General features: G+C 46.3%; 1 protein-coding gene and 6 long non-coding RNA genes across 7 annotated transcripts; 1 reads left to right on the top strand and 6 right to left on the bottom strand.

Moving 5' to 3' along the window:
• Positions 1–32,294: 32,294 nt before the first annotated feature.
• LOC135389964 (uncharacterized) lies at positions 32,295–67,791 on the bottom strand. The gene is made up of 5 exons (XR_010421638.1): positions 67,642–67,791; positions 65,192–65,316; positions 62,226–62,324; positions 32,941–33,083; positions 32,295–32,408 (listed from the first exon to the last, which is right to left on the bottom strand). It is a non-coding gene; the product is annotated as an uncharacterized LOC135389964 (long non-coding RNA).
• LOC135389963 (uncharacterized) lies at positions 56,903–57,573 on the bottom strand. Its single transcript, XR_010421637.1, has 3 exons — positions 57,508–57,573; positions 57,276–57,437; positions 56,903–57,197 (listed from the first exon to the last, which is right to left on the bottom strand). It is a non-coding gene; the product is annotated as an uncharacterized LOC135389963 (long non-coding RNA).
• Positions 67,792–83,513: 15,722 nt separating the features above from the next.
• LOC135387752 (uncharacterized) lies at positions 83,514–238,939 on the bottom strand. Its single transcript, XM_064616850.1, has 11 exons — positions 238,855–238,939; positions 238,444–238,450; positions 233,755–233,831; positions 231,598–231,771; positions 159,364–159,607; positions 156,522–156,681; positions 156,324–156,457; positions 125,528–125,648; positions 85,616–85,792; positions 84,123–84,263; positions 83,514–83,726 (listed from the first exon to the last, which is right to left on the bottom strand). Exons 1-11 carry the CDS (start codon positions 238,937–238,939, stop codon positions 83,541–83,543), a joined length of 1,506 nt encoding a protein of 501 aa, XP_064472920.1. The 3' UTR covers positions 83,514–83,540.
• LOC135389961 (uncharacterized) lies at positions 96,797–97,501 on the bottom strand. The gene is made up of 3 exons (XR_010421635.1): positions 97,429–97,501; positions 96,963–97,116; positions 96,797–96,870 (listed from the first exon to the last, which is right to left on the bottom strand). It is a non-coding gene; the product is annotated as an uncharacterized LOC135389961 (long non-coding RNA).
• On the bottom strand, positions 97,604–98,244 carry LOC135389962 (uncharacterized). Its single transcript, XR_010421636.1, has 3 exons — positions 98,074–98,244; positions 97,900–98,015; positions 97,604–97,768 (listed from the first exon to the last, which is right to left on the bottom strand). It is a non-coding gene; the product is annotated as an uncharacterized LOC135389962 (long non-coding RNA).
• LOC135389960 (uncharacterized) lies at positions 161,424–163,392 on the top strand. Its single transcript, XR_010421634.1, has 3 exons — positions 161,424–161,524; positions 161,677–161,815; positions 162,488–163,392. It is a non-coding gene; the product is annotated as an uncharacterized LOC135389960 (long non-coding RNA).
• Positions 238,940–243,337: 4,398 nt separating the features above from the next.
• Positions 243,338–249,491, bottom strand: LOC135389959 (uncharacterized). Its single transcript, XR_010421633.1, has 3 exons — positions 249,183–249,491; positions 243,462–243,494; positions 243,338–243,406 (listed from the first exon to the last, which is right to left on the bottom strand). It is a non-coding gene; the product is annotated as an uncharacterized LOC135389959 (long non-coding RNA).
• Positions 249,492–261,615: the final 12,124 nt, after the last annotated feature.

The following is a 261,615-nucleotide window of genomic DNA, read 5'->3' as shown; positions in this document are numbered from 1 at the left end:
AGTACCAAGTACCTGGTATAATTAAAATGACGAATTCCGAATATACTTCAAGTAAAGTACAAAATACTAGGCAAAGTTCTTAAAGTACTCGCCAAGTACGTACACTGCAAATTCAATTTGCATCACATTGCATTTCACTGTTTAGTAGGTGTTTTGCTTTTTTTTTATGAAAACTTTAGCCAGCGTTCTTGGCAAATGCTATGATGCTTTAAAGTCCTACTGGTTAAGTGCTAACCTCTGAATGTGAACAGGTGGCATAATTTGCAGTCACGTGTACAGAGGCAATCAGTCATCTGTGCTATGATTATGCAGAACAGTGCCCGACTCAGTGCAGAAGTCTGACTTATCCAAGATCACCCGCCCTTCTGTGGTGTTCCAGTACCAACCTTCAGACGTAGGGAAGGTACTCGAGACAAGGAACTCGTTACCTCTTAGGTTACTGCGCAAAAAATCTATCTATGTTACTGGCGAAGTTACAGGTAATGAAATGAACTTGAAGGTCCTAAGCTACTTCGGAAAAATAACGAGTTGCTTTCAGGTTACTTTCTTATTCCTTGCTACTTAATATACGCTTTTGAGTTCTCGACATTTCTATAAGTAATTGAGATATTGATCTCACAATGGGCGGTACAGGACCTTTTATAATAGTATTGATACACGAAATAATTATACCAATATCTCATATGACTAAAGAAGCCTACCTTTATATACTTCTGGAAGGATTTGATGACTTTGATTTCGACATAAGCTTTTTGAACGGAGCATAGAACAGGTATTCAAAAATGTACGTTCCATAATTTGTCCTCTACGCACTTGTTACGGAATCGCGCCAAGTTTTAATCCTGCTACACAGTGCCACTGTCATTATAAAGGCATTGCTCGTCGCTATGATGAGCTTCACCTGAACGTCCTAACGTACGACCGAAACAGAATTTGAAACGTTCACCGGGGTAACACCGGGGTAACAACACGGGGGTGAGACGCACAGTGTAGGTACGACCGACGTGAATGTGGCTGCTGTTTCATTAGGGAGCGATGTTTGTATACGAGAATACAACAGATTACACACAACATGGAACTTATTTCGTCAAGTTACCTTGACAATGTTACCTAAGAAAGGGATGAATTCCTAAAGATGTTGCTGCATCCCGATCGACAAATCTATCAAGACTCCATTAGAAATTATAATAGTCCATTAGAATATTTTGATGGACCGTAAACGCAGCTTGTCGGCAGGTTAACAACTCCTAGTGGTCCAACAGGGCTGTCAGCGGTCCGACAGATGTTGTCCCACAGCCTGTCAGGTGGGCCAAATGGCCACACAAAAAGACCTGATGGTACCACAGGGCCCCTGAAGGCCTAATATAGGTTATCTAACCGCCCATCAGGTGAGTTTAGTGGTCCCGCAGGAGAACTTAATGGTACGTCAACAAGGCTAAGCGATCGAACAGCTAGGTGATGCCTCATTGTAGACCAGGGACCCCTAACGGGACACCAGACGTATGGAACACCATAATCGCCAAATACTCCATGCAGGACGCCGTATAGGACAGAACTGCAAAAGCTAAGATGGAACCTGCGTCCTGTCCTACTCTGGTTCTTTAGTGTTTCCTCGTGTCGAAAGTTCTAGCTCTCCTCCTCGCTAAACCTCCGACTGTCAGACTACAATTTTTTTATGCCGTCTTACTCAATACGACTCAGACTATTCTAGTAGTTCTTCAAGATGCAGTCGTTCGTGATATGTGACCCCCATAAAACATCCCTAAAACTGATCAGCTCTCAGAGACTCAAGCTTCGAACGCCCCAGCGTGTAAAGGCGATTGAGCAACGCGCGACGCTCACAGCCTATAAAAGGTATAAAAACACCAGTGCCGAGGAACGAACAAAAGAACGACACAGCACACATCACAGACAGAAGAACAAGATTTTTATTGACAGACCTGCTTCGTAAGTAGCCTGACCCAGCAACGCTCTTTTCTCAAGGTTACCCTTTTATACCCTCACGCCTGCCCAGTAACTTTACCTTTTCGAAAGCACAATACTTATCAAAAGCCCCTCGTGTTCGCAACTCGTAAGCCCTGTACTTTCGAAAAGATAGGCACTAGGCAGGCTTGAGGGTGTAAAAGGGTAACCTTGCAGAAGAGAGCGTTGCTGGCTGCAGAGGCAGGTCTGTGAATAAAAATCTTGTTTGTCAGTCTGTGCTGTGTGCTAAGTCGTCCTTTTGTTTGTTTTCAGGCGCGGGTTTTTCTTATCGTTTTTAAAATATGAAATACCGAACAGCCCAATTTTTAACCGTCTTCTATAAAAGGCCACGTGCCATGTGCGAGTACCATAAGCATCGATAAAATGACTGGGAGCTTCATAGGTGGACGTCGCATTCCGTATATCCGCCCGATGTCGCGTGTCGGCAGTTTCAAAAATTTTCGTAGTCTTGACGGAATTCTCTGATGGAACAGAGTGCTGCGAGAGAGAAAAAAACGCGCGATTGCACTGCAGAAGATCGATTCTCGATGAATCTACAAAATGTCTTATCCAAAATGAGTATGAAACACAGGCGTTTAGTAATCTTGAGTTAATACCCCAAGCCATTTCTCACTTCAATGTTGCGTGTGTGAGTAAATTAAACAGGTTTAGAAACCGCACCGCTTCTGTTTAACCACGGTAGCAAGCAAAGCTATCGGATTAGCCAAATCACGGAAGACAAGTATAGTATATGTGCTGTCCGCGTCCACTTCCGCATTGATGCCAATGTATGAAATGTAATGGACACTGCCATCCTAAGCGAGGTTTGGGTCCTTCACTTCGGGAGAGCGTTTGTTTTATTCTATTTTTTACTTTTTCTGATCACTTCTAAAACTGCTGCAGGCATTGTATATTTTGGCAAGCCTTGGAAACATAAGAGTGAATTAAACGAAGAGAAATTAAATTTAGTCATGACAGGGGTACGAAAAAAACACACAGAAAGGAACAAATTTTATTTATTTACTTTTTACTTATGTGGAGCTCCCATTAGACACTTAGGTCCTAATGGACCCTTCAAACCGTTAAACCGTTAGTGTTATTGGAGATGTCTGAAATTACGACAGGGCCATTGGCCTAATGGTTCCATTAGGATTGGCTCTGGTGGATTTTTCGATCGGGTGGAGCTCAAAAGCAATAAGGTAAGCTAAAAGTTACCGAAAAAGAAACGTAGTCACAGGAACCCGATCGAAAAATCGATCAGAGCCAATTAGAGCCAAACATTAGGCCAATAAGACTATCGTTATTTCGGTCATCTCCAATAGGACTAACTGTTTAACGGTTTGATAGGACCATGAGGACCTAATGGCCTGATGGGAGCTCCACAAAAGTAAAAATAAAGTAAAAAGATAAAATTAGTTTCTTTCTGTCTTTTTCTGGCTCCTGTCATGAGGGAATTTAATCTCTCTTGCTTCAGTTCTTTCTTTTGTTTCCAAGACTTTTCAAGATGCGTGCAGCATTTCAACAAGTAAACAGCAAAATTAAAAAAACGCCCTCCAGAACTGAAGGCCTAAAAGCTCACTTAGGATGGCAATGTACATTTCCTTTGATGCATTGACGTCAAAGTGGAAGATCAAAGAAAAGAACTTCAGAGAACAGCACCGCAAGCGGTACTGCCCCGGCGACCTTTTTATCGGCCGCACATTCAAAGACACGGCCCACCCGGGCCCCTCTCCGGTATATGAGATCGCATTTGCCCCCCTCCACCGCTTACGCGGATTTGAAGTGGAAGTGGATGCATATAGCATACTTACAGCTTCTCTTCCGTAATTCGGCGAATCCGAGAGTCCTGTTTGCTGCCGCGGTTAAAATAGAAGGGGTAAGGTCACACACGCAACACTGAAGTGAGGAATAGCTTGGGGTGGTAACTCAAGACTAACGCAACGTCTGTGTTTCTTACTCCTTTTGGTTGAGACATTCCGTAGGTCCATCGAGAATCGAACTTCCGCAGTACAATCGCGCATTTTGTTCTCTCTCTCGCAACACTTCATTCCATCAGAGAATTCCGTCAGGCCTAGGAAATTTTTTTTAACTGCCGACGCGCGACATCTGGCGGATATACGGAAAGCGACGTCCACCTATGAAGCGCCCAGTTATTTTATGGATGCTTATGGTTCCCGGACCAGCTCGCGTGGCTCAACGTCTAGCGTGCTGGCCATGTCACGTCGAGACTGGGAGGTACCCGGGATCGAATCCGGATGCCGGCTGTGCCATCTGGGGTTTTTCCTGGGTTTTCCCCGGACGCCTTCAGACATATGTTGGCACAGTTCCCTTGATAGCCGGCCCATGATGCGCATTCCCTCAGAGCGTTATTCGTGACGTTGCCCGCCTCTGTGAGTCCGACAACGGCGAGCTCTTCCAGAACCACCACCACCTTATGGTACTGGCGCATGCCACGTTGCCTTTTATCAGAGCCGTGTATCGCAGCCTGCACACGGCTCTGCCTTTTATAAGGTGCGAGCGTCGCGCGATGTTCAATCGTCGTTACACGCTGGGGCGTTCGCAGCTTGAGTCTGTGAGTGCTGATCGGTTTTAGGGAAGTTTTATGGGGGTCACATATCACGAACCATATTTAACTTAGTCTTGAAGCAATATTAGAGTATTCCAAGTCGCAGTGAGTCAGACGGCATAAAACGTTAGTAGCTTGACGGTAGGAGTTCTATCGGCCTGTCAGGACAATGCGAGCTGTCATATTGAGTATTGTAAAAACGTCGGCTACAGCGTTGATCATTTTTTTATAACAGCTAGAACTTTCGATACAAAGAAACACTGAATGACAAGACTAGGACAGGACGCAGTTTCCGTCTTATCGTTTGCGGTTGTCCTTTACGGCGTCTTGCATGGAGCGTTTTGGCAATTATACGCTATGCCATATGTCTGATGTTCCGTTAGGGGCCCCTGATCTACTATGAGGCATCACCTGTTTGACCGCAAAGCCTCGTTGACGGACCATTGGGTTCTCCTGTGGGACCACTAAGCTCACCTGATGAGCAGTTGAATACCCTTTGCTGGGCCGCCGGGGATCCTGTGATACCATCAGGTCTTTTCAGGTCAGGTCCTCACGGACTGTGGGACAGCATTTGTCTGACCGCTAACAATCCTGTTGGACCATTAGGAGTTGTTAATGCGCCAACAAGATGTTTTGATATTCCATCAAAATATTCTAATGGACCATTAGAATTGCTGATAGTCATGTCAGATTTTTCGATCGGGAACGAGTTACGCCAACGCTGATAATCTCGAGCATGACAGGCTAGGAAATTTTAGGGGGGGGGGGAAGGAGCAGAGGCCAACAGATATGGGCATTTCTGTGCACTATTTGAAGCTTTTTGGACACGTTACAACGTGTTTAAAAACGGAATATGAAGAAAATAAAAAAGGATGAAGCACGATGTAAGCCTTCGTTTTGATACGATAGCATCTGATCTGCTGCGGCGGTGTAATACATGTGACCAATAAAAAAACGTAAAGTGTAATGTAAAGTGAAACCATGTGTACCTTTGTGGCCATGACCGTTAGGTCATCATGTAGTCCTGTCACCCATAGAATGATTATTAATTGCCAATGAAGGAAACAAATAGAAATGCACTAGAACCATGCATTGGGGAACTGAAATGACAATGGACCTTTTTCACACTCGCGTCGTATCCTAGCGGCTGTACAACGAACCGCGATCGGCGCGCGCTAAAGTAAGCCGGCTATAGGGTGCGTTGATACTTGCGTCCTCTTTGCAAAGGGGTGCAAGTGCACAAGTATCGAAGCACCCTACAGCCGGCGCCATATTGGCGCCATCTATTGAATATGTAGGGAACCTTCTTCGGCGCCGCCAGGGTCATAGAGCATGCACAGAAGCGCTATGAAAAAGGTCCATTGACAAAGTCGTTGTGCTCCTGCCTGCTTAATGCGTTATAATGTGTGTGTGACTTTGCATTCCATTCGGTTAACATGAACGTAGAAGATTTCGTACTTTTTTCAATATTTCAGGCCTCTCAGCAACGAAGTTTCTTCAACAAAAACTGTTTTTGGTAAAATGTCAGATTTGGACTATTGGTACTCCATCCCACTAAAAGCACTGAAATAATGGCAAGTTGGCACAATGATGGCAAATGATGGCACAATTCCCTCTGAAGGCGAAAGCGCACAGAGAGTGCCACCTGTGTTTTCCTTTTCTTGTCGTCATTTTAGGGCTTTCAGTAGGGTGCATTTTTGTGATTATTTGTCTGAAGTCTATCCGTCGATCCCCGTCGTGCCATTTTTATGTCACCTCTCGAATCATACGCTTTGTCGTCAACAGTGATGGAGTATCTCAAAATTGTACTTGGAGTACCAAGCGCCTAGCACCTGTTGTGGTTCAAGTGGAGTACAAAGTAAGAATGTTGTTCCGTAGCCGGGCTTATGGATTTTTCTGAAAGAAAAGGAAATAAAAATACAAAATAGTACCACCTGAAAGAGCGCAAAATTAGGCATCGACTCACGCGAACAACCTGTAATGTCATAAACTGTATAAAAAATTGAACTCAACAGCGTTTTTTTTTCTACTGAGAATGCACGGAGATGGTCGGCAGCAGAAGAACGGAAGTCTTCTACCGGAAGCGCAAGAGCGCCCCCTTCTTGCTATATGACCGGATGCAAATAAGCGAAAATCAGACACTGGGTTTTCTGAAGACTTTCCAGACGACTGTCGGCACAGTTCCCCCTGAAGTCGGCCCAGGACGCATAATAACCCCTCCCCCCCGTCACCCACTCCTTCCTGCTACCCTCTCTCCATCTGTCCACGTCTGTACACTGCTCATAGCCACAGTTGCTTCGCGGCGCTAACAGAGAACTAAAAAAAAAAAGAAACCAGACACAACGGACGCAGAAGCTTTGACGCTTTGTACTCTCGAACAGTCAGGCGCACCTTCACCAAGAATTGGAAAGACGGGGCACAAAAAAAATGACAGCATGAGGAAGCATTTGTTAGAGCTTTTATGGCACCGTGATCGCAGCCACAACAATCGGGACAGATTTGAGGGAAGTTTTCCAGGACATTAGCATAGCATATCGAAATTTGGACTAAAAAACATCACCTCGAGGACATGCCAAATTCGTTTTCTGGTGGCCATCCAGGACAAATACCATTTTCCAACAGGCTGTGGTGAGTGCTCAGTGGTACACATATCTCACAGTTATGCAATATGTCAACCACAATAACTCATATTTTCCTTTTTCAGTGCTTTACTCGTTAACAAGTACTCCAAGTGCACATCTTTGACGCAACGTAACTCTTCAACACATGAAACACAAAACTTGACATAACCTTGGTGACGGTTGCAATGTCTATGTGAACAGCCTCCTATGGGTGAAATACGCAACGACCTCACCTCACCTAACCTTGATCACGGTTGCACGTGTGAATACAGCATCCAACAGGTGAAGTACATGAAAACCTGGCCTGACCTAATCTTAATGACAGTGGCGCAGTCTACATGAACTCTTGTAAAAGCGACTCGACAAGCGAAGCATGTAAAAACATGGACATAACCTCACACTAAAGTCACGTACACAGCCTGCAATAGAACACATTCCCCTTTTTCTTTTCAATTTTAAGACTTCCTCCACTACCTCGATATTACATGTAACCTTTATTTTGTGAAATGAAACATTTTGAAAGTCCTTTTAGATCCAGATTTGCTAATCCAAAATTTTTCTCAACGGTGCAAAACAAAACAAGCTGTCTCTCCTTCCAAATCGCAAAATATTGCAAAATTCCTTACCAGACGGCTTCTGCTTCACCCATTTTGTTTTGCCCCCAGGTGGCCCTCAATTCCACAACACCTCAGGGCCGTGTAGTGAGTTTGGCCATTAGGAGAATGCTAACTTGAAGCGTGTCACGCAACGTCATTTCCCACCGTGCTCTATTGTTGTCCCGTCGTCAGCCGGTCGCTGACACCATATTGATGCTGATCGTTGTTTACAATGAAAGGAGGGGAGACACGTGCGTTCTTCGTCTTTCGAAAGCCTTCCATTCTTGAGTCCTTCCAGTTTGGCAACAAAGCCTCTGCTTCAATACTCGGCACAGGTGAAGATGTCTGAGTGGACAACTAGGTAGACGCCTCAATAATTCAGCTCACGTGTCAATGCATTCTTCCTGCACATCGTTATATTGCAGAACACCTACCGATCTGAGAATCATCAGTTAGCAATGATCGGCAAAAATGCCATTATGGCTGATTGTTATTACGGCGCAGTCTCTACGCGTAAATAAGTACGCGTTTCTTGTATGTTCTTGACGTGTCCCTATCATTCGAGTTCTATTTCCTCAGTGTTCCTTTCATTTTTGTGTTTTGTTTCGTGTTCCCACTCCTACTTAGGCCTGATGAAGGTCTGTAAAATAGGTAAACTAAATTGCAATGTTCTTCACGTTAGTAGTAAAGGGGCGTATAGAGCCGAGCCGGGGTCCACTTAGAAACATAGACCCCCTGAGCCCTGCGCGTATTTTTCACCGCGCGGCGCGCGTGCGGAGGCTTGTCCGCGCGATTATAACATGCAAAGAATGGTCATACACAAAAAGTACGAGTGAAAAAATATATTTATTAATGCCAATCAAGTTGCCAATTGTAAAGCCAATGGTGCTGGGAATTCTGCCAATTGTGATGTCAATCAGGTGAAGGAGAAAAACCCAGCCGAAAAACCTTCACCACCTGTAATAGAAGAAACACGATACACATAATAAAGAATATACTTACTCATTACCAATTTCACAGCTTCCATATGGATATGACTCAATGGCACTAAAGAGGTATCTCTTATCATCATAGGGCATAAGTGCAAGCTTAGTTGTTTCTAATGTATACATGCATTGGCGCTTACTACATATGGTCCTTTGGGGATGACTTACCTTCACACTATTAAACAAAACATCTTTATATACATCGTGATGCAATTCCTTACGAGCAATACTTTTCTTAACACCTTTTGCTCTAGCAATTTGATTATCGTCACTCAATCGGATAGAATACATTTTTGCTTTCAGAGCAACCACCTCTTCAATTATCCTACCTCCAGTCTCATCCTTGAAGCGGAACAGAGCCCCTTTATTTTTATTGCTATAGAGTGGATGATCAGTGGGATAGGATGAAAGATCGAGGTGATCATCTGCAATCTTTTTGATTTCTTCTTCATACTCTGACGTATGAAACACACCAATGATAGAATCGGTATCCGAATACATGATGGTGATGGGACAATTCAATTTTTCCAAGAGAGTGCAATAGACAAATTCATACATTACCAACTTACTATAATCTAAAATACAAAAAAGCAATCTGTAATGGAAAGCTACACTTTACATTCCATTTCTTCATCTCATACAACACACAATTCTCTGACAAAATTTCAAATCGAATGCAATCATTTGAGGAGCTATATCTTTGGGCCTCTTCTTTGCTGAATGCCATCTTAATTGATCTAAATCGCCTGGGGGAAAGCAGTGTCATATCGCAAAGGGCATTACAGCTTAACTTCAGTATCTTCTTCTCAAAGTCAGTTTGAGCTGCAATGCGTCGCTTAATGTTCATTTCAATGTATGGACCAAAGACCATACCCTGACGAAAATTCAACACTCCATGAATTTTGCTCACCCGCATACCTAACCTACAATATAGACTCAGCAAACGATAATGTACAACATACTCTGTTTTATCATTACAAGTGAGAAGTAACTTACCCCGTGCTGCAGGTTTGTAATTCAATTGGTCTTTTAGAGCCAACTGATACTCAGACAACCAACTCTCGTCAACCTTTTGCTTCATTGGAGCTAGTGGGAAATACCTGGTCTTCTGGTGTAGCTCCGGTGGGTAGACGAGGTCGCACACGTAAATGTAGCCATACTCTGCATCCTGAGGATGGTTAATGACATCCGAACTCGAAAATTCGGATTCGGGCACCCACTCGAATCTTCCAATGGGCAATGGCAATGTTTGGCAACTGGCATACAGACTGTTTGCATCCCAATAGGAGATGTAACTTTGCGGTTTCTCCGGGTCAAAGTTTGTACAATATTTGTTATTGGCAGCAGCATACCTCAATCCTTGTTGGCAAATACCACCTCTAATAGAAGACTCGATGGTTCGATACATATCTTCATCTGTAAGCAGCTCGATCTCGGCCTTTGTATACTTGAATGCAGCCTGCCAACTGAATCCAGGTAGACTGACAAAGTGCAGCACTTCCAATCCATATGTCTTCATAGAAAGCTGTCTAAAATGTTGCATAACATCTAACAGGAGCAGGACATCACATTCCAAATAGATCAAAGTATAATCTTTCAGCGATTTGCAATCAAAATGATCATATGTTTCCCGAGCAAAAGCATAGTCATCGTCGCTGATGTGTGTTCCATTCAAATCGTCATAAAAACCATCCTTTGCTGGCAGGCATTCTTCATTGTAGACTTCAAAGCTTTTGATCCAGGAATAAGGGTACACACCTTTCCTAGTTAATCGTGCAAAGTCATTACCATACACCTGCTGTAGGCACTTAAATGCATCAATTCCTTCCGACACTTTCAAACTATCTACCAAACAAGAAAGGGAACTATTTAGAAATTGTGTTGTGTCCCTGAATATGAAATTGCTGTATTCAAAATTCCGTATCTTCTCCGAAGTCGTCGCGATGAGCTTGGGTGGGTGCTCCAACTTCAAAGCATGGAAGCAATGCAACAAGGAGCCGATGTCATCTTGAAGGTTGTGGATGAGCACTGGAATTTTGCCGTGATTGCTACAACTGATGCTACATTCGCCACAAATGGTAGCCAAAAAGTTGCTGACACTGCTTTCACGACTGTGATCATGATGACGCACCTTTTTCCTGGCAACGCTAAATAACACACCACAATACTCGCAGTGCATTGCAGCCATATGTTTACGAGTCTCTTCGTCTGTGAGTTTAATGGGGGCAGGGCAACGACTGATATCGACCACCTTGTTATGAAATCGTAGCAGGCAGTCGACGCACCTGGAAGCGGCATCGGGGCCTAAATATTTTTCATTTGCGAGTATTTTCGAATCATAGGTTCTGATTAGAATGCAGCAGAAGGAACTCATAACATGTTTCTGCACGGCACTCTTCACATTCGTATTAGGGTCGAGGACAGACTCTGTATCGAGTCCGATAATATATGGAAATGCAAACATGTGACCAAACTTGTCAAATTTTAGAATATTCTTACCTGGATCTGGGAACTCCAACAAAAGCTCATCAAAATTCCTGCACACTCTCCCATGTGACACCAACTTTTCCTGTGTTCTAAATCCCCTCGTACACTTTTCACAAAAAAATCTACTTTTCTTACCATTCAATCTATTAAAATTTTTTATCCCAAAAAAGTGATTATCAAATTCTAATAATTGAACTTTATCGTCAAATGCGAGACGCGGAACACGGGAAGTGTGGATACTCCCATCCTGATATGAGTACACATACACTTCAATTTGGTTTCGTTCTTCAAATTCTGCAATCTCCGAATATGATACCGGACCGTCGGGCCACCATTTGACCCGTGCCAATGGATTCGAATCGAGATCAACGAGATATTTGCGATATGTTTTCCAATCAATTGCATGCGCTTTTTGAGGATGCAATAGCGCTAAAGTATTGTTTTTGAAACACTCATTGTCGGGGCATTTTACATTTGTGAGTGTTTTCTTTCTTTTTTTCAATTCGGCAGGAATTACAGTGTCACATCCAATCCTCTTTTTTTCAATCATGCTTACATTCATTTCGATTTCGGATACGTCCCGGGAGACATAACCGCTACCTTCACCCTGATAATTTTCAAGGTTGCGCGCTAACTCGCTAATCATTTCATTTAGCGCAACCATTATATCCGCGAGACTATGAATTTCTCGCGACACGGCACTTAGAAAAGCAAAGTGGCTACTCATCGAATCGCCAACCTGCTTCACCATCAATACTTTCACGCGCATATAAAATTTAAAAGGTATGGGGTGCTGTTGTAAAATAGAAACTATATCGTGCTGGTAATGTACCAGGTATTCGAATGGATCCTCAACAAAGTCATCATACGGTGACGCCAACAGGACGTAACGTCCAAGGTACCCTTCAAAGGCCGCAGCCGTTTCAAAGAATGCAAAGTATGGTACGTTAACACCAGGATGAGCCACCGAAACATGTTCCGCGAGATTGTTCACAACAGGCTCCGGATTTTGCACGGCATCTGCCGGCGTATTATCATCAAAAACTCCATCCATCAAAACCTGATCAAATTCTAAACCCCACTCTTCGTCAAACAAAGCAGGGTCTAAATTTGGAACGTTAGCTTCCTCCTCCTCCATACGACGAATTACCTCCTCAACGCAATCACAGATTCCACAGCGAGGCACTAGAACAGATATTCCATAAATTAAAATAGGAATAATACACAAGAAGCAGACTTACTCTTCAAAGATTTCGACAGCAGCACAAATGAAACAACCAGGGCAGTAGAATTTGGTGGGAAAAACAAGCCATCGGTCAATATTTTATAGTAAGTGTGGGCGGACTCGAAAATTGTGTATAGACAATCGATAACCAATGGCATACCACAGATAACCAATAGGCATCCTTTCCATCGCATTCTCTCTATTGTCAACAATGGAAACAGACGTGTGCTATTCACTCTCCCTGGAGGACTGTGAGTTTACGGCTTTCTTATCTTATTCCACTTACTCTAAGGAGATTTTTTTGTTTTAGATTATGAGTGCCTCCTGACAGGCGATTTGCCCATTGTTCAAACATTGAAGACACCACCCAGACGCTTCTTTATACAAAATGGTGACCATCTGAGAAGATGTCGCTGCGGTGGATTGATTTCAACAAAATCATCAGACGGGTTAGATCGTAATATCAGGCCATATCTTGGGTGCCACCCAAACTCGGAATCATCATGAACTCGGCTGAGAGATTTCAATTGACTATACAGTGGATGATGTACAAGGACCTTTTGAAATTAAACTCATACTTGAACTGCAACGGACCTGAAAGTGACTTCAAACTCATCTTGCGAAGTTTACCATATCAACTCAGAACAAGGCGTGGACAACTAACGAAGAGATTGCAAAAGTTTGTCGCTGTGAAATGTGACTTGTTAAGACGCTATCGCGATGGTGAACAGATTTCACCGACCCTTATAAATGCCGGTTTGAGAAGACCAATCCTTCGGAATTATTACATTCAACATTCGCACTACATCGTCCAGCGAAAGGAAGACAGCTCTCGCAAGATAGTGAGTCTAGAGGATTATCTTCAAAGAGCTTGTACATTGAACAAATAAAAACAATTTTTTAAACGAGGTATTCCTCTTCAGTCATTTTTATTACCTTGAGATCGTTATGTACAAGGTTATTGTCAAATAATGACATAATGCTTTTGAGTGAATAATTCTTGCAAAGACGTGAAGCAAATACGGAAACAAAGAGACCGCAGTGGGAGCTGTAGAAACTCTGTATACACTTGTCACAATATTCGTCAACAGGTAGACCTAGCAATTCTTCTTCAATTGGTGGTAGACCAAAGCTGTCCACATAGATGAATCTATCATTGCGATCCATCATGTACAACAACCAATGCTCTCCCGGGCCGTCGTGTGGATGCGTATTAATGACAATGAAACCTTCTTCTTGAAGTGGCGAAACTCTGTCGACAGCGTAGGTTCCTCGATACATTCTCACAGTTTGAGGATTCATTGAAAACAATAATTCAAGGTCTAGAACGTCCATGATTTAATCCAAGTGAACTGCAAGGTCGGCATTGACGGTCAATATATTGGGGCTCTCACTTATAAGTATAATCGACACCGCGTGAGGCAATGGTTTTGCAAATTTAAGTTCAATTCTACAATTTCCCTTACGTATGGGATTAAAATAACCACCAACGGACTCGTCTGCACTGAGGTTCCAATGCAATATGAAGGAATTAGTTTTATAATTCTGATAACGTAGCTCGACGCTTCTATCATTCAGTTGAGATAAGAATTCATAGTAGCTCCCTCTGCATAGATCATTGTCCCAATCGTACGAGAGTTGTTTTCTATGTCCGTCAATCGTTAGCGTTACTGAACTCACATTGAAATGTTCAAAATTGAACGGACTCAACTTGAAGTCACCCTGATAGGCTTCGTTTCGTGTCATAACCATTGAGATACGATCTAGAATGCGGTCAGTGTATAGATTATCAAATACTCCATCCACCGAGCCGGCAGTTAATGTTTTAATTTTGCTCTCTAAACCCCACATAGTATAGCATGCTGGATGTTTCTTTAATATAGACTGGTGAGAGAGGAACGCTGAGTTAGTGACTTTGACTTTACGTAATGACAATACTGCATTGTGTATCTTGATTTGATGTTGGTGTGTTTCTCCTGGACCAGTCAATAAGCGATGCGTATCGCTAGCGTGCACGGCGGATACCCTGACATCCAATCCAGGTAATAATAGCTTAATTTGATCTGTCAAATCTGTATTAACACGCATGACAACTTCGAATAGTTTACCACCACTTGTTCTAGAAATGAGTGCTTTAGCAACTTTGGAATTTGGATCATTTGCAGCATATTCACCTGAATCATAAATATACAAACCACAATCATCTACTGTTTTCTGAAGATGAGTATTCGTGTGCAGCAAAGTGTCAAGCATACATCGATAGGAATTCAAACAATTTGATGATACTAATCGCTGATTGATATATACGTTAATATATTTAAACATTGTGGCTCCCAAGTTATTCACAGGGAATACAACATCATTGACTATGCCATCCGCAGTTCTTGTATATGGATCACTTCCGTCACTTCTCAATATCTGCATAGTTAGTTTAATGTACATGCTAGAAACATCAAGATATAGATCTGAAAGATTGCTTATATTCCATTCAATTGTAGATTCGCCACCGGTAATTGTCGATATAGGGTAGAACAATTGATTCTCACATGATTCTATAGAGATTTGAGTTGGCGGGATTTGAAATAGCTCACACTCTCCCTTCAAAACCAGTTCGGACTGGGCGTGGACTACATTGACCAGTGACATGTTTGCGACTGAATACAAGTATCACCCTCTCCTTTGTTTTATTTTTCAGTGCTTGCCACACCACTTATATGACTCTTATTTCCGCTTTTCGCGAATGCTTCGTATTATCTCCCAAGCAGTGAACCCCAATGCGATTGTAAAAGTTGTCGCGAACGACCCGCCGCAATCAGTTATCTTGCCTTATTTCCCGTTTTGCCATACCTTGGCCCCCACTGCAAGCCATGGACGGCTCCTTTTTCGTAGTCAAACAATGGACAGCTGCATTGACGAAAATATTTGTTCCATGTCGCGAACGACCCGCCGCAATAAGTTATCTTGCCTTATTTCCGTTTTGCCATATCTTGCCCCCACTGCAAGCCATGGACGGCTCCTTTTTCATAGTCAAACAATGGAGAGCTGCATTGACCAAAATATTTATTCACCACTCCAATCGGTTTGCTTGTCAAAGACATCTTTTCTTCTTCTTTTTCTACGTCTGCCGCCTCCGGCGAAATCTTTTAAGACTTGTGCTTTAAGCTCAGATGCACTGTTTCTAATAGCTTCTTTCAAATGTTGTCCATCTGATAATTTCCGTGCGAGATTTTTTGCAGCATTCATTGCGGTCTTAGTAACATAAGGTTGTGCTCGGCGCAGCAGTGGTAATGCAAACTTGCGCAATGATTTAAAGAATCCACTACTCCTTTGGAACATTGGTCCTGAGCAAGGCGTAAGGCTGCCAAATCCATTCCCATAGTGGATTTCTGGGATTTCTTTAAGAAACATGTCTAAAGTGTAGAGCTAAAGCTGTTTTGCCTGGACCTTTGAAGTGGAGAGGACGACCAGAGTCGTCACACAACTTAATTGAAATGAAATTTATTTCATTATGCAATAGCTTAAAATATTGTATGTTTTGAAATGCATAATGAACGATATTGTCTTCCTTTGCAGAGTATGGGACTAATTTTAATATTGGAAACTTCTTTGCACCTAAATGCGATGATTCGATGATGTCACAATAAACTATAAAATGATGGAATAATGGCAAGCCCTATCAGCACCACCACCACCACCGATGGAATAATGGTGTAAGCCTGAGGTGCGTGTTTCCAATTGTACTGCTCGCAAAAGTTGTAAGTGGTGCAAAACCCAACATATTAGATAGGTATTCTGATAGATGAATGGTAACACCGTCAATTGGGTTGATAGTGCAGAGCTTTCTCTCGTTACTATATGTTAGTAGAGCTTTGCCCTCTAATTGATTGTTGATTGTATGTAGCAGTAATTTCGGAGTTTCATAATGATCTGGTGGAATAGTTATTCTTTTTGTAACAAGTACTTCTTTCTCTATAATCAAGTCATATCTGCGTTCAAATGGATCTCCATAGTAGTAGGCTGTATCATCTTTTATATTAAAATTATTTAATCTGAGGAGATTCTTGAGCTGTTCTGGAATAGCAAAGAGACTGTGTAATGATTGTGACAATCTATAACTATTCTCTTGGAATGTTACACTTGCTTCAATTTTGTGCGTTCTAAAAAAAAGATTTAAGGTGGTCTTGATAGAACAACCTGGAATGAATGCGATCAGGCCATTTGAAGTAAGAATAGAAATTTCTTCTAGTATGCATAGGTGCGAAGCGATTTCCTCTCGAATGAATGTATCCTGACGAGGCACCTTAGAACCTATTATAGTATTGCCTTGAATGGATGACACCCCAATAGCCTCTTGCAATTTTTCATCTATAAATTTAATTGACCGAATAGAATGTGGCAAACTGAATACATATCTCCCGTCAATATATTTGAGAGAACTGTTCAAGTCTTCGAAAAGCTCTAGAAGGGCCATTTCAATGGTTTTTTTTAACGACAATAGTCTCGCGAACCTCTGCAAAGTCTTTGTAATCAAGCTGTATGACACTGTCATCACTCCGTGGTATATTATAGGATAGATTGCAAATGGATAGTTCTTGTAATCCAACTTCATACTTTCCACTCAGTTGTAGGGGTGCATTCAAAGCAACTGTGAAATTGTCCAGTGTATTTGATGGATATAATTCAGTACAGTCATTGGATAGGAGGTACATATAAAACTCAGAGCCTGGTAACATCTTGCACTGGAACCCACGAATTAAATGAATCGTCATAACCAGCCCACTTCACTTTATAATGAGTGACTCCATCAATTTTCTTACTGGATATAATTTTTTCAATTGGATATGGGTCATCAGTCTCTTTAATAACGCGCTGCAATTCGTTTGCATAATATGTGCCCTCTTCTTCTACACCATCTGGGCCTGCAATGTAAAAGACAGGAGGATCTGTTTTCTTATACCTCGAAATTGTATAGATTACGTGAGACCAGTGTCCCGTATACCACTTGTCAAAGACTGATCGATTTAATAGAACACGCACTTGCTGACCAATTTTGAATGGTATTGTGATGTCATCATCTTTTTTACTGTTTAGTCTATTGAAGAGTTCAACTTCGTTGCTTTCATTCACTTCATTCGGTGCCATTTTAATAGTTCTATGGTAAGAATTGTTATAATCATCTATAATCTTTGGAAGAATTTTAAGGTACTTGTGATGTCCTTTACTGCGGAAATAACGGAACAGGCGACCTTTAATAGTCCTAATGGCTCTTTCAGCTAGACAAGATTTAGTAATTGAAAAAGAATGATAGAGGGTTATAGCATGTCGCCTACACCAAGCCTGCACATGTTTGTTGAAGAACTGAGACCCCTGATCTACCTGGATTGGTCGCGGTTTGCCTCTCTTTCGATATATCTTCATAAATCCTTTCTTCACATCTTCACCTCGCTTGGTCTTGAGAGGTGTGGCCATGACTTGCCTTGACAAACAGTCTATCACAAGCAATATGTAGGAGAATCCTTTATTGTATTTCTTGTATTGAATGAATGAAATGAGATCTGCTTGGTGGCGATCGTTCAGATGTAGTGAGATGACTTTCCTTCTTTTAAATCTGCGTCTTGCATCTTTGTGGAGAGTGTAGACATCGTCGCGTTGTAATTCTTGTAGTGCTTCTTTCCTTGTGATTTTCCGTGCCTTTTGATAACGTTTGACCCCTCCGAGCCCACCATCAGGTGACCTGTAGCTCATTCTTCTGAGAAATATTCTTCGTCCGAAGATGAAAGCAACTTTGTTCTTTGCGGCGACTTGTAGGTCTCCCACAATATTTTCTTCTTTGATTTTCTTTTCTGCCTGATTTTATGCGATGGTAGAAGTTTTGACACCTTTACAAACCAAGCGGGCCTCACTCGATTATGACCGGAGAGGTACAATACCAATTCCATTATACTGGAGCCTTGAATAGCTTTGCCGTTATGAATGATTTCTCCTTTTTCATTCCATGACAAACTCCTTGGTAGCATTGACACTATTCGTCTTACTTTTTTAATATTTATTTCATCTGGTAGAGAATCATAATCGAATTTTCTACTAATGCTTTCCGTCATTTGTAGTGGTTTTATTATCGGCGGATCTGTTTCTATTGTTGGTTTCAATTGATTTTTTATGGTGTAGTACATAGCTGTTAGCATACGTTTTACCTATACATCTTCACTTTCATTAGATTCCAAAATAGTGTCCACTGGGTTTAATACCTCGATTTTTGTTGCCATTTTCAAACACCGGCTACTTTAGCTATAGCCCGCCCTGCTACACCACCTAATATACTGGTCAAACCTGTTAGTAGCAGTGGGAGTAATGGAGCCAAACCTCCTCGTTGGCGATATAGAAACGTTTGTAGTATTTTTGGCGATTTGTGCAATGTTTTATATGCAATGTATCGAATGGTGGCTTTATATTTCTTTAAATCTTTGTATAGTTTTGGTGAAAGTTTAACATTACCATTCAATATATTCTTACAAACTTCGGAAAGAGCTTCAATGCTGTGTGGAGGAGCCTCCCTCAAAATGTTTTCCCGCTCTTTTGGAGTACAAGTTGCAAGCACTTTAAGGAAAGTTAAATGATGACGTAGACTTTTCATTTTGGTATGAAAACAAATTGTCACTCGAGCTTGGTTATACCCGTTCGCAATCTTTTATCAGACTGTGTAAGTGGATGTAGGTCAATCACTAGATAACCAAATGGTTTCTCTGTTGCCTGCTCGAATGCATTCATGAAGTATGGTAACTGTGATTTCCCATAGATTTGACGTTCTAGAAGTTCGAGTTGCGCTCGAGACCTTAAATTATTGAATAATATTATATATGTACTGTTGTGTGATAGGGTGCGATAGTTTACATCGTTGTGGAATAAGTATTGACAGAGAAAAATAATTGATGCATTCTTGTGATGTGATGCTCGCGTATAGAGATGAACCATATCCTGCATAACAATCTTTTCAGTCATGAGATCGTCAACTATAATCAGTGTTGGTATGTTCTCATCCCATATCTTTGGTAATTCTTTACTAAATGTAATTTTAGTGAATTCATTCTGCCAGCTAGCATCATATTTACTGACATAAAATATTTGTTCGGGGACTACCGTGAATACTGATAAGTTTCTCAGGATATTACGAACTAGGTAAGTTTTTCCTGACATGGAAGGTCCACATATAATAATTCGCGCCGGGTGGATGAAAGAAAACGGTCTTATGTCCGACATTGTGTCGAAGAGGTAGAAATGAAACTGAAATTAAGATGAGTTGAAAACTAGATTTATTACCATGTAGTGCTCCCCCAACCATCGATTTGATCAAATTGACTTTTCGCCGACTGTCGTTTGAGTGCGATGAGACGTTCGTATGATAAAACACACCTGATAGCGTCAGCTTTCGCTTCATAAATTTCTTGTTTCAGTCGCCATTTCTTCTCTTCGGTTGACTCAACCTCCTCCTCCTCCTCCTCCTGTTCCTTTCCAATGCATTGGCAAAAGAGCTTCCACATAATTATATTTGGGAGTGAGAAAGTTGATAGTTTGGGGAACGAATAGGAAAATGAGGAGCTGACCTTGTTCCACATGTAATAAATGGAATCGAGTGGAGAGGAGGTTTTATGATAATGAGGTTGAGCACATTTAAAGTGGAAGTTCCTTCCTGTCAGCACTTCAAAGATGACTGACGAGAGTGGTAAGTTTTTGTTTTGCGGTGATGATGTTTTTCCCTCATGAATATTGTCTTTTCTCAGTGTTCAGCAGCAGCCCCCTGTTTTTCTTTGAAAATGGTAAGGTATTATAATGATTATGAAAAAGTGTTCAAATTTTATTTCTTGTTTCAGATCATGAATCACCTCCACCGAGATGTATGTAATAAATTTGTTTAATTTTGACTTTAATATATGACTTCCATTCCAGACGATTTTGGTGGAGCTACCGATTGGTTTAGTATGTACTAACATATGACTAAGTGTAGTTATTACTAATTGCGTGTATCTTTTTAGCAAGAAGAGAAGAACAAGCACGTCAATCGGAATGTGAGTAAAAGTTACAGGATATGATTATGATAATAAATGAGATTCTCTTTCAGACGCTTGGGGTCCACCACCACAGCAGTGTATGTATTATTGGAGTTGATATTATTGTTGCTATAACGTCATTGTGATATTGAATTGTATATTTTCCAGATTATCCAGTGTGGCCGCAGTATTGTATGTATTATTGAAAATAGAATATGATATTAAAAGAGATTCTCTTTAAGACGCTTGGGGTCCACCACCATACTGTATGTATTATTGCAGTTGATATTATTGTTGCTGTAGCATTGTGATAATGAAATGTATATTTTCCAGATTATCCTGTATGGCCACAATATTGTATGTATTATTGAGTGCGATTATAGTATCATATAAAGATGAGTCGTCTTTCACGTCGCTGGTGTGGGGGTCTGTAAGTGATCAATTGGTAAGCAATTTGACGAATGTTGATTTTATGTTTTCTTTCAGAATCTACGGAAATGGATATAATAAATTTTGTATATTATCCACATGTACTGTCTTGTGTTTTTGTTTCTTCTATTACAGGTGGTGAAGGTTTTTCGGCTGGGTTTTTCTCCTTCACCTGATTGGCATCACAATTGGCAGACATCACAATTGGCAGAATTCCCAGCACCATTGGCTTTACAATTGGCAACTTGATTGACATTACAATTGGCAACTTGATTGGCATTAATAAATATATTTTTTCACTCGTACTTTTTGTGTATGACCATTCTTTGCATGTTATAATCGCGCGGACAAGCCTCCGCACGCGCGCCGCGCGGTGAAAAAAACGCGCAGGGACGCGCCGCGCAGGGAAAAATACGCGCAGGGCTCAGGGGTATGTTTCTAAGTGGACCCCGGCTCGGCTCTATACGCCCCTTTACTACTCACGTTTTCAAAAGAAAAGAAAGAAAGAAAAAATCACTTTCTCGGACTTATCGTTAAACGCCGTAAACACACTAGACCTAACAGCACTGATGTCGTCGACAAGCATACCATACTAATTTTCACGGTTGCTGTCAACGATGACCACTCAGATGCTTAGCTAGTCTGCATCGATCTAGATTAGGCGAAACACGCCTGAATGGCATGGCTTGAGCGGGAATTGGAACAAAACTTAACATGGCGGCACTGTTGGTTAGACCGCCAAGTAGTCGACTTACCGGAGTGTTGGAACACAGCCAAAGCCCCTTTGTCACAGGCGGCTGTGCGAGCTGTGCTTTTGTAATCCGGTTATTCCTGTAGATTTAATCCAGTGCGACCATAAAGCTGTCTGCCAGCTGGTGCAAGGCATCAAAATGGCACCAGATGGCTGATAAGTGGATCCCGCTAGGATTCAGGCGTTTTAGGCGTCGCAAACGACTCTGACGTCAAAATAGGCTCCACTCCAGGGTCAGCGTCTATGGGGGGCAGGGGGAGTTCACGGTGTTTTGCGTCCCACAAACCGATGACAGTGGATCATCAGCTTTTCATTCATTCCGTTGTGTCGTGTTTCGTTTCGGGACGTTATGTGCTTAGGGATCACTCATGGAACGCAGGACCAGAGAAGTTGTGTGGTACGGGTGGGGGAGAGGGGCACAAATCCCAGAGTGTGCCCCCCAGGACCAAAAACTAGGCGCCGGCCCTGCTCCACCCATGAGGCAGCAAAAGATCAGAGAATGGCTAAACTCTCCCTATAAATCGCTCTGCAACACACTCCGCCTTACTAAGATCGCGCACTCTACATTTGTTAGGAACAAGGCCGTCGCTGTGGATGAATGGCTTCAACTGGTATTTTACAAACGCCCATAAACAGCTTTCTATCCTACACGTTTACATAATTCTAATATTTTCCGGTTCCCTATATCATCTTCGTTCACTTCGAAGTGCTATTTATTTTAAAATGTGCTTGTTAATTTTTAAAATCCATTAAGGAAACCAGGCGACAAGAACTAAACCTGCACCCGAGAAACGTCATCATGACGTTGGTAGACAGAGTGAAACCTAAATAAATAGGAAGGGGAGGGCTGGGTTCCACGAATGGGCACTTGTTCGCCGGGTGTCCCACGAATGGGTGTTGTTCAGACTACTGAAAGAGAAGTAAACCGATGGTCGTGTCTCTTTCAGAGACCATCATAATCCCCTCAAGACAGTGGAACTTCGGGCGTGAACTTGTTCGGCTCTATAGATTCGAGCGTAGCTCAACTCTACCAAATTGGTGGCGCTTTCGATCACTATGACGTCATTGGTTTACAAACATGGAGAGGTCTATTAAGGAATTAAGGAAACAAGGAATTAACCAGTTAAGAAGTTTACAAGTTAAGGAATTAACGGATTAAGGAATTAACGTAATAACAATTTAACGTGCTTACGAGTTAACGTACTAGCAAATTAACGTATTAGAGAGCCAAGGAAATATTTTAATGTTAAGGTTGTCCTCATGTAAAACGTCAACCAATGAAATTGCGCCGAAGTTTGATTCACAGGTCGAGCCTCTTTTCCAGGCTCTTCCTAATGGCCATCAGACTCCTCTCTAATACCCGAAATCCACCATTAAGAATAAACCGCTCAAGAACACATTCAAGAACAAACCGCGCGCTTCACAAATACACGGTTAATAATAGACCTGCAAAGTAAACTGCTTTTTATCTCTGCTTAGAGATAACCGCTGAAGAATCCACCATTAAAAATAAACTGTTTCAAAATCCCCCGTGTCATCCAGCACAGAGGTGGGTCGATTGCATTCCGCGTCTGCTTAGATCAGATTATGTTAGGTTGGGTTAGGTTAGTTTCGGTTAATTTGGGATAGCTTAGGCTAGTTCGGCCGTGTGAGGTTAGTTTAAGTCCCTTGTTTGCAAGTCACCATGCTTTTTGCGGTGCGGGAACAAGACTGAAAGCCGGTTTCACATCACTTTTTAAATATATATTTTTAGCGTAGTTTTTTGTCGATATATTATTAACGCTGGATAGCTACGCAGTTATTTTTTATCGCGGATTTATTGAAGCATATATTCTAAACGTTTCATTTTTAACGGTGGATACTTGCGCGTTTATTCTTTAGCATTTATTTTTTACGGTTTCAAACAGGCAACACCTATCACAGTTCTGGTGTACATAATGTCAGCTCCTACCTTAGCGACTCCAAGGGTAAGGCCTTGCTTTTGCAAATTTCGGCAAGATCACTTTCGATCACGAACGGGGCTGCATTTCTGAGTGTTATGTTCCCCTGTGTACTCATCAGCTGTGAAGACAGTCTGCCAGGACAGTTTCTTACAGGCAGGGTTTCGTGATGTCTTTATCCGGCAATATCGCGAAAACATACACCGGTAAAAATCCATACAGGAATCGTCCGCGTGAAGAGTTTCAACTATGTCCTTGCGTACGGGCGCGTTGATTGATTGATTTGTAAAAGAAAAAAAAAATGGAGATGTTAGTCCCGAGCCGCTCAGAACTGTCCTCCGGGACGTGTTGACACCTTGACACCTTAAGGAGGCACCTTGACATTGAAGTTACTGAATAGGGCACAGTATATCAGTGACTCTACTCGACATGAGGGCATTCTGAGGTCGTTTAGACTATTTTCCAGGTCCACTTGAAAAACGTCCTAAAGCAAGGGTTTTCCTTTTCAGCGAGTCATGCTTCCCCTCCTACTCAAAATGACCAAGGAAGCAGACAGGTGACACGCAAACAGGGTTCTACAATTAGATCTACAACTTCGGGGGGGGGGGATGCTTGTAGGGTTCTTAAATTCCGAGTTTTCAGGGGTTTGGACACGTGGACAATACAACGAGCGGCTTTCTCGGAGTTTGCCGGAGATATGAACAGCGAGTAACGACACAAAATAAAAAGGGCGGCTCACTCGATAACACCACTATACAAGTGACTTCGAGTGCTACATAGTTTAATTCCGCCCGCATGCAACACTTGCAGCACATCTCAAACGCCCAGTTACAGCGTGTTCTTGTGAGACATGAAAGCATACCTGCACAAGTTGGCGTCTGTAAGACATCGTTCTTCCTCTCTGTTAATCACTCTGAGCTCAAACAAACCGCGTTCTATACGTTATCGCTGGAGACACCGGAGACTCCGGTAGATCGGCGCTGGCTCGTGAAAGGATCGGCCAGTTTGCTTCATGAGAAGCCCAGAAGTTCACGGGAGGCACATGGGCAGAAACCTGACACTCGTATAGTACAGTGCAAATTCTTCCTGCAGTTGCGTCAACTCAATGTCCCAAGCAACAAACGAAGGTTAGGTCAAGCTTGGCAATAGTTAGCATGGCCTACCTGGCCTTGGTTGGTACGAGGTCGGCCAACAAGCTTGTTTCTTGGTACGGATCTGTACTCTGGCCAATGACTTACCAAGCATTGGTCAGCCTGCCACAGACTGAAGCAGGCGTCGCTCATATTCATGCTCAATTGTCTCGCGGTGTAAGATCACGATTTATCATTCTTTGTCTGTTAGGCGTATTTGCCACAACGGACAGTGAGCACGGCGTTTCAGATTCCAAAAAAACTAGGCGTTTTACAGTGTAAAATAAGCTCGCAAGATGCCCGAGACCAAAATAGGACTGCCTGAGGAAGAACTGATAGTATACATAGCTTCTCTCACGAGCTTCCGCAAATTCGAGAGTCGTGTTCGCTTGTAGGTCAAAATGAAGGGTGAGTTGACTTCAATTTTGCGCGTACACAAACAACATTGAAATGATGAAGGAAGGGAGTTGCCTCAGGACAGAAGCCGCCGATATTTCGAACAGAGACTGTTCTTCTTCTGGGCACCGTCCTTATCATTGGCATGGTATTTAAAGGGTAACCCACGTAACCACTAACCTCCTTATCTTTCGCTATGCTTGCCAATTCTTGCCTGTTGTCCCGTTTCGTCCGCGTGTTCGTGAACCTTCCATTTTTTCTGTAACCGGTCTGTAGCCTAGATCACTACGTTCACATAATCCCCTCCACACTCTAACAAAGCAGCCATTCACTGCGGCCGTAGAAGCCCGTACGGACCCTCTCTTCCCTCCAGGCTGATGACCCACAATTCGCACGAATCTTTAAACACGTCACACCTAACCCTTTAAATACCATGCCAACGATGAGGACGGTGCCCAGAAGAAGAACAGACTCTGTTCGAAATATCGTCGGCTTCTGTCCTGAGGCAACTCCCTTCCTCCATCTCTACCGGTTCGCTGGATTTCTACCCATCTATATTGAAATGATGAGTTGCTTGTCCTACTCGCCATCAAGGTAACGGTTCCGTTTCTTACTGCTTTAGTTTTCAGAAATTTGCTTGGTCCATCGAAAGTCGAACTTACATGCAGCCCCACACCATTTCGCGTTACCCTCTCCCCCAGGCGAGATTGGTCTAAGCCTACGCAAGTTCCTGGCCAACGAGCTCGTTTCTTGGTACGGATCTGTACCCTGGACGACGGCTTTCCGATCGTCGCTCTCCCTATCACTATGCAACGTTGTGCCAACGTTGGATGGCCTAAAGAGTCGTTGGCCAACTGTCATCCGGCCTTTTGCCAACCGTCGGCCATCGGCTATTGCTTGCTTGGGGTGGTATCACACACTTAAGCTACAAATGTCTTCGTAGTGTTCTAAGTGAGGATAAGGCTCTTACTTGGATGGATTACTTGGATTACCTGGATGTGGTACCAAAAACCGCAACCTGCAAACCGCATATACAGCATGCAAGCATCCTCGTGCTGAATAAATTCCTCATTTTTCGTATATATCCGAATACGTTAAAAAGAATACCGGCGAGTGTTTACCGGTCTTTGTCGGATAGAACGGAAAAGTGGGAACCCTATTGTGGTGGCCGTCAGCTCTCAAAATATTACTGCTCCGCAGATAGGATGACTGGACGCAAAGGGGTCACTCTCTCTTCCTGCGCCAGATAATGTAATCCATCATACTCACTCTACTTCCATATCGGCTGTTAAGACTGGCCGAGACACACTACGCTGCAGCAGAAAGTGTGCTCCACTGCTGATGGCGCTGCAGTATTTCTCCTGGCGCGCTATTCGGTCTTCTTGTCTCCAACGGCGTACGTTGTTGACGGACTAGATTTATTTTCCACGATTATAGTCACGTGGCACGTTCAATTAAACATTGCTGGTTTGAGCCTCGTGTGGTTGTTCCGTTTCGTCGAAAAATGGAGGCTTCGTCGAACGCCGTTTCATCGAATCGGTGACCGGCGTTTCATCGAATCGCTTTTCATTTCGTAAGAAACATTATATTTGATACAAATACATCCGAGTTGCCCCTTAAAAGCTGACTCGGTGCAACTTTGCTCTGTTTGCAAGGAAAGTTCGTGGACCTATCTCCTGAGATTATGACAGTAATGCAAAGGTAATGGCAAGTGCTATGAGCCCGATAGGGGGAGAATGTGCAACGAAATGAAAGCAAGATATGCAAAGAGGGTGGACCTGGTTCAACTGAAGCGTTTTTGCAAGAGTGCGGACAACTGACTCGTCGCCGAAGCGCTGAAGTCAAATAACAATAGATCACTCAACTAGCAAAAGCGCCACCATGGCAAGCACTGATTTTTCTGCCACCACGGAAAATGGCTAATTTTCTGACACGTGAATTTAGTGCACTAATATTTTTATTGCAATAAAATGTGTGAAATGTATAAAGACAAATCTATTGTATGGTAGATTACGCACCAATACATGTATGTAATGTAAGGACAGACGCGTATAATACCATTGGTGTAATACAATAAATTATATTGTCAGTCTGGGTTTTTGCTGGCGTACGCTGGCGAATCTTATAATTTTTAGCGATCTTGATGATACGTACTCGTATACTGTTCGCAGGAACCTTCGTTTTCCTCATGTCACAGGTAACGACTTCAATGCAGGATACCTAGATGTCACCTGTTTTCTCTGTTTATAGGTCTGTCGATGCATTTTTCACAGTACCAAACCTAAATTTTTCGGAAACCATCCATGGTGCAGTCACCCTCCAAATGAAACAAATATTTCGCAACTAAGTCATTCATTTTTAATATCTAAATGTAATACTGTATGTTACCGAGACTATAATCCTCCTGCACCTGGTCAATATGAACCAGCCGTGCAGTAAACCTATGCATTCTCTTTATCCCAGACTGCTGATGGGTAGTAGTTTCTCCTTGAATCGACCTGTGCACTCTAAAAACAGAACTTCACCGCATAGGAGAGTGCTATGCAGTGAAGTCCATTTTTAAGAGTGTGAGGAGGTACCGAGCTTCAAAGGGAGGGTGGTGTATCTTCATGGGTATATGCATCGGTAGCCGAACTCGGCAATCTCAGAAATTTCAGGGTGGGTTGTAAAAAGCAAAAGGTGCGGAGTATAGAAATCCCTGTCTGATACATGCATTCCAATGAAGGTCTAATGATTTAGACGCTGTTACTTTCTTTCGTTGATCCAAAGGGAAATTTCCTTTTTCACAGCCAAAGTCGTCCAGTAGACACAATGTGTTTAAGTGGCTGTGCAGCTTTAGATCGCTTATAATATTGACACCGAAGTATTTGTAATAATCAACATTCTTCAATATCCCACACTGTAGGCTTCATTCTATTTTAAAAATACCCGTGTATATTTTGTTTTCCAGCAACAGGCAGTTTGATCAGAACTAATTATCATCTACCAATAGGCACCGCTGGGTTATGTTATCAAGACCGTTCCTCTTTGTGTGTGTCTATGTGTGTGTGAAACCAATTTGATTGATTTGACTGACGACCTACCCACATAATGGATTGTGCGGCCACTTTTATTGACGCCATCTTGATGGAGACGGGCATGTCGGGAAGTATTTGCTAACATAACGGTTTTGCCGGCAAAACCGCTAATTGGAACACACTGCATGTATTATACGCATTTCAACAATGAGACTAAGCAATGTTGAATCAAGAACCGGGAAACGTGCGTATATGGATAAAAGTCTGTCCTGAAATGCAATTTTGGGGCACCCGTAGCGTTTTTCTTCTATTTGCTTGCGATCGCTGTCTTTACTAGGCCTAACAAGGTCGACGAAACGTAAACATCGACACTGCATAATTCATGATCTACAGCGTAATTCAAAGGTGATTTGCAAGATAATTGCAACAGAATGTACACTTGCGGTATAAAATTGAAGCAATTTGTAAAAACGTTTTGTCATAAAATCCTCGCTTCGCGGTTCCAACCTATGCCGCTATTTTCGGGAAAAATTTGGTGTCATGATAGCCCGCATATGAAATAGCAGCCAATGAAAAACGCTCAATTTGATTGACAGCTGGAGCCTCTTTTTTAGGCTCAGTTTAATGGCCAGACTCCCTTTGGCATGCACGGCACTGGCATTACAAGATGCGTGCGGTGCCATCCATCGCCAGGAACATCGGCGGGTACACGCGACGGCTCCCGATCAAGGTACTAGTCAATCTAGCCCACTGTAGCCGAACAATACCCGAACTTCTAGCTCACCATACCCGAACTCCTCCTTTTCTTCTTCCTCTTCGACTTTCGATGTCTCTTCTTCCTTCTTTTTCCGCCGCAGATAAGGACGGGACGCACAAGTGTTCAATGTTAAGCACCTTCATATGTAACATTTATGCAGTAAATAGGTTGTATCCCTTTCCATACACCCCTATCACAGCCTGTGTACAAAAAAAAAAAGAAAAAGAAGAAAAGAATAGCATCTGCGTGTGTGTCTTAAATGAGTATACAGTCAACCCTCGATTTATGAACACGCTCGGTTCCCCGAAAAATCGTTCATAAATCGAGGGATTCATAAATCGAAAATTCCGTTAACTGAGTACTATCGAGCAAATGGAACAGTATTTCCGAGTTGGAATTGTGTTTATAATGCCATATATTGTGTATTTTCCTTTTGACCATCCCTTCTGCTGTATCAATCTCACAAAGAACAGACGTCAGCGCATTCACAATCTGTTAATTATGCAATACTAAATTGTTTAATTTTGCTTTGGACCATGCCTTCCGCTGTGTCAATCTTAGAAAGAAGAAATGTCACCCCATTCGCACTGGACTGCTCTCGGATTTCCTCCGGGAGTTTTAACCTCCGTTTATTAATCTCCGGGTGACAGCGACCACCTTATTCATCAACTGAGGTCAGGAATACTTGGTCGCACCTTGTGCGACCCCGGAAAACCCGTTTGTTGTTTGGATTTCGAGAGGTTAAGAACCGAGGGTGCAATACCTGGAAAACATTTTGTCCGTTCAGGCGTCATTCAAAAGACCACGGAATAATCCCTTTGAAGGTTTCTGTTGACCTCGGAACGATCCGTTCATAAATTGAGGGCAAAAACGCTGGGCAACTTCTAGTTGGTTCCCAGAAATTCCGTTCATTATTCGAATATCGAGGTTCATAAAACGAGGGAAAAATGAATGGAAAAAGTTTGGTTCCCCGTGCTCGTGTTCATAAAACGAGGGAATTCGTAAATCGAAGGTTCATAAATCGAGGGTTGACTGTATAAGAGTGACAAAAGTCCTTCAGCGCAACAATATGTCTCGAGGCTGGTGTAGAAAATGTCTAAGGTAGCAACACATTATCTGTACCCTCTTGTGAAATCCACTAGTTTGCAGCAGAAGCAGCACATACTGGGCTGATAAGCGCCAAATATGGCGTGACCAGATATAGGGGAAGGTGCGGCAAGATGAGACGGTAATGTGCAATTGAATTGAAAGTTTTTTTTAAAGACCCGCATGATAAAAATATTTTTATTTTTCGTGTTAAAAAAAAAAAAAAAACTAGCCATAGTCACATTCTCGGTGGTCTAGAATTTCTGATCTGTAAATCTGAATGAAAGCAGTCAATTCTAAAGTAAACACAGAACAAGAAACTCAAAAATGCAGATTGTCTCATCTTGCTCCAACCCTCGGGGCAAGACGAGACATCGCATGGGACAAGGTGAGACACGCCGTGGTAATGAACTATACAAATTAGTTTTTACAATGAAGAATGAAAGTCACTGAAAAGGTTAGCCAGCTGTAGGAGCTACAGCTGGCTAACCTTTTCAGTGGCTTTCATTCTTCATCGTTAATTTCTTAGGCAACTTGAGGCCGTGTATGTGATTGTCCCTTCTGTGTTGTTCCAGCCTCAGAACACCAATTCTCTCATAGGTTCTGCAATTCAAGCACCTACACAACCCTCTTGAGCCCACCGCCTACATGATGTGCAATAAAACCACACAGAACCCGGTGCTATTTCCCTCCACCGTCATTTGTAAACAGGGCACCGCCTGTCTGATGTGTCGCTGGTCGCTCGCTTTTGACTGCGCTTCTGCTTTGAAACATTCTAGGATACAGGAAAAATTGGTGGAATATCCTAGGAAGTATGCAAAAAAAAAAAAAAAAAGCCATCTTTGAGGAACAAGCATAAAGCCACCTAATACGTGACTTATCAGTTTCTAAATTACATTAAATTTAAATTGCATTGCAATGAAATTACATTAAGTTGTCGCGCCTTGTCCTGTGCAAATCATCCGATGCATTAATGTTTCAGTTGACCACATATAACCAGGAGTGCCCATATTTCGCATATATCTAGATGAATGACTAAAGTATTTAAGATGTGGACGTACATTGACAGAATAAACTTACGACAGAACTTGCGACATCTGACAACTACAGAAAATCACGCCTTTTTTGCGGGTCTTTACATTCCAGGCAGAAGTAACCGAATTTTTTTCTCTTCAACGCAAGCACGAATCCGGACAATTCTGACGTGCAACAGAGCGCACATGCAGAGCCGCCTATGAGTAAAGTTCCAAGCGCATGGAGCAACGCGTCTCTCAGACAGGCGGCGTCGAGTACAAAATGTCGCGCCTTGCCTCGTGTCTCATCTTGCCCCACCTTACCCTACAAGTCCTGGTGTGCGCAGTATATTAAAATATTTTTTTATTCCGTGCTAGCGCCGCGAAGCAACTGGTGGCTATGAGCGGCGTACAGATGCGGACAGGTGGAGTGGAGGACAGCAGGAAGGAGTGGAGGACAGGGGGTTAGTATGCGCCCTGGGCCGACTTCAAGGAGTATTACTATCGTTATCTAGAAGATTCCAGAAAAAAATCATTTATATTTACGTTTATTGTAATGTTAAATGGGTTTAATAGGGATATAAAGAGTCTACAAATCACACATCGAATGGGATGGCGCGCTTGTTGGACGACAACTATATACTTCTTACACTCTTAAAAATGAACTTCACCGCATAGCACGCTCCTAGCCAACCATTATTGCGAATGATATCGTTATCTGCCCTGATTGTTCGAAAACTGGAGGCGTACGCCTTTTCTGTGACAATTATGAACAGCATAAGTGTCACAAAAAAGGCGTACGCCTCCCGTTTTCAACAAATCAGGACAGATAACGATATCATTCGAGATGATGGTTGGCTAGGAGCGTGCTATGCGGTGAAGTTCATTTTTAAGAGTGTGGCTACACTTCAATTGGGATTAAGTTACGCTTACAATTACATAATACTGAAAGTAATCCAGCGAGTAACTAAACACTCAACTACCTAGGTTATTTACGATTTGTCACTTTACAGACCGAAGAGGACCTCGTAGTCAGGTACCCCTATTAGGGCCCTAGCATTCTACAGCACCATTTTGAAACTGTGTAGTGTCCAGGTGTACTCCCGTGTGTGGCTGTTGACACAGACTTAAAACGGGTCAGATCACTTCTGAATTACAACCTAGAAGGTGTTAAAACCTAGCAAAAAAAAAACCTTTCGAGAGGGTGAACTCTCGTTCGAGGGAGTTGTTATACACCCAAAAAGAAGTTAGACAGGGTACCGCTGAGTTACACCCAAAAACTTGTATAAGATTTGACAACTGTGCACGTCTTTATTGAGAAAGACCATTCGCTGTAAGATATTTCCAATATTGCTGTGAAGGAAGGAAACAATCAGACACCGACGGCACCGACACCAGTAGCTGCAAGAAAGACGTGGAAATCAGTAATCACACGTCATTGCAGGGCTGACTATGACAACATTGCTAGGTGAACACTACTCGAAAAAGGCGCTGATAGTGACTTCCAACACGTCGGTGACAGCAAGGGCAGACCCGGGGTTTTTCGTGGTGACGGTGTCCGATCTTGGATAGCATGCTACAGCCTAAGCTCAGCTGAAGCATTATGTGCGACAGTAATTGAATTGCCAATCAAGGATAGGGCACACGTTTCTCCCATCTTTTACATCCTCGCTTGGGTGACAGGTAGATGAACAAACAAAAGTATAAGGGCACATTACTTTTCCAACCTTTAATGTGCTACCTATCAATGAACACGTGTTGAATTTATTTTCTCCACAAGACGACATTATCGTGTATTAAGAAGTATATGAGTACAAGAGAATTAATCCGGATTGATGCTTTAAGTGGAACGTGAAGTAGCACCGTAACTTGTTCCAAGGTGCAAACTTCTTTCACGTCATCTCTGCGCAGAAGCATGTGTTTCGATACTCACACGAGTGAAGACTGAAGAGACGAGCCGCGCGGGCAAGAAGGAAAGTACCCCGCGTTTCAGTTGTACTTGCAGTGCCCGTCTCTGCATCCGCCGGGAGTCATAACAACGTCTTGCCTTATAGAGGTACCACGATTAACATATATCTGAAATAAAGTTACAAAGCGTATATTTTTTGCCCGGGGACCCTCTGGAAGTAGTGATCTACGTATTGTGCTTGACATGCGTTGCACTGAATGAACGCTCAAGCACGATATGTAGGTCATCTTTTCATCACATCTTTTCGGATCAGATTCAACAACCACCGATCTGATGCTAGCAAAAAACCAAACCTTCCTGTTTCTCAACACTTCAGACAGCCTGGTCATTCAATAAATGACTCGACACCTTTTATTATTCAGTCAAACTTTTGTTCAGGTAGATCAGGGAACAACGCGAGTCTTGCCTCATTTACAAGCTAGAACCAACAATCAACGAAGATCCCGGTGCACGTGCATATGTTTGTAAGTGCTCAAACGTCGCCATGCTAGTACTGACATGACAGTACTGACAGTACTGGCGTAGCGACATTTGAGCCCTTACGAACGTACACACACATGTATACAGGGTGTCCCAGCTAAATGCGAATATATTTAATAATAATTGGGTGTTTACGTCGCGAGACAACTGAGATCATGAGCGACGCCACAACGGTCGGTCTGTGGATTGCTTTTGCCCACCTGGGGGTTCTTTAACGTGCGATGAAAGCTCATAACACGGCACCTCGTATTTAACGTCCCTCGCGGAAGACGGCGTGTCTAAGCAACTTGTACCCTGCCACCAAGTTGCTGGCGTCCTCGGCCGGGTTCGAACCCGCGATCACGGGATCAGAAGGCGAACACGCTAGCGACTGAGCCACCGAGATATATATATATATATATATATATACAATCCCGAACGATGCGCAGCTACCCAGGGCCGACGAGCCGCAAACACGGCGAAACACGTGTCCTCTGGTGCTGTCGCATCGTTCCATGAGTATCTGTTTTTCTACGTGCAGCCCTAGAAGCCATCTTAATCTGTAAGTTTGAATTTCAAACACATCTAGCGTCATTTTTCTTATTTTTTAATGGCTTTTTTCCCTCTCTTTATAATTCAATGGCTTGCACTGTGGCATTGAGGAGTGCTCAGTCACCGTCCCAGGTGTATATCGCTCGCTGAGTGACCCCTGGTTTGCCAATCCCGAACGATGCGCAGCTACCCAGGGCCGACGAGCCGCAAACACGGCGAAACACGTGTCCTCTGGTGCTGTCGCATCGTTCCATGAGTATCTGTTTTTCTACGTGCAGCCATAGAAGCCATCTTAATCTGTAAGTTTGAATTCCAAACACATCTAGCGTCATTTTTCTTATTTTTTAATGGCTTTTTTCCCTCTCTTTATAATTCACTGGCTTGCACTGTGGCATTGAGGAGTGCTCAGTCACTTCCCAGGTGTATATCGCTCGCTGAGTGACCCCTGGTTTGCCAATCCCGAACGATGCGCCGCTACCCAGGGCCGACGAGCCGCAAACACGGCGAAACACGTGTCCTCTGGTGCTGTCGCATCGTTCCATGAGTATCTGTTTTTCTACGTGCAGCCATAGAAGCCATCTTAATCTGTAAGTTTGAATTCCAAACACATCTAGCGTCATTTTTCTTATTTTTTAATGGCTTTTTTCCCTCTCTTTATAATTCACTGGCTTGCACTGTGGCATTGAGGAGTGCTCAGTCACTTCCCAGGTGTATATCGCTCGCTGAGTGACCCCTGGTTTGCCAATCCCGAACGATGCGCAGCTACCCAGGGCCGACGAGCCCCAAACACGGCGAAACACGTGTTCTCTGGTGCTGTCGCATCGTTCCATGAGTATCTGTTTTTCTACGTGCAGCCATAGAAGCCATCTTAATCTGTAAGTTTGAATTTCAAACACATCTAGCGTCATTTTTCTTATTTTTTAATGGCTTTTTTCCCTCTCTTTATAATTCACTGGCTTGCACTGTGGCATTGAGGAGTGCTCAGTCACTTCCCAGGTGTACATCGCTCGCTGAGTGACCCCTGGTTTGCCAATCCCGAACGATGCGCAGCTACCCAGGGCCGACGAGCCGCAAACACGGCGAAACACGTGTCCTCTGGTGCTGTCGCATCGTTCCATGAGTATCTGTTTTTCTACGTGCAGCCATAGAAGCCATCTTAATCTGTAAGTTTGAATTTCAAACACATCTAGCGTCATTTTTCTTATTTTTTAATGGCTTTTTTCCCTCTCTTTATAATTCACTGGCTTACACTGTGGCATTGAGGAGTGCTCAGTCACCGTCCCAGGTGTATATCGCTCGCTGAGTGACCCCTGGTTTGCCAATCCCGAACGATGCGCAGCTACCCAGGGCCGACGAGCCGCAAACACGGCGAAACACGTGTCCTCTGGTGCTGTCGCATCGTTCCATGAGTATCTGTTTTTCTACGTGCAGCCATAGAAGCCATCTTAATCTGTAAGTTTGAATTTCAAACACATCTAGCGTCATTTTTCTTATTTTTTAATAGCTTTTTTCCCTCTCTTTATAATTCACTGGCTTGCACTGTGGCATTGAGGAGTGCTCAGTCACTTCCCAGGTGTATATCGCTCGCTGAGTGACCCCTGGTTTGCCAATCCCGAACGATGCGCAGCTACCCAGGGCCGACGAGCCGCAAACACGGCGAAACACGTGTCCTCTGGTGCTGTCGCATCGTTCCATGAGTATCTGTTTTTCTAAGTGCAGCCATAGAAGCCATCTTAATCTGTAAGTTTGAATTTCAAACACATATAGCGTCATTTTTCTTATTTTTTAATGGCCTTTTTCCCCCTCTCTTTATAATTCACTGGCTTGCACTGTGGCATTGAGGAGTGCTCAGTCACCGTCCCAGGTGTATATCACTCGCTGAGTGACCCCTGGTTTGCCAATCCCGAACGATGCGCAGCTACCCAGGGCCGACGAGCCGCAAACACGGCGAAACACGTGTCCTCTGGTGCTGTCGCATCGTTCCATGAGTATCTGTTTTTCTACGTGCAGCCATAGAAGCCATCTTAATCTGTAAGTTTGAATTTCAAACACATATAGCGTCATTTTTCTTATTTTTTAATGGCTTTTTTCCCTCTCTTTATAATTCACTGGCTTGCACTGTGGCATTGAGGAGTGCTCAGTCACCGTCCCAGGTGTATATCACTCGCTGAGTGACCCCTGGTTTGCCAATCCCGAACGATGCGCAGCTACCCAGGGCCGACGAGCCGCAAACACGGCGAAACACGTGTCCTCTGGTGCTGTCGCATCGTTCCATGAGTATCTGTTTTTCTACGTGCAGCCATAGAAGCCATCTTAATCTGTAAGTTTGAATTCCAAACACATCTAGCGTCATTTTTCTTATTTTTTAATGGCTTTTTCCCCTCTCTTTATAATTCACTGGCTTGCACTGTGGCATTGAGGAGTGCTCAGTCACCGTCCCAGGTGTATATCACTCGCTGAGTGACCCCTGGTTTGCCAATCCCGAACGATGCGCAGCTACCCAGGGCCGACGAGCCGCAAACACGGCGAAACACGTGTCCTCTGGTGCTGTCGCATCGTTCCATGAGTATCTGTTTTTCTACGTGCAGCCATAGAAGCCATCTTAATCTGTAAGTTTGAATTCCAAACACATCTAGCGTCATTTTTCTTATTTTTTAATGGCTTTTTTCCCTCTCTTTATAATTCACTGGCTTGCACTGTGGCATTGAGGAGTGCTCAGTCACTTCCCAGGTGTATATCGCTCGCTGAGTGACCCCTGGTTTGCCAATCCCGAACGATGCGCAGCTACCCAGGGCCGACGAGCCCCAAACACGGCGAAACACGTGTTCTCTGGTGCTGTCGCATCGTTCCATGAGTATCTGTTTTTCTACGTGCAGCCATAGAAGCCATCTTAATCTGTAAGTTTGAATTTCAAACACATCTAGCGTCATTTTTCTTATTTTTTAATGGCTTTTTTCCCTCTCTTTATAATTCACTGGCTTGCACTGTGGCATTGAGGAGTGCTCAGTCACTTCCCAGGTGTATATCGCTCGCTGAGTGACCCCTGGTTTGCCAATCCCGAACGATGCGCAGCTACCCAGGGCCGACGAGCCGCAAACACGGCGAAACACGTGTCCTCTGGTGCTGTCGCATCGTTCCATGAGTATCTGTTTTTCTACGTGCAGCCATAGAAGCCATCTTAATCTGTAAGTTTGAATTCCAAACACATCTAGCGTCATTTTTCTTATTTTTTAATGGCTTTTTCCCCTCTCTTTATAATTCACTGGCTTGCACTGTGGCATTGAGGAGTGCTCAGTCACCGTCCCAGGTGTATATCACTCGCTGAGTGACCCCTGGTTTGCCAATCCCGAACGATGCGCAGCTACCCAGGGCCGACGAGCCGCAAACACGGCGAAACACGTGTCCTCTGGTGCTGTCGCATCGTTCCATGAGTATCTGTTTTTCTACGTGCAGCCATAGAAGCCATCTTAATCTGTAAGTTTGAATTCCAAACACATCTAGCGTCATTTTTCTTATTTTTTAATGGCTTTTTTCCCTCTCTTTATAATTCACTGGCTTGCACTGTGGCATTGAGGAGTGCTCAGTCACCGTCCCAGGTGTATATCGCTCGCTGAGTGACCCCTGGTTTGCCAATCCCGAACGATGCGCAGCTACCCAGGGCCGACGAGCCGCAAACACGGCGAAACACGTGTCCTCTGGTGCTGTCGCATCGTTCCATGAGTATCTGTTTTTCTACGTGCAGCCATAGAAGCCATCTTAATCTGTAAGTTTGAATTTCAAACACATCTAGCGTCATTTTTCTTATTTTTTAATGGCTTTTTGCCCTCTCTTTATAATTCACTGGCTTGCACTGTGGCATTGAGGAGTGCTCAGTCACCGTCCCAGGTGTATATCGCTCGCTGAGTGACCCCTGGTTTGCCAATCTCGAACGATGCGCAGCTACCCAGGGCCGACGAGCCGCAAACACGGCGAAACACGTGTCCTCTGGTGCTGTCGCATCGTTCCATGAGTATCTGTTTTTCTACGTGCAGCCATAGAAGCCATCTTAATCTGTAAGTTTGAATTTCAAACACATCTAGCGTCATTTTTCTTATTTTTTAATGGCTTTTTTCCCTCTCTTTATAATTCACTGGCTTACACTGTGGCATTGAGGAGTGCTCAGTCACCGTCCCAGGTGTATATCGCTCGCTGAGTGACCCCTGGTTTGCCAATCCCGAACGATGCGCAGCTACCCAGGGCCGACGAGCCGCAAACACGGCGAAACACGTGTCCTCTGGTGCTGTCGCATCGTTCCATGAGTATCTGTTTTTCTACGTGCAGCCCTAGAAGCCATCTTAATCTGTAAGTTTGAATTTCAAACACATCTAGCGTCATTTTTCTTATTTTTTAATGGCTTTTTTCCCTCTCTTTATAATTCACTGGCTTGCACTGTGGCATTGAGGAGTGCTCAGTCACCGTCCCAGGTGTATATCACTCGCTGAGTGACCCCTGGTTTGCCAATCCCGAACGATGCGCAGCTACCCAGGGCCGACGAGCCGCAAACACGGCGAAAGACGTGTCCTCTGGTGCTGTCGCATCGTTCCATGAGTATCTGTTTTTCTACGTGCAGCCATAGAAGCCATCTTAATCTGTAAGTTTGAATTTCAAACACATCTAGCGTCATTTTTCTTATTTTTTAATGGCTTTTTGCCCTCTCTTTATAATTCACTGGCTTGCACTGTGGCATTGAGGAGTGCTCAGTCACCGTCCCAGGTGTATATCACTCGCTGAGTGACCCCTGGTTTGCCAATCTCGAACGATGCGCAGCTACCCAGGGCCGACGAGCCGCAAACACGGCGAAACACGTGTCCTCTGGTGCTGTCGCATCGTTCCATGAGTATCTGTTTTTCTACGTGCAGCCATAGAAGCCATCTTAATCTGTAAGTTTGAATTTCAAACACATCTAGCGTCATTTTTCTTATTTTTTAATGGCTTTTTTCCCTCTCTTTATAATTCACTGGCTTACACTGTGGCATTGAGGAGTGCTCAGTCACCGTCCCAGGTGTATATCGCTCGCTGAGTGACCCCTGGTTTGCCAATCCCGAACGATGCGCAGCTACCCAGGGCCGACGAGCCGCAAACACGGCGAAACACGTGTCCTCTGGTGCTGTCGCATCGTTCCATGAGTATCTGTTTTTCTACGTGCAGCCCTAGAAGCCATCTTAATCTGTAAGTTTGAATTTCAAACACATCTAGCGTCATTTTTCTTATTTTTTAATGGCTTTTTTCCCTCTCTTTATAATTCACTGGCTTGCACTGTGGCATTGAGGAGTGCTCAGTCACCGTCCCAGGTGTATATCACTCGCTGAGTGACCCCTGGTTTGCCAATCCCGAACGATGCGCAGCTACCCAGGGCCGACGAGCCGCAAACACGGCGAAAGACGTGTCCTCTGGTGCTGTCGCATCGTTCCATGAGTATCTGTTTTTCTACGTGCAGCCATAGAAGCCATCTTAATCTGTAAGTTTGAATTTCAAACACATCTAGCGTCATTTTTCTTATTTTTTAATGGCTTTTTTCCCTCTCTTTATAATTCACTGGCTTGCACTGTGGCATTGAGGAGTGCTCAGTCACTTCCCAGGTGTATATCGCTCGCTGAGTGACCCCTGGTTTGCCAATCCCGAACGATGCGCAGCTACCCAGGGCCGACGAGCCCCAAACACGGCGAAACACGTGTTCTCTGGTGCTGTCGCATCGTTCCATGAGTATCTATTTTTCTACGTGCAGCCATAGAAGCCATCTTAATCTGTAAGTTTGAATTTCAAACACATCTAGCGTCATTTTTCTTATTTTTTAATGGCTTTTTTCCCTCTCTTTATAATTCACTGGCTTGCACTGTGGCATTGAGGAGTGCTCAGTCACTTCCCAGGTGTATATCGCTCGCTGAGTGACCCCTGGTTTGCCAATCCCGAACGATGCGCAGCTACCCAGGGCCGACGAGCCGCAAACACGGCGAAACACGTGTCCTCTGGTGCTGTCGCATCGTTCCATGAGTATCTGTTTTTCTACGTGCAGCCATAGAAGCCATCTTAATCTGTAAGTTTGAATTTCAAACACATCTAGCGTCATTTTTCTTATTTTTTAATGGCTTTTTTCCCTCTGTTTATAATTCACTGGCTTACACTGTGGCATTGAGGAGTGCTCAGTCACCGTCCCAGGTGTATATCACTCGCTGAGTGACCCCTGGTTTGCCAATCCCGAACGATGCGCAGCTACCCAGGGCCGACGAGCCGCATACACGGCGAAACACGTGTCCTCTGGTGCTGTCGCATCGTTCCATGAGTATCTGTTTTTCTACGTGCAGCCATAGAAGCTATCTTAATCTGTAAGTTTGAATTTCAAACACATATAGCGGCATTTTTCTTATTTTTCAATGGCTTTTTCCCTCTCTTTATAATTCACTGGCTTGCACTGTGGCATTGAGGAGTGCTCAGTCACCGTCCCAGGTGTATATCGCTCGCTGAGTGACCCCTGGTTTGCCAATCCCGAACGATGCGCAGCTACCCAGGGCCGACGAGCCGCAAACACGGCGAAACACGTGTCCTCTGGTGCTGTCGCATCGTTCCATGAGTATCTGTTTTTCTACGTGCAGCCCTAGAAGCCATCTTAATCTGTAAGTTTGAATTTCAAACACATATAGCGTCATTTTTCTTATTTTTTAATGGCTTTTTTCCCTCTCTTTATAATTCACTGGCTTGCACTGTGGCATTGAGGAGTGCTCAGTCACCGTCCCAGGTGTATATCACTCGCTGAGTGACCCCTGGTTTGCCAATCCCGAACGATGCGCAGCTACCCAGGGCCGACGAGCCGCAAACACGGCGAAACACGTGTCCTCTGGTGCTGTCGCATCGTTCCATGAGTATCTGTTTTTCTACGTGCAGCCATAGAAGCCATCTTAATCTGTAAGTTTGAATTTCAAACACATCTAGCGTCATTTTTCTTATTTTTTAATGGCTTTTTTCCCTCTCTTTATAATTCACTGGCTTGCACTGTGGCATTGAGGAGTGCTCAGTCACTTCCCAGGTGTATATCGCTCGCTGAGTGACCCCTGGTTTGCCAATCCCGAACGATGCGCAGCTACCCAGGGCCGACGAGCCGCAAACACGGCGAAACACGTGTCCTCTGGTGCTGTCGCATCGTTCCATGAGTATCTGTTTTTCTACGTGCAGACATAGAAGCCATCTTAATCTGTAAGTTTGAATTTCAAACACATCTAGCGTCATTTTTCTTATTTTTTAATGGCTTTTTTCCCTCTCTTTATAATTCACTGGCTTGCACTGTGGCATTGAGGAGTGCTCAGTCACCGTCCCAGGTGTATATCACTCGCTGAGTGACCCCTGGTTTACCAATCCCGAACGATGCGCAGCTACCCAGGGCCGACGAGCCGCAAACACGGCGAAACACGTGTCCTCTGGTGCTGTCGCATCGTTCCATGAGTATCTGTTTTTCTACGTGCAGCCATAGAAGCCATCTTAATCTGTAAGTTTGAATTTCAAACACATCTAGCGTCATTTTTCTTATTTTTTAATGGCTTTTTTCCCTCTCTTTATAATTCACTGGCTTGCACTATGGCATTGAGGAGTGCTCAGTCACTTCCCAGGTGTATATCGCTCGCTGAGTGACCCCTGGTTTGCCAATCCCGAACGATGCGCAGCTACCCAGGGCCGACGAGCCCCAAACACTGCGAAACACGTGTTCTCTGGTGCTGTCGCATCGTTCCATGAGTATCTGTTTTTCTACGTGCAGCCATAGAAGCCATCTTAATCTGTAAGTTTGAATTTCAAACACATCTAGCGTCATTTTTCTTATTTTTTAATGGCTTTTTTCCCTCTCTTTATAATTCACTGGCTTGCACTGTGGCATTGAGGAGTGCTCAGTCACTTCCCAGGTGTATATCGCTCGCTGAGTGACCCCTGGTTTGCCAATCCCGAACGATGCGCAGCTACCCAGGGCCGACGAGCCGCAAACACGGCGAAACACGTGTCCTCTGGTGCTGTCGCATCGTTCCATGAGTATCTGTTTTTCTACGTGCAGCCATAGAAGCCATCTTAATCTGTAAGTTTGAATTTCAAACACATCTAGCGTCATTTTTCTTATTTTTTAATGGCTTTTTTCCCTCTCTTTATAATTCACTGGCTTGCACTGTGGCATTGAGGAGTGCTCAGTCACTTCCCAGGTGTATATCGCTCGATGAGTGACCCCTGGTTTGCCAATCCCGAACGATGCGCAGCTACCCAGGGCCGACGAGCCGCAAACACGGCGAAACACGTGTCCTCTGGTGCTGTCGCATCGTTCCATGAGTATCTGTTTTTCTACGTGCAGCCATAGAAGCCATCTTAATCTGTAAGTTTGAATTTCAAACACATCTAGCGTCATTTTTCTTACTTTTTAATGGCTTTTTCCCCTCTCTTTATAATTCACTGGCTTACACTGTGGCATTGAGGAGTGCTCAGTCACCGTCCCAGGTGTATATCGCTCGCTGAGTGACCCCTGGTTTGCCAATCCCGAACGATGCGCAGCTACCCAGGGCCGACGAGCCGCAAACACGGCGAAACACGTGTCCTCTGCTGCTGTCGCATCGTTCCATGAGTATCTGTTTTTCTACGTGCAGCCATAGAAGCCATCTTAATCTGTAAGTTTGAATTTCAAACACATATAGCGTCATTTTTCTTATTTTTTAATGGCTTTTTTCCCTCTCTTTATAATTCACTGGCTTGCACTGTGGCATTGAGGAGTGCTCAGTCACCGTCCCAGGTGTATATCGCTCGCTGAGTGACCCCTGGTTTGCCAATCCCGAACGATGCGCAGCTACCCAGGGCCGACGAGCCGCAAACACGGCGAAACACGTGTCCTCTGGTGCTGTCGCATCGTTCCATGAGTATCTGTTTTTCTACGTGCAGCCATAGAAGCCATCTTAATCTGTAAGTTTGAATTTCAAACACATCTAGCGTCATTTTTCTTATTTTTAATGGCTTTTTTCCCTCTCTTTATAATTCACTGGCTTACACTGTGGCATTGAGGAGTGCTCAGTCACCGTCCCAGGTGTATATCGCTCGCTGAGTGACCCCTGGTTTGCCAATCCCGAACGATGCGCAGCTACCCAGGGCCGACCAGCCGCAAACACGGCGAAACACGTGTCCTCTGGTGCTGTCGCATCGTTCCATGAGTATCTGTTTTTCTACGTGCAGCCATAGAAGCCATCTTAATCTGTAAGTTTGAATTTCAAACACATCTAGCGTCATTTTTCTTATTTTTTAATGGCTTTTTTCCCTCTCTTTATAATTCACTGGCTTGCACTGTGGCATTGAGGAGTGCTCAGTCACTTCCCAGGTGTATATCGCTCGATGAGTGACCCCTGGTTTGCCAATCCCGAACGATGCGCAGCTACCCAGGGCCGACGAGCCGCAAACACGGCGAAACACGTGTCCTCTGGTGCTGTCGCATCGTTCCATGAGTATCTGTTTTTCTACGTGCAGCCATAGAAGCCATCTTAATCTGTAAGTTTGAATTTCAAACACATATAGCGTCATTTTTCTTATTTTTTAATGGCTTTTTTCCCCTCTCTTTATAATTCACTGGCTTGCACTGTGGCATTGAGGAGTGCTCAGTCACCGTCCCAGGTGTATATCACTCGCTGAGTGACCCCTGGTTTGCCAATCCCGAACGATGCGCAGCTACCCAGGGCCGACGAGCCGCAAACACGGCGAAACACGTGTCCTCTGGTGCTGTCGCATCGTTCCATGAGTATCTGTTTTTCTACGTGCAGCCCTAGAAGCCATCTTAATCTGTAAGTTTGAATTTCAAACACATATAGCGTCATTTTTCTTATTTTTTAATGGCTTTTTTCCCTCTCTTTATAATTCACTGGCTTGCACTGTGGCGTTGAGGAGTGCTCAGTCACCGTCCCAGGTGTATATCACTCGCTGAGTGACCCCTGGTTTGCCAATCCCGAACGATGCGCAGCTACCCAGGGCCGACGAGCCGCAAACACGGCGAAACACGTGTCCTCTGGTGCTGTCGCATCGTTCCATGAGTATCTGTTTTTCTACGTGCAGCCATAGAAGCCATCTTAATCTGTAAGTTTGAATTTCAAACACATCTAGCGTCATTTTTCTTATTTTTTAATGGCTTTTTTCCCTCTCTTTATAATTCACTGGCTTGCACTGTGGCATTGAGGAGTGCTCAGTCACTTCCCAGGTGTATATCGCTCGCTGAGTGACCCCTGGTTTGCCAATCCCGAACGATGCGCAGCTACCCAGGGCCGACGAGCCCCAAACACGGCGAAACACGTGTTCTCTGGTGCTGTCGCATCGTTCCATGAGTATCTGTTTTTCTACGTGCAGCCATAGAAGCCATCTTAATCTGTAAGTTTGAATTTCAAACACATCTAGCGTCATTTTTCTTATTTTTTAATGGTTTTTTCCCTCTCTTTATAATTCACTGGCTTGCACTGTGGCATTGAGGAGTGCTCAGTCACTTCCCAGGTGTATATCGCTCGCTGAGTGACCCCTGGTTTGCCAATCCCGAACGATGCGCAGCTACCCAGGGCCGACGAGCCGCATACACGGCGAAACACGTGTCCTCTGGTGCTGTCGCATCGTTCCATGAGTATCTGTTTTTCTACGTGCAGCCATAGAAGCCATCTTAATCTGTAAGTTTGAATTTCAAACACATCTAGCGTCATTTTTCTTATTTTTAATGGCTTTTTTCCCTCTCTTTATAATTCACTGGCTTACACTGTGGCATTGAGGAGTGCTCAGTCACCGTCCCAGGTGTATATCGCTCGCTGAGTGACCCCTGGTTTGCCAATCCCGAACGATGCGCAGCTACCCAGGGCCGACGAGCCGCAAACACGGCGAAACACGTGTCCTCTGGTGCTGTCGCATCGTTCCATGAGTATCTGTTTTTCTACGTGCAGCCATAGAAGCCATCTTAATCTGTAAGTTTGAATTTCAAACACATCTAGCGTCATTTTTCTTATTTTTTAATGGCTTTTTGCCCTCTCTTTATAATTCACTGGCTTGCACTGTGGCATTGAGGAGTGCTCAGTCACCGTCCCAGGTGTATATCGCTCGCTGAGTGACCCCTGGTTTGCCAATCCCGAACCAAGGGGATGAAACTCGCGAGTTCCTTTGCGAACTAAAGTGAGGCGCTGCGAGCCTTTCGCGTCATCAAACGTCATGAAACGTCAAAATTTTTACGTCGAAGCGCGAGTTCTCTACCGAGAGCATCCCATTGGCTCCTGCGGCCGCTCTCCTGGTATGCGAGCGCTCATTGGTCCGTTTGAAATTATAACCTTTTCGTGGCGCGGGAAAGCGGGCACCGCCGTGTCTGGGGTGCCGGAGCAGTTCGCCGTAAAGTTTCGAAATATGGTGCAGCAGGGACGCACGCATAGCATCTTTGCCGGTACAGCTTTGGATGGCTTTTAGTGCCCGTCGATACCGACTCTGCAAAACTCGAATCCTCTTGGATACTTCTGCAAGTAAATTCAGTGATACGGATAATTGGAAGGCGCAGGTCTGCTTTGCTTGCTTGGCGCGACAACGATTCAAGAAGGATCAATACTGTGTTTTTCCACTCGATGGCAGGTAAGTCAGTTCCTATTCCATTCTGCCACTTAGCGTAGCATAGCATAGCACCGCGCCTGTGGCATATACTCAGCATTTCGGCCGGTAGAATTTTTAGTTTTCACGTTTTCTGATCCCTATTCTGGTCTTTCTTGCTCAGGTATCAACTAGGTACTGCTCAACTCATATCTGCTTCAGAAAAGCATCGGCATGGACGCTGGAGAATGGATATGCCACTCTGAGTGGTTGGAACATCATCTTTTGGCCTAGCAGCTGCACAGGTTCCTTTGTGACGGGTCAGCCTTGACATGTGACACTATACAAGCAGCAAAGGGATATGGACATGTTTCCTGTCATGCTGGATTTGTGAATGTGTGTTCCCGTGCAGTGAATTTACTGATCTACTGTGAAGTCTTCTACTTGAGACATCAGCTAACAGTGAATGTGAAGTTGCTTCGGATATTACTCGAACTTCAGAAACAATGTTCATGTAAAGTTCGTGTTTGGCGCAAATACAGAAGACTGCATATGTGTGATTTGGAAATACCAATCCCGAAAAATAAAGCACCTTGTGCAACAGAAAGAGCCAACGCTTCCGCGTTTTATTTATTTCACTGGATGCGAACGAAAATCCAGAACCGCCAAAGCGGGGAGAGAACAGAGGGGAAAGGGAAAGAGAACCCCTCGGCAGCGTCGCTTTACGTCACGCGTCACCCATGGAGACAAAATAAAACAAAGCAAAAAACTACTCTACCGAGGCCCAACGATTGGCCCGACGTCTGAGGTCACGTGAGTTTTTCCCGACAATAGAAATATACTACACGTTCATTCCCCTGCCCGAACGATGCGCAGCTACCCAGGGCCGACGAGCCGCAAACACGGCGAAACACGTGTCCTCTGGTGCTGTCGCATCGTTCCATGAGTATCTGTTTTTCTACGTGCAGACATAGAAGCCATCTTAATCTGTAAGTTTGAATTTCAAACACATCTAGCGTCATTTTTCTTATTTTTTAATGGCTTTTTTCCCTCTCTTTATAATTCACTGGCTTGCACTGTGGCATTGAGGAGTGCTCAGTCACCGTCCCAGGTGTATATCACTCGCTGAGTTACCCCTGGTTTGCCAATCCCGAACGATGCGCAGCTACCCAGGGCCGATGAGCCGCAAACACGGCGAAACACGTGTCCTCTGGTGCTGTCGCTTCGTTCCATGAGTATCTGTTTTTCTACGTGCAGCCATAGAAGCCATCTTAATCTGTAAGTTTGAATTTGAAACACATGTAGCGTCATTTTTCTTATTTTTTAATGGCTTTTTTCCCTCTCTTTATAATTCACTGGCTTGCACTGTGGCATTGAGGAGTGCTCAGTCACCGTCCCAGGTGTATATCGCTCGCTGAGTGACCCCTGGTTTGCCAATCCCGAACGATGCGCAGCTACCCAGGGCCAACGAGCCGCAAACACGGCGAAACACGTGTCCTCTGGTGCTGTCGCATCGTTCCATGAGTATCTGTTTTTCTACGTGCAGCCATAGAAGCCATCTTAATCTGTAAGTTTGAATTTCAAACACATCTAGCGTCATTTTTCTTATTTTTTAATGGCTTTTTTCTCTCTCTTTATAATTCACTGGCTTGCACTGTGGCATTGAGGAGTTCTCAGTCACCGTCCCAGGTGTATATCGCTCGCTGAGTGACCCCTGGTTTGCCAATCCCGAACGATGCGCAGCTACCCAGGGCCGACGAGCCGCAAACACGGCGAAACACGTGTCCTCTGGTGCTGTCGCATCGTTCCATGAGTATCTGTTTTTCTACGTGCAGCCATAGAAGCCGTCTTAATCTGTAAGTTTGAATTTCAAACACATCTAGCGTCATTTTTCTTATTTTTTAATGGCTTTTTCCCCTCTCTTTATATATATATATATATATATATAAAATTAAGAAAAATAGCATACGCTCTTTGGCTGCACGTTGAACATATGTTTATAAGTCCCAAACGTCGCCACACCAGTATTGGACAGCTGTTTCGGCCTTATTGGGCCTTCATCAGCAATGCGTAGGTGGGCGACGTTTGAGCGAGTGGCGTCGGAAGGTCGCGTGGAACGTGATGCCTCCCGTCAGGGTGAGTGACTCACCTCTGAAAGCCCAGTGCGAAGCCAGTAAAGTATAAAATTAAGAAAAATAGCATACGCTCTTTGGCTGCACGTTGAACATATGTTTATAAGTCCCAAACGTCGCCACACCAGCATTGGACAGCTGTTTCGGCCTTATTGGGCCTTCATCTTCTTACTGGGCTTTCAGAGGTGAGTCACTCACCCTGACGGGAGGCATCACGTTCCACGTGACCTTCCGACGCCACTCGCTCAAACGTCGCCCACCTACGCATTGCTGATGAAGGCCCAATAAGGCCGAAACAGCTGTCCAATGCTGGTGTGGCGACGTTTGGGACTTATAAACATATGTTCAACGTGCAGCCAAAGAGCGTATGCTATTTTCCTTAATTTTATACTTTACTGGCTTCGCACTGGGCTTTCAGAGGTGAGTCACTCACCCTGACGGGAGGCATCACGTTCCACGTGACCTTCCGACGCCACTCGCTCAAACGTCGCCCACCTACGCATTGCTGATGAAGGCCCAATAAGGCCGAAACAGCTGTCCAATGCTGGTGTGGCGACGTTTGGGACTTATAAACATATATATATATATATATATATATATATATCTTGAAAAGTTGGAGTTGGATCGGACGGCTACGTAATTATAGTTGAAATAAATGGGAGACAGAAGACGAAAGTAGGGGAAGTAACAAAAAAGGGGTTTATTAAAACTTAAAAATCATAGTAACAAAAAAGGGGTTTATTAAAACTTAAAAATCATAGTCCCCCATCAAGGTAGTAGTAACAAAATAGGTAGTAGTACAACAAGTAGTAGGTAGTAGTACAACAAGGTAGTAGTACAACAAGGTAGTAGTAACAATCATAGTAACAAAAAAGGGGTTTATTAAAACTTAAAAATCATAGTCCCCCATCAAGGTCCCCACTGACCCACAAGGACGATGACCCCACTCCTGTACCTGACACAGAAACGCTCTGGAATTTCCCCAATTGACAACCGCCAGGTGGCGGGAATTTCCCCCAACCGACCACGTCATTCTCAAGCCCCTTATCAGCCTCGTGGCCACATTTAGCTCTTTTGTCCCGAAGAAGGCGGAGCTTCCGCCGTAACGTAGACATCCTCCCTAACTTTTATGATTTTTAAGTTTTAATAAACCCCTCTTTTGTTACTTCCCCTACTTTCGTCTTCTGTCTCCCATTTATTTCAACTATATATATATATATATATATAGGGTGTCTCAGGTAAATCCCCGGGCTAAATAATTCGCGAATGGGTGCACCAATCGAAGAACTTTCTTTTTTACAAGTATCTGTCCGATACCACCTACAAGCCGCGCACCGTGTGAATGAGGGGGGCGAGGGGCTCAGTATTGAAATAAAAATTCAAATGAGTTTCGTGAAAAACAGGACTTCTAAAGCAGGGCGCAGTCGGCATTAAAATGGGTACTACCCCTTTTGGGACCTTCGGTGGGCACCTTTTAGAGAAAAATCTGCCACCGATGCCGGTCATTTGTCGCAGTAATTAATTGATTTCGGTTTACATATTTTTGTCGCGGCTGGTCGCGGTGAAGCGCAAAAGGATGCTCTTCCACTCCCTTGTCCATCAATGAATTACGTGTTCTAGAGCTTACTTCGCAATGGGGAGTGCTGAAGAAAAAATGGAAAGCATGTGATACCAAGATACTATGTGATTAACTGTGTTTCGTCCGTACGATCATAACAGAGAAAGGGCGCATATCAGTCAGATAAGCGGGGGGCGGGGGGGGGGGGGACTGACGTAGCCTGTTTGACGCTGTTATTTTTTCTCCAGCACTCCCCGTTGCGAAGTAAGCTCACGAACATGTAATTCATTGGTGGATAAGGGAGTGGAAGAACGTCCTTTTTCGCTTCACCGCTACCAGCCGCGACAAAAATATGTAAACCGAAACCAATTAATTACTGCAACAAATGACCCGCTTCGGTAGCAGATTTTTCTGTAAATGGTGTCCACTGAAGGTCCCAAAAGACGCAGTACCCATTTCAATGCCGACCGCGCCCTGCTTTAGAAGTTATGTTTTTCAAGCAACTCATTTGAATTTTTATTTAAATAATGAGCGCCTCCCACTCATTCACGCGGTTCGCAGCTTAGGTGGTATCGGACAGATACTTGTAAAAAAGAAAGTTCTTCGATTGGTGCACCCGTTCGCAAATTATTTAGCCCGGGGATTTAACTGAGACACCCTGTATATATCACTTTTTCCGAGATAAAATCAGTTGCAATATAGCATATGCTGAAGGGCGCTCCTTAGGAGGGCATTAGCAAACTCCTAAGGCAATGTCTTAATTAACTTTCAATAATTAACTTTTCAATTATAATACTACGAAGTTGTCCCAATGAGAACATCTGGTCCCTTCGGTCACCTGATACCAGAGCGGTTTTCAGAACAAAAAACCGTTCGATAGATCGTCCGCAAAAAATTCGTGAAATACACGTGAAATTTTTTTCTTAATTTTGTTCATTGCGCATCTCTATAGAGACGCGTCTTTCCATCACCCCAATGTGAGAAGGGGAAAGAGCACACTATTGTCCCAGAAAACGTGTGATTGAATTGTAATAAAAAACAAAACTACGCCACCTAACCTAGAATCATGCGGTTAACGGCATTTGTTCTTATTAGGTTTTTGCCACCTCCTGATATGAATGTCATGAATCGTAAGTTTAATCATGTAAATGTTTGCGAACTGAACTTGGAAATTTGCAAAGTAAAGGTTACTTTTTTACCCCACCAATATGAAGAGCGTGCCGAATTCACTCAAATTCATGATAATTGACAGTGACATTCACGAGCTATCCCATCGGAAAAAATAGCCGGACATCATGCTTTTTTGAGCACCGGACCATAACGCGCGATTGATTTTTGAGCGCAATCGCTCTCAGTCCAACGAAAGGAGGTTCCAAAGCCAGCCCGCAGAGTGATTGTAGAAAAAGTAACAGCCCTAAAATTGGGAGAGGGAAAGCACTGTCCCAGCGAAAGTCGGACGCGAACGCGATAAACCATGCCTCTTTCTGCGATGCCGGGGTGGGCTGGGTTTCTAACCTCCTTTCGTAGGACTCACAAAGATTGCTGTGAAAAATTCATCGTGCGCTGTCCCGTGGTAGCTCCGTAGAGCATCATGTTCGGCTATTTTTTCCGATGGGATACCTCCTGAACATCCCTGTCAATTATCATTAACTTGAGTAAATTAAGCACGCTTTTGACATTGGTGGGGTGAAAAAGTGACCTTTACTTGGCAAATTTCCGATTTAAGCTCACAAAAATTTACATAATTAAACTTACGTTACATGACATTCAAATCAGGAGGTGGCAAAAGCCCAGTAAGAACATAACTCTAGGTGGTGTAGTTTTTTTTATGATAATTCAATCACACGTTTCCTGGGACACCCTGCATATAGTGCATGACGTCTTAATAAAACGTTCGTAAGATTATTTGTGCTTACCGTTAATCAAATTCTATAACTAAAACGAATAAAAACTACAGCACAACTCGCGGAGGACAGGCTAATGGGACGTTGTCGGGAGAGGGTCGGGCGCAGGTATCGGAGATCGTGGTCGGGCCTTTGTCCACCCGGTATTGCAAAACGTACGCAGGGCCGTTTCTGGGAGGCGATGCGCGCCTGATTTTTGAGTGTCGTCGCCCGTCATCGGTCCCCACGGCTGCCAATGAGCTGTGCTGCTTGGGCAGTAGCGGGAGCACCGCCTGAAGTTTCCTTTCTCTAACAACCTCATAATAATAATGATAATAATAATAAAATAAAAAAACAGAAAAAACGGAAGCCTTCCTTCTTCCTCTTCGCTGTCCTTCTGTCGTCTGCTCCTGTTCCCGTCCCTTCAATCATCTCGCGAGAGTCGCCGCGTTCACATGCACGCATAGGTCCACTAAACGTTTTAGTCCACTTTTCTCGCCCAGTCGACTTCTACTCGTTTACATGTGGTAGGCTGACGCGAGTGGAAGAATCCCACACGCCAGGCGACTTACGAGCGACTTATCCGATAGAAGCGCCCTCTTCAAGTCCGAAAACAGACATTTTCTCTTAAATCTTCGCCAGTAGTGTCCCTCACCAGTATTAATTCAAAAAGGATTACGATGCGAGACTGAACCTAAACATGAACATTCGACGGTGAAATGTTAAAACGGTTAGGAATAATGTGATGTTACATATAGGGACTGCGCGACAAACTGGTGGCGCCGCGATGCGGCCTCCGGAGAAAGTACATTGCGTGATAGCCGCCGGGTAGCCAGCTTTGCTTACATGTGAAGTGCGGGCATCTTTTTTGCCACAGCATCGCTAACTGTGCCAGTACCTAAAAGAACTCTTTATTGGGGACCAGATGCTTCATTTCTCGTGATTTCTACGCTTCCAATACCGCCGAGGTCACTACACTCGCAGCGAATAGCGTTTGTGACGCGCGTTCGGCCATTGCATGAGGTGTGCACAACATGAGCGAATATATTCTATTTATTTTGTTCTAGTTTCAATGAAACTGAATGAGGACCTGCAAAATGATCAATGATTTACAGTTGCCACTTTCGTGACGGTGAAACGCCGCTGGATACTGTATCACCGTCAAATGCACCGACCAAACGGCAACCTATTTCGAGATAATGATTGAGGTGTTTCATCGCCAGTGCCCAGAGCCGATATTGCTCCCGGTATGACGAGTCTCACAGTGAGAACAGAAGTTCTATGTTGTCCAAAAGGTTTAGTATTTACTCACCGACCATTTCACAGCTGTCGTCCCGCAAGTCTACGGCGGTAGCCGAGGTAAAGACTCATATAATTTCTTCTTTGAGGATCTCTTTAGCGTTATTGTATCTGAAGATACTGGAAAAACTGCAGTACAAGTTCAGGCAATAAGTTGTGACCCCACGTGCTTATTTGTATGGATAAAACGGACGCACGATGTAAATTTCAGTGACGAAGCTATGTGTGCGCAAAGACGACGAAAGGAATACAAGACTCAGTCAAAAACATGATATTACAAATGGGAGTCAGAGGAATGCACGTATATAGCCTTCGCTAGCAAGCCAGGATTTTGTGAGGAGTCAAATAACCATCCTCTCGACGTATCACTTACAGGTGTTTTGACCGGACAGACGCGAGTGGCTGTTCTCCTTCCGTACTGTTAGACGCATTGTAAATACGGTGGTTGCTTATGTGCATTTTGTCTCCATTCTCTTCGTTCGCGCCCCAGAAAGGTTCCACATTATTTGCACTTCGAAAATTAGCCCTTCTAATTACGGCGGTCGCCACGCAAGCTACGGTTCCACTTGAGAATGCATAGAACGGGCGGCGTGGTATCACGTCGGTTACGTCCAAGACCGCCACTGGCGGCGCTGTCGCGACGGAGCAGCGCGCCCCCTTTAGGTGTCGCACGGTCCCTATAGGTGGTGTGCATGCGCATGCGCCGGTTCTACAGAAAGAGTGAAAAGAAGCACGCGTATAGGCGGGGTGCGCCGGTTCACCAGAAAGAGGGAAAAAGCACGGGTGAAGCTATAGTGTGACTAGATATGCACGCCACCTATACTGTTTGTGTGCAAATTATTTTCGACTTTCGATTTCCCCTCTGATAACATGTGCTGTATTATTATGTACGACCAAAGCACGTTGCGTTGATAACTCTGGAGAGTCTGGCAAGAATCAATCAATCAATCAACAACTAACTAGAGAATTGTGAACAGAATCCAGAAACCACGGCGCTGGCGTTCACGCGTTTACCATGGAGTAGTGCGTTTTTGTCATGCTGCTAATAAATAAAGAGAGGCCGTTTCCCTCGCTTATGCTTCTACTGCTCATAAGATATGCTGTCACGGTGATGGTCGCGCTTCAGCATAATACTTAAGTTCAGTTTCGTATCATGATGTGTAAAGAGGAGCTGTTATTGGCAACACCTGGGTGGACGCTTGCCTAGTGGACACGAATGCACGTTCCGAATGTAAACATTTCTCACATGAATGCGTCTCTCAACTTTTGTGCTTGTTTGAAATCTATTTATTTAGACATATTCGAGTGTAGGGAACTGGAAAAAAATCGGACAAGAACGGAATATGATCGTGGGGCGTATTTACTTTAGAGAAATATAGTGCACAAAGGTAGCTCCTTTGCATACGTGTGTTGTGTTCCGTTGGTGGTGTAGTTGAAGAACAAATTGTATTGTACATGCAGCAAGGAGAGATACGTGAACGCACGCCTTTGTAAGCACACTAGCTCAGCGTATCCTAACATGTGAATGTAGACAAATTACTAACGTACACTACATTACCTAAAGGCTTAGAGCCGCTCTGACGAGTTTACTAAATTGCTGCCTGTTTCACAGGCTTGCATGCTACAAGTCACGCACAGCGTCGGGTATGGATGCGACAGAGGTCTGACTCCTGGTGGGAGAACATGGTATTGAACAGCGACCCTTCGGGCTGGACAGAGACCTTCATGATGTCACGCGAGACATTTGTAAAACTAGTGTCACTTGTGCGCACACACATGCCCCCACCATACTGTGTCCGAACTGTGTCCGAACACTAGTACACTCTTAGAAATGAACTTCACCACATAGCACTCTCCTACCCAACCATCATCCCGAATGACAACGTTCGCGCCCCTGATTTGCTGAAAACGGGAGGAGGAGCCTATTTTGTGCCCATTATGCACGGCACAAAATAGGCTCCTCCTCCCGTTTTCAGCAAATCAGGGGCGAGAACGTTGTCATTCGGGATGATGGTTGGCTAGGAGAGTGCTATGTGGTGAAGTTCATTTTTAAGAGTGTACCTGTAGACAAACAAGTAGCAATCGCTCAATAAAAGATCGCAAGTTGTGGGGAATCACAGTGCCCTGCTTCTCTCTTTGGAGTGCACAAATCGACAGTCCATAACTGCCTCTATCGATGCTGTAACACGATGTGACAGCATTTCCTAAGCCAGTTGACCACTACGCCGAACCGTGATGAAGCAAAACTCATAGCTGAACGTTTCTTGAAAGGGTGTTGGATAACTCACGCTCTTAAAAATGAACTTCACCACATAGCACGCTCCTAGCCAACCATCATCCCGAATGACAACGTTCTCGCCCCTGACTTGTTGAAAACGGGAGGCGGAGCCTATTTTGTGTCGTGCATAATGGCAGACACAAAATAGGCTCCACCTCCCGTTTTCAACAAATCAGGGGCGAGAACGTTGTCATTCGGGATGATGGTTGACTAGGAGCGTGCTATGTGGTGAAGTCCATTTTTAAGAGTGCAGGGTATAGGAGGCATCAGGTTGTATGCGTGCATCGATGGCACGCATATTTCTATTCTCCCGCCATCTGCCGGTTACGGTGATTATGTGAAGCGGGATGGGCATCGATAGTACTACAAGCTGTTGTAGATGACGAAATACGGTGTGTGGTCTTGTTCTTACATTCGTATATTCCTCGCTACAAAATGTGAAGCTGATGTGGTACCTCATTCATAGCCATTAAACAGTATTATTATTACGAGATGTTATGTAAAAGTGGGACTCCGCAACAAAATCACCACAAACGTTGTGGTATATTCTTTGGGATGTGAGGAACATGTGTAGAAATATCTCTGTCCCAAACTGCGCAGATTTTACTTAAACAAATTATTACAAAGCGAGCGCTTCGCCTTTGTGAGGCGAGAGGGCGCTGAAAGCAACACACTGCTGACATCATTCGGCACCCGGCAAGGGAGAAAGAATGCAGGCTTGCCAGCAGACGACAGTGCTAGGTGACGTCACGGAATCCTCCCTCGGATGAACCGCCGTAATATGGTGCTCTTTTTACAGCTCTTCGCAGTTCGGTATCCGTTTGCTATTGTCATGATTTACGAATTAATTACTCGCGCAAAATGAATTCGAATATTGCATTCGGTATCAAGGAGATAATCGTGTCTCCCTTAAAAAAAAGAATAATAATAAGAAGAAGAAAATAAAAAAATAATAATAATTGTGCTGTCACCAGATTTCGCTACATAAGCTGCATCCCGCCTGGTTGCTCTAATGATGCTTCAAAGTTGTACACCAATGCTCATGAACTGATACCTCAGGTACTTAGCCAGTTTTGCATAAAGCGGATGTTCACTGAAAACATACCCCTTCGCTTCACAGGGCAATATTGTCATCAACAGGATGCCGGTGCCTTTTCTTATACTTGGAGACCCTGCATATCCTCTAATGCCACGAAGTATAAAACCATTCCCACAATAGTAGAATTACACAAGAACATGTACGAGTATGCACACTGATTGAAATTTGCCCATGTTGGAGTATTTTCTCTCTTTGTTCGGCACTAATTTTTGGTCGTCGTCTGGACAGGTTTACTTCAATGAGTGCCTCAGCTCTGGGATGGTGGTTGTCGAACACGCATTTGGTCGGCTCAAGCGCCGCTGCCGCATCCTCCTCAGACGCACTGATATGCACTACAAGTTTGCGTCAGCTATTGTCGCTACAGAGTGCATGTTGCACAACTTCTGGGAGGAGAACAACCAGGGAATTAACCTAAGGTAAGCAGGGCTGCAGATTAATGACAGCATCCCCACAGCAGTTACATGCACATGTATGTGTGTGCAGCAGGTGGGCAACAGATAATCACACCTATTAACAGATGTTCCCACAACCAACGAGACAAGCTGAATTAACCACATTCCTCCTTCCCCTATAGAGACACTGCCCTTACGTCCTTCTTCCTGGGTTGAGCAGGTGGAGGACGCAGTGGTTGATTGGTTAGTTGATCGAATACAGTAAGAGGAATGGTCAGAACGCACTTTGATTATGGTGAAAAGAAAGAACACACAGCCATCTTGCATCATTTTGGGCATTCATTATATTTAGCAAACAAATTCGTTTTTCATAAACATATCCACAAGCGTATACCTAAAAGCAAACCAATATAATATTTTAGAAGACACCCCTCGGTAGAAAAGCTCGTTGCTGGTGAGTTACGTCAGTATCGACAGGATTTTAACAACCAAGGCACTCTCGTGGTGCTCTACAGCACTACAAAGTTTGAAAGCATTTAAAGCTGCAAGGGAACAAAAGATTGACTAACATAAATAACAACAATGATAAATAGTTGCAGTGACTAATGTTGGCTAAATGTAACGCAAGTGAGCATATGTATGCGCTTAATATCAGATACATTGTGATATATTATGATTGCACACAAGACGTTTTCAAACATTGGGCTGGGTAAGAACAATGACCATGTCGCCCCACCAGCACAATCATTTTAGTAACACAATCCTCACAATCATTTTAGTAACACAATCCTAAAACACAGAAGATCCTGACCCAGTCATGGGAATCCGCTTGGCTGCCGCTCTGCTTGTGGAGCACATGATGAAGGTGGCGTGAACTGCGCGTTTGATGGGAACAGTGGGAATAGAAGTGACCGTGGCAATGTTGCAGCAGCACTTGCACATTGCTGTGTGTCTTGTGTTGACGCCATATAAATTTGTAGTAACTATAACTGTTGATGATGAAATGCTCTTATGATCTGCTAGCAGCTTTCAATAAAATGTCCATTGAGCCTGCCTAAAGTGCTCACGTTCTGCTTGGAAGAGCAAGACTTGTCGTTAGCGAGCCATTTCAGCCCTTTGTGCAGCTGTTCTCTCCGGCCTTTCTGCTGATTGCTCCAGTAGTTTTTCCAGGCTCTCAAGGCGAGCATCTCATCTCTTCCGCATCCTTCTGTAGTGCATTTACTCGTGTTCTATGAAAAATTAGAACGACAGTTCCCCTTCACCATTCTCCCATTATTTCTTGCTAAACAAGTGTCTTACACTCAGGATCAGCAGAATGGAGATAATCTTCACGACTACTGCTTTGACTGTAAAGTTCCACCTCACCTGGCAGCACGAACTACAAGGAAATTTTGAATCATCAGCTTCAGCAAAAGCCTGTGGGAGCTATGAACAAGGAACTCACTGCCTTACCAAGTACATGTTTCATGTTGGACAAATCGAATGATTGGAAATGTTTAAAATATAGCAACCTATGCATCATTTCGTACCTGCTGTTATACTGTTTGTGCTGTAATCCATTATGCCACACAAGGCTCTGTCCTTGGCCAATTGTTGCAGTAATTAATTGGTTCCGGTTTACATATTTTTGTCGCGGCTGGTCGCGGCGAAGCGGCGAAGACAATTAATTATTCCAACAAATGACCAGCTTCGGTGGCAGATTTTTCTTTAAAAGAGATGTCCCCTGAAGTTCCCAAAAGGGGTAGTAATCATTTTAATTCCGACAGCGCCTTGCTTTAGAAGTTATGTTTTTCCATGAAACTCATTTGAATTTTTATTTAAATAATTAACGCCTCACACTCACTCACACGGTGAGCAGCTTGTAGGCGGTATCGGATAGATACTTGTAAAAAAGAAAGTTCTTCCATTTGTGCACCCGTAAGCCAATTATTTTGCCCGGGGATTTAATTGAAACACCCGGTATACGTTCCTTACATGCCTGCTTTATGATGCTGTTATCGTTCCTGCCATTGAAGCCCAATAAAGCGTCTCCTTGGGCTTGTGGCTTTCCTGCTTGGGCTTTCCGTCTTTCGGACCGTTGTCAACACAGTAGGAGAGGAGTGCCATTGTAATGCTAGCACGAAAAAGTGACTTCTTATTCCCACAAAAAGAGAAACAAAGAAACGAAAATACAGACTGAGGCGCCTCAATAGTGTGGATCACCCGCGCGTCAAACAGAAATAAAAACGGCGTGTCATAATCGTAGTGTTCATCACGCTTCGGTAGGTAAATTGCTGTTGGTGTAATTGTAGTAGGTTGTTTTACGGAAAGCATACCGTTCAGCTGTTTGCAATCGATTCAGCCAATACGCTCGGTGTACAAAAAGAAAAAAAAAAAGAAAAGAATGACGCCCTTCATTAGTTTTGCTGGCTTTAGATTTCGCCGTCATTCATTCAATGTTCAATGTTAAGAGTACATTGTTTACTGGATACGCCATATCGTGTGCGCGGTTCAAGGGGGTTTTAGTAGACCGGAAGGTTTTCAGGATAACAGTTCCGGAAACATGATATGCTAATCATCCTCTTTCTTGGAGCGAGTGACATTATACTGCTATCTCGCTGGTACCGATTTTTAGTGCAAGGGAATAATTCTAGGAAAATGAAGCGATAAAGTTGCGTTGCGATGTCAGCCACTTCAAAGAAACAGAGTGACTGGCTTATCATGCTGCTCGGAATCGTTATCGTGAACACCTTCCGACGAACAAAAACTCGCTGTCTCTCGGAAGCTCTGGACGCTCTTAATACAGAGCTTCAGATAAACATTCACTCAACATTTTTACGATGTTGATACGCGGACCCCAGGTACACAACCAGGACCAACAGGTACTCACATAGCTTACAGCTTAACATTGCTTGTGACCAATGTGATTCGATTAACGTGAAGATAAAAAAAAGAATGCGTTTGGCAGTGGCTCACAGGCACTGTTGCTTTCCTCTTAGGTGTCTCTGAAGTACAGATAAGCAATAACTGTAGGACGGTGTTGTATGTTTCCTTATTGATATCTTACTGGTTTTATTGTAACACGTTCTATACGCTCCTGGAGCTTCTTGGTCCCACAATGCAGGGTGTTGGAAAAGCGTATCGATTTCACCCTTATGCTGATGTATGTTTCAACGAATATTACTGGAACTGTACCCTAGACTACGATGACTGTCATACGGAACAAAGAGAGCTGTGCTTGACTTTTACGAGTTCTGGTGCGGAGCTGGACAGTTGGTCTTCCGCTTGATGTAGAAGTTGCCCGCATAGTACGTCAGAAATGCTTCTTTCTTTTCTTTTGTGCGGGGCAGCGGAATGTCAAGCTCGTACAAAATAAGACTGGATAATGACAACTGAATAACAAATGACACATAAATATATATTGAGCAATGCACGTTTGCCTACGAAACAGAGGGAAAGCGATCAGAAGTCAGCAGTCAAGTAGCGCAAGCAAAACATCATCCATACGCAAATATGGCTGCATAAATCAGCTGTTTCAAGAACGAATCGTAGAGAGCAATAAACGTGACCAGGCCGGTTGTGTGCGTTCGGAACATAGTAAACAGATGTTCGTGGCTGGGACGGTGCCATTATCCTCAGAATATCACCATCTTTCCATCTAATTTTCGTTGTGATTTTCACAGATTATTCAGGACTTGGCGTTGCAGGAGCAGCTGGACCCGTTTCGTATTACGAATTCACGCAAGCGGTATTTGGAGCACGCGAAGTTCATGCGGAGGTGTGCAAAAGGAACCCCTACGTTGGGGCACCCAAGTGTAGCTTCCTCAACAAGTCGAGCTGAAAAGGTTGGAACTTCAAAGGACCCTCACAGCATTCGGCCACAAATCTGCATTTAAAGGCATCACCATAAGGAAAACAGCACACTGTATCCCAATGAAGAGCAGTGTCAGCAAAAATGTTTGTCACGATATTCATTGCCTGCGCGCCACTGGCCAATTTTCTCACAAGCTGCGTGCATCAAAGAAAGTGTCTCGCGACAACAAGTTTCTTCTTCTTCTTTGTTTTTTTTTCTTCTTCTTTTTCCATGCGCGACAAACCTGCGAACTTGTCTACTTGAACGATGTCTGAGAAGCCGTACAGAGCAGTTAACTCACGGTTTTCTTGCAAAATAATACATGGTGCATGTGCGTTACCTCACCAGGCGGAGGGCTTCATCCAACGCTTCAATGCATCGCGTGAAGCGTCCTTTACGGCTTGGAGATTTTGAACCAAAATTAAACTTCAAAGACCGAATATTCGCCAACGAAACCTGAACGAAATATTTCCCTATGACACAGGCAACGTTCCACTAGCGAACGAATGCAAAGCGTTTTCAGCAGAACGTGCTGCACGCGCTTTTTCTATGATCTTGTATGGGATATTATCAGGTGAAGCCAGCTCTACGTTTTGTCCCGAATTGCTGGGCATGAAACATCCTACATTAGCCCCACTTGCACATATTGTGCTCTCGATACTTTTGTGCTGCATAACTGTATCGTCAAAGCCTTATAGAGTCTGTACGATTTACTCTTCAGATTGTACGATCGAAGCACGTAGATACAGAAGACGTGCGCCTCATACTACGCCGTGCTGATGCATTGTGAGCATCACTTGCTTCATCAGAGCATCAGTTGTCTTCGGTTGCATAACTCTTGTACTGGTGTCCCTTGTGTCCTTCATGGTGCTCGTATTAGGAAGAGTGCACACGAAGGGTTGAAACTCAAGCCAGTCTGTGTTGAGGTGTTCAGACGAATGAAGCTACAGTGTCAGCAGCTGTGAAAGAAAGCGCTGCCACATTGCAGTTGACATCACATATATCACAAGCGAATGGAAAATCTCAATGATTGTGACGACTAAAGGGCTGGCAGCAACAGTGCAGCTTGGAATTGCTGTTCGTCCTGTTGGAACTGTTGTCCTGTGCACTTGTTTGCTTTTTTCATGTCGCCGCTGATGTGACACAAGTGTGTAGAGGAATCCACACTTGCTTACAGTTTGGTAATAAGGTACCAATGGCTTCAGACAGTGCTACAGCCACACCTACACAAGAAAACGAGAATAAGAGGCGTAGAATAATGACTCCATGCGCCAGTTTAGTTTTAGAAGTTTTAGTTCAGTTAATTAGTGTTCACGCAACATCGAACTTATGACCAACAGTCTAATGTTTATACCTGCCATTGTGTCACCAGTACGAATGTCCTTCGATGTGCTTTGCATGGGTTCATTCTGAAAGCAAAAGAGCGCAACCACCACTTTACAACAATGCTATTTCTTCCAAGCTACATAATCTTTATCTCATGACCGTAAGCGACGTGGGATTACATACTGATGTACGGTAGTCTTACCTTCATCCCTCCTCCACTGTGAGTGATCTAATACGGTCAGAGCAGCGTCGACTTTTGCCGTTTCTCTTAGCTTTTTCCGTTTCTTCTTTGTCGGTGGCCCACTCACTCTTGCTTTGAAGATGTCACGACGTCGTTCTATGTATGCGTCTTTTGAGAAGTGCATCGAACACACACGACACACAGTTTTATCCCATGCAGTTGATGGCACGCAATCACAACTTGCTGGTTTCGCTCCGCACATGGTGGCATTGGGGATGGCAAAACGAAATGTCTGGATTCCTCATTGAGGTATTCTTGGGATTAGCCACACTGCAGAAATTCTCATCCGGCATCCTTGACAAAAAGATGACGCGTACAGCAATCGCGGGACATTTCTCAAGCTTCGGAAAGCAATCCAGAAGCAGATGGAAACACTAGCCATACAATGTGGATCTCGCGAGGGCTCTCTAGAACGTAACTGATAGCTCTTGTTGACAGCAGATTTTTCTGTTGAGAACGTGCTCTAGATAATTGAAAATTGATTTTCTCGATAGCAATGCCGATTTATTGTGTGACTTTTCGCTGTGCAGGTTGCTGCACGCTACTATCCCTTCAAGGTTTGTTCCATATACATGCACACATATACAAAAAGCATGTGACATAAAGAGCCATTCTTACCGGACACCAAGCTCCCTCCGGCTTGTTTCGCCGCCGTAACACTTCTTTTCGTGGTACATAGGGCATATAGCAGGCGTACTGGCATGGGTCAGAGTGATCCTATTAAAAAAATTGAGATTAGACTCATATAGGTCCTACGTCAGACTGTACGGGACTGTAACTATCCTGGAGCTTCGGCTATTTTTCCTTTGTATATTATATATATGCTGAAAGAAATACACACTGAAAGAAATTCCATGACTTGAAAACCCGAGACGAGGTAGGGACGAAAACAGACATACCCAAACACGGTCTCAAGAGAGACCGTGTCTCTCCCTCGTCTCTCCGTGTCTCTTGAGACCGTGTTTGTGTATGTCTGTTTTCGTCCCTACCTCGTCTCGGGTTTTCAAGTCATGGATCGTCACCACCAGCTCGCTTGCTACCTAACTTTCCTTTCGTTGAAAGAAATTGTTCGGGCAACCACAGCGAAATTAAATAGGTAGTTGAAAAAAATGAGAGGCAGACAACGAAGGTGTAGGAAGTAAGGAAAAAAAGGGTGTTATTTATTTATGGGTGGAAAGTTAAGGTGTTAAATCCAGTTAAGTCCAGGAATGATGTGTCACAGCTTGTCAATGCTGTGTCAATGCTTGACACAGCATTCCTGGACTTGACGTACTGACAGCCGCCAGGTGGCGGGGCTATCCTGATTCTGACGTCATTCTGGACACGTGTAAAAGCTTCAAGCAATCATTGTCACCCCTTAGTCCCGACGAAGGCGGAGCTTCCGCCGCAACGTCGACGTATTCCTTTAACTTTCCACCTGTAATTAAATAACTTCCCCTTTTCTCCTTACTTCCTACACCTTCGTTGTCTGCCCCCGTTTTCTTTCAACTACCCATTAATTTCGCGGTGGTTGCCGGAACACATTTCTTTCAGCGTATATATATATATATCAACCCAAGGGCGACCGCGTAAACATTGTTCTAACCTTTGGTGCATGCGCGGGTAATATCCACGGTATCATCCGCCGACACCATAGCATCCTTCTGCAATCTGTACGGACACGACAAATATTTGCCGAGGAGCCACGAGTTACCTACATGCGCGCGCGCAACCTTCAAGATAGACTAGTTACGTCGTGCCCTCAATGAACAGTGTTCATCGAGCATTTGCGTATGAAATATAAACATATTGGGCAGCTTGGTAGTACACAGCTGACAAACGCGGTTGCGAAAGAACAAACTCTTGTGAACACTACGAAGCAACGGCGACTCCATCTGTTCCTGTCCGGTTGTTCTCATGTAGTCGCGTTTGCCAGCAACCTTTAAGTTCAGATGGCTGTCACGAACCATCCAGGCAAAATTAGAGCACCTGGCGAGCACCTCAAACCGCATCGACACTCTGGGGGTGCCGAATGGGCAGGCACTTTGCTATCATGCGTGTGGCGTGGGTTCGAACCCATTGCAAAAAAAGAAAAAGAAGAAGAATAAAGAAAGAAAAGAGAAAACGAGAAGGGGGGGGGGGGGTTGCGGCCAGAGTTGACAGAGGGCGGCGAATTATGTAGGACCGGCCATGGTAATATCATTGGGGACGGGTAGTGCTCGACACGTTTCTTGGGCATCGAGTTGCTTCAAGCATTGTGAAGATCATAATCGCCTCCATCGTCGGCAATAATCACCATCCGCAACAGTGACATATCGTACTGCTTCTCGCGGTTTCCGCAGCAGGATTTCTGTGACCCTTGTGCGAAGATGGCACACGAAACTGGCCTGGCTGCTGGACTGAAGGGTGTGAACTATACAAATAGAAGGTTATTGAAAGGTTCCATAGAGCGCTGCTGGGGACGGAGGAAGTGTAATCTCATGAAAGTAGTTCATTTGATAGACGAAAGCCTTGAGCGCTTTTCGTACTCTTCGTTCCTGATTTCGATTAAATCAAAACTGGAATTTCCGAGCAACACTGTGCCGAAGTAGGCAACAACTTCGCATTGTCCGTCAAGTACGGCGGAAAAACGGCATGACATGCGCGAAGCACTGAATCTAGCGCAGCGAATCCTGTACCGCGCCTAATGGAAACTAAAATCGCGAAAGAAATAAAAGGCTAGTTACATGGGCAACAAAGCTAACCCGCTGAAATGAGGGTTGATTCGCACCAGGCGTCGGACGGACCCATTTTACCGTCATAAAAAAAAAGAAGAAGAAAAAAGAACAACTAGGGCAACATATCACTTGTACGCGAAGTGTCGGGAGATATTTATAAATAACAAGCTCTTAAAACAGCACTGAGGTGAGCCCAAAAATGTTTTCGCTTTTCGGCACAGTGTCCTCCGACGAATAAAATGTGTTCCTGTCAAAGAACGATGAGCGCAGGTTACCCACAAAGCGAGTGCGACCGCTCTGTTGGACCGCTCGACCAAATGTTGGAAAAATCCTTCTCGTGAAAGGAGCGCATAGCAGAACAAGACGACGTCCTGACGTATGCTACTCCCCTCACGTGACCAGTGACGTACGGCGACACAGCTAAAACATAGACGTTTGAGCCTAGAAGAAGAAAAAATAAAAGCAAACAAGCTTCGGAGCATTCTCCCCATCAAGTAAGGATCGTGCCGACCATTTCTTTTTGCTTTTTTTTTTGTGTGTGTGTGAATTCGATTGCCCAGCTAAAACGCATCGTAGAGTGAAAATATTTTGCATCGTCACTCAACTCAGCTTGACAGACGTGGCACGAATTCGAGCGATTGAGTTTGAGTTTGATTATAGAAGAAATTTCGAGCGATGTTAAAAGTCACCTCATAGCTCCTTTGAATGACACCACACACGAAAGCTTGTTACGTTACGGAACTTTTAATGCTACATCTCAGAGGGAAACAACTCAAAATAGAGAACGACGCAGTTTGTACATGAAACCCCAACACGTTCGGTATCTAATCCATAAATGTACTAGACGAAAAATATTCCCATCAGGTGTCCATTCGGAAAGCCACTCACATTTACGATTATGCAGCCCTCGTGATCTGTTTTACGGCCTTTCCCTGGAAGCTCGTAGTGGTGGCCCTCGATATCTGTGCAGTTCCCATAAACAGCTGCCGCAGCAGAGACGTGAAAGATGCATGCTGCAAAGGACAAATCAGAACGGTACACAATGTTATCGTTTGCGAATTGCTGGTGGTACATCTGAGAACCTCACTCCTTACTTTAGAGAATTCGATACGTCGCGAGACGTTATGCGATCATAAACAACGCCACAGCGGTCGGTCTGTCAATTAATTTTGCAATTAATTTTCTCGACGTGAGGGTTCTCGAACATGCATCGCGATCTCGGCACACGGAAATTCGTCGAACAGGACACGAGCCGGGAGACCTCGAAATTATTCGGGTCAGTTCCGGGCCATGTACAGAAACAAAAGAAGGGCTCTGGCCGGGCTTGGACCTAAGAATGCGTCTGTGCAATGTCTCTATATTTCAGCAACTTGCCACGCCCTCGGGCGCGATCTAACAGGCGACCTAGGTATCACTACCGACTCTTCTTCTTCTTGACAAGGGGTGAGAATGGCCAGCCAAAGCCAGCACAGTAGCAAGCCAATGGCTTCTCGTGCGAGGCCGATTGATGAGTGGATAATTTCGACATAAGCGTAATTTTAACGCAAGGTACACAGTACGCAGTAAATTGTGGTAAAACTCAAATGTTTGTGATTTTCAAGATTTTGACCTGAAAACGTCACCTGTAAGTTCGATTTGGTAGTCAGGTCAAAGTTTACAATAGCCGCGTTTACATGAACTCGACAGAGAGGGTCGAGTTGACTGTCGAGTCGAGTTGAACTCGACCCGACAATTTGTGAAGGAACACCATTTTTTCTTTTATTTTGTTCATTGCGCATCTTCGGAGTTGCGACTTTCCTTCACGCACAAGGTGAGAGGGTGAAAGAGCACACTATCGCCTCCTGCGTCCTGGAAAAAGACTAAAAGAAAACAGAAAATGCAACTCAAGATAAGGGCGGTTCCGATAGAGTCACCCAATACATTTGTTTTTGTTTCCGCAAGTTAAAGCTCATCTTCGACGCATGAGGCGGCACTGTTGCTCCTTCAAACCTTTCACTTTGGGGGTGAAGGAAAGTCACGTCTCCGAAGATGCGCAATGAACAAAAAAAAAAAAGACAAAAATGCTGTTCCTTCACGAATTTTTCCTTCACGACAACCTAGTCCTATACTATAGGGCTATAGACAGCTATACTGTCATTAAAGGGATACTTCGGAACGATCGGTGAAAAAACTGTTGCACATCGTAGTTGATGCATGACATCCACAGTATACCTCCGATTAACTTTGTTTCTTTCTCGTGTGACGAATTGTGCCTCAAATAAGCGAGCAATCAAACAGAAACAGGAATGTGGAGAGGAGCCTCAAAAGTTTCCGCAGGAATGGTATGACTAATGTCAAAGCGAGTTACTTCGCATGGCTCTTATGAACACGGCCACTGCTTGCGCCGGTGTTTAGATCGGACGACAATGCCTTTGTAACACGTCTTTCGTGAAACTGCTTTACCGCGGAGGCTATACCTCACTATCACCATGTCCAGTAATCAGCACAATACACAAAAGTCTGCTTAAAGCTTACATTTCTCCACTTGTTAACTGTCCTGACAGCTCCCTCGCCGGGAACTTAATATCGCGAATATTTCTGTACACTTCCTTTGTTTTGTGTCTAATTGCGTGTAGGCCGCCAGCAAAATGCCAGCATGATGCATGATTAAGTACTTAGATATTCGTTCACTCTTTCATTCACTGCACTATTTATTCACTCCCGCTGCACTATTGGCTGAGAGTGCGGCGTCTCGTCCGAAGACGTTTTAACCTCTCAGTCAACAAACCAAGCGCACTATCGTTAAATGCGACATGGGCAGTGGCAAGTGCGGCATGGGCGGCATGGGCAGTGGTAAATGCGACGTCGGCCCGTGGCAAGTAGGGGGGGGGGGGGGCTCGAGCCCCCCCCCTACTTGCCACGGGCTGGCGCACGTGAATCGTGCAAATCCGAGGAGAAAATAATCTATTGGGGGGGGGGGGTGCCAGTGTGACATTCGCGAAAGTTCTTGCAGTTCCTGCGTCTGTCTAGAGTCTATAATGGCTTTCAAAGTATGAACATATCAAAATACTTCCAATCTGGTCACAGGGCCTTATTGGTCATAACAGTCTACATATAATCGCATTGTGATCGAACGTTCAAATCAGTCTAGATATGCATCCCTTTTCTTGCAGTGTGGTCGGGTATTCGTATCTAGCCCTCGTGTTTGTGTTTGTTTACGCGTCTTGCCCATCGCTCAGGCTTGCCTAACATGATATTTATCCACCAGCTAGTCTGCATTTACGCCATTTGGTCTACTAACTATATTTATTGATTAAATAGAATATAGCCCATAATGGAACAAAAATTACGATACTTACATAGAGACAGGTAAAGGACAACTGAGATGCTTCTCTTCATGTTTGCACAAGTACTATACGAGCTGAACGACTTTACCTCTGCACAACGAGGAGGAATAAAATCTGGACAGTATACAAGTGAGACTTTCATTTAAATACAGGAAAGCACGTCATCGCCCTACATTTATAATGGGAGGATTTGAACTGACAGTCGTTTCAATTATGTGTTGTTAAACGGGCACTTTGTCAGTGATATTTGCACTACGTATTTTTTTCATGCGCAGTAATATATCTGTGGTATTTGCATTACGTCTTTTATTTTTCAAGTAAGGCAGCAGTCGATATAGAAATTGGAATCTGGAATACAATTGTGTCTACGCAGCAAGGGGATGGCTACAGCTCTGCAGCTGTGAGAGAGCGCAACACTGGAGCCAGTTTGTGACTTCTGTTTGTCACTTTTTGTGTTTAGCATTGCGCCCGACTTTAGAATTAGCGACTGCAAACGTCAAGCTTCTATAACTGTTCGTCGTACATAAGAGTGTGTGTCTTATGGGGCCGGCGCAGCTCAGTTTGCGTCTTTCTGCCGTGCTTTTAAAGGGACCATGCAATGATTTTCGCAAATACCGAGAACTCTGCCGGAAAAGGTACTCATGATCCCTCACTATCGTACACACACCGACTTATAACTGTATTCAGTGCACGAGAGCGCGCAGTTACTACGCAAAAATAGCAGGGCGTGGCCGTGAGGGGTCGCCTTCGAAGCGGGCTTACGTCATCGTCATCCACTCCTAACTGTGGACGACCAGGAGGACACACCCCTAGGGACCACGTGGGTGCATGGTTTCTGTTTGGACAACCATGACGTGGTATATCTGCCGTTGAATTCAGTAGAAATATGGTGAAAGGCAAATTGTCAGTGATGGAGGAAGAGGTTATGCGACACACACAGCGTCTAGCAATCGTTTTGTACGCAGCAGCTCATAAAAGGCCACTGACCGAAACATTTCCTGGCGAAGAGGAAAACGTGCTCCGGTAACCATGCTGACAGTCAACGGCTACATTATACTTCTGGTAGGATTCTGTTTGGACGATTAGATATAATCTTATACCCAGGTCAAATTAAAACGTATTTCATAGCGAAGTTTGCAAGCTTGCCTGCAAATTTTGCAAATTGCTCGCAAAAACCGATCTGCGAACTGGCAACATCCTCTGTGTGTGACGTCACGCCCAGTTCGCCTCAGAGGCTGGTCGTAGCAGCTGCCGTTCACGGCCGTGGTTAATATAGAATATTTTCGCTATTTGAACAATTTTCAGCTTCACAAGGTGCATGCTTTAGTACAACGGAAGTAACTGAAAATGATCGGTGACTTGACCGATATTCTTTTCATGATCTCTTTACCGTTATAGTAATACCAAAGTCCAGCCTATACAAGTGTTATAACAACATTTGAGGTAATTAGTTTTATTTTGTACAGCAGCAACAATAGGTGCTCACGGTGATATGGGGTGCCTCACCGCGGCGGTGCGGTTATTTTGTAATGCATTACATCACTCGTTGCTTTGTCATGCTTAGTAATGCATTACTAACGCCATTATTTAATCAAGGAATGACATTGCTTTGGGATAACGTTTTCCCATATCGCTCTAACATTTCTAGGTGGCCAGCTTATTGGCCATGTTATCAATTTCACTTACGCATACGTTTGTTACATATTATCAGTGATATCAGCTAGAGTTTCTACAAAATCGCTATGCACGAATGACCTCCTCGGGAGCTGAGTACAATACGCAAAACCTCAATAAGCAATCATAAATAAAATGATTCCAGCGCGATAGAAGGGGTTGGTGTCCAGAGGCCCCACTTGAACTCTCGCCCTCCTTTTTCGTGGTCTGGTCGGTGACAAAGGTGGTTACGAAAACTCAACTAGGGATTCTTTCTTTCTTTTCTTTTTGTGTGTGTGTGTATCAGGCACAATTCTTACCTGCTAGCTTCACCACAGTCCTTGAGTTTCCAGCTAGAGGCATGAGCAATGTTGTTGCGACTTACCCAGCCATAACGTTTTTTTTTTTAATTCCGTGTTTCCGCCGCAAATCAGCTGTGGCTAAGCGACGTACAGATGTGGACAAATGGAGAGGACAGCAGGAAGGACAGGGGGGTTCGTATGCGTCCTGGGACGACTTCAGGGGGAACTGTGCTGAAACCTCAGACCGGCGGTAGAATTCGAGCGCTCCTCCACCCAGTTCTCAGCACGACCTCGGCTACCACCAACGAGCGAGACGCACGAACCCGCTCCATCATGCCAGCTGGTCAGCCATAACTCGGCGGCATTATGTTACTCATTCCGCCTCAACATAATCATTCCCCTGCGTCGGAAGCTTATGTTTACCACCTTTTCTAAATGTCCTTCGTAGCGAAGCAGGGGGGGGGGGGGGTCTGTACAGCTCGCGTCAAAGTTAACTTGAACATCGCTCTAGCCTGTGAAGAGGAAAGAAAGCCATCCTGGCAGCGCGTAGCAGAAAACAACGCCTTCATAACGAGGGTTAGCCCTCAAACTGTAAACAGATGGCCAAAACACCCTCAGCCGTTATTCCTACAAGGCACCACGAAGGTCTGCAGGACGGAATGAGGTAACGTTCAAGTTACCTCTGATGTGAGCTGTACATGGCCCGCATTGGCCGTGATGGAGCAGGTGGCGGTGACCAGATCGGCATGCCATTGTTCGCCTGTCTCATGTGGGCGGCGTCACGACTGTAGCCGAGATGAGATGATATGATGCGAGATAATGTGTTGAGTAGATGAGGGTCGAAAGTTAAGATTCCAACAGCAATGGACTTGAAGGTCGCATAGATGACGTCATCCAAGCTTGTCGTCGCACCCGTCCGAAATAAAGTTTCACGTCACAAGATTTTCGATGCCAAGTCAGTGGTCAACGAGGAATATAATGACACCATTGTTTCAAAATCGACTGGAAATGATGCCACCGTCCCTTCCCAGAAGGGAAATCACAAAGTGCCTGTCAGACCAACAACAACTTTATTTATAGATGATGGATGGGGAGTTTCATCGCCAGGGGCGATACTCTACCCCAGACAAGTATCAAGACGAGACGAGAGGTCAGACGAGTTTCAACTAGATATATGCTTTGCTTTTGACTGATATATGTTTTTCGTTATTGTTGTGTTGTTTGCCAATCTACACTGAAATCGCGTCGCAGAACCCACTTCTTGCACCTGCGTGGAGCTCTGATATTTCATATTTAATCAACTTGGATCGTTTCAGAACTGCAGTTTGGCGGAAAGGTGAGGGAAGTTTTAAAGGGTTGTTATTAAGTGTGGAGCGCTGTGCTGTTAAAAAAATGCATAAAGAAATAAGTACAATAAGACTATTACGCATTTCTTGCACTTTTGTGAAGCTCTGATATTTCATATCTAATCATCTTGAATTGGTTTATATGATCACGAGTGATTGCTTGTATGAAACGCGCTTCATATGTCATCATATGTCACGAGTCAAAGGCTTGCATACGCAGGGATACTTCAATAACCACTGATACGAAGCAGTCCAGGAGGTAACAGACATGGAATATCACACCTGCGGAGTTGAGAGATGTTTTAAAGGGTTGTTGTCAAGCGTCATCCAGTTCAAGTTGCTCTTGCGCCATAAAACTCTCAATTACGCACACGCACACATGAGTAGTAGGGAATAGTGGCAAATAACCAAGAGCGTTCTCTAATCCAACAGGAGGCAATTCTAATCAAATTCTAAGCCAAAATCCAGTTCTAACCCTACTGAAAAAACCAGTAAGCTTTAAACTGGAAATGTTACTGGCCAGTGGAAATGCCACTGGTCAGACTGGAAATGCCACTGGTAAGACTGAAAAAGACTGGAGATCAGACAGGCAATACTGGAAACCAGTTCATACTGATCACTGGATATACGAGATTTTCACGGGGACACTGTAAACCAGTGTACACCGGTTACTGGCAGTACTGGAGTTTCACTGGATACACTGGGAACCAGTGTATACTGGATACTCAACCTACTGGACTTCCACTGGGTACATGCAACTGGAGTTTCACTGGGAGAAGTGGAAGTGACACTGTAGATACTGAAATCTGGTGGATACAGACTCTACAGGTCATAGTCCCAATGGATTATGATCACGGAGATCGTGTCTTAGAGATCAGAGATGTGTTAGTTTTACTCATCATCTTCAAAAAGTACTTAGTGACTTACCCATTATTCTTTATAATTAGATAGTGACTTTTTTGGGTTAAATGCCTTTCTCAGATTCGTGGGGGGAGGGGGGGTAAATATCGGGCGCTATTTTTAAATATGTATTTCGGGGAGAAATCCGGCGATAATTGTGCGTCCTGGTGTTATCGGCTGTTTTTGTTTCTCCTCCTGTCTATTAACTCATTTTCTAATCTCTCGCTTTTGTTTTTTTGTCGCATCATGACCTTCCAGTGGTTATGCCCGAAGGCATAGACAGTGCCGACACGCATGGGTGTATTCCGGCGTGGATCTAAGGGGAGGGGGGGCGGTCCAGGGGCCTGGACCCCCTCCTCAATTCCAGACTTCAACATAGAGTTCAATGGACCAATTCCAGCATGCACGTTGCACTTGTCCACAGTGCCCCCCTGGGAAAATCCCCCCAAAATGCCCCCACAGTGGGAAAATCCTACATCTGCCCCTGGCTGTATTGCTGGGATAAGTGACCCATTCTTACATGTGTTACACGTGGCAACCTTTGTTTGTCTTCACTGGGAACGTCACTTCAGGATGTCTTAATGACTGGAATTCAGGGAGAAATATCGGGTTTAACCCAAATTGGTCGGAGGTCAGTTCGGGGGGAATCGGGTTTAACCCGAAAAAGTCGCACCCTATCTATAATACATTACCAAATCATTATACTTTTGTACAGTATGCACTTACCTGGTCATTACATTCTTCAAGTTGCTTACAGAGATATATCACCCGTCAAGAATATATATATATGTATTTTAAGTTCCGTGTTCGCGCCGCGAAGCAACTGTGGCTGTGAGAGGCGTACAGATGTGGACAGATGGACAGAGGACAGCAGGAAGGAGTGGGGGACAGGGGGGTTAGTTTGCATCCTGGGTCGACTTGAGGGGGAACTTATCGATATTCGCCCTCAAACAGCACAAAACTTCTGGGTGGCGGGCAACAAACATACAAAACACTATAGGATACAAACAAAATACAGTCATTTTATCAACCAACCAACCAACAGTCATTGTTTGTTTGTACCTTGGCTGAAGTGCACCCTGCACAGTATTCCAATCGGCAAATTGTAGGTATTGCAATAGCTTGTGCTAGATCAGCCTGTTCTTTGAGTCTATGGGTATTCATGCAATGTGTTCAATAGCAACGAAGAATTATGAATACAATTTTTTCTTTCATGTGTACAAATTCCAGATTCACCTTGGGAATGACAGTTTTGTTCCTGAGAGACACATGTTTGTACAGCGCGCACAATGAACAACAAGTTAGCCAACGATTTGATGCAGCGCTTCTGAACACAACATGAAACGGTGACAAGTTGCATTTCAGGGCAGCCATGCCAGAGAGAAGGCATTCATGCGCTCGTCACAGGCAAGACCAGAGAAGCTGGAGGCCATGGCCTCCAGCCAATAACATAAAGAAAATAAATCTGGTTATAGTGAATTAGTTCTTACGCATTCCACGGTCTACATCACCATGCATGCAGATTAAGGCGAGACTGCACTGCTCTTTTGCCTCTCAGGCTACGACACTGCATGTACAACAGGCCGGCGTACACCTATGTGACCACACTGGATTCTCCAGTAAGACCAGTATCCAGACTGGGTCAATAATCTGGTATGACACTGGATACTGGTTTCCAGTCTGTCCAGTATACTGTTTTTTTCAATGGGGAATTCAACACAAGGCAATTCCAAGCCATCTGATTGCCTCTTCACTAGCCCACTAGCTAGTGATAGCCCACTTCACTCTCTTGTTTACAGTATGCGCAGTGGGTGGCAGCTGTGTGCTTGGTCCATTACTCATCATCCCAAGCAGCACGTCCATATTTTCGTGATAATGGCAACGGGGAGTCCGTGTAATAATAAAACATTATCCGCGTTAATATCCACCACTGATATTACTTCTCTCTTCTTTTTCATTTCTGCAGATCTTCTTATTGACTCACGTTGTATAGCATTACAAAAACACCTCAACGCCGAAAAAACGAAGAACAGGCGCCATATATGCCCGTCTTGCTGAAGGATCCAGGCAGTCCCACGGAACTACCTATGCCAAATACTATGCCATATACCTATGCCACAGGAGCCTTCTTTGGGATCACAATAGTGTATGTACCAAAAATTTCCAACCTGTTCCGAGAGTACAAAGGAGCGAAACACTTTCGTGACGGTGACGGACATATGCCTCAGCAACTCACACTGCCTGCAGTAAATTGAAAGCTTTACAGAGGACTCATCCCTTCCTATCAAACATATTGTTTTTTACTTGACCTGCCGCAATTCCGTAATCATTAGACATATTAGCCCGTGACATATTAGCCCGTGGGAAACGTCGGATCCAACTGTCGGCATGCACATTAGTTGTAGGATGCGTGATTTCGCTCAAACGACCACGTTCTCAGTCGGTTCGGCCAATTGGCATTGACATCTCGAAGCAAGATGGTGGCTGCTTCCAGACAGTGGAAAGTTGAGTGGTTGAGTTGTAGTGAATGGGATTGCCACGTGTGTTGACTCTTTCGAACAATGTGTATCATCTGCGGGAAGGTTTGGATGTAACAACGTATTGAATAGGGCATTTCACACGCTTCAACGTCCAATCTTGCGTGCTGCTTCGGCATTTGTGCAACACGGGTATGCACCATTTTCTGCATTTTCAGTCAGTGTGGTGTGTACACGGGCAATATGGGGCCCATATTGTCAGAATTTTCCCCATATTGGCTCAAACTGGGTGGGGCCCACATTGTCCAGTTCGAGCCAATATGGCGGAAATCTTGGCGAAAAGTGAACAGTTGCGTGGGGTTAGGCGTATTTCGCTTCCCTCTCATACATAAGTACATAAGTACTCATAAGTAACCATACATAAGTACATGCGTATTTTAACCTGGAATATGCCGATGTGCAGAACCCCTTTCTACTCTCCTCCTCTGCTTGACTATTGTTCTCCCTAGAGATATTGGGGTACCAACGCTATCCCAGGAACAACAGTGGTGACCATAATACTCCAAAGGCAGTAATCCTGGGAAATGCATTAGCTTCATCTTGAGGTCATGCTAGGAAACACTCAAGTCCAGTGTACGTGGTCTGCTGCTTTTGTGTTTCTTCGTGAGAATGGGCGAGAGACGAAGGGAAGAAACTGCGTCACTGTAGGCCGTCAGTTCGTTCCAGACAGTCGTGCATACCGCATGCAACGAATCTAGCAATGAAGATTATAACAAGTTACGGCGAAGGAATGGTGGTGGTGTCCTGCGACGTTATCTCAACGGTACTGTGCCTGAGGGAAGATGAACTAATGTGCAAGCGCCTTACAGTGAGTAGTGTCGTGTACACTTTTTCGTGATAACTGCTTGACGTTCTTCACTGATGGCGCGCTACGTAGTGTCATAGTGGGATAAGTGGGATAATTATGCTGTCTTTCGTACCTTAGAGATCTACAATGACGACTTTGACATCTGCGTGGAAACAGCACAAGCAGGTACTTTTCGTGGCTGTATAGCTCCCACCTTGGTTCTCTTTACTACGAATTTACCATTTGTATGCCTTCGTAACACATTTTGTTCGTTCAGATTAGGGAATAATGCAATGCGATCACAGGGACTGTCATTGAAACTGCCTTGGACAGAGTTCTTCAGGACATTTCGGAAGCGGTTTTGGGGTACAGTCAAAAGAAGCGCAATTGGAAGCGTTCTTTGAAGCCTTTAGAGTCTGAACATGGTGACGGTAAGGTGATTTGTCTTACGAGGTAGTCCACAGATAATTCGGACGTTTCACCGTTTTATGGGCTCCATAGCGCATATGCATTGCGACACATGCAGGGTGTTTCTCTTAAATTATTGTATAATGTCGGGTGAATATTCATATTGTGATTATGTCTTTATGTGAAGCAATGATAGTCACACTCCTTGTGGTCCTCAGTCTGGTACATGAAAGGTACGAGTCCATCACGCCGCAGGTGGGTACCTATGGCGTTCGTTCTTATTGTACATCGCAAAAGGTTTTGTTTTGTAGCTATCGGAACGAGCTTTGCATGTTTCGCACTTTTATTATTGATATCTCTAGAGCGACCGCGGAGATAACGTCCTGCTGAAAATATTTGCAGATTTTGTCTACGTATTCTGGTAACTTTCTATTGGTGGAGAACGAACATGTCTCTCATGTGGTGTGCTTTTCCCGGGAAGTATTCCATCTGCAGCGAACGCCGTTATGCCTGGAGAAAGAGACGCTAAAGGGGTGTCCAGCTTCAAGGAGCCTGTGAGGACCCTCGTCGCGCGTTACTGGCACCTTTACTGGACGTCGAATTCATGCCGAAGTCCCCTTCTACACTGCTAGTGCTCTACAAATTAATGAATGTACCCCTCGTATTGGTGAGCCCATGTGATACAGCTGCTGTGTCTTCATTGAAGTATACTGTACAAAATAAAGATTTGTTATTTGTAACAGCCTTTTCTGTATGCTTCCATGTTATTCACTTCACAACACTGTTCATTAACTACATGTCGTTACTGTTAACGTCACGTGTACCCCAACAAGAGGGAACAGTTCTAATTACAAGGGCAGAAGAGTTCTATGTATACGGTGGCAAATGCTTCTCCCGAAATGTGTGAAGTACCTCTCCCCACCGGCAAAAGTATATCACTGCTAAGGTAGAAAACATCTCTCCGTTACAGTGTTAAGGTTCGAACAACTTGGGTAGAACTACTTCCTTCAGGAGTGGAAATTTATAGCCCCGTAGGGCAGATCCCTTCTACCAAGGGTAGAACGACCCTCCGCAAAAGGTATAGCATTTATCTCCAACGCGGAGGCAAAATTCGACTCCTCGAGGTAGATGTAGCTCTCCCATGAGGTATAACACATATGCCTTAAAGGGCATAATACTCAACTATGGACGGATAGAACTCTTCAACAAAGTGGGTAGAACTGCCACCCCAGTATGGGGTACGTCTGCTCTACCCCTGGGGTAGAAGTGGCGGGGTAGAACTGCTTTTACCCTTCATTTTCTACCCCAAAAGGGTTGAAAATTTGGGACAATGCACTTCTACCCCAAAAGGTAGAAAAACAAACCTTTTTTTTAGAGTGCGCAATGCTGCGCGAAAGTGCATGCGCTGGTCACTTTTGCAGTGTTTTAATACATTTACTTAAAATAAAGGTTTGTCTAAATGTGCTTCGTGTGTGAGCTACTGCATGTCACTTTCACACTGACAACACGCGTTCCTGAAACAGTACGCACACACACTGAAAAGCTTTTAGGTGCGGTGTAAGTAAAGGCTAATGAAGGTATAATCCTAGACATTATGGCTAATTAGGGCTAGAAGCCGCCCCAATCTGGTATATAAAGGGTCTAAAGTAGGGCTAGGGTAAGACGTTGGATGTATAAGTTGAGACGTCTAGGTGGCGTAAACTTAGCTATGCACTCTAAGAAAAAAAAGGTTGAGAAGGGGTTGAAACGGCGCAGTTCTTCACAGACAACTTTTTTTAAAGCCTACTGGAGGCATGAGTGCGGCGTTTCTACCCCTCTCCCCGGCTGTCTCTTCTCAGCGGTAAGAGATATGTCGGTGCATTGCCATGTGTGGGGTAGAAATGAAAGGCCGAAGCATACTGCGAAAGCCCTATACGTCACCGCGATAACAAAGTTAGCCTCCGGCTACCAAGGACGCCGATAAGGACGTGTGTCGACGTTCGAGCCTGCGGGCCACGTTTCTTTTTCTTTCTCCTTTTCCAAACTATGATGTGTTTACTAAAAAAAGCTCTGTACCTGGTGAAAATGCAGTTGGCGTAGGCTGAGATTCTTTGCGCGTGAACAGCTCACAACTGTCAAGGCATCCCAAGCAGCACAATGTACTGAAAGTCGAGTGCAATTGGGGTGGACGGTATGTGTCTTATCGATGTTCCTTGGTTTCACGAGTCCGTTCAAGGCCTTCCACCTACCCGTCCACCCCTATTGCACCCGACTTTCAGTACATTTTGCTGCTTGGGATACTGTCACCGTAACATCCTCCCAAGCAGCACAATGTACTGAAAGTCGAGTGCAATAGGGGTGGACGGTATGTGTCTTATCAATGTTCTTTAGTTTCAGGATTCTGTTCCCCTCCCCTCTTGCACTCGACTTTCAGTACATTGTGCTGCTTGGGCTGCGTCTGCGTGCAAAAAGGCGTGGAAGAGAGTGGGATCACACGTGATCTCGTGCTCAGACTCGACGACGCGTTCCTGACCGACTGCGAACTCTGCCGTGAAGATGAGTTATGGTGGGCCGCTACCGCACTGCTGAGCATACCAGGGGAAGAAGAGACCAACGGTGAGTTACTTTGTATGTTCGAAAAACGTTCAGATAAGTATATCAATTCACTTATCGTTCAATCTGTGCATGACTGTGCAGACGAAGGGAAGAAACTGCGTCACTTTAGGCCGTCAGTTCGTTCCAGACAGTCATGCATATGAAGATGAATGAAGATTATAACACGATAACAAGTTACGGCGAAAGAACGGCGGTGGTGTCCTGCGATGGCAACTCAACGGTGCTCCGCAGGAGAGAAGATGAACTAATGAGCTAGCACCTTACAGTGAGCATGCCGTGTACTTTTTCTCGTGCTTGACGTAGCCGTCACCTATATTATGGTCAGTTCTTCACTGATGGCGCGCTATGTGTCGCAGTGGGATAATTATGCTGTGTTTCGTTCTTTGCAGATCTAAGATGACTACTTTGACATCTGTGTGGAAAAAGCACAAGCATGATAGTTTTCGTGGCTGTATAGCTCCCACCTTGGTTGTCTTTACTACGAACTTACCATTTGTACGCCTTCGTGACACTTTTTGTTCGTTCAGATTACGGAAGAATGCAGTGCGCTCACAGGGACTGTCATAGAAACTGCCTTGGACAGAGTTCTGCAGGACATTTCGGAAGCGGGTTTGAGGTACGGTCGAAAGAAGCGCAAACTGGAAGCGTTCTTTGAAGCCTTTAGAGTCTGAACATGGTGACGGTAAGATAGTCTACAGATAGTTCGGACGTTTCACGGCTGTATGGCTTCCATAGAGCATATGCATTGCGACACATGCAGGGTGTTTCCCTGCATTGTTTTAATTCTTGCGTAATGCCGGGTGAATATTCATATTGTGATTATGTGTATGTGCAGCAATGATAGTCCCACTCCTTGTGGTCCTCAGTCTGGCACATGAAAGGTCCTTCATCACGCCCCAGGTTGGTTCTTATTGTACATCGCAAAAGGTTTTGTTCTGTAGCTATGGAAAGGAGCTTTGCACTTTATTACTGATGTCTCTAGATAACGTCCTGCTGAAAATACTTGGGAGATTTTGTCTATGTATTCTGGTAACTTTTTAGGTAAAGAACGAACATGTCTGTCACGTGGTGTGCTTTTTCGTGGCAAGTATTCCATCCGGAGCGAACGCTGTTATACCTGGAGAAAGAGACCCCTAGGGTGTCCAGCTTGAAGGAGCCTGTGAGGACCCTCGTCGTGCTTTACTGGCTTATGGGCATCGAATTCATGGCCCAAGTCCCCTTCTACGCTGCAAGTACTCTACAAATTAATGAATGTAACCCTCCCATTGGTGAGCCCATGTGATAAAGCTGCTGTGTCTTGATTGGAATAGATTGTGCAAAATAAAGATTTGTAATTCGTAGCAGCCTTTTCTGTGTGCTTCCACTCCTTCGGAACAGTGTTCATTAACTGCATGTCGATACTGTTAACTTCACGTGCACCCCAACAAGAGGGAACAGTTCTAATTACAAGAGCAGAAGAGTTCTATGCATACGGTTGCAAATGCTTCTCTTCCTTCCCCACCGGCAGACTAAGGTAGAAAACATCCCTCCGTTACAGTGTTAAGATTCGAACCCCTTGGGTAGAACTGCTTCATTCAGGAATGGAAATTTATAGCCCTGTAGGGCAGATCACTTCTACCAAGGAGCTGCTCCCCTCTGCAAAAGGTATAGCATTTATCTCCAACGCGGAGGCAAATTTCGCCTCCTCGAGGTAGACGCCCATGAGGTATAACACATAGACGCCTCCGTAGACTGCGACGTATTTATGAGGAAAGGCATCATTATGCACGTGGATCTTTTTTACTCTTTGTTCGCTACACGTTCAACATTTCTTTTCTTTGTCGTAGGGATCAAGGGAAGCGATGCAGCTTCCATTGGGTGTTTAGGGTTAGTCTTAGGCAGCAACTGTTTTGTCACACTGATGATGATGATGATTGAGATTTTATGGCGCACAAGCAACTAAAATAAGAACTCGTACATCTCTGTAATTTCATTTATTATATATTCTATGACCAACAACTGATGCTGCATATCGTGCTTTAATGTCGTATGTCAGGGCTCGACAACACTATAGCACTCACACTGCACACGGTAATGTGTATCGACGTGGTACACAGCGTTATAAGTAGAGCGTGAAGTTCTGAAGAAATAATTTTTCCCAAATTGGGGGGGGGGTAAAAATCGGGTACGAAACGTGCTCTAAATTAATGCAGATCCGGGTGGAAAAACATCCAGTATGCTAATTCCTGGAGAAATCTGGCTCAGTTACTCCAATTAACTGTACCGATTTGCTACAAACGGTTATTTAACTGCAATTGCTGCCAAACAAGTTAGTGTGCGTTCCTGCAAACGTGTCAACGAGGGCAGTTTGTTAGGCAAAAATCGGGTTTCACCCTAACGAGGCAACCTTCAATTCAGGGTGCAAATTCGAGGAAGAATCGGGTTAAACCCTAAAACTCCAGGGCCTAGTCATTAGCTGTGTTTGAATGCAAGGGATGAAAACCTGTCTCTGCAACTGGCAACTGCAAACATGGTACTTGTTTAAGGTTGTGCGAACCAGTCAAGTGGTGACATTGCACTCGACCTGCGGGGAAAATTGATACATTGTGCATCCCACATGGGGACAATGTTATTCCACGCGAATGACCAGTGTCTTACGAATCATGTGAGGTTAGAAAAGCTATTACAGTAAGATAATGCTGAATCATTCGCATCATGAGGAAATAAATGATATTATTCATTTATTTATCTTTTGTCAAAAATGCTATCTGGACAATGTGATCAAAAGGTTTATGCCGAGCAACTGCTAATACTGCTATATTTAATGGTTCGAAAGCTACTCAGAAGGTGAATTTTACAAACTGTGGACTGAAACAATTTAGGCACATGGTGAATTTGCTACTGCTTTTTCCTTCATCCTTCATCAGCACATCATTTTGCATTTGACTCATTGCATTGCGCGTCATCTATGTGCGTGTTTTTGTCCATCGATTGTAATATGTGCTGCAGACCACCCGATATAGTATCGCGTGAGTGTACAGGATGCTGCACATGCTCATAGGTTTGTATTAATATATTGTCGGGGTGGACCTTACATACAGGGTGTCCCAGAAAACGTGTCATTGAATTATAATTAAAAAAAACTACACCACCTAGAATCATGCGGCCAACAGCATTTGTTCTTATTAGATTTTTGCCACCACCTAATGTGAATGTCATGTACTCCAAGTCTAATTATGTAAATATTTGCGAACTGAACTCGGAAATTTTTGCCAAGTAAAGGTCACTTTTTTACCCCACCAATATGAAGAGCGTGCCGAATTCACTCAAATTCATGATAATTCACAGTGATATTCACGAGCTATCCCATTGAAAAAAAAAAAAAAAATAGCCGAATATCATGCTTTTCGGAGCACCGGACCATAGCGCGCGATGACTCTTTGAGCCCAATCGCTCTCAATGCAACGAAAAGAGGTTCCAAAGCCAGCCCACAGAGTGATAGTAGAAAAAGTAACAGTTCCTAAAATTGGGAGAGGGAAAGCATTATCCCAGCGAAAGTCGGACGTGATAAGCCGTGCCTGTTTTATCTCTTTCTGCGATGTCGGGGAGGGCTGGGTTTCCAACTTCCTTTCGTCGGACTGACAAAGATTGCGCTGAAAAATCCATCGTGCGCTATATTCTGTGCGACCTCCGTAGAGCATGATGTTCGGCTATTTTTTTCCGATGGGATAGCTTCTGAATATACCTGTCGATTATCATTAATTTGACTAAATTAGACACGCTCTTCACATTGGTGGGGTAAAAAAGTGGCCTTTACTAGGCAAATTTCCGACTTAAGCTCGCAAAAATTTACACAATTAAACTTACGTTACACGAATAAACGTTACACGGAGGTCCGAATAAAGTTTCGTGTTGTCTGGGAACATTCGCTTGAGATATATCCGTATACTGCATCTGAGAGAGCTCCTGCTTACGTCCGTATCTCCTGGCTATGTCCGCAAAGTGGACATCTGTAGAAAGTTCGAAGCCCGGTCAAGTGGATCTCCGTAGGATACTCGCTGGAGAAATTTCATTATTCTGCGTATCTCCGTATCTCCGTTAAAGTATATCCGATGGACATGCTGGGTTTTTCTGACTGGGAACCCGTGAAATACTAAGTACAAGGTACCAAAAAGTTCACACTGATGTAAGCAGGTTAAAACACACAATAAATATTATTTGCCGGTACACAGCTACAGTAATCTCTACGCGCTCTACAAAGGCTAAATATCTCATGCACGAAATTTTTCAAAGCAAAATATGCACGATATTGGTAATCTCCCATAAATATCCAAATGCCCACGACAGACGTCACAGGGACTTTCAGTGGATCTACAAACAGGGCAGAAATGCTAGTCCCTGGAATATCGCATGGATGTAAAGCGGATCTGTGGCAAACTCCAGTGGATATCTAAACGTCAAGGGCGACATATCTTACGGTCATTTGCTGGATGTATCTGGTTTGCTGGGATGCTGCGAGACTACATGTGCTTTGAAAATAAATGTTTCAAAAGATTCGTTTGCTTCGCCTTTTGCTAGCAGTTTTCCATTTTTCGTTTGAAACTCGCAGGTCTCCGTGATTGCATCTGTGTCAAATGACATACGGAGATAGCTCGAAGGCACAAGTGTGTGCGGAATTCTGCCTCGCTGAACTGAGCTTTTTTTTTCTACCACACTCATTCTCAAACATTGTTCTCTGTTGCAGGGTTGAAAAGACCGACGGGGGAGCTGATCATGATGTCTTATCGTTAACATCACGATCACTATATTTAACGGTCCGCCATTATACTTTACAGGTGCCTTACAAGATCTCGCGACAGGGCACCTTTGGAAGCGCAGTGAATCACAGCACTTAGGTTTGAAACCTGAACTGCTTGGCCTGAGTTCTGATCTGAATATTTCGTCAGTAGGTGTTCCCGGCAGACCGTTACGTGAAGCAGCTACTAATAAAGTCTAATGAGTGAAGCGTCACAATGTACTGCGCTCTGCCGAACGGAGACTGCGTTCAGTGAAAAACTCAACTCAAACTTTTACGCCGTGATATCGACAGTTCACCAGGAAAAAGTGGTTGTCGTGTGCGCATGTGTTTCTTTTTCCTGCTCATCCGCCCGTTTACCCTTTACAACTGTTATTTATAACCTCGGCAGAGTATGTTTGAAACAGAGCGCGCGAATATGTGTGAAAGAACGTGAGGGTTCAAATCCGCGTAGAAAACGGCTAATTCACCGGCGACATTTTTGCAATTTTGTCACTCTTGAATAAGCGACAGTAAAGCGGCGCGAGATTTACAGTGTAGTCCACTAGCGTCCCCTAGGTTAACACCACGCAGTCATTTACCGTAGTTATGCCTTTATTCCAGTGTGCGCTAGTGAAAGCACTTATCTAGCGTGCAACTGCTCCATGTATGGGCGACATCCACGTCCTGCCGCATTAAGTCCATCGGGTCACAGGCGTGTGTGTGCCTAGGACACAAAGGACGATATTGAAGGATGTCAGTGTCAAACACCGCCCATCCACCGCTGAAGTTGTGCTTCACCGTAGACAAACAGATCTAGAAAGGCAAAATGGGCGATCATCAGCCTAGCGCGTCAGGATCATCACGAAGATGAGCAATTAAACATTGGAGAGGGGGACCGACCTCTGTTGCCACCAACCTTAATGTTGTTTGCCTCAGACGAGGACGCTTGCGAATGAAATTATCTTTACGAAAACTCAGCCGTCCAAAAATCTCCCCTTGCGCCTCTTATACTTTAGTTGTCAAATTGTTGGAACTGAGCTATAGCTGAGGACAACACAGCTACTACCTACTATAGCCTAACTTTGCCACATCAGTATCTAGGGATAATAGTATAGTGACAACAGAGCAATTACAAACAGAACAGCTACGAAGGATGACGCACGAAAGCGTCTGTCGCTCTTTTTTTTTTTTTTACTCATTAACCGTCACCTTCATTCTCTTTGTTTCTGGTGGGTCGTACCATGCGACCTGGTTAAAGTTGTCACTCCTAATTCTTCTCTGGAACCTCGCATAGTCGCAGTCATTTGGTTCCCGCATTATGTCCGAGAAGAAAACGCCCCTAGGGCATTCCTAGAGAGAGAGGAGTGGTGGGTAATGCACGAACATAAGACCACAAGCGGAACATAGGCTGTCACACTCTCAAATTAGCAGACGTTCAAGAAATGAGAAAATTATACTAAAATCCGCTAAACGAGGAGGATAGTGAAGGATACTCGCAGCATAAACGGATCGCTATCATTCCTGTGTTGGATGTAAATTCGGACACCTTACTATGTTTTTTTTTTTTTCATGGAACCTTTATGACAAACTCCCCAGAAGTCGAAACGAAGTGTAATGGGGAAGTTATGATCCAGTCGAACGAGTGCGAGTACTTCCGCTATTAGCTTTATTCTACATATGATGCTCATAAACTTTCTGTTTTGTGTTACGTGTACTACTGCCGATTGCTAATATGTTTCATGGGCATGTTCCTCAGTTGAATGGGAAGGTCAGCAGGTCACACCCGGAAATTTTCAGCGCGTGTGCCTACTTTTGTCCGGCTTCTGTATCGCGTCTTTCTCAGCGCGTGGAGTAAAAAGCTGAGTGCTCAGCTCCGACCAATATCTCACTAATTTGGTTCCGCAGCCAGTTTTTGCCAATCGCTGCAGATGCTCGTTGTAAAGGGCTATCATCGTCATTGATATTCAAGCTCTGCTCTTCACGGAACGTGCCATGTAGCTACGCCTTTACTACATGCATGGACAGACGTCGTGGTAACCTGCCAAACCCTTCGTTGAATCCTGCAACACCCACGAACCCAAAACTTAAAAAAAATAAATCTGAAGAGGATACGGGTTCACAAAACGGTTCCGTGAGAATGTTATCAGCAAGCCACGCCCAGTGCAGTGCAGTGCAGTGCAGTGCAGTTTCAGGATATACATTTTGAAAACCTGAACAGCTCTTCCACGACAAATTCACTATAAAAATGCATTTGAATCATGGGGTTTATTTGGCATAGATTTCAACGCGGACTGTCTTTCATTCGGTTATCTGGCTCTTACCAAAAATTCCCGAATTCTAGATAAGTATTGTAATATGGCCAACAGAAGAATCTTAGTTTTATTCTGGCCCTTGCCAGAGATCGGACTCACATCTTCGCTTCTTCTTCTTCCTACCCCTCGGTGCCCTACAAATATTTTCTGTAACTAGTTCTTTTGTAGTGCTGATAATGTCCACTTGGCCGCATAACCACAAAATCGGCATCCATGCTGGTCTTGTAGACTGTTTTTAAAATGTATAACGCGCCCAGTATAATCTCAGGCGGCAGGAACTGAACTAGGAAAGTTTCGAAATCCTGCCGACAACACTAGGAGAGTGTAGGGTTTACCTACGTATTACAAAATACAGTACGAGGCCGATGAACATGGTTAGGAAATACTCACTAACTCAACATCGCCTTCTTTGTGAAGGTATGTGAGATGAGCTGCGCTGAAATAGTCCCAGCCTCGGACGGTCTTATAGTCGACGACTATATGATACCACGCAGCCATGGTGAAGGAGAGGAGTGGTTTCGTCCCCTCGGGCAATGCCACTTGGTGCATGAACTTCAAGCTATTTACCTTGGCGAAAGAAATAAACGACCGTAGTGAGCGAAGTTAATCTGGCAAACTTGATTCATTCAATCCTAATTTGTTGCAATCACTGAGTACTGTGTAAAACCCCCACTGTGCATGCCACTTGGCCCCAGTTCAGTGAGTGCTGTTCTGTGCAGCTGTCCGCAAGAGCGAGCTGTTGGCACAGGAGAGCGAAGAGGAAAGCGCGCGTTAACGCGATGTCGCAGAAGGAATGAAGTTGCTCAAAACTTTCTCTTCGGATAGATTCTGCGGAACGGGCACAGAGTTTGCCACCGACGGAGAGGAGCACACAAAAAGACGTGACGTCAACCACGTGCACCCAACAAGCTATGACGTCGCTCCTGCCGCCCTCGCGTCTCCACCGAGGTATCGACCCAAAATGTCGTTCTTGCGGACACCCGGTGTTCGCAGGAACGAATACACTCATCTAAGAAGGTTGATAATTTCATATTGGGGAGAAAGTATCTGGGATCACAGATCATGTTTTGAAGAAATAAATGGCACTTGGCAGTTCAGTGCAGTTGTGTCTTTCTTCGTCTCGTCGGCTCACGCGCTTGCTGGAAGCAGTTCCGCAGCCTTTCTGGCATAGAGGATGGAAACATAGGAGCGGCCCTTTTCCATATGTGAATGTCGCGTCGCAAATTCCATGGGTAACACTGTGCACCAGGGCTTCCTTTTTCAACTTTCCACCACGGCTCTGTGTTCAAAAGGGTAAGTACACCATCGTCGCATAGCAATGAAACACAGTTCGAGGTAACGAGTTGTAACGCGTTATACTGTAACTAAGTTTCTTTTTTTTTTTGGTAACTTGTAACTTAACTCGCGAGCCGTGGTAACTTTCAGAGGAACTCGTTCGTTTTTCAGTTAGTTTTAGCTCGCTTTTCACTCACATCCACATATGTTCTTGCTTTCTCTCCGGTTCTTTCATGGCATTTATTGCCATAAAACGTGATATCCAATCAATGACAGTATTTTATTCAGGAAGTAAGAACCGCTGCCATTGAAATGAAGCTGAACCGTTGTGCGCCCACAGGGAGTAAGATGCAAAGCGTTCGAATAGACCTCTACCCGAGAAACGTCATCATTACATTGGTAGACAGACTGAAACCGAAACAAATCTGAAGGAGAGGGCTGCGTTGCACGAACGAGCACTTGTTCGCTGCCTCCCATTGAAAGAAAAGTAGGACCGAGAGTCCCGTCCCTTTAAGGGACCATATCGTTATCCCCTCAAGACCGTGGCTTTCGGGCGCGACCTTGTTCACCTCTAGCTTCGAGCGTAGTTCAGTTCTACCAAATTTTGGCGCTGTCGAACACTAAGACGTTATTTGTTTACAAACAGGGAGAGGCCTATTGTTGGACAAACGAAAACGATCTAAACGTGTTGCACTCCTCCGCAGGCAGCTCAAGGTCTAACTCAACTGCTCGTGCGCGCTGCACCTGCGTAACTTGTCCGAACTAACTTGGAAGTAACCTCTTTTTTTGAAGTAACTCAGTAACTGGGAGTTTAGGCTGAAGAACTTTCGTTATTAACTTAGTTACATTTTGCACACGATAACTGTAATGAGTTCTTTCTGACGGCTAACTTCTCACCTAAACACCTATTGTACGAAACAGCACATTGCAAAGTGAAGAGACTTTACTGGGCCCGCCAGCACTAGAGCTGCTGACAGGTGTACGTGTCCCGATAGAGAACGGGCAAAGTGAGGTACTGAATGAGTTTATGGTAAAATATCCATTTGCAGCTCAAAGGACCCACTTCTTGTTAACTGCACCACTTTTGTTAGAATGCGATGTACCTGTATTTGTGGGCACTTTTAGTTTTCTACAAGGAACTGATACACCTGTTTTCCATCTTTTACTTTGTTTTCTACAAGGCGTGCAGTACAAAACCCTGGCGTACGCGGACCGCACGGACCCGTGGCCGTTTATGAAGTATCACCATATCTTGTTAACTGCACCATTTCTTGTTAACTGCACAACTTTTGTTAGAATGCGATGTACCTGTATATTTGTGGGCACTTTGCTTTCTACAAGGAACTGATACACCTGTTTTCCCTGTAATAAATTTTCTACAAGGCGTGCAGTACAAAACCCTGGCGTACGCGGACCGCACGGACCTGTGGCCGTTTATAAAGTATCACCATATCGTCAAGTACTTCATTAATAAACCTGGCCACGGTAAAAAAACGATGGCATAAAAGTATACAAAAGTAGTACTGTGTCTGGCCGTAGGAGACCAGGGGCAAGTACGTTCTATGAACCCCTGGGTCCTGCCCTGAGCCCTGTGCGTATTTTTCCCCTCGCGGCGCGTGTGCGGAGGGTTGTCCGCGCTCTTATCGGCGAGGGGAGGGCTGCGTGTGCGTTTACCCTCTCACATTTTTCAGCCTAGGCCAACTTCTTTCGTCATTTTTCAATCTGTGCAGACTTGAATATAGTCATTAGTGTCAGGAATTATATTGTGACTCTGTGTGAAGGAGAAAAACTTAGCCAAAAATCTGATGCAATAGCATTGAAGGGGTATCACAATTTTTTGTTAGTGATAATCACGCAAGTTTTCAATTAAGCAGAAGGAGTAGCACATTTAATCAAATGAAATATTTTTAATCAGTATGATTACAATCAAAATTAAGTTTTATTATAAAAAGTCTAATGTGAGCGCCATAGTGGAGTTTTAATTACAAAGTTCTAATAGGATGTATGTAACTTCAAGAACAACAGCTAATATTCCATTATGACACATTTAATCAAAGAAGATATTTTTAATCAATATGATTACAATCAAAATTAAAAGTTTTATTATAAAAAGTCTAACATTATTATACGTGACCACCACAGTGAAGCTATAGTGATAGATGTAGTTAATTGTGGACAGCAGAGAACCTGGAAGACCATGGGACACGAACACAAGACGAAATAAGAGTGTGCGTGTGCGTTTGTGCAGCTGGGGCCGCACTTGACAAGTAAGTTCATTGTGTTTGACATCAGTGATATTGCCGATATTGCCGTATATTATGCAGACTGATATTTTTGTGAGAAATAAGGTTTATCGAATTTTCAAGAGACTAGACTGAGCGACACATGATGTATGCTTTCTCCAAGCAGCGTGCTCTATTCTTATCGAATCCCTCACGCCTGTATAACAAATTCAGAAAGCAGATGTGAATGGGTGTGTTCTCCAGGTTGTATGTTTGCCACACAAGCTTAATTTTAGCGAATATTGTATTATTCTGTTTAATAATTTTCTGGTGGTAGAAAATGTGTTTTGTCATGCTTGACACTTTGCTATTGGAGCAGAAGTGCGTGTAATTTCTTATTTTTCACTGTCGCTCGTTGTGTCTGTGTTGTGTGTGTGCAGCTGTGACCCCACTTAACCAGTAAGTACATTGCGTATGCCTTTTCGTGTGACTCGGGTGATAAATTTATGTGGTATTGCATGAAATGTTGGTTTAAAAATAAGGGTTGTTGCACTTGCATAGCAGTGCCTTCTTATTGGAATTTTCGCCCGTAAAAAAAAAGAAAAATTCAGCGTATATCGTATTATGCTGCGCGAGAAGTGATTTTCTCAATTCGATTTGCGTACCCTTGTCCTGTGCTTTCTTTACGTAAGGGCAATGCGGCTGTGTATGTAGCGTTATGCAATAATTATCTGATAGCAGAAATGAGTGCCTTTTTCTCAGTTTATTAGCATGTGCTTCGTTTTTTTTTTTTTTTTTTGCAGTTATAGCTATTTAAGCGTGTAAGTGCGTGTAATTTTTCACGGCCCTTTTCTTCTTTCACTGCTAAAGCAGAAGAAAACCGCTTGGTAAAGCTGAATAGTGTTCTATGACAGAACGTGGGTTTGTTTGTTAGATTTTGTTGTGTGCTCGATGTGTTGATGAAGTAAACAGTTATGGGTATTTGAGTGGAACTGTTGGTGTCTGAGCCAGGAGTCGAGATTCCTATAAAGCACGTCTCCTTATGCATTCCCGAGCTGCTGTCTGCGTGTGTGTGTGCGCGTGTGTATGTGCTTTTTCTGATTTGTGTCGTCAAATGGGGATATCCACCCCAAGAACACAGACGGTCCACAGGACGTCCTCACAGTGTCATCGCGTCCTCGTCCTTCGATGTGTATTCCCCAGGATGTCCTGAGGTTGACACTCTCGGATTGTCCGTGAACAGTCATTCAGGTACATCCTGTGCCAGTCCCGGTAAGTAGCTCAAGGGAAGAGAAATGCCACTTGGTTCAATTTTCCTGCTAAGACTCTGCAAATATTGAGTGACACATTTGTTTTGCTTTCTGGGCCGATCCCAGGGGCTGAATGACATTCGTCAGAAGAGATGCTCCCCTCCGAAAAGGCACCTTGATACCTGGAGCATTTACTGCGGAAAAGACAGAAAAGCTCGATTCTGTAGCACTGCTTTTGACTTTTGAAGGTCCTACCCGGATGTCTCGAACCAAAGGAGTAAGAAACATAGACCTCGCATTGCTTGAGAGTTGACACTTCAAGCAATTCGTCGCTTGAGTAGTGTGTGTTTGCTAAATTAAATTAAACTTCAATAGCTCGCCCTTCGTTTTCTGTCGGAGGCGAGCAGCACTCTCGAAATTACGGAGGGGGGGATATATATTTATTGAAGGGAAAGGTCTGCCAGACCGACGGAGGATCACATAATAAGCAATATATAATGTCTGATTTTTCTTTGCAAGGAAATTCCAGTACCTTTCGAAGTGGGTTTCTCGGCCTTTTTGTGCTCCGGGCAAGACTACTTCTTTTTCTGTCTTTTCTTTTGCCCTCTAGATTTCTGTCTTTTTAAATCGCCGCGCTTATTTCCGTCGTGGAAAGTACTACACTTCATGCGGCAGTTTGTGAATATGAATTGACAGTAATCAATCAGTGAAATCAGTGAAACCAAGCAGTTGTCAAGACTGAGTGGTTTCTGACAAAAACAAATAAGGTACAATAAAACGATGCTAGATTATGTCAATGCTGCGTTATCACATTCTCCTACATCGGTCTTTGATGACCTCCTAGGGACAACCAAAAGAATAAGTAAGTAAAAAGTAAGGACGTGTGAGGGTCCCATTTTAACACATGAGGGGTACCCTGAGGACCGATTTCGCCCTCCGGCGGACGTCCTGCCTGTCCTGGTGTGATAACCGTAGGATATCCCAGGGACGACATTGTGTTCTTAGGGCATTACATATGTTTTGCATGCGCTGTGGCATGTCTGGATTTGTTTAGCAGTGCCTTGCAAATTTTACCCACCGCTAGTATGTTGTTGTTATCTTATGTTAGCCGCGCAGCGATGTGCAGTGACACTGCGATTATTCCTGAGGTCTTAAGCCTTTTCCCTGGTCGCTTAAAGGAATTTGTGTGCCCTTGTCCTGTGCGTTCCTTACGCGGGGACAGTGCGGGTGTGTATGCAGAATTATGCAAGAATTTTCTGATAGCAGTTGATGGTAGTTTGTTAGCATCTGTTTAATGTTTGAAGTCATAGCTATTTTGCTATTCGAGCAGAAATGCTGGTATCTGAGGGTTTAACGCTGAGGGTAGAAATTGTTGTCTCTGATGAATCTGCATTTCACTGCAATTTGTTTCATTTAAGCAATATTATTGAAATTCCACAGCCACTGTAAACAAAAAGGGATGGTTGTGTGCATGGTCATGGAAGCAACTTGCATATCGGAATGACATGTGATGAGAGCGAACTTTGCGCTCAGGTGCGGCAATGGTGTAGGCGGATGGAGCATTACGTGAAGCCAAGGGCATGCAGAGCAGGTTATTTTTAGGCCATGACGACTCCCCACACCCGTGCATGTTAGGGCATGCAGCGAGGTCGCCGCTATATAAGTGCGGAGGATGTGTAAAGAGGCAGCAGTCTTCGCATCGCTTCGGGAGTGTGCGGAGCTCGCTTCAAAAGTAAGTATCTTTCATCCGCGCTCTGTGGTGCACGTTTTCTTAGTGTTTCTTCTTTTTTTTTTCAGTGCCTAGATACGTGTTCTGCTTTTTTGATCCTCATGATATCGGGGATGATGAGGCATTGGAAGAGAATTCACCATCTTCTCCAGACATTTCACCTGGCACATTGCATGCTCACGTCGAGCAATCACATCCCTATGTGGACATTTCCTTCCTGCCTTTCTTTCAAACTGATAGCGCATTCGTGCTATTGGCATCTGTTCACGATCCGGGAGTAGAGGACTTGCGACAATATTTAATGAACCACCTCCACAATATAATTGCTATTTTGCGAGCGCAAAGAATACCCTTTAGGTTTTGCAATCGAGGGGATATAACCGCACACATAGCTCATTTTATGGCGCTTGCTCGCGAAGTCCACAGCGATGGAGCCCACACTGTTGTTGTTACCAACAAGGCTTACTCTATTTTTGGAGCAATTGCAAGAATGACGAAAGCTTTTAGCAATCCCAACTGTTCTGCCACTTGTTCTACCTATATTGGAGTGCGGGTCAGTGGCCTGGAATTCTCTGTCAAAAAACCAATGCAGAGAAAATTGAGAAAGTGCAAAAAAGACTCGTGCGCACAGTAGAGTATCGCTTTCCGTGGTTAAGTGACAGCATTTCACTGCCATCCCTTTTGAACAAACGGATTTACCGTGATCAGATATTTTTGTGTAAGTGCCTACAAAATCGTGTAGATTGTACTAGTGTAATTACGAGGCTAGCTCTCTCCATCCCAAAGCGCAACACCAGGGCGCTGCGAATGTTCCATGTTTTTGGTAGCTCTACAGAAAAATGTCCCTCATTAAGAGTACAGATTTTAAGTAACATTAATTCTGTTTGCATTGACTTGTTTAATAGTAGTATGAGAAGTGTCCAAACAGCTCTTCGTCGCGCATGTGAACTTTGATGTTTGTATAAGTATGGCCAATGCGAGCTGCTTTTTCATTGTGCTATGAACGTTTAATTTTATTGTATTAATACATTCCTATGTTGTCTGTTTTTATTGTGTACTGCTGGTAAGGCTTTAGGCTGTTAGTAGACACATATAAATAAATAAATAAATTAAATTAAATATCTAAATTCGTCGCTGGAGGAGCTCGTGGAAACCATCAAATTCATGGGGGGTGCAGAGGCATTCCAATGCTTGAAGCAGGTATTTGGAAACGACACGAAATTTTACTTCATAAAGGCGTATTCCCATACAGCCATGTCAGTTCTTTCGCGGTGTACGATGAATTGGCCTTGCCAGAAAAATGCTCCTTTCGAAACTATCTCACGGGGAAGGATATAAGAGGAGGATTACCAGTACGCGTTGCTCGTATTTGAACATTTTGGATGCTCAAATTTGAGGGATTATAATGCACTGTACCTGAAAACCGATGCTGTATTACATGCAGACGTGATGCAGCACTTCCGACGTCTGTGCTACAGCGCACGAGGATTGGAATTGCTTCATTGTGTTTCTCTGGCATCCTATTCGTGGCAATGCACTCTAAATTACACGCAGGCAAAATTGGAGTTAATCATTGACGAGGACATGTACAGAACCATCAAATCGGGCGTTAGAGGCGGGCTCTGTCAGGTGAGCGGGCGTCATTTGCGGGCTAGCAACCCTCTGTGTAGTCTACAGTCCGGCCTCTGTGTAGTGGCTATGATCCCGATAAAGAGGAGGTGTACATATCATATATAGATTGCAACAATCTTTATGGATTCAGTATGATAAAGCACCTCCCCGTTGGTGATCTCGAATGGGTCGAGGATTTTAGCTCTGTGGATTTTATGCGTCACCCCTTAGATTCGGATGTGGGGTATGTGTACGTATGGGACTTATCCAAAATCTATCCACGCTCTAACGAGGTACTTCCCCCTGGCTCCCGAGAAGGCAGTAGTCCCAAAGGAATGGCTCTCGCCATTCCAGCGAGGGCTTCTCGAAGAATTAATGTATCAGCCTGCTAACAGCAAAAAGCTGTTGCTTACATGCAAGGAGAAAGTCGAGTATGTTCTTCATTATGCGTTACTCGTACTCTATTATAGATTGGGCATGAGGGTGACAAAAATTCACCGAATTCTAAAATTTCGCCAGGCACCATTCCTGCGTCCCTACATCGAGGACAATGTTGCCAGACGCGTTGCCTCGGGTACGACATTCGAAAAAAACTTCTACAAACTCTCAAGTAATGCAGTCTTTGGGAGAACACTTAAATAAATTTAACATGCGTGATATTCGAGTAGCCTTCGATGAGCAGACGGCGAGTCGCCTCGGGACTCTGGCAGAATGCGTGAGGATGGAAATTTTGTCCCCGGATTATGTCATGTATGAAATGCGCAAAAGAAAAGTGCGATGCGATTTCCCGCTCCAGGTTGGGTTTACGATTTTAGAACTCAGTAAATTAACCATGTACTCATTCTACTATGACACCCTGCTGAGTAAGCTCAGTTGTCCGGTGATTACCTGTTACTTTGACATGGATCCTCTGATCCTCGGCCTGTTCTGCAAGGACTACGAAGATCAGTTACGAGCGATCGCCGACAACCACTTAGATTTGTCTTGCTTCGATCAGGATCATCCACTGTACAGTGAAGAGAATCGTGGAAGACTTGGGGCATTCAATAGCGAAACTGGTAGCATACCCATAGAGGAAGTAGTATGTTTGAAAGCTAAAATGTGTTCCATTAAATTAGCTGGAGGAAAGCAAATTGCAAGAGCTAAAGGGGTCAAAAAGAATATTGTACGCAAGCACCTCCTCCATGAGACATACTATGATACCTTGTTCAATCACACGAGCGTATCGAAGGAACAAGTGTCAATCGTTGGAAAGAAGCAGTGTATGTATACCATCAGAAATGTCAAAAGAAGTCTGATGGCATACGACGACAAGAGATACCTCTGCAATGACATCGACTACTATCCTTATGGAAGCTACGAATATGGTAAGTTGAAGTGAAGAAGTATAAGGTGAATAGTCTTTCATCTCTTCAGAAGATTTGCAGGAAGAGAATTAATGCTTCTGTCAAATACTGTTCACTCCTGCAGTTTGCCTCTGGGTCATGAACAGAGAAGGACGAGTGCTTGGGTGATCCACATAGTACCTATTTGAAGAACACTATGGATGTTAGCGGAGATGTACGGCGTGCATGGATGTGTTCCCAAGCAGAACTACAATATCTCAGAGACTGCTATGATGTACAAAATAAACATTGAAGACTATTTACCATGTTTTTGTGTCCAAACCATTGCCGAGAATCGCTCAGGCTAAAAAAGAAAGGCCTCCCGGACCAATTTGGGGAAGTGTGAGCTGGCCTAGAAATGAATGGGATTGATCAATGAGTGGTTGTCTATTATGCAGCTGGAATTATGAAGCAATATGCAGTTGAATGCGTGTGACCGAGTAACTAGAGAGTGTAAATGACAAATGAGTCTATCGAGCATGTATGATAGGCCAATCACTAGGTTTTAGAAATGAATGGAAGTGACCCCCCCCCCGGACCAACAGACAGGTGAGCGATTTTGAAGCCTATGAGCCGACTTAGAACTGAATAGAATAGATCATTTCGGTGTGTATGAGCGAGTGAGCAGATGTTGTGGCAATGAAGGGTAGCCAATCACATAGAAAGAGCGATGCCCGCGTTTGTTTCTTTGTTTTTGCTTTTAATGAACGTTTTATGATGACTTGCTTTTGCTTTTAATGAACGTTTCATGATGGCCTGTTTTTGGTTTTAATAAACGTTTTATGATCGGCGTCCTTGAGCGATGCCCGCGTTTGTTTGTTTGTTTTTGCTTTTAATGAACGTTTTATGATGGCTTGTTTTTGCTTTTAATGAACGTTTCATGATAGCATGTTTTTGCTTTTAATAAACGTTTTACGATCGGCGTCCTTGAGCGATGACCGCGTTTGTTTGTTTGTTTTTGCTTTTAATGAACGTTTTATGATGGCTCGTTTTTGCTTTTAATAAACGTTTTATGGTCGGCGTCCTTGGGCGATGGCCGCGTTTGTTTGCTTTATTAAACATATGGAACACGCGTTGTTAGAATGATCTTGATAAGACGTCCGCGGAATCGTTGCGCCCGTGTTTGGTTGATAGTAGGGCGTTCTTTGGTGTGCGTGCGTGTGTGTGTGTGCCTTCCCTTTTATTGAGCATGTCATACGATTCGTGTGCGATGCGCTGTGGACCGGGACACGGGCGGTGAGAGGTATACCCCGCTTTTGTTTCTTTGTCGTCTCGCGGGACAATGCGTCATTATGGACTGCGTTTTTTTTTCATACCCCCTTTATGTCTTCAGTGCACCATGCGACACGTGTTGTTACGAATGGAATTTAATGAGATGCCATGCCCGTGCCGTTTTTGTGCGTACGTTTAGAGACAGAAGACTCTGGTTCTTTTCCTCCTTTTACTGAACATGATGCCACACATATTGTTACAGAAGGATTTTGACGAGACGCCCAGGCCGTTTTTGTGCGTATGTTTGGTAATGCTGGCTAATGACGACAGAAAACTACTTTTTTGGTGGTTTCTTTTATTAAACTTTTGGTGGCACCGTACCGCTGTCAATCGACTGGGAGCGCATCATCTTTCTATGTGAAACCAGGAGACGCATGCAACTGACCACAGCGGGCTGCAAAATTAATGCACATGACATTTATTGCAAGGAACTGCATGGACAGGCTTTTGTTGGCGATGACAACAGTACATGTGGTCGAGGGCTGTCCTTTGAAACCCGTGCAGTAATGCCTCGGTAGTGGAGTGGGGTAGCGGAGTAACAGTGGACGCTACTCATACCATATAAAATTTTGTCACCTGCTACTGTACGAAGAAGATAGTGTTCGATAACTGTATACGGAAAGGAACAGCAACAGGACTTAGCTCCGAATTCTGGGTCCGTCCTCGGGAATTTCTTGCGTCGAGTGCACGTCAAGGGGCCTTCCATTTGGTTCTGATAGTGCACTCGACTGCAGTGCTAACCCTTGTTAGCAGTCGAGTGCACTATTTGAATCAAAGGGATTACCCATTGACGTTCACTCAACGCTAGAAATTTCCGAGGGCGGACCGAGAATTCGGAGGTTAGTGTGCTGTAACGTATGCGGCGCGCGACCACGATGATGATGACTGGGCTTGGTATGACCTGCAAAGGAAGGGATCCGGTAACCAGTGTTGGCAAATTGACGACTGGTAAGTTATAGATGTTTGTCAGAGCGGACAGAGTTTCCAGTGCACCTCTTGCTGCATTAGGACGCCAGTAAGGTTCATCTTGTACGGTTGATGTGGTCCCTGAGTGCCTCGTGGACAGCGTCCATACCCTTGCTATTCCAGTGAACAAGGTCCGTTCGGCGGCTGGCTTCTCGTTGTCGACGTCGGTACCTCCTAAGTGCTACGCAATGAGACAAGCCTCAGGCAATGAAATTATACACTTCCCATCTGGTATAAAAGCACAGACTTCGCATGTGCCTTTGAAGCTGCATAGCACTCATGTCTTCCAAAGCAGGCAAGGGCATGAAAAAAAAATTAAAAAGCATAGAATTCACTGACTTACATTTACTGACCTGCATGCCGCAAGTACGGTCAGAAATGTGACTCGGTAAGGACGACTAAGTAAGCGCAGTCAGTATTCAGTTCCAGACTCCGGTTAGAGCTCCTATGGCTGCTTTTGAGAGCAATGTTTATTTCAGGATTTCCCACTTACCTCTCGTACATGGCGTAGTTGAGCGTACGGGCTCTCTTGAAGAAAAGCCGGTGGATACTGACGACATCAACCGTGGCTGTGGAGCAAGATATGAAGCATGTATGAAGTGGCAATTATGTCCGTCATAAATCACAAGGGCACATGTAGAGGGAAGTACCAGCCTATCACTTTGCTGACTCATTATCCACTCGTTGACAGCGGTGAGAGTGCGCCATGATGTAGACGTTTTTGACGCCAGTGGCAAAGGCGGAAGGGTGAAAACCAAAATGTCCGCCCCACGAGACATCAAGCTGTGGATCACTTGTGATAGGCCCTGGATCACTTCATCCGCAGTCTTGAGCTTTGCGCATCGTGAAAATCTAGCTTCAGCATGGTCATTTATGTAACTAATCTTCACCGATTATGCGCATAGCTCCTTTGTTAACTTGCTGAAGCTTTCAAGCCAGGGGATATAGCGCACACATAACCTACCTGCTTCAGGTTGTTGGTCCCAATCATCAGAAGAACCCTGGATTCAAGACGTCCGAAGTTCTGGATTCCCTCAAGTAGCATTGCGGTTGTAGCGCCAGACCTCAGGACAGGTGACTCTACATGGGAATTTACATGTGTACACCCTTCAAAGCCATTAGGGTTGCTCGATCTTACCCAAGTGCCTCCTGTCACGACACAGCACGCGACTTGCCAGTCGCAACATCATGGAATCGCCCATAACCTGGCAGCCGTAGACTAAAGTCTTGCTAGAATATTGCGAAGACATGCGTCGCGACCAGAGTTGTACGTAACTCGTTACCCAGTAACCAGTTACTTTTTTCGGTAACGAAGTAACGACCTAGTTACTTTTCTAAAAAAACTTACCCATTGGGTAACTCGTTACTCACGTTACTCGTTCCTTTCCTTCGTTTACGCTCGGCTTCACCAGGGACGACATGGTCAGTTAGTATGTGGAAATTCCCGAAATCTCGTATGCTTTTAAAGCGAGGTGACTTGGCCTGGATGTTCAGCTCCTGGGAGCCTCTGGTCGACAGTCATTCTTTTGTTGAGTCCTAAAGTGACTGGCATGACGAATGCCGCAACACTTCCCGGTCGTGTCATTGACCATGAATGCATTCTTGGAAAAATACCATGGATTTGTTCATGGGTGTTATCTCCCAGCAGCTGCCAATGGATATACTAGAGTAACTAAGCTCGCTCAAACTTGGATCCTGAGATGGCACTGTCATTCTCTACTGTCATTGTCTGTGTTGTTGTAAATTGTGTCCACCCGACGTGGACCACGAAATGCCGGGTTTATTATATGCAGCTCGCGCGTTTCATTGGCCTAGCAGCGCATCCCGTAGTCCCTGTAATTTCGCTCCCACCACCACACTTGTGGGCTCCAGTGAGGATCACTCATTGGATTATAAGATGGCACAGATGATAATCACGTGAGTGTAGCCTGGGTTGGACGAGACCGTCAGGGTGAATGTGGGAAAAGGTGACGGGAATGTACAGGGTTATTCTAGCAAACATTACACATTTCGATCGCATTGTAAAAATATAAGGCTAGGTTTGGCCATCCCAAACTTTGCGGGCTGATAGCTGAAGTTTTTTTGTAAGCGCTATGGTCATGCAGAAAGAAAATTAAAAATAAAGCAAAATCTCGCCCTATGCATTTTCAATGGCCTATCCCACACAAACACCGCCATTTTTTCTTGTGTCTGCTTCACATTCACATCACTTAACACAGGTAGCGCTGCCTACAATGATGTGACATGTCGATTCTGATGTTATACAACAATCCTCTTATTCCAGTCTTGTTCTGTATGCTTGTGCCACATGTGTGTGGTGAATGAAAATGAAGTGCATACTCTCAATTCGAATCGACAGTTTACATGCGTAACCTGGATCGCGGCGACCTTCTCAATCCACCCCCTGCTAACAGATTGAATACGACGCAACTTTCTGGCGAATTGACCCGTTTACATGAGCGGATTGGGTGCGACAGCTCCGCTCGACACGGTCGTACACATATAAACGCGGCCTAATGCCTCGGTATCAGTCGGTGACCGCATTAAATAGCAGTTATCAATAACACGTAAGCAGGCTTCGCGTACTTCATAACATGATACCCGCTCATGATAACACTTGCCGAGTTCATCATGTGTAATCTATAGACTTTTGTGTACCTGTTACATATCATGATGCGTGGCGAACATGTTTTTAATTGTAGATGTGATCATATGAGCGTTGGACAATAGAGGAGGACGACAACAGCTACTGGTGGTGACGGTGCGGTGGCGTTAAACGTGATTTTACATACATCATCACAGTGATAATCCGTTCGATGTGTTCATCCGTCCGTGTCGCTCGTGACATTGTATATATCGTTGTGCTGATTTGTCTCACTGCTCAGTGTATAAAATCCAATTTGAAGATTGTCGTCGCACTTCAGATCACTTTGAAAACGTTCATAGCATGTTGGTTGGTCGACCACAGCCCAACCCGACTCACATGGTACTCGTCCATGATGATGTTTGTTGGTAACATAATGCCATATTAGTTTAGGTATCTGCTGTTTTTATATGCTGTAGCATATCATGATGTGTGCTCATGCAACATGACATCCGACTGTCACTTTATAGGATTAATGAAACTGATCAATGTTGGACGACTAACAAGGCAGCAATAACAAACGCAGTCTTATATGCAAGAACAGGAGGGGATATACGGAATGGCCCGATCGCGTCGCATGCCGATATCCCGTAAGCCGAACCCCCCAACCGTTTTATACCCACCAGCTAGCGCCGATATCACGATGTTGGAAATCAGTGCTTTGTCGGCAGATAAGTGAGTGACAGAGGACGAAGCATCAGAGATAAAATGTGAAATTTAATTCAGTTAACTTCCCCGCGCGCAAACGGCTTCGGGATCATGTGTCAGCGTCAGCCACAGCTATATATAGGTTGGCACACTGCTAATGCATGTGCTTTGCTACATTCAGGATATGATTGCGCGATTGTTGCGAATATTTGCATTGTTGCGATTGCAAAGAACAGCACAACACGCCTTCGCCAATAACCTAAAGTGCCGATAAATTGATTCTAACATAACAACAATGATAACGTCTAAAATGCTAATACGCCAATTGTAACGTCTATAATACCCACACTATAATTCTAACATGACCTAACATCTAAAATGGTGGCAAATTGAGTCTAACGGTGAGCAGTTGTCCGACGGGCAATGTCTGGTGAGCAACTGTCCGGTAGCATTCCATGAAACGGTATTCGATAAAATGGCATCGATGAAACGTCGGTCGACGAACCGGCGTTCGATGAAATGGGCGGACACCCGATATGCTTGCATTGCTTTTCTCAGTGCGCCGTGCTACGCAAGAGTCCTTAGACAAATAGGCGCATCCCAAACTAACGAAATCATAACAGACATCGGTCCAGCGTCCTTACGGTCCAGTACGTACATCATCAAGTGTACTACAGGAACGCACGGCAACAGATATAAAGACAGACACTTATACCTTAAAACTTCGGAGGGAGTTATACAGTTTGAGATAGGACGAGCTCAGAAAGAACAGAACTAGGCACGTGCTATACTTGAGCACACAATGGAACCAAGAATTCGTTCTACTCTTTCCTCTTAAGCCGCTCTGATATCTTTGCACAACGAACTTTTTGTCACTGAACTTTGTGTTGTGAAGTCTGTCTGGAAGTCGCGACAGAAAGCGGATTATTCTCCTACAAGGAGAAAAGAGGGGTCAAAACACCGAAACTGGTGGCTGGTTTACGCGGTCCCGGCGCTTTCTTTGTTTCAGTCGTCTGGAGAGGTCGACGACTCTTGGGTTAGACTGTCATAAAAACCGCAGCTGAACTTGTACGCAGCACTCTTGGAAGAGTTCTCGTCCAGCAAAGCGTATCGGTGTTGTCCGATTTGAGTGCCATGAAGATAAGCTCCGACGACTTGGCGGATCTCGCCTTGCAAGGCCCAGGCCCTATGTCGCTGATTTTATTGTCCTTACACCTCTTCTTTAGTTTTGTATGTTGCTTCTGCGAATTTCACATTACGTATCATGCGTCTGTGGCTTATTTTGCCTTTTCTTCCCTATCTCTATGAAATGTCCGCCAGGGCGCCCTGCCTTTATTAGGTGGCTGATGGAGAAAGGTGCCCTGCGCAGCGAAATGCGTTGCAGATTATGCAATGGTCCTGCGACTTTGAGCAATCCGGTTACAGGGACTGCCAGGTGGAGGTGCAAGAATCATGGACACAATTGGGGAGAATCTGTACTCCATGATTCCATGTGCAGGATTCCCCTCAGGATTTGCCTTAAGCTCATGCTGATACTTTCTAGCGATCGACATACCTATCGATACCTAACCCGCGAATGTTCCAGGTCTGGAAAGAAGATTCACCCAGTAACCATCTCTCGTTGGTTGTCACTGTGCCGCTCTGTCGTGTCCCTCTCAATCCAGAGACAAATCGCTACAGAAGGTAAAATTGGTGGCAGAGGTAAAGTTGTGGAGATCGACGAAAGTCTCTTCGGGAAGCGTAAGTATCACCGAGGTCGTGCTAGGCAAGGCCATTGGGTCCTGGGCATGGTGGAAAGAGATGCAAGCCCAAACGGCAAACACAAGGGAGGTGAGTTGCGGGTTGTCATTTGTCCCAACAATATGAGAGGCAGGGCCACTTTGATACCGTTAATAAAACGTCACGTTGCGACGGGTACAACTATTATTACGGACTGCTGGGGTGGCTACTGTAACCTTGAAACTCTGGGCGAACGTCCTGAACTGTGGAGACGGCAGCGTAGAGGTAAGTACTACACCCACAAGGTTGTTAATCATCGGGTCGAGTTCGTTACAGGGCCAGACCGTGAGATCCATACACAGACAATTGAGTCGACATGGCGAGCACCATAACGATCGCTTCATCGTGGTGGGCCGCAAAGGAACGACCTGCAACGTTATCTAGATGAGCAGCTGTGGCGGAGACATGTACTGAGAGCGGGACTTGATGCATTCCAGCATTTTCTTGTCGCCGTTGGAACAGCAAGGAGTCGTGTCTTCGCGGGAACTGAAGCGCTTCGACATCAGACACGTCGTGTTCTTGGCACCAGAAGCACACCAGCACGTTCTGCGCGTCACCAGGCTGCGATACCGAACCCCAGGCGTGTCATGGTTGCACCACCTGCGCCGCCTCCTGCTACAGGGGATGCCCAACGCACTGGTGAGCTTTGCAGTCACGTGCTTTGCTGATTTCGCCTTCACCATATTTTCTCTCACAGAGCGTGCAGCGACCGAATTGCTACGTGCCACCACCACTACGCGGACACCTTCCCAGCATTCCTCCTCCGTGGACACAATCCGGCATACGCAGACAGCACGAGCACAAAGGATTCAGCATGCCTCGCCTTACTGGCGTCCTAACGCAGCGACAGCTGCAGTGGAAACTCAGTCTGCTCTGAGCAACACCTATAACTTTGCAGGCGTCAATTCGCCGACAGTGGTTACCGCATCCCTCCCCTTCCAGGTCATACCAAGCCCGTATCCTGGTCTCGCGGGGCAATATCACCAGACCTTTGGTTACAGCACACTAAGTTCTGTTGCTGTTCCTTTCCCTATACAGCTACCGAACACTACCTTCTTCGTACAGTAGCAGGTGACAAATTTTTGTTAATATGGTATGTGTGGAGTCCACTGTTACTTCGGGACATGGTGTCAAGCTGCCCTTTGCGCGCTGAATCCAGTAGAACCTGTGCAGCAGCCCCGGGCAGCGTAGCTAGCGCGTCGCTCGTGACATTGTATTTCAATGACTCAATTTTCAATTTCAATGACTCGCATGATGAATGATTCAAAAATGAATGATTTTCAATGACTCGCCGCTCGGAAGCAGACACGCGGTAAGGTCTCTGTCGGACTGGCCGAGAATCTCCGGTGTCGATAGAATGCGTAACACCCCTGGCAACTCCTTGCCATGGCCGGCCGATGTCAAAGAGCGAAACATAGTCGTGAAGAAGGCGGAGCATATCGGGGCGGTGACATTCCTCGAGGTCGGTAGATATCATTTTGTTTAGAGCGCTGGAGTCGGTGGCCGATAGGGGGGGCGGTGGGTCGTCGTTCGCGGCGAGCAGAGGCGTAACGGCAGGAGAACTGGGCGAGTCGAGCAATGCGGCAACGAACCCAGCCGGCAGCCAAACAGGCGCTCCCAATGTATTGGTGATGGGAATACAGGTTTCTCCATCCTTGATAGTGGACAAAGTACACGGTGCAATAAGGCCTTTGCGAGCGAGGGGTGCGGGTTGAGGAATGACGAGAACTTCGGATGGGTATCCGCGAGTACCAGGAGGCGTTGCGAGGGGGACAAATGAGGTAGCGCGTGCGGGAAGCGAAGTGTCTTGAACAACGTGGAGCTTGAAGGGCGGCGACTGTTCCGAAGTAGAAGCGCTGTAGGAGGGTAACTCGGCAAGCAGTACGTGTTCTCCGGCGCAGTCAATGAGAGCAGCATTCTCATGAAGGAAATCCCAACCCAATATGATGTCATTACAGCAAGAAGGAAGTACCGTGAACTCAACCGGATAATGAACCTCATGAACTGTGAGACGTGCAGTGCATTGTCCAATAGGTAGGAGGAGGTCGTTGCAGGCCGACTTAAGTATGCCACCTGCAAATGGCGTAATTACTTTGCGCAAACGACGAGAAAATGGCAAGGACATCACGGAACAAACGGCTCCCGTATCAACAAGGGCGTGCACAGATACTCCGTCAATAGTTACGACGACGATGTTTCGAGGAGGAGTGTCAGTGGGGGGTGAACGCGCAGCCTGCCCTCCTCGGTCTATGACCGCGCCTACCGGTTTCCCTGTGAGGCAGGGGACTGGTGGGAAATAGACCGTCGCTGTGGTGAGCGGCTCATGGCGGGAGACGGCGAACGACGTCGGGGAGGAGGCGAGCGTGTCCGGGGATTAGGATCATCGATGTAATAGCCGTCCGTTCGGTAGGGAGAGGTTGGTGGAAAGTTGGCCGGAAACTGACGACCACGAAAAGAGAAAGGGGCAAATGGCTCCTGGAGCGTCTCGGCGTCCCGTCTGCGACGACGACAGAATCTCGCTATGTGGCCACGTATTCCACAGTAAAAACAGGTGCGGGAATCCAGAGCACGAGGCGGCCGGTATGCAACAGCGGCGCACGCGTGGTCGCACGTAGGGGCCACTGGAGCACAGGGAGGAGGGCCATCACAGGTCGTTGGGGGCGACGTACGACGCACCATATCAGCGTAAGTGGGCTTGGGGGCCGGCGTAGACGGAAGGCTGAGGACTGACGCCACCTCCTGACGTACAATATCGTGCAGAGGCGATGGTAGAACAGGGGGCACCGGCGTGTGAAGTTGCAGCCGGTCTGGCGTTGGATCGACTGAATAGCGATGAACCTCGGCAAGTTCTTCGCGGATGATATCGCGTATCATGGCCCGTAAGTTGTCCTGGAACAGAGGGTCAGCATATGACACTGTTGCGCTCGCCGGTGCCGGAAGGATATGCTGGATGCGGGAGCTGCGGGCATCCTGTAGCTGACGGCATAGTTGAACGGCATCTTCCACGGTCGCTGGCGATTTCGTGACGAGCAGTTGAAATGCGTCTTCCGCAATACCGCGCATGATGTGCTTGATCTTGTCTGAGTCGGGCATATGCGGGTCGACCTTGGAACACAAGCATAACACGTCTTCGATGTAGGACGTGTATGATTCTTGGGAGTGCTGCATTCGCTGCGAGAGTTTGTGCTGGGCGTCCGCTTTCTTGTATGCCGGGCGGCCGAAGAGCTCCCGAGCGCGTTGGCAGAACACAGGCCAGGTGGCAAGATCAGCTTCGTGGTTCAGGAACCAAGTTTTCGCGAGGTCGGTAAGATAGAACGCGACATTGGTGATTTTCATGGTGTCATCCCACAGGTTGTGTTTGCTCACGCGGTCGAAAGCGGCTAGCCAGTCCTCTATGTCACAAGAGTCAGCCCCAGAAAAGAATGGAGGATCGCGTTGGCGGAGCGCAGGGGCGGGCCGAGGAGAGGAGGATGGCTGGGCATCCCCAGCAGGAGGAGAAGATCTCTCAGCATGATTTTGTAGCATGGCGACTGCTCGCAAAACTCGTCCGGAGCGAAGTTCCAGGTCAGTCAGTAGGCGAGGGAAGCAACGATAAAATCGTCTCGAGGATGGGAGCGGCCGCACCTCCACCAAATGTAAGCAGGACAGTAGAGGCAGGATAGGAGGGCAAGAGACCGTTTACTGAGCGACGCTCAATATTCGAAAGCGGCGGGTGCTAACCCAACGATAGCGAAGCGGCTGCCCGTTGCTCGTCTTCTTCACAATATAATTGTGCATGTGTTTGTCATTTCCCTCATCTCTTGTTTGCATGCCTCATTTTGGATCTGGAGCGATCCCTCTTTTCTAGCTGACAGATCCTGGGTCCGCATACATAAAGTCATCAACGCTAGCCCTAGAAATTCGGAGAATATAAAGCACTGCAGCGTTTTGCTGGCTGTTCCTGGGGACACCTCAACATCCATTATAGTTCAATTTCATGCATAGATCGTCCCTCCTCGACATTTATGCAAGTGGGCCCATATCCTCGGCGGAGCCTGAACCGCTAGAGGACGCTCTGTCCAGGTGGCGGATACGACTGTTCTTCGTCCATGAAGAAGGCAATAATTATGCCAGCGGACCAACAGGCACTTTCATGGCAGTTAGGCTGCAGAAGTACGGATTTTCTTTGTTTTTCGCTCTCTTTCTTTTTTCAGGCACGTGGACTCCACTACCGAGGCATTACTGCACGGGTTTCAGAGGACAGCCCTCGACCACATGTACTGTTGTTATCGCCAACAAAAGCCTGTCCATGCAGTTCCTTGCAATAAATGTCATGTGCATTAATTTCTCAGCCCGCTGTGGTCAGTTGCATGCGTCTCCTGGTTTCAAATAGAAAGATGATGCGCTCCCAGTCGATTGACAGCGGTACGGTGCCACCGAAAGTTTAATAAAAGAAACCACCAAAAAAGTAGTTTTCTGTCGTCATTAGCCAGCATTACCAAACATACGCACAAAAACGACCTGGGCGTCTCGTCAAAGTCCTTCTGTAACAACATGTGTGGCATCATGTTCAGTAAAAGGAGGAAAAGAGTCTTCTGTCGGCATTATCTAAACATACGCACAAAAACGGCACGGGCATGGCATCTCATCAAATTCCTTTTGTAACAACACGTGTCGCATGGCGCACTGAAGACATAAAGGGGGTATGAAAAAAAAAATGCAGTCCATAATGACGCATTGTCCCGTGAAACGACAAAGAAACAAAAGCGGGGTATACCTCTCACCGCCCGTGTCCCGGTTCACAGCGCATCGCACACGAATCGTATGACATGCTCAATAAAAGGGAAGGCACACACACGCCAAGGAACGCCCTACTATTAAAAAAAACACGGGCGCAACGATTCTGCGGACGTCTTATCAAGATCATTCTAACAACGCGTGTTCCATATGTTTAATAAAGCAAACAAACGCTGGCATCGCCCAAGGACGCCGATCATAAAACGTTTATTAAAAGCAAAAACAAGCCATCATAAAACGTTCATTAAAAGCAAAAATAAACAAACAAACGCGGTCATCGCTCAAGGACGCCGATCATAAAACGTTTATTAAAAGCAGAAACAGGCCATCATGAAACGTTGATTAAAAGCAAAAACAAGCCATCATAAAACGTTCATTAAAAGCAAAAACAAACAAACAAACGCGGGCATCGCTCAAGGACGCCGATCATAAAACGTTTATTAAAAGCAAAAACAGGCCATCATGAAACGTTCATTAAAAGCAAAAACAAGTCATCATAAAACGTTCATTAAAAGCAAAAGCAAACAAACGCGGGCATTGCTCAGGGACGCCGATCATGAAACGTTTATTAAAAGCAAAAACAAGCCATCATAAAACGTTCATTAAAAGCAAAAACAAACAAACAAACAAACGCGAGCATCACTTGAGGACGCGGATCATAAACGTTTATTAAAAGCAAAAACAAGCGAACACAGGAGCGGTCAAAATCCGACAATTCATTCCGCGAAGACAGAAAAAGAAGAAGAAGAAAAAAAAAAGAGACACAGAAATGGGATCATGACTCAGTACTTATCGCCGACCATTTTCGTGGTCCCAAGGAACGCGCGTCCCTAGGTTCACAGATCGAGCAGCGCCATCTCTGGAACACGGGCCAACTCAGGGCCATGGTGGATGGAACGACCCAGTGGACGTAGCATCGCGAAAAGCACGTCTCCGTCTAGGTTCGAACCTCTGCCCCCAGATGGCACTCAAGTCGACTCACTCCGCCAACGCGTCCTCCCATTGGCATAGATTGGAATAGATCATTTTGGTGTCTATGAGCGAGTGAGCAGATGTTGTGGCAATGAAGGGTAGCCAATCACATAGAAATTGAATGGATCACCATGAATGGGTGGAGCCTGGATCGGTCAATCAGCATGAAGGGGTGGAGCTGTGACCAACCAACCAGAAGTGGCTTGACCTAGATTAGAAATGGGTGGTGGATTAGAAATTCCTAGAACTGGATTAGAAAAAAGTGGCTGTTGTGGGGCTCGAATCTATACTACTCATATTCAAAGATGTATGTGTGTCAAAACAAATCATGGTGATGGAAGTGCTACAAAAGATACTGCAACCTCAAGTGGCCTGATTGCCCGTCAGTCCTGTAAGGAGGTGAGGAACGTCTTCGCATTCATCACCACAGTTTGTGCCTGAACTGTTTTCGTCTTCCACACCAAGTAGGGTATGCTGACGAGATGCAGCCGCTTCCCGCTTTCTCGATACGCTCATGCGACGTTCGTAGCTGCAATGTGGTGCATTAACGTTACAAAACATGCCAAGCGGGAATATAGAAAGGTACACGTACCGTTTCACAGATTTGGCATCATGTTGAAACACTAATGCACGTAATCGACGTGCGAAGAGCTGTCGTTCCGCATTCCTACAGGACGTGAAGTTCCCCGTTTGTTGGTGTGCACCACAGCCTTTGGGTAAAAGATACTTTAGGTATTTGACACGAAATGCATCTCGCAGATGGGGACCCCTACACCTGGCACCCAGAGTCCGCCCTCAGTCGTTTTACGGCTGATGGCTACAGCCCACCGCATTCTTCTTCCCATGGCATGCGAAACATCTTGCAACACCCGACAGACGAATTCGAACAGCTACAGGCGGAAAAGCCAACCATAGCGTAAGAAACGCAGTGGACGCGACAGTAGCCCGTAAACACTTGCTACCATGCGAAAAATTCGAACCGGAAGTACCGCGTCAGGGGTCGAGCTCCCGAGGTACGTCATATCCGGGTCCACCACATATGCAATGCGCTTTGCATTGCATTCTGGGATGCTCATCTCTACCACGTGACCGTTCACGTGACCCCCAGACAGCGTCTACTAAAGCCGACGACACTGTAGCTGCTGATGTCAGCGTTATGTTGAACGCGCGCCTGCACTTCTATTTTCTTGTGTTCGGCGGTTTACTATTCGACTACAAGACCGGTCGCAGTCCACAGAGTCCCATCACTCGTCGCAACGGTGACCGCCAACGTATGTATATTTTTGAAAAGTGGTAAAGAATGCTGTACCCAGAACACCGTTAATCAGACGTGTACAACAAGGGATACGTACAGCGCTAGCTCCCAAACGAAAGATTCCAGATGACTCGAACACACACAGGCGACTAAAACAACCGATTGAGTACCTGCGAATGAAACGTTTTGCCTGACAGAGCTATTTTCTGTTGAACGAGAGCTGCCGCCGGGGAACACGTTACGATACGTCGTTTCTACGATGGTGCTCGCATTTTAAGAACATCAGACTTGGAAAAGCAGAAACGCTCGGAGATCAGGGCGCGAAACAAAGCCTTGCAAAACCGAAACTTTACAGAGGATCACGTGGTAGACAGGACAAAAATGGCGGTTTTGACTCGAGCAACCGCCAGAGGGTGGCTACGCTCGTCTTGAGGGAAGAGCCGCTCCTTGTGTTTCTTTCGTCTATACCCCAGCTGCCATCCTTGCTCCATTCTGCAGTAGGGGAGGGGTTTAGATAAATAAATCACTGCTTCGTTGTTTTCTCGAGTAGGACAGAAAATTGCACATCGATGGAGACGAATATCTGAAGTCCTACTTGGATTTCTTGAGGATCGAGGAGGCAGGGCATGAAAAAGGACAGCCGACTGTAGATACAGCACCGGACAATCGCAAGCCTGCCCTTAAAGGGATGAAAGGATATCTGACAAGTCTGTGATCGTTCTCAATTAGTTCCTGTATTAAATCCATAGATTGAGAAGTTACCTGTCAAAGTTACCGTGTGAAAAATGTAACTAAGTTAATAACGAAGTTCTTCAGCATGAAATGTGACTCGCAGTTAGAGTTACTTAAAAAAAGGACGAGTTACTTCCAAGTTACTTCGGACACAAAATAGCATTACGCAGGTGCAGCGCGTGTGAGCAGTTGAGGTAGGCCTTGAGTTGCGTGCGGAGGCATGCAACACGGTTAGATCGTTTTCATGTATGTCCAACAATAGACCTCTCCCTGTTTGTAATCAAATGACGTCATATTGCTCGACAGCGCCACAAACTTGTTAGAATTGAATTACGCTCGAAGCTAGAGGTGAACAAGGTCGCGCCCGAAAGCCACGGTCTTGAAGGGATTACGATATGGTCCCTTAAAGGGACGCGACCGTCGGTCCTGCTTTTCTTTCAGTGGGAGGCAGCGAACAAGTGCCCGGTCGTGGAATCCAGTCCTCTCCTTCCGATTTGTTTCGGTTTCAGTCTGACTACTTTGCATCTTACTCCCTGTGGGTGCACAGTGGTTGATTGAATATAACGTTTTATGGCAAACAATGCCATGAAGGTACCGAAGAGAAAGCAAGAAAATATGTGGACGCGAGTGAAAAGAGAGTTAACTTGGAACTTAAGTTACTTTGGCAAAGTTACCAGGAAAAGGAACGAGTTCCTCTGAAAGTTACACGGCGCAAAACTACGGAGTTAAGTTGCAAGTTACCAGAAACAAAGGAACTTAGTTACAGTAACGAGTTACTTGTAACGCGTTAACTCGAACTCTGATTAAAGCATTCACTCTGTGAAATATGAAGTTGAAAATTTATGAAATAGCGAAAATATTCGATAGTAAGCACGGCTCTGAACGGCAGCTGTTACGACCCGCCTCTGATGGGAACTGACCATGACATGCACAGATGATATTGCCGACTCGCGGACGGGCTTTTGCAAGCAAACTGCAGGATTTGCAAGCAAGCTTCCAAACTTCGCCATAAAATAGGTTTTAATTTGACTTGGACATAAGATTGTCTCTAATCGTTGACTTCCAGCATGGTTACCGGTGCAAGTTTTCCTCTCTGAACTACTACTTCGTCAGAATGTGTCTCTGTCGGTGGCCTTTTATGAGCTGATGCGTAGTAGTGAGAACACGAGAATCGTTTATCATGAGAACCGTTTTGCGCAGAGTACTCGGAATTCACGAAAATTATCTCATGATCCCTTCAATAAGCAACGCCAACAAAACTACGTACCATCGGGACTGGCACTAAGGGTTGGTGCAGAGGCAACGAGTTACGTTTTCTGTGGATAGAGTAATCCCAATTTGGAAGGCTGCACCAAACCTCTTACGATTCAGGAAGGGTTCAGGAGAAGCCGAGGTCACAAAGGCGATGCTTTCCAATGCTGTGGTAAACAGTTTCACCGATGAAGAGGCTGCAGGAATGCTTCCCCACTGCATTGCTCGAAATGTGGAGGACGTCATCTGACAGTAATGTGTGATCCAGGAAGGGTTCAAGAACAAGCGTCACTGGTGCAGAGCACGGCATTGGCTTCGTCAGCAAGTCTCCACACTCGATGTTCAACGAGATGTACCGTTCTCCTCTAGAAAACCGAACAGAACGTCACCTAGATCGACAACTGTTAGACAACGGCAGCTGACGTTCATTCGTGAAGATGTCGCTTTCGGAAAAGCTTAAGCGTCAGCCAGTAGGAGAGGAAATATTGACAATCATACACAAGTACAACACACCGAAGATGTCATCGAGTACAGGTTTGGCCTCGTAGTCAATATGACAGGACTGAGGTTTGCATCGAAGCCTTGGATATGCCTGACATCTGCAACGCCGTCATGGAGGTTGAGAACGATGGGTTACTTTCGAAGCTTCAACTGGATGGAATGCGTATGCAACAATATGTTCAAATGCGTGGATATGCGAGTTACTGTTGAAGCGAAAAAAAAAAGCTCGAACCAAGTGAAAAAATTGGAGAGCTGGAGCATCTTGGAATTCAGGGCAGCAGGTGCCTCTTCGAATGCAGCTGGGTGTCCCTCCATTAATGACTCCTTTGGCGCAGGACGAAACCTGAGCCCTGAGTTACTCGCTATGATTTTGAGGGTTTGCAAGAGCAGCGTAGGTATTTCAGCTCGAGAAGATCTTCCTTCAAATCACTCTGAACGAAGCTGACAGATGGGTAGTTTCATTTTAAATCGAACAACGTGTGAAAGTCGTATTTTTTAATTCGCCCAGAAAAAATATATGTTAGAGGACAGTTCAAACGACGCAAATCGCGCCACGTGCGACGCTCGTGCGTGTAGTAGTTTCCGCGTAGGAGAGGGGGAAAGTCTGAGGCTGCTTGAGCACGCTTTCTTTTGGACCGACTTTGACGGGATCTAGCACCGCTAATTTTATGTGTAGGAACTGGAGGTTTTTTATGATTATAGGCTGCACCATAGACACTGTCGACAGTTACCCACAGAACTCTGAGAGCCACAGATTTTCTGTTAAAAAATGCAAAACTTGGCGTAAACGTTCAAAAAGGCCAAACTTTGTTACCAATTTCCTTCATGACGGAACGTCTGAAAACATCGAGCTTAGTGCCGTTCGATAGGACGTTGAAAGAGCTTTCGTGCTGTATAGAATTCATTTTTCTCAGCCCAGTTGTTTCTGTGTTATTAATTTGAGAATCACACATGGTAGGCGAAAACTGCCAATGTTGCATCTCAATTTTCTCAAAAATGCCATCTTCGATTTCTTTGATTATTTTTCGAAAGGTGGCGTCACGTCTGTACTTTAGACGTCAAGTGAGACAATCTTTTATTTTTGCCTGAGAGACGCGCAGCGATTTTTTTTGTCAGGCAGGGTGCACGAGGCTGCGGCCTTGCACGCCCCACCCACGAGCACGCGACCTTCAACCTCTTCTTTGCTATATGTGTCCCGTTGACGGAGAAATCAATGACCACACTGTGTGAGCTTGTTGTAGTGTCCCCGGAGCATCACTTTACGTTTACCCAATGGTCTCTCAGTTCCGTCAGGCTCATTCAAACCGTGGGAGAGTACATGAGTTGCCTGTGCGCCCTTGACGAGAAGCCCCAGTTCGACGAACATACCGACAAAGCAGTGAGAAGAAACGAAGCGCTTCGTAGAGATCTTTATCCACTGGTAACATCTTAGCTTTTGTTTCAGGTTGCCACCAGTCCCCCAGGAAGTGTGAAAGTCACATCCTTTTCATTGGTAAAAGAACGAAGAACGGAAGTTTCGAACAACGTAAAATGTGCCCATTGCGAGATCCCTGCAGGTGGTGGCTGCCACCATTGGATTAGCATCATCCGATAGCTGTACACATGTCCTTTCACATGATATAAGGTGAATGGGTTCAAGCGCATGGATGCCAGAAGGACTACTGAAGACCACACCGAGGGTTTAAGGTACCTACGGCTACCGGAAACGAGGGATTTTAGTTGTGCGTTGTTCTGTCGGAAATTTTGATTCCCACGGTGACACTGACACATCTCGGTGAGGGCGAACGTGTTATACTTGAGAGCAGCAACTGTCATCACAGCGGTCTTACGGGTTTTGTACCACCCGTCGTGGTTCCGAAATAACGCTGCGGAGCATAAAACTAATTAAAGCGAGCATGCGCACCTTCGGAACTATCACTTATTGCGCCCAAGTTAAGAGGCGACTGCAACCGCGCGACCACAAATTTGTATTCTCAGGTGTTGTAACTTTCTGTCCCCTGTGGCCGTAGTTCTGCCTTCTTAATATGAACTCGCACGATAGCCTCATAGCGTGCGTATGTGCATTGCCTCAAGCACATGTGCGGGAGAATAGTGAATATGCGCACGTGCGTGCGACTCCCATGAAAGTGCGTAATAGCAAGTTCAAGTTGCCCACGAAAGTATTGCCCTGCGTCTCCAAAGGAAAAAATAAACATACGTACCATAAGTGCAAAATAAGTACATAATGCAACACCTGGGCATTAAATTACAAAGCAGACTACGAAGCAAAACACGCTCGTAAACACTCGAAGAGCGCCATTGTGTGGAAAAATCGCTCCGCGGAAAGGTAGCCCTACGTCTCAATCAAAAGGAGAAAAGGTACCTTACCAGCAGCGCAAAGTACCGGCATAATTCTGCCCCTGTGGAATAAATCGTGAAAAATATTCCGGCTTTTTAGAAATAATTAAGATCGAACATGCAAAATTTTCGCGTACCACTCGTGGTTTTGCGATACTAGGCGGACAAAGAATGCGCTTGAACCCAGTCACTTTATATCATGTGAAAGGTCATGTCTAAAGCTGTCGGATGATGCTAATCCAATGGTGGCAGCCACCACCTGCAGGGGTCTCGCAATGGGCACATTTTACGTTTTTCGAAACTTTCGGTTTTCGTTCTTTTACCGATGAAAAGGATGTGCCTTTCACACTGCCTGAGGGAGTGGCGGCAACCTGAAACAAAAGCTAAGATGTTACTAGTGGATAAAGATCTGTACGAAGTGCTTCGTTTCTTCTCACTGCTTTGTCGGTATGTTCGTCGAACTGGGGCTTCTTGTCAAGGGCGAACAGGCAACTCATGTACTCTCCCACGGTTTGAATGAGCCTGACGGAACTGAGAGACCATTGGGTAAACGTAAAGTGATGCTCCGGGGACACTACAACAAGCTCACACAGTGTGGTCATTGATTTCTCCGTCAACGAGACACATATAGCAAAGAAGAGGTTGAAGGTCGCGTGGTCGTGGGTGGGGCGCGCAAGGCCGCAGCCTCGTGCACCCTGCCTGACAAAAAAAATCGCTGCGCGTCTCTCAGCCAAAAATAAAAAGATTGTCTCACTTGACGTCTAAAGTACAGACGTGACGCCACCTTTTGAAAAATAATCAAAGAAATCGAAGATGGCATTTTTGAGAAAATTGAGATGCAACATTGGCAATTTTAGCCTACCATGTGTGATTCTCAAGTTAATAACACAGAAACAACTGGGCTGAGAAAAATGAATTCTATACAGCACGAAAGCTCTTTCAACGTCCTATCGAATGGCACTAAGCTCGATGTTCTCAGACGTTCCATCATGACGAAAATTGGTAACAAAGTTTGGCCTTTTTGAACGTTTACGCCAAGTTTGGCATTTTTTAACAGAAAATCTGTGGCTCTCAGAGTTCTGCGGGTGGCTGTGGACAGTGTCTATGGTGCAGCCTATAATCACAAAAATCCTCCAGTTCCAAGACAGCGGTGCTAGATCCCGTCAAAGTCGGTCCAGAAGAAAGCGCGTCCAAGCAGCCTCCGACTTTCCCCCTCTCCTACGCGGAAACTACTTCACGCACGAGCGTCGCACGTGGCGCGATTTGCGTCGCTTGAACTGTCCTCTAACATATATTTTTTCTGGTCGAATTAAAAAATACGACTTTCACACGTTGTTCGATTTAAAATGAAACTACCCAGATATGCGTCCAGGTGTCTTTGGACAGGAATACTCTGCGCTCAACTCCTTCGAGCCAATTTTTATGCTGTGGTAGGCAAGTTTTCTACGTCTGTAGCATCATATACAGGTGGCTCATCAAGAAATGGCAAGTCCGCGTCTGCATTCGTCATACCATCCGAAGGCTTGGTGCAAGGACGACGCCTTTCGCATCCAACCTGATCAACAGCTGCACAACTCTATGCCATCATTTTCGTTCTGCAGCGCATCGTGGATTTTACCCCGCGGGAATGGGTAGCGTACTCCGAAAGAATACTGCACTGCAAGCTACTGAAAATTCTGGCATATTAGGCTAATCCATACCCCTAGTGAGGATGTGTCAATGGCTTATAACCTTGTGTACGAAGCGTGGCACAGTCTGGTTCTCCAGTGGGATTCCAGCCCATTGTGGTTTCGTCGGGAATGAACAAGCCGAACACCGCCGCAGAAGTAGCACTGTCGTCTCGGAGACGGACCAGTATCGCGCCGCTTAGAGGAGACTGTCGTTCTATATTTCGACGCCTCGTGACTCCCCTGGCTTTCCGCCAATGGACAACTGACATTCTCACCGCAGCTATGCCGAGAAAACTTGATCCAACGCTCGCTTCCCGCATGCCACGGAACACCTCTCGTCACGATGCCGCATTAGTTCATCGAATGCGACTCGATGTGGCTTCTACAGCGCAGTGGCGTTACCGCTTGAGAAAAGTTCCCCAAGATGTTGTCAGTGCAGTGCTGTAGAACGTCCAGAGCACATTCTTCTTAACTGGCTACACTGCCAGCCTGCACTCGTTCCCCTCTCTCACAAAATCGCTTGGTCTCTGGCCAAATCCAGCCCACCAACGCTCTGCCCTCAAAGCTCTCTTGACCTTTCTCGATGCCATAGCACTTCGATTGCTTTTGTGAATGGGCTCATTATTCAGTTCCCCACATCCCCGCCAGCACGGGGGCAGAGTAAAGCCCTTGGCGATCAAGCTCCCCATTCATTCATTACCTCACAATAAGGTTGATATTTATTTATTTATGTTTAGAGGTTTCTAACAAGCAAAGCAAAGTCTAACGCTCCGCTCAAATGCATGAAGATTTGGGGATAATAGTTCAGGGGGAAAGGAATTGCAGTCCTTGATGGTACGCGGAAAAAAGGAATACTTAAATGCATGAATACGTGACCTGAATGATTCAACACGCTTACCTTGATTTAATCTCGCAGAGTAGCGGGGAAGGGGCAAAAGGTATAGGTTTTTATTAATGCGCAGATGCGAATTCAAGGAAAAACGAATTGGGGGGGATATGTTTAATGATAACAAACAAACAAAGAAGAGGAACGAGGGAAAGGTCAGCCAGACAGGGTGTCGGCTTGCTATTCCCACAAAAAAATAAAATGGAACGAATGGTTCAATTGTTTAACCATATGTGTAACAAAGGGAGTCCGATGGTAGTCATTAGTAATAAAACGGGCAGGGAAGTTCTTTTTCAGTTTCTCTTTTTAGACAAGTTGACTCTCAATGCTGTTACTACGGTGCTGTAGATGATCTAGAGCACATTCTTCTCCGTTGCCTACACTACCAACCTTTCCGAACCGTACTCTCCGGATCACCCCTCTCGGACGACTCTCGCCCCGTTCTTACAAAATCGTTTGGTCCCTGGCCACATGTAGGCCACATGTAGCCCACCCGCGCTCTGCCCTCAAAGGTCTCTTGGCGCTTCTGGATACCATATAGGACTTCGATCCTTATTGTGAAGGGGTTCACGATTTCATTCCCCGCATCACCACCAGCAACAGGGTAGAGTATCGCCACTGGCGATACAACTCCCCATTCATCACTTCACAATAAAGTTGTTTTTCTTCTTTTTCAATTTTTGATATCATATTCGTGTGATGAGGGTCTCAGATAATCGAGGCATGTTCTAGGACTGGTCTGATTAGCGTGTTCTAAGTTTCTATGTTTATGTTCTATGTTTAACAGATCGAGAAGACTGTTATTTTCGTTTGTGTCTGTTTGTTAATGCATTAGTAGAAATATAATTAATATGGCTGTCCCATTTAAGAGTGTAGGAGATTATGAGGCCAAAATTCTTTGACTATCTGAATGCATCTGTCGCCAACCGAATATTGGAATCTCATTGGTTGCCTTGTTGGTTGGTTATGTCAAAATTAATTCCCATTTGCCATCTCACACACCACTCTGAGAGTTTACAATGGCTCCTTCGCAGCAAGTTGATCAGACTTTGACTGACACGTCTATAACCGTGTATTCACACGAGCGTGTTTTCTGACGGCGCAGCGACACCAGGAGCGAGAGGATAAACGATAAGGCGCTGAGGCTACGCCCCTCTGGAATGCCTACACCGATAGTGTTCCAATGTGCTGTCAGCTCAGATGCCGGGGATGACGTTCGCGCTGCGGTTGAAGGTTGCAGCATTAATTTTATGTGCACGGCGTTTCGTACGCAAAGGACGAAAGAAAGCGAAAATTGGTGGCTTTTGCTGTTCTCATTGACGATAGTGAATGCTGCCACGAAAAGAAGTAGTTAAAGAAGATATGGACGAAAGAATGGGTGTTGAGGAAAGAGCACGGTCTGCAAAATAGCCTTCTACGGGAGCTACGACACGAGGACCCATGTGCCTACCGCAAGGTTTTGAGAATGGATGCGGCCGCTTTTGAATACGTTCTGCTCCGCATAGCAAAGCGGATAAGGAGAGTATAGAGATGAATATGCGGGACATTATACTAACCAGTGATCGTTTTTCCGTAACCCATCCGCAACAGATTCCTTCGAATTATGTGCGCTTAAACATGCCCCTAAATGCATAAAGCGGTCATAAATAAGACTGAGCGGGAAAGAGTGTACGAGAGAGTGCTATGAAGGCTGTGTGTCTTCGTTTTCTACCGTGACGCCGCAGCAGTGTGACGGTGATGAGTGTGATGTAAAGCAGAGACGGCTGTGGCGTAAAGGTCGCACCTTTAGAACACAGTAAAAACAGCTTCATCGCATAGCACACTCTGCGCCAACCATTGCCGCGAATAGTAGCCCTGGCTCACTTCTGACTGGAAGACACAGTGGAGCGTACACCTTTTTCTCTCAATGGTGTGCGCGTGTGTGTGTGTGTGTGTGGTAGTTCTGCCGCACGTTCTGCTAAAGCAAGAAACCTTGTCCTCTTTCTGCAGAAGGCAGGTCTTGCTCCAAGATCCATCTATCTTATATAGATCTTTTTCTCTCAATGGTGTGCGCGTGTGTGTGTGTGTGTGTGGTAGTTCTGCCGCACGTTCTGCTAAAGCAAGAAACCTTGTCCTCTTTCTGCAGAAGGCAGGTCTTGCTCCAAGATCCATCTAACAGTTTGCTCCCCCCAACGAACTCATGCACCCTCTACGCCACCTCTTTCATCGCACGTTAAAGAACCCTCAGGTGGGCAAAAGTAATCCACAGACCGACCGCTGTGGCGTCACTCATGATCTAAGTTCTCGCGCGACGTAAACACCCAATTATTATTATTATCTACGCACCTCTATCCTCCATCCGGCCAGCTTCTTTTCTTTTTTTTTTTTTTTGGCTATAGTCATGACGACGCCCACTTCTGTGTGGAAAACAACGGCGAGCCGATCCTGCCATAACCCCTCTCCCTTGTGTCAATTCGGATATATGATAAGTGACAAAAAAAACCGTTCGCCCTGCTCTATATTCGAATCAGAAGCGATGATCCTATCGCTCGTGGCCATGGTTGGAGCATAGCCTGCTATGCTTTTTGAGTGCAGAAATGGGATGGTTCAGGTACGGGAGCGTTCCTGCGTTTCATTGGCCCCATTGCTTTAGGCGTTGGACAGGCCATGTTTTTGTGTCTACTGCCTTCGTACACTACTCATTGCAGTTCATCGCATATACTGGTGGCATAACGAGGTGGAGTTCACCACCATGAACCCGCACCGTTGGTAGTGCAATTAGAACGGGAGAACGACCTCTTTTGGAAATAATCCTCTCCCACTCAAACAACCTTTATGATCTTTCCTGATCTTTTTCTTTCTTTTTCTTTGGGGGAGGGGGGTTGGGGGGGGGTTAGTACGTTACCGTCGCATCCATACATATAAAATTATGGGACAAAACGAAATTTACGAATTCGCACTTTTTGCATATCGCGTTGTATAAGCTCCCCCAGTGAAAAATTACGAAATAATGCTATGGCAAAGCGAGACGCTATAACGTAAGTTCGTCAATATGTTGCATTTTCAGCATAGTCACGTTACTTTGATGCGCTGTGGCACCATTCCCAAAGTTCCCAAACTTTGATGTGAAAGTGAAACTTTGGACGTGATGGTGAACACAGGGTGCTACCTGTAAGCTTGTGTAATTACAGACCTAAAATATTATAGCATTACACAGTTAATTTATGATCCAAGACAACTATGAATATGCGCGACCTCCGCAGTGGCCGGCTCGTGGATTAAATTTTGAGCCCCTTTGGCTTACCTGGCGAAACTACCAGCATCCTGAGCTGATACCTTTTGGTTTGCAATGCGAGCATGCAGCCAACTCGTTATTAATAATTAACACGTTCTTAACTGATACAACGACTACGCCGTGAATATGGGGACCCACAAAGTGCTTTGGTGTACATACATACCGTTGTTTCGACATCCAGGTGTCTCTTTTTCAGTTCAAAAACGATCTGTTCTCACATGGCATGTTTCCATGGTACATTTCGGTATTACTCATCGGCAAGTTTCCACAAAATCGAGTGTTGCTCTATACCAGGTGTATTAGATAAAAACAAAAGAGCTTGTCACATTGGCATCAGAAGGTGGCTTTCTTTTTTCCTTTTTTTTTTTCGTCCTCCCCGGAAGGCTCTGCGCGTCAGTCGTCATATTCTATGCCCCAGGAACAAACCATCCGCGTGGTTCTTTCTGACGGCTAGCAGCCGAGCGCAGTGATGTTGCACAAGGCTGTTATCTATCTGCATATCTATAAAAAAATAAGAAAAACGTGCGCGCTTGCTAGATTCTGCTGTACGATAAGCTCCGCCCGCGACCGAATGATTGGATCATTGGGTGATTACGCTGAGTCCTCCTTCTCCTCCTCCATTCGCTGCCCAGTCAGAAAAGGCGCTCGTGTGAATACACGGTAAGCGTCACGAAGACACAAGGCCGGGAGTAATCCCGACATAGCGCAACTTAAGCAGGAGTAGATGATATGGTACGCGATCGAACGCCTTAGATAGGTCTAAAAATATGGCATCAACGACGGATGGCACCAGTTGACAGTAGATAAGTTGTTCCTGAAGTGTAAGCTGCGAGTATACTTTCAGATTCCAGGTACTTCATTATTTTGCAAGCTATGATATGTTCAAGTAGTATGCATTATGTACTGAGAAGTGATATAGGGCGGTTAGTAGTAGGTAAGACCTTATCCCCGGTCTTGTGTATTGGTATCACTTTGGACACCGTCCAGTCTTTTGGTAAGGGGTAAAGATATTTCACCACCATTTCAGAGTAGCGCCATACCAATTCATCACAACCAGGCAACTTTTTTGGCCAAAATTTAGTAACAAGTTGAATTTGCCCTTAATGTTCACAGAAGTTGCCGGCATTGCCAGTGGTAATCTACTGAGGCTCACAGACACGTTGCAAAAAGGTTGTGTAAACGCTTTAAAGAATGTGCGATTGAATTCATTCGCGCTCGCCGCTTGCCGTAGGCGTACCATCTGCCATAGGCGTACCGAGAGGGGGCAGTTGAGGGCCGTGGGCCCTCCCTGAAGCTTCAAGGTCGCTGCTGAAAATAGTGCACCCTTTAGTCTCAGATGTCGTAATACGAACCTTTGAACACCTGCACAGTCTCCGCAACGTCCACCTTCAGAAAAAGAGGTGGTAGTGGGGAGGGGGGACGTTTGCCCCACACACGAAACACTTTGCCCCCCCTCCCCCCAACTGGAGAAAATCCTGGCAACGCCCAAGCGTCTGGCTAGTAGGAGTTATGTGGCTAACCAGCTGGCGAAGATCGAAAGTAAACAATAATTCAAGTAACAAGATGCTATATAGACCTCGGAGCCTCTACAAGTAAGTTGGGACCAATCAGTACCCGGCAGATTGACACCTCCGGCAAGTATAACATTTTCATTGTACTTGCGAACTTAGGAGAGGTACTGATGCAACAAATGAATACTGCGGTTGTTGAATGCTCTGCAGCGACGACATAATTCACTGTTCGTTTTTGTTCTTATGGTTTCCTTAGTAATCAATATTTTCTGTGTCCTGGCTTTCGGCACTGGCCTTCTATCTTGTCAATGGTATACCCACATGCACGCTCCCAAACCGGAGGTGTTGCATGCTACCCCTTCCGAGAAGAGACGTGGATGTCCCCAATATCTCAAACGATAAGAGTATATGTATGGCACAAAGCGCTTTGCCAAGACAAAAGAAAATATTTTGCTGGACCTCTGTGTCACGCACAGAGGTGTCTTCGAAGTGTTTTGAATTATAGAGAGTTTTAGTACATTGTAAGCTATCGGTTTTGCGTACGTAAGGGGTAGCGTTGGTGGTTCTGCGCACGCTGATAACAGAAAGAACTTCGCGCAGTGCGCGCAACCGTCAACACTAACCCTTGCGCGCATAAAGGCGACAGCGTGCGCGATGTACTAAAACTTTCATTAATAAATCGGGACATTACGACGCGAGAGAACGGTGATTATGACTGCCGCTACAGTGGACAAGGTGCGCCGAAATATCGACACACGAATACCACGTTAACGGCCCTCGTGGAAGACGGCGTGTCTGAGCAACTTGTACCCTCCCACCAACTTCCACCGTCCTCGGCCGGGTTTTTCACCCGTGATCTTGGGATCAGCAGGTGGGCATGCTACCGACTGAGTCACCATGGCGGCCCTGTTATTCAAAAGTTACATTGTAGATAGTTGTCTGCAGTTGTCGTGTTGTGTCTTAGTCTATGTGTGTTCCTGTCCTTTTGCTTGATACTAAAACACAACACGACAACTGCAGACTCAAAACTGAAGATTTATTCACAAAAGAGAACAGCGTGAAAGGTTAGGGGAGGGGGGAAAAGAGTAGGGTTGTGGGGGAAACGGGTCGCTCGGTTTTGAGGGTCAGCGTCCGCAGTGTCCCAAACAGTCCAATTGGGGGCTGTCAGGGCAATGGACGGGCAGCTTATGTAGCGTTCCGTTGCAAGCTGGGTAATGAGGGGGGCTTCTATAATCTGTCTTTTGCCCTCGTTACAACTGAAGTCTGTTGGAAGAGGGGATGGCATCCGCCATTCTGGCAATGTAGTGTTAAACGGCCCGAGGGGGTTCCGTTGGACACTAACGTCTTGTGCTCACTTAGCCTAGTATTCAGGCACCTGCCCGTTTTCCCGACGTATTTCCTGCCGTACGACATTGGTATCGAGTAGACGACCTGTTCCTGACATTCTACAGCCTGGAGTTTGTTTGAATTTGCATTCTCTTGGTTCCCGTAGTTTATTTACCCGCCCACACACGCTTTGCAGTTTGATCGGTGCGGTGTCTTCTACTTTTTTGAGATTATGCGAAAGATTGTGTGCATATGGAACCGCAACAAGCCTCCCTGGTAATCTTTCGCGTGAGTTTTTGTTGTTGCCTCTCAACTTCCGCACCAGTTTTTTGGCAGCGCCTGAGAGAAGCACAGTGGGATATGTTGCTTCCTGCCATTCGTCTGTTTGCGATTGAAAACTAATCTGTACGGAATGTTCACAGGATCGGGTCAGGGACATTTCTAAGGTAGCCGAGGCTAGGTTTCTTTTCACGATGTTAGAGCGGGCAGAACGGTACGGCAACATCCCTTTCTTCGTCCTTGGGCTGTAGAGCCAACATACATGCGTCGGGGAACTCCTGATGTTCAAGGAATTGTAATGTTCCATGGGAGGAATCCTGCCACATTGGATCGCCGCGTCATTCCGGACGAGCTTCGGCTGCTGCTTGGTTTCATGACCCCTACGGCAAGCCACATCAAACGAATTTGTAAAATACTGCGGGGAGAATGCTGGCGGCACCACAGGTTCTCCCAGGAGTGCCTCAAAGCCGGATGCAGGATACCAGGTGAGTCAGAGCTCCGAGTCAAGATTCCAGCTGTACACAAGCCTCGGGAGAAATTTTACTGATGTCACTTGGAAGGACACTCTCCGTGCTCTCATGGTAAGCTACAAGGAAAATAAGCCCAAAGGGAAAGAGCCATCCCCGAACTATCAACTGGTGAATTTGAGCCAAGACCCAACAGACGTCTCGCAGATTCTCTCAATGGGAACAAAGTTTAGCGTCCAGACAGAGATCTCGAAATCTGAAGTTCTCGAAATCAGAAACAACGCAAGAGCTGCCCCGGAGAAGAACAAGAGCCGTGCATAGCCGATGCTGTGAAAGCCGTTACACGAGTATCCCTGTCCAGACAAACGATTAAACCGCTCAACCGTACAACGGACACCAGGATTTTGGCGGCCGACAAGAAAGGTGGCTTTGTCATCGTCTCGTCTGACATTTACAAAGAAAGCAGGCCAGGCCGAGAAGGCCTTGTCGAAACATTTCTGCCCCGCGACCGAGCAAGAAGCGAAAGCAGCCCATAAACTGGTTCTATATGCAATTGTGGGGATAACCATCTCAGCTCCCTTTGCGTGTCTATCAAATGCAGTGCCAAGAACATTTTGGACGTGTTTTACACGGTCAAGACCCACAAGGAAAATATTCCTTTCAGAACCATTGCATCTGAGAAACACACACACAATGTGTCTACCTTATTACTCACTAAATTGAAACAGTGACCGACGTGTTCGTCGGAAAGAACTCCTCCGATGTGATTGACTTTCTTCGAAAGGACAATCCGTGCAAATACCCCATGCTATATATAGACGTTCAGGACCTTTTCTAGTCTATGCCACAGGTCCCACTTCTAAGCGCCGTTCAAAATCTCATCGAGAACCAGGGTTTTACACAATTCCAGAATGCAGTGGGTATGAGCGCTGTGTCGTTCGTTGAGCTTCTACGAGCTTATCTTAGCTCCACTGTAATCGCCGATAACAAACAGCTATATCTGCAGAAGACAGGCACCCCAATAGGATCCAAAGTGTCGCCAGCCCTGGGTGATATTTGTTCCGTGCAGTTGACATTCGCATACAGCAAGCCCTCAACGCGGGTTTCTGTAGGTTCAGGATATTCCGCTGTTGACGTTTTTCTTTTTTTGCGTGTGTGTGTGTGTGTGTGTGTGTGTGTGACCGGGGTAAGGAGACCACTGTGGATAGCCTGATACAGGTTTTTCGAGACTCCTCCCACGGACTAAACTTTACGTTTGAACTCCCTCAGAACGGAACATTATAATCCTCGACCTGAACGTCAGGAGTTCCGATACGCATATGTGTCGGTTCTCTAGCCCAAGGTCCAAGAAAGGGGTTCCGCCGTACCGTTCTGCCCAAACGAAGGTCGTGAAAAGTTCCTTAGGCTCGGCTACCTTAGAAATGTCCCTGGTCCGATCCTGTGAACATTCCGTACATTCGCGTACATTCCGTACGTTCAATCGCGAATAGACAAATGGCAGGAAGCAATATATCCCACAGTGCTTCTCTTAGGCGCTGCCGAAAAACTGGTGCGGAAGTTGAGAGGCAACAACAAAAACACATGCGAAAGATTACCAGGGAGGCCTGTTTTCGTTCCATATGTACACAGTTTTTCGCATAATTTCAAAGAAGTAGGGGGAAGACACGGAGTCCCAGTAATGATCTCCGCACCGATCAAACTGCAAAGCGTGTGTCGGCGGGTAAATAAACTACGGGAACCAAGAGAATGCAAGTTCGAACATAGATTCCAGGCTGTAGAATGTCAGGAACAGGTCGTTTACTCGATATTAATGTCGTGCGGCAGGAAATACGTCGGGCAAACGGGCAGGTGCCTGAATACCAGGCACCTGCGACAGACTTCAGATGCGGCGAAGGCAAAAGACAAGACGACTCCAGAACTTATAGAAGCCTCCCTCATTACCGAGCTTGGAACGGAACGCTACATAAGCTGCACGTCAATTGCACTGACAGTCCCCAAACTGGAACATTTGAGACACTGCGGACGCTGTCACTCAAAACCGGGCGCCCCGTTTTTATAATATGCCTCCCTCCTCCCCCTCCTCTAACCTTTTAGATTGTTCTCCTTTGTGAATAAATCTTCAGTTGTGAGTTTGCTCTCATCGTGTTGCGTTTTGCTCCCTTTTGCTGCATACTTTCTACAATGTCACGTTACCAACTACCCCAGCTATCAATATAGCTATTTAAAAGTTATTGAAAGAACAACTAAATAGTGGATAATCCTGCATTGTTACGAAGGAACTTACGAATGTCGGCTGACCAACAGCTTCCGCCCACGGTGATGGCCCAAACATGGCACGCGTGACTAAGCTCCTGTCCGGCAATATGTCTGTTGTTCGAAAAAGGACGATGTCTGGATGAAGTTCACTGATGCAGAAAAAAAAGAAAAACGAGGACAGTTACAACTCCTGTAACGCGAATTCCAGAGTCAGCTCTGCTTGGTTGAGTCAGTTAAAGTGTGTACTACTTCAGTGTGACGGCTGTTTTGTAGTCGTTGAAATGGTGCATGTTGGCAAAGACAAAGGCCAGCGCGTTCTCCTCACAATGGCTATGGCTATTTTGTTACGACAAATAATCTCGTTATTAATATATAGAATTAACCTGTTATGTAGTCTGTATATCGTCAGCGGAAAGCAATCGCAGGCGCCACACTGCCAATTTCACCCGTAAAGCTCATTTCCACAGTTTTTTTTTTTTCTTTCTTTCACTTCCCCACAAGTTCCCCAGGCGTCCTATCCGTGTTCTAGTCATGGTCGCGCCGGGTAAAATTGTTCGCCTCAGACATGACACCCTCTCCATCCCCAAATATTTCCGTCACTCACTCAGCACGCTGCGCCCACGAGTGTGACTTGGCCAACTCTCTGAAGCACTTGTGAGCACAGCGACTTGTGCGTGCTCTAGTCTCGTCTTTGTTCTTTGGTCGCTTTAAAATGAACGAACGCGACTTCGCATGTTGGAGGAGGGAAAATAACGAGACATTTGCGAGGCGGGCTACAAACGTCAACAACAAAACGAACAGCCACGAGCCTCGGACTCCGAGGTATTACATATATATACAGGGTGTTCCCGCTAGATGCGAACATATTTTTTAAATATATATATATCACTTCTTCCGAGATGAAATCAGTTGCATTATAGCATAGGCTGAAGGGCACTCCTTAGGAGGGCATTAGCAAACTCCTAAGGCAATGTCTTGACTAACTTTCAACAGTTAACTTTTTAATTATAAAAGCTACGAAGTTAATTGTCCCAATGCGAACGTCCTGTCCCTTTGGTCACCTGATACCGGAGCCGTTTTCGGAACAAAAATCCGTTCGATAGATCTTCCAACATAAAATCGTGAATGATCGTGATCGTGATCGTGAATCGTGAAATCGTGAATCGTGAATCTTTAATTTGTTCACTGCGCACCTTGGGAGACCCGCCTTTCGTTCACCGCCAATGCGAGAGAGTGAAACAGCACACTATCGCCTGTTGCGTCCTGGAGAAAGATTACAAGAAAGAAAATGCAACCCAAGATAAGGGCAGGAGTCCCCGATACATTTGTTTTTGTTTTATTTCTCCTACTTAAAGTGGTATCTAACATGGCCAAAAACTGCTGTCATCTTGTAAAGCAGTATGTGAAAAGCATTCCCACAAAATATTTCTGTCCAAAGTTGTTTCACCACGGCGCAATTAATTAAGAAAATCGCTTACGCGGTGACAAGCCAGAGCGCTCCAACTGCAGACCACACCCACTCTAGTGTGACGTTTGTGGTAGAGAGCCCCTCATTCGTTCGTAGGAAAAACCGTCTGCTACGAACATTGCGAACACTTTTCTTATAACGTGTTCCGCAAAATTACCGCAAAATTAAATAGGTTGTTAAAAAATTTTAGGCAGACAACGGAGGTGCAGGAAGTTATTTACAACTGGAAAGCTGAACGGGTATGTCGACGCTGCAGCGGAAGCTCCGCCTTCGTCAGGACTGGTTTTCCCATAACATGCGCTGCACTCTAAAAAGTGAGCTGAAACTTCCGATGCGTAGAGAGAGGGGAACGTACGCCTTTCTGCGTCTATTCGGATATGATAACTGACACAAAAAGGCGTACGCCTCCCTCTCTCCTGAATCAGAAGCCGCAGCCTTATCATTCGTGGCAATCGTTGGCGCAACGGTTGCTTTGCCGTCAAGTTCTGCTTTTAGAATGTAGGCTGACCCTGCAACATGTATATGTGAAATTGAGCTCGGGCTTTGAGTCCGGTACCTCTTTCACCTGTTACAACCTGGGAGGTCGCGTTTGAAAAATATTCTCCAGGGCGCGCACTCTGAATGGTCAAATGGATAGTTTCATCAACTTCGGTGCTCCATATCATTTAATAAAAAAATATATATATCGGATACCTTATGCCGACAGTGTAATATGTATACGTGAAATTGAGCACAGAATTCGAGCCCCGTACCCAGAGCCGTAGCGATGGGGGGTTGAGCCGCCCCGGGTGCACTCGCCAAAGAGGGCGCCGAACAACAGGCCCTGGCAGGTATGGTTGGACAGAATAAAGCGCGAACGAAGAAAATTTGGATTTACGATGTCGGCAGTGCAGACATGCGTTTTCGTTTCTTCGTTTACACAGCTTCTGACGACAGTGGGAGAGGGGGTGCTTTAGATTTACCCTGCCCAGGGAGCAAACTTGCCTCCCTACGGCTCGACCCGTACCTCTTTCGCCTGTTACATCCTGGAAGGTCGCGTTTGAAAAAATCGTATCCGAGGCGCGCACTCTCGAGGGTCAAATGGATAGTTTCATCAACTTCGATGCTCCATATCATTTAATAAAAAGATACATCTTAAGCCTGTGGAAACAGGAGGCAGCAGGCGTGAGCAGGACGAGTTTTACTGAAGGAACTAAACTGAACTGGCGGTCTGAACGGAGCTCGCAGAGCTTGCGCCGCGCTTCTTCGTTCTTGTCGCTACAGGGCTCCCCCCTCGAGAAAAAAAAAAAGCAGTAAGTGGAGACGTGACATAAGAATTAGCTGTTCCGGGCGCTGCCTCAGTGAAAGCAGGCTTCAAACGGTTCGCGTCTGCCATTGCAATCGATCAATCCCAAAATTCGCGGTCACTACCCCGCCGGAGTGCTCCGCCACTATGCTTAGCCGCTATGCGGGAAGCGCCCTTACGGGATGTGAAGGATGGGAGACAGCGTTTATGCCAATTAACAGCTAAACAGAATAGAAATTTTAAGATGTCATCTAATACAGAAGAACACCTTGCAAACAACCCTGGAGACATGAAATGCGCTAGCAGAATATAAACCTAGTGCACCCTGGCCAAATGAATTTTAATGCTCTACGGCCTATGGGGATTCCGTCGATTTTTGCACAGGGCCCATGTTTAGACTACGATTTTTCGACAATGACAGCCGAATTCTGGAAATATCATCGCCTATTTTTAGTCAGTATGTCCTCCAGGCCACATACCAACAACGGCATGATGTGTGAGTGCTAATTCTGATGCACCCAGGGCCTTCAAAGTTGCGACTCAGGCAGGGTTCCCCTCCTAGGCGCTCGACGGACTAAGTCCCAGTATTATCGTAATACGCATGCGCTGAGACTGTACGGCCGGTCTGAAGGAGTTCGAAAGGCGGACGGTCATTTTTTCCGTATCTCCAACAGAATAGACAACTTTGCGTTGAGTGAGTAATATCGCTTTTATATTAAACTTGATAAAATTACCAATTTCGAGTGCCTGTTGGAAGTGATTTCGTCAAACGCGACCTTACAGGGTGCAACAGGGGAACAAGATACGGGCTTCAAACCCCGTGACCTTACTTTCACGTATACGTATTACGAAATCACCTTAGGACATCTTTAATATTACTTTTACATCAAATGATATTAAGCCCCGAAGTTGGTGAACTTGACCATTTCGTGTGCCGTTTTTGAAGCGATTTTCTCAAACGCGACCTTTTAGGGTGCAACTGGGGAACAAGGTACGAGGTTCAAACCCCGTAATCTTACCTTCTCATATACATAAAATCACTTCCAAAACAGCCCTCAAAATGGCCACATGGCCAATTTGATCAAGTTCGGCGCTTAATATCATTTGATTTAACAATGATATTAAGCGCCGAACTTGATCAAATTGGCCATTTGGCCATTTCGAGAGCTGTTTTGGAAGCGATTTTGTCAAACGGGGCCTCTCAGGGTGCAACAGGGGAACAAGACACGGGGTCCAAACCCCGTGATCTTACTTTCACATACACATATTACAAAATCAGCTTAGGACATCTTTAAGATCATCTTATATCAAATGATATTAAGCCTAAACGTTGATGAAATTGGCCACATGGCCATTTCGAGTGCCGTTTAGGAAGCGATTTTGTCAAACGCGATCTCTCAGGGTGCAACAGGGGAATAAGATACGGGGTTCAAACCCCTTGGCCTTATTTTCACATATACAGATTATAAAATCCGCTTAGGGCATCTTTAATATCATTGTTATAACAAATGATATTAAGCGCCGAAGTTGAAGAAGAAAATCAGCTTTGGAGATCTTTAATATTATTGTTATATCAAATGATATTAGGCCCCGAAGTTGATGAAATTGGCCATTTGGCCATTTCGAGTGCCATTTTGGAAGCGATTTTGTAAACCGAGACCTCTCAGGGTGCAAAAGGAGAAAATGGTACGGGGCTCAAACTCCGGAGTCTGGATTCCATGTATACATTCTATAAAACCAGCTTAAGACATTTGTGATATTTTTATTACTCAGATTAAGCCCCAAATTTGGTAGGGTTTCATTTTATTTTTATTTTTTGCCTTCGCGAGTGTCGTTTTGGAAGCAGTTTCTTCAAACGCGACCTCTCCATGTACAGGGGAAACAGGTACGCCCTGGCACCCCGATTAAAGGGGCTTCGCACGTTTTAAAGGGCTCGATCTGCTGCCGAACGTTGCGGTAGCCTCTGTTACAGTCCCAGTAAAAGCCGTTCATTGTATCTGTTTTGCATCATGATACAAGTCATTTGATTCATTGTAAAGGGCCCTGCTGCCGCCTTTTCCAAATTTCGCAGTTTCCGATGCAATCACAGGAGCGGGGCATAGGGCTGTTGCAGTGAAGTTTGCACAGCGCCATTTCGGGCCCAAGCGGCCAACAGTAGGTCGTTTCATCAGCGGGTTTTGCATGGTGTTTCAAACGGTATGGTGCCAAGGAAAGCTACAAAACCTGTAGGAAATCTACAGAAAAAGCGGTGCTTCTTGAAAACTGCGAACAACTCGAGACCGTGTATTTGAAAGTGCCGCGTCGTCTGCTAAACTACCGCTTGTTGCATAATTTGGGGCGCTGACGTTGCTGCTCACTCGCGCCACCTGGCCCAGAGCAACAGGTCTATAGCATAAGCCGTCGCGTCTTTATATGTGTGTAAAATGTCTGCCACCATGATTAAAGGGGTTTTTGTCCGTTTTAAAGGGCCCTGCTGCACCCTTTTATGGAGTTTGCGGCCGCGTCCGTTATAATTCCAGTAGAATGGCAATAGCATAAGCCGTTGCGAATACGTATATGACTTTGGAACTATGATACAATGGGTATCGACCGTTTTAAAGGGCTCTGCTGCTGCATTTTGTGTATTTTGCGGTAGCCTCTGTTACAATCCCAGTAGAAGGGCATAGCACAAGCCACTGATGCATTGATGCAAGTCATTGACAGCATGATACAAGGGGTCTCGCCCGTTTTGAAGGGCTATGCTGCATCCTTTTCCGATATTTGTGGTCACCTGTGTTATGATCTCGGTAGAATGGCATAGTATAAGTTGTTGACAATAAGTCTTTGGCAGCATCACACAAGGGTTTTGCTCGTTTAAGAGGGCTCTGCTGCCACGTTTTCCGAATTTGGCGATCGCCTGTGGGTGCGTTTTCCTACTCAACCCGAGTAGCCAGGAGTTGGGTAACGACGTCAGATCCTTTATCATCACGTGACTCCAGAGTAACCATCTTTGACCGTAATTTTCGAACGGCTAGAGTTACTCAGCGCTCAAAATGGCGGACTGACCTGACGGGCGAGACGATGTGGAAGTGCTGGCAGACGCTCTGTTTAACAACTTAACGCAGATGCGTGCACTCCAGCAGAAAATGCTCGACAGTTTTTAACGAGTCCTACATTGCGAAATTGAACACCACCCATATTGTCTGTCAACAGGACGGTTGATAGCAGACGACGCATCGTCGTCTGCTAGCTTGTGTGTGACGTCAGAACGACGGCTACCCTTCTTCAGAGCACATTAGAGTAGAGTCGTCACTCCCTGGCTACTCTGGCTAATTTTCGCCGCAGAGTTATGACGTCATTTCCGCTAATCTGGCTACTCTGGCTATTTTTCGCTCGGAGTTGCCAGAGTTGAATAAGAAAACGCACCCTGTGTTGTAGCTCCAGCAGCATTGCACAAGCCACTGATAACTTTCTTTCTTTCGCTCCGTGATACAGGGAGTTGCGCCCGTTTTAAAAGGCCTTGCTGCCGCCGTATCCGAATTTTGCGGTCCCCTCTTGCGCAATCCCGGTAGAAAGGCATAGCATAAGCCGTCATGAATATGCCTTTGGTACTATGATACAAGGGGTTTCGTACGTTTTAAAGGACTCTGCTGCTGCCTTTTCCGAATTTTGTGGTCACTTCTCTTGCAATACCAGTAGAAGAGCATCATAACCGTTGATAATATCTGTTTGGAACCATGGAACAGGTTTCGCCTGTTCCAAAGGGCTCTGCTGCGGTCTTTTATGGATTTTGCGGTCGCCTCCGTTACAATCCCTTTGGCACCATGATACAAAGGGTTTCGCCCGTTTTAAAGGGCTCTACCGGCGCCTTTTCGAAATTTTGTGGTCACCACTGTTAAAATCCAAGTACAAGGGCCTAGTATAAGTCGTTGATAATGGCTTCGCTATGCAGAATACACCAGTGACTCTTTGTGGTGTATTCCTTGAATGCCCCTGCCATCATCGGGGTTGCAGAAAGGTTACTTTTTATTTCAGAAAGGTTTCATTTCTTGCAGGTAGACGTGTAAGCGAATCAAGGGCTTCTCTGTGTGTGCTGCACTTCGAGAAAAATTGAACTGATTACCATGAACAGTGAAATTCAAACGGCTTCGTAACGGATATGTATTTTCATTTGTGATGTCTTTTCCTCAGACTTTAGCACCAGTGCTCGAAGGTGTCTGCTGCCGTGGAAATGTTAGGACTGCCGGCGATTTGCCGTGCAAGTTCACTTTTGTGCCCTGTATCTTGGCAAGTTTTTTTTTTCCTTGCCATATCGTCGCGGCGTCATGCTGAATTCAAACCGCAGGTATCAGCTTTTAGTCCCTTACGCAACTCCTATCAGCACCGAAGAGCAACAACAATTTCTTCTTTTTCATTGTTGTTGCGGCTGGCACTATCATCAATGCGCATAGAAGCCAAGATGCCGTACCCGGCGTGATAAGATGTCTGCGTAGTTTCGAGTGGAGCGAACCATAGGGGGTATACCGTTATGGATACATACAGTAAAGTTTTTCCTTCGTCTCCTCCACGAAGATTCGGATGTGCTCAGAGTGCGGCGGCTGACTTGAAGATAGACGTCCGACAAGCGAAGTATCACAAACAAAAACAAGGTTTAATTACACTATGTACAAGGCAAATATCTTACAGCGTGGTGACCATGAGCTCGGCGGGGCTGGGCGATGATGACCAGGGTCTAGACGTTCCTGCGGCAGATGCCCCCGCTCAAGCTACCCCCGAATTGCATGCGGCCGCTTAAGTAGGCCGAAACTGCCCACTGCGCAACAATCTCGCGCTCCAATGAAAAAGCATACATGAAAACGAAACACTTAACTGGTTTAAATAATATGGGTTGCGCACGTGAGAAAATACCGAGAACTTGAACTTAATCTTCCGGGCCCATCCGCCATCTTGAACACGTCGCAGTTTCCCCCGTGCTTAGGGATCAGCGGATTACCTATTGACGCCCACAAAAGCGTGTCCAGCAAGTGGGTCACTTTCACTTCGAGTCCCCATACAGCAGCGGAATTCTGGCGCCAACGGCGACGCAAGAAGCGGGCCAAAGGGACTCTTACAATAACGGGGAGCGTACCGTGTTACACGTTATATAACATGGGGATCTTAGCGGGCAACTCTTACATCTCCCCCCTTAAGTTCGTTGTGGGGCTCTATTACAACACAAGGAACAATAACAATAAGAGTTGTAACTCCGTTGACAAAAAAAAATGACACGTTAAAGGCTCAACTATGCCACACATTAACCAAAAGGAGCCCAACGTCGTTGGTCAACTGCATGCATCAGGGGACATAGTAAGACAGTAGAACGTGATATCCGTCGAATGTCCCACCCAGCGATCACCATACACAAGGTCTGTTTGCAGTCCACAACATAAACACTGTAGAACACACTTGTAAGAACAGAGTCATAACGTCTGCTACACGATAAGGTGAGAGTCAATCGCTCTCGAGGTCCTTCTAACCTAGATGTCAGCATTCCTGACATGACCTAACTTTCCTCAAACTGGAGACGCGATAGGGCGTCTGCGTTACCATGAGCGGTGCCCTTTCGGTGTATACAACCTTTACATTATACCTTTGGAGGGCGAGTGCCCAACGCGCCAGTTTGGACCCCTGAGGTGTCGTGCACGTGAGGTACGCGAGCGGGTTGTGGTCCGATACCACGGTGACTTGCGCCCCGAACACCCAATTGTCAATTTTTTTAGAGCCCAGATGACGGCAAAAGCCTCTCGCTCAATCGCCGCCCATCGAGTCTGCGTGTCAGAGAATCTGTGGCTCGCGAATGAGATCGGCACCTCTTTGCCCTGAGCGTCAATCTGCGCTAAACACGCACCGGCCGCATACGCCGAAGCGTCCGTGAACAGCCAATAGGGCCTGTCGGGGTCGGGTGTCGCCAGAGCCACCGCTTCTGCTAACTTCGCCTTCAGAGTCTGGAAGGAGGTTTCTGCCTCTTCAGTCCAAGGGATTTTATTAGGAACTCTCTTCCCCGTAAGACGAGTCAGCGGGCTAGCGATTTCGGCGTATCCGCTTACGTATTCTCGGTAGTAGCCACATAGACCTAAAACACTCCTGAGATCCTTTTTGGTTACCGGTCGCTTTAAGTCGCTGATCACTTTCACTTTCTCCGGATCTGGTGCGTGGGATCCAGATCCTACCACGTGTCCGAGGTACCTGATCGTCCCCCGTGCTATCTGGCATTTCGCCAAGTTCGCGGTCAACCTCACCCTTTTTAGCGTACGGAGCACGGCCGTTAGATGACGAAGATGTTCCTCCCACTCCACTGAGTATATAGCAATGCCATCTAAATAGGCGCAGGCGTACTCTTGATGCTCAGTCAGCACTGCATTTACTATTCGCTGAAACGTTGCCGCGGCGTTCCTCAGCCCGAAAGGCATCACGGACCAGGCAAATTGCCCAAAGTGGGTGACAAAAGCGGTTTTTTCTTGACTGCTTTGCTCTAACGGGATTTGCCAGTAACCCCTTCGTAGATCTAAAAGTGTGATATATCGCGCCCTACCTACTCGAAACAGTAACTCCTGTTGGAGTGCCATGGGGTAGGCGTCATCAACGGTGTCGGAATTTAACGCACGATAATCCACGCAAAGTCGCACGCTGCCATCTTTCTTGGCGACGCACACCACTGGGTGGGCGTACTCGCTCACGATGGGGTACACTAGTCCCTGCTCTAAGAGCTCGTTGACCTGTCTTTCTACTTCTTTTCGTAGAAGCTGGGGTGTGCGGTATGGGTGAGACCGTTTCGGGCTATGACCGTCGCGTAGTTTTATTAAGTGAGCGCCTACTTTGGCAACTCCCGGAACATCCGTAAACACTGATGAGAAAGATTGAAACAGTCGCCGGATTTGATAAGCCTCGTCGTTTGGCAGGTGTGAGGTAGCCTCGGGAGGCAAGACTGACTCATACCTCTCCCTTCTCCCCGTCGGCGCGGAATCTACTTCCCCAAACTCCTCCTCTCCCTGGAAGATAACCCCCACGTGATTGACCCTTGCATGGTATGCCCTAAGATTGTTGGCATGGATGGCGCGCGTTCTACCGTCGTTGGTCAGCACTTCGTATGAATGTTGACGGCGTTTCCCAAGGACCTGATAAGGGCCTTTCCATTTCGGCTGGTGTTTTGCCGTCCTGTTGTTATCGAATACAATAACCTGGTCTCCCGGTGGAAACTCTTTCTCTTTTGCTCTGCGGCTGTACAGCCCCGCGTAACTGGACTGACGTTTCTCCGTGATCAAATCAGCGGTTTCCGCGGCCGCTTTAAATTTTTGCCTCAACTGGTCTAGGTACTTTGCGGGAGCTTCGCGAAGCTGATCCGGTACGCCTACTTGCCCTTCCCAGGTGTTCCTAAATACGGCTAATGGCCCCGATGGCTGGCGGCCATACAATAACTGGAAAGGTGACACACCGGTTGTGTCGTGTGGTACCTCGCGGTATGCCCAAAGGAGAAAGGGCACAAATTTGTCCCAGTTCCTAGGGTCGTCCCGAACAATATGAAAAAGCATCTGGCGGAAAACACGATTCCACCTCTCGACAGCACCGTTACTTTCGTGGTGCTCGGCTGTCGAAAAACGCGGTGAACACCCTATTCGCCTCAGGAATTCCTGGGTGAGTTGCGCCTTAAAATTAGTGCCTTGGTCGCAGCACAATGTCTCGGGGATGCCTGTTCGTGAAAATATCTCGAGCAGCGCGTCGCATGTTTTTCGCGCGGTCGGCGAGGTCAAACATACCACCTCGGGCCACCGGGTGTGCAAATCAGTGACACAGAGGGCGTACCTATGCCCGCGGGCTGACGCGGTCTCAAAGGGGCCAACAACGTCAACGTTAACTGCCTGAAAGGTGTACTCCGGTCTCGTGAGCGGTGCGATCGGCACCCTGTCGGCTCCCTTTTTGTCGGCGTTGATCTGGCATCAATGGCAGGTCGCACAGTACTCCCTTACACCTCGCTCGATTCCCGGCCAATAAAAGCTAGCTTTGATCCGGTTCAGCGTCTTACGCATGCCCAAATGCCCTCCCCAAGGGGTGTCGTGCGCAAGCTGGAGTACTTGCTTCCTCTTGCCTTCCGGCAGTACTAGTTGCTTTACCTTTTGACCAATTACTGTATCGGCATGATAGAGAATCCCGTCCTCTATCGACAAGCCGTGAGTACCTGCCCTCGCTTTTGACCAAGCGTCTGCGAGGCTACTGTCGTTACGCTGCGCCGTCCTGAATTCCCCTCTCGCGTTGCCACGGTCCTCTGTCTGTTCGGGCTCACATCGCACCGCGTTTACCGTCACAACGTTGAAATCCTCGCGGACGTCTGATTCTGCTACGTCAAATAGGGAAGCTAATCCCTCGTCCTCTGCGTCTGTTTCCTCGACCCGCTGCGCTGGGCCTACAGTACAAGCGTCTTCCCGTTTCTGCGCGTTCTGAATAGCATCCCATGCTTCCAGCGACAGCAAACAGTCCACTTCCCCCGCTAACTTTTCCGTGAACGCGCACTCAATCGGTACCGTCCGGTTGACCTCCACGTGGTCGTCGTCCGTGCCTACTAGCCTAACCGGAAGGACACCGAGATCCGCAGCCACCTGGTGTCCAAACGCGGATTCTAACCACAACTTGCTCCGTGAGTCGTCCCCGTGTTCCGGAAAAAGATGGGCCCTGACGACAGTTACGTCCGCACCACTGTCGATAAGCGCACGAAATTTCCGAGCTCCGCATTGGAGTTCTACTTCTCGACTGGAAAGCGCAAAATTTTCCTTCGCTCCCGTTGCGGCAGGGCTGACTCTCGCGATCATGGTGGTACTGCGTTCCGGTTCCGGACCGATAGATGACTCATCATTGCCGCCGTCTTTGACCACGGCCACCCTGCTTACGCGCCTGTGACTAGCATCTCTATTGTCTGGCACCTTGGGTGTCGTCTGGTCTGAATCGGCTACCTTTTTCTTAGGGCAATACAGAGCGTAGTGCTTACCACGGCAAACATAACAGGAAAACCCACTCTTTCCCTCCTGCCTGTCTTTTGTATTCCCTCTCTGGGGGAACCCTTTTTCGTCCGATCTCGCTTTCTCCCGCTGACCCTCTTTACGCCTGTCTGGAACGCCTCTGTCTTTCGGGTTTAGAACGTCGCTTCCCCTTCCTTTCGCGTCCTCATACTTTTCGACTGCCCTAACTAGGTCAGTCTCCGATGGTCTGACGTCGGTTAGCTGTAGGGTGACGAACTGTCGCGCCTCCTCCGTCAAGGAGTCTACAAAGCGGTCGGCTATTAGTAATGTGACTAAGTCGGCGTAACTTTCCGCTTTGCGCGCCTTCGCGTACGCGGCTACGTAGCTTCGTAGTCTGCCCAGTAATTCGACCATGTCTCATCCCTAGCTTTGGCGGCTTCTGGGAAACGCTTCCTATATTCTCCGGGCGACAGACGGAGTGCAGCCAGCACGGCTTCTTTCACCGTTTTGTAGTCACCGTTTTGTAGTCATCTAGGTCTTCTGTACTTAGTTTGGAATAGAGGTGGCCTACCCTGTTAGCAATAAGCGGCAAAATAAGGTGGCTCTGCACCTCTTCCGGCACCTTGTATGACTTGAATACACCTTCGACCCCTTCAAACCACATTGGAATTTCTCGGTCATCCGGTAGCGGGAGTAGGACACTTTTTAGCCTTTTTGCAAAGTAGTTCAGACTCTCCTCGCGCGTTCTCAAGGATGGCGTTTCGCTACAGGTTGAGCGGTCATCTCGGGATTTTTCTAGCTCTATCCTACGAGAGCGTTCCCTCTCCAGTTCTATCTGGAGTCGCAAAATCTCTGCGCTCTCACTTTAGTGCTGTTGGAAATACCCCGATTTCCATCCTCTGCCATTTTTGCCCTTGATTTTGCCTGTTCTCTGGTTTTACTGCGCGTCAACATCCACTAATGCGCGACACCTAGTTATCCTCCCCTAGCGTTGTTACTCAACAAAGCCAGATATTATAAAGCGTTATCGGCGATACAGAAAAGTGAGAAACTTACACACCCGCCACACCACAACACCGAGGCACACGAAAGCTATCTACCCTACGCGGCAAAGCTAACAACAAGTGGACCTCCGAGCAACTGACTATCACCTACCTCGTGAAGTAGTCGGTGTTCTTTGCTCGTTCGTTGGGTCTTCTCGTGGCTGCTGGTTTTTCAAACAGTTCCGTAGCTTCCTTGCCGATGAACTTCGTCGCCGTTGTCGAAGTTGCAGTAACCTTCTTGATCAGATGCGACGCTTCCCTGGTTGCTGCACAGATAGCCCACGTCGCTGAATCTCCTCGCCTTCGTCGGAGTTGAACCCCTTCACTGACGAGGCCCGACGTCTAACTGATGCGCAGACAGTTCTTGCTGCCCGGTCTCACTTACTATCTCTGTGCTGGAGCTGTTCTTTCAGTTTCCTTGAACAGTCCGCTGACGTACGCTGTTGCCTAGCTCCTTGTTGCTCATCCTTGCGATCTCCATTGTCCGTCCAGGTTTTGTTTCAGCTCTTCGGTGGCGAACACATTCTGTCGACTGCGCCAGTAAAGTTTCTCCTTCGTCTCCTCCACGAAGATTCGGATGTGCTCAGAGTGCGGCGGCTGACTTGAAGATAGACGTCCGACAAGCGAAGTATCACAAACGAAAACAAGGTTTAATTACACTATGTACAAGGCAAATATCTTACAGCGTGGTGACCATGAGCTCGGCGGGGCTGGGCGACGATGACCAGGGTCTAGACGTTCCTGCGGCAGATGCCCCCGCTCAAGCTACCCCCGAATTGCATGCGGCCGCTTAAGTAGGCCGAAACTGCCCACTGCGCAACAATCTCGCGCTCCAATGAAAAAGCATACATGAAAACGAAACCAAACACTTAACTGGTTTAAATAATACGGGTTGCGCACGTGAGAAAATACCGAGAACTTGAACTTAATCTTCCGGGCCCATCCGCCATCTTGAACACGTCGCAGTTTCCCCCGTGCTTAGGGATCAGCGGATTACCTATTGACGCCCACAAAAGCGTGTCCAGCAAGTGGGTCACTTTCACTTCGAGTCCCCATATAGCAGCGGAATTCTGGCGCCAACGGCGACGCAAGAAGCGGGCCAAAGGGACTCTTACAATAACGGGGGGGAGGGGGGGGGGGTAACGTGTTACACGTTATATAACATGGGGCTCTTAGCGGGCAACTCTTCTCTTACACATACCTATGGGTATATGTATTGGTGGCCATGCTGTATCAGGAAATCTCATCAATTACAGGGGAGTGGTTTGAAAAATTCAGGGGGAGTGTACACCTCCCTGGGGGGTGGGGGTAATGAAACCTCTGGAAAGGACCGCAATTATAGCAAAGTACCTTAGCGTAAACAGCTGAGCGGTATAGTTATTAGGCATTCGCATATACAATTCAGCAATGAAAAACTTCACCTGACAACACCAACAGAAATAAATGAGCTTCTTTTCCAAATGAGACACTGAAAATTTGAAAGGCGTCTCAAGTTCTTCGTACATAGTTCTTCACGAACGATTATCCCAACGTTCAGGACCACTGAAATTGTCGGTTTACACACTGCGTTGTTGATTTTGCTTGCATTTTCACCGTGAAAAAGAAAAAAAATCAGGGAAAGAGAAATAATTAAAAATTTTCACACAATGACCCTCGTACATAACTACTCCATCTCTTTTTTTTTCTTGTTTTTCTCTGCGCCTCTCTGAGCTCCGTATAGTTTTTCGCGCATGATATCCGGAGAGGCTGCTGCTATGCTGCAAGCCCATCAACTTAGTGTAATAATTAAGATGATGCCATTCTCTGAACTTGTCTCCACTATTACTTCTTATATTACTTACAGTGTAGTTTATCAAAACGCACGTTCAGACCAGATCGCTATAACTACTTGTTGAGGTTCATGAGTCACAAGAACTGCTCGAATGTGAATGTACTTCCTAACGTCGACAGGAGCAGCTCTACACCGTGCAAGGGTAAAAACAATGCCTGAAATCCTGGTTTCATTCCGAATTCTTCATTATTGGTGGTGGTGGTGGGGGGGGGGGGGGGCAGCTTTATTCTATTTAGTGGTCAAGAGCCCTCGAGGCATAGAATAGCTGACTGCAAGCCATACACATGCGGCCCGCGTGGGTGAGAGTCCCGATTACCCTGATCTAAGCATTGCTTCATCTTAAGTGAGAAATAAATAATGCAATCATGGGCGCGTAGCACTTGTTTAGCGTTATCTTCAAATCTGCGAATGACCAACTTGACTTGATTTTTGACGTTGGGGTGTCTAATCGCCGCCGACGATATTCTACCCTGTTCCAGTTTCTAGTCCCCTATACAGGCTATACTCAATCTCATGCCAGTCTTCATAACATGGATCCATACTGTATCGGTATGCTGATAACAGCCCAGCGCGTAGCATATCTAACCTGTAACCTTGAGCGACTTCACTTGGTCCTGTTTGTACGTGTCCTCCCCCATTGTGTGTGTGTATATAAAAGCTGTGAATAAAGGCGCAACGGTTGTTGCTGTTTTGCTCGCACTTCGTGCGTCGTGCTTCCTACGGTACATGGTGTCAGAAGTGGGGTATTCCACACCGGAGCAGCTACCATGGACGGGCTTCGTGCGCCGGATGCGCTAGTACTGTCTGGAAACGTAGCGGAAATTTCAACAACGGTTGGAATTCTACCTCGAGGCAACAGAGGTTGAAGGGAAGGAGACAAGAAGATAGCGACGCTGCTCCATGTGGCCGGACCGGAAGCGGTGGAAGTTTTTCTGGTCCACGAATGTGGGCGTGGGTTCGAATCCCACTCCTGACACGACAGTGCTTCAGAGGTTTCGAGGACTACTGCACCCCCAAGTGTAACGAAACCTATGAACGCTCAGGTGTCGCATGCAAGGTGAAGGTGAGCAGTTCGAATCCTTCTACCGAGACATTCAACTGAAAGCTCAATTATGTAACTTTGCGACACTGTCAGATTCTTTCATAGGGGACCAAATTGTGTACGGGGTGCTAGACAGAAGTCTGCGCGAGAGGCTCTTGCGTGAAGAGAACCTAACCCTAACAAAAACGGTTCAAATATGTAAAGCTGCCGAATTGACGGAAGAACACAAGAAGGCCTGGAGTCAAACTGACAAGTCGGTAGACCCAGTGGTGAAAGAAAAACGACGGAAATGCGGTGGCAGCAGATGCAAAAAATGCAACAGTAATCATGAACCGAAGAAGTGCCCCGCGTATGGGAAAGTGTGTCGCAAGCAGAGCTCGGCATTTCGGCCCGAAAGAACTCACGATAAGGCGATCTGATAAGGCGAGCGGGAGGCTGAAGCCGACTGACGCTCACGCTCAGGCTGATATGGCGCGTGACTGCTGTGCACCATGAGCGCGATACTGGATCGGACTCATCCTCGCGCCACTGTTTATCGCAATCACAACGTCGAACGAATGAGTTGATCGCGCATGCTGCGATCACCATGAGGGTGACTGCATGAGTGCGATCACGATATCAGGCAAAGGCCGTTCGTGTGACATTATCGCACTCACGCGATCGCCATGTAGTTGCGCTGTTGGCACATGGCACCTTGCACAAAGCAAAGGCAGGAAGGGCGTAAATTTCCTGTTGTGATTGTGCTTTCGGGCCCAAAATAGGCAAATCAATGTTCGCAATGGCAATAAAAAGTTGTTGGAGCCCAGCTGTGGGGTCTTTTGGGCTGGGGTTGTGCAGGCAACAGCTGTTGCGCCGCTGCTGCAGCAGCGAAGAATCATGTCTGATCCCGTTTATGAGCCGCACACCATGGGCACGAACATTTATGCTGTGCCTTCACTGTAACACGCGAAAGATCGGGAAGGACCAGCGGCATGGACGAGTGGGCTAAGGCGTCCGCTCGGTGGTGGTAGCCAAAGTCGTGCTGAAGACTGGGAGGTGGTGGGTTCGAATCCTACTGCTGGCTGTGCTGGCTGAGGTTTTCGCTGGGTTTTACGAAGACTGCACAGTTCTCCCTGAAGTCGGCCCACGACGCATGCTGATCCCCCCCCCTGTACCCCACTTTTTCCTGCTGTTCTCTCTCCATCTGTCCACGTCTGTACCCCGCTCATAGCCACAGTTGCTTCGCGTCGAAATAAAAAAAACAAAAACACGCAATCAAAAAAAAAAAAGAGAATGAAAAATTGGAAATGGAAGAATAGTGGGAAATTCCGAGCATGGTCAGAGTACGCTGTGGATCTCTCTAGGGCACTCAGCATCTACGGTGTCCTTGATACGGTGCTCCCGTTGCCTGAAGTTTGGCAGACGTCTGAGCGTGACGAGTTTCTTGCAGAGGACTGGGACAAGCAAGATGTCTGCACCTTTTGGAAACATAACACCAGTCGATATCCTAAGCTGAGTAGTCTAGCGGATATCTGCTTTGGCGTACCGGCCGCTTCCGGTGGCGTCGAACGCCTTATTTCGGTGGCCGGTGCAATGCAAAGGGCGCGACGGTCCTCGCTTCTCCAGACTACAGTGGAAAAACTAATCTTCGTTGTTGAAAGCGTGAAGGGGTCAAAATGGGCAGGAAGCCGGAGAAATTCCACGACGTAGCCATTAAAAGCTCACTTAGCTACACGTATTTCTCAATGTCAGTGTTAGGATGTTTGTTCCTTCATGCATTTCTGCGCGCTGAATAAATAATTGGTGTTAGAAGCACAATGTAAGCTACCAATTATGACAGAGATTTCCTAACTGACGGCGCCATTGGCCCTCTCTAGTATGTCTACATGCCGATGCCGCGAAGCCAACTGTGGCAAGCAGGGAACGACACATACCATCACCACATGCCGACATTGCAAAATTCTAGCATCGTGACAACAGACATTTGGTCACCGGGCAGCAGGTTCACAACGACACCGTGATCGGCGAATTCGAGATATGAAAAATTAAAGACATCGGAGGATGATAGCAACAGTTTTGAAAGCATCCAAAGGCAAGCGTTATGCAAATATCGCCTCTTATATTTAAATTTTAAGGGAAGGGGATGTTGAGGGCAGACAGCCGCGGAGCAAGACCATCAACCATAACATAAAACTAGCCAGGAGGGGACTTAACACACGGCGTTGCGAACGCGCCCAAGTGCGCGCGTCCCTATACTTTGCGATTTTACCGAACAACATGATCGCGGTGATGAACACGATTACGCATTAATCGCGCTCAGAGAAAACAGCCTGATCGCAATCGCATTGTAATTCCCATGAGTGCCTGCAGAGGCGCGGCATTGTGATAGCAATACAGGAATCACGAAATACAGATAACTGCCGTGAGCGCGCTCGCGATCACCGCAGGTTTTCCTGATGTTATTCCAACGCGCCGGGATCACCGCAAGGACACTTCAATGACGATTGCAATCACAGCTACACTCATCCCTTTGGTGATCGTGATCGCGGTTATTGTGGGTTATCGCGATCATGCGTGATTTCGCCGAGGTCTGGTCGCAAGTGCAAAAAGAGGAATCATTTTGCTGTATGTTGCAAACTAAGGCAGAAGGTAGCTGACGGAGTGTATCTCGCAGATGATGAAACAGATAGCGACGGCCTTGATGTGCTGGAAGTCTGCAATGGCAGGGATAACCGCGACGACTGGCTGATGACGGCTGCTATCTCGGGGAAGGACGTGCGACTAAAAGTTGACACGGGATCACAAGCAAACCTGCTTCCGCTGTCTGTATTCAAGAAGATAATCCCCGGGATTCGTACCAAACCGACGGCAGCAGTTCTACGGAGCTACAGCGGCGGCGTTATCTCCCACATCGGAACCGCACAGCTGCGCACGAAGATCAAGGGTAGTGACAGCAAATCTGGAATTCTTTGTGACTACAAGTGCTCGTCGAGCAATTTTGGGCCTCAAGGCGTGCAGACTATACGGACTGGTCATCTGCGTAGACGCTGTGGCAAGTGCTGATTGCTCAAACGGTCATGTAGCGGCGGAGTTTCCAGATTTGTTCCAGGGCTTGGGATGCACCAAGAAAGTATACAAGATGGTGTTGAAGGAAGGGACAGTTCCGGTCATCCAGTCAGCGCGCCGGGTACCGCAGATGCTCAAAAGACCTCTCAAGGAGGAACTGGACAGGATGGAGGCAAAGGGCATCATAGCAAAGATGGAAGAACCACCTGACTGGGTAAGTCCCTTGGACGGCTTAGACGGCGTCAGAGTGTACATTGACGACGTGCTAGTCTGGGGTACCACGCGTAAAGAACACGACGAACGTCTGCGTAGGGCACTTGAAGCGTGTCGGCGTGGAGGCTTAACTTTGAACCCCGATAAGTATGTGTTTTATATGTGTTTATGTATAAGTAAGGATAACGAAGGAAGGAATACAGCCAGACCAGGAACTTTTACGAAGTGTGTTAGATATGCCAGCACCGACAAATAAGGAGGGTGTGCACCGTATCCTTGGACTGGCCAACTACTTCGGAAAATATATCCCCTGCCTTTCACAGAGAACTGTCGCCCTGAGAGATCTTCTCAAAGAAGGATGTTGTTTCGAGTGGACAAAGAGCCACGCAGAGGAGTGGCAGAAGCTCAGAAACTCCTTAGCTTCGTCACCGGTTCTGGCTCTTTGACCCGAGGATGGAAGCTATGGTCTCCACCGACGCCTCTCAGTTCGGACTTGGTGCGGCCTTGCTTCAACTTCATGACAACGTGTAGCAACCTGTGGCATATGCCTCGAGGGTACTCACACAAGTTGAAGGCAGGTACTCACAAATCGAAAAGGAAGCTGTTGGTAATGTGTTCGGTTGTGAAAAATTCCATGACTTTATTTACTGCCGAAAAGTATCTGTGGAAGCTGACCATAAGCCTCTCATTGCGATTTCCAAGAAAAAAGCTTGGCGATATGCCACCAAGGTTGCAGCGTTTCTTTATACGTCTGATGAAGTATGATTATGAGCTGCATTATGTTCCAGGCAAGCACCTGCAGCTGGCCGACACACTGCCTCGGGCACCACTAGTGACAGAAACCGCTCGGGGCGTGGATGTCGACGTAGAGGTGCATGCAGTATCAATTCTTTTAACGATGGTGAGTGAAAAGACTCTAAAACGCCTTAGAGAGGAAACTGAGAAGGATTTGTGCCTGCGGGATGTAATGGCAGCGTTGGAAAACAACGAGTAGGTGCAAGGAGAGTACAAAGCATTGCAATCGGAACTTTCCCGTGTAAACTGTGTTATGTTTAAAGGTTGCAAGGTGGTGACCCCTAGAACGCTCCGCAGAGAGATCTTGACGCGCCTTAATGAGGGGCATTTAGGAGTCGCTAAGTGCATGGCTAACGCTCGCTCGCTCATGTTTTGGCCTGGAATGAACACGGACATTAGAGAAATGGTATCAAAATGCAGCGCATGCAAGCGGTATGCGTATCGTCAGAAAGAGGAACCCCTAATAATGCGACCTACTCCCAATCAGCCATGCATGGCATCGCGTAGGAGTAGACTTGTTCCAATATGCATCTAAGAACTATGTGGTTGTCATTGACGCGACGTCGAACTATCCTGAGGTTGAACAGCTCCGGGACACCAGTGCGCGTACCGTCGTTACTGCGCTAGCCAGCGTCTTCGCAAGACATGGTATCCCCATGGAAGTGCGTTACGATAATGGACCTCAATTCGTGTCAAAGGAATTCAGAGACTTCGCCTCGCTGTTCGACGTTCGTCATGTGACTTCAAGCCCTCGGTTTGCAAGGTCGAACGGACTTGCTGAGACAGGAGTACAGATTGTGAAAAGAATATTGAAAAACTACAGGACCACTCTTCAAGAAGATGGCAACTCCCCAGCAGAGCTGTTGATGGGCCGGCGACTGCGCACACGGCTTCCAGAATTTAGGCGCACCACGCAAGTACAAGTCCGAAAGCATCAACAAGATTCCTCAATAGGCACTCTACTTAAACCGCTGTTGCCTGGCCAACATGTACGCGTACTACAGGACGGAGCCTGGACCCTAAAGGGAAAGGTACAAGATGTCGTAGCACCTAGATCATACAAGGTGGTCACTGAAGACAACAGACCGCTACGAAGAAATCGACATCTTCTGCCCACACCCGAACGGTACGTTCTTACACGCCCGGACATGGATTCAACCCGCCACCCAGAAAACGGACATCGAGTTGAACCACCAGCGATTGAAGACTCTTCGCAATCTGTAACCGAATCGGCCTCACCTTCCAAGAAGTGTCTACCTTCATGTGACAATGGGAAGGATTCAGAGCCCTGTCTACGGAGGTCATCCAGGACAAGACGTCCACCGGACAGGCTCGTGTATACATAGTTGTGTTCTTTTAAACTGTCTGCATGTATGAGTTAGTATTAGATGTGTAACGGTTAAACAAAAAAAAAAGGGGAGATGTATCGGTATGCTGATAACAGCCCAGCGCGTAGCATATCTAATGTGTAACCTTGAGCGACTTCACGTGGTCTTGTTTGTACATGTCCTCCCCCATTGTGTGTGTGTGTATACAGGGTGTCCCAGAAAACGTGTCATTGAATTATAATAGAAAAACTACACCACCTAGAGCCATGCGGTCAACGGCATTTGTTCTTACTGGGTTTTTGCCACCTCCTCATGTGAATGTCGTGTAAGTTTAATTATGTAAATTTTTGCGAACTGAACTCTGAAATTTGCCTAGTAAATGTCACTTTTTTACCCCACCAATGTGAAGAGCGTGTCTAATTTACTCAAATTAATGATAATTGACAGGGATATTCAGGAGCTATCGCATCGGAAAAAATAGCCGAACATCATGCTCTACGGAGGTAGCACAGAATAGCGCACGATGAATTTTTCAGCGAAATCTTTGTCAGTCCGACGAAAGGAGGTTGGAGGAGGTGGAGGAGTTTCGTTGGGAGGAACCCGAGAGGTCTGCCTGCCTGATTAGGCGGCATGTTTCTCGGGAAGGGAAAGGTGGTGGAGAGGAGGAGAGGAAAGGGTGAAGTGGAAGACCGAGCGGAATCCGCTCGGGGGGAGGATAGCTGCGTCCATGGGCCGACTTCAGGGGAACTGTGCCGGCATACGCCTATTACACATCTGAGGGAAACCCAGGAAAAACCCCAGACGGCACAGCCGGCCCGCGGATTCGAACCGCGGACCTCCCAGTCTCCAAGCGCACGCGTTACCACTGCGCCACTGGAGCTGGTGGGAGGTTGGAAACCCAGCCCACCCCGGCATCGCAGAAAGAGATAACGCAGACATGGCTTATCACGTCCGACTTTCGCTGGGATAATGCTTTCCCTCTCCAAATTTTAGGAACTGTTACTTTTTCTACTACCACTCTGTGGGCTGGCTTCGGAACCTCCTTTCGTCGTACTGCGAGCGATTGCGCTCAAAAAGACATCGCGCGTTATGGTCGGGTGCTCCGAAAAGCATGATATTCGGCTATTTTTTCCGATAGGATAGCTCGTGAATATCACTGTCAATTATCATGAATTGGAGTGAATTCGGCACGCTCTTCATATTGGTGGGGTAAAAAAGTGACCTTCGCTTGGCAAATTTCTGAGTTCAGTTCACAAATATTTGCATAATTAAACTTGGGGTACATGACATTAACTTTACAATGCGGCAAAAACCTAATAAGAACAAATGCCGTTGACCGCATGATTCTAGGTGGCGTAGTTTTTTTATTATAATTCAATGACACGTTTTCTGGGACACCCTGTATAAAAGCTGTGAATAAAGGCGCAACGGTTGTTGCTGTTTTGCTTGCACTTCGTGCGTCGTGCTTCCGACGGATACACTTACAACTGGTTATTGGAAATCTACAATAAACATTGGAGATTGAGTTGAAAGGTATGGGCTGAGATAGAAGGAACGGGTCGCACCATCAATCCGCGTTATTGTTGTTTCGTTTCAAGCTTATCTAAACTCGCTGATTGCTATGCAATATATTTTTGGAGCACTTTGCATTTTCCACGCATAACTATACTACTGAATACAACAAAGATCTGTCGACGTCTGTACGCCGCTCATAGCCGCAGCTACTTCGCGGCGCTAACACGTAATGAAAAGAAAACTGAATACAACAAGATCCGTACGGTGCATTCGATGCACCCTACATTTGTAGTTGTAAGGGACGAATGTCGCCTCGGTAGAAATACTTTCACCCGCTGGATGACGTCACGGAAATGTTTCCTTTACAGGCGGGGGGCGGCAGGCGTGCATTGTCATTCAAAGATTCGATAACACACCACCGAAAGCGTTTCAAAATGAACCTCCAGAAAAAAGCTCATTTTCATGTTATTTTGGCTTCGTCACTGATTTTCCTTTCCCACACTTCAGCCAATAAAATTTTTCTACCTGCGAAAGGCAAAATCTGCCATGGGAGTTAGAAACTGCAACATCTGTTGTAATTGTCTGTTCTTGTGTTGTTGTAAATCGCCGTGTGAACTATCCGCCTGCGGCTATACCTGGATAAACAGTATTGTAAATACACTAAAATAAAATTCACTCAGTGTTCTTCACCGCCTCGTGTGTCGTTGACCTTCTGTATTCCTACCTCACTGCTGGGATTTGTGAATTTAATACACCTTCGATTCTGAATGCATTTAGTTCTGCACCAAAATCTCTGGTCCAACCAAGTCGCGTTTGATCAAATCATTGCCACTCGCATCGCCAAAACACTCTCAGACGCCGAATTGTTCATATCATCCATTTCATTTAGTAATAACTCTGGATATAAACGTGGTATCGAAGATGTAATCATTTAATTACGTAGACTGTATAACCATGCTTAATAGCTATGAGTCCGCGGTCCATACCTGTTTCCCATGCTACAGCCTGCGAAGTAGCGTTTGGTCAAATCGTTCATTTTCAAGCGACCAAATAACAAACAGGAGACAAGATCATCACAAGTCGCTCTGTTGTTTCGTGTTTGTTCTTTGGTCGCTTGTGGATTGACACCAACCAGCCCAATCTATATACTTGAGACATTTTGCCAAATCGTCGCCCAAGTGGCACTCACTGGCGCAAAATTGTCAGTTTCCTCTATTTTTGCTCGTAATAACTCTTGATACCAACTTAATACTGACGGTATCATCCTAAAATTACGTAGTCTGTGTATCGTCTGCGGACCGTAGCTGTTTTCCTTGCTGCACCCTTAGAACTCTCATTTAGTCAATCTGTCGTCCAGAAGGCTATCACAGGCTCCAACCTTCCAATTTCATCCGACAATCTCCCGATATCTGGAAAGTCTCATGCTCGTTTCCACAGTTATACATCACCTCTTATTCTTTATCTTATGCGAAAGCTCCGGGGCGTGTTATCGGTATTGTTACCAGGTCGGGGCGCGAAAAGGGAATTGTTCGCCTCAGATATGTTGTCCTCTCCCTGCCCAAATCTGTTCCTCCTCACGTAATGACGCACCACCCTGTACACTTAGCTTCCTTGCGTAGTCCTCTGCTATCAGGTCAAGCCGGGTTTCAGAGGGGGTGTCCCGGAATGCTCTCTTGACAAAATGCTTAGGTGCACATTCAAGGACGCTGTACGGACCGGTGTATGGTGGCTGGGGGGACTTGCGTAACGCATCCGTGCGGACGAAAACCCTGGCAGCGGAACTTAGGTGAGGCGAAGCGTATGTCGTTGCCGGCTGTTGAGCTATAGTTGCGACCGGTCGGATATGTGCGAAATGACCCCGGAGGCGGTGCAAAAAGGCCGAGGAATCGATGGAGATCGTCGAAGAACTGACCGGGAAGTCGCAGCGCAGTGCCGTAAACGAGTTCTGAAGGTGAGCACCTGATATCCTCTTTCCACGACGACCGGAGCCCGAAGAGTATGAGGGAAGGAGTTCCTGCCAGTGCGAAGGGTCTTCGTACGCCATAATGGCAGCCTTGAGTGAACGATGAAATCTCTCCACAAGGCCGTTGGCTGCAGGATGGTATGCAGTTGCACGACAGCGATTGGTTACGAGCGATTGGTTACGAGAAGCTGAGTGAGTGACGAAAGGAGTCGAGATTCAAACTGCGGTCAGTGACAATCAGGGAAGGAACGCCGAAACGGGCAACCCATGTGGAAAGAAAGGTTCGCGCCACAGTTTCGGCGGTAGAGTCGGGCATGGGTGCAGCCTCAGGCCACCTAGTATATTTGTCGATACATGTGAGGAGATAGCGATGGCCGTTCGAAGGCGGCAGTGGTCCCACAATGTCGATATGTACCTGATCGAAAGGTGCGCTCGGCAAGGAAAACGTCGCGAAAGGGGATACCGTATATCGGTGGACCTTGGCTCTGTGACACTGGAGACATGACTTGACCCAGTTGCGGAGATCCGTGCTCATCGAGAGCCAGATATAACGGGCGGCAACGAGGGGCTGCGTGGCTCTGATGCCAGGATGAGAAAGCGAGTGAAGTGTGGTGAAAACTTTGCGCCGGAGACTTTTTGGAACAAACGGTCGTTCCGTTCCGGTAGATATATCGCAGAAGATCGGGTCAGGAACTGTTGGAAAACGGACTGGCCGGAGCACCAGGGAGGAGCGGCCCGCTAGAAGATGCTGCAGCTCAGGGTCGTCACGGTGGTAGCGTGCGAATTCCGAGAGGTTCAGCGGGGTGTGACGGATGGACGAGACGCGGCTGAGGGTGTCGACCGGAATGTTGTCCGCTCCCTTGACGCGCTCGAAAGTTGCGCTGGGCTCTGACAGGAAAGCGAGCTGGCGGATTTCGCACCAGGAATAGCGACTGCTGCCGGAGGTGTAGGCGCGCATGAGAGGTTTGTGGTCCGTGAAAACGATGAACCGCTTGTCTTCCAAGAAGAATCGAAAGTGCTTCGCGGCTGCAAAAGCGGCAAGAAGTTCACGGCCAAAGGTGCTGTACTGCTCTTCGGCAGATAACAGCTTCCGCGAAAAGAACGCTAGCGGACGCCAATGGCCATCGATGTACTGTTGTAGAACGGCTCCGATAGCTTGGTTAGAGGCGTCGACCATGACGGATGTGTGTGCGTCATTGACGGGGTGAGCCAACGCCGCTGCGGATGCTAAGGCGTTCTTGGCGTTAGCGAAGTTTGGTTGATGCCCCGTTAACGGCGGCGCCGGAAAGCGTATCGAGGAGCCTTCGCCTTGCGACGTCGACTAAGATGTTGTGATGCGGCCCAACGCAAACTGACATTCCGCTTGACTGAACCAGAGGTCAGGCGGGGCCGTATGAACGGAGGCACCTTAATAGCGAAGTGAGATACTAAGGGGGCGGATGGTGCGTTCTGCGTAGCCCCTTGCACAGGCGGGGGCTGGTCCTCCACAGCCGCTGGAACGGACGGGGCGTTGTCCATAGCTGATCACGTCCGGGTCACCACTGTGGAAGCAGGAGGCAACAGGCGTGAGCAGGACAAGTTTTACTGAAGGAACTAAACTGAACTGGCGGTCAGAACGGAGCTCGCAGAGCTTGCGCCGCGCTTCTTGGTTCTTGTCGCTACAAGCCGATTGGGTAATATGTGTATGTGAAATTGAGTCCAGAGTTCGAGCTCGGTGCCTCTTTCGCCTGTTACACCTTGGGAGTTCGCGTTTGAAAAAATCGTCTCCGATGCGCGCACTCTGAAGGGTGAATTGGATAGTTTCATCAACTTCGACGCTCCATATCATTTAATATATCATATACCTTAAGCCGGTTGCGCAATATCAGAGTTGTGCCTAACTCGTTACTTGGTAACGGTTACTTTTCTTGGTAACGAAGTGATGATTCAGTTACTTTAAAAAAACTGTAATAGTAACGGAATCAGTTACAAAAATTGGTAACTCGTTACTGACGTTACTCGTTCCTTTTCATCAACGCGGGGGAGCACATTTCGGCACTCCGTGTGGCGCAATCCGTGCAGATTTGGCGGAGCGACTGTTCAGCTCGGCAGCAGGTGTCATCACACGAAGGAGAACGAAGATCACTGATCAGTATCAGCTTCTTTTGAAGTGCAATTCCTCATTAATAAAGAGTTGAAGGCAACTGACGGCATGTTTGTTGGCTCCTTTAGCTATGCGGCGGTAACGTAAAAGTAACTCGTTACCTGTGAGGAACGAGAACTCGTTACGTTTGTATATTGGTAACGAGTAACGTATTACTGTTTTCTGAAGTAACGGGTAACGGTATTTAGTTCCTTTATTTGGGTAACAGGCGCAAGTCTGCGCAATATGTATATGTGAAATTGAGCCCAGAATTCGAGCCCCGTACCCCTTTCGCCTGTTGCACCCTGGGAGGTCGCATTTCAAAAAATCGTCTCTGAGGCGCACGATCTGAAGGGTCAAATGAATAGTTTCATCAACTTCGATGCTCGATATCATTTAATAAAAGAAAAATGGTATCATATACCTCAAGCCGATTGTGTAATATGTATACAGGGTGTCCCACCGAAAAAGGGCCAGGGGCTAAAGAAAAAAGGGAGTGCTCTACACAAATGGAACCAACTGTACGTCCTTGGCAGTTGTGTGGTCTATCCAAAAATCTTTTTTTTTCATCGCCCCTTTTAATCGCACTTTTTGATTATCGGGTTTCGCTCTCAGATGTCAATGAGGAAGTTGTAGTACATGTCGAAAAAGACGCAACTGAAATGGTTCGAGGTTGCTATGGCTTGTGGTTTCGTTTTTTCCCGGGTTTAAAAGTTGGTTTCAGATGAAGGGCGGACCGCAGATCGCTGCCCACAAACCGGCACCCGCGCGCGACGATTCCAGCGCCGTCCGGCGTACATTGACCTTGAGATTAGCGCTTGGAGGCCATCCTTGGACCACGTCACACAAGAGGAAGATATTTCACCTATTTCACGGCACACCTATCACAGTGCACTGCAATCGTCGCGCGCGGGCGCCGAATTATGGGGAGCGCTCTGCGGTGCGCGCGGCTTCTGAAATTTTTATACCTGGGAAAAAACGAAGCCACAAGTCATAGCAACCTCGAACCACTTCAGTTGCGTCTTTTCGACATGTACTACAACTTCCTCATTGACATCTGAGAGCCGACAATTAAAAAGTTAGAAAATCAATTAGCACTAATTAATTGACAAGAGGCGATGAAAAAAATATTTTTGGATAGACCACACAACTGCCAAGCACGTACAGTTGGTTCCATTTCTGTTGTTTTTTTCTTTAGCCCCTGGCCCTTTTTCGGTGGGACACCCTGTATGTGAACTTGAGCCCAGAGTTCGAGCCCCGTACCTCTTCCGCCTGTTACACCCTGGGACGTCGCACTTGAAAAAATCGTCGCACTCTCTAAAGGGTCAAAGGGGTAGTTTGATCAACTTCGACGCTCCTTATCATTTAATTAAGAAAAAGGTTAATAATAATTGGGTGTTTACATCGCGAGATCAAAGAAAAAGATGTCACATACCTTAAGTCGATTGTGTAATATGTATATGTGAAATTGAGTCCAGAGTTTGCGCCCCGTACCTCTTTCGCCCTGGGATGTCGCATTTGAAAAAATCGCCTCCAGGGTGTGCACTCTAGAGGTCAAATGGACAAAATCAACTTTGGCGCATATTATCACTTAATTTAATAAACAAATGATATCAATGATGACCTAAGCTGGTGCCGGTACCTCTTTCTCCTGTTGCACCCTGGGAGGTTGCGTTTGACAAAATCGTCTTCGGGGCGCGCACTCTTTGAAGGGTGAAATGGACAAAATCATCAGCTTCGGCGCCTAATATCATTTAAAAAACAAATGATATTAAAGAAAGCCCTAAGCTCATTGTGTGATATGTAACTCTGGACTTGAGCCGAGTGTTTGAGTCCGGTACCTCTTTCTCCTGTTACACCCTGGGAAGTCGCGTTTAATAAAATTGCCTTTGGGTCGCGCACTCTAAGGGGTCAAATGGACAAAATCATCAACTTCGGCGCATAATATAATTTAATACACAAATGATATCAAAGATGCCCTAAGCTGATTGAGTGATATGTACCTGTGAAATTGAGCCCAGTGTTTGGGTCCGGTACCTCTTTCTCCTGTTACACCCTGGGAGGTCGCGTTTGACAAAATCGGCTTCGGGGCGCGCACTCTTTGAAGGAATTGAAATGGACAAAATCATCAACTTCGGCGCATAATATAATTTAATACACAAATGATATCAAGGATGCCCTAAGCTGATTGAGTGATATGTACCTGTGAAATTGAGCCCAGTGTTTGGGTCCGGTACCTGTTTCTCCTGTTACACCCGGGAGGTCGCGTTTGACAAAATCTGCTTCGGGGCGCGCACTCTTTGAAGGAATTGAAATGGACAAAATCATCAACTTCGGCGCCTAATATCATTCAACAATCAAATGATATCAAAGATGTCCTAAGCTGATTGTGTGATATGTACTTGTGAAATTGAGCCCAGTGTTAGACCTCGGTACCTATTTTCCCTGTTGCACCCTGGGCGGTGGCGTTTGACAAAATCGCCTCCAAGGCGCGCAAGTGTGAAATGGACAAAATCATTGAAAAAATCATTGTGAAACTGAGCTCGGTGTTTGGGCCCGGTACCTCTTTCCCGCGTTACACCCCGGGAGGTCGCGTTTGACAAAACAGTCTGCAATAGGGGCTCCCTCTCAAGGGTCAAATTGACAAATTCATCGACTTCGGCGCCTAACGTGTTGAATAAAAAATATCAAGGATGCCCTAAGCTGATTGTATAATATGTATATGTGCAATTGAGTCCAGTGTCTCAGCCCCGTGCCTCTCGTTCCCGCTGCACCTTGGGAACGTGTCGTGTTATGTCGGACGTGCCGTGTCTGTCCTCCTTTCATGTCTTGGGTTGCTTTTTCTCTCACCCTGAGAGGTCGCCTTTGACAAAAACGCGCACTCTGATTGATCAAATGGACAAGTTTATCGCGTTGTTAGAACGATATGAAATGTAAAACGGCGTCATTTTTATAATACAGGGGTTGGGACAATTTTATAGATATGGTTCGCCAGAATACTGAGGAAAAATAATTATCATTTTACGTGTCCTACTTAGCGAGAAACAAGCACTCGAAAAGACTCCCAAGCAAAGCGCAGACGCAAGAGAGCTCTGAGTTTCGTCCATTCCCATTGGCAGCCGTAAGCACGTAGCTTCTTTTGCGTTGCCTCATTGAAAGCGACGAAGGCTGTGATGTCAGAGCCGCTTGAACTCCTGTATTCGCGGTGCTCACTTCCTCCGCTTCTTTTACCCTCTTCGCAGTGAAACTTTCAATGCAGGTTTAGGGCGATGCGGAGAACCGTCTTTTACGTTTACCTAGGATAACCTGGAATGACCTGTCGCTAAACCTTTACGCACAGATATGTGCGGTCTATTCTGTGAGCCCTTTGGAGATCCTCGAAGAATGCCCCTTATCCTTTCGAATTCCTTCGGACCGGTCGTAGAGTCTTAACGCATGTGTATTACGATAATACTAGGGCTTAGTCCGTGGTGTGCTTAAAAAGAGGGTCATGTAGGTGTCTGGTCTTTGAACACCCTCACACTCACAAGTCGTGCGGTTTATGTGAGTGTGGCTCAGAGGACATACTGACTGAAAACGCAACATGACATTTAAAAAACTGACTTTTTGTCCAGAAATCAGTCTACGTAAGCACAGGCCCTGTACAGAAATCGACGAAATCCCTATACACTCTTAAAAATGAACTTCACTGCATAGCACGCTCCGATCCAACCATAATCTCGAATGATATCGTCATCTGCCCCGATTTGTTGAAAACGGGAGGCGTACGCCTTTTCATTTGCAATTATGAACGGCATAAGTGTCACAAAAAAGCCTTAGAAAAGGCTCAGTGTCACGAAGTCTCCCATTTTAAACAAATCAGGGCAGGCTACGATATCATTCGTGATGATGACTGGCTGGGAGAGTGCTATGCAGTGAAGTTCATTTTTAAGAGTGTAAGCACAGTGCATTAAAATTTATTTGGCTTTGTTGAACTCTTTGTTGGCTTTGTTGAACACATCACCCTAGTGCCTTTCCCGTTTGCAGGTGTTCTTTACATGATGTTCTTTCGTGTTGGACGATGTCATCTTAAAATTTGCTTCGCTGTTGACTGCCATAAACGGAGTTTCCCAATATTACCACGTCCTGCAAGGCCGGTTTCCAGCATAGCAGCAGAGCGCGGCGTGGGTATGGATAACCACGAATTCTGTAAACGGGCAACCACTCACCGGATGAGTCTGGCAAAATGGTTCTTCATTATATCGTCTGGGTCCTTTTCGTAAATAGGAGCTACTCCTATGAAGTGATAACCTGTGTGGTTACTGTCCTGTTTCATCTTGGCAAGTTGAAGTTCTTGTAACAACTAAAAAACAGCGACAAGAGAAATAGTGACAAGTCGGGAGGAATAGTGACAAGAGATGTTTTACCTTTACAGTTGTAATCACTTCGTCTATTTCTGCACTGGTGGTGCGGGATGTCAGATTTGTGTCCAGGACACCAAAGTTCATAATGTTCATTTCCCACAACGTGTTAAACCTTCGCGCACCTGCTTCTCCTTTGAGTCGATCGAGGCTACTACGCCTGAATCTGAAACGAGGAAATACGCTATGAGGCATGCGCAAACATATCAGCGCTCATTACGCCACTCTGTGGACTGATTGAACAATGTGTTGAGCTAAGTATCTGTGGTGACCATCATGCAATCAACTGCAAGAATTATTCGCGTAATGAAATATGCTGAGTCACGGTCTACACAATGGATATACATCCAGCTCCTTTTGTGTCAAGATAACAGTAGTGATATCCTCTGGTTTGCGTATGGTCGCTAGATAATAAACCAAAACTGCGCCCACGAGACATGCGACAAAGGCGGAAACAGCAAGCAGGCACGGGGCGCTTCGTCCCGTCCCTGCTTGCTGCTTTCAACCTTTGTCTGGTGTGTCGTGGCTACGATTGATTTAATAAGGTGTGTGGAAGCTAAGATAGGAGCGACCACAAGGAACTAGGATCGGGCGAGAAGCGAAGATGGTTTTAATGGAATCGGGTAAAGCCAGCGGCCGGTGTGCGCGAGATGCTCTCTTCTTCCTTGAGCAAGGCACCGGTGGCGCTTCTAGCCGCCACAGACAATCCCCCGGCCAGTCACGGAGTGGTTCGGACCAAGTGGGGAGACCAGTGGACGTGGCGTGGGACAGGGGCGTCAGATTTGGTACTCGGCTGGTCGGGGAAGCTGACACTGTGGAGGTGGCTGTCAGGTGCGTCCAGATACGCAGGTTTGAGGCGGTCCAATGAGACCTTGTCTCCGCGGCCGGCGATGTCGAGCGTTAAGAATTTTGAGGCGCGCCTGAGGACTTTGTAAGGGCCAAGGTACGGAGGCTGGAGGGAGGAACGCATGATGTCGTGGTGGATGAAGACACGAGACGCGTGGTCGATGTCCTTCTGGATGAAAGGGGAGGGGGCCGAAGGAAGACGCGGAGGAACCGGGCGGATTTCACGGAAAGTGTCACGCAGCTGCTGCAGATAGGCGTCGGTACTGATGGGTGCGGCTTGATGAGTAGCGAAGAAAGCGCCGGGGAGATGGAGGGTGGTACCATAGACTAGGTCAGCTGAGGAGCAGTGTAAGTCAGCCTTGAGAGCGGCACGAAGGCCGAGGAGTACCAGTGGAATGCTGTCCACCCAAAGAGTTGGATCGGCTTGCGCGCGGAGCGAAGTCTTAATTTGCCGATGGAGGCGCTCAACGATGCCGTTACTGCAAGGGTGGTACGCAGTGGTCCTGTGCCTCGTCGAGCCAAGCAATCTGAGGACGTCGTTGAACAGCTTTGACTCGAATTGGCGGCCTCGGTCCGACGTGACGGTTTCGGGAACTCCAAATCGGGATACCCATACTGGCAGGAAGGTTCGGGCAACGGTGTCAGCGGTAATGTCCTGGATGGGTTGTGCTTCCGGCTAGCGCATGTAGCGATCGATGCAGGTAAATAGATACCGGAAACCACGGGAAGGGGGGCAGTGGCCGACAATGTCCACATGGACATGCTGGAAGCGATGAGACGGAGACAGAAAGGCTTGCACAGGGGTGACTGTGTGTCTGCCGATTTTCGGCAAGAACGAGTCCAGCGCCGGATGTCAGAGTTCATGCGAGGCCAAATTAAGCCTTGTCAAGCAAGACGCTGAGTGGCACCAATTCCTGGGTGAGAAGGTGCATGAAGCATTTTGAAGATGGAAAACGAAATTGCTCGGGCAAGTAGGGACGTTGAGAGACGGTGGCAACTGGGTCGAAGTGCTGATCTGAGTGGCAGGTTCCAGTAATAGATAGGCGCGACACGATGGCAGAAAGGCGCTGAACTTCAGTTGGTAGGGTGTCGCGGAAGAAGCAGACAGCTAGACTGGAAGTTGGCAGAGGGGGGACGGGTTCAGTAGCGTGCGATGGAATAACCGCATTGGTGCCGCAAAACTGTGGCGTTGCTTCCATAATGCGATCGGCGAGTTCTGATAGGTCGCGAAGCGACTCGGTTGGAGACGCCGAAAGGATCATTCGTACCATATGCGGTAGCCGCTTGAGAAATAATTCGCGGAGTACTGAATAGTCTAGGGCTGAGGACTCGCTGCCAAGGGGATGGTACATTCGACGTAAAAACTGGCTGGGAGTGCGGTCACCTAATTCTTCTGTTTTAAGCAACTGCCGTAATCTCTATTGTAGAGACTCGGAGAGGCGTTTAATGACCTGTGTCTTCAGGGTGTCGTAAGGGTTGGTATCGGGAGGTTTAACGACAATGTCGCGTACTTCAGCCATGATGGATATGGCTGAAGCCAGGATATGGTGGTACTTTGACTGCTGGCTGGTTATGTGCCGTTTGGCGAATTCGGCTTCTACGAGGACGAACCAGAGTAGGGTATCATTTGCCCAGAAACTCGGCAGCTTCAGTTCTGTGACATTGACCTGGGGAGGAAGGCCATACTGTTGAGAAGCTGTTGGAGTTGGGGATTGAGCCATGGCTGACCAGTGATGGTAGAAGGTGCGGGCGTTCTGTCGGGTCACCAATTGTGGGAGCTAAGATAGGAGCGACTACAAGGGACTAGGATAGGGCGAGAAGCGAAGATGGTTTTAATGGAACCGGGTAAAGCCAGCGGCCAGTGTGCGTGAGATGCTCTCTTCTTCCTTGAGCAAGGCACCGATGGCACTACTAGCCGCCACAGGTGTATTTCATCCCACGAGCAGAAACGGCAACGTGCACAGGTTTGGGTGTATATGTTTTGTGCGTTTTGTATGCTCACGTTGTTGTGAAGTCCAAGCCATACATCGTAGTCGTGGACGCTATATTCGTTACGATGTTCTTGTGCCACAATTGTAGACCCTGGGACAAATTGGACGCAGCCAAACTATCCTCCAAGCCCGTCAGGTTGACGTCAGGAGAATCCGCTGATAAAACTCCCATGTCACATCGGCCAGTTTCGCAGAATCCATCGTCCAAGATTCGAAATAAGGTTCTACTGCAGAGCAGGAAATTGGCAGGCAGCGCTGGAAAGGCAGAAAGTAGTACAAGGTTCGGTAAGTAAATGTTGGCATCGCAGTTTTTGTTACTAATCATACCGCAATTGCAGCTGCTGACTCCGTGAGCTGACTTTACCGTGCACTCAACTTGTTGAAGGCTAGCCATTGCAAAGAATGATGCAGTTGCTGCTAATAAATTCGTGTAAAGTGCCGGCACGTATTCCTCTTTCGCTTCTTCCTTGTCTATTTGATTCACTGAGGAGTCACGACAGATATTTGTTGTGTACTTTTTTTAGTGCACCGGAGTGTATCGTCTGCACTTACAGGGTGATTAGCAGTGAAGCTGACCGAATACTAGAACATAATTCGCAGCACTCTCGAATGCAGAAAGCTTGCATTAGATAATGCTGAAAGCTGACATGGGGCCTGGTGTACGCGGGTACCTCGCGAAGTTCAGAAGAACGACATTAAAAAAGGTGAGGCACCAGGGGCGATGAGTAAGAAACTTGCGTGCTAAACTTGCGTGGCAATTGAAATTGCCACAAAAACGCGTACGCCTCCAGTTTTCAACAAATCAGGAAAGCGAAATATATAATTCTGCATGGTGGCTGATTCCGAGCGTCCTTACTCGCGGAAGAACCGGAAGTCTTCGTGGCACCGGAAGTTGGGGCGGGGTCTTGTTTATGTTTACTCGAGAATGGGCGCGTTCGGCTGGCTCCCGAGCGCCATATCCCGGGTTCCTAGGGCAACGTACCCTTGGTGTCTCCACTTAATGGTGTTTGTGAGGCTATCCGGAAGCCGAGCGCCAGAGCCGCTGACCGCGCGCCTCCTATCGAACTTTTCTTCTGTCGTCTGCTTTTAACTAAACATAGCAGTAAACCATAACAGTCCTCTGGAATCGTATCACTATTTACCGCCGACATCCGATGATTCCGGAAACACAAAAAGCATGGGCGGTTGCAACGTGTTGTAACGGTTGCGCCATTTCGAAAGGCGGCACACCGGAACATGCGTCGAGCTCCGGAACTGGCCCTGCTCTTCCCCAGCGTTCTCCGGCTCCGAAGAAGGGGTGCGCAGGGTGCACACGGGAACGTGCACCGAAAGTCACTTGCACGTGCATGGAAGAGGGAACGTTCCCGGAGCACGAACCTAACGCGCCCGATGTCATGTATTGGAATTGAGCTTGAACGGCTTCTTGAAAGCATTGTCCTTCACCAAGCTTAAAGCTCAGCTACGCCGATTTTCGAGTGTTACAGAATGGAATGGTACTCACACGATGTGTTCATAAGGGAACACTGATTATGTATGCAAAATAGTTATCCCAAACTCCTCGCGGTTTTCTGAAAAAGTGAATTTTTAGTTTCACTGACATCCCGTCTTGTGTCCCGCAAACCCTGTGTCGACGACACATTCGAGGTCTGCCCGCGCTCCGGCTTGGCATGACTTTTGGCTTGGTTTCTTCCGCCAAGCCGGCCAGTTTCTTCTGCCGAGCCGTCTGCTGCACAGTTCGCTATTAGGGAGCCAGTATATTTCTGGACTTCACTAAACCCATGAGGAACGTGAGTTTTGCTTCCTTCGACTGCAAAGCATTTGCTAGGCCAGTACAGACTTCCTGGTGTGATTCGTGTTCTGTGCTGCGTGTCGAGAATGCGTGAGCGTTTTGCTCCCGTCTGCAAGAACACTTCAGCATGCAGATCCAATGTTTCAAACCACAATTTTCCGAAAGGCGAAAGAGAAATCGATTGACTGCAACAATCGGTTACAACTCCGACTGGGTGCCACCTTCGAAAGCAGTGATTTGATCTGTTCATCTGGCTCATACGAATGGTACGGAAGCAATGCGCAACTTGTTTCACAAGAAGCCGAAGATGTCTCGTCCGGGATGCTGTGCCAACCTTATCTGCAGCAGGAGATTGCAGGGGCAGGACTAGGCAGCAGATAAAGGTAAGACACGTAATGTTAGACAAGTCAGTCATGCGTAGAAGAGAAAAATACGCTATCTGTCAGTTACTGCTTCATCCTTTAGAGATTACGCCCCAGCGGGTGTATTCTCAGTACAGATTTGGAATTGCCTTATTTGTTAAATGATTTCGCAGGCATTCTGGCACCACCGAAAAGCTTGCACTCCACGTCTCAACTATCACCGTCTGGGTTTCAAGCTGAAGGCTGTCACCAGTGCCAACCAGACGCCCCTTCAAAGTTCATCTGTTTTTCTTGACGGAACAGTGACACCTGGTACTGAGACATTTCATTTTCTGATTAATCAAGTGCATTCTATCACTTGTGCTCGACTTCTTGTGTTCGTATACCCTTGCTGTTGCTCGCTAGCTTGGAACAACCATGCCTGAGGTGCCAGCGCTTTCAGAGTACATTTAAGCAGTATCATATGCACGGCAGCACATCTTGTGTATTTTGAGTAAAGTATAAATTCAATGTTGGCTCAGCTGTTGTATTTTGGTCACAAATAAGGTGTTCTTCCAGAGCGCTCAAGGGCAGTTCAAGCAGTTTCATGTGTGCAACAGCACATACTTTTTCTCAGTTTTGACTAAGGTAAATCGAAATCTTCCAGTTGATGTCTTCCGGTCATAAATTATGTTTTTCGAGGCATTAAAACGGCATCATGTGTGCAACAGTACATACTTTTTCTCAGGTGAAGTAAGGTAAATCTGTCCGCCGTGGTGTTCTGGCAGTGCAGCAGAAGCTTGTGTTGCATTCAAGTGGTATTATGTATACAAAAACTTGTTTTATGCCTTTCTGTAGCTGCTGTACTAATATTGTGAGTACAGAGACATTCCTGCATAACATATCGGAGCATCTTGTGTGCTGTTGTTGGTATGATCTGCAGCAGTATATTGATAATGTTAATTATTCAATGACTTCAGCTAACATTTACATTCTTACTTCCAGGTAAACCTGTCACGCAGATGCCCTACCCCTTGGTATGCATAGTTCAAGATTGTACCGAAACAATCCACCTGGAGTATTATTCTTCAATTGGCAGTGGCATTACTATCACAACACACCACATACTGCATGTCTATGGTGTGTGTACAATGCATCAAACCTATTCTCAGGTACAGGCCAGCTGGTACGCAATTATAACATGAAACAACTGACACAGAGACCGTAAAGTCATGCCTTTTCCTCCGTGCCTCGGGTTTCATGTTATTATCCTCACATGCAGCTCAATTCGCCTGTGCTGTGCAGCATGAGCAAAAGCATATATTGTTTGTGGTCACATGACACGGAACATAAATACAGTGAAACCTTCCTATGTTGGACACCCGCGGTGCAGCCGAAGTGTCTCCTACTTATAGAGGTGTCCGAGTTACAGAATATGACGGGAACAAAAAATGGAAGAGATCACAGCTGTGAGAAATGTCCCCCTTCTTCAATTTAAGGTCCTTAGTGGTACCTGGTGGTGGTGCCTGGTAGTGGTACCTCTACCCACTCTTCACTGATAATTATTACTGATTTTAGTATATTCAATTCCGTTCAGATTCTACTCAATGGCATTACCTCTGGAGCTTTTCGAGCAGCAAGGACTTGTCTCTGAAGCGTCAGCTTACTTCTCATAGCTTTGGTGCAGTGCTCGTTCAAAGGCTCTAGACAAACTGAAGACAAGTGCTCACATAAAGAATTACAATGTAGACTGACAGCACTTGTTTTTCGACTCTAAAAACTAAAGCAACAAAATGCTGAGACCAGTATAGGGGAAAAAAGGGGCAAAAGTCAAGGCCACTGGCTCATTTTGGGTCTTTTTGGTGCAAAGATAAGCCGATATTGAGGTAATTTGGCCAGGGTTTTGTCAGACTTTGCAGGGAAAACCCTATGCTACTTCCAAGATAGGGAGGTGTCCGACATAGAGAATTTCGTCCCCATGTAGTTTCAGTGGGAGCCTGCCCGTGCAATGAAATCATGGGGAGTTGTCCGAGGTAGGGAGGTGTCCGACTTTGGAGGTTTTACTGTACTATACAGCATTCTACATCATGTAATCTAACAGTTGTTCACGTTTGGATATTTTAACCATGGAATTTACCCTGCATGCACCATACCATGTCCAAACACTAACAACTGCTAGAGAGCAGCATGTACTGTTTCCGTATAGCACTTATGGCTTGCTTCCTGTGATCGGAAACAGTGGTCTCTTTTTTCTGCTACAACCAGTAAACTACAGTAAAGATTTAGAAAGACTGTGTCATACCATAAAGCACTATGGGAAATGGCAGTTTGAAAAACTGGAGAAGACTGTCATTAGAATGAAGGATATGTTCTACGGTGAAATTTTTTGCAGTGTGTGCTGTACCATGTAATGCACTGCAGGCCTACCACAGTATGGTAACGGTCTGAATACTGATTTGCTCAAAAAAGGAATATGTGCGTTTCTTGTACTAACTTCCCCTTATGCAAAGTAGTAGAAAAATGTTTTCAGCCAATGGGGAGGGAGAGGACATCATTCTGGAGTCTCGTTGACCTACAATGTGTCGTGTGTGAAGGTCATTTTGAAGGGTGTAGGTGGTACAAGACGGTGTTCCCACATTCTTGGCAGTGTTGACTAATAACCATAATAAAGTAGAGGGTACATTTGTTGCTTCATATATTTGTGTCATGGCAAAGTATGTAGAGATACATCTGTCTCAACATGCAGGTGACAAAACTGCTTTTTATGCTTAAACTATGACAAATAGTTGTCTCTTCAGCACCACTAACCATGTGCCGGCCTCCATGACATGTCTGTGACATTCTAAAGTGATTAACATGTCCCATAGATGTGTGCAATGCTGAAGATGACTGTGTACCTTCTATGGATTCTTGATTCAAGAAAAGTACTGTGTGATTTGCTAACAGCGCCTGGCTGTACCTCCACAATTCTACATAAAAATATGTAAAGTTTGCCAAAGGAAACATCATGAAGGTCCATAGCGAAAAACCCTGAGACGAGGGATAGGAAGGGACATACACAATGTCTCAACATAGCGTGTTTATGTCCCTTCTTGTATCTCCTCTTCAGATCTCGCCATCATGGACACTATCACCAGCTCGCTTGCTGTTGAACCGTTCTTTCAACGATAAGGGTCACTTTCATGGACTGGACGGCAGCCAACATGCTGTCAATAAAAACAATAATGGAAGAAGCTCAATATGATCCTTAGGCTGTGCATGGTCATTGCTTTCTGACAAATGGTGACTTAGAATTTCAGGACAGTGCCTGCAGTGGTAGTATTCTTGTGTTCTCACCCTTGACGCCCATTGTGTGTCATCAGTCATATGCACATAGCTAAAACAATGTATATTTGTATTTCTTTGAATACAGTTGGTACAGCACATTGTTTTTTTACATGTTCTTTGGAAAGTATAAATAAAAAAATTCTCTACTCTGCAAGTCTCCTGTCAGCTCTACAGAGCAGCTTCGAATTTCACTAGAAGCCACGTGTGAAACCTAGACCGAACTAGTAGTGGTGAAGGTCCATATAGGTCATAGATAGATACTATTATTATTATTAGATCATAGGTCAGGCTTAGGTCCTGGTTGGTAGCAACGCATTTGAATCTTATTAAAAATTGGTGCAGGAGGTGACCAACGTAACTAAATCCACCAACTGACTCTCACAAATTTTGTGGTGTTATACTTTTGAAACAACATTAATATACCGCAGTGGTCTTTTCTCCTTTGTTCCTTTTAACCTAGAAATATTAGGTCTTCGGCATCACCAGCCTTAGTTGCTGAGCATGCAGTTATTTACACTGAGCACTGCAGTTTCATATTTGTTTCTCTGGACAAGCAAGCCCGCTTCCCCATTTTGATAAGAGTCTTTCAGCTTTGACAGGGCATTTGTGGACAAGGAAGACATTTGGACTATTGTGTATTTTGCTATGAAGTGCACTGTACGAGGCAGAGGACACCATCAACCATTTCCACTAAGGTTATTAAATTTGTGATAAAGTACATATACCTTTTGTCACTGACTAATTTGGTGGCAAAGTTACTTGAGTGGCAGTTGTGCAATTTTAAGCACATGTTTAAAAAAAATAGGATATGGGAAGTGCTGACTGGTTGAACATGTGGAGTACCCAGTATAATAATTGGGGGTATACGTCGCGAGACAACTGAGTGTGGAATACACAGCACAGTGTAATGTTCCTTATTCTGGCAATGTTAGCATGGTTCAAGTGGGAAATGTTGCACTATCCTTAATAACATCTGTTGGGCCCAGCAAACAGAGTGCACATACCCTGATCTGAAGACACTATGCCGAACTCAAAAGCAATATGAGATCGACCCGTACGTGTTTATCTGCGAAACTATTATGAATGAAATATGGCCTGTGTGGTATAGAACAATGCGCACACTCAAGTAAACATGCAAAAAATACGTATAAGGGCTCTCGACCTACATGCCGCGATGCGCTCTACGAGATCAACAACACACTACAAAACTACATCCCACACTTTTTGTTCGGGGCAACTCTAATGAGCACTTTCATATAACCGACGAATGGTTCAACGAATGCAGTTCGAGTGGTCACGATACATTCCTACGTCGTTCATTGCAGTCGCGCTATGATGCTGCACAATATATGTATCTCGTGTAACAAGCCTGGCAATCGCACGATGTGCATGGGCAGAAATACGGCCTTCTTTCTTTGAAGACCAGTCCTCTGCCGGTATATGCTCAAACGATCACCAAGTCTCACGTTGTTGCTCAATCGCTCCCATTCCTGCACTTGTAGTAAAAGCAGCAAACGGGTTGACGTGAATGGCAGCTGAACGGTTGAACTGCGAAGTTCTCGAGCACATAATCACAATTTCACGCCGAAAATGATGTTGAGATGAGTTCGCGGTTGTTGTTTCCATCGTTCAATAGTTCTCGGGATTACCTCGGACGAAACACTCATCGTAGCCGGCGGCCATAACTGGATTTCCTCGCAAACGGGAGAAGACGCCAGGGAAGTCGGAGAAAGCCTCAGCTTTCATCCAATCAGACGCACGATTCTCTATCTACGTAGATGGAGCAGGTTTATCCCATCTACGTCACAAAAATGGCTGCGCCCATGGCTTGTTTTGGTTTCTTTGATGAATTAATTTTCGTAATAGGAAGACAAAATTGAGAAACGAAGGTGCGTTTCGGGGGCAGTTGGATGTGCTCGTTCTGAATATCACAACCGTTTCAACACATCGGGAAATCGGCGTAGCTGACCTTTAAGGCTATATTGCCCACTTCCTCCGTGTCAACAACAACAAGAACAATTTTAGTTTATGATAATGAATGGGGAGTTTCTTGTTCAGGGACGATACTCTACTCTACACCCTTAAAAATGAACTTCGCAGCATAACACTTTCCTACAGCATTACACACGCACCATTACCCGCCATGATTTGTTGAAAATGGTGGGGGGGGGGGGGGGGCGTACGCCTTTTTTGTAACAAAAGGCGTACGAGTAGTAGGAGGGCTGGCCGAACTCTAGGGGGGATGAGTTAGCAACAGGGACCCCTGGGCCCTGCCCTGAGCCCTGCGCGTATTTTTCCCTGCGCGGCGCGTGTGGGGAGGGTTGTCCGCGCGCTTATCGGCGGGGGAGGGCTGCGCGTGTGCTCATCGTAGCGTATTTTTCAGCCTGGGCAGACTTCTTTGGCCGACTTCACATATTTTTCCGATACAACAGGTGAGCGGTTTACATGCCAGAGACATGCAAAGAAGGGTCATACACAAAAAGTACAAGTCAAAATATATTTATTAATGCCAATCAAGTTGAGATATATTTATTAAAGTCAATAGTGCTGGGAATTGTGATGCCAATCAGGTGAAGGAGAAAAACCCAACCGAAAAACCTTCAACTGTAATAGGGCGGTGTTCGGGTGGAGGGCTGATGTGGTGGGCGGAGCGTGACCGGAGGGCTGCGTGTGCTCTTACCATTCACCCTGGGCTGACTTCTTTCACCATTTTCCTACTTGGGCCGACTTTCTTCCCATGACAGGTGGGCGGAGCGTGACCGGAGGGCTGCATGCGTGCTTACCATTCACCCTGGGCTGACTTCTTTCACAATTTTCCTACTTGGGCGTCGCGTGCGTTTACCATTCAGCCTGGGCCGCCGACTTTCGTCATTTTTCAGTCTGGGCCGCCGACTTTTGTCATTTTTCAGTCTGGGCCGCCGACTTTCGTCATTTTTTCCGCCTGAGTCGACTTGAATCGTAATTTTTCCAGCTACAACAGGTGTGCAGTTTACATGCAAAGGATAGCCATACACAAAAGTACAAGTGAAAATATATTTATTAAAGTCATTAGGAATTATGTTATGACTCCGCGTGAATGGGAAAAACTTAACCAAAAATCTGAAATAGAAGGAACACAATACTTATTACAGGTATGATACATTAGCATTGAATAGGTATCACAAATCAAACACAATATTTTTATTAGTGGAAGTTTTCAATGAATCAGAATTGTCAGCGCATTTAATCAAAGAAGATATTCTTAATCAATACGATTGCAATCAAAATTGTATTATAAAACGTCTAATATTCCTATACGTGAGAACCATCAGTGCAATAGCAGGAAGTTCTGATAGTTGTATGCAGTTAAATGTGAACAGCAGAGACTCTGGAGGACTATGGATGATGAAATAAAATCTATACCACTATATTGGTTAATCAAAACAACATAGTAATCTATCATTCAGAAAATGAAAAAAATCAAACTCATCAGGAAATAGACACGTTAAAAATGAACTTCACCACATAGCACGCTCCTAGCCAACAACCAGAACAAAGAACGACACGAACACAAGAGGAAATAAAATCTATACCAATACAAAGAAGATATTCCACTTCACCACATAGCACGCTCCAAGCCAACAAACAGAACAAAGAACGACACGAACACAAGAGGAAATAAAATCTATACCAATACAAAGAAGATATTCCACTTCACCACATATCACGCTCCAAGCCAACAAACAGAACAAAGAACGACACGAACACAAGAGGAAATAAAATCTATACCACTACAAAGAAGATATTCCACTTCACCACATAGCACACTCCTAGCCAACAAACAGAATAAAGAACGACACGAACACAAGAGGAAATAAAATCTATACCAATACAAAGAAGATATTCCTAATCAAAACAACATTCAGTAAATCAAACTCATCAGAAAATAGACATGTTAAAAATGAACTTCACCATATTGCGCGCTCCTAGCCAACAACCAGATCTAATGATATCTGACCTGCATGATTTGTTGAAGACGGATGCCGATAGATGTATGGAAGACCACGGAACACGAGCGACAAGAGGAAATAAAATCTATACCACTACAAAGAAGATATTCTTAATCAATACGATTACAATCAAATTACAAATTGTATTATAAAAGTCTGAGACGTGAGAACCATCTTTGCAATAGCGTGAATATTTGTCATAACATTTCGAGCGCAATAGGGAATCTCAGTTTCATATACCAACATTACTCAACTTTTAATTTTTTATTAAGTGAACAGCATAGACGTAAGGAAATAACGAGAAATAACACAATCATCAGCTACAATTAATAGAGAGCCAAACCTGCACACCATCCAACACATAGAGAAATAATAGCTAATCAATCTATCATCAATCGTGGAATAGCACAGACTTAACGCTGAAGAACAGAGGAACACGCAGCGACACGTAAACATCAACAGAGGAAAATAATCTATCATTGAACCATCATAAAATCGATCAATATACAATTTTCATTCTAACAAACACTACGAACCTTGATGGAGGTATCCAAGACATAGGAAATATGCACGGTTTTCACTCTTTTCCTCAAAGCCGGGAGACTTTATGTCTATATCTATGTGACCATAGCACAGCGCATGCTTTATCACTCAAAGGGTTAGGGGCTATATTACTTTGTCCAGCAAACGGGGCGCTCTAGAGGTCAGATAAGAGAGTTCAAAGGCGATATAGTTTATTGTGCAACGCAAATAGATGTCGATATCACTCGCTGGGGTCACTATCTTTTCGCATCCTTTCCCTGAAACGGAAATCTTTCGTCAAAGTGGTTGACAAGTCGGCTAAGTTTATAGAGATGCGATATTGTTATTGAAGATGTAGAGAAAGTCCAAATTATTAATTGGTAGCAATGATACTCAATCAAAAAGAGAAACAAAACTAATTACATCAAGTTTTGTTATATCTTGCAACAGAAATTTATCATTTATACACTTGTTTATTTCGATAAATTACAATTCTATTTCAAACTCTGAAGTTTTCGTTTGTTGTCTTCATTGATGAATTCCGAAGACATTAAATAGTTTATTCTGATTATTGGGCGCTTGAATCCAGCGTTGATTAACGCAGGCGCTATGTTGTCGCCGTGTTTGTATTGCTTCAACAACTTGCACTTTGTCGCGATGAACTTGCACAGTCTCTTATTGATGCTTCCTTTCTTTGTATGAAGGTTCTTGAATGGCGTACAAGAGAGTATTAGATGAAAATCGTCCGGTGGTCAACCGCAATTGATATGTTTGTTGAGTTTCAACAGGTGATAATACATCAGATCTTGCACGACAATATTGAACTTCTGTTGATTAGACATCGTTGCAGAGACTGGTAGAAGAAAATAATTGCGTTGCCGTGGTAGTGGAATATATCACGTGATAAGATTTTATGTACTTTCCATCTCAGATATGTGTAATTTCAACAAATCCGTAATGAATCGTGCGATATAGACCGCTTGTATATGATAATTTGATCCGACTGCTTTCTTGATGTACGCAATGTCCATTGCAATGATTACAATTACATCTGGTCTAGTGTATTTCAATTCTTCGTTGGCAAACCTCAAAAACTCCGCCATCAATCCCAATGGCCCTTCCGACGTTGATGTGCAGATATTTTTATAAGTATTGTAGATTCGGCATATAAATTCTTGCACCTTCAGTTCTGTAGTTTGTACCATATCTCCGAATACGACCATGTCTAGGACGTATTGAAATGCAGCGATAATGAAATCGTTTCGCGGCTCCTCCTTTTCGAAGCAGTTTTTTATCACATCTTCCCATGACTTATGGTATCGAGTACAAAATCTGTCCATCTTTTCAATGTAGAGCCAATTGTCTCTTCTGTTTTCAAGTGCACGTCTACACTTAATTAAAAGCATATCTATGTTTATTTTATTGATTAAAATTTTATTATCTGGTTTGGAATGATATAATCTCCACCTGTCGTGAGAATTATTGTTTTGATTTTGTTTCAAGTATTCACTCGTCTTTGTGAACTTACTGCCTGAAATAATCATTGTCTTGCATTTGCTTCAATTGTTCACTCGCATGGCATAAGTAAGTACCTCTAAGATTGGAATGCCTCATAACTCACATTGCATTTCACATTTGATATTTCTGTGTGGTCCATTAGAAATTTCTGTTGCAAGATATTACAAAAATTGATGTAATTAGTTTTGTTTCTCGTTTTGATTGAGTATCATTGCTACCAATTAATAATTTGGACTTTCTCTACATCTTCAATAACAATATCGCATCTCTATAAACTTAGCCGACTTGTCAACCACTTTGACGAAAGATTTCCGTTTCAGGGAAAGGATGCGAAAAGATAGTGACCCCAGCGAGTGATATCGACATCTATTTGCGCTGCACAATAAACTATATCGCCTTTGAACTCTCTTATCTGACCTCTAGAGCGCCCCGTTTGCTGGACAAAGTAATATAGCCCCTAACCCTTTGAGTGATAAAGCATGCGCTGTGCTATGGTCACATATAGACATAATATAGACATAGATATAGACATAAAGTCTCCCGGCTTTGAGGAAAAGAGTGAAAACCGTGCATATTTCCTATGTCTTGGATACCTCCATCAAGGTTCGTAGTGTTTGTTAGAATGAAAATTGTATATTGATCGATTTTATGATGGTTCAATGATAGATTATTTTCCTCTGTTGATGTTTACGTGTCGCTGCGTGTTCCTCTGTTCTTCAGCGTTAAGTCTGTGCTATTTGGCCAATGATAGATTGATTAGCTATTATTTCTCTATGTGTTGGATGGTGTGCAGGTTTGGCTCTCTATTAATTGTAGCTGATGATTGTGTTATTTCTCGTTATTTCCTTACGTCTATGCTGTTCACTTAATAAAAAATTAAAAGTTGAGTAATGTTGGAATATGAAACTGAGATTCCCTATTGCGCTCGAAATGTTATGACAAATATTCACACTATTGCAAAGATGGTTCTCACGTCTCAGACTTTTATAATACAATTTGTAATTTGATTGTAATCGTATTGATTAAGAATATCTTCTTTGTAGTGGTATAGATTTTATTTCCTCTTGTCGCTCGTGTTCCGTGGTCTTCCATACATCTATCGGCATCCGTCTTCAACAAATCATGCAGGTCAGATATCATTAGATCTGGTTGTTGGCTAGGAGCGCGCAATATGGTGAAGTTCATTTTTAACATGTCTATTTTCTGATGAGTTTGATTTACTGAATGTTGTTTTGATTAGGAATATCTTCTTTGTATTGGTATAGATTTTATTTCCTCTTGTGTTCGTGTCGTTCTTTATTCTGTTTGTTGGCTAGGAGTGTGCTATGTGGTGAAGTGGAATATCTTCTTTGTAGTGGTATAGATTTTATTTCCTCTTGTGTTCCGTGTCGTTCTTTGTTCTGTTTGTTGGCTTGGAGCGTGATATGTGGTGAAGTGGAATATCTTCTTTGTATTGGTATAGATTTTATTTCCTCTTGTGTTCGTGTCGTTCTTTGTTCTGTTTGTTGGCTTGGAGCGTGCTATGTGGTGAAGTGGAATATCTTCTTTGTATTGGTATAGATTTTATTTCCTCTTGTGTTCGTGTCGTTCTTTGTTCTGGTTGTTGGCTAGGAGCGTGCTATGTGGTGAAGTTCATTTTTAACGTGTCTTATTTCCTGATGAGTTTGATTTTTTCATTTTCTGAATGATAGATTACTATGTTGTTTTGATTAACCAATATAGTGGTATAGATTTTATTTCATCTTGTGTTCGTGTCCCATAGTCCTCCAGAGTCTCTGCTGTTCACATTTAACTGCATACAACTATCAGAACTTCCTGCTATTGCACTGATGGTTCTCACGTATAGGAATATTAGACGTTTTATAATACAATTTTGATTGCAATCGTATTGATTAAGAATATCTTCTTTGATTAAATGCACTGACAATTCTGATTCATTGAAAACTTCCACTAATAAAAATATTGTGTTTGATTTGTGATACCTATTCAATGCTAATGTATCATACCTGTAATAACTATTGTGTTCCTTCTATTTCAGATTTTTGGTTAAGTTTTTCCCATTCACGCGGAGTCATAACATAATTCCTAATGACTTTAATTAATATATTTTCACTTGTACTTTTGTGTATGGCTATCCTTTGCATGTAAACTGCACACCTGTTGTAGCTGGAAAAATTACGATTCAAGTCGACTCAGGCTGAAAAAATGACAAAAGTCGGCGGCCCAGGCTGAATGGTAAACGCACGCGACGCCCAAGTAGGAAAATTGTGAAAGAAGTCAGCCCAGGGTGAATGGTAAGCACGCATGCAGCCCTCCGGTCACGCTCCGCCCACCACAGCAGCCCTCCGGTCACGTTCCGCCCACCTGTCATGGGAAGGAAGTCGGCCCAAGTAGGAAAATGGTGAAAGAAGTCAGCCCAGGGTGAATGGTAAGAGCACACGCAGCCCTCCGGTCACGCTCCGCCCACCACATCAGCCCTCCACCCGAGCACCGCCCTGTTACAGTTGAAGGTTTTTCGGTTGGGTTTTTCTCCTTCACCTGATTGGCATCACAATTCCCAGCACTATTGACTTTAATAAATATATCTCAACTTGATTGGCATTAATAAATATATTTTGACTTGTACTTTTTGTGTATGACCCTTCTTTGCATGTCTCTGCATGTAAACCGCTCACCTGTTGTATCGGAAAAATATGTGAAGTCGGCCAAAGAAGTCTGCCCAGGCTGAAAAATACGCTACGATGAGCGCACGCGCAGCCCTCTCCCGCCGATAAGCGCGCGGACAACCCTCCCCACACGCGCCGCGCAGGGAAAAATACGCGCAGGGCTCAGGGCAGGGCCCAGGGGTCCATGTTGCTAACTCACCCCCCCTAGAGTTCGGCCAGCCCTCCTACTACTCGTACGACTCCCTTTTTCAACAAATCAGGGCAGATAACGATGTCATTCGAGATTATGGTTTGCTAGGAGCGTGCTATGCAGTGAAGTTCATTTCTAACAGTCTTAGCCGGAGAGCAGTCTAGAAGTAGCGAGAAAATGGTTACGATCTTACGCGACCTGATAATATGGCCTGAAATGCTGGACAGAAAATGTGGGACGCTGCAATATACTTCTACGCTTGACGCGCCTTGTTTTCCACGATGCGGCGCAATTCAGTTTCTGCCTCTAACGACGACGACGACGGCGACGGCGACAGCACAAAACGCAGGCATTTCGTCCACACCGCGGGCACCTTTTTTTCACACACATGCTTTCTGGAATAAAGGCTAACATATATGAAGATAAGAATAAATGCGTGCTCTCGTTGAAAAACAGCGACGGACCGACGGAGCGCGGAACAGAGCCGAGGTAACCATGATCGCGTAGGTTGGATAGCGACCTATCGGATTCATCCATACAAGACGTGTCACAGCCAACAAGCTAAAATCGCCGGCACAGTCGGCGGGCTAGTTTGGTGGAGTTCATAGTTAAAGCATAGAACTCAGAACCAAGAAATCAAGCCAGCGAAGGGGGGCATCTCAACATGCGAGCCGCCATGATCGATACGGTAGGCCTAGCGCGTTAAGAACAGTGTCTCGTACGAGTTCCCTGCGCCGTTCTTTCATGTCGCAACACAAGGTTTAAACCGTACGATACTCGTTCCCTGAGGAACCCAAGCGCACAGGTGACTACAGACGAAACAAACACTTCGCACACGGCATGGCACACGGAGCCAAGCGGAAGCGGAAGCGACTTGCATTGGATTGGATACCACTGCGCCGAACGCACCTGGTCTTCACAAGTGGAAAGGCTGTGGCAGAATCCGTCCGAATCCAGAATATCGATCATGGCGTCCCCCGGACTTGGACATTGGGAGAGGGTCTTTCCTCCGTACAACTCCCTTGCTCTCCCCCTTCACTCTCCCTCCCAGCTTTTCTTCTAGCCTCTCTCCTTATGATTTCTATGCTTTAAATGGACTTCTGCATCCATCTCCGGCGATTCTGAAACTGTGATGTCATTCAATTCCGCGTGGAACACCGACGACAGCAACGACAACCCGAACCCCAAGTAGTGGCGTAAGGTTTGGTTCTTACTTGACTTTGAGAATATGCAGGAATGTTTTCTGGAAAAAGGAGAGAACGTTACTGCTTAAAAACTAACGAGAATGCCGCGGCCGTGTGGGAGGTCTGGACGGCGCCATTGTCGTCACAGTGTCACACCTTCGTTTAAGTAGTGATGTCACGCCACCGAAGCCTCGGCAGCCGCAGCGCTGATTACGTTACGCTTATTTAATCCCTAAGCACTTTCAGGAGAGAGAAAGAGACATAAAAAACAAACAAGTAGGCTGCCGGCGGGTGCCGAACGCAGTGGAATCGGTTTCACAGACGGGTTTCCAGATGCGAGACCCTCCCTTTAACCCAGTAAACCACAAACGTCTATTAGACATACCAGAAAGATCCAAGCATCTATGACATCTGGGATGTCTAGTAGACATCCGAATATGTCCAGCTAACGTGGAATGGATGTACTATGGATCGTCGGAAGCTCATCCATAACTGTATAAATGGATATCCTCTGGATGTAACAGCTGGATATTTGTCACATCCGATGGACGTGCTTGTGAGGCATTGCGACGTCTAATATACGTCCAGTCGATGTTCCTACCGGATTAACATACGATAATATACACGTACGTTTACGAAACGTTGTTTCGACTATCAATTCAATAGTAATTTTTACTATAGCGCTAGAAGATGTTCCTACCGGATTAACATACGATAATATACACGTACGTTTACGAAAGTTGTTTCGACTATCAATTCAATAGTAATTTTTACTATAGCGCTAGAAGAAAGCGAATCTATCTTGCGAGAACGTCAGAAATTGGAGAACAAGTAAAAGCGAGTATTTCTATTTGTTCGCGTCCTGCTCTCTGCAAAGTCTCTACGTAGCACTCTTCCACCAACAGAGAAAACCTGTCGGTTTGACAGCTCCACTCAGTTAGGTAACCTCATCATAGACAATAGCCTGAATTACAAGCACAATATTTGTTAGCAAGGAATATCAGAAATGTTAGCGGGCAGTTTGACTCAGTGCAGACGTGCGAGTTAATTGCATAAACACATCGTCGTCACCGTTACAAACGTTTTCGGCCCCACTACACTTAACAAACATCCCGCAACTACTCGTATTTTAGTATATGTTCCATCCAGTACGCCAACAGAGGCTACTGAGAAATGCTCAAGCCGTGTCGAGTGGGCTACGGCCGCGGCTACGGCATTTGCGCTGTTCATGCACACAAAATAGCTGAAAAGGTAGATTTGCAATCTGGTCTATATATATTGTCGTATGTTAATCCGGTAGCAACATCGACAGGACGTATATTAGACGTCGCAATGCCTCACAAGCACCTCCACTGGATGTGCAAATGTCCAGCTGTTACATCCAGAAGATATCCATCTATACAGTTATGGATGAGCTTCCGACGATCCATAGTACATCCATTCCAGGTTAGCTTGACACAGCCAGATGTCTACTAGTTATCCAAAATATCCACGGTGTACCATCCTCTAGATGTCCGTTAGACGTCCGTGGTTTACTGGGAAAGGTCAGCTACGCCATATCCTAAATAGTCGAAACGGTTGTGATATTCTGAAAGCCCACATCCAACTCTCTCCAAGATGCAGCTTCATTCTCCCAGTTCAGTACAGTGCCATGTCATAAAAATAGATAATTTCTCCGAAACACACATGGGAGCAGCCATGTCTTATGACGAAAATGCACCTGAACGGGCACTGTGACGTGTACGCGCCTTCGCACTTGTCAGTGGATTCTAGCTACGGCTTTTCGTGGCTCCACATATCTGTGCGTGAAGATGGCGGACAGCCGCGTTCCACTGGTTCCGCAATGCGCCAACTGTGAATCCATGCGTGACTGGAATTCGTCGTTTGTGTTCTGTGAGCTCGAACTATATGTATCAAGTCACGTCTGCGCTAGCCCCTTTACAGTGCTTGCCCAGTGTACGGTAAATTATTATAGGAAGACTGACCCAGTAAACCGCAAAGTCTGTTAGACATACCAGAAATATCCAAACACCTAAGACCGACGGGAACGTCTCATGAGTATCTATTATCAGTTAGTACGTTGTAAACGGTGGAGGCCTATGGGACGTTCATGTACCCATGTTCTCGACGTCCTCTGTGCATCCGTTTGGCAGATGCCATGAACGTATGAAACCCCAGCTAACCAAAAAACGTCTAAGGTACATCCAAAGGATAGTAGAGAGTAGACATTTGGGATGTCTAATAGATATCCAGATATGTCACATTCCATTCCATGGATGTTCCCATGGATCGTCGGAAGCTCGTTCATATAACTGCGCGTCCTCTGGATGTACCTGCTGGATATTTGTCACATCCAGTGGACGTGTTTGTGAGGCATTGCGATGTCTAATATACGTGCAATCGATGTTCCTACCGGATTATCATGCAGCAATACAGACATACGTTTACGAAACGTTGTTTCGACAATCAATTCAATAGTAATTTTTACGTATAGTGCTAGAAGAAAGTGAATCTATCTTTTGAGAACGTGAGAGATTGGAGAACCGGTAAAAGCAAGTTTTTCCATTTGCTCGCGTCCTGCTCTCCGCAAAGTATCTACGTAGCACTCTTCCACCAACAGAGAAAACCTGTCGGTTTGACAGCTCCACTCAGTTAGGTAACCTCATCATAGACAACAGCCTGAATTACAAGCACAATATTTGTTAGCAAGGAATATCAGAAATGTTAGCGGGCAGTCATTGCAGACGCACATATTAATTGCAGAAACACATCCTCGTCACCATTTCAAACGTTTCCGGCCCCCACTGAAATTCACAAACATCCCGCAACTATTTGTATTTTAGTATATGTTCCATCCAGTACGCCAATAGAGGCTACTGAGAAATACCCAAGCTGTGTCTGGTGGGGTACTGCCACAGGTACGACATTTGCGCTGCTCATGCACACAAAATTGCTGAAAAAGTAGATTTGCAATCCGGTCTATATTGTCGCATGTTAATCTGGTAAGAACATCGATGGGACATATATTAGACGTCGCAATGCCTCACAGACACGTCCACTGGATGTGACAAATGTACAGCAGATACATGCAGAGGACGTGCATTTATACTGTTCTGCCCCTTTATATTCAACTATATATCAGAACAACGAAACCAATTTCAATGTTGTATTCACCACCAGACATATCCTACAAGACTATGTTTTCTAAGTCTACCTATGGCCTGTCTGCCCATTGCCTGCATACATTCTTTCCGACGCCCCCAGAACGGGCCTCTTCGCTTCGAAGGTCCAAATGGCCCAGACGTTATTTGAGCCGTGCGCTTGGGTCGCCGAGCAAAGGTTCACTTGCTATATTACGTGCATCGAGGCCACCACGGCTCTCACTTGTGTTCGTGCACAGTCTTTTTACGAGTGTGTTTATACGTATTCATGCATATTCACGTTTATAAGTTATGTATCTAATGTATTTACACCAAGTTCGCTGTCTGATTAAACGCATACTCTGCAAACGGCGTTGAGATCGGAACAGTAAAAAGACTGCACATCAACGGATTCTGCTCTTCGAAGACGACGCTTCACGAGCAACATGGATTGCAACGCTGGAGAGGATATCGTGGGTGGTGGTGCCTCTAACATCGACCCAATGCAAGCAAGTCAGGACACTCGACCTAAACGAAAGGTGAGCCTATCGCTCAAGGCACTTGAGAAGTTCGCGAGCGACAAGGAAGATTTTGGAATTAAGCTCGACAGAGCATGGGAAGAAACAGAAGTGTGCCTTCTGAATGCTTCGGTCGCCAATTCTCCTGACCTTATACGGCGGGCAATAGAGGATCTCAGTACAACGCTCAGCAAATATCGGTGCCTATCAGAGAGATTCTCTACCTTCCTCACGCGGATCGGCACGGAGGAGAGCCTCCATGAGCGAGATGGACAGGAAACTATTGACCAGGAGCGTGACGGTTTAGTGCAAAAGGCAATCGCCGAGGCGAGGCAGCGCCTACAGGTAGTTCTGGAAACGGCCTCGCTTCGCTCAAGCGCCTCACGCGATTCTACACCCTCACGATGTTCTGTGCGGTCTGCCCAGTCCAACGTCTCGTCCGTAAGTGCGTCCGCAGCGAAGGCAAGAGCCGATGCGGAAACAGCTAAGGTCCGTTCTGCCTACAGTAAGAAAGAGGCAGAATTGAAGCTTCGCAGAGCCCAGATCGAAGAACAAGAACAGGTGGCAGCTGCCACAGCAAGGCGAAGGAAGGCTGAATGGAAAGTTAGCTTGCAACTGTTACAGCAGGAAAGAGATGTAGCAGCCGCGGAGACGCAAGCGCGGGTACTTGAGGTGGCCGCGGAGGCCGAAAATCTGAAGCTCTACGATGCTGTAACAGATACTTCGGAATTGGACAGGGATCGATTCGCTCACGGGGCCCCTTCAGATGTTTTAACGAAAGACGTTCAAGTGACGGAGGATCTCACGCTTCAGGGGACCCACACTGTACAGTCCAATGGGGAACATACTCAACGCGCACATCCCGCGACGCGTCTTCTGCAGGGTAGTCTATACGCGTCGCGTCAAGCGGATGCTGTGCAGGAGATTCGAGCCCACAATACGCGCGGTTCCGCCGCTCCTTTGAATGCCACTGCTTCAACCTTCGTACCAGTGGGACAACAATTAAGTATGGGGCATCCGGTCAGGGCGTCTAGCCCCGGATGTGAAAGTGCTGGGGTGGGCAGTACGCAGTACGAAGATATCCTGACTGCACCAGCACCCACAGGACCCGTGGACAGGACAATAACAGACCTCGCGAAGTTTCTCGTACGACGGGAGCTGGTGAACACAGGTCTCACTAAATTTGACGATCAACCGGAGAACTACATGTCCTGGAGGTCTTCGTTCAAGAACGCTACCAATAATTTGGACATCACGGCGAGCGAGGAACTTGATCTCATGGTGAAGTGGCTGGGAAAAGAGTCTTCGCGACATGTGAGGCGACTGCGATCAGTGCACGTCAACAACCCTTCTGCTGGCCTGCGCATGGCATGGGAGAGATTAGACGAGACCTTTGGCAGTGCAGAGGCAATCGAGAACGCCTTGCTGAGGAGGCTCGACGGCTTCTCCAAGATCTCTAACAATGACCACCCGAGACTAAGAGAGCTCGGGGACCTGCTTCTAGAACTGGAGTCAGCGAAGTCGGATCCTCGTCTTTCAGGACTCAGCTATTTGGATACTGCTCGTGGTGTGAACCCCATCGTGGAGAAACTCCCTTCAAGCATCCAAGAAAAATGGATCACACACGGGTCAAGGTATAAGGAACAGAACCGAGTGACCTTCCCGCCCTTCTCTATCTTTGCCAAGTTCGTTCGCGACATAGCCAAGGCAAGGAATGATCCGAGCTTTCTCTTTGGTTCATCCGCATCTTCATCCTTCCGCAAGAACCGTCCAAATGAAGACCGGTCCTCTCCTGGAAATCCAGGCACTAAACCGCCGGTGATTGTGAACAAAACAGACGTGCAGTCTGTCCAAGCCAATCAGACGACGCATTCAACTGAACCGGTGGCACCTTCATCCAAGGCAGTCAAGGACGCGGGCAAGGAATGTCCTCTGCATCGGAAGCCTCATCCTCTGAACAAGTGCCGTGGCTTCCGTCAGAAACCTCTCACAGAAAGGAGGGCCATGTTGAGGGAATTCGGAGTCTGCTTCAGGTGCTGTTCGTCTATCGATCACTTCTCCAAGGACTGCAGAGAATTGATCAAGTGCAGTGTATGCGGTAGCGACGGACACGCTTCGGCTCTCCATCCAGATCCTATCCAGCACGAAATGTCTCCTTCCACAAGACATTCCCAGGACGGCGGGGAGGAAGACAGCCACGTTTCGACGCCAGAAGTGATGTCGAAGTGCACGAATGTGTGTGGAGACAGCGCTTGGAATAGGTCATGTTCAAAGATCTGCCTGGTCAGGGTTCATCCAAAGGGTCAGCCAGAGCGGTCACGCAAAATGTACGCTGTTCTGGACGACCAGAGTAATCGATCCCTGGCGAGGCCAAGCTTCTTCGACATGTTCAACGTCCACGGAGACGACTCACCGTACACGCTCAAAACCTGCGCTGGCATAATCGAGACTACGGGAAGACGAGCAAACGGGTTCGTCGTGGAGTCTATCGACAGACGTACTCAACTTCAGCTCCCAACCCTCATCGAATGCACTCAGATTCCCGACGACAGGAGTGAAATTCCTACACCGGAGGTGGCGCAGCACCATCCACATCTCAGAAAAATAGCTCACCTACTTCAGCCTCTGGAAGACGACGCTGCGATACTTCTTCTTTTGGGCAGAGATATCTTGCAAGTGCACAAGGTACGCCAACAGGTGAATGGTAGCAGCAACGCTCCATACGCCCAGAGGCTGGATCTCGGCTGGGTCATCGTAGGTGACGTCTGCATCAATGGCATCCGGAAGCCGACATTTATCAATGTGTTCAGGACTACGTTGATCGAAGACAACCGCACAAGCATCTTCGCTCCGTGTCCGGGTCACGTCTTCATCAGGGAGAAGATCGTGCCCGACCCGTGCGTCGGCAACGCGGCCAACGAAAGGACTGGACTGTGCGATACTGTTCCACGCACTGCAGATATCGGCAGTTCAGTGTTCGATACGACAAAGGACGACAACAAGATCGCGCTCTCCATTGAGGATAGACATTTCCTGGAGATGATGGAAGAAGGCTTCACGATAGATGATGACAACAGCTGGGTTGCACCGCTGCCCTTCCGCGCACAGAGACGTGTACTGCCAGACAACCGGGACCAAGCAATGTCTCGATTCACGTCGCTTCGCCGTACATTGGAAAGGAAGCCGGAGGTGAAGAACCACTTCTTGGCGTTCATGGCCAACGTCCTCGCGAACGGACACGCCGAGTTGGCCCCGGAGAGGAGCAATGGACAGGAATATTGGTACCTTCCCATCTTCGGCGTATATCATCCAAAAAAGCCAGGACAAATACGTGTCGTCTTCGACTCCAGCGCCAAATTCCAAGGCATTTCTCTAAATGATGTGCTCTTGTCTGGGCCCAACCTTGTGAACAGCCTCCTCGGAGTTCTACTTCGATTCCGGAAAGAATCATTCGCTGTCACTGCGGACATACAGCAAATGTTCTACTGCTTCGTCGTCCGTGAAGAAGATAGAGACTTTCTCAGATTCTTCTGGTTCCTGGACAACGACCCGACCAAGGAAGTGGTGGAGTACAGGATGCGAGTTCACGTGTTCGGAAACAGTCCTTCACCGGCTGTCGCAACGTACGGTCTGCGACGAACGGCCATAGAGGGTGAAGAGCAGTTTGGAACCGACGTCAGGGAATTCGTGGAAAGAAATTTCTACGTTGACGATGGACTTACATCCCTCCCTACCGAACAGGCTGCCATCGATCTTCTCCGAGGGACGCGGGACATGCTGTCAACAGCGAACCTGCGACTGCATAAGATAGCCTCTAATAGTGTCACTGTGATGAAAGCTTTCTCATCGGACGAATACGCCACGGACCTAAAGGACCTGAATCTGGGATCGGACGTGCCTCCATCACAGCGTAGCCTGGGCCTACGTTGGGACATCAAAGGCGACACCTTCACGTTCCACGTTCCTTCAAACGAGAAGCCACACACAAAGCGGGGAGTCTTGTCGACAGTCAACAGCCTGTACGACCCATTGGGATTCGCTGCGCCTGTCACGATACAGGGACGACTTCTGCTCAGAGACCTATCATCACTAACTCAGGGTTGGGACGATGAGCTTCCCAAGAGCAAGGAATGGGAAACCTGGAGAGACTCTCTGCCGGCACTGAACAAAATTGAGATCCCCCGTACGTACGGTGCCATCTCCCTCAGCTCAGCGTGCCGTAGGGAGCTGTGCATATTCTCTGACGCATCAACGAAGGCTATCGCAGCAGTGGCCTACTTGAGAAGCACAGACCCTTCGGGCAAGACTCACGTCGGCTTCGTCCTCGGGAAGGCGAAACTTGCACCGAAACGGGAGCACACGATCCCGAGACTGGAACTCTGTGGAACTGTGCTTGCGGTAGAGATGGCGGACGTCATCGTCAACGAACTGGACGTCAGCCTCGACGCCATAAAATTCTACACGGACAGTAGGGTGGTACTGGGATACATATGCAACGAGTCGAGACGATTCTACGTGTATGTCAGCAACAGAGTTGAGCGCATACGCAGGTCAAGCCATCCTGATCAGTGGAACTACGTTCCCAGCGAGAAGAACCCTGCCGACGTAGCCACAAGAACAGTCTCTGCTGGTCGTCTCGCTGAAACAACCTGGCTAACTGGCCCAGACTTCCTGCGTGCGATAGACATCCCCATGTCAGGGACTGCTTGCGACACCTTCCAACTTGTGGATCCAGAGGGGGACGAGGAGGTCCGTCCACTTGTCACAACATTCGCAACCAACGCATCACTGCATCTGCGGCTTGGCTCTCAGAGGTTCGAACGATTCTCAAGTTGGACAAGGCTTGTCAGGGCAATCGCGCACCTGCAGCACATTGCGCGTTCGTTCCAGTCCCAGCGTGATGCCACGTCCCAACCTTGCAGACACTGGCATCTCTGTGGCAGGTCACGTACGGACGAAGAACTTTCTACAGCTGAGAAGTTAATCATCGCAAACGTCCAACGCGATGTGTTCCCGAGAGAGGTCAGATGCCTTGAGATGGAACGTGTGGTACCGAAGGACAGCCCTCTTTGGAAGCTGGACCCTTACATGGACGAGGACGGCCTCATCAGGATCGGCGGACGGCTTCGGAACTCAACCCTGAGCCAAAACGAACGACATCCAATTGTCGTACCTCCTCGACATCACATCGCCACGTTGCTGGTCCGACATTATCACGAAAGGGTTGCACACCAAGGCCGCCACTTCACAGAAGGTGCCATCAGAGCAGCTGGCCTATGGATTGTTGGGGCCAAAAGATGTGTCGGATCCGTCATCCACAACTGCATCAAATGTCGCAAACTGAGGGGCAAGCCTCAGCAGCAAATCATGGCCGACTTGCCACGAGACAGGCTTCGCACGGATCCTCCATTCACCTACGTGGGCGTCGACGTCTTTGGACCCTGGCTGGTGAGGGCACGCAGGACAAGGGGAGGACTCTCCAACAACAAAAGATGGGCTGTGCTTTTCACCTGCCTCTGCGTAAGAGCGGTACACATCGAAGTCGTCGACTCCATGGATACTTCTTCATTCATTAACGCCCTGCGGCGTTTCTTCGCCATCAGAGGGCCCGTCAAACTGCTGAGGTCTGACTGCGGTACCAACTTCACCGGTGCGTGCAAGGAGCTGAAGATCAACACGGCTGCCCCCGGGGACTGTGACGTGGACAGGTACCTCCATGAGCAGGGTTGCACATGGATATTCAACCCCCCTCATGCCTCTCACATGGGTGGTGCCTGGGAGCGTATGATCGGAGTTGCTCGGCGCATTCTGGATTCGATGCTCCTTGGCACCGACACATCACGACTGTCGCACGATATGCTCACCACACTTCTGGCAGAGGTGGCATCCATCGTCAATAGCAGACCACTGACTTCAGTGTCGACGGACCCAGAGAATCCAACCATTCTTACCCCAAACGCTATCCTCACGCAGAAAACGGGCGGCATTCCTCCACCTGCTGGCGAGTTCGAGCATGAGAACATCTACCGGAGGCAGTGGAAACAAGTGCAATCCATGGCCAACGCATTTTGGAGCCGATGGAGTAAGGAATATCTCCCTACGCTGTATGGTCGACGGCAGTGGCAGAGAAGGCAACAGGACGTTCGCGCGGGTGACATCGTGCTTCTCAGGAACCGGGACACCGTGCGAAATGAATGGCCCATGGGGCGCGTCACCAATACATTTCGCAGCTCCGATGGAAGAGTGCGCAGAGTGGAGGTGAAGATATGCGAGCACGGTGTCGTGAAGGTCTTCCAAAGGCCCATCGGCGAAACGTTCCTCCTGCTTTCAAGCGACCGAGAGTGAACATTGCAGTGCAGTGATCATTTCAGTATAGTTTGTTTTGTATTGTGGTATCTCGCGATACCAGACGGGGAGTGTTCTGCCCCTTTATATTCAACTATATATCAGAACAACGAAACCAATTTCAATGTTGTATTCACCACCAGACATATCCTACAAGACTATGTTTTCTAAGTCTACCTATGGCCTGTCTGCCCATTGCCTGCATACATTCTTTCCGACGCCCCCAGAACGGGCCTCTTCGCTTCGAAGGTCCAAATGGCCCAGACGTTATTTGAGCCGTGCGCTTGGGTCGCCGAGCAAAGGTTCACTTGCTATATTACGTGCATCGAGGCCACCACGGCTCTCACTTGTGTTCGTGCACAGTCTTTTTACGAGTGTGTTTATACGTATTCATGCATATTCACGTTTATAAGTTATGTATCTAATGTATTTACACCAAGTTCGCTGTCTGATTAAACGCATACTCTGCAAACGGCGTTGAGATCGGAACATATACAGTTATGGACGAGCTTCCGACGATCCATGGAACATCCATGGAATGGAATGTGGACATACCTGGATATCTAGTAGGCATCCCAAATGTCCACTCTGTACCATCCTCTGGATGACGAATAGATGTTTTTGGTTTACTGGGGCCCTTTCGACAGCCGTTTTCAACAAAATGACAACGTTTTTATTTTGCCAGGGAAAAAGCGTGCTGTGTTTGTGAGAAATCGCAAATTGCTACGGGACAAGTATTACATGTGCGACATAGAGGCTTTCTTTGAATAACACACTCCCATGTTATGCTGCGTCGCGTAGCACACTACAAACTAAGTGAGCACCGTAGCACAAAAACATGCACACGAAAGCTCCGAAATCTACGAAAGCTCCGTGGTTACACACCATGCAGGCGCAAAAGAAATACTAGAGCACATATTGCCACTTAGAGATGATGTTTCGGGAGTCTGAAGTGTTAGGGCATAGCGTAGGTCCTAGGGTGCACCTTATCACTCTGTTGAGTGCTATTTCAACTCATAGCCATGGAGCGGGGATATATTTAAGCGACTGTCGTCATGGGTGACATCACTGGTCAGCCTCTGACTTAGTTCAGTTCAAAGGAATTATTGCACGAATCGCTTTTTATATAATATTTATCATGGTAAGCAATTTGTAAGATGCAACGATATCTGCAGCATACTCGACTGCCTCGTACTTTTACAGTTAGAGATACGTTACCAAATGATACACAAAGGGCCAGTCTTGCAGGGCCCATGTAACTCGAGTCTTCATGGAAGTTATGCTCTAACATAACCAACGCCCATGAAATACAAGTATATCTACTTGTACATGAAATTATTTTTATGCAGATGTTGTACCCTCACAGTCATTCATATGCACACGAATAAAGTGAATATATGTGAAGTGGCAAAAAACAATGCTAGACTACCATCATTGTGCCCCTTTAACTTTGCTACTTTACGTCTCGTGAACAGGAAATATCTCACTAGAAAAGACAGCTGTGTATTGTTTGGTAAGCAAATCTCTTTATATTACGTCTCCCATCAATCAGCAATGTTCGGGCCTGGTGCAAATATAAATGTCAACATATATATTCAAGTGCAGACACGAATGTCGAGATGGGAATAATATAAAGCTCCAATAATAGGCTGGGTAAAAGGCAAAAGCTTAAATAGCTATGCAGAAAAAATTGAATAATCTATTGCTGTTGTCATGTGTACTACCATGTACAGTTTATGAATGGAACATGTTACATCATTGCCTTGCCTTCATGTGAACACTAGAACAGGATGCTTTCCAGGTCGCTCTTTTCGTGCTTTTCTATTGTCTTTTCTTTTCAATAACAAACATGGCCATAGTGAAAGACAAGGAGAGGATGAGATAGCTACAATAAAACTGCTAGCTCTCACTTAATATATGTATTAGCAGACTCTGGACTAGACACACACATGCTGCTAAACAAATGACAATTTAACCAACCGAATCACCTAAACCTTCCCCTCTTCTCAACGTATTTCACAGGCACCCATACTATCACCGTATGTGTGCCGGGACGTCCCCTTCGATCTCAGACAGAAGCAAATCCAACCAGGGACTGCTTACACGTGCATCTGTCTTGGATTTGTTGTTTAAACGCAGCCTTGATCTCTGTTCTGGAAATTGGGGGAGCACTGTTGCGACCAGGTTGTCGGAGCGAACCGAAAACCAGAACCGAAAACCGAAAAAAAAAACGCTATTTTGGAGCGAACCGGAACGGAATCGAAACCGTACACGTTTTTTTCGCTCAGGAGGGAAGCCGAAAAAATTATTTAACGGTTTCTGGTCCAAGAAAAATTTCGCTGGTTTGGACTACAAATAGGTGAATGAAACTGAGGTCGTGTGCTCTGAAGTCATGTCATGGATACTTTACGAGGGTTACTGTTACGGTGGAATGTATGTCGGTATACTATGACCCTTACGCTCCCTTTGTAACGTAAGTTTGTAACGTAACACGAGTAAAAGAAAACGGAGCCATCGAGCGCGGTTGTCAGTGAAGGTGTTCCTCGATTTGCGTCGTACTCGTGCGGTGGTGCCTGCTGGCTCGGAAGCAGCAAGACACATTCAGATGGGACACGATCGCACCAATCCAGCAGGAAAGTATGACATCACGACAAACAAGTCCGTCTGTAGGATGGGCTTCAAGAAAGGAGAAAGCTTATTTGAACAGACCTAGAGGAGCCAGGAGCTACCAATTTCACAGCTGCCTATTCATATTAAATACCATGTATGCGGAATAAACGGTTTTACAGTTTGCAAGATTGATTTTTTTTCTGGGAATAAATATGCCCACCAGAAGCAGAACCGGTTAAAACCGGTATGAACCGTTATTTTTTTGCTCCGGAGCAGAACCGGTACCGGACCGTTTATGATAGAACCGGAACGAAAAACGTTTCGGTTCGACACCCTGGTTGCGACTTGGGCTGTAAGTCAGCATGGTAGCGAACCGAGGCATCAACACTGAAAGGAACAACTGTACAAGTTTATTTACAGTGACATGGTCAGAGCAAGAATGAGAGCGATATGCAATGGCACCCAACGAGGGAACAACCTTGGCACGGGCTTCAAGCTGGTCTTGGTCTTCCCGAAACTAGTCCGGTTCCCACAGGACGCCGAGGCTGGTGTCTTTCTTGAAGACCTTGCGTTGCGCCATTGTTCTATACAATGACCAGGCTCCTTTCAGACCCTGCATTAGGATTGCGGACGTTTATCTCGCTGCGCGTCCTTGGCCGGCGATGGATTCCACGAAGGGTTGCCGAAAGCGGTGTCCAGTCGCGACGGATTAGACGAAAGAATGCCCAAAAGGGTGGCCGGTCGTAACAGCACACCCCCGCCAGGTAGATCATCAAGAAGGGGAGCAGTCCCTGAAGTTGCTCCACTGGATTGATGCGTAAGACCAGTAGTTGCACCTTGCCTCCCGGATGTCTGCAACTTGTGAAGTGGAGTTCTAGAATTGAAGCTCTCTCCTCTGGAGTTGTTCTGCTGCGATGTCTTTTCCGTGCAGTAATACCCCTGTCACACGGGCATTTTCGATCCTGCTTAAACCCAATGCAGATCGGATGGTGCTACACGGCCGCTTCCAAGCAGGATCGAACTTTGATCCTGCTTGGCTCAAGACAGTTCCCATAACAGGATTGAGAATTTCAAGACGGCTCGCCGGCCGCCATTTGCATCCTCGACCCCGGTGAACTGTCATAACTTCGACTGACATAGCTGGCCGTGTAGCAGCGTCAAAACTCGAGCGTGCTCGGGAAGTTCGATGCAGATCGGATTCGAGAAGGATCGAAATGCCCGTCTGACAGGGGTATTACGCCCCCGCTTGTGACGACGTGTTGTTGGTCCGTCAGTTGGTCTTGTCCTCTCGGTTAATTAGCAGTCGGTGAAACTCTGACGAAGTGACACAAATATACAACAAAGGCAAACAAACGGCAGAACAATCAACGCCAAACACAACCTCAGCACAGACAAGTGCCGGCTTTCTCATGTCGTTTGCCAGACATTGATATTACTTATACAATTATTTTTCTGGTTTCCCGCTATCCCACAATCAGTAATTGGGCCACTTCAACGCACTTGATAGCCAACTATCAAAGTGAGGCATTTCTATTCACAAATTTCTCATGCCGAACACTTGCAACTCAAGGTGATCAATGTCAAAATGCAAACATGCTATTTACAGTTTTGGAACCATCTAAAGAGCTCATCTGTGCAACTAGAAAGAACGACTGAGCCCATCAGTGTTCCTATTTTTGCGTCCCTTTTTGTACCTTACTTCGAAGTTAAAGGGTTGCAGAGCCAGGCTCCAACGGGGCAGACGACCATTTTTTGACGACATGTTTTGCAGCGAATCTTGATCCCGAAAAGTAGCAAGACAGCTTCTGCACTGCCCAGACCAAACAGGCGCATTCTTTTTCTGAGGCACAATAGGACTCCTCCCGACCGGTAAGCTTCCGACTAATGTACAAAATAGGTCGTTCTCGGCCTCTTTCGTCTAGCTGACAGAGTACAGCTCCCAGCCCATGGTCGCTTGCGTCGCACTGAACAATAAATGTGTAGTCTGGGGTATTCAGTACTGATTTGTGAGTGAGTGCATCCTTCAGTTCTCCAAAAGCCTTTTCTTTTAGCGCGTCCCACTTGATTACGTTTGGTTGCGCTTTTTGGAGAGCATCTGTTAGGGGACTGGCTATGCCTGAGTAATTTCTGATATAGTGATGATAGTATCCAGCGAGACCCAAAAATGCTCTTAAATTCGATTTTTGTGGTTGGTCGTGGATATTCCGCTGCATGCTGCTGCGATTTTGACATCAACCAGGCCGACGGTGCCCTTGTCCTATGTGCCCTAAGTAGCTCACTTCGGCCCTCCCGACCTGGCATTTTTCTGCCCGCACCGTCAACCCTGCTTCACGAAGTATTTGTAATACTATTCGCAGGTGACGACTGTGGTCCCTCCCAACTGTCCCAAAAAATAGCAATAGCAAAGTATGGAAGTGCGAATTCTCACAAACCCTTGAAAACGCGATCCATAAGACTAGAAAAACAAAATGGGGCGTTCTTTAGCCCAAAACTCAGCATACGAGGGCGAAACGTCCCTAACGTCGAAACAAAAGCGGCGTACCGGCTAGCACGTTCCTTAAGTGGCACCTGCCAGTAGCCTCGCACTAGGTCCAGGGTGGTTATGAATTTGGCTTTGCTTACGACTTCCACCCTTTCTTCTATGTTTGGTATTGGGTATGTTTGATCGCGAGTGATAGAGTTCAACTTTCTGTAATCTATGCATGGCCTGGGGGGGGGGGGGGGGGGGGTCTTTGCCTGGAACTTCTACCAGTATGAGCGGAGAGGTAAAATCGCTCTCCCCGGGCTCAATTATCCCTGGTTCCAGCATGCGCTTTATCTCCGTGTCCATGATTTGCCTCTGTCGCGGAGATACCCGGTACGGTTTAGAACGGACCGTGTCGTCACTAAGGAGCTCGATGTCATGTTCTACCCGGTCTGCTCGAGAAAACCTCATGATAGTCTGCAAGCACTCGTTTGACGTCCGACAGTTGGTGTGAGGGTAGCGTGTTGCAGTTTCCCATTTTGCTCAACTGCTCCTCAATCGTGAACTCCGCGTTATCCCCTATCGTAGGTATATCCTGATGCATCCCTTCCGGGACATTTATGGTTAAGTTTACGATTGCCTCTCGTTCCTTGTATGGCTTTATTAGGTTGGAGTGATATACCGTGGTATCTTTACGCCTGCCCTCCATTTTCACTGCATAGTTCGTCTCTGAAAGCTTCTGTATGACTCGTGCGGTGCCTTCCCATTGTACGTCTAGCTTGTTCTTCGACGGTTTCAAAAGCATATGACTCTGTCATCGACATTAAAGGTCATCGCCTTAGCTGACTTGTCATAGTATACTTTAGATTTCTCCTGAGTGGACCTCAAGTTACTTACTACTACTTCTTTAGCGCTGAATAAGCGGTTAAGAAGATCTAGTACGTACTGAACTACGCTAGGATCTTCACCACGCCCTAAAACCCGTAGTCTCTTGGGGAACAGACCGAAGCGCAAACATCGTGGCAGTAAGACAGGACTCCCAATCTGTCTTATGCTCATAGCATAAGGCCCTTAGCACTCTCTTTAGGACCGAATGCATTCTCTCCACGCTGTTCGACTGAGGGTGGTGGATAGAGCTATGAATGATTTTCATTCCGCACTTTTCTAGAAGTGTACTTGTTAGATTACTGGTGAATACACTCCCGTTATCACTTTGAATTTCAGCGGGAAATCCTACTCTTGCGAAAAATGAGAGAAGCGCGTCAGCAACCTGAACTGAGCTAAGCTCCTTAAGTGGTACCGCTTCCGGAAATTTCGTTGCTGGACGCAATGCTGTGAGAATGTAACGGTGCCCTTGCTGTGTCGCAACGGCCCAACGATATCTATCACTAACCTTCGGAACGGCTCGGTGATTATCGGCACTAGGCATATTGGCGCTTTCATTTTGTCGTTCGGCTTCCATACACGCTGACACGTGTCGCACGACCTCATCCAGTGCTCAATGTCCTTCCAGCATCCTGGCCAGTAATATTCGGCAGTCCACGAATTACCATTTTTCAGGACAACGAGTTGCTCATATACTCTCCCGTTCCTGTCACTGTACCGTCGATATAACAAATCTGCCTTCTCGTAGAAGGAGATGTTCTTTGCAACTCATTCTCTAACATTGTCACAGAGGTTCGTTAGCGAGGGATCACTCTTCTGTTCTGCTACGAGAGTGGCGCGATCGACTTTCGCTAACGTTTGAAAGTTGTTCGACACTGGCGTCAACAACGTACTGCCCTCCTCCTGCCTTCTAGTGTTTTCACTGCCCACCTGCGGCGTATCGTCCTCATCGGCATAATTGCTGTTGCCTGTCTGACTCTCCTCGTTTAACCCCTTTGGATCCTGGTCTTGATTTTTTTTTAATCCCCTGTGCTTCAGTCATAGTTTCCACGACTTGTTTGATCCAAGCACAACCTCCCGTAAGGTCCCCGACGCTAACATACAGAGGGTGAACAACATCCACGGTTGCTGCTGAGTCCAAAAGCATGGCGTTATCTTCACTGACATACGAGAAAACCATCTGTTCTTGTCACACTGCGCAGCCATGTCACCTTGTTTGTGACAGTTGTAGCAAACTCTAGGCTTCCTAGCTTCGAATACCCGAGTGTTCTCTACACTTTCCTTTTTCTGGGTCGTTGTCTCGCTCGCTAATCCCTCTTCGTTTAGCGTCTTTCGCGATTCCTCCTTGGATCGCTCTGTTCTTTTGACGAAGTCTGTCCGGTTTTCTCTGCCGTTTTTGAAGCGACTGACTTGATCATCTTTTAGACCCCTTCGCGTCGCATATTCTTCCGCGAATTCGGCTGCCTTTTGTACGCTAGGTTCATCTAACCTATCTTGGATCCAAAATTTAGCCAGTTCGGGGATGCATCGATAAAACTGCTCCAACGCGACACTCTGGGTACGACCCGTTTGTCTTTTGGCTGCACTACGATAGGCGGTACTTCTTTAGAAGCACGGACTTCTGCCTCATTGTTGCTTAGTCTGGCAATCACATCAGCTGCCTCACACGGGAGTAGTGTCAACAATTTTTGTGACCAAGATTCCTTCGAAAGCCCGGCCCTCTCACACGTTCTTTCAAAGTTTACGAGGAATAAACCTATGTCCCCTCCTATCGTACTAGACGGGGTCGGCGCACGACTGCTACGTTTGACCTCGAGTCGTTTCAGCTCGGTAAGTTCAGCTTTTTCAGTTCATGTGCACGCTGCTTTTCCTCACGTTCTATTCTTTGTCTCTCTTCTCTTTCGCTTTGCTCTGCCTCATGTTCACGCTTCTCCAGAATGAGTTCCCAACATTCTTGTAGCAGACTGTCGTCTGCGTCTGTTTCACGAATGAGCTCTGATATGCGGCTTCCGTTTCGCCTTACCTACCCTGATCCCCATTTCCTCACACAGAGCTACGAGATCTGGCACGCGCAACTTATTTAGGTCTATGACGCTCACTAAGTATTGGCTACACACTGCACTGAACTTTTTCCTGAAGTTACCACCCAGCTATCACAAATAAATCTTTCCAACTGCCGCTACAATTTCACGAGGCTCTATGCAGCTAACAGTCTGGCAAACGATTCAGGAAAACCTGCACTCACCCACACAGAAGTCATGACTCTACGAAGTTCATTCCGACGCTGCCAACCAGTTGTTGCGACTTGGGTTGTAAGCCTGCATGGTAGCGAACCGAGGCATCAACACGGGAAGGAACAACTGTACAAGTTTATTTACAGTGACATGGTCAGAATGAGAGCGATATGCGATGGCGCCCAACGGTTATATAGGTCTTGGGCGAGGGAACAACCTTGGCACGGGCTTCAAGCTGGTCTTGGTCTTCCCGACCCACGGGACGCCGAGGCTGTCTTTCTTCAAGACCTTGCGTTGCGCCATTGTGCTATACATTGGCCAGACTCCTTCAGTCCCTGAATTAGGATTGCGGACGTTTATCCCGCTGCGCGTCCTCGACCGGCGATGGATTCCACGAAGGGTTGCCGAAAACTGTGTCCAGTCGTGACAGCGACGGATTAGACGAAAGAATGCCAAAAATTGTGGCCGGTCGTAACAGCACCCAGAGCACCTACAATGCATTGCAAAGTTTCCCGAGGGCATCAAAAGTGTGCCCTTGGCTGCATGTGTTTCACTATGGCTCTGAGATACAAACTACCCCATTTTGACACAGTAGGAAACAGATATTTTTAAACAGTATCTGTTGATTGCACTGTACGTACTGTATAAAGCATTAAGGAGGATACTACATCTTGTGTGATAATGTCAGTAACACAAGAAAGTTGGATTTGAAACCACTCTTACTTCGTAGTAGCTTGTGTGTGAAGCTACACGATTCCTGTCCACCAAATAATTTAAAAACCATGTGTTACATCTGCCAGCATGATAATCCCCTAAAAAAAAACAATCATCAGTTTGCTGGAACTACCAGCTCTAGAATGTATCCCTTACATGTGTTGCATCAGGGAGGAAAATAAAGAGGCACGTGGAAAAGATAACACACACGGGCTATGTTCTCACTGCGTAGCAGCTGTCCTGGATACTAAAAGGAACATGTTCCAAGTGAGTACAACATGGCTTCACGCCATACGCTGGAGAAAGGTAAGAAATAAAATAAGTAGTTAAACGTACAATTCATAAACACTTGTCATACCATGGCAGTTTCCTTCCGGCGCTTATGCACTGCCATTCCTCTCACTTCAAGGAAGCACTGAACTATGTTACTACATTGCCTGGCATTACACGCTCTTTTGATAGAACTTGAACAGCATTACATAGCACAGAATAAAAGTACAGTGCATATAATTTGAGACTTTCGGTTCATACTTAATGGCCGCAGCAGTAGGCCAGGAAAGCCACTGCAAGGCTGTGTTGAGGAACAACATGCCTTTATACAGGGTGTTTCACCTAGCGTGATGAAAAATTCCAACTGGCGACGTACTCGTCGGAGGATTGTGGAACTTTCGGGAAATACCTTCTGAAAGCTTTTGCCTCCATTTGGACAATTTTTAATTGAGGGGATTTATCTTTTCAATTGAACTTTGAAAGTTGCCAAACGAACCCTAACAAACACAATGCACAGCGAGAGGATAGAGAGGTAGCAAGCGAGCTGATGCTATAGATCCATAACTTAAAAACCCGAGACTAGGGGACAAAAAAACGACAACACAGACAAGGTTTCAAACACAGCTGAAAGTTTACTTAACAGCACAAACATACAAGGAGTTCAAGTGGGTGAGAAAGATGGGTGAGGAGAACGTAAGAACATCCCCAAAACCAACGGGAAGGTCAGGGAAGGCTTGCCAGTGTTGCGGATTTGACCGCTCAAATCGGATTTAAATCAAATCCTCATTTTTTTTTCTGAAGGTAATAAATCAAATCCAAATCAAGTCCGGATTTAATTTTGACACGTTAAATCAAATCCTTTTAAATCCGGATTTGTTTTTCCGGACCTAAATCAAAACCGCTTTTAAATCCAGATTTATCGAATCTAGACCTATAACCGTTTTTACAAATTACTAATACTGCACGTATTCACTAAACAACGCTTAAATAGCAGCGTGACGTGGCACAAAGAGCAATAAATTTTCGTCTGATTGACGAGGATATAAAGGGCCAACCTATCAATCCGCTGGCCGAAATTTTATTCATACTTTAGGACATATATTTTTGAGTTTAGAAAGACATTTTCGGTTACGCCTGCTCGGCGTGTACCAGACTATCAGTCACCCCGTATCAGCCTGTGTCAGGGGCGGATCCAGACGCTCGGTTTGGAGGGGGGGGGGGGGGTTTCTTTGTCGGAGCGCGTAGTGGGGGAGGGAGGAGAGGGAAATTGAATGTAGAAACTGGCGTTTTGCGGGGGCGATTTGGGGGGGCGATTTGGGGGGGGGAGCAATTTGGCGAGTTCCTTCTACTTACAGCAGTCTGCTCGCTCTACCACAGGAGCTATATAAATGATATCTGTACCATTCGATAGAGAATGAGTTAGCGGTTCTAATGAATTTACCTTCAAGGGAATGCGTGTACCCGTTCATGAACAATAAAAGTTCGAAATCGTACATTTTTTGCCGGAAGTGCTGTGTTCGGGAATTTTTTCGTAGCGCCCCTTTAAAGTAGGAGTCACGGGACTTTTTCCGCGTGCTGTCTTGAACCCATAGTTTTTATCAGCCAAATTTGAAGGATATGGTAAAACAAAAAGCGCGTTGCTATGAGGTCAAAGTTGGGAAAAACTTCGAACCAACATTCGCCGACGCAACCTTCCGCCTCTCCTTATCGGAAACGGTTCATCGGATGGAGCTCGAAATTGTTGCATTTGTCATCAATCGAGATGCTATCTAACATATATTTTTTTCATGGAAATTAAAAATTGTCAATTTCCCACCCTTGTTGATTTAAAATGGAACTACCCAAGAGTGGACAGAAGGCGACCTCACTGTGTCACCTCTAACGTTCGCACGCCCGGTACGGACAACGGGCATGCTGAGCGTGCTCCCTCTTAAAGGTTGAAGACGCGCAGCCATTTCGGATCGTTGGGATCGTTCAATGTGGATGTTGTATTTCACGCGCGACCAGCCGCCATACGATTAGCTGGAAGCTAACACCGGCCGCGTTTTGGAGGGCAAGAGTACTTCCCCCAGAGCTAGGCAGTCCCGAGCATTCCCCGAGCCCGGAACTGCGTCGGCCTGCAGTGTGATAGCATTAGATTCCTCCTCACAAAAAAAAACTCGTCCTCCGTCATTTAATTCCCCGTTGGCTCAGACGGCTCTCCTCGCCGGCGCGTAGCCGACAGCTGGCCACTCCGCCGCGCGGAATTGCGCAATGCCAGTGGAAGAGGGGCGCAAAGGGAAGCCCAACGAAAATACATGTAATGAATGAATGAATGATTGGAGTTGAGTTGAAGGCATCCAGAAAGAAAATCAAATCAACTTTATCGAAAATCAGCCGCACTTTCTGTTTCATTGCCAACACATAATTCGTTAAGTGCCCATAAATTTTTGTGTAACACCAAAATAGAAAAAGTGATACCGATAAAAGTGTATTGACTCGTAGATGACTGGCTCACTCTGGGAGGGGCGGTGCACAACCCCCATCTCCATCATCACGTATCGTGTTGGTGTTGACTCGGGCTTCACGGGGTAGAATGCGAAACGGCGCTTCGCTCAATTTCAAATCCATGCATCTTGTGAGGGAGCTTGACGAAATCCACGCGCAAATCCGCTGAAAAAGGGGCCATTGAATCCAAATCTAAATCATTCGTGGAAAATGCGATTCAATCCAAATCCAAATCATACCTGGAATATGCGATTGAATCCAAATCCAAATCAGTGGAAAATGCGATTCAATTCAAATCCAAATCCTGCCCATATTTTTTTTGCGCAAATCAAATCGCAAATCAAATCCGCAAGCCCTCCGGTGGATTTAAATCAAATCCGTGGATTCAAATCCGCAACACTGTTGCTGACACAGTTCCCAGCAGAGATAATGGACAGAGTTTCCTTCATAAGCCTTTTGTTACGGTCACTTTCACTGGACATTACAAAGGTTTCATGCCATCTGGGCGCTCTGTAGCTCTACAGACTTCTAGGTGCTTTACCAATTCCGAAGAACAATCGTTATTTTTTACTTTGAGGGCATGCTCCCGCAAGTGATCATTTAGGCAGCGTTTACTTTGGCCGATATAACAAAAAAACACATTCCATAGGTATCTTTTTTTTTGATTGGGTGTTAGGGCCGCGAAGCAACTGTGACGTACAGATGTGGACCGACGGAGAGAGGATAGCAGGAAGGAGTGGGGGACAGGGGGGTTAGTATGCGTCCTGGGCCGACTTCAGGGGGAACTGTGCCGACATTCGTCTGGAAAGTCTTCGGAAAACCCAGGGAAAACCTCAGACAGCACAGCCGGCCTCCCAGTCTACAGCACGACCTTGGTTACCACCAACGAGCGGACGCCTTAGCCCACTCGGCCATGCCGCTGGTCCCATAGGTATCTGATATACAATATTAGAGCGACAGTTCACATACGCAGTTCTGTGGGTTTTACACGAAGTTTCAACTTTTTCAAAAGGTGTCAACGAGTGTAAACGAAAGTCATTTCTAAATACAAGGTTTACATCAGATTTTCTCGCAACAAAAAGCAGGTTATGAGAAATTTTATGAAAATACGGAATTACGACACGATGACCAGTAACATTCTTTTCTTTTAGGGAAACGGAAAAAAAACTTGTTTCCAAGCGTCATTAGACGATGAAAAATCATACAATAGGAGTAGCCCGCGTCCCTCAACCGAGACAGTTGGTGGCTCAGAGAAGAATGTAACTGGTGAACACAATACTTTTTCACAGCATTTGACAGTAACCCTGCGACGACTCCAAACTTGACAGTTTTTGAATGGCAGCTATTAGCAGACAGGATAGGTTTAGGAACTAATTTGCCATAGTTCCAGCAACGATAAGGGCTGAACAAATGTCGTACATCCAAAAATTGTAGCTCGCCACTCATGGCGTACTCAGTAGAATCTAGTTCGGGTGCGACAGACCTGATAACACGTTCACAGTCAGAAATGATGGACTCTTCGTTTGACAACAGCAACAAATCGTCGACAAACCTTCTTACAAGAAGAGAGGCAGTGGAACCAGTTGAAATCAATGACATGACATGACGCCCATGAAATGACATGACAGCAGTATCAACACCCTTTCTGGGTAAAAAAATGTGTTTTTAAGCAAATGCACCTTTTTTAATTCCACAAAGTTAACCAAAGGCCGCAAAAAGGGTGCTAAAGAAGGTGTATGCATTTTCACATACACCTTCTTTAGAAAATACACTCTTTATTACACCAAGTGCTGTATCAAAAAGGGTGTTTTTATGCGTTTACACCTGTCTTTACACCCTTCAAGTAACACTGGTGTCGAAAAAGGTGTTTACGTTATATACACCCTCTCTACACTGGTGTTGAAAATGGTGTTTTCATTCGTGTCAGAAAAATTACATTGGCTTGACGGCTCCGCTCATTAGGCTCACATTATAGATGATAGCTTGAGTTGAAAACACAATATTTGACAGGGAGGGATGTCAGGAAGCTCGCTGATATTTGTGACTCGTTACAGGCGTACGTGTTAATTGCAAAGACACATTTTGTCACCGTTACAGACGAGTTTTGCCGCACTAAGCTTAGCGAACGTACTCCAACGAACTGTATTTCAGTATATGACCAATCTGGTACGCCAATTTAGGCTACCGAGGGTGCCCGGGCTCATTAATGGCATCGTCTGAAGATGGCAGCATCGTAACGCCGCTCATTTCACGAGCACGGACGGCGTTACGATGTTGCGATCTTCACCTCTTCCCTTACGCACTGTTTTGCTTTCATTTCATTTGGATTGTTTTTCTTTTTTTTGTTGTTTTTGCTCACTCACAGTGTTGCTAGGACGATGAGGGTTGGCAGTGACGCGCTGCGCTCCAGTTTAGGTTCTGCGGTGGAACCACGGCTGGAACTGTGCCGTCGCTAGGGTGGTGGTTGCCATCAAGCAAAAACGTCGGACTGCATAGCTCGGCATGCTGCCGCGGGAGCTTACACCCTTTCGAAAGGGTGTAAGAGTGTTAAACACCCTCCTAAAAGGGTGTTTAAAAGGTGCAAAACAAGGCATTTTCAAGGAAAAACACCCCTTCAAAGGGTGTTTTACACAGAATACACCCACTAAAAAGGGTGTTCCAGACCATACGGTGTAAAAAGTGGTGTGAGTTATAGGACAAGCCATTTACACCCATAAGGGTGTTTTTCAGTTTAGTGTAGTCTCGGGTTTTTAAGTTATGGAACAATGCACAGTATCGCAACACAAATATAGTCGAAAAAAAAAACAGTAAAATTGCCGCTTTAGCCCCGCCTGCTTTATTGTCGCTAAGAAGAGCGCACGGAAGATGCGGGGAGAGGACGAAGTGTTCCTGCGTGTTGCTTTACCTTTCTTTCCCCTGCTTTGATCTTGATGCTTGTGACAACGAGGTTATCACAAAGAAAACAAAGCAACCGTCACAAAGAAGGCAAAACAAATGCAGGCGGAGACAGTTCCTCTTCTAGACGCACACTTCGCGTGCTCTTCTTTGCGAAAATCAAGCAGGCGGAGCTAAAGCGTAATTTTTACTATTTTTTTCCGACTAGACGCGACTATTTTGTTGCGATACTGTGCATAGTTTCTGTTGGGCCTGCGGTTATTCATGGAGGACTTCTTGGCTTGGCAATTTCAACTGACAAATATAAATTTCCTGCAATTAAAAATTGTCAAAATGGTGACAAAAGTTTCCCGAAGGTAATTTCCGAAAGCCCCACAATCCTCCGGCGAGTACATCGCCAGTTAGAATCTTTTATCACTTTACGTGAAACATGTTCTCAGAGAAGAAAACTGGCCGAAGCTCTTTGGCTGCACGTGCAACATGTCTCAACAAGTCTCAAACGTCGTCACATCAGTCTGTAATGTCCTGCAATTTTACGTTAGACCTGAAGAAAAGCAGCCTTCCACACGAAATTCTCGTTGCATTAAAATGTAGATGATCCCGACCGTCGTCTTTCTGTTGTGAATCTATAGCCGGATACTTGCACATTGGTCTTCTACTGGCCTGGATGTGCCAACCGAATCCGTGAATCCTCGAATCCATGAACCCTAGGTAGGGTTTCGAGAATCGAGATTCGGGAATCCGAATCCCAGTGCCCAAATCCCTATGCCCAAAATCTACCGACCACATCCACCGACGTTAGTTCCTTTTTTTCAAGTTGGCGCCTCCTGAGTCCGCCGAAAGCCTCATTGACCGACGGCTGTTTTCTTGTTTCTTTGTTTACATTGCTCTGGACTCAGAGTTCAGGCAGGAACTGTTACATTACAAGTTTAAAAGTAATATGGTTTTGCTTTCGATTGTTGCTTTAGCTTCATGGAAATAATTTCGAGAATTTATGCATTCCTTGTTGTCGATGAATAATATGTTAAGTAAACTATATGGGCATACTTTCTCCCTAAACTGAACTATGCCTTGAAAGATGGGAATCAAAGGTTAGCCAGCTGTAGGACTCGAACCCACATCTTCTGGATTTGTCCTTTATACGTTGTTCCAGCCTCAGAACATCAGTTCTCTCATGTTGAACGATCATCTTTTTCATTAAACAAATGTATCATATTCTGCTTCAAAACACTCTCCAGTAGAATTTTTTTTTCTTGGCTTTTTAAACTCCAAGGAAGGATTCGAAAGATTCGAGATTCGTAAGTTCGTGGATTCGCATTCGGATTCAGATTTGCAAAATTCTGGATTCGTCCCATCTCTGGATTCGTCGTATTATGATTTTGCAGCAAGATTATGAACTTCGAATAAAAAGACTGCACAGCGCTGCGCAGTGATTTTTGCCCAGTGAACAGCTTGTATGCACAATTCAGTGTTTGTGCACTCGACCCACTAGAAATGCAATGAATATGGCATAGCTCACTACAGTAACGCACTAAGTGCAACACAAGTATTGTAGAACGCAGGTATTTTAGCTTACGTGCCAATCCAGTACCACTATTCAGTGTGGAGCTGTGGCAGCTTAGCTCTGAGAACACAGACAGTGAATTATTAAGAGCAGACATTGCTAACATGAACTCTGGGCTATTCTTCAATGAAGCATTCACAGATAATAAAGGCACCTTTCTTCAATGGACGTTGATAACAGAGATAATTTTAAAACGTTATCGGAAACGACATCAGCTTATGTGTGTCAGAAAGGATTGTAGCTCCAACAGTAATCTAATCTGATCTGTAAGTAATCTAATCTGTAGCTAACAGTAAGAAAAATGTGCAAAAGGCAAATTAATTACCTAATCCCATCCCATCCACACGAAACAGTGTTTTGACAGCAAACTTGCTTGAACTCTGAGATGGCAGTCAACCGGAATGGCGACCTTTGTTTCCCAAATGTATGCTTAGAAAGCATAGGCTGTGGTGTTGAGGGCAGGTTTAAGAGTGGTGCCAAGATGTCTGCATGAGAGCGCCCATGAAAAGTGGAATATAGTTGAATTCTCAAATTATAACACCACATGTCATACCTGCAGGTGGCAGTGAGACAGCAAGTGACGTCTCAGCATTTTCTTAATGCACTAGACGCAAGCCAGACCGTGCTTCATTTCCGCCTTCAGCGTGCACACGTCATGTTATAAATACTGTTGTTAACCGTGATTATATCAGAGGAAGTGCAGTAGGACAGCTGCACAATCGGTTCATGAAGCTTCCTATTTTTATACCTGTTGCGCATTAGGAGTCATATTTCTCCAAGGACACGAGCTTGAACCTTGACTTACCTTTTGCTCTCGTATTTTATTTATTTTTTTTTTCCTTTGCCTTCATCGTGCGCGGCACGTTCAAAATTTGTGTGTCGGGCATCTCACTTCAGATGATTTCGTGCTGGCATTACAAATAGCCTCTGGGGTCGCGTGTCACCTATGATAGCATTCGTGGGCGAAATCCTTAGAGTGCACAGCTGTCCGCACGGCTGTCGCTGTTACCCAAGAGCTTCGCACTGCTTGGTCTTTTGTCATCCTATGCTAGTTAACGCACACTTGAATGCTCCGATGAATTGTTCTAACAGCATAGCACCTTCGGATTCTCGACAACTTCGCAGTGGCATATCACATATCATATCGCTTCAGCTCGTAAAAGGCAATGTCAGCACACAAGGAAGCCCGCTTTCCAAACGACGTTGTGCAAAAAACTGTTCACATACTCTGTTTCCGGCTTAGCAATAACATAACACCTGTTTGCTAACGTACGGTGCACAGAGAAAAAACCAAAGAAGCCACGCGGCCAAGCCAAGAGTCCATGCCGAGCCGTAAACAGCAGTGACGTCGGTGCGACCGCGCGCAGGGACAGTTGGGCGAAGATATTTCGCACACATTCAGTGTTCGCTGAGGAACACACAACGCCAGGTATACGGCTCGTTCGTACCTACCTGGAACTTTCGTGGGGCATCCAAAAAATGGTCCCTTTAGGGAGCAAATAGTGCATGGAACTAAATGAATGTCAGAGTGGGGATTGCATTTCACGATCTGAGTCCCATGTGCACAAGTTAAAAGACTGAGTGAAACCGTCAACCGTGATACGTACAGGCATAAGCCACGATGTCGCAATAAATAGCTATCCTTTCCTCTGTGTGGGTGGAAACTTGCTAAATTAGAACGCCTCATTCCATTATTCCACTAAATTCACGAAGAGCACTTATTTATGTAAACTGTTGCATCAAGGAGATCATTTGCGACGTTCATTGACTACTTTGCGATCCCGGGGAGTAAATGTCGCTGTTAAGGTACTGAAATGGAGAGTGGCTGCAGTTAAGGGCTCTAGAAGCTTCCTATATCACTCCGTCAGTCACTATCAGTCACGACTGCTTCGTCGTCATCACAAAGATTTAACAGGCTGCCCGCCGCGGAAGGCGTTAACGGGCGGATCGTCGACTAATGTTGGTGATGCGAGCAATATGAGTACGAATAGCGCCGTGCAGCGGTGAAACTTGCAGCCATGGCGGAGCTTTTCGCATTAGTTGAGATACCGCTGGCTTCAACTGTCGGACTTCACTGATGACGGTGTTCTTCCTATAAGCCTTCAGACAATATGTCTTTCCAGCAGTATGTCGTATACTGATAGATCTGTTGCGCAGGGATCGTGACCTGCCTCTAAGGCACCCTGCAGTACAGCACACGACTGACATGACGTCGTGGTGAAAGGATATTGACAACATTGCTGTAGGAAGGAGGTCCCTGTCGATGGAAGTGTCATCCGACTTATAGCATGTGGTCAGTGGTTGCTTGCCGACGCACTCGACGTCTCCTTGAAGCAACGTTTTGAAAGACACTAATGATCTTGGCCGTATTTCTTCGTGTTCTGAGTTAGACCTCGCAGCTGGATCGGGAAGGAGTCCTTCAGGGTCTTGTACCATTTGCCCTGTCAATTTTTCTTCTGGGTAGGAACTTGTTATCAGGTACCCTGGTCCTTCTTTCTTGTTCGTTATTATCTGCTATCACTGTTATTTCTGGCGTTGACAGCGACATGCTGTTCGGCGTTTCCGCTCCCTGTGTTCCATCGTTTGCTTCGCGTTTTATGTCCGAACCGATGTTCTGCCGTCTTTCTACGTACCGTCTGTCTTGATCTTCGTGCTGCGCAAACGTCTGCAGCGTTTCTGAAGCCTTCGGTTCTTCAGGCTGCCCTTTTGCAGTCTGAGGCGTTTCAATGACATTTCCTCTCAAATCTTCACTGATTCGCTTGATTGCTTTAGGTTCCAGGCTGTCCGTAGGCCTCCCAGCCTTTGCCTGTGTTATCTTTCCAGGTGGTAGATCAACGTACGTCGGTTCTGCATCTCGTAGTTCCACAGCCGTGCGTGTGTGAGTACAATCTTCTATCACTACATCAGTATTGAGATACTGCTGTTGGCTTGGCATCTCGCCGTACAAGTTGACAAAGGTCAGTTCCGGATGCTGGACTATGTCGCGCACTACAGGCAATATAGTAAACGTTGATGGCACTTGTGCAGTCGTTGATGCTGTCCCGGGCGCCGCGCGGTTGCTCGCTTTTGAGGTTGACGTTGAAACTGAGACATCATTTGTTCTTGCCGCTAAGTATCTTTTAGCTTTGAAAAGTGCAGTTTCTATCTTGTCTTGAAGAACTATTTGTTTCGTGAACTCTTCTTCAAATTCGTCCTCGGTGAGCATCAATTCTATCTCGCTGTCAATATGTTGGAGGTGGACGTTTAATCTGCGTAGTTGCTCCATCCTCACTTCGAATACGATTACATCTTGCAGTTCTTCGGTGGATCGTTTGCGTTCGAAGTCGGTCATTAAGATTATCACCTTCGTTCGCAGCTCCTGTCGCTTGTGGATCAGATCAAATCGTTCCATTATGCCAAGTTAATCCTGTCGTTACCCACTGCTGTCTTTCCCTGTCGGTTGAGTCGTTCAAGTATGTCAGGTTCCTAAGTCGATCACGTTCGTCGTTTGTTCAGATCCTGGTCACGGCACAATTTTGTGGAAAACAGGACAGCGGGTAGGAGTGACTATGTTTAATGGCTGAGTAACAGAAGAATATGGGGTCACGAGATGATGACTGTTTCGTCGTCATCACAAAGATTTAACACCAACAGTTTGAGGGGGGGGGGGGGGCGCTGCAATGAAGGCGCACACGTACATGTGCATATTGTTTCCGTTTATAGATACTCGCACATAACGTATGCATTTAGTCTTACAACCCTGTACCCTGCAGCTCAGCGCGAGACTCCTGTTCGTTTTAACTGTAATAAAGTGCTCCTACCCGCCAACCTTTCCTCCGGTGTGATTACAGATAGGACTTAGTAAGGACGTTAGTAAGACCATACGTTCGCTCCTCTTTATTCCTGTACCCTACAACAGCTGCCACGACCTACTCGTCAGGCACCACAGTGACCGGAGATAGCTGTCGCGAAATATCGCAATAAAATGTGTGCGAAACATCTTGGCCCCAACTGTTTGTAGTTTTTTTAAAACACATCTTTTTAGTTTTCCCGCCCGCCCGTCAGACCGTCGGCAAACCCTGCGCACGTGCGCATCGACGTCACTGCTCTAGGTTTGGCTTGGCCGCTTGGCTTCTTTCGTTTCGTTCCCTGTGCCCCGTACATTGGCAAACAGCTGGTATGTTATTGCTCAGCCGGAAACAAAGCATGTTAACATTTCTTTGGCACGACGCCGTTTGGAAAGAGCACTTCCTTGAGCTGACCTTGCCTTTTATGAGCTGGAGCGATATGTTACGTGGTATGCCACAGCGATGTTGTCGAGAATTCGACGGTGCTACGCTGTTAAAACAATTCATCGGAGCATTCAAGTGTTACCTATTATAACTTGCCAAAAGACCAAACAATGCGAATATATTGGCTGACAGCGACAGCCTGTGCGGTCTGAGTTCTACTCCAAGGATTTCGTGCGTGAATGTTACTATAGGTTACGCGCGACTCCAGAGTAAATTTGGAATCTCGGCACGAAAACGTCTGAAGTGAGATGCACGGCACACAAATTTTGGACGTGCCACGAAGGATCAAGGCAAAAAAAAAAAAAAAAAAAAACGAGAGTAAAAGTAAGTCGAGGTTCAGATATGAAAATAGGAAGCTTCATGATATTGTGCAGCTGTCCTACTGCGCGTCCTCTGATATAGCCACGATTAACAACACAGCAGTAATGATAATTTTACTTGTGAATTACGCTGAAGGCAGGGCGTGGGTTTCATGTGGTGCATGAAGAAAGTGCTAACACGTTAGTTGCACTCTAGCTGCCACCAACAGGTATGACGATGTGATGCTATAATTTAAGCATTCACCTATATTCCACCTTTCATTGGGGCTCTCATGCAGCCATCTTGACACCACTCTTAAAATGTGCCCTCAACGTTACAACCTCTGGTTTCAGGGTGGAAAAGAAAAGTCGCCATTCCGAATAACTGCTATCTCCCAGTTCAAGCACTTTTGCTGTCCAAACTCTGGCTCTTGTGCATGGTGTGGTACAAGCTGCACTGTCTGATATACAGGGTTTTTTTTTAATGGGGACCGGCGGACGTTCTTGGCCATATGTTGCTCAATCGTCAAATGACTAATTACCTAAAAATCGTTATTTTGCGGCGCCCCGCGTCGACCAAGTTGACGCCGCGCCTTCTCGTGGCGCGTTTCCACGCTCTTCCTTTTTTCACCTGCCTTGCACGTCCGAATAACTTTCAGTTCCGACTCAGCTGTTGTAGCGAGCACATCTTTAGTTTAGCCACTACAATCTATGACCTGAACTATGAACGTCAAGTTCGACGTAATTCGACCCTTTTACCGTCCCAAATTTGGCAACCTTCCTACATGTCCAGCACCGATTGCACGCTGCCGCGCGCCCTGGAAGCCCCTCTACTATTACCTATCCGACCGCTACGGTAGCTTTGTGGCACTGCAGCCCGATCAATCCTGATCCTCTCCACGTACCCTCAATCTCACCTGTCCAGACTCACTGCCACGCCTCTAATCCGTGTTCAACATCTCCTTCTCGTTACCGAATGGCTTCCTGAGATCGGCAATCTTACTGCTCCCTCCCTGCGTACTCCCTCCAAGAAAGCACGACCAACTGGCACACACGAGCATCACAGCTTCAGTAATCGTCGCTTCTGCCCGATGTTCACCGCACCCCGGCGCTCGTTCACTGCCGGCCGCCACACTCGAGCCTCGTGCTCACCTGCCGATCACAGCAGTCGTGGCATCCGACGCCACGGCACGCTTCAGCCAGTGTCTCGGCACCTCTCCAAGGCTCGCACAGCCTCACCCTCTCCTCCCCTGGGACTCTCAGAGCTTTGGCTCCCGTGCCGGTAGCGGCACCCCAGCACCACCACTTCACCAGCGCCTCACTCTCTTCCCTGCTCTTCGCGGGCTATACAGGATCTGATGACTAATCAGCTGTGATGCTTCGCCAACGTGTGCCGTGCCATCAACCTGTTCAAACGTGCATGTCAACCACGGCCGCCCTCGCTGCCCTCCTCTAGTGAAGTCGTGGACATCTTCTCCTTTATAGTCGCTCCGCGTCTGAGGGGCCAGTGGACAACGACGAGGATGGCCACGCGCCTGGAGCACCGGTTTCAGTTACACCGGCGCAGCCATGGAGATTGGTCACCGTCATCGCCTCTCCGTGGCATACCATCATCACTGGGAGGGACAACACCTCCTCTACATTTGATGACCCGAACGTGACCCGAAAAGCACGCGCCCGTGGAGAACGGGCGATCCCTCAGGCACACCTGAAGAACCTCATTTTCCTCCAGCCCGCTCCCCCGCACTTGCCCAAGCCATCCAGCCAACACCACCAGCGATGGGCCACATCGCTGTTCGGCTGTCGTCATATTCGCACCGGAGCCCGTTCTTCTGCTTTCAGCAAGTTGAGGCTCGATTTCTCCTCGCTGCCGTCACCAACCAGTTGACCCAGTACCGGCATGTAGTCGCTGCCACCCGAGATCGCCATGGATGTCTCCGACGTCATATCGGGCCCCCCCCCCCCCGGCATCACTCCAAACGACCGCGTCAAGGCAGCCGTTCTCCAGCGGACGACGCGATCTAAGCGCAAGCGGCTTCAGCAATTGTTAATGGCTGAAGAGCTCGGCGACCGAACACCGTCTAAGCTGCCACCCGGCTGATGTCGTGGCAGAGGTAGCTCCCATGCGAACTGAGGTTCAGCACCTTTCCGAGACTGTGGCTGCTCTGCACTCTCTTGACAACGATCTCCACGATCCCCACGCAGATCCTCTCGCTCACGCCGTTCCCGGCAGTTCTCTCGACGGCGACAAAGCCCATCACCACACGACAGTGCCAACCCCCAAAGCCTCCCACTATATACCAGTTGCTCCCGAGGAGATTCCGAAGACAGCCATCACCACCCCATTTGGTCTCTTCGAATTCCTCCGCATGCCGTTCGGCCTTCGCAACGCTGCGCAGACGTTTCAGCAGTTTATAGACACGGTAACCAGTGGCCTCCCATTCGTCTTGGCTTACATAGATGACATCCTTGTCGCAAGTCGTGACCCTGCTGAACATATGGAACACCTTCGTCTACTCGTTTCGCGTCTCGCTGCGCATGGCATCGTAATGAAGTTTGGCGTCTCTTCTTTGGAGTTCCTTGGCCACCAAGTCTCCGATGCTGGCGTCTCGCCACTTCCGCAAAAAGTCGCCGCCATCAACGAATGCAGTCAGTGCGCCAGCATCGATGGTTTTGGGTTTCATCGCCGCTTCATTTCTCACTGTGCGAGTGTCCGCCACCCTCTTGAAGCCCTGCTGTCACAAGACCACTCTTCCCGCCAGGGCAAGCGCTCAAGGCCGTCTTCGAGGTCTGCCGACTCGTCCTCCCACCCTCGTGTGGACGGACACTGCTATGAACGCTTTCCGATTCACGGAGTCGCTGTTTTCCTCGCTCCTCGCCCATCCCACTCCTGCAGCCGTCACCGCCCTTATGGTTGACGCCTCGGCCACGGCTGTTGGGGCGGCGTTCCAGCAGCAAGTTAGCGCAGAATGGAGCCCTCTTGCCTTCTTTTCGAAGGCCCTCAAGACAGCCGAAACCCGATACAGTACCTTCGGCCGAAAGCTCCTTCCCATGTATCTTGCCGTCAAGCATTTCCGCTATTTCTTGGAGGGCCGCGATTTTACCATCCTGACGGGTCACAAGGCCCTGACATATGCGTTGTTTTCGGCTAGTAGCCGCTCTTCGCCTTGAGAGACGAGTCATCTGGTTTTCTTGACTGAATTTACCTCTCGCATCGAGCATGTACCCGCATCTCAGAATGGTCTAGCTGATGCCCTAAGTCGCATCGCGGCTATTGACGTGCCGGCGTCTGAAGCCCTTGCACGCGCACGGTTGGACGATTCAGAGCTTGAAGCCCTTCGGTCTTCCTCCACTTCCCTGCGTCTGGAAGACGGAGTAAGAAGTCTTCTTACTCCGTGGTCTAGAAGATGTCGCAATAACTGGCAGGGGTGTACTTCTTTGCTGTGACAAAAGCACGACACCACCACTCCCGTACGTTCCTCCCTCTTTCCGTCGCGCCATCTTCGACTCTCTGCACGGATTATCTCACCCCGCAGTACGACCAACTCAACGGCTCGTAGCTGCTCGTTTCGTCTGACCGAATATGCGCTTAGACATCCGCTCGTGGGTCTCGTCTTGTTCTGCATGCAAGCGGTCCAAGGTTACCAGGCACACATCTGCATCCATTGGACGCTTTTTACCGTCCCAGGCAGCACACGACATCGGGCCGATGTCGGCAGCAAGTTGGCCATGTCGGCCCAATACACTGCCAACTTGTAACCGATCTACCACAGAAGTTGGCAATGTCGGCTTGATGTTGGCAGAAAAATGCGACATGTAGCCAACACTGCCAACTTGCGACGGATGTCATGTTGAAGTTGGCGACGTCGGCTCGGTGTTGACCAGAAGCCACATGTAGGCAACAATGCCAACTTGCCGCCGATATCACTTCAAAGTTGGCAATGTCGGCTTCACGCCTGCACTCACAAGCGACATGTAGCAGACAATGCCAACTTCCGACCGACATGCAAAATAAGTTGGCAGTGTCGGCTAGATGTCGCTTCTTCGAGACAACACCGAGCCGACATCGCCAACTTCAACATGATATCCATCGCAAGTTGGCAGTGTGGGCTAGATGTCGCATTTTTCTGCCAACATCGAGCCTACGTTGCCGACACCTGCGACCGACATCCCAGTGAGGTCGACAATATCCACTTGATGATCACAGAAACCAGCGACATGTCGCAAACAATGCCAACTTGCGACCAACATCCCACTGAAGCTGGCAATGTCGCCTCGATGTTGACCGAAGCCAACGACATAACGCTGACAACGGCTTTCCATCGACCTAATTGGTGTCCCGCACCAAAAGCAGTAGAAAACATTCGTTACGTTCATGTAGAGTTAATTCTCGAAGCAATTCCTCACTTGAGCCTTGTTTGTATAAGTGAACGAATTAAACTGAGACATGTCACCTCCACTATTTTGATTCCGAGACGAGCAGGACTATTGAATTGACATGACAGGAAGACATGAAATATATAGTATCTGTTTTCGCTTCGAAAGGAATGCCGGTATATGCTGGTCTCTTTCTAAAGCTTCTTGCGCTTCTTGGTCCTACGTTTTTTCAAAAGGCCGTGCTCATTGCCCGCCGGGGGATTTAAGGGAAGCAAATGAAACCATCGGAAGATGAAACGAGCGTACCAAACAATGGTAGAAATGAAACGCCGATTCCTTGCAAATACCCAGGTTAACGTTGTTATTGTCGTTACGATTGTCAACACATTAATAAAAAATACAAAATTATGTTGGCGCAACATCGCTCGCGTCCGACTCCCATTTCTACCATGTCCACGTGGATAGAGTCAGGCCACTGCCTGTCTCCTGTGGTCAGCGCTATCTCGTAGCCCCATGCGCCCCGATGCCCCCATGCCTGACGCCACCGCTTCCTCCATCGCCGCAACTTTTCTATCTACCTGGGTTTCCCGTCTTTGCGTACCTTCGGTGGTGACCGCAGCGTCCAGCGAAGCATCTACGAAAATATTTTTGCTTTGAAAACGGCTACATTATCAGGTCACCGAAAGGAACAGAGGTTCTAATTGTTAATGAACAATTTTTAGGTAATTATTCATTTGACGGTTCAGCAACATAATGCCAAGAACGTCCGCCGGCCCAGAGATGATAGAAGTGAAAACAGCATAGCTATAGTCCTTAGTTTATTTTTATTAAAAATGTGTCTCCATAAAAAAAAAACACCCTGCAGAATGTACGCTGCATTTCCTCAGTTAATTTGCCTTTTGCACATTTTTGTTACTGTTAACTGGATTACTGTTGGCCATACAATCCTTTCTGACACGCAGAAGCTGATGTGATCTCAATGATAACTTTGAGAATTTTCACTGTTATCAAGGTTTACTTTAGGTTTAGGTTTACAAGGTTTACAACTTTACTATCTGTTGATGTTTGATTGAAGAATAGCCCAGAATTCATGTTAACATTGTCTACTCTTATTAATTCACTGTCTGTGTTCTGATAGCTAAGAAAAATTGGAACGATTTATTTGTCACGACTTCAGACTGCATAGCCTGCAAAATACCATACTTGTGTTGCACTTGGTGATTCCTGTGGGCAATGCCACATTCATATACGTATTTTTAGTGGGTGCTGGTCACTAGGCAAAAATAACTTTGCACTGGGCTTTCAGTGAGTGAGTTATCTCACCCTGACGGGAGGAATCACGTGTTACGTGACCTTCTGACGCCATCCACTCAAACGTTGCCTGCCTGCGTACTGCTGATGAGGTCCAAGAAGGCCGAAACAGCTGTCCAGTACTGGCATGGCGATGTTTGAGTTAGACATATGCTATACGTGCAGCCAAAGAGCTCCGGCTATTTTTTTCCTATTATACTTCACTGGCTTTGCACTGGGCTTTCAGTGAGTGAGTTATCTCACCCTGACGGGAGGAATCACGTGTTACGTGACCTTCTGACGCCATCCACTCAAATGTTGCCTGCCTGCGTACTGCTGAGGTCCAAGAAGGCCGAAACAGCTGTCCAGTACTGGCATGGCGATGTTTGAGTTACAGACATATGCTATACGTGCAGCCAAAGAGCTCCGGCTATTTTTTTCCTATTATATATATATATATATATATATATATATATATAGATTAGAAGCTTAGGAGGGCGGTTGACCACGAGAATGAAATAAGCAGGAAAAATCAGAAGACGACAAAGAGCTTACAGGAAAACACAAAGGGGAGTTTATTAACACATATAGGGATAGGGGTCGACGTTTCGGCAGTCAGCGCTGCCTTCGACGGGACTGGGGTTTGGTGACAAGAACAAGCTTTATATATGGGAGAGGGTTATGTACAAGGGAAAGAGAGCAGCGCATGCGCTTTTGTCATGACTAACATAGGTTGGTGACTAAGTGAAAGGGGAATGACCGGGTCTGTGCAGCAGGACCTTGAGGAAATACCCGTGAGCCTGAAAAAGAGACAAAAGAGTGTATGTATTGTGCTGGATTAGGAATGCAGGTTGCGAATAGTAGAAAGGATTCCTGGATCTTCGTTTATCTGACACTGGAATTTATGAATGAGATAAGACTCGCGCTGTTCCCTGAGCCGCTGGGAAAGAAAGCCTGACTGCAGGATGAAAATAGATATATTGGTGATTGAGTGTCCTGGTTTACTGAAATGGCGCGACACTGGCAGATTAGGTTTCTTCGCGACGTCAGATTTGTGGTTATTGAATCGCGTTCTAAATGAAGTAGCTGTCTGTCCGATATATTGGGCGTTGCATTCATTACATTGAAGAAGATAGACAACATTGGAAGAATTACAGTTAAAGTCGCCATTAATGTTGACCCGATAATTAGAATTGGTACTATCTGCAGAGTTAGCGGCTTGCATTGATTTACAAATTTGGCATCTAGTTGCATTACAAGGGTGGCAACCAATGTTATTTTCTGGAAGTTTGTTAATTTTGGCATTTACTAGTCTGTCTTGGATGTTCCGCGCCCGGCGATAACTTACGCGCGGTGGCTGTGAGAATATTTCCTTCATCCGATCAGATTGTGAAAGAATTGTGTAGTGGCGGTTGAGTATCCGGCTGATGTTAGGAACGCTGCCATTGAATGTGACAGTGAGATTTACTGCAGAATTTCCATTGGCTCGAGGAGATCTTTGGAGCAATTGTTGGCGATCTGTGGATCTTGCTCTGGCTATAGCGTCTTTAACAAGTTTGTCCGGGTATTCACGATCAATGAAGGTTTGTTCTAGTCGTTGGAGATGGTTGTCTAGTTCGGCATCGTTAGTGCATATTCTGCGGTAGCGCAATGCCTGACTATAAGGTATGGCTAACTTAGTATGCCTTGGATGGCAACTGCGGAACGATAAGTATTGCTGAGCATCTGTAGGCTTCCGGTATAAGTTGGTTGAGATGCCGCCGTTTTGTAACTTGACTTCCACATCCAAGAAGGTAACAGTGGAGGCGGAGTAGTGGGAGGTAAATTGAATGTTAGGGTGAATTTGGTTGAACCGGTTGATGAACGTGAGAAGGTCACTTTCAGAATGAGGCCATATGATAAAAATATCATCTAAAAATCTCTTGTACACAAGTGGTTTCAACACGGAACATTCGAGAAATGTTTCCTCCAGGGATGCCATGAAGATATTTGCATAGTTGGGGGCCATTCTCGTGCCCATAGCTGTCCCGTTAACTTGCAGATAGTGCTTGTTATCAAATTCAAAATTATTGGAGGTCAAAATCAGTGTTAGCAGTTCGGTGAGGACAGTAGGATCATACGGCTGGTCAGGTTGATTTTTGTATGCTGAAACGGCCGCTGCTATACCATCTGCGTGGGGAATATTAGTGTCGCCTGCACAATTAAGTTGACAGAGTCCTTCCGCCACGTAAGCTTGCTTATCTGGGGATTATCTGGGGATATTATGGATAAGCAAGCTTACGTGGCGGAAGGACTCCGTCAACTTAATTGTGCAGACTTTTACAAACCTCTCGAATCCGACCCCACTAATGAAATTGCCGCAGATATATGTAAAACACTAAAACGGTTAAAGACCACTAAGAAAATTGGCGATGCGCTCTATGAATACTTACTTCCTAAAGACCCTAAACCAGGCCGATTTTACATGCTCCCTAAGATACATAAACCAGGCAATCCCGGAAGACCAATTGTGTCCAGTAACGGTACCGCTACAGAAAATATATCGTCCTTCGTCGATCACGTTCTCAAATCTATCCCCCCTAAATTACCTTCCTACGTCAAAGATACCAACCATTTCCTTCAAACTGTATCGCAAGTAACCGTTCCCTCAAGCTGTCTCTTGGCAACGTTAGACGTCACGTCCCTTTACACTAATATTCCCCACGCAGATGGTATAGCAGCGGCCGTTTCAGCATACAAAAATCAACCTGACCAGCCGTATGATCCTACTGTCCTCACCGAACTGCTAACACTGATTTTGACCTCCAATAATTTTGAATTTGATAACAAGCACTATCTGCAAGTTAACGGGACAGCTATGGGCACGAGAATGGCCCCCAACTATGCAAATATCTTCATGGCATCCCTGGAGGAAACATTTCTCGAATGTTCCGTGTTGAAACCACTTGTGTACAAGAGATTTTTAGATGATATTTTTATCATATGGCCTCATTCTGAAAGTGACCTTCTCACGTTCATCAACCGGTTCGACCAAATTCACCCTAACAGTCAATTTACCAGAGTTCGAGGTAACTCGTTACAAGTAACTCGTTGCTGTAACTAAGTTCCTTTTTTTGGTAACTTGTAACGTAACTCGGTACTTTTGCGACGTGGTAACTTTCAGAGGAACTCGTTCCTTTTTTTGGTAACTTTGCCAAAGTAACTTAAGTTACGTTCCAAGTTACTTTTCACTCATGTCGACACATTTTCTTACTTTCTCTCCGGTTCCTTCATGGCATATTTTGCCATAAAACGTGATATTCAATGAGTGACAGTATTTTATTCAAGAAGTAAGAACCGCTGCCATTGAAATGAAGCTGAACCATTGTGCGCCCACAGGGAGTGGGTTCCACGAACGGGCATTTGTTCTGCGCCTCCCATTGAAAGAAAAGCAGGACCGAGGGTCGCGTCCCTTTAAGGGACCATATCGTAATCCCCTCAAGACCGTGGCTTTCGGGCGGGACCTTGTTCACCTCTAGCTTCGAGCGTAGCTCAATTCTAGCAAATTTGTGGCGCTGTTCACCACTATGACGTCATTTGTTTACAAACAGGGAGAGGTCTATTATTTGACATAAACGAAAACGATCTAAGCGTGTTGCACTCCACCGTCGGCAACTCAAGGTCTAACTCAACTGCTCACGCGCGCTGCACCTGCGTAATGCTATTTTGTGTCCGAAGTAACTTGGAAGTAACTCGTTCTTTTTTTTAAGTAACTCAGTAACTGCGAGTTACATTTCAGGCTAAAGAACTTCGTTACTAACGTAGTTACATTTTTCACACTGTAACTTAACTTGTAACGAGTTCTTTTTGACAGGTAACTTCTCAATCTATGCAATTTACCTCCCACTACTCCGCCTCCACTGTTACCTTCTTGGATGTGGAAGTCAAGTTACAAAACGGCGGCATCTCAACCAACTTATACCGGAAGCCTACAGATGCTCAGCAATACTTATCGTTCCGCAGTTGCCATCCAAGGCATACTAAGTTAGCCATACCTTATAGTCAGGCATTGCGCTACCGCAGAATATGCACTAACGATGCCGAACTAGACAACCATCTCCAACGACTAGAACAAACCTTCATTGATCGTGAATACCCGGACAAACTTGTTAAAGACGCTATAGTCAGAGCAAGATAGACAGATCGCCAACAATTGCTCCAAAGATCTCCTCGAGCCAATGGAAATTCTGCAGTAAATCTCACTGTCACATTCAATGGCAGCGTTCCTAGCATCAGCCGGATACTCAACCGCCACTACACAATTCTTTCACAATCTGATCGGATGAAGGAAATATTCTCACAGCCACCGCGCGTAAGTTATCGCCGGGCGCGGAACATCCAAGACAGACTAGTAAATGCCAAAATTAACAAACTTCCAGAAAATAACATTGGTTGCCACCCTTGTAATGCAACTAGATGCCAAATTTGTAAATCAATGCAAGCCGCTAACTCTGCAGATAGTACCAATTCTAATTATCGGGTCAACATTAATGGCGACTTTAACTGTAATTCTTCCAATGTTGTCTATCTTCTTCAATGTAATGAATGCAACGCCCAATATATCGGACAGACAGCTACTTCATTTAGAACGCGATTCAATAACCACAAATCTGACGTCGCGAAGAAACCTAATCTGCCAGTGTCGCGCCATTTCAGTAAACCAGGACACTCAATCACCAATATATCTATTTTCATCCTGCAGTCAGGCTTTCTTTCCCAGCGGCTCAGGGAACAGCGCGAGTCTTATCTCATTCATAAATTCCAGTGTCAGATAAACGAAGATCCAGGAATCCTTTCTACTATTCGCAACCTGCATTCCTAATCCAGCACAATACATACACACTTTTGTCTCTTTTTCAGGCTCACGGGTATTTCCTCAAGGTCCTGCTGCACAGACCCGGTCATTCCCCTTTCACTTAGTCACCAACCTATGTTAGTCATGACAAAAGCGCATGCGCTGCTCTTTCCCTTGTACATAACCCTCTCCCATATATAAAGCTTGTTCTTGTCACCAAACCCCAGTCCCGTCGAAGGCAGCGCTGACTAGAGCACTGCACGGGCCCGGGCCCCCGACCCGGCCCGGGCCCGACCCGGCCCGCGGGCCGGGCTGGGCTTGTTATTGGCTGTGTGCTCCGGGCCGGGCCGAGCCCGGGCCGACAAAATACGCCAGCACCGCGGGCCGGGCCGGGCCCGGGCCGTTAAAATACGCCACCACCGCGGGCCGGGCCGGGCCCGGGCCGACAAATATGTTCCCGAGAGTCAGGCCCGGCCGGGCCACGCAGCTAATTCCACACATTGGAGATGCATTAGTTCATATCATCATGCGCTTGCGTCATTCCTGTGCATATTTTGCAAAGACAAGCAAAGGGTACTGCATTATCCATATGATTCGACCCTCTAGAACATTCTCCAGGCCACTTTACATTGCTCCTCACTCCTCACATATTTCACAATCACTTTGGCAAAGCTTGGTGAGAGGGATAGGGACTGGGAGAAGCAGTTTGTCGACAGCATGCTTTATCTCCGCAAAATCTTGACAGTGTAACGATAACGCCCCGTGTGTTCTGGATTTAATTTGGTCTCGTGCGGTTACGGTGTTAAACCGCCATCACTTGTATGTTTGTCTTCTCTCCTTATAAATTTACTTATAAATTTGTTTGATAATCGCCAGAAACGCGTACGTCGCGGCTGGAAATACTAGGCCGGGATCTACTCGCCGGGTCACCGGGCCGGGCCGGGCTCTATTTGCTTAGACGCCGGGCCGGGCCGGGCTCTAGTCACTGGGTCACCGGGTCGGGCCGGGCCGGGCCGCATAAAAATATGAAGGTCCGGGCCCGGGTCGGGCCGGGCCATTTTTCGATGCGCCCGGGCCGGGTCGGGCCCGGAAAAGTCGGCCCGTGCAGTGCTCTAGCGCTGACTGCCGAATCGTCGACCCCTATCCCTATATGTGTTAATAAACTCCCCTTTGTGTTTTCCTGTAAGCTCTTTGTCGTCTTCTGATTTTTCCTGCTTATATATATATATATATATATATATATATGTCAGTGATACAAAAATATGTCAGTGATACACAGAGCCTATAAAGGCTCGCATAGTGACGTCATCGGGAAAGGGAAAACCCCGCCACCTGGCGGTTGTCAATGGGTCACGTTCGAGAATGTTGACTTGTCAGGTTCAAGTGTGATGTCATCGTCCTTGGGGGAGTGGCTTTGTGGCTTTCCCTTTCCCGATGACGTCACTATGCGAGCCTTTATAGGCTCTGTGTATCACTGACATATTTTTGTCCTGACGAAGGCGGAGCTTCCGCCGTAACGTACACAACCCTTTTAGCATTCCAAGTATCTTAAATGTAAATAAATTATCCCTTTTTTTTCTTATTCCCGTACCTTCGTAGTCTGTTTCAATTTTCATTTCAGCTACATATATTCGCGGTCGTCCGAACCCCATTCACCAAGTATATTATATATATATATATATATATATAATATATATAATAAATATATAATAATAATAATATATATAAGACATGTTGTAAGGTAGAGAGCAAGGGTTGGTACAGCTTCGTCCAAACTTGAACAAGGCGCCGGCCTACGGAGCTAGAAAGACGACTCCCTAGCGGCTCTAACTGGAATTATCGAGAGAGAGCGTTGAGGGCTGTCCTACTCGCATCACGGGGGTGCCGGTCCGAGAACTGGTGCTCCGCTTCCAACGAGCGCTGACTTTTACGTGGATATTTGTTATCTACACATCGTTCCAGTCTGTTCTGGAGATTGCTGCGGGCGATTGAAATCTTCGCCACCTGATCAGTGATTGTCCACGCCGTTAACGACCATGTCATTGGTATGCGTCATATTGTTGTAGTGGTGTCACAGTGATTGGAATTAAGCAATAGAATGAAAGCAATGGAATAATACTACACGTAAATGCATTAAAGCACCACATTCCGCGCCACGTTGTATCGTATATGCTCGCTATGGCCAGAGCTAGTTGACAAGCCTGTTCCATTCTCCCAGTGATTCCCAACTAAACAATGTGGAGTAGCCGGCGCTCTTATGAGTGCTACCCTTTATTTATTTCTTCAAACTACAACAACGAGGATGAGGAGCTTGCTATACGTCGAAATAATTTATGGTAAAGAAAGCTTTGTAGAACGTCGTAAGAATGGAATTTTCCATGCGACATCACAGTGTGGTTACTCGCTCGCATTATTCACATATTCAGTGCCCATTACCACTTCCATGCTGCTTCAAGAATAACTCTGGTTCGTTATGCCAGTGAAATTATCTTGTAGCGCTTGAAAGCACAAAGCCTCTCCCGCGCAGTTAATAGCAAGGAAACGGCAGTTTTGAGGCAACTGATGTTGCTTCACAGCTATCAGCGATATCTGGTGGTACAAGGTCACGTAATCACTACAAAAGAAGCTGAAGCTTTGGGTCTCCTATCATTGCCCATTCGAAGCGGAGCAACAGTTCTCAGACGGGCACCTTCGGGATGCGACGAAGCTGTACAAACATAAAAATAAATATACAAACATATATAATAAAATAAAAACGGGGTGCAACTCCATCAGTTTCAAGCCGGCAAGGGAGAAGTTCGCGAGACGCTGTAGTACTGTTTCCCTTGTGGGACGCCATCACCCTGTCGGAACGCTTATCACAAGTCACGCAAATGTCGTGATTCATGGGGGCGTGGCAGCACCGGTACCTGCGTTATCAGCTCATCCGAAGCAGGCAGTGCGCATTTAAGACGAAGGAAGTGAGGGAGGTGGAGGCTAATCTGGAGGCAGCAGCGGAGCAGTCGAGTTGATCCGTACGTCGCATGTCTCTCTGTTAATTACTGTATTCGTGTTCTCGTGGTTACGGCGAGTCGGACACGGAACCACCCCGGGTTTGTGGGCCACGGATCCCACAAAATTGGCGCCCAACTGTGATGTTTTCGACTCGCCGTACAGTTTTCCCGGAGGGCACAGCATAGCTGTTATTGTGTGTTTTGTTTTTGTTTTGTTTTTTCTCGCAGGTTCTTCGACCGGAGATTCCTCCCAGGAAGAAGCACGACCCAGAAAGTGACGAGGACGAGCCTGCGCCAGTGTCTGAGGACTTGCTTCGACAAATGGCATCCCTCTGTACGTTTCTGACGCAGCAGCTTGGTAGCAGCGCGCCCGCCGCCCAGCCGTACGCGGACATACAGCTGCGCCTGAACTTGCCGGTACCGACTTTTTCTGGCTACAGCGACTCAGCGAAGTCAGCTGAAGATTTCCTCGCCGACTTGAGTGCTTACCCAACCACCGACGACGTCATGCTTTGTGGCGTAGGTCCCAGCCCCCATTTCTCTCTATGAGCGTATTCAAGCAGCAGTTTCGGGACGAGTTCCTCCCCCCAGACTATGTGATGCGTATGCGCGAAGAGCATGCAGCCCGAACGCGCAGCATAGTGGTGAGAGCCTTTTGGAATACATTCGGGGCTATTCAGGAACTGTATTGGAGAGCGGACCCTCTCGTAGACGAAGAAAAGGTGGCACGCGTTATCCGACAGTGCCACCCTCAGTTACGGGGTCGGAGTTAGCTACAGAAACGCGCAGCATTCAGGCTGCTAGCTGAAGTGGGTTACCGCCCACGCCCTAGACCGGAGCAGACTCGAGCCTAGCTGTGCATGGGGCGGACCGGTACACGCAACGGTGCTGCATCCCCGTTGGCCTGCAGGACCGAATAGCGGAGCGTCGGCATGTCCTTCGCACCGCTCACCCGATCCTTTCATGCACGAGCAAAGGAACCGAGCGAGGCTTGTTGAGAGGACTTCGAGCGCGGGACCGACCGGTAGCGAACATCGCCGAACGTCAGGATACCGGCGCAACGACAGGACTGAGGGATCAACACCACCGAAAATGGTTAAAAATTGGGCTGTTCGGTACAGCATACTTTAAAAGCGATAAAAGCTGTTGACTTGTTCCCCGGCACGGGGGTTTTATCGCTTTTAAAGTATGCAACACCACCGCCCTCGAATGGACTAAACGTTGGGAGACCGCGTTGTTACGGTTGCGGGGAACACGGATACATCCGTCGGGACCGCCCGCACCGTACTTCGGCCACCCCCGAAAGAACCTCCCAGGGAAACTCGGCGGCGGTAACCGCAGATTACGCATTCCCGTCGTTGGCCGGAGCGAACATTGATAAGAGGAGAGTTACTTCTAACCGTGCTATCTTTTCTGATAATACAGTGGCCTCGGTCCCACTTGAGTGCCGATTGCAAGATGACATCTGCAACATTTGACCGTTCATCGTGGTGCGCGTTCTGGGCAAAGACGTTGCAGGTTTGTTGGACACCGGAGCAGCTGTTTCCCTAATCGGCGACACCATCCACGATTGGTGTCGGGAACGAAACATCTCTGTACGGACGTCCAGGACTCACCTTAGGCTCGCCTCTGATACGGTTGTACCTGCCGGCGGCGCGGTACGCCTTACCTTGACGGTCCACGATTAACATCAGGTCAGACAACGCTTTGTTTACCTTCCTGGACTGGCAGGAGCAATGATCCTGGGACGTGACTTCACTATCCGGATGGGACTTGTCCTGGACTTGCGTCGCGGAAGGTGCCAGCATGCATGCAGCAGTACCTTCTACCCATTCCTGGAGTGGACAACCCCTGGCGTGGACCAACGCCGCACTGGTGAGGGAACCCAGGACGACTGCTCAAAGCGAAACCGACTGGCAACAGCTATGAACCTAAGCAGCAAGCCGCTGGAGTGCTTCGCGGTGCTGGACCATCACTGCCCGTTGGAGATCATCACGGAACAGAATACCGAACGCCTGTAGTTGCAACTGCTGTCTTCGATGAGGGCCTGCGAGGATGTCCAGGAACCTCAGAACAACAAGAAATGCTGAAGCAAGCACTGCCACCCCTTTTTCCGGATATTTCCGGAAAAACCATGTTTGACCGAATGTTTGACACTGCATAGACACCGGCGACGCAAGGCCTTGGAGATGCAACCCGCGGCCGCTTAGCGTCCAAAAGCGCAAATTGCTCGTTGCTGCGCTGAACGAAATGATTGAGACGGGTGCTGTGAGACCCTCGCGCAGTCCGTGGGCCTTTCCGGTGGTACTCGCTCCGACGACAGATGGAACCGCAAGATTGTGCGTGGACTACCGCCGGTTGAACGAGGTGACTGAGAGATTCCTATCGATTTCCCTCTATAGACTACATGCTGGGATCAGCTCGTGCGTTTACAATCTTGGACTGCAGTCGAGGATTCCTGCAGATACCGAGAGCACCTAACGATGTCGAAAAGACAGCCTTTACCTGTCATAGGGGAGTGTTTGTGTTCGTCCGGCTTCCCTTCGGACTGTCCAATTCCCCGGCTAGTTTTCAGCGAGTGATGGACGAGGTGCTCGGCGATGCGGAGTAAAACTTCGCCATGACTTATATGGATGAAGTAGTAATTTTTTCACGTTCATTACAGGAACACCTTTCACACCTGAAAGTGGTGTAGGGACGTATGCAGGCTGTTGTGTTGACGGTCAATCCTCAAAAGATGGAGTTGGCGATAACCACACCGACCTGCTCGAGTTTACGGTGCTGTCTGGCATGGTCAGGCCGAACGAGGACAAGATGAAGGCTATCCTAGACGAACTCCGCCCGCAGGATGTAAAGAGCTTGCAACGCTTCCTTGGTATGATTGGATTTTATAGAGAATTCATACTGCGGTGTTCAGACATGACGCAGCCACTAACCTAGCTATTGCTGAAAGGTGCGCGCTGGTCATTGGGAGAAGCACAGGAGAATGCATTCTCCGCCCTGACGGAAGCGATAGCGCAGATCATCTGTCTGTATCTCCCAAGATCTTAATCGCTCATTTGTAGTGCAGACAGACGCGAGCGATTATGGACTGGGTGCCGTGTTGTTACAACAGCACGCTGACATCACCTGAACGAAATTACACCGTGACGGAGAAAGAGTGCCTAGCTATCATGTTCGCACTGAATAAGTTTGACATGTATCTAGATGGTGCGAAATTTGCAATCCACACTGATCATCAGGTACTCGCCTGGCTGAGTAGATTGAAAAATCCCACCGGAAGACTTGCACGTTGGAGTCTGACATAGCAACGGTACGACTTCTCGATCGATATCGGAAGGGGACCTCTAACAAAGTGGCACACGCGTTGTCTCGAGCACCTCTGCCCCTGGAGGACGTCGTTACCACGCATGAGCTCGTAGCCGCGGTTGGACAAGCCGGAACGGACAGGGAGCTGGCGTGGGGACACACCGTGAGCCGGGAGGACATCTTGGAAGCACAGAGGACGGACGGACTCTGTCAACACGTAGTAAAGTGGGGGAGACAACGGGCCCAGCGGACGCCGGAGACGCTGAAGAGAGGTCAGACTCCTATCAGCTGAGCGAGGATGGTCTTCTGGTGAGGTACATCCCCCAGGCGGACGACGAGGAGGTCGGCGGCAACCCTTTCAGGATCGTAGTACCACGGAAGCTACGAAGTTATTCCTCAGATATTTCCATGACTCTGCTTTGGCAGGTCACGTTAGTGGCCGCAAGACTTATTCAAGTTATGTCGTATCGCGATGTGGCCAGGCATGAGGCAGGAGCTTTGGCAGGTCACGGTAGTGGCAGCAAGACTTATTCAAGTTATGTCGTATCGCGATGTGGCCAGGCATGATGCAGGCGGGCTGTTTACTCGCAGCTGTCCTGTATGTCAGAAGTTGACACCAAGGGGGCGGACAGCCGCCAGGATTGCTGCAACAGATTGTCAGTCAGGAGCCTTGGCAGGTAGTCGCATGTGGCGTAAAGGGTCCATACCCCAGAAGTCCCCGTGGTAACCACTACCTGTTAGTCATTACAGATCACTTCACGAAGTGGGTTGAGCTCTATCCCCTGCGGATGTTGGTGTCAGCTCGGATCTGGCATCGACTGCTCGATGTCTTTTCGCGGATCGGACCATCACGGATAACGCCTCGTACTTTACAAGTAAGGCGTTCATAGACACAAGCTCGGCATTGAGTATTCGACATAAGACGTCCCCCTATCACCCTCAGGCAAACATAACTGAGCGGGTCAATAAGAATATCAAAATGATGGTAACGCTTACCACCAGGCATAAGGATTGAGACGCGCTTCCAACGGAAATTTGCTTCGCCACTGGTACGGCAGAAAATAGGTCTACTGGGTTCACGCCTGCCTATTTGAATTTTGGACGGGAAATAGTATTTCCACTCGAAAACACGCTACGGACACGGAGGGAACAACCCAGTCGCCCGTATGCACGATATGCGGAAGACATTCGCAACAACATTCTCTCAACTGCAGTTCGCTGTGCAGGTGAGAATCTTGAGGTCGCACGACTGGTGTAAGCATCCCAGTACAACAAGGAGACTTAGTCCTGAGGCGGACGCATCCACTATGCTACGCGACGAAGGGCTTCGCAGCTTCTCTCGCGGACCGATGGTACGGGCCTTACCGGGTGAGTGCGCAACTTATTCACGTTACTTATAGACTTGAACGTTGAAGAGTCCGGCCCAGTTCACATCACAGACCTCAAGAAATTCATCTATCGCATCTTGGAGCAGGACGAAGGGCAAGAGGATGCCGGAACAAGTTCGTCGCAATCCCAACGTTTTCAACATCCGATCGACACGGAGTCTCAACCCGCTGAAGATGGGACATCCCAGGGCGGGTTACCAGGGTTCCCTCGTTATAACCTTCGCCCCCGTAAACCTCCAAGGTGATGTTTTCTTTGTTTTTCTATGCAGATGCGGCGTTTCTCTACCCGCAGTCCTGCGGCCCCTCGTAACCGTAGGACCACTGACTGCTAACGCCGACAAAGGCAACCGTCAGCGTGTCAGCGTGACAAAGTGTCAAGGGAAACTTCCCGGCAACCCCAGCACCTGTGCTCCGTGCATCATGCACTCATCCACCCAGCAACCCACTGCTCCGCCGTTCTCCATTCCCAGCGTCTACAGCAGCAGCATCCTCCGTGGGAGACACTTCACGGTGCCCCTCCAGCCGGGGACGCGCCGGAACCGCAAGACTTGGCCGCGGCTGTCCTCTGCATGCACCGGTGCGCGCCCCTGCTGCTAGGGCCACATGTCGGAGTACGCAACGCCGAACATGCCCGATATGCTGGACATCCCCGACCTGGCGGAGTTTTGAGGAGGGGGAGATGTGGGACGCCATCACCCTGTCAGAACGCTTATCGCAAGTCACGCAAGTGTCGTGATTCATGGGGGCGTGGCGGCACCGGCACCTGCGTTATCAGCTCACCCGAAGCAGGCAGTGCAGATTTAAGACGAAGGAAGCGAGGGAGGCGAAGGCTAGTCTGGAGGCAGCAGCGGAGCAGTCGAGTTGATCCGTACGTCGTAAGGAAATAAACCTTACGCCCCTTTGTTATGTACTATGTTAGTGTTCTTCGGGGTTACGGCGGGTCGGACACGGAACCCACCCGGGTTTGTGGGCCACGGATCCCACACCCTGAATGTGTCCCCCGTGAATGCCTTTAGTGCCAAATACTGACCTGGCCACCGTGGTCATTCAGGTATTATGCCACCAGAACAACCAACATCGTCGTCGTCATGCTACACAGCTAATCCTTTGTCTGATCGAAGCTGATGGAGTCGAACCCAGTTCTTATTTCATTATATAGGTTTGTATTTTTATTTGTATATTTGTACCAACTGTAGCTCACCTTGCTCTCTGCTTTACACCATGTGTTGTATATTCTTTCTTTCTTTTTTTGCAGCTTGATGTTAGTCCTCAAGAAGTGCAGCCGTCTGCGTGAAAGTCTCGTCTCATTAAAATTTAGATGCTCTCAATCGTCTTCTCTCTGTTGGGCAAAATCATTATACAGTATTATACTACTAGTATACTCTATATATACTGTACTGTATATAGTATATACTACGTATACATAGAGTATTCTTTTTTTCTGCAGTGGTGAGCAACCCTAGGGACACATGGAAGAAGGGGAGTCTCTCTGGGATGACGACCCCTGATCAGCTCATCAGTATTCAGTGGTTAATGAGTCGTTCATGTTCTCATGCATATAGGAACTTCAACAAATAATTCATGAAAAAGCCAATCACTGCTAGCACCAGAAGTTGAACATGGACCCTCCTACTACCAGTCACGGATCTCATATTTCAGGTACTCAGACTTTTCGTGAATTACTTTTCGGGACTTTCGGGACTTTCTCCCAAGGTGTAGCTCGCCACAGCTCATTTGCCAATCTGTTAATGTTGCGGCTTGTGTAGTGTTTTTTTTTTCTGTTTGTATGTTCCAGACTCCCCATTCATCACCTTGTAATAAAGTTGTTGTTGTTCAGAACAGTTACTTTGGATCACTTCAGGCACATTTCATTTTGACATGATAAACAGGAAGTGGTGCTTCTCAACACAACACAGCAGTGGCCTTCCTTCTCTACTACTTCGGCCATTAAGCGTGAATGGAAGGCTATAAATTATATTCACTGTATTTTTATTCTGTGCTGTCAAAGGAGCGTGCAATGGCACGCAATGTAGGTAGGAATATAGTTCAGTAATTCCTTAAAGTGGGAGGAATGGTAGCGTATGAATGTTATGTTATTGCAAGTGTTCATGAATTGTTTATTTAACTACTCATGATATTTCTTAGCTTTCACCTGCGTATCATGTCCAGCCATGTTTATTAATGTGGAACATGTTGATTTTCGTAGCCAGAGCAAATGTTACACAGTGAGAACATACCCGGTGTGTGTTTGTCTTTTCCACGATGCCTTTTTGTTTTGCACCCTGATGCTACACATGTTAGGGATAGGTTTTAGAACCGGTATTTCCAGCCATGTAAGAATTGCTTTTCAGGGGATTATCACGCTGGCAGATCAAACATGTGGACAGGAATTGCGTAGCTTCACACAAAAACTACTACGAAGCAAGAGTAGTTTCAAATCTAGCATTCTTGTGTTACTGACATTATCATACAATATGTAGTATTATCACCCTCTATATGTGGGATATGTACGGCGAAATCAACAGATGCTATTTACGAATTTGTGTTTCCTACTGTGCTGAACAGGGGTAGTTTCTATGTGAGAGCCCTAGTGGTTTGAGAGATCCAAGACAGATGCTTGTGCAAGCAGTAAGTGGTTCGATTTGCTACTGTCCGGGATACGTTTTCTCAAAGGGGATGCACGAGCACATTCAGAGGGATTCAGAGTGATACTATGGCGGCCTGTGAAATAGAACGAGAAGAGGGGAAGATATATAACCCTTTTTTCTTGTGTGTGATTCCGATGGTTAAATTGTCATTTGTTTAGCAGCATGTATGTGTATATTCCAGAGTCTGTTAATGAATATATCAAGTGAGAGCTAGCAGTTGTGTTGTACCTGTCTCATCCTGTCCTTGGATGCTTGTGTTTCACTATGACCATGTTTGCTGGTGCAAAAACAAAAACAACAACAAAAAAGACCATCGAAAAACACGAAAGGAGCTACCCGGAAAGCTGCCTGTTCTAGTGGTCACATGGAGGCAATACAATGTGGTAACATGTTCCATTCATGAACTGTACGTACTCTTAGTAGCACAGATCCCGATGGCTTATTCAGAATGGCTTATTCAATCACAATGGCTTATTCGATTATTCAGATTTTTCTGTAACTATTTTGTCTTTTGAAGCTTTCTATCGTCCGGTCTATTATTGGAGCTTTATGTGATTCCTCTCCTGAGATTGCTGATCCTGCACAGCTCAATAATTTTGAAGCTGTACTGTGCTAATGTACAAAAAGCGAATTGTCATGTCTCCACTTGAATATATAGGAATAGTTTGTAAGTACATTCAGTGTTGACATTTAAATTTGCACCAGATCCCAACAATGCTGATTGATGGAAAATGTAAATAATGATGTATCTATTTTCTATGCTATGACCTATGCTATGCCCTAACTCTCCGGACTCCTGAAACAACATTTCTAGGTGGCCAATATGTGCTCTCGTATTTCTTTTGCGTTTGCATGGCGTGCAACCACATGGCTACTGGAGCTTTCGTGTGCATGTTATTGTGGTACGGTACTCACTAAAAACAAAATCCAGGTGTTAGACATGAAATGCAGTAGTTTGTAGGAGTAGTATGTAGTTTGTTTTGCAGCATGACGTGGGAGTGTGTGATTAAAACAAAGCTTCAGGAAAATGCACAGAATCCAACGAAAAGTTTACAACGAGATTGGTATTTTGCTTTACATCGCTCCCTAACGATGTCGACGGTGTTACACATTGATAAATCGTACGTAAAACTCGTCCCATAGCATTATGCGGTTCCTCAAATACATAGCATGCTTTTGCATGCATGCTTTGCCATTTTCTTGATAAAACGGCTGCCGAAACGTCAGTCTATTTCCTCGAAATAATTGACCGTACGCTGAGCAAGCGCTGTAAATGGGCTATCGGAAACGCGACTTGACGCAAATTGTTCGAGCTCACAAAACACAAACGACGAATTCCACTCAAACATCACACAGAGCTTCGTTCACGAAGGAGTTCGCAGCCGCTGCATTTTTTACTCATCGCGGAATCAGTGGAACCCGGCTGTCCGCCATCTTCAAGCACAGATACGTGAAGCCACGAAGGGCCATAGCTGGAATCCACTAAAAAGTACGAAGGCACGTTCGGGTGCATCTACGTCATCAAAGTGGCTGCGCCCATGTGTGTTCCGGAATGATTTTTTTTTCTTTGACATGGTACTGTACTGAACTGGAAGAATGAACGTGTACTTTTGTAGAGTTGGATGTGGGCTTTCAGAATATCACAACAGTTTCCACTATTTGGGATATCGGCAAAGCTGACGTTTAATGCGCGGGGGCATTGCCTATTCCGGTTACGCTCAATTCAACAACGCCTTGAGAATGTTACCAATGTAGAATCACGACGGAATCACTTGCGATAAGCGCGCTACGTTGCACAAGAGGCTAGTTCCATCTCAAATCGAACAATCCGGTACACTTGATGTCTCGAATGAACGGGAAAAAAATATATGTTGAAGCCATCGGTGAGTTAGGAGAAATAAACGCTTTCCAAATTCTCTGCGCTGCGCGGTTCGGGAAGTAGGAGAGGAGGAAAAAACTGCCTCTCATAAGACGATGTCGTCGCGCGCGGGTTTGACCGTTCGCTACAAGGCTATTTCTTGTCGCATTATAGAAATTTCTTGATCTGGCTTTAGACCACTTAGGGCACAATAGGATCCTGCGTTGGCAGTGCTGTACCGGTTTTTGTTGGTGTGCAAAAAAATATCAAAGTTGACTCAAAGTGCCGAAAAACACCATATTCACTGCAGCTTTGCGGACGATGTACAAAACGGATAAGATTGAGCTTTATGCCGTTTAATTTGTTATTCATGTGGCTGTCGAGTGATATATAATTTGTTGCTCTACTCTGTCAGGAACGTAAGCGATACCTCTTTCAGTAACACCATACCACCGAAAAATGACGAATTTCTGAAGCCTTTATCTAAAAAACCCCACCAAAAACTTGCCTCGAAAATTTTATATGTTGTAGGTAGTTCCTTAGACTATGCACAGAAGAAAAATCAAAAGTCGGACTTTATCGGTAGGCGCACTGTGAATTTTTTGCCAGCCCTATACGCGGAGCGCATTCAAGCCGTGGCACCGTGTCCCGCGTGTTGCAAAATCGAATTTTCCAAAGGGTCTTTCAACTTCTGTCTTCACATAAAAAGTAATTGCTATCATTTGAAACCGTTCTGAGCGCTTGCGTTCAAAATAGTGTTGTAATCGCTGAATGTAGATTGTGGAGCAACCATATGTGCTAACATTTTTTGCGGGATGACACACATGCATTGCAAGTGCTGGGAGCCCGTGAAGAACAGAATGCTTTAGAATACTTTTGTGTCTTTATAAGAGGTATATTTGTCCACGGTGATCATATCGAAGCATATTTACAGTACACAGAATAACAACAACTTGACAGCGAAGAAGACAAGGTGACGAAGCTAAGAAGGTAACGAAAGTTATGCAGAGCATTCCAGGTGGATGAGAGTGCTCGTGTCATGAACTGCTTTAGGCCGTTGTGGAAGCCACTTTCCTTAATGTTACTTTTGATGGCAGGTTCTTGTCAGATTTTCTTTCAAATGTGGGCAACATTGCTGCGTGTTGTGATTCAGCCACCTTTGCTGTGAAGTACTTGAAGCAGCTTCTGCATAGCTGGCCCATTTCTGTTACGCCTTCGGCTTGATCTGCTGGAACCACAGTCTTTATGGCAGCTATGCCGATCTCCGAAGCAAAGCGAAAATCCTTTGTCTATAGCACTTTTTTCTTGTGTATGAGGCGGTATATATATATATTCAGCGAAATCCACACGATCAGCACTGTCCTGAGGCAACTCCCTTCCTACATCTCTACCGGTTCGCTGGATTTCTACCCATCTATGTACAACAAAGAGGCCATTCAGGTAGGTGTGATACCAGGACGACACACTACAGTAATGCAAATGTCGTCGCACACTCTGTATAAGGGCACTCCATGCACTTCTGTAGTCGAGAAGTGAGTGAAGCGTCTTCTGTGTGTAGGCGAAACTTTGCGCAAGGTGTCTTCAAGGAGTAAATGCGATCAGGACCTTCCCATGGTGGCAGCATGTCGAACCGAATAACATATTGGACTGCGGCGCCAGTCGAGCTGTTTCGGCAAGGTTCATAAAAGGCACCATGAATTAGCCTTGAGTGTGTGCGTATGACACTACAACATTTTCCTCAGTGCAATTTCCCCCGTCCGAGGTCATGGGGCCGTAGGAATTAAAGGAAATGTTTCAAATAATACTGGAAGTCACTGCGTCCCTCCTGCCATAATGCGTACAGTAAATATGCTTGTTTAAAATAACCCTGAACAGATATGCCTCTTACAAAGATGTAAAATCATTCTGTTCTTCCCCGGCTCCCAGCACTTGCAATGCATGTGTGACATCCCGCAAAAAATGCGAGCACATCTGGTTGCTCTACAATCTAGATTCAGCGACTATGAACAGCATTGTTATGAACGCAAACGCTCAGAACCTTGAAAAGGAAACCTTGGAACCTCAGAATGGTTTCAAATGACAGCAATTACTTTTTATATGAAGACAGAAGTTGAAAGTCCCTTTAGAAAATTTGATTTTGCAACACGCGGGACACGGTGCCTCCGCTTGATAGGGCTGGCAAAAAATTCACAGTGCGCCTACCGATCAAGTCCGAATTTTGATTTTGCTTCTCTGCATAGTCTAAGGAACTACCTACAACATATAAAATTTTCGAGGAAAGTTTTTGGTGGGGTTTTTTAGATAAAGACTTCCGAAATTCGTCATTTTTCGGTGGCATGGTGCTACTAAAAGAGGTATCGCTTACGTTCCTTACAGAGTAGAGCAAGAAATTATACATCATTGGATAGCCCTATGAATGACAAATTAAACGGCATAAAGCTGAGTCTTATCCGTTTTGTACATCGTCCGCAAAGCTGCAGTGAATATGGTGTTTTTCGGCACTTTGAGTCAACTTTGATATTTTTTTGCAGACAAACAAAAACCGGTACAGCACTGCCAACGAAGGATCCTATTCTGCCCTAAGTGCTCTCAAGCCAGATCAAGAAATTACTATAATGCGAGAAGAAATGGCCTTGTAGCGAACGCTCAAACCCGCTCGCGACGACGTCGCCTTATGAGAGGCAGTTTTTTCCTCCTCTCCTATTTCCCGAACCGCGCAGCGCAGAGAATTCGGAAAGCGTTTATTTCTCCTAACTCACCGATGGCTTCAACATATATTTTTTTCCCGTTCATTCGAGACATCAAGTGTACCAGATTGTTCGATTTGAGATGGAACTAGCCAAGAGCGTGTACCGCAACTAGTTCCTGAACGTTCGAAACGCACAAGGAATGTAGAATAAAAAGTGTGTGCATACTCAGTATCCCGCATTCTGCAGCTACACAAGGCACTTGTGTGGGAGGTACCAGGGTTTTCCAGGTGGCAAGGAGGAAGCGAGCAGAAAAATACGAAGGATTCACTTAACAATTGGTGGTATGAGCATACATTTTGGCAACTCGAGCTCGTAAAACCGCACTTAATAGCACACTAGGTGGCGCAAGCAACCGCTGATTTAAATGAGAAAAGAATCCATCCATCCACACTGCCTTGGAATCCATCGTAGATTAGGGGGAAGCACACGTAACCATGAAGATTTCCGGGATTCATTCGGAAATCCTAGATTCATTCATATGTAGCGCACTTTTTTGGCGCATAGCATCGCTACGAAAGCATCTTGAACGACAGAGGGGCTGGAATAGGAAAGAGGATAGAGGTACGTAATACTGACGTTTCCTAGTGGTTGTCGTCGTCGTTGTGGTGGTAGTGGTCGTTGTCGTGGTAGGGGACATGGGAGTGATATCCTGGGCCGCATTTGCGTCGTTGTAATGACCATTTTGATCCTCATCCTCTGTACCAGGTTCTCCTCCTCCCGATGCCCCTCCCCCTCCTTGAATGATGATGGCTGTAGATGTAAACAGCAAAAGGTGTACTCCTATATCGTTCTCACAATCATTCAGCAAGAATGCAGGTTTCAACAAAATCCTACAAGAATCAACAAAATCCTCCGAACAAAAACCCTACATGACGAAGGGGCATTTTTGTAGTCTGCGTCGCTGGCTTGATGCACCGTGTCATTGAGTCAGTACCAGCTGGCGAGGAAACAGCTAACGCTCTTCCCACGTTTCAGCCAGCAATCCCGGTTAGGACCCTAGTGCGCATATTCCTAAAAACTGACACCAAAGTATAAGGAAGATGTCCAAGTGCGCTGCGTTTTTACATGCCCGCGGGCGGATCACATTGCTTAGTCAGAAAACACGGCGCATAGATCTCTTGCTACCTGCTCAATGTTCACGACGAGACGATAACGGTTCGGAAGTTCTCGTTATCCTACAGGGCACTCGCACACAGTGCCTCAATGTTGGGTCAGTCTGTAAAACAGCAAGCATTAATTTTTTACTGCTGCTGCATCCTGCGGGCTAATTATACAAACACCACAAATTTCGTTCAAATCCAGCCCGAATTCATATTGATTATTACGGGCAACCCTGTTTCTAAGACCCGACAAGAACTCCGCAGTTATATAGTGCAGCGAACATAAGCATGCCAAAAACAATGGGAGCGTACCGCGACATCTGTGGACCGGTACCGTCACCACGTTGGCTCGCCGGACGAAGTGAATTTTCTGTGTAGTTGACTCCCGTGGTGATTCTGCTGACACTGTTACTCATTTCCACATTGTATCAATGTTCTTACATTTTAAGAGAACGTATGTCGCTAAGTATCTCGCTTCCACAAACTTTTCAATTAAATTTCATGGAGCCAGTTACTTAGCCCATGAGGGCAATGACCTAGCCGATAGAGGGTTGGGAACATGTAACACTGTTGCTCGACGAATGGGCGACTGTTTCCCACAAAGTGTCGCCCCACGTCTTTTTACCGCAGTCCGCGTTTCAGTCATGATTAAGAAATATTTTGATTTTTCTGTCACTCATAAAATTTCAAGTGCGGGTTTCTTTCTGTATAAGCTTTCAAATCCTGCTGCCATTATTAACAACGTGCCTGCTGATTTACGGTGCCTTCATCATGCTCAGCGTTTCATATTTACGCTTCTTCCATTTGGTAGCTTTTACGGATCAAAGTGCAGATCATCGTACATTAAGCGAGGATAGAATTTTAAGAATTTTAAGTGAGACTCTTCCGCTTGCACCGTTATAAATAGTCACAAGCGAACACAACGACAGTTATCATTTTCTTTTTATGAAATGTTCCAGGGCGAGGAAGAACCCACGGACAACGCATATGACAGCACGCGCGGAATCTTCAAACATTGCAGTCATCGAAAAACCCAGACAGTGACAGGAACTGAGCGAAGCATCTTGATTACCGATCGAACGTATCTGATTGTCCGATGGTCATCGTTATCGTAGTTTTCATTATCTGATGATCTAGTCGCCATCGTTCTCAGCAATCTTCCTCACTAAACGCAGCTACGCAAATATAGCAGTGGCGTCACCATATAGAGGACGGCGGTGTCGTGGCTACTATGTAGCAAGTAGTAAGCAACCGTACCTTCGCATGTGGTACCCACGAATGCGTTCGTTGTAACCGCATATGTGGAGATATCGTTTATATCCACTCTCATCATGATCGTGATCGCTCTCGTGGTCCAAACGGTCAGAAGGGGCAAACATGGGCAGCACCATCATCCTGAAGGCTGTGATCTCTTTGGCCATCACAAATCCGTCTTAAAGGGAGCGCGAAGTTGTTTGAAGCCGCTTTATTATTATTATTATTTGAACGTCCGTTTCGAAGATCGGACAGTTTTATTTCAATCGGTAAACGGGAATATCGATCTGATAGTCGTGCACATCGGCGGATATAACCACACTTGCATACCACACGGCACACCACAGCAGCATATACCACAGAAAGTCTGGATACTTACAGCTTACTACACCTACACCTGCTATCAGAAAGAGTACGGCGCATGGAACAAGGACGAAAAGAAATTTCTTGTAGTCCCTGGAACAGAAGACGAACGGACTCTATAAGCACCAAGAAACGTATAAAAAGAAAAAGCCTTCGCAAGAGTCTTCCGACACCTATGTCCACAGATTTATCCACGCTCCTGGTAAACTATCCGTACGATGTGTACGACGAATTACGCTTGCGTTCCATTAAAGGGACGGTCGCATCCGGGAACGTTACCATAATACTGTTACCATGACGTTCCGCATCCTCCGACAACCTATTTGACCAATTTTCTTTTCCGATAATTGCTTAGTTATTTCAAAAACACATTTTAAAGTTAGCGCAGCCTTTACGGCCGCGAGCGTCCCAGCAACGACATCGCTATGACGTGGTTCGGACCATGACGCGACAGACGAATGATAGGGCAGTAGGCCGCCCGAGTTTCTCCTTCGACGATTGTCCTTGACGATTCGACTCAGTCTGCTTCGACTTCGTGACATACGTCTACATTTCAAGTTTTTTTTTTCTTTTTTTTTTTTTTTGAAGTCTGACATTTTCCGCCAAGGGAGATTGTATCAGGTCGAGGAGTACTGGCCGCACGAATTCGTCCACGGTCCAGCCGGAACTGACCGGCCTAGAGGCAATGACACAAAACGAAAATAGGAGGCATATCACAGCCGGTACCCTACAGTGGAGCAAGGACATCGTGTTCCGCCCATCTGTTCGGTGACGAAGCTTATCTGGAGACGGACGTTATGCAAGTTCGCCTCGCGTTCGCTCCAAAACGAAAGCGGCTAAGGACTACCTCTACGTTGTTCCCGGAACAAGTTGAAAGCTTCGACGTGCCCTGGACGATGTAAGCGCTTTCAGTTCGCTTCGAATGGAACGCAACAAAGGTAAATGTAGTGGTATCGTGTGCAGTAGCCCGTCGTAGTTTATTGGCTGGCAAAAGTGTGCCCAGTGGGACATCGACGGGAAAACCAAAGCGAGACTGAATAATCGACGCCTGCTCTCTCGGTGGCCCCCTCGTAACCCCTTCAGTTTGCATCTCTACGCACGTGCACGCACAAGGGCACGATTTTGTCTCCATTCGTGTTTGCTGGCGCCTATTGCTGATGAAGAGCCCCTCACATAGGCACATGTAAAGTTTCTGTTTCGAGTGCTTCTTTCAAATAACGCTTAGTAGTGTAAACGGCCGCCATATCATATATCATTTTCCCAATATAAAATACTGTATTTCTATTACAGGGTCGGTCAAAGCAGTCAAAGCAGCATGACGGAACCTGCGTCAAATAGTGTGTTCAACATCATTGCTTTAGCATTGGTATGTGTTAGTAGTTGTCTGCTAGCAGAGTATTAGCATTAGTAGACTCGCTAGTATTAGTAGTAATAGTGTAATTGTGCAATATGTGTGGCAGTGTACTTTTCTCTAATGAGGTTTTTACGATATCTCATGGCTCGCACCATATTCAAACCCTTGGGTCTTGTGCAGCCTGCTGATAGAGGTAATACCATGTCTAATGAACTTGAAGGGCACTGTAGTGGATGAGGTACTTCAACACAGACATTCAAGCATTTCTACAATTAACCGAATAATTTCTGACATATTCACATGCTCACACTCTTCGACATTCAAGTGCCGTGTTTTTATCGTGTTCATGTGCCTATCTTTCCAATTTATTATTATTATTGTTATTGTATTGTATTGTTATTGTTGTATTTGCGCTTCACCGCGACCAGCCGTGACAAAATATGTAAACCGAAACCAATTACCGCAACAAATGACCGGCTTCGGTGGCAGATTTGTCTCTAAAAGGTGTCCACTGAAGGTCCCAAAAGGGGTAGTACCCATTTTAATGCCGACAGCGCCCTGCTTTAGAAGTTACGTTTTTTTTACGAAACTCATTTGAATTTTTATTTAAATAATGAGCGCCTCCCACTCATTCACACGGTGCGCAGCCTGTAGGTGGTATCGGACAGATACTTGTAAAAAAGAAATTCGTCGATTGGTGCACCCGTTCGCTAATTATTTAGCCCGGGGATTTAACTGATACACCCGGTATATGAAGTGGTATTGGGGTGCAGGCTATCTCGTCTTCCTAGTGCGCACGTTAACATAATGGAGCATCACGGCGGTTCGGCTCACATTTGCCGAAGAAAGAAGCAATTATAGGAGTAAGACCTACCGCCATCATGTAATCAGGTTCTGCTTAACTTTTTTAAAAACTTGCATCCAGTGCACGTCAGCATTATATTATATCAGGAAGCCCACAGTGTTATAGGAAGCTTTCAGGTACACACGCGTAACAGCTCTGGTGTAATACATGCATTCTTATGTTTCACTCGAGCATGGTTAATTCATGTGAATTATTTCTCTCAAATAAATGAAATTCCCAGAACCAGTCCGTGAATGAGTGTGATCAAATAATTTCAGGAAACGTACCATTGCTGTAAATCGCAGGCATTTGTTTGGAACAGAAAAAGAAGACAGAGAGACAGCGAAAAAAAATACTGCATGTACAACATGTATTTCCTCCTGACCATTAAATATCCAAATATTAACATAAAATAGCGTGTACTATCAGGCCGTCCGTTCAAACACGAAAGCTCCTCAAAACTACATCGGTGTATCCCATTTTGTACGGACGTCATCGATACGGATCAGCAGCTATCGGGATATTTCCTTAGGGAACTCTGGTCCGGACAAACGAGGGTAGACTGAACTTCGGAGGCTAAAGCTTAAAAGTTTCTGCACCACTGATCCTGTTGCCCATTGGATCTAGAAATCGCATCCGGTGGTCGTGTCGGCAAAATGAGGCGTGGACACTGCCAGCAGCTCTCTCAGAACGCAAAGCTCCTTGAAGACCGGGGGCATCATCAGCGCTGTCACAGAGCAGATATCTGCCTCACAGAACTGCAACAAAGGTGCTCATTCATGCTTCCCCGGGATTACAGCGATCAGAGAGGCACCTGTCATTGTCAAGTGGAGAAATGCGAAGCCGCTGTGGGGAAAGTTTCGCCGTACACGCCTGCCCCCCCCCCCCCCCCCCGATCCGGTCATACCGGTCGTACCTGAAACGGTCGTCGTGCAGCTCATGTCCAATATCGCACCCCTACCACGAGCAGGATGAAGTGGTAAATGGTCTGTCGAATACGGGTCATAATCTACCACCACTCCATCGATGCTGTCTTCTTTAAAATCGCTCGGCAGCGAGGCGACATTGCTTTCAGATTAGCGGACACATGATAGCGGACACGTGACAATAGGAGATCGCGCCCTTCAGACGCCCGCCTGCCAGCTGTGCCGGGAGAGCGCGCCCCCATTAGCGCAGTCCGGTCGTGTGTCTCCTTTCGTCCGGATGACGTTTCCGTGGTTTTCGAGAAAGGATACTCTCAATATGCGTCGTCTGCTCTTGACATGTGCTGCATCAAGCTGCACAGAAACGACGCCACAAATTTGTGTCGAGTTTCGGCGTTATTATCAGTGATAAACGCGGAGTAAAACAGCACAATAGTTTCAGAATCGACCGAGACGGATACGACCGTCCCTTTAAAGGAGTAGAGAGGGCCACCCAAAAAAAAATTCGGGTTAAGACGTCTGATGAAAGTGTGTGTGTCATTATACCAAATAGCAAAATAGGTTTTGATGTGTGCAGTTTGTTTCCCAGAAAAAAACTCGCATAAACGTGGCTCCGCGCGTTCACCCTTAACTGGCCACTCCACCTATAACGAGGATGAGGAGGTATGATGCACGTCACCGATTATATGATAAGGAGAACTCGTTCTGGTTTGCCGGTCAGTGGGGGTCAGCACCTTGTCCCTTTGCCGCCGTAAACCAGTTTTGCCAGTTCTCCCGGAGAATTGGGGCTAGAAGGAGCGGCCGAATCATTACCGAGCCAGGAGAAAGGCTTTTTCAGAACCCCGCACAGACGAGTAGCAGAGGACAGCGGAGTAGCAGACAACATTTAGCTAGGCCAATCAGCGAGCGTTCTCCTTATAGCGTCAACGCGAGGTTCAGGCAGATCACAGGCTGGTACTCCTCTTCACCACCGTTGCGCACGGCCGCTTTTTGCGGCGTATTTTAAATTCAATTTCTGCGATAATTATGACTCCGTGGTGTGAATTACTTCTCATGGTGCATCTTACTGGCCTACTGAACACTGGAAGAAAACAGGGTGTCAAAAATGACTTCGGTGCTAATTTAAACGTTACGACAGGAAAAGAAACGAAATTAGCCTTGCTGTTCCTCATTTTCAGTACAATGCCTGTGACCTGTAACAGCACACGCCCTGGATGCCTTAGAGCCGTGTTCAACTTAAGAAGGAAAAGAAATGTAGTCCGTCAGCTATGAAAATATTATTCCGCCGCAGATATAATGGATCCTCCGCCAGATAATGTAAATCCATCGTGCTCATTCTGCAACCGTATTGGCTGCAAAGCTGGCAACATGGTATTACGTTGCGTGGTGCTGCGGTATTTCTCTTGGCGCTCTATTGAGTCTCCAATATATTCCTCTTCCTTGTTCAGTTGAACACTATTATAGTTGTCTCTTGTTTCGAAGGATCACTCCGCTAGGAAGCCACGGATTTATCAGAACGTGTTCCTCATATTGGTTCGTCGAGGCAAAACCTGCCTTACCTTAGCTGACAAGAAACGTCCTTACCTTGCAGCTGAAATTACACAAAATGCACACATGAACGTCTGAGATGAAGCAGGAGGAAATACAGCGGCAGTACTAAAGCATGTAGCTCGCACAGATTAGCATCTATACCATGGGGTGTGCTAGGCAGCCGTTGCATCGGTTTTCAAAAATTGAGACACAATTACATCAAAGTTTCATTCTTCTGTTACGCGCAATACCATACGGGGTTTGTTCGACGGAAAACTTGCCTGGGAACTTTTGCTCTCGCCATGGGAAATGATACATACCGACCGGTTCCGACGTGGTCTACGGTTAATAGATCGGCGCGTCAGGAGGAAAGGACACGTCACAGGTGTCCCTCTTGACCAATCAGAAGCTTGGCCAGAAGTGGCCGTGGGCGACACTCACTCGGGGCTCAGGGCCAGTTCTCACTTGGCGACGCCCCACGCGGCGTCGTGAGCGGGCGGCGGAAGTAGATGCGCTTTTCCGCCGCCCTGTCAGCGCGCACGATTTTCATGTTCCGACCACAGTGGCATTCCGTCGTCCAAAACAGACGAAAATCAGGAGGCGTGGCCTTTCTGTGTCACCTTATTGGTCGCCAGCTGTCGTTCTCGGCAGCTCTCGCCGACGTCGTGAAAGAAGTTCGGCATGGCAGATTTTTTTTACTCGACAGCTCTCCTCTCCCGACTCCGGAAATGCGCGTCTATTTCCGCCGCCCGCTCACGACGTCGCCGAGTGAGAACTGACCCTCAGAGTGCTGGGCGGCCGAATTTTATATCGCGATTATGGCGGCATTTCAACTAATATACGTAAATCGAAGTCGGACCCCGGATTGTTTCGGTACACATCGCAATAGGAGGCAGACAGCTTTGCAGCTTATTTTCGCTTCCGTCGTCCTGTAATTGCTATTCCGCGTTGTCTCGCGACACTTTCCACAGCGCCGAGGAATTCGCCAGCTACCCCTTGTTCAACATAGCCTCGATACAGACGACCAGCCCAACGACTTCCGAGGTCGCCACATCCGCAACGCGAACAACCGCATGTCCAAGTTAAAGGGACCGTAAAGTGAAAAATATACCCCCATATTTTTGCCCACTGCACAACATCATTGTTTGATAAGACACAGAAAGCATTACTTCTCAATTCGGCATATTTTTTACGTATAAATATTTTGAAGATTGCCGGAACATGGACGGTGCTGCCAACGAACGGCGAAAAAGAGAAATTTGGGTTTAGGCGGTTTCCGGTCCAGGGCTCCCAGGGATTGGTCAACCCTTACCACGCGAGAGTTAATTTTGTAGAGAATAAAGTTGACGCACACAATCTTACAGCTAAACGCCATTTTAAAAATGACGCTCACTTCTATAGTTTCTACGTTAATAAAGCGCTCAGCTACTTCGCCGCTACGTGCTACGATCCGCCGCGCCATCTGCAAGGCCATCTGTGTTGTCGCCTTTATTGTTTACGTCGTAGGTGGTTGGTCGCGCGAAGCAGCAACTGAATGACATGTTCTGGCTGCTGTATCACGTATTCGAGATACCTACATATGCCTAATGTGTTCGGGGATGCAAAAATCATGTTCGTTCATCTTCGACGGCGGGCGTTTTCTACCACAAGATTCTGCAGGAGAGTACGCGAAAACGAATGTGGTTCGAAACACTCTGCTATTAGATGCAGCAGTCGTGTCGTGTGTGCTGAGCTCATTTTGCTGCCGATGACTACGAAGATAAGATGCCGTAGAAGGCGAATGGCGAAGGCGTCCGAAGCAAACTGCCGTTCAGTAACCAATGATTTTGCTTCACCGAGGTGACTAGTTCAACTCAACGTCCTAGGTATGTGCAGGCGTCACACATGTATAAATTATAATATAGCGATGACGTATTCCATTTAACTTATGTTATCCTACTTGTCCCGTAGTCAACATTGTCATTAGGGGCCTCCCAGAGTTGAAATGGCCCCAGAGTGCTTCGTGTGTGTGTGATCCAGGCACTTAAGTTGGCAGAAATGGCTGAAAGCAGGTATGCAAAGTACACAGATGGAAGCACTAGATTTGTTACGTGTTACAGACTTTGTGACATTTGTGGGGCCTTTGGACAGGTGCAGAAGATTAGTATGGCATCAACAGTAGGAGAAGAAACCGATGAGAACTAGTAGCTTGTTTGAAGGGTAGAAGAATACTTCCTGTTGAGGTGTAGTTATGACTAGGGAACGCTAACTAATTTTCTAGAGAAGCATCCTCTACACTTGAATGCCCAGTGAAACACCGAAAGTTCATTGTCTTTGAAGCCCCACTACTGGACCCCACTACTGGAATTGTTCAATGTGTGTCACAGCTGCAGTGAGCCATGCAAGGTTACCACATCATATCGGTCCTAAATTTGCAGCGTTCCCCTATCTGGGACGCAACCGTTATTTCTCTTTATTGCTCTCCCGATCCTACCTTCTCAGAGATTAATGTGGTTCTCCACGCATTGCATGGGCACTGCCTTTTTTCTATTCATGCTTTCAGTTTCTTGTTCTGTTGAATAAATCTTCACTTGAGAGTTTGCAGCCATCACGCTGTCTACTGTGTTTGCCCCTCATCTATATTGATGTGCTATAAACGGTATAGCTCATCAACATGCCAACAACCTACCCAACAACAACCAAACAACCTTGCCAAGTCCTACTTTTGGATGGAAACTACACGATGTGGTAACATCCACATATATAAAATTTTAGTCGACGGAGATATGCTGTTTTTGTACAACCTTCATTGTACATTTCTTTTGGCTCACTTAGCACGCCCGAAAAAAGTTCTCATATTCATCAAGATGACAGGTCATTGTCATCTTGATGATGACAGGTCATGAGAACATCTGTTCCTTTCGGTCACCTGATATCGTAGCCCTTTTCAGAACAAAAATCTGTTCGATAGATCGCCCGCAAAAAATTCGTGAAGCAACGCCATTTTTTTCTTTATTTTGTTCATTGCGCTTCTTAGAAGATGCGTCTTTCCTTCACCCCCAATGTGAGAGGGAGAAAGAGCACACTATCGCCTCTCGCATCCTGGAAAAGATTAAAAGGAAACAGAAAATGCAACCCAAGATAAGGCCAGTTCCGATAGAGTCACCCGATACATTTGTTTTTGTTTTCTTTCCGCAAGTTAAAGCTCATCTTCGACGCATGAGGCGGCACTGTACTCCTTTTCCCTCTCACGTTGGGGAAGAAGGAAATACGCGTCTGCGAAGATGCGCAACGAACAAAATGGCGTTCCTTCACTAATTTTTTGCGGGCGATCTATCGAACGGATTTTTGTTCTGAAAACGGCTACGATATCAGATGACCGAAAGGAACAGACCTTCTCATTGGGACAACTTTGTAGCTTTTATAATTAAAAAGTTAAGTAATGAAAGTTAATTAAGACATTGCCTTGGACTTTGCTAATGCCCTCCTAGGGAGTGCCCTTCAGCATATATGCTATATTGCAATTGATTTCATCTTGGAAAAAGTGTCTGCACTCTGATATGGAAAGCGTACGGATGCACGAGTAAGGCAGGAAGAATACTTTCTATTATACTTTCTCAGAGCACCCCATATCCGCCTTGTGAATAGCCGACAGGTGATATAACAGAATTTCCTGCAGAAATAAGGGTATTCCGTCCAGTTTTATGGTCAAGCAGCGCGTAAAGACCACAGATCGCTGCCGAGTATGTTGCCATGCCCTTCGGTTTCTCGGATGTATGTAAGACTCTTGCAGTACTTCGGTGTCAAGGCACACTATTTCGAAATATTCGTTAGTTGTGATGCAATTGTCTGTCTGCTTTCCACACGCATTGTCTACCTCTCGGCAGTAAAAACACCGGTTCGTAGCATCCATCGATTTGCATTTCCCACATCAATTTTTATTTTCGTTTTGGTAGGACAAGTAGCTTCCAATTATTATGTTTTTGTACATGTATTGGCAAGGTGCAAGCGAACGATTATGTGTAGTCAACGTTTGTCAAGCGAAAGAAACATCCGCGTTTATAAAATTAATGCTTTGTATTCCGTGCACGACGTGTATTCCGTGTATTCCGTGCACGACGAAAAGACAGCGCTTGTTTCGGCTTACACAAGTGCTCCTTCCTGACACATGTAAATTTCACAAACCAGTCCGTGTTCACGGCACGGTGAGGTACTGGTGAGGACGAATGTGACTCCGATAAATCTGTGGGCGAGGAATCTTCTGCTGCGAAGCACGCTATGGCACTAACAGAAGTTCTGTGTGAGCGATGTGTTCTAAAACGCGGAATTCCAGCGCACTCATGTTCGAGAGGTTCGACATTCTAGACATAGAAAGTGGTCACAAATGCACTCTGCCATTTTCGTTCTCGCTGGATTAGCAAGCTGAAGTGCGCGTATTACATGCGTCTCGACAGATGGCGCGGGGTGATGCAATTGTTGACAGACTGCTCGGTTTCCTACTAGGTCCCTGGACATGCAATCATTGAAAATTCGATTACAGAAAAACTACAGCGGTTTCAGCGGAGTGATGGTTCAAGCTTTTCGCTGAACATAAAGTTTCGATACGCTTATATTCACTTTTCGTTCCCTTTAACATGAGATAGCAGACGACGAGACAGCAGTCTGCTAAAGCCGCTAGCATCTCTCTGCACCCAAGTTCGGGTGACAAGTGTTACGTGGACCTGGAGCTGGCGCCACGCTAGAAAGTGCATTCGAGGTTGCCACAGTTCAGATGGATGCCGTAACAAGAATTCGATTGCGGCTTCCAAGAATGCGCGTTCACTTGATATCAGTGCACCACAGCGGCTTTTATAACGCGAAGACAAATAACAGCTAGGCATTAGCGATGCATTAGGCTCTAATAGCTGTAAAGGCTGTAATAGCTCGGCATTAATGTCCCTGGAACACCAGTGTCAGACTAAGTACTTACTGCCCTCGCCGGCGGTCTGCACGTTACCACCTGTGCCGGCCGATTGGGTGCTCATCTCTGAGGTTATCCCTGGGAGACAGGAGGAACCAGTAAAAACCACAAAATTTGGGCAGTGTATGCTTACCAGACATGGACGAGACCATGGACATCTCCTCAGCTGAAAGAAAGAATGGAATAGCGAATATCTGGACAATATGCACTTTACTGAAGCGCTCATTCATTCACTCACAAACACAGGGCTACAGGTAGAGTTCCCGTGGTGTCTGATTCGAGGATCTCCTCGGTCTGCTGCGACAATCTGGTGGTTATTGTTTCGAATGTAGTGCGGTCGTATCTCCCTGCGTCAGCGTGACGTCGTCACAAAGGGAATCGCTTGCCTGGAGGCGTCCCTTCCACCGTCCGATGGATGTAGACGCGCGAAGTGACGTTCGCGCAGAACATAGCGCGAATCCTTCGACAGCCGATCCTGGCTAATGAACCTGATGTCCCAATTCAAGCTCACCGGTTTGTGAACAAAGTACAATTGCACCTCTGAAACTTGGACTCGCCGCGTCCTAGCTAATAAAAGTGACGTATTGCCCACTTTGCCTCAACCTATGCACTCAGTTCAGAACGCTCTAGGCCGATGCCGGAATATGTCGTAGATGAGAATGTAGTTCGCCTTCAAATACCATGCCTATTGCAAATACAACAAGCCAACTAAAGGTGAAGCAACAGCTCATGTCCCATGTATCTTCGACGATCATCTTCTAAAGAAAAGGCGTCATTCCCTATACTTTTCTAGGTAATCTATCGTTGTGTGGCATTCCACGTTGCCATATCACCGTATTGTCGCGGTTCTGAATGCATAAGCTAATAGCTTTATTTCTTCGATGCGAGCAGTGTCGCGATGTCGATTGATGATTTGACGTCTTTCTTTACCGTAGAGGACTTACGATATGCTAAACAAGGGTTGGTTACCGAAAGCAATTATAGTTCCGCCTCTTTGTCGGTACCAATCTTTCGTTTCCTTTTTCTTTTTTTCGTTTCCGTATCCAGGCTATTCGGAAGATGTGACGAAAATATTTTGGTTGATGTTTAAATCTTCGTCTGCTGCAGAATTTGGGTATTTCACGTTTTCGTTCCCGGCAACCAACCCCACGTTTTACGTCATGCACTCTCACAACAGAATTTCACCGCATGGTACGTTGTCTGCCAACCATTGCTACGAATGATAGGGTACCGCTTCCGATTCGAAGAGCGAGGGGGCGTACGCCTTTTTGCAGCAATTTGGATATATGATAATTGCTCCAACAAGGCGTACGCTCCTCTCTCTCCAAATTAGAAGCGATAACCCTATCATTCGTGGCAGTGGTAGGCGGATAACGTGCTACGTGGTGAAGTTCTGTTCTCAGTCAGAACTTCTACTAGGAAAGCACAAAAGCAGGTGGTTTTCCCTGACCACTCATGCTCGATCGACACAGGCAGGCTCAGGCACCAACTTGGTATAGAAACTCGAGCGCAGAATCTTAACTTCTTCCTTCAGAACTTCTCCGCGGAGCACGCTCCAAGCCAACCATTATCTCGAATGATATTGTTATCTGCACTGATTTGTTGAAGACGGGAGGAGTACGCCTTATTTGTGACACGTATGCTGTTCATACTTGTCACAAAAGGGCGCACGCCTCCCGCTTTCAACAAATCAGGGCAGACAACGATATCACGTGAGATAATGGTTGGAAAGGAGAGCGCTATGAAGTGAAGTTCGCATTTAAGGATGCATTCAAGAGCCAGTTACGGTTTCGTCCGGATTGGATCGGATTACTGTAGTATCTCGAGAAGCTCGTGAGGCCTCAGCTGGAACCTCTCTCCGTGAAGCACAAATCACTCGCATTTTTACACGTATTTCGCCACAACTGTAATTATACATTTGAGAATATTAATGCCTGCATATGAAGAGGAAAGGTACGGGAATCATATGATGTGAATACCGTTTCCATAAAGGAATAATTCACACTGTAACGAATCTATAAACGCTAACTATACGCTAATAAAACTATGAAGCTGGACGTGTGTAACAGACAATGAACGACTTCCCGTCAATGCCTTTCGTATTAAATCGAAGTATTTTTCAAGTTTTTAGTATTTCCCTGTGCACCGGCAACGCGGCCAGGCGCCTTGGGATGAACATATAAGATCGGCTGACGTGTAATTTCGCGACGTTGCTTCGGTGCTGGCGATAGGAAGCTACATTTCGATGCCAGGGAAACGGGAACGCCATCTTGAAGGCACGTAGTTCTCAGGCAGATATAGCGTGTACGTTCTTCTCCACGAGAAAGCCTACTCGCGTGAATTCTGTTGCTTTGAAATGTGTACAATAAGTCGTACCGCTCGAGGTGCGGGAAACTAATAGCGAATTCAGCTCGTCGTTTCAGTGCAGGCCAGTGTAGTGCGCCGGTGTAGCACCAGTGCAGGAAATCCGCGTCTGTGCTGCTCACAGTGAGACCGTGCTAGCGTCAGTGTTGACCAAATACTCATGCGACTGATACAGGAGATGGAGTCGCGGCCGCACGACAACCGCTTTAATAACACCTTTAAACATATACATGGCAATGCCAGAATCCATATTCACAACCTTTGGCCATACCATGCGAGTTGGAGTCCATAATCGTCCGAGTAGCGCGAAACAGTGTCCTCGACGTATAGTCCTCCGCCTTCGGACGCTTCGCCCGTGAAATAAAAAGAAGAAAAAAATCTGTCGAACGCCTCAGCATAAAACGAGCTGTAACTACAATGCAAAGCATCCACCACCAGCAGTAGGTCTGCCGGTTCCAATGCGGCCATGTTGAGGAAAGGAGGGTGAGAAGGAGCGGAATGCGGAACTTGAGCTCGTGTTCCGGTCCACACCGCCGATATTCTCGGCGTCGCATAACCAGCTCTCCACAACTCCCCATAGAGCCCATAGTATAGCTAAATTCACACAACACTGGGCACACGACCAATGAGAGTGCAGCGATTGCTTCCTCAATCCTCCAATCAGAAGTCTTTCCGTCCGGCTCGCAGCCCGACCGGTTCTGGCTGTTGCTGACTTCTGCTTTCCATACTGGCCTGTACCGGCTACCCCTCACCTCTAAGTCTACTAGCTTTCACGCACGTCGTAAAGTTATTCCGTGATTCCCAAACAACTGTGAAAGGTGTCGTAATGAACAAATTTATACTGACGCAATCGGAAGGTTGACACATATACATGCACTGAGCGTACTGAGTCCATTGCGTAGCCCTTCCTACACTCTTAAAAATGAACTTCATCGCATAGCACGCTCCTAGCCAACCATAATCTCGAATGATATCGTTATCTGCCCTGATTTGTTGAAAACGGGAGGCGTACGCCTTTTTTGTGACACTTATGCTGTTCATAATTGTCACAAAAAAGGCGTACGCCTACCGTTTTCAACAAATCAGGGCAGATAACGATATCATTCGAGATTATGGTTGGTTAGGAGCGTGCTATGCGGTGAAGTTCATTTTTAAGAGTGTAGCACACTGCAACAAAGTTCAAACTTGCAAAATACGCATATCGACACCTTATTTCAGCAACGAACAACTGTCACATACTTGCGCACAATCGCTTGATCATCATGCCCTTGCCTGCTACACGTCAAACATAAAATGCTGCTTCATGAATCGTATTTTCTTGTCACCGCTATGCAGATCTGACGGCGCTCGAACATGTTCATCGAGCCAGAATTCACGACAACACTTCAGTTTGAAATCCGATTGGCTCTTCGTAGACCGATGCTTGTGGCGAGAAACAGTACAACACGATCAAAGGCACCATAATACACTGATAAAACTGCGATCGGCGAACGCACTTGCCTCCCAACGAAAGACACCGCCAACGCGGCGCCCACCGTTCAGATTTCAAATGAAACCGCCGAAGGAGAACGCAGCACGCAGGCGAGGAAGCGCGAAGTGCCGTTTTCAAATTCTGGCAACCAATCCGGACACGCTTGTGGCGTCCGACCAATAGAGAGGCACGGATTGCTCCGTGCGCAGTAACACGCATTTTGATACAGATTTTGCGAGAGCTGTGGGGGGCTGGCATAACCCGCACGGATTCAGTTCTCGCAAACGCACGCTGCACGCGAACGACCAGTGGAACATCTCGTGTGTTGCCCCGAAGGTACGAGCAGAACAAGAACGATCGAGGCGATAACATTTTCTGCACGAAAACGACCAGCTGAATTCTCTATAGTGCACGGACCTGATAAAGTTCGAAATACCCTACCGTCCGCGGCAGAAATCAACGAATCGATGGTTGGAGAGCGAACTGTCCCTTTAACGTTTCCGGGCTGGAATCTTATGTTTCGATTCCCCTTAAATGTAATGAAAATGTTTTTCTTTCCTTTTCTGTTTTCGTTTCCTGCGGAGTTTAGGTATCTAGCGTTTTCCGTTTCCTTTTCCGCGGTAACCATCCCTGACTGAAACTGTGACTGAAAGGTTTTCGGAGATGGAACGCCCTATACGAAAACGATACAATCTAGGAAGCTGCCAAATCAAACAGCAGCTGGAGAATGCCCGTCACTTCACGCCATTACGCTGAATTTAGATGTAGTAAAAGTCCGCCTTATGCCAGTCCATAGCCAGTCACCCCGCTTGTTGCGCGTAGACCGTTGTGCACAATGTTCAGCGAATTGGTACTGTCCTCTGTAACGTTGCCAGTGCGTTATGAAGGAGCGGCGTTGGGGACAGCAGAACGGAGGGTTGCAAGATATGGTTACTTTGCGCCAAGTTGGCTACTTTACAAGGCTGTCGTGCCACCGATATTTGGGCGATGGTGGCTTGGCTACTTTCTAGTTACTTTCTTTTACTGGTTGGCTATATGTCGTTCTCTGATAGGATTGCGTGGGACGAATCATACCTACACGGCTTTGGTCCTTTTTTTCTTCTAGAAAAATGTGTTCTTCAAGAACTCGTCCCGAACATTTTACCACCTCGTCAATGTGTATCACGTGTGTTATAGCACAAATAACAGTTCCGCATTCGTGGTACGATCAGCTGGAACGAGCACTGCACATTCCATGGGAGAAGACGCCTACAGACCACTGCACTGAAGGCGATTAACCTCTATAGTTGCCACCTGGGTCAACATAGCGTCGAATAAAGGGTGTAAAAGGGGGTTAAAAGGAATTATCATATATCCAGATTGCTACAAAAAGGCATACACCCCCCCCCCCCTCGCTCACACGATCACAAGCGATAACCCCCCCATTCGTGTCAATGGTTGGTGGACAACGTGTTATGCCGTGAAGTGAGGTAGCACATCAAACTTTGCAACCTTTTAGGCACAACGTACGCGACAACCATTACCTCCCAAAAGGTGTAACTGCTCCACCCTTTTTTTTTTCTGAGAGTGCGGCAACATACACGAGAAATTTCTCAGTGCGCGAAAGGGACCTTCCAGGATTTTGACCTGCAACGTTCGTAGCGCGTGCCCCCAATAGGTGGGGTGCATTTGCGTAAGCTGGATCACCAGAAAGAGGGAAAAAGCACGGGTAAAGCTATGGTGTGACGTCATATGCACGCCACCTATACTACCTGAACCGCGTCTCAACAACTCAACAACACAATCTCAACAGGCGTCATCGAGCACGGCGCGATTTTCATCGGAAAACAAAAACTAAGCGATTCGATGTAGGTAAATGAGAAAAGCTGTGGCTATGGAGACGGCGGTATTGTTGTACTGTGTTCAACAGTCTAGAAGGCTGACCCTAAGGTTGGGGTACCCATCTAGAATCACACTCATCCTTGTTCGTCAGACAGTAGGTTCTGGCAGGCGAGGAGTAACGATAAATGTCAGACTTACCCATCTTCAATCTAGAGATGTGCAATGCACTACCTTGGAACAGGGCGACAAACCGTGCAATGGGTCACACGCGATTCAGAGCGCGCGCTCGGTTCAGCTTCTCTGCTGCTTTTACGTCTTCTGAACCCTCGAAGTTACGAAGTCCCTCGATGTGACGGGAACCACTACAAAGGAGTACGAAGAAAAGGTAAACAAACAAAAAACTAAAATAACAGACATATTTGCTGCTGGTGTAGCCTGGTGGTGGTGGTGGTGGTGATAGGGCTTGCCGTGTAGGGCTTGCGGTGATGGTGTAGCCTGACCACCTAAACCCCACCACCAATCACCAATGGCCAATCACCCTGTGTGGCTAAGGGCCATTTCCTTTGTGGCTGAAGAAGAAGAAGACATACTTGGAGAAATGCGCTCTGAAGTGGTACAGGCAGTCTGGTGGCAGTATTTGACGGAGAAGGAACTCTAAATCCCTGACAGCAATTTCTTCCTGGGAGCCTCTAATCCTGGCAGCCATTCCTTATCCGCCCCTCAAGAGACAATGCCTAGGAGATGTGGGAGGTCCTTGAGGTTGCAGTCGATTAAGCACCGAAAAAAGGACTCCACAAGCGAAAATTGATGCATCGAAAACCCCTGTTCTGCTATTTGAATTTTAAACATTCGACTTCTTCAGAGTGCAGCACGCATAGCGTCAGACCGAGAAAGCGTACGTTTATATAGAATATCCATTTCGGGGCCACAACAAAATGACGTGATCTCGGAGACCACTCACAATGTGCGAAGGCGTGACGTCACCACACAACAGAATCCTATCAAATCTCTTCATGAAAGGGCATTTCTATTTTAATAATTTTTGCTACAGTGCTTAAATAAAAAATATACCCTGCACTTAACGCATGCCTTACGTTTTATGACTGCCCTTCAACCTGGGCAAGACTTCCCATATATCCGGTGAGCTATGTCGAACTTGCGTTCTTGTGTTGCTCGCGTGATTCCCGGTTCAACCTGGCTTTTTCGGGAAATTACGTTTCAACCGTTTTTCGGGGATCTCGGCTGGTGTCGTCGTAAGGATTCGAGCTTGTTTTTCGCGATTGCTTTGACTATTCGACCAAATTATAAAGGTGGACTGCCGAAGGGACCAACCGCAACGACAGATTGCAATTATTGGCCTCAGCGAAGTCTTGTGAGCAGCGTTTCAAGCGAGTCTCAGGATCTGATAACACAGTGTAAAACTTGTTGGTACCTTGAAACCTCCGCCTAAAGAGACCAGGTGTACCCACGTGTGCTCTTAAAAGTGGACATAAGAAGGCCAGTATGTCGTTTCAGCTCAAAGTCCACGCACGGATAACCATGCAGGTATATTATCGTGCACGTAATTTTCGAGTGCGTTATACCAGGACCGTAATGACCGTGTGTGACGCATGGACTGTGACGAAAACCATTACAAGTAACTATACTAACTAACTAACTAAACTGAACTAAACTAACTAAACTAACCCCGAGTCAGGGGGAACACACAGGCAAGCACCAAAAAAATTATCCATAGGGATCCGTGTGTTCCTCTGCCTCGGGGGTTACGTTTCGCCATGTTTGACCAGTTAGCCTGCACGTTGAATCTTACCATCGTATAAATGCTTGTACAGCACTTTTACAAGTTTAATTCCGGTAATCTTCACATCATAATCACCGCACATGAAGTGAAATGCGATATGATGTATGCGTACTACACTTTTTATTTAGTTTTGTGGCAATTTCTGAAACATGCCGTAAGTAGCTCTTCACATGACTCCACAAATGCGTGTTACGTAACTAGCCTTTTTTCCGGAGTTCGAGGTAACTCGTTACTGTAACTAAGTTCCTTTTTTTCGCAACTTGTAACTTAACTCGATACTTTTGCGCGGTGCCCAAGCAGCACAAGGACCGGGGTGAAGCCGGTCCAGCATCTGGAAAGAATCCTACAAAGTCGGGGGCACGCCACTAGCCGATACCGGTCCCTCCTCCAGTTTGCAACACCGTGAAGACTAAGGACCGACATCGGCAGCAAGTATTCGGTCCCGGCAGGTCCCGGACGGATCCCCGATAATGCTGGTAGGGGCTCCCCCCATGCATATTTTAGCATTAATTTGCTTATTTTTAAGAATTACAATAATTTCGAGTGTAAACAGTGTGTGTAGAGCTCAACATTTTATTTTCGGAAAGGAAATAGACTGACACAACACTCGTAGCACCTCAATAGACTAAACGACGAGTGGTGCATACTAAATAAGCAGTCTGCCTGCATCACCCAATGCATGCCAATTGCGTCTGAAATGAAAAACAAAACAAGAAGGGTATACAGAAATATGCAGCCTGTCCGCATAACTACTGTCATTGGCAATGTAGCCTGAAAAGAAAAGGGTGGAAATGGTCTACAGTAATATCCAGCCTGCCTGCGTAACCACTGGCCCTTCAATGGTGTCTCAAAATGGGGGGGGGGGGGGGGGGAAACGTACACAGTAAGAGGTGGTCTCTCGAAGAAAACAAAGTTATGCAGTAATAGGCAGTCTGCCTATCTGCTCACGCTTCAGTACTGCCCAGACACAAAAATGAATGGCATGTAATATTAGACGTAACGGAACAATTGCTGCATGTCAGCACAAAATAGTCTGTGCACGGTATGTGGAATGAGCTTTATCAAAAATTGTAAAATGCACGGCGTAGGGATTATGAAACTCAAGAGTTACCGAGAGAAAAATTAAATTATGAAAAAATGACAAGGCCAACGACTGGGAGAAATGCAAGTCTAGGAAAGAGAAAATAGTTCACATCCAGCGCCTTTGGTGCAAATGACTAGCAATTACTACAACGAAAACTGTCAAAAATGACAGCTGACCGTGACTAGAGCTGACAGTCAATGATGTGCACATATCCAGCGTTCCTTCACAAAAAAGTCAATAAGCAAAAAAAAAAAAAAAGAAAAGAAACATGGTCAAGAAGAAGCACCCTATTGAAAAAAAAAAGCGTCATCAGGTCTGCTGTGATTTGGAACACTGTCTTGATGCTAACACCAGCTGATGTTAACATCAGAGCCGCTCTGATGCTGATGTTAACAGCAGCTGATGTTAACATCAAGACAGTGTCCCAAATCACATCAGATCTGATGTTAACATCACAGCTGCTCTGATGATGATGTTAACATCAGAGCTGTCTTGATGCTGATGTTGACATGAGAGCTGTATTGATGCTGGTTATGGCAATCTTGAAAATGCTGCAGTCTTGGTTTCCTGAAATGTTCTGCAAAGAAAGCCCCTCATGCCTGCGGTATATGAGTACCGGCAAGAACCCTCACGAAACAGGAGATAGCAGCAACATACCTGAGCGTTGAACTCACGGGGGCACAAAAATTGGTAATGATCGAACGGTGAACAACAACGCAAAAGAGCACACCTAGGCCCTCATTTCTGGTCCAACTTGTCCTTCTTCCGAAAAAGTACTTCTAAGCGTTGTCATGTCGAGCAAGAGTCCCCACCACATTTGAACACGGTGCTTGCGTTTCTCTTGCTGGAGGCTGCTGCGTCATACACGCTGAACCTGCAAGAAATATCGTTCCAGAAAATACGATTGCAGGACACCTATATGTAGAGCAGTGTAGAGACATATGACATGTCGTCTGCACAAAGAATACAGTCGACTTCACTTGGCGTTCTATCTCCCTGTCGTTGTGCAGATCCCTGCAAATAGAGTAAAACGGACAATGAGAATGCATGGCGCAGTCGAACATATTACTTCACAGTTACATTAATTCGACACCTGAAACGGAAAGAATCCTGAAGGCGAAGAACGATTTGGCTTCACATGCAAGGCAGCGTCTTCACTCTTTGACAATGTCAAACGAGACCGACTGGTCTGCTCGCGGTTAGAAGAAACGCTTCCACTTACGGACAGTTGCAATATCAGACAGGTTGCAAGAACGACAGCATCAGGTGAGAACAACAATACAAAGCCTCTAAAACGCTTTAGACTTGCTGGAACGCTCGCAATTACGTGAACTACACGCGGCGACGAGAAACGACCGTTACAGCCGTTACAGCAGCCAAAGCGAACCCAACAAAAACAGCGCATGCGCGACAGGCAGCACTGGCTGGTGGCATGGAAGACAAGCGACGACGCGCGAGCGCGGGCGGGTGAGCCTGTGTTGCACAGGAGTGACACAAACCCGCCATTGTTGTAACTACCCTCAAGCGGGTGCTTTTGGCAAAACTGCCATCTTGTCCTGGTCGCACGTCATAGAAAACGTCATCTTCAGGTCATGTGACTTTGTTTATATGTCGTTTTGCCGCTTACAGACATATTTTCACCGTCATAACACCAAGAGATTATCGCATTTTGCTAGCGTAAACTATGCGGTGCTTCTTCCGCAACATGGTAGCCCATTTCTCCTTAGTTTAAGTACATGGCATCGGCTCGGTAAATCTTAAAGGGGCCATAAACAGGTAGAAAAGGTGCACATTTCTTTGTGTTATATTATTGAAACTTAGTCAGTGAAAACTCCTTGCAATTCCTAACGCTCAAAAACAAAAGGCGCTTGCATACGGATGAAATATTCACTGCACTCTTTCGCATTTTAGCTCCGCCCCGCGCTCTAACTTTACGTCATTTTGACGTAGCGCTTTCCCCACCAATCCACGTATAATTTTATTTCAAATGCGGAATTGGACTAGATGAACGTGAGTCCTCTTCTATTCAAAATCTAAACAGTTACAGCCTCAAACTGAGAATGAAATGCGTTTAATTTAGGTATCATACGCGCACTACGTTTTCTGGGCAGTAGCACGCAGCACACCACGAGCGCGAATGAATATCCGGGACTACAGTTCCGGAATCTTAGGTAGGTGCGCGATGGAACATCTTCGTCATCTTCGAATGGTTCCGACAACTGGGGGCTGCCGTACTTTGGTTTGATCCACGCGGCATCGCGTCACCAGTTCGCGTGGTACAGTGGATAGCGTGCTGGCCATGTCACGTCGTGACTGGGAGGAACCCGGGTTCGAATCGCGTCATGTGATAGCAGCCCAGCTGTTGACGTTTGCGCCAGCCGGAGATGTTGAAGATGTCATGACGTTGAATTTCGGAACCACGGAGCGCAAAACGTCGTTTCACACAAACAAACTGAGCGCTCCGACTCACAGCTGATAACGAAGTGTGTTTATTGGCTGGTAATTTGAAACGTCATGTGCGCAGCTGGGCCGCCCGATTGGACGGCAAAACGCTACGTAGCCATGTGACGTATGCGATGTGGAGAGAGGCTCGCTGGTTACTCATCTTTGAAAGCAGTTATACGGGTCAATGAGCTGGCACGAGCCGAACGAAATGTATATTTGGGTGTTATGAGCTGCGTTCTTTCATGGGGTATCATTATTTCAGAAATGCTTGGTGGCCTGTTTACGGTCCCTTTAACGCGCAGTCGTCATCACATCTTTGGAAGTCAAGAATACGAGGCTTTGTGTGCAAAACTGCGCGTTTTACTGCAAGATTATCGGATAAAAATAATTACCGTGATCGAAAAACATCCAAAACGTCGTCCAGAAACAACAACCGCATTGTTTACAAACGGTTTGGCCGCCGATCACGGGCGCCGCCATCTTTAAGGTCACGTGCGCCTTGACGTTTGCTGTGACGTGCGACCAGGACCTGTCCAGGATGCATTGCGTTCGCAAAGCACGCTTTCGTCTACGGAGGAATACATTGGACGCCACCCCTGTGCTGTGTTGAAATGGGCATGGAGCCAACATCTGGCTGGCCCAGCCGGAAGCCGCCGTTTACGCAATGGTCCAGGGAAAATGGCGGGCGCCCAAACCACGTGATCCCCAGGAGAGTGACTCACAGCGTCTCCGCTGGCCAGCGCGGGGAAAAAGCTCGGGCCCAGTGCGCATGCGCAGACCGACCTCCTTTCCCAACCTTCTTCGCCTTCTCTCCTCGGGTTTTTCGTCTCTCCTCTCGTCCTGCCTCCCCCCCCCCCCCCCCAGCCTCGTCCGTTTGTCTTCGGCGCTTGATGTCTTGCTGTAGAGCGACGATCATGCTGTCCCAAAGCAGACAATCAAAAAGCGATGGTGTATGACAAATCAACTTTATTTGCCCTCGGGAACTGCCTCGAAAAAGCTACAGTACATAACTTTTTACATCTTGTAACAGGCTTCACTGGAGCTTTAGGTGCTTCGACATCGAAGGGCAGTTCAAAAGCAAATGCTGAGCTATGTAAGTCGTTGTTGCCGATGGCTGCGGAAGAACTAAAACAAAACAAAAAATATATTGATGATCCTAACTCTGCACGAAAATCACTGCTATGATAGGTAATCGATCTTGATTTCGTATTTGAACACCAAGGCATTTGTCACGAATGTTCGTAGATCACAGTGAATGAACGGCTGCGACGCGCATGAGGGGCAACTAGCATAACCACACATAATTTGATTAACGGCATATCAGAAATGTACAAGTTACGGCAATGCACTGCACAATGAAACACGGCTAACGTACCGAGTGACTCGTAAATGTTGTACGTAACACACTTAACGTTATAAACCTGCATTACTTCCTTCAGTCACAAAAAAGTAATCAAACTTGTCTTACCGTTCACCTGCAGTACGTCGGAAAGTGTGCAGACTTCCTCTCTGACGATTTCTCCGTCCTTTGGAGGTGCAGGGGTTCCATGTCATGTTCGTCTTCCCGCTGTTGTGATGATGGATGTGCCATTCCGTTCTCACATTAGCAGTTCGCCCCGAGAGAACACGCGTGGCCGGACAGACGCGATGTCCTCCTCTGTCGTTTTCCTTTCTCCTCCGTTCGACTGCTTCCGTTGAGCGGTTCGCGTGGTGGTGGTGGTGATGGTGATAGGGCTTGCCGTTGTCGGTCTCACGCATGTGGGCAACGTCACGACTCACGCCCTGGGGGAATGTGCGTCCTGGGCCGACTTCTAAGGGAACTGTGCCGACATATGTCTGAATGCGTCTGAGGAAAACCCAGGAAAAACCCCAGACAGCACAGCCGGGATTCGAACCCGGGTACCTCCCAGTCTCAACGTGACATGGCCAGCGGTTCGCGCGTTCGGATGCTCGCTCCTCAGTCAAATGACTCTCGCCCAATCAGCGCGAAGGAAACTGACGCCAGTTTTTTAGACCAATGAGCATCCAAATATTTATACATATATTGCACAGCCAATCAGAGATCTACCGCGTACGCGCGCCGGTGGCGACAATATTTTCGAGGCGGTGCGTTTCGCTTTAGAGCCGGCGGCTGGCTTGGCGGACGAAATATGACAACGGTAGAATCGTACTACCTCTTGAGATTGTGGATCTTTCGGGAAATGCTGCTGTTTTCATAAGAATCACTGAATTGCAAAATTGCAACATGAGATTGGCCAAAGCTAAGCTATAAGTTAGTTATGATTGTCAACAGAGCGGCAGTGCAATCTGACAGCGAGAGATCCATGGAATCAAATAACAACAACAAAAAAAAAAAAAAAAACTCACTCTGTTGCCGACCCTTTCTCTAGTGTTCTTTCTTTCTCTGTTTTTTTTTTTTTTTTATAATCAAGGAAAGCAAGGTTAAATGCTACATTTTTCTGGACTGTGTGCGATCGTGTACATCACAGGTTCCTTATGTGCCATGAATCTACTTAAAAGCTGCGGATGGTGTCAGGGCATCACACTTATAACAGTGACCAGAATGCGGCAGGAGTACTTTTGAGGCACTCTGGCCACGTTGACCACAAAACGGCGTTCCATACTCCCTCCGAACCAAACTTTGCAAAACTTGTAGCACAGAAACATTAACAACACACACGCCGGCCATTTGCACCCAGCAATGACAACCAAAACAAAGATGACGGCGATGGCAGTCGCGGTAGCCCAAATGCAGGGAGCTCCAGCGTAGTCTTTGCGGGTTTCGGTGCAGCGGTTTTCGTCCGATCAGTTCGACTTGCTAAAGCTCTCTTCGTTTCGTTTCACGTGAGTTTTTCGTTTCGGGGGATTCGGCCGTTCGGGCGTGGCCGACTCTTCCCGAGTATCTTGTACTTGCCTGCTTTGCAGTGATGCTCCATTAATACTTCTGTTCAGGCTGCTGCGTGTGCATGTTTTCAGTCATTGAAACTGAGCGAACTATACAATACATGAAGTGAACTGAAGCCCAATGTTTGAAAGAGTTACCTCATACCAGACAGCCAAATTCATTCCTGAAGGGATGCTTCGCTGTCTCGTACAGCTTGGGACAAAGGTTTCTGAAACACGGGTGTTTTGTATTTCACTTCTCCACGCCTCCCCTGCGGCCTAAGGGGAACACTTGTTGAACAGAATCCTTGAGCAGATTTTTCACAAGGATTCTATTCAACAAGCATTCCCCAAAGGTGGCTCGGAGAAGTCCAATACAGAATACCCGTGTTTCAAAAACTTTGTCTCAAGCTGTACCATCCGATCACGTGTTACCGAATCTGCATAAACATCGGAAGACGAGCGGGAAGAAATACTTACACAGTACACCACAGCAGATCGGTACGTTAACGGGGATCCCAGACACAACATCGTGTCCCATAATATTCCCAAATCGATATTTTTGTCCGCATCCTTGGCAAATGTCCTAGGGAAGTCCCATACGGATGTGAATATCTCGATCCCCATTCAAATGGCTGTGCTCAAGCTGTCCGGCGATGATCCGTCCAGGACTGGAAACGGATGCACCTGCGCTGTGTCACGTGGTCGCAACGGTCGTTGCATGTGCGTAATCTGTGTGTAGTTTCGAAATGGAAATTGTGTAGGTAGATGGCTAGATTCAGTTTCTTGGCATTTCTTAATTTATTTTGCAATACGGCATGCTGGAATACGAATAAATATTATTACTATGTGTCTTTGCACAAGTTTCGCATTCGCTAATACCGTGGGTACGAAACTTGTGCTTGGTTTGTTCTGCTAAATCTAGACCAACCGCCCGTGCTGTTTGAATGGGTTTGAGGTGCGATGGTGAAGCGGTCTCTGCGTCTGCCGTGGAAATGTTGATTGGACAGCCTGATTTTGAATGTTCCGATTTTGAACCGATGTGTTCCGGAATCCGCTTTTCAGTCTGATAATTCAGGTGAGTTGTTTTCCCGCTAGCATCCATGCGCCGTTTGACTGATTTCATGCCACACGAGTGACTCTCCCTTGTCAGGTCATCTGTCTGCAGTGCGAAGCTTCAACCACAATGAAAAGGGCATACCTCGAAACTGCTAAGGTAAGATCAGTTTGGTGTAATGCTTTGTGGTGGTCAAATTTATTCTTAGCGCCTGCTTAAGTGGCCTGCCTTACACCATCAGTTGCTGTTTTTAATGTCAGTTATGCTGAACTTCATGCTGGTGTGCATCTTTTACTTGCTTCGATTTTCCTTTAATTTCTTCTATCGGAAGATCATACTGCACGGCTCTTGAGACGCATGATTTAAGGGTACTGCAGAATGATTTTAGAGCTCATGTCAAACAGCGTCTGCTCATTCTTCACGTCAACAGGCACACATGAAAACCAGACATCGTGGCATTATTTGAGTAACGCTGTGTAACTAAGTTAGATACTAACATTTCACCTTGGAGGAATATAAGTGTGTTTTAGTTTTCTGAATGTGATTTGTGTGAATCTTCTTTCAAGGATGTATCTTGGGTCTCGTCTCACCTTGCGTACAGTTGTGACGCCGCCGACATAGTTGAAGCAAACGACTCTTCCCATCGGAAGCAACACAAGAAAAACTGAAATTTTGGCACACTGAGTAAGTTTATTATGTTCCAATCTACCACTTTGGAGGAATATAAGTGCATGTGCTTCAGATTTGATAATCTGATTAGCATGCATGTTCTTTGAAGCTCAATGTACCAACAATAAATGTTCAATCTCAAGCGCTGTCAACTTTCCTTTGATGTTTAGGTTGCTTTACCTGGCATGACGACACGATTCCTGCACAAAGTTGAACGCAACGTAGAAGCAATCAAGTCGTGGTTTAGAGGATGCATCAGAACACCTGTTGCGAAAGATTCAATGAGTTCCCTACAAGGAAGCATCAAGCTGCACAAATTGAAAAGACTGTTTCACAACATACTCGTTTGTCTGTGGGTGGGTGTGTACAGAGGAACATGTGCCTTGCATGTTGACTACTCCAATTGTTTTGCCCCTACCAACATCCTTATTTCTGACGAATTTACAAAACACTTTCGATCGAGTAATTTTGGGTGTTGGGGAATTGATGCTTAGGGTTTAGCATACATTAAGCATTTAATTTTCCGTAAAGTGTTTTTGTCTCATTCAAGGGATTGAAGAGCATGTTTATGATCTAGCATAATATCAGGATTTCAGCATTTGGAAGTGCTACGATTTTTCCATTCGTTCTGAGTCAGCTCACATTATACTTTTCACAGATTCAGTTTGGGATACGTTGAGGTAGAATTTGCAGTTTATTATAATTTACTTCATTACTGAACATTCTATGCATATTTCTGTGTGTGGGACCGCAAAAATATGTGACATATGTGCTCTGGGAATATAGTTCTGCTGTATGTCGTTCTGTCACTTGTCTGAGAGCTCCCACGCTCTGAGAAAAGGTCCATTCAAACATTGCCTGTTATGATTACTTGTTCGGTATACTGTGGAGTTTGCCCTAATTTGGCGTGTTACGGGGTTGTAAAATATTCGTGTGCCTATATCCTATGTCCTCTATGCATAACAGTGTAACTGTGTGAGTGACTGTCCTCATGATTTTTGTAAAACGGCAATTTTCGAATCAGATTTACAACCTGTGTAAAAATGTAGCGTATGGGCTGCCGAATGAGAATTTGCATGTTTTTATATTATGGTCCCACAAGTGTTCGAGGTAAAATATCTTAACAATTACTTGTAAAATCTGCCCAGGAACATGCCGTGACACCCATAGGCAGGCCCCTCGACTTACGCCACCGACAACTTTGTCGTGTTGTCATTGCGCGATGCATTTCCCTGAAACGTTAGGCTTAGGTTAGGCTGAGTTACTTCTGTGTGCTGTACAGACATTCGACAAATTCATTTTGTGTGCTGCTTGAGACTGGACATAACTTTTCAACAATTGTCCACCTGTATATTGTAGCACATGTTCTCATGGGCGGTACTGCTGCGGGGTGCAAGCGTCATTGCAACACAAGTGCCTTGTATATGTATCATACGTAAAAATAAACCACTTCTGTCCTTTATAGTGATTTAATTCATATAGTGATTAAAAATAAACAAATCATTTCAATTCCAACATGAAAGGGTACTTCCGTCCGTCGTCCGTCACGCATCCCGCATTTTCAAATGGGACCGTCGTAGGAAGTCACTGGGATGATCGAGGAGCTGACAAAACGGTGTCCGTGGGACGTCTTTTGTCCCGCTAGACCCGTTCCGCAGGATGTCCTAATATCCAATTTAAGACATCCGTGGGACCGATTTGTTCTGTCTGGGGGATCCATCGGGAAAGAATCCTGGCCGAGACGCAAACGGGAATCTATCGGGAAAGAATTCTGACCGGGACACGAACGGGGATCTATCGGGAAATAATTTTATGTATTTTCCCTCTCTCTCAATTCTTTCCCCTCACATAGTCGGGAAGCAGTAGGGCTCGTGACGGCGATATCGGCCGCCTCGAACCCATCATCCTCGTTACGTTCCCAGCCGAATCCCAGTCCTTTGTGCTGCTTGGGTGGTAACTTGCAGAGGAACTCGTTCCTTTTTCAGGTAACTTTGCCAATGTAACTTAAGTGAAGTTCCAAGTTACTTTTTACTCGCTTTCACTCACGTCCACACATTTCGTTGCTTTCTCTCCGATTCCTTCATGGCATTCTTTGCCACGAAACGTGGTATTCAATCAATGACAGTATTTTGTTCAGGAAGTAAGTACCGCTGCCATTGATATGAAGCTGAACCATTGTGCGCCCACAGGGAGTAAGATGCAAAGCGTTCTAATAGACCGCTGCCAGAAAAACGTCATCGTGACATTGGTAGACAGACTGAAACCGAAACACATTCGTTTTCCATTATACGCGCCTCTGATTTCCAGACCGCAACGAGCTTATGTGGAAAGGCACGGGTACGTACTTTTGCTACACTCTATTCATTACACGGTCACCATTCATATTCTTTGTCACAGGGACCAAGAGAAACAACGTGGCCTCCGTTGATTTCCAGACTGCAACGTGCTTGTGCCGAACTCTTTTGTGTCAACGGAGTTTGTGTTCCGTGCAAGACTCTATCGACACCGAACATCACGCTATGATATCGACAACTCAACAGGAAAAGTGCTTGTCGTGGGCGCATGTGTTTCGTTTTCCTGCTCATCCGTCAGTGTTCCCGCTCTAGCCGTTCGAACGCAGGAGTGTTGGATAACCGCGGTCAAGTATGTTAAAAATACGTTTTGTACGTATGTGGCTGTATTTGTTGGAATT

This window comes from Ornithodoros turicata, chromosome 3 (genome assembly GCF_037126465.1).
Source record: "Ornithodoros turicata isolate Travis chromosome 3, ASM3712646v1, whole genome shotgun sequence".
Taxonomy (NCBI): Eukaryota; Metazoa; Arthropoda; class Arachnida; order Ixodida; family Argasidae; genus Ornithodoros; species Ornithodoros turicata.
This window is presented reverse-complemented; position numbering and strand designations above follow the sequence as displayed.

Excerpts from the sequence above, each read along its gene's own strand:
- LOC135387752 (XM_064616850.1), bottom strand. The coding sequence starts at position 238,939 with ATGAAAATCGTGCGCGCTGACAGGGCGGCGGAAAAGCGCATCTACTTC. Across the intron at positions 159,608-231,597 it reads GACGACAACCACTAGGAAAC|CGCTGCCTGCCAATTTCCTG; the intron begins GTCAGTATTACG and ends CTGCCTTTCCAG. Across the intron at positions 85,793-125,527 it reads CTGTTGGTCAGCCGACATTC|GTAAATAGCTTGAAGTTCAT; the intron begins GTAAGTTCCTTC and ends TCTTTCGCCAAG.